This window comes from Mus musculus, chromosome 7 (assembly GCF_000001635.26).
Source record: "Mus musculus strain C57BL/6J chromosome 7, GRCm38.p6 C57BL/6J".
NCBI lineage: Eukaryota > Metazoa > Chordata > Mammalia > Rodentia > Muridae > Mus > Mus musculus.
In genome coordinates this window covers 65,853,497-66,141,854 of record NC_000073.6, presented here as the reverse complement: position 1 = coordinate 66,141,854, position 288,358 = coordinate 65,853,497, and the positions used below count along the sequence as shown (strand labels likewise).

Here is a 288,358-nt window from a genome sequence, read left to right as displayed (position 1 = left end):
ACATCTAAGTATAAAGCATGGAGTACTATCATCTAAGCTGTTTAGACTTGTCTTTAATTATTTTACACATCCATTAATGTTGTATTCTATTAAAATTCCACATGCCCTTAGGCACATGAACCACTATAAAAAGAATGGGGCCAGGGGGATTAAACAAAACTTCAAAACACATCAGTTGAATAATTTTCTGTATCCTCATTATACTCAGGCATAAACCTGTCCACAATTAGTATTATTAAGACACAAAAGTGGGAAGTGCCACGCGTCTAAATTACCAACAGCAAGAAACATGATATCAGATTAAAAAACAGTCCAGCCTGAATTAAACAGAAATAATATTTAAAAGAAAAAATTGCACAACTCTTAGCCTGGCCTCTATTCCCAGCACTGAGGAGATGGCTGCTGGCCATCGCAGCTCTGTAATGAGCAGACTTTACACTCAAGGCAAGTGGAGCTATGCGAGCACTGTGCTCCACGGGGTGCAGCTGTTTCTCATGGGGATTCAGGCAACAATTCCAAACCACTAATCAGAATACTAGTAGATGATGTCAGGTGGAAAAAGCAGGCTTCCGCTGGGGTGGGAAGGTGGCAATTAAGCTACAATCATCTATGGAGTAGAGATTAGAGCTTGGGACAACAGTATTGACTTATGCTTTCCTCAATGTAAACCCAGATGGTCACAGATAGAAATGTTTACAGCTATGCATGTACACATGGCTTAGCATTCACACACATCCTCACTCTAGCATCTGAGGGGGCCTAGGCTCCCTAATACAAGCTCTTACATTCTAACTGTGTCACCCAACAGAAGGAGCCTGGGCTCCCTGAGACACTGAAGATTCTAAACAGGATAAAAAGTGTTGGAAAGAGGCAAGAGCATCTTCTAGTGCCTGAAAGTGAGAAAGGCAAAACATGCTCAACTGGAAAAACTCTCAAAGGCAAAATGACAGCAATTTATTTCAGTGGAAAGTACAGTAGTACCATGATATACATGCACACTCCTGGATGGAGAGAACAGAGTGATGCTCTGCACTGAAGCAATGTGGCTAGGCCTAGTGGCTCATGACTGTAAACACAGTGCTTGGGAGGCCAAGGCACAAGAATTACCATGCAGCTCAGGACAGCCTGGGCTAGACAGTGAATTCCAGGTCAGCCCAAGCTACAAAACAAGAGTCCCTGTCAAAAACACAAGACAAAACACACCATTCCACAGAGTTCTAAAATATGTCAGTATCTCAGCCTCAAAGAGGCTGGATAATAAGCCCTGCTTTTCAGGATACAGTGACTCCCTTTTTCCAAGGGCTTGGGAGAAATCAGGAGTGAGGTGACTTTGTAATAAAGAGGCCTGCCACAGCACAAAGCCAAGTCAGAGTTAATGGTGACAATGGAGCTGGCAGGTGAGGAAAACAGCTTTCTGTCTCTCTGGTCTCCTCAAACACTGCTAATCCCAGTCTATGAGGAAACCATCAGAAAAGTCCCGGATGAGGAAATGTTACTCAATAGTTGACTGTCAAGGTCATCAAAAACAAGGAAGCCTAAGACACTTTGACAAGCAAGAGGAACCAAATGAGACGCATGAGAAAACAGACGGTACACACACTACAGGTGGATCCTGGGCTCTATGCCAAGGCCAGGAGAGGGAAGACCCCTCTCCACACCATGTCATAGTGGCACAACTTTGTGATGCCAGCCCTTGGAAGACTGAGGCAACCAGAGTCTTGTGGGGTTGAGGCCAGCTTGGGCTATTTAGGAAATCTGTCTCAAAACAAACAAACAAACAAACCCAAAAAAGCCCTAAATGACTCTGATACATGCTTACCTCTGAGGATACAGTGGCTCTGGTTTTCAATACAGGGCATGGGGAGACCCTGATACAAGATGATGCTGAACCTGCTGGTCTGGGGACTATACTGTAATATCCTCTGCATTAGACAAACCAGGCAGGAAGAAGGGCAGTGCTCACTGTGTCGGGCACTTCACACAACACACTTGTGAGGTCCTGTTATTAGAGATGGTGACCTTAGCAAGAGCAGCCCTTGGCCCATAGCTCCATGATGGGTGATGGAGCCTCTCTGTTCTTGCATTCCTGAAGGCTTCTCTTTTGGGTAATATACCACTTCTGCATCTTAAGACTGCCATAACAGCCAGCCTGTGATGGTGCGTGCCCTTAATCCTAGTACTTGGGAGGGTGAGACAGGTGGATCTCTCTGAGTTCGAGGCTAGCCTGGTCCACAAAGTGATTGCAAGCCAGACAAAGCTACATAGAGAGAGCCTGTCATTAAAAGACTGCTTTCACACATCACCACAGACTTGCTGGCTTAAAAACAAAACAGAAATACCGAGCTGGGGAGATGATTCAATGAGTAAAATAGTTGCTGAGCAAGCATGAGGACCTGAGCCTGGGTCCCCAGGCCCCACATAAAAAGCAAGTTGTTTGAGTGTGCTTCTGTAACCCCAGTGCTTAGGGGAAGGAGTGGGAGACAGGCAGCTAAATATCTGTGGCTTGCAGGTCAGTTTGTCTATATAAATTCAAGAGCTCAGAATTCAGTGAGGCCCTGTCAAAAACACAAAAACAAACAAACAAACAAAGGTAGAGAACAACTGAAGAAGCCCCAAAGTCAACCTCTGGCTTTCAGGCATCAACATGCGAGTATATCACACACAGGAACACTTGTACACAGACTCTCAGAGACACAGAGGCAGAGAGATATGGGTCGGGGGAAGATTCTCCCACCTTTCTGAGTGCAAGAAAGGTGGCACTCAGAGATATGTGGTGGGGCCATGCTCTCTCCAGGGGCCTACTGGCTTGTACCGGCTTCTGATGGCTGCACCATTCCCACAGGTGCTGTTCTCACACGGCCTTCCTGTTTGTGTAGCTCAGGTTTCTCTTGTGTAGTGCCCACCCGGACAATCCAGGGCTGTGTCCTCACCTCAAGTTCCTCAGTTTAATAAAGGAATCTGCAAAACCAACTTTTCAAATGAGGTGACATTTACTAAGACTGGCTATCTCTGGGTGGATGCTATTCAACTGACTACACATACTGTAAAGTCAAAATGATATTCAATGGATTTCTCCTAAAAATTACAGAAAAGGACGATATTATCAGCATGAAAAAGACAGACTAGGTTTTTATTGACAGACTTTTCTATGATTAACACTAAATGTCAAACAAACTCTGCTGTGACATTGGAACAGTGTCCCCTCTCTGAGTTACTGCAATAACTGGTGAGCTCCTGCAACAAGGATCAAGGAGGAGGCAGGGACCCTCACAGAGCCCTCATAGACGTGAGCATCACAACTCTTGAAGCAGCTGCTCCAGGATGCGGAGAACGAGCTGAGAAGCTGGGCTGGAGGCCAAACAGCCCGTGTGTTTTCATGCTGCCACCAACTCTGGAAGCCCATCACAAGAGACTGCTGACTGACAGAGGCCCACAAGGTCTCATCACTAAACATTAGCTTAAATCTGAGCATTCTAAAAGCCAAACAAAAGATGGAAGATTAAAATTACCCCTTCATCTAAAACTCTTGGCAACATAACTTTATTGATGACTGCCAAATGAATACTGGGCAGTTACAATGAGAAAGATTTGAAGTACATAGGAAAGAACATGATCATTATAAAGAGTAGAACAGTGCAATGTGACTTCTCTGCTAACATCAGTGAGATGGCCCAGTGGATAATGTCCTTGCTGCCAAGGCTAATGATACTAGTTTGATCCCTGGGACTAATATAGTGGAGAGAACCAACTCCTGGTAGTTGTCCTCATGTCTACATGTATATTGTAGCATGCACACATACATACAATAACTAACTAGATAAATGTAACTTAAAATTGAAAGAAATAAAAGCTTTACTACAAAGGCTTAACTGAACCAATTTCATTTTTGTTGCTTCTGCAATGTCACAGTGACTTCTGCTTTGCTGGTTGGGGAGGTTGGGGGGCACCCTCAGCGATTGGGGGTTTGTGGAGGGGAAACCGGGGCGTAGATAACATTTGAAATGTAAATAAATACAATTACCAACAAAAGAAAGAAAGGGGGAAAAAGTCCTATTGATCCCCTGCCACTGTCACCAAGTGACTTCAGCAATCTGTTGGTCAGCAAGCCGTAGCCTATCTGGGCACATCTGGTACATCCCAAAGGCAGAGTCTTGGGTTTACATTCGCTGGTTTGAGACTGGCAGTGCTGCACACTCAATGCCAGGGTACCTGCAGGGTACTTGCATCTTTTTTTAAGGGAATGGATCCCTGGATATGGTGGACACGTACGATGCTGACGCCTAGTGTGATGATTGCACTAGAGTGCAATCTTGCCAGGCCTGAGGGCAACTAGGGCACAGACAGCTGGAGATTAGCACAGAGCTGTGTGGTTTTACTTAGAATGCCCCTCCCAAAGACAGGACCTTAGTGTTTTACCTGGCTCATCTTGAACTTGTGATTGTCCTGCCTCTTAGTAGCTAGCATAGGTGTATGTCACCATGCCTAACTCATCTGAAATTTGATGTTCAAGTATAATATTTTACATGTTTGTTTATTTCATTTTATGTGTGTAGGTGTTTCCTTTTATATGTTTGTGCACCACACTCAAGCCTGGTGCCCGTGGAGGTCAGGAAAGGGCATTCTATTCCCTGATCTGCAGGTACAGGTAGATATGAGCCACTATAATCATGACTTAGTCATATAGTCTTGTTTATTTTTTTAAAAACAAGGGACTCCTCCCATGCACTGCATCTCCAAAAACTTCCTGCAGGTCTTGTAAGCCTCCCTCTTATGCCACCTCATGTCTGCTTCTTCTGAGTCTCTTGCTTTCTAGCTTTTACACAGAGAAGTTGACAGACAAGAACTGCAAGGCTGTACCGCCACAGTCTCCATGTTCAGGGCAGACAGGCACACTGTTTTTGCATCATTTAAAAAGCTAAGCATATTTGTATTACCTAGATATGCTCATTTCCATAGGCACTGTACTCTAATTGAGCAAGCAGAAACCTGAATTATTAAAATACCCATTATAAATATCTACCAACAAGCCTTCTACTGCTTTCAATTGCATCGGTATAAGTAAAACTAAGCCTTCATCTAGAGAGGGAACACGGGACCTTATGCTTGTCTGGTAAGTGCTCTATCACTGAGCTAAGTCCTCAACCTCCAATTCTTGTGTTTTGGGGGTTTTGTTTATTTTTTGTTTTTGGCTTAGGAAATAAATGTCCAGCATCAAAGAAATAAATCTGCACAGATTACTTTACCCCTAGGTAGTAGAGTCCAGCAGGGTTGCCTTCCCTGAATCCTGGTGTCAGCAGGGGATTAGCATTTAATTGCTCTGTGAATGCTGAAAGAATCTTGCTACCCAGGAAAAGGGTTGGCTGTAATGGTCCCATTACACATTTTTTTACAGTCATGACATGGCACATTATAATCTTGCTCAATGATAAGCTCTTTATGGAGCTAGAAGTCTGCAGCCTCTAGAACAAAGACCTCTTCTGTCTTCAAGTTCCTAGAAGTCAGTAAGCTACAATTCACATCCTGTATAATATCCACTCAGAGAATCCAGCTCTGTATTGCTTTGCCCAGTTTCCCAGAGCACAGAACAGTCTACAGGACACAACAACCACAACAAAAGCCCTTCATTTTCTGTTGGAAGGCTCTGTGTTCTAACTGCCCCCACCCCACTTTTGCAGTCAGATTCATGTAGCAGTCTAGGCTGTCCTCAAACTTACTATGTAGCTAAGGATGACCTTAAACTCCAACACTCCTGGCTCTACCTTTTTTAAAATTTGCAATAATTTTAGAGGGACTGGTGAGATGGTTCAGTAAATTAGCCACTTGCCACCAAGTCTGACTGCCTGGGTTCAGTATCTGGGACACATGGTAGAAGGAGAGAGCCAAGTTCACGGATTATCCTCTGACCTCTACAGACACCATAGCTGGCACACATAGGCAGGCAGACACCGAAACGTAATACAAAATGTTCTGAAACCATTTCCAATAACAGAACTGTAAATGCTGAGACTAGCACCTCCTGCCCTGTTTCCTCCTACTTAACTATGACACAGGAGCTAAAATGAGGAAATTAACATTTGTAAACAACTAGTCCTTGAGCAGTTGACTCTGCCACAACCCACCAAGCTTGCTCTTCCATGCCCCTTTCTCTTCCAACCCAGAGGCCCACATTGAGTGAAGTCTTCATGTCTCAAGACCTTGACACAGGAAGAAACACTGAGGAATTTCTGTACCTTAGACTCTAGTTTAGTCTTGCCTGGTGTGGAGTTAGAGATTTAACATAGGAAGGTGAGATGTCTTCCTCACGCTCCATCCCATTGGAGAGAATTTAACAAACATGTTACCCCCTGAGACCCTACTGGTGGATGCTGACTCACAGTAAGTTTCACTTTGTAACTGCTGAAACATGGAACCAGTCCATAAACAAGCTTTAAATTACTTAGCAGCTAGTCTGAAAAACGGAGAGATTCCTAGCTACACTGAGTAAACACTTAGTTTTTACTTTGTGGTGATCCGTGCCTGCAAGAGCAGCCCTCAGAAAGCAGAGGTGGAACTGGGAATTTAAGGCCAGCCTGGCTAGTGGAACCAAGAAAGAAAACCAATCCTGTCAAACCTTTGTGTTTGTCATCTCCCGAGACTGCTGTTCACACTGTCACTCACAGTGACAGTGCTGTCCTTCAATCCCACTCATTTGTATTTGGTCATATAATTCCTGAGTGTTAACATGACTCAGAGAAGAAAGGTATGTAAATAGTATTAACCTTATAAAGCACAGCCCAGAGGGAGCATTTGGCACCCAGTCTGGCTTCCCCCACCCCAAATACAGTCTCTACTCACTGGAAAAACCAAAGGCAATCTCTCTTTCTGCTACCCAGGACAAGTGGAAAGGTAGACTAACAGTGCTAAGTTCTACATGGTTCCGGAACACCACTACCTCCTAAGAAACGTTCTCTGAATCTAAATGAATGACAACTCCTGAAAGTTTAGTGGGTAAAGAATTGTCAGAGAAGGCTGTACTATACAGTAGACAGGGAATTTCCACCCACTGAGATACCATGTCTAGGTTTGGAGTGGCACCTGCTCCTTTCAAGTTATTCAAGCAAATCTCACGTAAAGTCCACTTTTGATAAAATCCTGCCTGGTATGAGATCTACATACAACCCCAGTACTTGAAATATATATACATATACAGCATTCTGATTATATATACATATATATACATATACAGCATTCTGATTATATATATACATATATACATATATACATAGACAACATTCTGATTATATATACATATATACACATACAGCATTCTGATTATATATATACATATATACATAGACAACATTCTGATTATATATATACACATATGTAGCATTCTGATTATATATATACATATATACATATACAACATTCTGATTAAACAAACATTCCTGTTGCACAAGGTTGAGACATACCAACTTACAACACTCTTCTAAACCTTAAGCAATTTTACCCGATTTCCCTAATCCCGTCAGCACTGCCTTTGCCACCGTTCACTGTCAAGTTCATTCTTGCCTTTGTTTCCTCATTTGCTGTGCTAAAGACACCAGATTAAGTACCAATAAAGATGATTAAATATCAGAACTACAAACTTTAATTTATTGTTGCCTCTTAAAATTGGGAAGATATCATAGTTACTTTGAAGCAACCTAAAAATATGCTTGCTTAGCTTGTACAACCACTCTGGAAATAGGTCTGGCGGTTCCTCAGAAAATTGGACATTGTACTACCAGAAGATCCAGCAATACCTCTCCTGGGCATATACCCAGAAGATGTTCCAACTAGTAATAAGGACACATGCTCCACTATGTTCATAGTAGCCTTATTTATAATAGCCAGAAGCTGGAAATAACCTTTATCAAAAAAATGGATACAGAAAATGTGGTACATTTACATTTATACAATGGAGTACTACTCAGCTATTAAAAACAATGAATTTATGAAATTCTTAGGCAAATGGATGGATCTGGAGGATATCATCCTGAGTGAGGTAACCCAATCACAAAAGAATTCACTTGATATGCACTCACTGATAAGTGGATATTAGCCCAGAAACTTAGAATACCCAAGATACAATTTGTAAAACACAAGAAAATCAAGAAGAAGGAAGGCCAAAGTGTGGATACTTCATTCCTCCTTAGAATAGGGAACAAAATACCCATGGAAGGAGTTATAGAGACAAAGTTTGGAGCTGAGACAAAAGGATGGACCATCCAGAGACTGCCCTACCCAGGGATCCATCCCATAATCAGCTACCAAACACAGACACTATTGCATATGTCAGCAAGATTTTGCTGAAAGGACCCTGATATAGCTGTCTCTTGTGAGGCTATGCCAGTGCCTGGTAAATACAGAAGTGGATGCTCACAGTCATCAATAGGATGGAACACAGGGCCCCCAATGGAGGAGCTAGAGAAAGTACCCAAGGAGCTGAAGGGGTCTGCAACCCTATAGGTGGAACAACAATATGAACTAACCAGTACCCCCAGAGCTCGTGTCTCTAACTGCATATGTAGCAGAAGATAGCCTAGTTGGCCATCACTGGGAAGAGAGGCTCCTTGGTCTTGCAAACTTTATATGTCCCAGTACAGGGGAACGCCAGGACCAAGAAGTGGGAGTGAGTGGGTAGGGGAACAGGGCGGCAGGGAAGGTACAGGGGACTTTCGGGATAGCATTTAAAATGTAAATGAAGAAAATAATAAAAAATTGAAAAAAGAAAAAAAAGTGCTTGCTTAACACTACATATACTACTATTAGAATGTTCTAGAACTCTAATTATCTTTAGAGAAAACAGAGACTCAGGCTGCCAAAGCCTTTTATACTGCATCTCTAATTCATATTGCTCCTCTAGCTGCTGCTGGGCTCTCCCTTGCTCTCCTGTGCACATCACAGTGTTCTGTCCTGGCTACTGCCAATCTGTCAAGTGGACATTGAAGATCTTTTCTGTATAAACAGCTCATTCTGATGTTGATAAGAAGTTCTTAGAATTCAGGACTCTCCTTATCCCTATTATTTCAAAATGACTTTACACTCCACTTTGAATACTTATATATTAAAATGTAGGTGATATATCCTGCTGGACAAATTAGGGTGATAACATCTGCTATCTCAATTTTTTAACTACACAGGAAATACTGTATTTCAAGATTAAAATAAAGAGAACATGTCTATCCTACCTCCTGTCAGTGTGCTAAAGAAACCTTCTGTGTCAACTATACATAACAAGCTTAATAGGTAAAATGACAACCTTCCGATAATAAAAAAGTGACTAAGAAATAAACTCTAGAATACCTTCAGCACAGGCCTATCAGACTCACAAACTGTAGACATGTGCCAGTCTGCCTTTCTCAACAACATAATCCACCTACACATATGTCAGAGATACTATTGAAGATTTACCTGCACAACAAACTGCAGATCCAAAGCAACTATCAGATCTAAGTGCAAGTCCAAAAAAGGGATTCTAATTCAATGTTGTTTCACCAATTACAGTTAAATACCTGTTTATAAAAGTCAACATCTACACACGGCGAGTTCCCAGGAATGAGTTCTGAATGGCTGTTTTGCAATACTCAAGGATACCCTCACCAGCCTCTCACCTCACAGGAGTAGCTCTTATCCTGCTCTAGTTATGGTAACACACATCATCACAACCCTTGAAACCACCCCACTCTGTCGGCAATTTCTCCCCTTGTTTCATTCTGAGAAAAAAAAAAAAAAAAGAGTAAATAAATTCAGGTTCCAGAAGTTAGGTAACTTGCTGCATGAGACCACACAGCTAAAATGAGAAGCACTGTGATTCAAGTCCAGGCCTATTTGTGACCAAAGTCCTCACCAGCCCAACCTTGCCATGTCTCAACCTCTGTGCCACCCCCGCCTCTCCATCCACCACTTCTCATGCTAATCATTTTGCTGTCTTAAGACCACACACCTTGCTCTCTGTTTGTTTATACTCCAGCCTATTTCTTCTAGAGTATGAGAGAGTAGGGTTGTCTTAGTTTACTTTTCTACTGCTGTGATGAAACCTCACAACCAAGGCAACTTCTAAAAGAAGCATTTTACAGTTTCAGAGGGCTAGAGCCCATGATGGCAGAGCAAAGACATGGCAGAAGGAATAGCAGGGAGATTACATCTTGATCTTCAAGTTCCTTCGAGGCAGAGAGTCTTGAAATCTCCAAGCCTGTCCCCAGTGACACACCTCCTTCAAAAGGCCACACCCCAATCCTTCCCAAACAGTTCTGTAACTGGAGAGGGAACAAGTAATTAAATGTGAGCCTATTAAGGCCATTCTCATGCCAACCACTACAAGGGGCTATGCTTTCTTTATTTCTATGATATAAATAATAACAGGGATGTTTTCAGTACCAGTGTCACCAGAAGTATGTGCTGCTAATGAAAGAGGTACAAATTTTATTTTTGTAATGAACATGTAATAAGTTTTTCCAATTTGTTTGACTTCTTAAAGTATAAAGAGATATTCAGAATAACGTATCTAAGTGAGAAGATACTTTAAGCTATAAACTGGGCATCCAATAAAAGGATGATCTTAGATGGTATCAATGAAACAGAAGAGTAAACAAATCAAAACCATGTCCTCCATAAAAGTTCAAAGAGCACTGGTGAGAATGCCTAGAAGCAGCATTTTCAGGACTCTGAATCTTAACTAAACGAAGTAATCCAGAGAACTCTGTACAAGAGAAACAGAAAAACTATACAAACAGTGGGCTATATGGTCTTGGAACTTACCCTATATCCAACTCATTTTCCAGATCTACTCTAGCCTTGTCTATGACCACAGTCAAAATGATCAGCCTAGAAGTCCTTTAAGAGGTGAGACAGAGGCATGGATTTTCTTCAGAACTGCACTCCAAGACTAAAAGTGGACTAAGCATTTACTGGTCTTGTAGAGGATTGGACTTCAGTTCCTTGTACCTACACTGAGTGGCTCACAACTGCCTATAACCCCAGTTCTTGGTGGATCCAATACCCTCTGCTGGCATCTATGGGAACCTGCATTTGCAGGTCTAGTCAGGGCAGTACTGGAGAGCTTGCCCTGGTAGTGTGGATGCAGGAAAGCTGGTGGGGCTGACTTACTCAGCTACCATCTAGGTAGGTCCCTGATCCAGGGCTTGGAGTTGGCTCACCCTAACATGTACCCATCTAGAAACTGCTGAAACACGTGAAGGGGAGGTCTTGCAGATCCAAAGTTACAGGATCTCCACAGCACAGAGCAACCACAGGATATCTGAGAGAAGTCCCAGTAAAGACCCAGTATTGATAGTGTAGCAGCATACCAGACCAATGACTCACTGCAATGGACATCTGCAAGGAAAGATGTTTAGGCAAAAGAGTATACTGTGTGACACACAGTAACACAATACAGCTTACATGGAGAGATGTTTTCAGGGGTTTTTTTTTGGGGGGGGGGAGCTTGCAAGGGTGGAGAGAAGATACAAAGGGACAGGGAGATGGGTCGGTGCAAACTGATTCACAAAGATTCAATGAAAAGTTTAAAGGGGGGCAGCTGACTGGCACTGGTGGCACATGCCTTTAGTCATAGCACTTGGGAGATAGACCTCAGAGTCTCTGAGTTCAAGGCCAGCCTGGTATATACAGCTCCAGAACAGCTAGGGTTACATGAAAAACAAAAAAAAATCAAACAAACAAAAAAACCAAACACACACAAAATCACTTTTCCAATGCTTCAACACCATGTCTCACAAACCCTTGAGTAATTTGAGGTAACAGTTTTTACTCTACATGAAAGGCACCAGTTCTAACCAGAATTTAAGCTTCTGTGAAACTAAAATCATTTAAAAACATGTGCTTAAAGGCATTTATTAATAAGTCCCAGCAATAATCAAAAAATAAGCTTAGAAATAAATCTGAGTTTTGGCTTTGACAACTATTCCTCATGAGTCATTTTAATTACACAGCTATTACCTGAGGAATTATTTCTACTTCAAGGCAAGTTTTTAAAAAATTACTCCTCTGGCTAGGCTTATAATAGAGCAAAATAAATATCTTCCAAGACTCAAAGCTTAACATAATTATCTTACAGGAAGTTTAAGGATTAATCCTGCCTGACTGTAGAACATGGAATTTCTTAGCGATGGGGGATGGGTGCAGGTATCAGGCAGGCTGATCCAATGGTAAATGGCCCTTGTATGTATTTCTTAAAATACGAATGAAGAAGGGAAATTTTTCAAACAAGCAGAAAAATGCAGGATAAAATCTGTGTGACCCAAAGAAGGAACAATTTCTTAAAATACTAAGAAGTCACTAAGAGCTTTGACTGCTTGCTCTTCCAGATGACACAGGTTCAGTTCCTGCACCCAGATGGCAGCTCCTTTTCTAGGGGACCCAGCCCTCCTCTCTGGCCTCCATGGGCAATGGACATACACACTATGTCCACACACATTATGAACACACAGCCATAAATGAAGGTAAACACCCACTCACATTAATAAAAATAAATAAATAAAAAGCACAATCCATCAAAGAAAGGTTATGCTAGAGTTAGACTCACAACTGGTCAATTTTTAAAAATTCTATAATTCAGTGAAGGCAAAAAGGCAAAGCACACAGTCCAGAAGATACTGTGTTGAGAACAAAGCACTTGAACAAAACTCTTAAGACCAACATCTGAAACATGGGCCAAAACTACAAACAGGCAACTCACAGAAGGGAGGAACCTCTGGCACAAGCAAGGAAGGGCCAGCCAGGAAAATCTAGGAAAACCAGTGTCATCATAAGGCATTTAAAGAACTGCAAAGCAGTAGGGACATTCCTGCCTGCCTGCCCTACATTCCTGGGGAGAGCCGCCTGTGGCTGCTGTTAGGCTCCCGAGGCAGAGGGGAAAACACCACAGAGAGGTGCTTGTTTATCAAGTCATCTGAACCAATAAGAGTATTTACAAACGTCTGAGTGCCCACAATATCAGTCACAGGTATTCTGACCACATCAGATTACTTCCTGATGGGTAAGAAATCACCCCTCAGTCTCTCACGTCCTAGAGCTGTAGACCCCACTCTACACCTACAATTTGGCACTCTCCCTAAATCAAAGTTCTTGCTCTATCTACCTCAAGATACTGACTCTATTCAGTAGCACCTATAAGATATTGATGACTACATCAAGACACAATTATTTTTTTAATTCTCAAGAAAAGCCCTGAGCTGTGTGGGAATGGTAGTCAATGCCTGCATTCTGAGAGTTCCAGGCCAGCATACACCACAGAGTGAGACCCTGACCTCTACCCACACATAAAAGTGTTGGGCATGGTGGTTTACACATGTAACGCCTGCACTGTGGGGGCAGAAGGAGCAGCACTTTTAGGCCAGTCTTAGACAAAGCATTCCAACACATACAAAGCGTTACGTATTTTCACACAGAGAAGAATGTTATGGTCATAACATTTAATTAAGGATGGGGAAATGCAGAGACACTGCTGGCTGTAGTCTACTTAACACAGCATGAAATCCTCAAATGGCTTTTGTGCTGGTTTAAAGAACCATGGCTCCCCTATAGGCCAAGTTTGATTGCTTGGCTGCTAGTTAATGGAACTATTTGGGAAAGACTGGAAAATGTGGCCTTGTTGGAGGAGAAATGGCATTGGGGGTCAGCTATGAGGCTTCAAAAGCTCACGACAGGCCCAGTTTTTCTCTGTCTGCACATTGCCTGTGCAGGATGCTCTCAGCTGCTGCTCCAGAACCATGACTGTGTGCTCCCAGCCTTTTGTCCATGGATTCACCCTCTGAAACTGTCATCAAGAGCCCCATTAAATGCTTTCTTTATAAACTGCTTGGTCATGTTATCTCTTCACAAAAATAGAACAATAACTTAGACAGCTTTCTTCACTGCAAAATTTAATGAGAAAAGAGATCTCCCCTGGCATAGTGAACAACCACCAGATAATGGAGGCAGGCAGAGACAGCAAGGCTCATGGAGATTAAAAGACTCCCTCAGATCATACTTAGAATTTAAAATGTACCTTTGTTAACTTAAAATTTAAAAATTACATGAAGGGAATGAAGCAGGCTCGTGGACCACTAACACCAGAAATTAAGAGGTTTTTGGAACCCGGGCGGTCACGGATAGCCGCTCAGCAGCTGTCATCATGCCACAAAATGAATATATTGAATTGCACCGCAAACGATATGGATACTGTTTGGACTACCATGAGAAAGAAAGAAGGTTGGGAGGCCCATGAGTGTTCAAAGAAGACTGGCCTGAAGGCTGAACTCTATCATAAACACCATACTGAGAAAATACAAATGAAAAAGACTATTAAGATGCATAAAAAGAGAAACACCAAGCAGAAGGATGGTGAGAAGACCCCACAGGGAGCGTCCCTGCCTATCTGCTGGACAGAGAGGGGTAGTAGAGAGCAAAAGTCCTTTCCAACATGATTAAGCAGAAACGAAAAGAAAAGGTGGGAAAATGGGAGGTCCCTCTACCCAAAGTTCATGCCCAAGGAGAAACAGAAGTACTGGAAATTATTTGAACAGGAAAAAGAAAACAGAAGGCACGGAAAAGAATGCTTTGTTGGTGATGGTTTGACAAGAAAACCACCTAAATATGAAACGTTCATTAGGCCAATGGGTCTATGTTTCAAAAGAGCCCATGTCACACACCCTGAGCTGAAAGCTACCTTTTGCCTGCCTATTCTCAGTGTGAAAAAGAATCCATCATCCCCATTATATACAACACTGGGTGTGATCACCAAAGGCCCAGTTACTGAAGTGAACGTGAGCGAGTTGGGCCTTGTCACACAAGGAGGCAAGGTGATTTGGGGAAAGTATGTCCAAGTTACCAACCATCCTAAGAAGGATGGGGTTCATAACTGCAGCCTTGCTGGTTTAACAGTGACGTCATACAGGTCATTCCACTCACTACCTCACTACCGAAGACTGTCAAGAAAACATGACCGCTGGGAGCTCTCTGAACTACCGAGCAGACTTACCCCATGTGCAGTCATCAAGTAGTTATTAGATTGTAAAAGGAAAATAAAACACTGACCAATTTAAAAACAAATTGCATGAAGACCCACTCCTGTACACTTAAAACTGCTGTTTCCCTAAAAATTTAAGCAGAAAAAACAAAGTAATTGTAAGATATTTAAAAGCAAGCTGTAGTTCAGGGCAGGCAAGCAAGGGCAAGAGCATGTTTCTTCCTTTAAGACAGAGCCAAGGGCTCACGCAGGAGGGCAAGCTCTTGCTTTGGGCAAAGGGCCTAGCAGTTCCTCTGCTCTTCACAACCACAAATAGCTGACTAAACTAAACACAACAATCCATTTCATGCTACCATTATTTGATCCTGAAATTACAGGCAAGAGGCATACATGTGCCAATAGAACAGAAAAGCCCAAAATGAACTCATGCTCTCTTATTAAAGAGCAAATACCTGCAAGCAGACTTCCTTAAAGCTTTCATGTGTTCACTCAGACCTGCCTGCTACCTAGTGTGAAAGGGACAACTATATCATAAACTTACAAGTCAAAAGTCAAGGTTTCTCACAATCGTTTCTCTTTGGTGCTAGAGATGCCCTGGGGATGCTAAGCACACGCCATAGCACACGCTGTACCTCTAGGTGCTGCAACCCTGGCTTTTTCTCATCGCTGACCATTTTATAAGTTCAAAACACGTAAGTTTCTGATCTGTGTAGGTCATCTTGACCAGACGAAAGTGGGAGCCTTTGGGAGCTGGAAAACAAGGGAGCAGCCTATGCTCCTGCAGAAGGTCCTGGAATCAACAGAAATCAGATGATTCTGGGTTTCATGGAAAAAGGTCGCAGTGACCATCAGTAAACCCTACGTTTCCTTCAAGCCCCAAGTGCCGTCATTTATTTTAAAAGACATCAGAAGTCCAGAGGCATACTCTAAAGGCCCAGGAGTCTAAAAGGCCAGGGGGAATCTGGGTAATGAGAATTCTAAAAATTAAAAACTAAGGCTAAAACATGTACCAATAACTTATACCAGTGCTAACCCTGAAGAGGCTGGTATTGCTAGTTTCCTATGATTAACTCAGAGCTCAAAAGGCAAAATTGACAGTTTTTCCCACATAAAGAATTCTGCTCTTACCTCATAAGACCAGACACACTGCACGCCTGCGAATCTCCGGACACATCTCCCCACCTCTACATCCTCATGGGTGGTGTACATTTCCCGGAGACACTTGCCAATGTGTGGTGCCATTCTCCGAAGCACTTCCCGGCTCAGAATCACACCAGGCCCGCCCATGCAGAAGTTCTCTCCAGGCTCAAGGGCCAGCTTCCCCATTTCTTCTGTGGTGCCCAGTCCTGTCTGCCCGAGGAAGAGGGGCTCGCTGCTATTCAAACTCCTCAGGAAACTCTCCAGACGATCTCCCTTGATGTAAACGTCATCGTCTGCCCTCATAAACCACTCGTACTTGTCCAGGTAGTGATCGTGCATGTACTTGAGCATCATGAAAGACTTCTTCTGGGGTGGGTAGGAGTCATCCACACCCCGCAGGGGCACCACTGGAATGGGTATAGATGTATCTGAACCCTCGCTAGAGAAGAACTCCACCTTCCCGGGAATTGTCTTGGACCATGTTCTGTAATTAAAATAAATACAGATTAGAGGACAATTATTTTCAGAAATGCATGTATCTGCTTATTTTGAATCATTATGTGACTGCTTAAATTTGGTCTGCTTGCCTCCTTCAATGGAGACTCCACTGACTCCAGATTCATTTTCATAAGAACCCCAAGTGAAGGGAGGGTAAGGTATTGTTAAGTTCTACTTACAGCTGGAAACCAAACTGACTCAGCAAGATCTAGGTAGCCAACTTTTGGATTTCATCAACTCCTACTGACAAGCCCTCAGCTCTGTAAGATGGCTACGCAGGTGAAGAAACAAACTGCCAAGCCTCATCACCAAACTGAGTTTGGTCCCCAGAGGCCACGTGGTTGAAAGCGAGAACTGACTCCAAGTACTTCTGCATCTGCACCACGGCATGCACACGCCCACACACTCCCACAAAGTAAATAAAATGTAAAAAAGAAATAAATGACGGAATCAAATTTTCCAGTCAACAAAGCTTGTTGCAAAGTTCCTCTTGCGCCAAGCAAGAGGGACGCAATGGTGAACCAAAACACAGCTGGGAGTCATGAGCTGTCAGACAGACATTGTCGGGATGGCCACGTGTGGATGCTCTCAGAAGGAGCACACAGGCAAAGGAGGCCCTGAACAAGGATGCTGCCCTAAGGCAGGGTGAGTGCCCAGGACGCTACAGTCAAAGCAGGGTGCAGAGCACGGCAGAGTGCTACTGGAGAGACAGAAAAATGCAGCAGAACTAGAGTCAGAGCCAAGCAGAGTCGTCTTCTATGCTATGCCATGGGAGGCACCAAGTGACCACAGCAGGAGAAAAGGCATGCACACTCCGAAATTCCCAGCCAGTGAAAGATCAGTGACCAACTAAATGGAAACAACGTATCCAGCTGAGAACAACTAATTTAAGGTCATCATAATGTCCTTTCCTTTGCTTCAGGCTACTGCTAAGAACTTAAGTAATTTAGCTACAATCATTCATTTATATGGATTACTTCCAATATAAAAATGACAACAAATAAAATACAGGCTGAATATCCTTTAAGTACTTTTACATTTTAAAAAATGTGGATATATATTTTTAAAAAAATGTGGATATGCCAGTCAAGTACCCCAATCCAAAATCCAAATGCTCTGAACCTGTCTGTCACTGGTAGAACTGAACACTGCACTCAAAAAGTCTCCTATTTCAGAGCACTTTAATTCCCACATTAGGGGGTTAGAGAGGTGGCTCAGCGGTTAAGAGCACAGATTGCTCTTCTGAAGGTCCTGAGTTCAAATCCCAGCAACGACATGGTGGCTCACAACCATCTGTAATGAGATCTGATGCCCTCTTCTGGTGTGTCTGAAGACAGCTACAGTGTGTACTTACATATAATAAACCTTTAATTCCCACATTAGTGATGCTCAATTTGTATTAAATTTAATATTAAGAAAATCAAGACCCAACATGGTGGTGCACACCTTTAATCCCAGTACTACGGAAGCAGAAGCAGATGGATCTTTGAGCACTAGGTCAGTCAAGGCTACATAGTGAGACCCTGCAGAATGTGGGCAGGGAGAAGAAAATAAAGTCATGAATTGTAGATACAGGCTAATGGTAGAGTGCAAGGCCAGAGGGTCAATTCCCAGTCTTACTGTCTCTGTCTGTCCCCTACCCATGCACCATACACTGCCCCATACACACAGGTTCCAAGTGACAGTCATTCACACATTTTAATTTACTTAACCAGGACAACTTTATTTCTACAGTGAAAAGATAACTTGGGCCAGCTAAATCTACAAAAATCTTTTATGGAGAGGTCTAGGAGAAAAATATCTTTAAATGTATTCTAAGCCAGGTATAGTGTACAGGTATGTAATCTCAGTGCTCAGGAGACTGAGGCTGGGTCAACTGGGCTACTTAGGGTAATCCTGAAGTACAAAAGTAGGGAGACTGGAATTGGAGGAGCTGGAGGCATGGCAGACATAACTTCATTCTCTCCTACAGTACAGGAGACATGGAAGTGTCACACACTGATCTTCCAACCAAACTTAACTGTAGCCAAACCTAACACAGGATCTACCCTCCAAACCGCCTCTAAAGCAAGTCACGGTGCTCAGCACTCAGTGCCACATGGCTGTTGCCACCATCAACGCTACAGTTTCCATCTTGTGAAACTGAAGTTCTAAAGTTATTGTTAATAACTTTAAATGAGATACTTCAAAAACAAAACTACTTTTCATTTATCTTCCTAACCAAAATATAAGGAATAAAAATAACCAAATTGCCTGTTCACAACTGCATAAAACATTCTATCAGATTCCTCTCAGAAAGTCCAAGGATTGAATATATCCTATTTTCTCATAGCTAAAGTATTAAATATGAAGTGTGTCAGTGTTTTATTTACCAACAGCAAATACTGCCAACTGTTAGCCAATCAACAACTAGAAACCACACCTATTTCAAAGCGTCAGAGTCTGGAGAAGTACATCTTAGAAAGGGTCGGACAGCGCTGCAATTAATGTTCTCCCAACGCCTGTGGACTAGTTTAAACAGATTTGTGGACTCTGTGCCAGGCGGCTCTTTAGGAAAGAGCCATGAAACAAATGACACAGAAAACTCTTATCACATTAGATTCTATACCAGGTACTGTACATCATTTCAACAAATGATGTGCTCTTTTAAATTAAAAAAAAAAAAAAAGCGAGCTGGAGAAATGGCTCTGTAGTTAAACACATTTGCTATCTTGCAGAGGATGAGGGTTGGGGACCCAACACCCACATAAGGCAGCTTACTACTGCTTATAACTCCAGTTTCAAGGAATCTTCTTCCAGTCTCTGAGAACACCAGCACATATGATGCATGCATGCATATATTCATGTACATATACACACATATATATATGGAGAGACTCACATATGCACATAAATCTGTGAGATATATGTGAGTGTGTGAGTGTGTGTGTGTGCATGGTAGCACAGAGCTATAGTCCCAGTTACACAGAAGGCAGAGGTACAACAGAACAACCTGAGACCATGAGTTTGAGATCAGCTTGGGTAGGCAACATGGTGAGACTCTCTTTCAAAAAGAAAAATAGAGCAAAAAGGTAAAGTAAATAAAAGAGAGGTGAACTGTTAATGTAAGGAGAAACCAACTCTACTGTAAAGGGACAAATCCTTTGGCAAACAGCTACAACATACAGAATTATGACAACTTCTAGGTAACTAACTTTCTGATGTGGTCATGACTGCAGGAGAAAACACTTCCCAACATTCCTCTAACCACAGGAAGCCAGTGTACCCCACCCTTTTAAGCCAAGGAGCCCTAATTCTGCTGTCCAGTAATGTTTGGGCTTTCTTGTTTTCTTTTAGTCACAATAATTCTTTGAAAATGTAAATAATCTCAATTCTTGGCACACAACAGAGGTCAATGAACACGTGGAATGAGAACTGTCCCCTCTTATACAGCAGGTGACTTTACAGATGCTGTGTGTTATGTTTGCCAAGGGACAGAAATCACTTCCAGATGAGCTTCACAGAACTGTCCACCAGTGCAGCCATACTTTCTACAATTTCTACATGAAGAAAACCAAGTTACTCAAAGCACTAAAAAAAATTGTTCAGAGGGAAAGTCAGAGGCTCCATGAGTTGAAATATACTACAACTTGTGGTGCTTCTGAAACGTAAGTTAAAGCTAAATAATGTCTACCACCTTAGGAGGGGATTTTAAAGGTAAGAATGAACAACTTATTGCCTATCGATATAAAGAAGTCATTATGTTTCTACGCTAACGTGTGATTACAAAAACAGAGCAAGTTCTATGTAACACTACAGCAACCAACCCCAAAATCACAAAAATACTGAATCAAGAGGATGCTGGTGGGAGAAGGAGCAGCTAAGGCAATTCCTGTCTTCAAAGAAACAACCTATTACAGATCGTTCTGCAGTGCACGGGCTCTGGAAGTGCACTGCTAGGGTGAGCGAGCCCTGACTCCAGTACACCGCTGCCTCAGTCCGACTTACTATTAGAGAAGGCAGAGGCTTGCAAATTAGGTAGGGAAAGAAGAAGTAAGAGACAGGAAGTGTGTGCACTGTAGCGATGGATGTGTGGAAGGAAAGTCTCACACATTTCTGCCTAAAAACCTAACCCTCAAGCCATGTACTGTATTTGAATTTTGTTTAACTCTCAATTTCAGACACTGTTTTTGGGTAGAATTCTAAAAAGAGTTTAAATTTTAAGTATTTTTACTCAAAACACTAGGCTCTTCCTATCTGCCTAAAGATCAGAATTCATTTCTGCCTGTGCTCTTTGCCAGTGCCCCAGGCAGAAGCAAGCAGGAAGAAAGCTCTGCTAACACAGCTGTCACAGATGCAATTAATGTCCCAACTGTGACTTGAAATGCTGTAATTTGTCTAAGAAGAGAAAGCAATTAATTTTAAAACAGACAATCTAACCTCAAACCTTCCTTAAAAGCTCCTCTGCGTTTTTTGGTAACCCCACCCAATTATTATCCAGTCCTTTTTAGGTAACCTAGGGCAAGCCTCTTGTTGTCTTTTCTATTCTAATTGAAGGGTGGTTTGAGGAAAATCTTCTCATTATGAATTCTTTGCAAACCCTCCAATCTTAAGAAATTGTGATCTTCTCAATTAGGGTTCCACAAAGTGAATTCATTTTGGAACATAACTCAATTCTGTGGTGGGAGGAAGAGGGGAACGATATCCATAATTTCAAACTGAAGGCAACATTGCTGAACAAGCAAGCTTGCCCTTCTTCTGTGATCAAAACAGGTCAAGTTCTGTGATTTTCATAACCAAATGTCTACTTGGCCATCAACACACTTGCTGCCTGGGGCTCTCAATGGAAATGACAGAACATTTGCAAAGGTCCTTGCCAGAAAGCTCAATTTTCAATGGTCTGATACACAACTCTCTCTACAGCCCAGATAAGACAGCTGAAATGTGAGAGTGCCAAGGAAATCTTCTATTTCCCCAAGTTTCTAAATGCTATCTGCTGTACAGATTAAACCACACTAAGAAATGCAGCTGAACAGCTGGCAGGTTCTAGTCAATATCACCGTAAGAAAAACTACATCTACAATACAGACACTGTCCTGGGTAAGCAGCCATAACATGTGGCTACGTTTACAGAGCAGGCAAAAAGGACTAAGAATGTAGCAAGTGATATACAGTGTATGCCTAGCAAGTTCAAGAGCCTGGACTCTATGCCCTACCCCTCACAACTTAATGCAGGGAAGACTATATATAGATATCTTGGCTTACTAAGTATTCAAAAGTAATGCACAGCTCTACCCCAAAGTATTCATTGTGGTTGTTTCTAGGTGGGGGATTTGAAAATACTCATTTAGGAGCTTGAGAGGTGGCTCAACCATAAAGAACATTTGCACTCTGCTTCTTTGGGCACTAGGCATGCATGTGGTACACAAACATACATGCAGGTAACACACACACACCTAAAATGAAGTCTTACCAACATGGCTACCTAAGCATGCCCTGAGCAAGGGGACAACAATAGGCATGCTAACATGGAGGGGGGGTGTGTGAGGGGACAAAGAATGGGAGGCAACTGAGGACTGCTGAGAGCAGGGGTAACTGCCTTCCCCAGGGAAGAGCACGCCAACTAGTTACCCAATAGCAAATGAGCAGTCTTAAAACCATATACATACAAGTAACATTGTAAAGACTGAGCAGGTATTTATGTATTTAGGAACACACACACACAAAACCAAGGAAAAAGAGGTTATGAATTTGAAAGAGATGGGAGGGGTATGTGGGAAGGTTTGGAGGGGTAAATGTAATTATAATCTCAAAAATTAAAAATTTTAGGATAAAAAAATTTTGAGTGCTTGCTTCAGCAGCACAAACTGGAATGATACAGAGAAGATTAGCATGGCCCCTGCACAAGGATGACACACGCACATTTGTGAAGTGTTCCATATTTTTTAAAAAAAATTTTTTTTAATTAAAACATTTAATTTTCTTTGTATTTTCTACATTTTCTATGATAGATAGATATATTTATGGGGGGGAATTCCCCAGGGGAAGCTTTATGTAACAAGAAAAAACAGACGACAGAACAGTTTATTTTGTAATAATCTTATCCAACAGGCAAATCAAAGAAAAGTGGCCTAAGATCAAGTTCCTCCTTTTACAGTTTCTACATTTTAATAGTTACGCTAATTTTCCTAATTAGAAAGGCGGGAAGACTTTCTATTCCTCAAACCAGTCTTACACACGTCGCCTGCTGGTTACAGCGTGCTAAGCTTGAAAGCTACAATCACCGAGGATACAGTTTCTCAGGCCTGTGGCTGAGTGACTGGAGTCTAAGCAGGAAGACAGAATGCTTGTAGAACTGATGGACACTAGGAATTGAGAGAACATAATCCTTTCTGTTAGGGAAAGGATTTAAGATCATGTAGCCAAAATGCATGCATAGGGAGAAAAGTGAGCAGGAGACTAATCCCAGAGAGAGGAAGGTGAGGGGTGGCCCAGACCAAAGCAGGAAGGGAAAATCTTGACGAATATAGGGTGCTCTGCCCTGTGCTCTGCCAGGGCAAACGGCCAGCTTCAGCACGCTCAGGAGGTACCTACCTTCTGCTTGAGCAAGCGCCTGTGTTCAGACCTGAGATCGAAGTGTTACCTGTGTGTGCTAACATCGGCCCACACTTTCAGCTAAGCTGTCCAGGAGGCAAAAGGAGATGTCACAAAACTGTCCTAGTTCAGGGTTCTGTGTAAGAGCTACCTCAGACACGAGGTCCTAGGAGAACAGCCTCCTCCGGGCCCACTCAGGGAAGGTGGGTAAAAGCACCCTGTGGGAAGCAGTCTGAGGACAGGCCGTCTCAACCCATCCTCTCACAAAGTGCTGTACAGAAGGAAGCTGCTGTGGTCCAGTCAGTCAGAGTAGACAGGGACCTGGGAGGACTCAGTCACTAACTGACAAGGGCTGTTTTTCTCTCAGTATAGGAACCCTACTTTAACAGTCCTTGGCATCCCTATGGGTTCGTGGTTTCTGGGTATATATGGTTTCCTCTCAAGTCAACTGACTCACTGCGCCTAAGACATGAGTAATCTCAAGCTGTTACAGGAATAGGTGAAAAGTAGAATAGAGAACAGTGGAGAAATTATTTTAAAAGGTTAAATTATACTCTTTACTGCTGATCTTTAAACAGACTTACTGGGAAAGCAAGTATAAAAGTGTATGTTTGCTTTACCATCCAAGCACTTGGGAGACTGAGGCAGGAAGATACCCAGTTGGGCTGTATTATTCTAAAAGGAGGGGAGGGAAGCCCTTTTCTTATACCCTCCCACTTCGACAAAGGTCTGGACAAGTAGTGCAGAAGACATTCCCAAGTATTAGAAGCCAGTCTGCTGAACCCAGCTTCACAACCAGCAACAAGAACACGCACCAGGAGACCATAACACATCTTTCTTTCTTTCTCTCTTTCTCTCTCTCTTCCTCTCTTTCTTTCTTTCTTTCTTTCTTTCTTTCTATTTTGAAACCTAAGAATTAAAACGCAGAGTATAAACGAGAGAAGATGTGTCGTGGCTTTCTTCCAGTCTCCAAGTGAGAAGAACCACAGAGCTCTCTGAACACCTTCTGTACTGCTGTTGTATACTTAAAGTTCTTGATTTTCCTGAGCTACAGTTCTTATTAGGCCCAAGTAAGTGTTTTTGTCTGGTTTGTTTGTTTGTTTGCTGGGGGTGGGATGAGTATATAGTATATATACACAAAATGTAAATTTTTCAGTTCTTAGAACAAACAAACAAACGAGCCAATAAAGAAGTGATGCAAACAGCAGAAGCATCCCAGGCTCTCTTGTGCCTCGGTGTCCTGTGCTGTGAGGTGCGACCTGGAATCAGCCTGTTCACCAGCTGCCACCCGCCCCCCTTCACTCAGCAATCACAGGCTGCTCTACAGCCTCTCACTCTTACCAGGTGGAGGACTCTGAAGTATCATTACCACAGGAAACTCAGGGCCAGCAAGGACAGGCAGCTCATGAGTACCAGCCAAGTGGACAAACAGGTGGCCCTCTGCAGCCTTCTGGGCCAGCCCACCTTCTCACTGGCACTTGTTCTTGGTTATCTCCTTTTATTTCACAGTGAGGACCGGAGCGACGATAAGACCCAGGAAACAGTCCTCTCAGATAAGGAGGGCAGCCTCCACTTCCACCTGTCCTTTGTCTGCCTGGCTTGGCAACAGAAAAACTCCTTTAGATTGTGATTGGGTTTTATTCTTAAGCCAAAAAAAAAAAAACTTGACTCAAACCCTCCTGTGAGATCTTGCTTACTAGCACAGATCCTGCACACTTACGTGTAGACATTGCCATAAGAAACAAACTCAACAAAGCTTAACACAACCAGCCTCCAAGTAGCAAGACCATCAGCTGAGCTTCCAATCACAGATCCCATCAATCACTCTCACGCTGAGATACCACGGACACAACTCGGGTTCCTGAGTCTGGTGCATGTGATGTCCCAGAGGAAACTCCAATTCCCCAAACTCCAAAAGACAATCCAAATATTCCAAAATGGGCTCAACCTATTAACTATACGAACTAATGGGCTGTAGGAGGATTTCTGGTGGTCAGATCTAAGCCAGCATCCACCAGGCCTTCCCCTCTACCAAAACAAGTGAATACCTGTGGTGCCTATTAACACACCTAGCCCTTTCACCTCCTCCGTAGCTAAACTCCCTCCAGCTCCTGGGTTTCCATGCAGAGTTACTCAGTTTTGGTATAACCCCCACTATTCTCCCTGTGTCCAGCCCTCCAGCTTCTCCGCTCCCACTTCTCTCTAGGTTCCCTGTTCTCTATCCCTGCTGTTATTCTCTGTTCTCTCAGACAGCCCTGGCCAGTCTGTGCTCAGTCTACTTTTCATCTCTGCTCTGGACTCTTCCAGATGCCTCTGGCTGTGTCCTCTCTCTCTCTCTGTCTCTGTCTGTCTGTCTCTCTTTCTCTCTCACACACACACACACTTAACCACACATTGGCTGGCCGTGCCATCAGTTTCTATAGCACACAGGTGTCTTCCCTCACAGGCCCTTGGTGTTCCTGCTGTCACTTTCCAATAGCTCACGGCTCTCCTTTCTCATCACCCACCACTACCATTTCCTGCTACGTCATGACTTAGAAAACCTGAAATTGTCACTGTCTTTAAAACTCCTACCCGTTCTTCAAGGCTCGAAGAGGAGGATGGGTGGGAGTGTGGTCAGCCTGCCCTTGCTCGATGCCCCTCCTTCTGCTCACTTCTGCTCACACTTTGTGAGCCCTTGTCACTCAACAGTCTTCAGCTCTTCATCTAAACTAGGCCCTGTGGGGCTACAGCCCAGTATTAGTAATCTTTCAATAACCAACAGCGAAAACACCTGAGTCCTGCTGGCGACCGCACCAATCTCACGAGGACGGACATCAGAGACCTTCTGACTTTCACAGACAGATAAAAATCACACTCATCTCCAGACCACATCTTTCACTAGTCTCTTTCTACATGTAATTCACAACTTGAAATTAAGTTGTGCTCCAAAGCACACTTAAAAGTTGGTTATTTGGATTTTTACATGTAAACACCTTCCAAATGTTTGCTAAAATGGACTGCATGGAAGAGAACAACTGGCCTGTTATGGAGACGCTCATTAAGGCTGACAAGAGGAACAGTCTGCCTACTTTCAAGGCATTAGGAAGGGTCATTAACTGATAAAAGCTATCCAAAGAGTCCTGTTCTCACTTTTCTTCCCACACACTAATGCTAATCACTCCTGGATTCCTGGACAGAAACCGGCAGCCAGTCACATCTTCAGGGGAAGTAAATAGCAAAATAAAGAAAAACAAACAAACAAAACAAAACAACAAAAACTGTCACCCATCTTTAGGCCAGGGGCAGTAAGATCCAAATAACTGTGAGGTGTTAGTAGGATAGCTCAATGTTTTTTCTGTGTGTGTGTGTGTGTGTGTGTGTGTGTGTGTGTTGTACAAGACTAAAAACAGTTTCAGGCATCATCTTCATGAAAGCTGTCCACTTCTTGAAACAGGCTAAGTTGGCTGTCCAGTAAGCCCCAGGAGTCTTGCCATCCCCCTCCATACCTGGGTCCCACACTAGAACTCAGGTCCTTGCACCTTGCAAGCACTTTACTAATTGGGCTATTATCTCCAACTGAAGTTCAGTGTTCTAAGCATTAAAAACAGATGAGGAAAAAAGAGCTGGGTATACCAGCAAACAGGTCTGTGACCTCAGGACGCAAGTCTGAGGCAGGAGAATACCAACCTGAAGGTCATGGTCAGCTACTTAACAAGATTTCTTTTCCTAAGACTGTAAACTGTCTGAGCACTGATGCCTTGGAGGCTGGAGCAGCTATGAGCCACCTGACGTGGCTGGGGCTGTCTTCTCCTTCTCAAAGCAGAAAAAGAAATACTTCCTTTGAAAAAATCCCCTCCTCAACTCTACTCCCCACCTGGCCTGGTGGTAACAAAAGCTGTAATCCTAGCTACCTGGAAACTAAGGCAAGTTCAAGGCCAGCTTAGGCAACTTAAGGAGACCCTGTCTCATCTGAAAACTCAAAAGGGTGGAGGGTGTTGTCCAGTGATAGTTATTTACCCAGCATGCTCAAAAGAACTTTCACAGGACAGTACCTTTTGAAGACAATACCTTTTTGACTTTAAGGAGGGAAATCTAAAATCAGGAACAGGAAGCAGTGGCTTCTACTTGCAGTACCAGCACTCAGGAGGGTGAGAGGCAGGAGGATCGCTAAGAATTCAAGGCCAGCTTGGACTAGAGTGAATCTCAGGAAACAAAACAACAACAAGAGGTGTGCACTCACTGGCTGCTCTTCCTGAAGACCTTGGCTTTGTTCCCAGCACCTGCATGGTAGTTCACAACCATCTCTAACTCTAGTCTCAAGGATCTGAGGCCATCTTCTGGTCCCCTTGGATACAGGCACACACATACACAGACATACATGCAGGCAAACAGTCATACACATAATAATAATAACAATAATAATAATAATAATAATAATAATGGAAAAAGCAGGTTAATTACTTGACTATTTAGAATCTATATAATTTTAAAAACTAAGAAAAAAATCAAGATAATATGAACTACAGTTAGTAACTTCAGACACCCAATCAACCTGTTGATAATTAACACACCAAATTACTACATGTGAATCATGATATTTTAAAGTAAAAATACATAATAGACAAATAACTTTGCAAATGAGCCTACACAAATTATTTTCCTTATTTATAGTCTCAGCTACCCATTTCCCTTTCTGCTCAAAGCTTCAAGTGGCTTTTCCACTCACTCAGAATGTAATTCCGTGAGTCTGAACAGTCAGACCCAGTTCCTTCTTTTATGGCCTTCTTGGGGTTCCTTCCAACTTGGCTTCTGCCTCTCTGCATCAAGCTTTCCCTTTGTCAATATGTTTATCAGTGATAGTCACACAACCAGCCTTTCACTATCTGACCCGGGGGGTACAAATGCCCCTTTCTCTAAAGCCTTCACAACCAGCTAATACAGATAGGACACCACCCTGCCCACCCCTGTTCTATTTTCTCCCATCACTGGCCCAACCCCTTTTTAGAGCCAGTCCCTTTTAATACAACTAGCAGAACAGACATCTGACTTGCTGTGCCTTCAAAATTGAGTTTTAGATCCACAATGGCCATGCGGGTCACCTGCTTTACAAAGGGCTGACCTGTACCTAAGTGCACTTAAAACGTTTGAATGAGCCAGGATCACTCCTGTGAGCCTAGCAGCTAGGCAGTTACACAGATCTACAAAAGTTGGCTCCAGATGGTCTCTATCCGTGCACTTCTGAGTTCCATCCCACCTACTTTTAGAACTGTTCTCCTACTAGCTACCACTGGTCAGCTGTCTCTCGGTGCACTTCAAGTGCACAAAGGCAGAGCATATAGAAGTGGAGTTGTTCCATCAGTAAAGCATTACAGTACAGTAACTTTAGTCCAGACAAGTGTACCTTCCTGGATTTTTCTAGGGCCTCTTGGCTCCCTTCTTGATCTCAGTCCCGGAAGGAAAAGGTTGCTAGTTTCTAGTCCCAAAGCACAAATTCTGACTTTATCAATCTTATACCACAGTGCCCTCTTACTAGAAGTGTTGGCATCTCCTTCACCTATAAGGCAAACAACTGTTTTATTAAATTAGAGGATGAGGAAGAGATGAGGACAACAAACTGAAGGAGGTTTTGTTTATTTGAAGACCAAGTCTCATGGAGCAGGGGGCCTTGAACTTCTTTTTTTTTTTAACTTATTTTATTTATTTATTTATTTATTTATTATATGTAAGTACACTGTAGCTGTCTTCAGATCTCATTACAGATGGTTGTGAGCCACCATGTGGTTGCTGGGATTTGAACTCAGGACCTCCGGAAGAGCAGTCGGTGCTCTTAACTGCTGAGCCATCTCACCAGGCCCTGGGCCTTGAACTTCTAACCTGCCTGCCTCTATCTCTTGTGCCTGCCTCTATCTCTTGAACGCTGGGAGTTTCTCATATGATGAAGAATGAGCCAGGTGTGGTGGGTGGCACACAAACTCAGGCTCCACTTTTTATGCTACAAGATTCAAGAATCAAACTACATTAACACAGTACTGTACATGGAGCTCAGTGTGGACTTCTACGCCAGGCTGTAACCACCTCACCACCTCCCTCTCCCAACTCAGGCCTCCCTTGAATTTTCCCTAAGGCTAGCCAATCTAACTACAGGGCTGAGAGGCAGGGACCCTGAGCAGCAGGGAGTAGGTCTCATGTGCTCTGCTTTCTTCAGATCACAGATAAAGAGTAAGTCCCCACTGCCTAAAAGAAAACAATGAGAAAATCTTAACAATAAAGAAGAGACAGAAAGGATGACACACACTTAACTTGGCAAGATGAGGTTTGGGAAACCATGGTCAGCTATAAAACTAGTGTACACTATACATGTATACTTCTTGGTATCACAGGCACGATCCCTAGTGACTTGTGTATACTGATTTTATAAGAATAAAAATGTACGTGGAGGGGTGGTCATATCATCTATCTGAACAAACTACTCTGGCAATTGTCCCCAGAGTTATGATTTCATGTCATCTGTCACTAAACTGTAATTTCATGGATTTATTTTCAAAACCACAACACAATCTAGTGGCCTTTTCCTCAATTTAGCCTTATTGCTGAAAGGGCATTTATTTTATCTACAAGTATCTGTTGTGTGGCCGTGCAAATGTACCTCATGGCAGAGGTGTGACAGTCAAAAGGACAATTCCGGAGAGTCAGCTCTCTCCTACCCTGTGAGATCTTTCTGAGGACCAAACTCAGGTTGTCAGATTTCTTAACAATCATCTTTACCTTCTCAACCAAAGGAGGGAAGGGTCCTTTTCTCATTTTTTGTTTGTTTATTTGTTTGCTTAACTTTTTTTTTTTTTTTTGAGAGGGGTCTCAGTGTTAGTCATATCTGGCCTGGAATTCTATGTAGACCAGGCTGGCTTGGAAGTCACAGAGATCCACCTGCTTTGCCTCCCAAGTGCTGGGATTAAAGACTGGTGCCACCACATCTGGTCCTCAATTTTTTTTAAAAGATTTATTTATTTATTATATGTAAGTACACTGTAGTTGTCTTCAGACACTCCAGAAGAGGGCATCAGATCTCGTTACGGATGTTTGTGAGCCACCATGTGGTTGCTGGGATTTGAACTCCGGACCTTCGGAAGAGCAGTCGGGTGCTCTTACCCACTGAGCCATCTCACCAGCCCTGGTCCTCAATTTTTGACAAAGATATTAAGTCAAAGAACATCTGGAGAACTATAGCCTACTTGCTCTCAAACTACTCCGCTAGTCCACATACAGCCTGCCACCTGTGGCCTCTGGCCATTCAGAACTGTTCTTAGCACGACGCAGCCTCTGGACATTAGCAGCAGGAATGGTGGTCAAGCCTTTAAACGCTTTAACTGCTCTTTCCTCAATCCCTCACTTGAGTTAAAGAAAGAAGAGATCCAGCCATGCTTGTTTTCTTATACCGTCTGCTGCCTGAAAACTTAGACCAGAAACTGGATTCAAAAGCCAAGTTATAAAAGCACTGGTTAAAAAATGTAAAAACAAACATCAACTAGTATAGCCCTGCTCACAAAGCTCAGCCCCAGAACATCCGTGCTCTGAAACCATTCCTGCCACTGAGTCTCTGCCTGGAAGAACGCCAGACTTCACCCGTACAGTAAAGGTTTTTGTACTTCACACACACAAAAGTTTCCACGAGTCCCTTCCTTCACCTGGGTCTACCCCTCTTGTATTTCAGATTCACTTCAATGCAAATACAGTTCTAACCATGCCCTCCACTCTAAAACCATCTCCTTTTCTAAAGGCAGCTTTGGCTAATCCCTTTGTTAATCCTGAACATGATCGCTGCCACTTCTACTGACTCCTTTAGCCTACTAGGGCCCAGTTACTTCCTACCACGCATACGCCTTGGTGGCTGCGCTGGGGAACACCAGGCTGCAGTCTTACAATGACTAAATCGATCACACAAACTGTTTTTCCTCAAGGTTCTTTTTCTCTACTTAACAAACCAGAGTGTTGCTCAAAGGCAGAGTGGAAACGCTCACCAAAAGTGAGAATCTTAAAGTACAGTACGGAGGAGCCCTAGCCAGGTTAATTTAAGCGGGCTCTCCCTTCGAAATGACAAAGTGCCTATTTTAGAGACTCAAATTATAACTCTGCCTCCACTATCGCAGGTACAACATTGAATTTCGCCACCACCTTATGGGGGAGACTCGTTCCTTTTAACAAAGAAGTCTTGAACACAGAAAGCTTACGTGTCTCCCTGGAGATGAGGTTGAGAGGCACACACACTGAGGCCAGCGTACTCAATCCCAAAGCCTTGCCCTTGAGAGATGCTCACCATCCTAAGCCCTGCTGCCTTTGCGCTGAGCCGCTGGCAGCTACCAGAGAAGCCTCCGGGGAACCCGTAACGCCGCCCGCCCGCCAGCCAGGATGCCGGATGCAGGCGATGGCATCCACGAAAGGGGGGCTCACCTGTAGGCGGCCACGGCGCGGGTCTGCAGGTATTTCTGGGCTGTCATGACTCCCACGAAGAGAAAGTTCCTGTCGCGCGGGACGCCCTCCGCGGCCGAGCCCTGCGGCCAGAGCTGCGCCCCGCGCGCATCGCCGCGCGCCCCGCCGGGCTGCGACGCCTCCTGCCCTGGCCGGCATCCCTCGGGACTGGGGCGCCGCCGCGGGCCCACTCGCTTCAGCTCCGAGGCGCGGGGCAGGACGAGCCGCGAGGCCAGCACGAAGCCCAGCACGAGCCCGAGCAGCATGCTGAGCCAGGCGCGCCGGCCGCGCGCGGCCATGCCCGCGCCCCTCCGCCCGCCGGGCCGCTGTCCCGCTGTCCCCGCCGCAGGCTCCGCGCGCCCTCAGCCCACCGCCCCCGCCCGCGGAGGCCAGCCCGCCCTAGCGCCGCCAGGCCCGGCCCGGGCAGCGCCGCGGCCGCCGCGGGCCCGCCGCGCCCATCGCGGCTCCCGAGCCGCCCGCAGGCCCCGCGCCGGCGCTTTGTTCCGCGCGCCCGCCCGCACCGCCGCGGCCTGCGCCTTTAAGAGGGGACCATGCCCCGCGCGCGCGGCCGGCGACTCCGGCGCGAGGCGACAGCGGCTCCCGCGGCTCGCGTCCCCCGGCTGGCTCGGCTCGGCTCGCGCTGCGCCCGCCCTCTCGGTGCCCTGCGCCGCCTCTGCAGCTGCACATCCTCCGGCTTAGCGCGCCATTGCAAAGGAGCCCCTCACGTCACGCACCGCGCGTTAAGAAGCGGCCCGCCGGCGGCGTGCCGTGGCCCCTCTCGGGATCCGTCCGCGCCTCGTGATTGGCGCAAAAGTGAATGGGGGGCAGTTCACGTGGCCAAAGTTTAACCAAAAAAAAAAAAAAAAAAGCACCCGCCCCGCAGTCTGCGGCCAGGCAGGAGGGGCGTGGGATAGCATCGACGACAGCGGGGCGGGCGTCCCTCCAACCCCCACTGCCCGGTACCCGCGGCCACGCCCCCGTCGCCAGCATTGGGAGCCGGCGGTCCGGCACCGCACGTGGACTGAGTTGACCGGCTCCCCAGATGCCCCGAGAGCCGCCACGCCCTTCCCTCCCCGGGCCGACCTCCCGACTCGGTGGCCAGGACAGCGGGGTCCACACTGCAGCTTTGTACGCTGCAGGCGGGGCTGGAGCCACACACGGCCACAGTTCACCTAGGAACGCTAGGGGATTTGCGGGCTGGGGAGCGAAACGTGAATTCGCTAAGTAGCTAGGGCTGCCCTCGAACTCAGAGAATCTGAGATCTGTCTCTGCCTCTCGAGCGCTGGGCTTAAAGGCGAGCGGCACCAAGCCCGGCATATTAGTTTTTTAAATGGATATTGAAGAGATGGGTGGGTGAGTTACCACTAGATGATAAATACCTGTATTTAGTCCCAGTGAGCAGAGAGCTGGTTAGTACCCCCCTCACCTAAGTCTGTCAGTATTTTTAAGAGTAGATTTATAAAACGGATATGGATTGTGTACGTGGTGTGGGGGATGGGTTCTCGGGAGCCATACACCTAGTTTTTTGAAACAGGATCTCTTACTATTCTGGAGGTCTCCAAGTAAGTTAGGCTCGCTGAATGGATTTTTAAGTTGGATACCAGTTTCCCTATATTTGCTCTGTCTTAACTTTTATACGTTTTGTTAAAAACGAAAGCCCTTCAACTTGGGTGCCCACATGACAAATGTTTGTAAATACCAATTTTATTTCTTAGTCACCAATGTGTTAGGATTATAATCGCAAAGTAGCCACTTGGACCTGCTCTAATAGAGCCCAGGTGCTAGCTGAAGCTGCAGATCGTTTTGAACTCCAGATCCTCTTGCTTATGGAACTGGAGTCACCTGAATTCCAGGCCTGTGTGCTACCAGCCCTGGTGCCAGGGATCAGCCACTGGACCTCTGATACACTGGGCCAGTACTCTATCCTCTGAACTACGGTCCCAGAGCCTAAGAAGTTCTCATTTAATCAATCAAAGAAACAAACAAAAAGATAGAAAATGGGGCTGGAGAGATGGCTCAGCGGTTAAGAGCACTGACTTCCAGAGGTTCAATTCCCAGCAACCACATGGGGGCTAACGACCATTTGCAATGGGATCCGATGCCCTCTTCTGGTGTATCTGAAGACAGCGACAGTGTACTCGTGCATAAAATAAATAAATATTAAAACAACAACAAAACAAGAGTGCTTCGAGTGGGGTGGGGTGGGGTGGGGTGGGTGGATGGGCAGCCTATTCTTGTAGCTCCTTTTCATGATTAATAAATCAAACAACAGAAATATTCCAGTTTAAGCCACAAAGCTGTGTGAAGCACAGTCCTCCCCACCACTGAATGGTGGCTACTCCTGTTTATTCTTTGGATAGTACCACTTTCTTTGACACGTGTGATTTATTTCAAAAATAGTTCATCGCCTCCCCTCCCCTGACTCTCCCTGTAAGAGATGGTCCACATCTAAGGATAAAATATTCATTGTGTAGTGAAGACCAGATTCCAGCAGTGGTCTCTGGGAAATACAGGACACCTAGCCATGAATTACAGGCTGGGAAACCATAGAGAAAGGTTCCAGTAAGACCATAACCACAAACACCAAGACGTCACCAGAGCCCCCAAGTTCAGCAGCTGCCCCATAATTCATAATTCACACTGATTTACATAAAGCGCAAATCTGGCAAGACACAGATGTTGGACGCTGTGACATAGTCAATGCCCTCACTATCTTCAAGCCTGCTTTCGACGGGTCTATATTTTCTAAACTTAAGTCCAATGAAAAGACAGGAATGTGTGTGTGTCAGGAATTTGCTGAGAATGTTGAACATCTTGTTCCCAGCTCCCCGCTTCCTAGAAGTCCGTCAGTTACCAAGTCAACAACTGATGAATAGAGAAGCTATGACCCTGCGTCGCTCCTCAGAGAGTTAAAATTACTACATTTATTCAGTGTGTGTCTGTCGTGTTCATGCTCATGCTATGATACCCGTGTGGCGGTCAGAGGGAAACTTTGAGGAGTTGGTTTGCTCTCGCCACTCTGTGGAGCATGACAATCGCACTTAAGTCATCAGGCTTGGCAAGCACCTTTACCTGCTAAGCCATCTTGCTAGCCCCTTGTAGATGTTTGATAGCACACATACCACCTGACCTGGATGCATGTCTAGCCCGGAATGGGATGTGAGTTCCACACTGAGTCCTACCTGGCCAAGTCCAGAGTCTTGGGATCTGTCAGTTCCTTGTTTCTATGTGGGTGTTCCCACTGCAGCACCCGAAGGGCTCCGTGGTAGCAGCTCTAGGCTGGTGTTTCAAAATGTATGCCCAAGTGGCAGCTCACCTACTTTTCTGCTTGCATGAGTGCAATTCGTTATGATGTAACTAAGACTGATCTCTGCCTACGTCCCCTGCTCTCACAGATGGCAGCTTTGTTCGCTCACGTGGCACTTTTTTTCTGCTGCTAATACATGTGACTGCTTCTTTATAACAGGTATAACATTTTGTAGGATTTGCTGCAATTTCTTGGAAACCTTCGGCAAATACCTCAATTGTTTGTTGGCAGCATGCCTCAAATAGCTGACAGGGTTCCCTGTACAAGCTTCCTTAAAGACACAGCAACTGGACTCAAGCCTCAAACAGAGGTCCCTGGAAAAGCAGTCATCTTTAAAAAAAAAAAAAGTTAAACGTTCAGAAATGCTTCTTTTGTTTTTTCAGCGGTTCTGTCTGCTGCCTGTAATGAACAACTGCAATGGCCACTCTAATAACACCACTTAACCCTGATTAGTCCAGTGGAACTTTGCTTCAGTACTAACACTACTTTAAACTCACAGTCAAGAGCCTCATTACCTTAGTCATTCTTCAGAGCACATGCCTGCACTCCTAGCTGAGGCAAGAGGACTGTCAGTGCAAGGCCTGGGAAAGTTGCTGGGATCCTGTTTCAAACTTAAATAAGGAAAGGAAAGGAAAGGGGAAGGGGAAGGGGAAGGGGAAGGGGAAGGGGAAGGGGGAGGGGGAGGGGGAGGGGGAGGGGAAGGGGAAGGGGAAGAGGAGGGAAGGAAGGGTTTCAGGTATAGCTGAGTGTTTGCCTATTATACACATGGCCTGGGTTCAATTCCCAATACCACCCCCCCCCAATTTTTCCTCAATATTTCCCTGTATTTGGAGCATTTCCAGTCTGAGGCAGGAAATGACAATCCATTGTTGATTATGTTACAGCTGCCTGACAGAAGCGGATGTGACATTTGTCAGCTAGGACGTCCTTAGTGCTTGCATTAGCCAGGGTTCTCTAGGGGAACAGAATGAGTAGACCCTATATACGTTAGAATGACGTTTATTGGATTTGCTTACTGGCTGTAGTCCAACTGATCCAACAATGGCTGTCTCCCATTGGAAGGTCCAGCCATCTGGTAGTTGTTCCATCAATGAAGCTGGGTGTCTCTGCTGGATTCTCAAAGAAGTAGGCACTAGTATCAGGAAAGGAATGCCTTAGCAGCGGGGTAGGTGACCTTGACATAAAAAGTGAGGGCCAGCAGCAAAACTTCTCTTCATTTATGTGGGCTGCTACCAGAAGGTGCAGACCAGATTTAGCTTGGGTCTTCCCACCTCAAAGTATCCGATCAAGACAGGTGTTCCCCGATTCTTGGTTTCCCCGAATCTTGGTTTCCGTTGATTCCAGACTTAGTCAAGTTGACAACCAGGATTAGCCATCACAGGCACCTCATGCATCCTTGGTCTACTTGTGAGTTCTATATGCAGTTTCTGTGAGGCATGTTTCTTATACAGGCAAGCATGCAGGTGCACACATGTATCTCAGAGACAGATAGCTAGAAGACACAGCACAGCACTGGCAGCCAGCCAGATGAAGTAGAATAGCCAGATGAGAAGATTAACCAGTAGGTGGTGATGCACAGACACTCAGGAGATAGTCTAAATGTCTTTAGGGGACGCCTTCATGACAAGGTTTGCTCTAGTCAAAGGCTTGATCCTCCTTTAGCAAAGAAAGATCTATAACTAAACATCAGTTAAATGCCATTACTCTAAAGCGAGGCCAGAGTTTCCACAACTGCACAATTTGAGCAATGGTCCCATCCTCAGGAGGACACCTCTCCCTTCTGCATCCCACTCCCCCAGTGCTTGTCAGCTGGTGACTCATGCCAGGGCTCGGTGAGCTGACCCAGAGCACAGTCACCTGAAGGTTCAGGTCCTGGTGGTTTGTGGAGCCACTGCAGAAGTGGAGAGCAAACGCTCTTTGCTTTTAGTGGTCTAACGAGCTGTAGAGGAAACCTTCTGCTACTGATTGACCCAGAAGACATTTGGATCTACAAACATCTAAAGTATAATTTTGGAGGTAAGAAAAAACATTTACCGGGTATCTTTGGCTGCTAAGTGATCCACCCATGTTACACATCCTGTTAACAGTGCTAGGTCATCTTGTCTTACCACTTACCCAGTAGGTGCTAACTGTTGTCAGCCAAGAAATGAAGGCCTTTCTGAGAAGTGTCAGGAATAAGGGCGAGATGTGCTTTGTGACTCACTTTGAGGCCAAGTTTTTCGTCGTCAGTAGTGGCAGTGGTACTTACTTATCCCTTCCTTAGCCTGTGGTGTGAGTGCATGCATACCCGGGAGAGGTACACATGTGGACTTGAGTATAGAGGCCTAAAAGTTGATGTTGGGTGTTTTCTTTGGTTACTCTGCACTTTATTTATTGAGGCACAGTTTCTCAACAGAAGCAACGTTCTCAAAATCAACTAGTCGAACCAGCTTGCCACAGGGATCCCCTTTCTTTGTCTTTTCTGGGCTTACAGGCAGCTGCCACTGCTGCTCTGTTTTGATGTGGTTTCAAGGGATCCTAATTGGGCCTTGAATTAGCCTAGCAAGAACTTTACCTACTGACCCACCTCCTTGGCCTCTACGTTAGCTTTTGACCTAGCAATCTCACTTCTAAGAATTCTCCCTCATCCACACCAGTACAAAGTGCCACTTGGATGGGTTATTCTGGGCTCCATTGTGTGTGAGGGTGAACTGGGCAAACCAAATGTCCATTTGTAAGACTGTGAATGGGGAGACAGTTGCTGCTCTATTTGTGATGGGGTTATGTTCTGCTATCCCATTGTAAGTTGGAACTGTTTTAAGTGGGAAGGCTGTGGAATGTACCTAGTGTACTAAAACACCCCAGTGTAGCTAGCTACAGGACCCACCAGAAGCTGATTGTCTCCCCTAGGAATTATGTGGCTGATGGGGTGAGCGTACAGTCCAGCATCAGGAGAGAGGACTGATCACAGATCACCAGTCTAGGAAAAGAACGAAAGTCGAAGTGCGGTTTCTACTGAATGCATTTTACTCTTGCCCTATGCTAGAGAAAAGAGAAGGGAAAAAAAAAAAACAGCCCAGAAGCTACACTCTCTTTCTTCCAATAATGTATTTATTTATTTACTTTACATCTTCATCACAGCCCCTCTCCCTCCTCTCCTCCCAGTCCCACCACTACAAGTCTCTCCCCCTATTATCCCCTCTTCTGCAGAGAAGGGGAAGCCCCCCTTGGGTACCACTTCACCCTAGGACACCCAGTCCCAGCAGGACTAGAAACCTTCTCTCCCACTGAGGCCCAACCAGGCAGTCTAGGTAGGAAAGGGGACCCAAATGGCAGGCAATGGAGTCAGACACAGTCCACACTCCGATTGTTAGGGGACCGGGTGAAGACCAGGTTGTGCATTTGCTACAAGTGGGTAGTGGGTCTAGGTTTAGCCTCTCCTGCTCTTTGGTTGGTGGTTGAGTCTCTGTGAGCTCCCATGGACCCAGGTCAGTTGGCTCTGTAGGTCTTCTGTGGTGTTCTTGACCCCTCTGGCTTGCTCCCTTTCTCAAATTGGAACCATCTGTGTCCTGCAGCTGTAAGGCAGAGTGAAGAGCTCTCTCCACACGAGTCAGAAAGAATCGGACATGATGAGACACACACAGCAGTTACAAAAAGCATTTCCTTAGTGTCTTTACACAGAATGCAAGAAATAAAAGCGAGGACCCGGGGAGCCGGGGAAGCGAGTGGTCTGAGAAGAAGGATGCGCCTGAGTGAGATTTCCAGGAGCTGCTCTCTTCAGCTTGGTCTGGCTTTTAATTATGTGAGGATTTCACAACCACAAAACGATACTCAAAGTACATCAACAGATTTAATTCTCTCAAGTATTGACAGTGTAGCTCATTAAGACGATGGGTTCTACATCACAATTTATTCAAGTCTTTGTCTTGCATGAGTGGAAACTGAGGCCCAGAGAAATGAAGTCAACTGAGGGATGGACATCACCAGCCAGAGCCAGAGAGCCTAGGCCATCGCCAGCCACAGCCAAAGAACCTGGGCCGGCACCAGCCACAGCCGGAGAGCCCTGATCATCGCCAGCCACAGCCGGAGAACCCGGGATGGCACCAGCCACAGCTGGAGAGCCCGGGCTGGAAGCAGGAATTGCCAAAACGCTCCTTTGCATGTCTGGTTTCTTGCCTCTTGACAGTCCACTAAAGTCAAAACTGCGAAGAGTAAATCGCATCTTGCTTTGTAGTTTCCTTTATAGACCACTGTGTTCTCCCAATAGAGAAATACTACTGAGAATCTTCCTAAGTCATTAAAGGGCCGACACAGGGCGGGCATGCCTAATCGGGAAAATCTCAATTCCATGTGTTCCAAAATCTGCAGCTCTTTAACTGCTGACAAATGCCACAAGGGAAAAACTCCGTAACACCACATTTTGACTTGTTCACAAGTGATTTAAAATAGTGCCTAAAATTGCTTTCGGACTAAGTAAATGAAGCATATATGAGATATAAGTGAATTTAGTCTCACGTCAAATATTCCTCATTGTACACATGTAAAAGTTCAACAACAACAACAACAACAAAAAACCACTCTGAAGTCAGAATCCATTGCCTGTGAGCATTAGGGTGAGGGCTGCTCAACGTCCGTTCAGAACCTCTTCATTCAGTTCACACTCAGTACTTCCCTTCACTTTGTTCTTGGGCTGTACCTAGTACTAGAGATTTATCTTTTTATCCTTAGACAGGTAGAAGAAAAAGCCTTCCAAAATGTTCTTAGCTAGCATATTGTTCATTCATTCAAAAAAAAAAAAAAAAAAAAAAAAAAAAAGTTAGGGCCCCAACAGCTTGGGAACTTGGAGCAACAGCGCCCCCTTCTGTTATATTTATTCCATGACAGGATATTTATTCCATGACAGGATTTCTTTTTTTAAAATACGTATCTATGGAGGTCAGAGGATAACTAACAGGAATGGTCCTTGCTCCCACCACGTGGGTTTTGGAGATTGAACTCAGGATGCCCAACTTTAACGGCAAGAGCCTTAACTCACTGAGCCATCTGGTCCACCCAGGATTTCTTGAATCTTCAGTCTCAAAGAGAACAATGAGCTGGGCATGGTGGTTGTTTAATCCTAGCACTTGGGAGACAAACGAGGGGAATCTCTGTGAGTTCAAGGCCAATCTGATCAACATATTGAAGTCCAGGACAGCACTGACTACACAGAGAGACCCCATCTCAAAAGAGAGACAGACAGAACGGAGAGCAATGGTCACGTGTTTCATGGTCCATTTTAGTCTGTAATTATTACTTAATCCAGTATTTAAAGGTGGTGTTTGATTCTGGATTTGTGATGAAACTGTAAACTGAGAGAGGTTTAACCTGAAAAAGCTGTAAGCCAGAATCTATCCTCAGCCTCCTGAATTAAGGAATTTTAGAGGTGGCTTCTTTCTGCAAGTGTAGCCATCATTCCAACCGATGCTGATGTCCAGGTTGGTGTGGGGCCACGGCTGGCCTCTTTGAGGAGCCTCACATCCCCCATCCCCCCCAAATGAATGCAAAATATGAGGCAATGTAATTATCACATATGGACATAGATGCCTGTGTTCCTGGGAAGCACACGGTGCACATGGGAGAGGGTATCCGGAGTCTCCTGCAGCAGGCTCTCAAAACTCTGGCATTATGCGGCTGCAGACACTGGGGAGGTTTTTAGTGGCTCTGCTACATGCCCTATCTCCATGCACAGCTGTTGATTCAAACGATCATGAGAGTGTTTCCCCCAAGCCTGGGGGAAAGTCTATGTCTTCTAAAGGTTGGGTAGCACTGGAGTCAGTTAGTGTGCACATGGAGGAAAGGATGGAGCTAAAGGTTGGAGAGGTGGCTTATGTCATCAGTAACAGCAGCAGCAACGTGAAGACATCTTTGTCGCTGCTGGGTGTCACAGCTCGGATCTGGAATGTCCTGCAAAGGTCCATGTGCTCAAAGCTTGCTCTCACGAGTTCCTAGTGCTGTAGAGAGGTGGCAGAACCCTTATGGAGGTGGGGCCTTCTGTGTGAGTCCAGTCTTAGAAGCGTGCCCTGGAGGGATGCTGGGGCCAGGACTCTTCCTATTTCTCACTCTTGTCTGCCGTGGGGTGAGCAGTTTCCTCTACTATGGGCTCCTGACGTGCTATGCTATGCTTCCATTGGCACAAAGGCAATGAAGCCATGGCCTGGAAGGAAAAATCTCAAAAAATAACATGTCTTTATCACTATAAGCTGGATGTGGCCATGGTATACTATAAACCCTGAATCCCAGCTGCACCTGCTGGTTCATCAACCCACTTCATTTACGTTGAAAATGTTCAAAAGAGCCCAGCGCAGTGGTATATACCTGTAGTCTCAAGAATTTTCATGAGCTAGTGTAATTTGTTTTCTTTTAGTTCTTCTGGATCTTGTGTGTGTGTGTGTGTGTGTGTGTGTGTGTGTGTGTGTATCCATGTGTGGGTATGCTTGCCCTTACATATGCATGTGGTGGTCAGAAGTCAATGTACCCTTCTCAACCACTCCTCACCTCCTATTTTCCGACAGGGTCCCTCACTGAACCTAGAGCTCTTGTTTCAGCTAGACTGGCTGCCTAGCAGGCCCACGGAATCCTCCTGTTCCTGCCCAGCACTGGAGCTACAGGTACCTGCCGCCATGCCTGCTTTCACATGAGCACTAGTGACCAACACTCAGGGCCAAAGCTTCTGCAGTAAGCATGCCACACACTGAACCATCCCTCCATTCCCTTGTGATATTTTTCAGTCAGTGGGAAATAGTGAGTGAGGAGAGAGAGAGAGGAAGAGAGAGAGAGAGAGAGAGAGAGAGAGAGAGAGAGAGAGAGAGAGAGAGAGAGAGAGAGAAAGAGAGAATTTTTGTGACTTTTCCCCCGTGTGACACTTCGATTTTCTGGAAGTTTTACATCATGCACCCTGATTGTTGGGATCCAGGAGTTGCCTTGGAAACCACACAAACAGCCATCTCAGTCAGACAAGGGTAGTTTGATGAGCATTTGTTCCAGGACTGATAGATCACGGCCACAGGACAGATTCGGGAGCTGGCTACAACCAGGATCCTACCATGCTTTTAAGCCTTGAAGTCCACAAACACCTGTGCCCAGTTATTTCACCTATCAGGATGTAGGGACAGGGGACTTCCTTGGGAACGTGTCTTTGCTGTACGTGTATCCTGTTCCCATTGGTTGGGATATTCAACTGTAGTGGGGGAATTGCCTTGTCTAACATTCATGTCTTAGCTGGCCAACAGGACGTCAGTTTCCCAGGTACACGTCTCTCTCTGCCAAGCAGAATATTAGTTCCCAGGGAGGTCTGGGAAACTTAAGCTTTATTCAACTCCTACTCAAAATGAAAGTTTCTTACATTGGCGTAGGTGTCTCTCTTATTTTCGGGTCCATCCCAGGAGCAGCTTATAAAGGCAAGACACCATAAAAGCTCACATATGGGTACGGGAAGTGTTGCTGGATGGCTGGTTCGGGTCCTTTGTCTAGTTACTGTGGGTAACTAGACAAAGCAGGTCTAGCTGACTTCTATGGTGAGTCCCTGTCCTCCCACACCTCTGTGGGACAGGGGTAGGGGCATCACCGAAGCCTCCACGTCCCTCCTTCTCAACTGTGCATCTGCAATCATTGATATAACAGCAAAAGTAGCCTCTTTGCTCTTCACATCCGTAGGAGTACATATGGTAGGACCATGGACCCAGACAAGGTCCTCCGAGGTTGCTCCAACCACGGTCTTCACCATAACCTTGGGTGCAGTGCAGGCTGCTCAGATCAGTCTCTGCCCCACCCCCACCCTCACCTTTATGACAGCATAGCCTGTAGACATCAATGTGACTTCAGGCAGCAGCACATACCATGGTCATCTGCACAGCCTTCGGTGGTAACACGGGTCATGAACATCAACACAGACCTCAGCAGGGCACAGCTAGGCCAGTGTCTGGAGCCATGGGCCTGTCTAGCTCACTCACTGCAGGCTCAGCTGCCTCTCGAGCAGCCTCATCTACCCCAGGCGGGGCGGGGGTGGGGGTGTTGGGAGCAGCATTGGCTGCTGGCTCTTCTGCCTCACACCTTTGTCACTTTTTAATTTTAGAAACAAACATTTATACCATTGTGATATGTATGTAATCCTTTCTGGTTTTGTTTTTCTGAGACAGGGTTTCCCGGTGTGGCTCTGGCTTTCCCGGAACTCTATATAGACAAAGCTGACCCTAAACTCAGAGATTCTGCCTCCTGAGTGCTGGAATTAAAGGCATGTGTCACCACAGCTGGGCAAAAATGTATAATTTAAAAGGTGTGGGCCTCAGGGGCAGAGAGCTTGCCTACTATGTCTGAGGCCCTAGGTTTAATTTCCAGTGCCACATTTTAAAAAAAAATACATTTTAGTTTTTGACATATGTATGCGACTGTTTTAGTTACTTTTCTATTGCTGTGATGAACCATAATGACCAGATACAACTTACAGAAGTCTTTATTTGGGATTATTGTTCCAGAGGGATAAGGGTATGTCATGGCTGGGGTCAGGGGGTCAGGGTAGCAGGTGGCATGAGAGCTGAAGCAGCAAGCTGAGAGAGAGGTCACAATGCAATGGCAAGAACAGAGCTGAGAGTGTGCTGGAAATGTCATGAGATTGGGACATCAGTGTCCACCAGCAGTGGCTCCTCCTCCAACATAGCCACACTCCCTAAACCTCCACAAGTGCCACCAACTAAGGGAGCAAGTGTTCGGACATCTGAGCCTATGTGGCAGGGTCTCATTTAAACCACCACAGTGGCCTATGACACCATGGCCACAATCAGTTGAAACAGTAAACTTAATCATCAAATGTTTTCTTCCTCGACCTCCTCTCCAGGATGGGGTTAGAGTCTCACACTGTGGCCCAGCTGGGCCTTGCACTTCTGACAAACTTCTGTCTCAGGCTCAGTGTTCAGAGCTGGTGGAGTCATGGGTGTGAACAACCACATCGAGTGTTGGCGTTTTAACATTTTGCCATGTTGCTCAGGCTAGCCTTGGAGATCACTCTCTTCCTACACAACTCTTGTTCCCTTTATAATTAATTGCCCCTCTTTCTGCCCACCTCTCTCAGGCAACCTGATGTGTGCTCTATCTCTGTAGCTCAGTGGGCCTGCACTGGGGTTTTATGAATGGAATCAGGAGTGTATTTCTTTTGCCTGTCTTCTTTCATAAAGGTCTTGGAATCTGTCATGCTGCGGCATGTGTTTCACTCATTGCATTTTATTGCCAAGTGATATTTTACTCTATGAATGAGTGTGTCTGTCCATTCCCCTGCTCTTGAATGTCAGTGTTGATTTCAAGTTAGGCTGTGACATGTCCAGCTGCTGTGCACATTGGTATCATGTGCATGTTTTCCCAGGACCTTGTGCTTCCTTCCATGTCCTTTGGTTAATATTGTGAGTTACTGGCTAGGTGGTGTGTTGGATGGTATAGTAGAAAATTAATTCTTTTTTTCTTTCTTTCTTTCTTTCTTTCTTTCTTTTTTTTTTTTTTTTTTTTTTTTTCGTTCTCCCACCCTTTTCTCCCTTTTGCTCTGGCCCCGCTTGCTCCGGCCCATAGGTTTTTAATTTATTTCTCATTACGGATGGTTTTGAGCCACCATGTGGTTGCTGGGATTTGAACTTGTGACCTCCGGAAGAACAGTCAGTGCTCTTAACCACTGAGCCATCTCACTAGCTCCATAAATTATTTTTTTTAAAGATTCTTTTTTAGCCAGGTGTAGTGGCATACACCTTTAGTCCCAGCACTCAAGAGACAGAGGCAGAAGATCTATGCGTTCAAGCACGGGCTACAGATTAAGCTCCAGGACAGCCAGGATTAAAAAAAAAAAAGTTTTTTAATTCTTGTGTCTGTGTGCCTTCCACATGTGTGTGGGTGCCTGAGGTCAGAACTGGATCCCACAGAGCTGGAGTTACAGATGGTAGTGGAGTGCAGATGAGCCACTGCACACAGGACTAAGAAATGATCTCAGGTCTTTAGGATGCGCAGCAAGCACTCGAAGTGCTGGGTGATGACAAACTGTTCTTTTTTTTTTCTCATTTTACCCTCCAGTGTGGTGTTGGAGACGAACCCCAGGGCCTTGCACATGCTCAGTGCTCTGTCATGGAACCACACCCACCGCCATCCTCTATTTTCTTTTTCCAGCAGAGATGCGTGGGTGTTCCAGTTCATGTGTCCTCACTGATACTTGAAAATGTAGTCTTCGTAATTTCAATGCTATCTCAGTACAGTTTTGTTTATCTGTTTATTTATTGAGTGTTTGTGTACCTGAGACCAGAAGAGGACCTCGGATCCCTTGCAGCTAAAGTTACAGATATGAACCAGGTGGTGTAGGCACTGGGAACCTGTGGTCCTGTGCTCTGCCTCTCCACTGGCAATGTCTGGATGCCGCTGTCCACAGGGTTCCCTTCTGGGCATGAGATGTCACTGTACACCAGACTGAGGAGGATGAAGACTCTGAGATGGAGGTTCCATAGGCCTCTGGTCTGGCTAGGAATGCTGGGAGTGTTACAGCTCTTAAAGGGGAAATAGAGAGATTTGGGCAGCCTTTGAGGCTCAGGGTCCCACAGTGGCTGTGGTGGCAGTGCCAGCAGCCAGTGCTCTGAAAAGAACCTAGCCAGGCAAGTGGGTCCAAGATCCAACTGAGAGCTTTGGGTAGAGAGCCTTCCCTAAGTGTTAGAACTCAGTAAAGACAGCTACTCCCAGACCATCCTTGGTGAAATAATTTAGACGCTTTATTCCATGTGGACAGGGGCTATATGAACCTTGGGGGTGGGGTGGGATTTGGGGAGTAAATGCTTTCTATCAGCTGAAGTTAAAATGCTGGTGATGCTCTCTTTGCCTGGGGAAGAACTCTAGGTGTCATGCGAGTCAGTAGTCACCTCAGTCAGGGGTCCTGGTTACATGTTGCAGAGCAGGCACAGAGGCAGGGAGGGGGCAGCACCACTCCTGCCCTCTCAGATCTCTGACATGCCCAGGGGTTTGAGCATGTCCCACCTCATCAGTTCTTATGCCCGTCTGGTGGCCAGTCCCAAACACCCTACAGCAACCAAACTCCAGGTCTTTGGGCAAACATTACAAGCGTTTAACAAGGGAGCCATTTCTATTTCCAACCCACTCTTGCTGTGGTTTTTAATTTGCAGCCTCCTGGCTACTGATGCTGTGGATCTGAAAAGTGTGTTCTTAAAACAGGATTAGAGAAATGGCAGCATCCTCAGAAGTAGTCAGAGGGTCCCTGGAAACCGTCTGTGAATGTAGATATGGGTAAGATGGGCTACAGGGATCACAGGGCTGCAGGGACGCGGCAACCGAAAGGATTGCAGAGGCTGTGGGGTCCACTTGCTGCTTCTGATAGCTGTTCCGGGTACACAGAGGAAGAAAGAAGCTGCAGATAACTATCCAATGTAGAACACAAGGGAAACCAGAAAGCCCTGCTGGTACCCCAGCCTAAGCCTGACTATATAAAGAGCTGCAAAGCACTCTGACCCTGGGTCTCAGCACCCCTCCAACACCTTCCATCAGCACTTGTCAGTACACACACCAGGGGCAACACAGCTAACCGTGATGCCTACCCTCATGCCTTACTCCACAGCTCCTCACGGAGTTCCCCAACACTCTCTCTTGAGACGTTCATCTCTGCTATGAGTAGCCATGGACATTCCTTGAGTGTGGGGCAAGATCCCATCTGTACACACAGGCAAGCAGTGGGCACAGATTATGAGAGTGGGGTCTCTAAGGCAGGGGGGAGACAGGACAACTTTGAAGGCTTATGGAAATAGGGCTCAGGTTCACTGTTTTGGGAAGAGGGCCCAGGAGTGGTGTGCGTGTCTGTTGGGTTACACTAGCTCATAGTCTATACCTTCAGGTGCTGGCCCAAGTGGACCATGGATGGACTTCACAGCTCATATAGGGCAGCCTCCTGGAGCAGCAGGTAAAGAATGGATATAGAGAGGTCTGTCTCTTGACCTTGCTACTAGGGCTATTCAGGAATGGAAATGTTCTCAGGTTATCTCCTGGCATGGTCCACATGGGAGTCCCATGTAACTTTTATGCCTCCTAAACCTTCAGGCTTTATCCTTTGCAACACGGGAGGGAAATGCTCACAGTGAAACGTTTCTCAGTGGCTATTGTATCAAATCACCAGAAACAAATTGACTCATAGTCACAGAGAAGTAAGTATTCTCTTAGTTCTAGAGGTGGTTAAGTCCCAAATGAAGGTACTGGGAGTACCATGCTCCCTTAATGCCTCTAGGGAAGGATCCTATCTTGCCCTTTCTGTTTCTGGTCAGCCCAGATGTTTGGGCTTGTAGCTATATCACCCCCATAGCCACATGGCCACCTTGAATTTGATTACATCTACTAATACCCTATTTCTAAATAAGGCCATACCCACGGGTACTAGGAGTTAGAACTTCATGTTCTGAAAAGCCTAAAAGGCAATGGTTAACCAATTTAGCAGATTAACACATCCACGGGGGATCCAGCTCGCAATTAGGATCAGCCCACGGAAGGCACTGGCAGTGGCAGATGGGAGGAGTGAGGTCAGAACACACTGGACCTTTTTCCCTGGGTCCCTGCCAGTTGGCTGTGTGGCCCTCTCCACAGATTCCCTTCTGCAGACGCTAGTAACTGTCTGGTTACTTGCAGCTATTGACAGCTTTCTAACCTAGCAAAGTAGGCTACTGTCTGGCATTGTCTGTGCCTAAACCTTCCCTTCTTGCTTGCAGAGTGCTTTTGCTAAATCCCAACCAGCACAGGCATCAATTAAGGTTGTTTTTAGATTCTCTGTGGGTTGGAAATATAACGGATTGGTCATGAGTCGGGCTCTACACAACTGCCGCTCAACCATCTATTGTAAATCTTGGGGATGAGCCCTAAATGTAAGGTGGGTTAGCCTCGGTACAAACTGGGGCAGATTTCACACTGCAAACTGTGTGAAGGCTGTGTGAGGTGTGGTGGTAATTATTTAATCTCAAATTGGGGGTTCTGCCCCACATTTAACCATTCTGTTCCCAGACAAAAGACACGCGGCTTTTATTTTTATAAGCCTTAATCGGCACTAGAGCTGGGCAGACATCTACGCCTCTAAGCCATTAGAATCTATTTCCCAGTCAGTAACCACAAATTACAACTTGCTATGTTCCATCTGGATGCACGTAACTGCAGTTGGCCAGCCCTCACGGCCATGTATTCATACCTTACCCGCGGCAGTCTCCTCCTCTCTCCTTTCTCTCCCCCTCCAACCCCAAGCCTTGGAACCCTGGGAACTCGGGAACCTGAGAACCCTGCCTATCTCTCTTCTGCCCTAGCTATTGACCGTAGACAACTTTATTCACCAGTCAGGGGTAACGTGGGGGTCAAGGTTACATAGAATCACCTGGGTAGCATCCCTGGGGGCAGCCAGGCCTTGGGGGCTAGTATTTAACATTACAACATAAGCAAAAGACCTCAACTGTGGGGTCACCTAGTAATACCCGGGCCAGAGTTAAGCTAATTCTAAATGGCAAGTTGCTTTTTTTCTTTTTTCCTCCCTGAATTTTTAACCCTTGTACTGTGACTTCATAGGTCTTCCCACTAAGTATCGGTCCCCTAGCTTTTGTATTCTGAACTGCTAAGTCCATGGGATAGGATCAAAACGTGAAGATTTGAAAAGGTGGGCCGATGAGATTGATGGGTGACCCACAAAAAACCGGATGCAGTGTCTTGCATCCACAATCACCAATGAAATCAGAGGTGGAGACAGGAGAATCTAACGGAAACTCACGGGCCAGCTAGTACACACAGTGCATGAAGCAAGAGAACCTGCTTCAACAAGATCGGAGAAGATGAATCTTCACAGTGGTATTCTAGCCTCTATACGTGCACCGTGTGACTGTGTGCTCCTGAAGTAGCTAATGCACCCGAAAAACAAACAAAACAAAACAAATCAACCCCATTAATCTCTGGCACCCTGATCTTGGCCTTGAGTTGGTTCATGAGCAAGCCCAGGCTTCCTAGCTTCAGTCACCTGTTGCCCGGCTGACAGCCATGAGATGCCACCTGGCCCAGGCAGCTTCCAGATGAGCCACAGAGCCCTGAGTGCCAGCAATCGAGACTGGAGGAGCCAAGCTCCACAGCCCCTCAGGAATAAGAGCTTGTTTCACCTGGCTTATGATGCAGGAAACGTGAATGCTAATGAGCACATCTTCCAAATCAGGCCATTTGGGCGAGCCCACTGCCCTTGCGCATCACTTCATCCCTTTTGTCCCTCCATCCCAGGGTCTGCGGGAAGACGATGCCAAGGAAAATATGAAATAACCTTTTGAGGTTTCAAATAATCAAACCTCATCAAATAAGGAGGCCTGTATTCACTCCCGCAGAACTTTGATTATGGTCTCAGGCTTCCAAAAAAGGCAGCTAGGGCCAGTGAGCTCCCCAAGTGTCACAAGGGCCACACCCATGCACACTCCAAGGAGGATGTGGCTACTGAGGAACATGCCTGCAGCTGCTAGACTGGAGCCTTCTCTTCATTTGTGAATGTCAGGGCTCCGTCTAAATTATTATTTACTTTTTTTTTTTTTTTTACACATTTATGTGTTGGTGGCAGGAGGAAGCACATATTCAGAGTCTGAGTACAACTTGCAGGAGTCAGTATGTGGACATGCAAGAAAGAAAAAAGATAAAAAAGAAAAAGCTATTGTCCAGAGGCCTGTTCTCTCCCCGCCCACCCGCCCCGTGGCCTGGGCGCCTCGGGAGCCAGTACAGTGTGTAAGTATACAGTGGAGCCAGTACAGTGTGTAAGTATACAGTGGAGCCAGTACAGTGTGTAAGTATACAGTGGAGAGATGGGGAAGAGAAGCTGAATGGCTTGAGCACTATGAAGAGAGGCAGAACTGAAGACTCAGGGTGGAGAGGAACAGCCTGATGTGAACTGCCTCCCCAGACACCTGAGGCCATGGTGAAGTCCTAGCCAGTGCTGTGGCTGAGGGCCATGTCTTGGTTCGTGATCATGTGGTAGTGGGCTGTGTCACTGTCTGTGGATCGAATTATCAAAGTCTCTGATCTGAGACCATGGTGACGTCCAATTGGACCATGTTTGTCCAAGGACTGTGCAGAATCAGCCCTGCCCCTCACCTGCTGCGGCACTCAGAACAGCCCTGCAGAGCCTGGCCAGCATAGTAAAGCTGGCCCTGAGGATGTAAGTGAGGGAGCCTGGCCCAGCCTCCCGCCGGCTGTGACACTGGGTGAGGAAGCCAGGGCAGTGCTGGAGAGCTCACCCTGGTGGTGTGGGTGAGAGCGAGCTGGTGGGCTGACAAACTGAGCTCTTATCTACCCCCTCTATGAACTGCTAGGGGCTGGTCCTGCAGACCCAAAGCTGCAGGACCTCCATGACACAGGGGAGCAACAGGCTATCCAAGAGGAGTCCCGGTAAGGATCCAATATTGATAGTGTAGCAGAAGCCGGAGGCCTCGAACCAGACCAAAGACTCATTGTAATGAACATTTGCAAGTGAGGATGTGTGCACAAAAGAGTATACTGTGGGACACACTGTGGCACACTCCAGCTTACAGATGAGATTTTTTTTTTTTTTTTTTTTTTTTGCTTGTTTGTATTTTCTTTTGCAGGGGAGGTTGCAAGGGCAGAGGGAGGATACGAAGGGATGGGGAGAAGAGTGGGCCTGGGTGGGTAATGTGAAATTTACAAAGAATCAATAAAAAGTTAAAAAGAAAATAAGTACTGTCCAGAGAGTAAGCTTTGAGCAGCACCTTGGAGATGAGAAGTTAGGACGGCGAGAAATGGCAGCATCTTAGCGGCTGCTTTCTCTTAATTTCTGCATGTGGGCAAGGCAGCCCACAGCCTGGGTTTCAAAAAGGCTTCATGACTGGCTCAGTCCATCCTTCCACGTGAGCCTTGGGTTTTGACCTTTGTACTCCTGCCCTCAGTTGTCTTTCTAGAGCAGGTAGGAATTAAGTGATCCCGGGCCACCCACCCGCAGTGCTCCACCTGCAGTGCTTTTGGGCTCAATCTGTCCCACACAATTTCCATGATAGTTGTTTCTTTAGATGAACTGCGCTGCCCACAGGTGGATTAGCTAAGGCCTTGGGGGAAAGGAACACAAGAACACAATAGACGACACCGATTGACACTGAGCAGGTTCCGTAACTCCTCCAGCTTTGGTTCCTAAAACCAAACCACCTGCTTCCCAGGTGGGTTTGCAGACACCACACGCAAGTGCTTTCCTAAACTGTTATACAGGTGGTGTCACAATGCATAACCTATTCATTATAAACAGGTAATCCCGTTACCCTCTTCATCAGTTCTGCATGACATCACCACCGTAACCTGCCAGGGACTCCTAACAGTACAGGAAAACCACACTTGGTACTGTTTCTCCTGCTTAGCTTCTGCTACAGATCAACACTGCAGCTTAGTTGAGAGCACTTAACACCCGCAGTCCCTCTCTAGTCTCTAAGCCTTAATGAGCTATTTGTTTCTAATTCCAGCGCCACTTTGTCCATTCCAACTGTTTCTCAAGTCCTCCCACAAGATCTTTAGCCTCCACACTGCCCAGCCTCCTGAGTGTGTGACTACAGGGAAGCCCTGCCAGGTGGAGCTCCCCACTTAAGCCCCTATACCCCTAATACACACAGCTTTCTCTTTCAGGTCAAGACAGAAATGTACACACTATATTTTACCTCTGTAGACCAGGACCTTCTGAGCCAAGAGTACTTACTAGTCTTGTTTAATTCTTTTTACCTTCCATGACTAATGCTACAGCAGAAGTGTCCAAGACCTACCATGTAAGCCAAAGCTAGCACAAGGTAAGAACGGTTTTGCTGTCTAAAACAATCCTTAAATGATATAAAAGTCAAAGACGGCAGAGGTGGTCATGGTGGTGTTAGGGCTCAATACTTAGGAAGCAGAGGCTGGTGGATTTCTTATTTAAAGGCCAGCCTGGTCTGCAAAGTAAATTCCAGGACAGCACACAGAGAACAAACAAACAAATCAAACAGTGACACATACACACATACATAATCAACTGTCTTATAGCAAATCCCCAGTTGGGTCTCTCACGGATGCAACACATGAGCCATGTGCATAACAGGAATCCTAGCAGCTCAAGCAAGACTTTGTTGTTGTCTTTGTGTGGCAAGATGGGGTTTTGCTACATAGGGCAGACTGGCTATTGCTCGGTGTCTGAAGTATTTACAGGCAAGCTCCTACAGGCCTACCTGTTTTCTTTTAAACATGTTTCAGCAGTTTATTACAATGCACTCGTGTTTCCTTCAGCAGGGTCTCACTAGATAGCTCTGGTGAGCCTGGAACTCACCACATAGTTCAGGCTAGCCTCAGGTGTGCAGGGATCCGCACCCAGAGTGTGGGGTTCTAGACACCACCACAGCCTGCTGTGAGGATGCTTTATCCTGAACCCCAAGGAGCTTGTCAACTGTAAAGTCACCCACCATCTGCTACCAGCCATGAGAAATAAGAAAAACCAGAGACTGTGAATGATACAAAGCTGTTTACTGTCTGACAAAGTCAAGCTCACAAAGAAATTTCCTTGAGTTTAATAAAGATGCTAAAAATGTTACTTTTTAAGTATTTAACTTTTTTTTTTTTTTACAAAGTTCTGTACATAAAATAAATATACAGAAGCAAACCCCGTCAACTGTGAACATCAGTAATCCTCACTGGTGGGTTCACCATTTATAAGGAAGACATCATTCAACGCATCCCGTCACAGAGACCATCCTGCCAGCAAGGACTTCTACCCCAAAGTATCATCACTGGGCCTTCTTTATGAAGTCTGCTAAACAGCAAGAAGCCTTCAACCTACCAACTAGCCAGCAGCCATAAAAGCCATGGCTGTCTTGTCTAGAGTGTGGCCTAATGGCAATGTCTATATCTCATGCTGACCAAAGCCCTTAAAGTACAAGTAGTTTAGAACAGAGAAAAGCCCCACCTCTCCTTGGCCAGTCACTGTGAAAGTGTGCGTAAGGCAATTGAGTTGAGGGTTAAAGGTTCACCTTGCTAATGTCAGAGCGACACTAACAAGAGTCTTAGTTTCAGCCGCCAGATGATGGGCCCCTGCGTCCAGGTCTCCAGGAGCAGGTTCCACCCCCTTCACCCGTCAGAGGGTTATAACCTGGAAGTGAAAAGGAAACAGAACCATTTTGATGGCTGGAAATCCGAGAACATCCTATATTAAAACTATAACCACAAATCTAGCATGTAAATTGCAAGGTATAGATTCCATCTTATGGCCATTTCCAAGGGACTTCAGCTATTACATAAAAATAAGGTGGGTGAAGATAGTTGTGCAGCCTTAAATCCCAGTAGGCAATTACTTAAGCTGTCCTAAGTTAAGATGACCTAACTGTCTCAAAAACAAAACAAAATGAAAGCATTTTAAAAGGGTGTGAAGGTCCAGGTAGAGGCAAGAGGAACAACAGATCAAGGTCACCTTGGCTACATATGGAGCTGGTGGCCAACCTAAGCCTAAGTAAGACCTTGTCTCAAAAACAAATCCACAACAGAAACCATACCCAACAACCAGAATGGAACTTTCCACTGCTAGTCGTCAGAACTGGGTCACCTACATCCTTTTTCCATCTCTCCCTCCCACATCAGCTCCTCATAGCCAACATGGATAACTGGGTCTTTGCCGAATGGCCCAGTCTCCAGATCCAGCCAGACCTTCTGTGGGCTGGTTCTTTTCATTGCTCACTGTGAAATCTTGCCTTGAGCCTTAGTTTCCTCATCTGCAAAGCCAGGCTATTTAGGTTGGCCCAGCTCAGGGCTGATGGACAGCACAACAGGCCATGTACAAACTTAAGCATGCTAGGTGCTTTGTTTTCCACAACTTCCACTGTGCTGTCAATATATGAGAAGTTTCAAGTTTCCACCCTTCCTTCTGCCATGTCCCTGAACTCTGGGGGGCAGGAGGGGAGCTACCTAACACACCAGGCTCCATTGCCTCAAACTCGGCTTGAATCACCAAAGACTGCACACTCTCTATTTCTGTGGGCGTCTCCTGCATCATCCTAGTTGCTTAGGGAGGTGCCACATGGCAGCCTGCAGCTGCTTCCCTTATATTTATAGTCCTAAACTGGGGACCCAGACACAAAGGGAATCTTCTTTCTTTTAGAGACAGAACCTCACAGTGTAGCCTAGGCTGGCCTCCACTTGGGCAATCCCTCTGCTTCAGCTTCCCAAGTGCTAGGACTACACGTAAACGTCACATGCTCTCAGCTGGATAATCTTACTTTGAAAAGGAAAATACGGAGCTGGGAAGACGGCTGCTCGGTGGGAAAAAGGACATGAGCAAGCACGAAGACCCGAGTGGAAATCCTAGCACCCGTCCGTGTATAGAGCCAGGCACAGTGGCACACGCGTGCACTCCATGTGCTTTAGGGTTACAACCAGGGCTGCTGTGGCTTTCCAGATGCCCAACTAGCTCTAGGACGAGGGAGACCCTGCCTCAGTAATGTGGAAAGTGATAGAACGAGACACGTAATGTCCTTCTCTGGCCTCTGTGTACAAGCATGGGCATGTGTACCCACACACACACCACACACATAGAGCACAGATAAAAAGTGTTGAAAATCCTAAATGTTTCTTTCACATCGCTAGGTTCTTACCACCTCCTCGCAAAGGCTTTTTGTCAGATTTTCCTTTGGGGATGACAGATGAAGTAGAAGGTCCAGGACCATCTTCTTCCTGTTTGAACAAACATAAGCTTAAGAATCAATACATTCTACTTGGGGCTGGAGGTACAGCTGCAATATGCTATGCTCTGGGTTCAGTTTGCAAAGCCACAAAGCCACTCCAAATGCCAAGCATTCTACATGACTAAGTCCTGCCACCTCCAGTTACCTGAGGCCTTCCTGAATTTCTTTTGTAACTTCTGCCTTCTTGCATGCTGTCCCACATTTCAATCTTCTGTCTTCTTTTCTCTTCTTCAAGCTAAGAAAGAACCACATACAATGAGTCAGGCGGTGATGGCGTGCACCTTTAACCCCAGCACTTGGGAAGCAGGAGCAGGTGGATCTCTGAGGCCAGCCTGGACTACAAAGTGAGTTCCAGGACAGCCAGGGCTGTTACACAAAGAAATCCTGTCTCAAAACACACACACACACACACACACACACACACACACACACAGAGAACCACATACAAGAAAGCACACACAGCAAGCACCCATAAGCTCCTACTATTCTCAAAGAAAGTGCTTATTCTTAATTCGGGCTGGAGAGATGGCTCAGTGGTTAATAGCACTGACTGCTTTTTCAGAGGTCCTGAGTTCAGTTCCCAGCAACCACATGGTGGCTCACAACCATCTGTGATGAATTCCTATGCACTCTTCTGGTGTGTCTGAAGACAGCGACAGTATACTCACATATATAAAATAAATCTTAAAAAAAAAAAAGAATTCTTAATTTGAACATCTCCCAAAACAAGTGTTCACTTCCATCTCTTAAACAACAACAACAACAAAGCTGCCATAGAAAGCTGGGCACAGTGCTATGCACCTGTAAGCCTGGCACTCAGGAAGACGAGAAGACGAGAGAAGACTAAGTTCAAAGCCAGCCTGGCCTACACAGTGAGGCCCACTCTCAGAAATGACCTGGAATGACTGTGTGTGGCTGGCAGCCCTGTTTTATTGTCACCTGGCTGGGTATCACCACAGCCTTTCTGCCTCAGGCACTGGATCATAGGGCAACAGATTTTCAAGTGCACCGGAAAGGAAAGCAGTCCGGGAACCTAAGGGAAGATGAATCCAACAGAAACCCTGCACTCAGTAATGAGCACCAAGGAAAGCGGTGGGAGAACCCACCACGTGGCCTTTGCTCCGCTTCCTGCTCCGTGGACAGGAGCCACTTTTCCGCAACCAAGAATCCCAGCGTCATGAATGTCAGCGGTGTGTACTCTCCCATTCCTAATACAGTCCATTCTGGTTCAATTAGATTGTGATATAAGGTCATGTGACAAAGACTCCTTAAAAGCATGATTGAGCAAGTCTCTCCACGGCATGTACATACATCTCTTGCTAATCCGTCCCTTCAAGCTTCCATTGCTTGTAAACACAGAAAGTTGAGAAAAGTAGAAAATACCTTAACATAAAGGTTGCTTTATACCATTAGCTATATCCAGAAGCCAGGTGGTGGTGGTGGCAGCCGCAGCAGCCCCCACACCTTTAATCCCAGCACTGGGGAGACAGAGGCTGGTGAATCTCTGTGGGTTTGAGGTAGCCTGGTCTACAGAGTGAATTCTAAGACAGCCAGGGCTACACAGAGAAACCGTCATGAAAGAAAACAATCAACCAAACAAACAATGACAAAAATACCCCCAAAACAAGCAAATGAACAAGAAAAAGACTTTATAGTATAGCTGACCTGGGCATGGAGTACATGCCTGTGGTCCCAGAATCCCCAGCTCTAGGGAAGCAGAGGCAAACTTCTAGGCTAGCCAGGACCATGCCTCAAAACACAAAAAAACAAAACACAAAACAAACCCAAACTCAAAACAAACAAAGAACACCTGATCTATCTTAATAAAACCAAAAGCAAAGGGGAGAGGGGTATGACGCAAGCTGGCTCAGCAGGCAGAAGCGCTTGCTGAATAAGTTGGATGACCTATGTGAGCCTCAGAACTCATGGTGGAAGGAAAGAATGGCTCCTGTAAGCTGTCCCCTGACCTCCATAGAATACCATGACACACACATGCCTGTACTCACACACAGATTATAATAAAATAAACATCCCAAACAGATGTATAGCAGATAAATGCTAGCATGATCTATGAGAGATCTAAGCTAACTATGAGGCAGGCAGATAGGTAAACATTAAAAAAAATGTACACACTCTTTCCATTTTTATGGAGAGAGACCCACATTATGTGCTCATAAAATATTAGATAAAATACATCTGTGACAATACCTAAAAGAATTTACCATGACATGGGCTATTAGGCAGTAGATAAGCAGCAGGGAGAGTGGAGACCTATTTCACAGAACAGACTTCTATATCACAGGTTTCCAATGTAGGCCAGTGACTGAGAGGACAGACCGCTAACTTCCACTGAAGGCTGCTACTAGAAGAAGCGTTAGCGGGGAGGGTGTATGCTTGGGTCTTGTTACACGTCCTTTCTTTCTGAGTCCTAGCCAAGCTGGGCAGACCAGACCCAAGTGGATGACCAGGCCAAAATAAGAGAAGCTGCCAACTGACAGCAGAAAGGCACGAGTCCCTTTCCTGTGCTCGACGTTTCAGTAACACAACTCAGACTATAGTAATCTGACCAAATTCCCTGGTGCCTCAAAGCTGGCAGAGGATCTTTCTGTGAAGATGAGGCAGGCTCTGGAAACTTTCTGGATTAAAACTAGAAAGCAGTCACTTTAATGAGAGACCAGCTCAATGCTGGTGTGCAAGTGTGATCTCAATGAAAGGTCACACACAGGCTCCTGCATCTGCACACTTGGCCTCCAGCTGGTGGCAATGTTTGGGAATGCCATGGAAACTTTGGGAGGGGCAGCTTGCTGGAGAAAGCATGTGGGTTTTGAGGATTTATAGCCCAGCTCTATTTCCTATCCTCTCCGCTGCTTGTATGAAGATGAAATGGTGTCACTCTGCTTCCTGCTGCCATGACAGACTGTAACCTCCCCTGGGGACTGTACACCAAAATAACCCCCTCCCCCAGCTGCTTCTGTCACTCCACCATAGCAACGGGAAAAGCACCGATATCCCATGAGTAACCTGGCTGATCAAACAATCCTTGTTCCTTCTGGTCTACACCGCCACCTTTTCTTGGCTCTTCTGAAACCCACTGTAGTGTGCTCGACCACCCCTAAACCAGGTCATAGGCCGTACACAACTTCAATCAAAGCCTGTAATCCCAGCGCTCGGGATTACAAGGCATCAAGCACAGGGTGACAGGCTGGCATCTACCCTGGCTCCAGAGGCATGTGACCTGGGCACACAGTTCTGTTGAGTAAATACTGTTATAAGAAAACACTTGAAGGCAAAACAAACAAAAGATACACTTTTCTTCAACAGTGTTTCTCCCTTGACAATTCAAAACTGCACAAAGCAAACATGCTGACCAACTGTAAACTAAGGGAAATTAATCTTCATATTCACCCAAGACACGCACTCACATACACCGTGTTCATGTCTGTCTGTCACTGCAATAATGTATTCACACAACTATTCCGACTAGCATACTTTTCTCTGACTCTGAAATGCATCTTGAATCTAGTGAGACACGACCCTGCTCTCTAAGCTTACAAATAACAGTAAAAATACTTTACTGTTATCACTAAGCCTGATTAGTGAGAGAGACCTTGCTTAGCAGGCTCAAGGGAAAAACAAAAAGACCCAACAAATGGATTAAGTCAACCCAGTTCATACCTGTCTTAGTTTTTCCTTATGTTTTTCAACTTGGGCATTTAGATCTTCCTGCATTCTCAAACGAGCAGCTGCTAAAGCCTCTTGCCGCTTAACAACAACATCAGGTTCTAAAATAGAAAAGCAAGTAGGTATGAGTCCATATGAAATCGTCTCTAGAGAAAGGTTCAAATGTCAGGAAACCACAACAAAGGATCCCCTTGTATACTCATGGCAGAGCACTAAGTGCTCTGATGGCCACCAAGATGAGTGAGAGAACACTGTACAAGGTGGCCATCTCACTTGCACTGACCAGCATTCCACAAAGCAAAACAGAAGGAATTTGCATCTCTATCCATCACTTGACCGGCCCAGGTCAATGAGAAGAGGTGTAAGATTCTTATTCTTGGTCCTACAAAGCAAAGTCCTTTCAACTAGCATTAAGAATCTGAATGTTGGACTGGTGAAATTCTCAGTGGTTACGAGCGCTGGCTGTTCCTCCAGGGGTCCTGAGTTCAATTCCCAGTAACCACATGGTGGCTCACAACCATAAGGGGATCTGATGCCCTCATCTGGCCTGCAGATGTATATGCAAATAACAAATTAATTATATATTAGATAAAAAATAAATTAATCATGTATTAGATAACCTCGACTGGCCTCAAACTCACTATATAGCAGAATGACCTTGAACTCCTGTTCCTCCTGCATCCACGTCCATGTGCAGGACTACAGAAGTCTGCCACCACACCCACTTCTACTTGGTACAGGAGATCAAATGCTCTGTCTTGTGTATGTTAGTCAAGCACTCTACAAACTGGGCCTCAGCTCTAGCCCCAGCCCCAGCCCCAGCCCCAGCCCCAGCCCCAGCCCCAGCCCCAGCCCCAGCCCCAGCTTATTTAATTTTTTTTTTTTTTTTTTTTTAGAACAGGGTCTTACTATGTAGCTCTGGCTGACCTAAAACTATGCAGGCTGGGCTGACCCCAGATTCACACAGATCTGCCTTGCTCTGCCTCCTGAATGTAGGGATTAAAGGTGTGTGCCCCACACCCAGCCCTAGTTTAGTTTTCTACCTAGTTGTAAATCCACCCATCTCAGTACTGCAGTAATCAGTTGAATGGTAATCTATATTTAAGTTATACTGCAATATAAAACAGTGTTTCTTTAGGATACACACACAGGAGTGAAGCTTCTACACAGAATGGCTGCCCTTTGAGCTTTCTCTAAACAACCAAATGGTAAGTGGAAATCAGGTCTGATGAGGTCAGGGAAAAATCAAAATGGAGTGCGTGTAAAACCTAACACTGGAGATGGGGGGAGGTGTGGCACAGTAACTGGAAGAAGGAAGGAAGGAAGGAAGGAAGGAAGGAAGGAAGGAAGGAAGGGAGGGAGGAAGGAAGGGAGGGAGGGAGGGATGGAGGGACAGACAGACCCTAACACTGAGTTTCTGGTCACTCACAATAATTCTAGAGAGGTTCACTGGGGGGTGTCGCTGGAGCACAAAGAAAAGGGTGACATTTTCATTTTAATCCTCTGTAAATTAAGACCCACTAACTGGCCCAGCCACAGCTAATGGGAACAGTGAAAGTCACAAAGCCAGCACAGCTGCTTGACCGCTATCTATCAAAGCTGAGCAGAGCGATACAATCGCTGTCACATGGTCTTCCACTTCTGGTCTTGATCTCCATGTGTTGCATGCTTGGGGACTTTTAATATTTGTACAACTTGGGGATTGATGGGAAGCGTATGACTCTCTTATGCCTTCTCCCAAGAGGACAGCTTCTAAGCGTTCCTAGGGGAGTCCTAAGCATACCACTCACCCCACTTTTAGGGAGACATCCTTATCTGGCTCTACTTGAGGGTCTTCCTTAGGCCCGGAGGTTGTGTCTCAAATAAAGACACCAGAGATCTCCTTGTGAGGCTCAGGCTCCAAGATATCCTTGGATCACGCACTCGCCTCTCCATTTACTCAGGCACAAGATAATTAGAACAAGGTAAACTTAAAAGAGAAATAAGACTCAGCAGGCTGGAGAGGTTGGCAGCCGATCAATCAGGTTAAAGCCTCTTCCTCCTGTCACTCAGGGGAATACGTGGCATATATAACATTGGGGGGGGCACATATGGAATGCCCCTCCAGGAAAAAGATACAACAACAAAGTTAAACCGGCTTGAGTTATCTCTGCCCTACACGGGGGCTTATCCTGATGGACAAAGGATGGTGTGGATAAATGATAGAAGAATGAGGGATTAAGACCTCCCTTGGAAAAATTAGTCTATGCAGGACCACTGTGATGTCCTATGGCCAAGGAACAAAAGAATACCAAGTTCAGACCTAAAAATAAATTCCACAAAGATAAAAACATTGTATTACATCCAAAATTGAATAATAACTGTAGCAGTTCTGGCCTGAAGATTTTCCTTGGGCCTAATGACAATTAGCACTCTAACCATCAAAAGTTGATTAAATAAACTGCTAATCTACTGCCATAGGACATGACAACCTACCCAGGCTGGCTTGGAGATTTTCTGTCTAGTGCCTTTGAAACCATAAGAGCTACCAGCCTGAGAATGGACTGTCATGCTTTGGCAAAATATGCCTCTAGATTCTTTAAAAAAATGGGCTACGGGGTTGATGAGGGAAAATGATTGTAAAAGATAACTCTGCTCTGTCACGGTTTATCAATGATGGCTAAACTTATGACTACGAGGAAGCTAAAATACATCTGGGGACAAAAATATGATCTATGAATCCATCCCTGTCTACGGAGTGCTGTATAAAGCAGCACCCCACTTCCAGTCAGTCAGGTGGCAAGATTCCCAGGACCCCAATGCCTGATCCCCCCACCCCCACCCCCGCCCCTTGACACTTCTTGTTTCCTCCACAAGACCTGGCCATCTCCAGGGACTGGTCCCCATGCACCGAACAAGATGTGCATTGAGTATGCTATACACCATCACGGAGTCTTTGCATCTCAATAAAAATCTTTCAAACCTCAAAGGCATGTCTTGCCACCACCCACTAAGTAAATGACAGGCGCCTTCATTTCTACCACATGGCACTAACCCAGAACAGTCTCGGCTTGGTCCAGCTGTCTCTGCCTCAAAGCCCTCAGTCGAAGGGAGAGCCTCTGGATGACAATGTAGAGTAGGATGCAGCTGAAGAGGATGTACCAGCCATAGCTGGCCAGCAGGGAGCCCACTGGGGGGAAAAAAAAAAAAAAGAGAAAGAAACCAGTTTCAGAAATGGTAATAGCATTTTTTTCAATAATACTCTACAAAAATAGTCATAGCTTCTTCTTTCAGAACCTTCACAGTCTAGCTGGAAATGGACTCCTAAGAAGCGAATCGCTGGGTACAGAAACTTCTCAACTACAAGGGGACTCGGGAGTAGCCCGGAGGGTGCAGAGCCCAGCAGCTAGGTTCTGAAGGACTAAAGGGGACGTGTCTATCTGATTCAGGAAAGCAAAGGCCATCCAGACTCCGTGAGTTACACTTTGTTAAGGAGTGAGACAACAGTGTGTTAGTGTCGGGTAGAGTGAAACGCCGGGCGGAGGACTCCACTGCAAAAGGAAAATGTTAAAGGGACTCCCGTGAGCCAAGTCCGCGAGCGCCCGCCCAGCTAGGGCGACTTCGAGAAAGGTGAGCTCCGGCCCAACAAGCAGGCTCGGCCAGTCCGCGGCGTTAACGCCAAGCCTCCTGGAGGCCGACCCACCGAGCATGGCGGCGCCCGCCGCCCCTGACCTGTCACGTGCAGGAATCGCAGGCTCTCGGTCTCCAGCGCCGGCCTCGCGGACAGAGGTTCCTCATCGCGATCCATGGCGGCCACCGCCACCGCCACCAACGACAAGCCCGCTGCTCCTCTCTGCTCTGCGCTTCCGGTTCGGCCCTATGTACACGTGGCGCTCACTGCCGTGGCGGTACTGACCTATCGTGGCTCGACCTACCTCGACGCTCGACCAATCACAGGGGGGGTGTGACCAGAGGGCGGGGCTGAAAGATGCCCAGGCGGAAGCGCGTTTGACTTTCAGGGAGGAGCTCGCAGCTCAACTCGGCATAGCTCGGATAACCGATCTTGTATTTGATACTGATTGGACATTGAGGCTCAAGAGATTTGAAACCTCCTGGAGATGAGATTTGAGTCCCGCCCTTGTCACCGGGCCCTAAAGGTTTGCAGCATAGATTCCCCTCCCCTAACGTGCGGAAAGCGATCTACTTAGAATTCCTTTCTTCTGATCCACTGTCTCAAGGGAAGGAATTAATGTAGTAATGACTTCAACTTAGGCTCTTATGTGTTACATTACCACAGTTTTTGTAATGGTTCTCTGCAACATACTAGGAAGGCAATAAAGGAGATAGCTGCGATTTGAAAAGGAACTGATGGAATCAAGTTTCCATAGATTAATGGGATTAAGAAGGTGAGAACTCTGTGGTGTTTAAAGGTGGGATCCTTTGGGAAACTACTATATGAGGTCAATGTGGGTGTCCCCAGAGAAAAAGAGACTAGATTTCTGTGCACCCCACCGTGAGATGACTCAGCCTGAGGAGCCTGATGGAATCTATACGGTGCTGTACCAAGCTTGAGGACTTTGAATCTCCAAAATGGAAATAAAACTCACTGTGTCATAAAAACTAGTCTGTTAAGGATCTTCTAATTCAGCGACTCCATCTGGGGACATGGGAGAGAAAAGCCTGGAGTCACTTCACATTATCAACCACCTTGAAAATAGACTTTGATGACTGGATATGAAGCTAAGAATATGAAGATAGCCATGAATTTGCTGATTTTTTTTTTCAGACACAACATGGCTTTTTTAAAAAATTGCTAAATTTTTAAAGTTTTATGATTTTAATAGTTTTCTCAGTGGTAAAAAAGGATCAGTTTAATTTTTTTTTCTTTTTTGGTACCGATGACTGCCACCCCACCTCTGAGGCCAGTTTGAACCCTCTCTCTTTGCTTAAGGTGATTTCTCACATCATACAGAGCAAGTGAAACATCTGGTTACGAGAGAGGAGGTTGCTCATTTGCCTGTTGATCCAGTCCCTTAACATCTGCAATCATGATGATGAAATAAGTAATGTTTAGTTTCATTAAAAGACAAGGTGGAGGGGAAATGTTGGCACACACCTTCAACCCCAGCACTCAGCAGGCAGACACAGGTGAGTCTCTGAATTTGACGCTCAGGACAGTGAGGGCTACACAGAGAAACCTTGCCTTAAAAGCCTTTAATCCCCGCACACTGGTTAAGAGGGGTTAGTTTCATTAAAAGAGGAGGTGCTGGCTCACTCCTTTAATCTCAGCACTCAGGAGGCAGAGGATGGCTGATCCCTGAGTTAGAGGCCAGCTCTGTTTACAGGGTGAGTTCCAGCCAGGGCTACACAGAGAAACCCTGTCTTAAAAAACCAAAACCATGCCTTTAATCCCAGCACTTGGGAGGCAGAGGCAGGCAAATTTCTGAGTTCAAGGCCAACCTGATCTACAGAGTGAATTCCAGGACAACCAGGACTACAGAGAAACCCTATCTTGAAAAAAACCAAAAACCCAAAACCAATAAAAAGGGAGGTGAATGGATAGGATCAAAGTACATGATACACAGATAAAACAGTGTAATAATGAAATCATTATTTTACATAGTCTTAGCCAAGGAATCTCTTCCGCTTGGAACTTTGCAATCTAACATGGAAACTAGCAATTCAGAAAGATAACATGTTAAAACATACAAAGTAGGAGTAGGATTGTATCTCAATTGGCCAGGTGCTTCCTTGCCTAGCACGTACAGAATCCTAGGTGTAAGGTCCCCCACTGCAAACCCGAGTATGTGGCAAATGTCTCTCATCCCAGCATTTGTGAGATGGTGGTAAGAGGATCAGGAATTCAGAGTCATCTTTGGTGTCAACAGGAAGGCCACACTTGGCAGTGTAAGCCTGCCTCAAAAAACAAAACCAAAACCATGGGAGACAAAGGCAGGCATATCTCTGTAGTTAGCCCCCTCTCCAAACAGCAAAGCCAAATTTAAAAATAGACACACACACCCAACAATAACTTTGTTTACAAACCCAGTGTACATACTTAGATACACAGTATAATATTCAACTAAAATTTAAGGTATTTTGAATTGAGTGCATGGGTTTTAGGGTTTAATTTCAGTTCCTGCAATCCTGCTCCTACTTCTCAGGTGTGACGCCTTTGACATTTCATGTGGTAGCTGCCTCCCTGTACTTAACCTGAACAGCTCAGATGTTACCTGGAAAACTAGGGCAAAGGTGAATAGTAACCACAACGCCCACCACTGGCTATGTAGACTCAATGTCTGGCTCTAACCTGTCACTTACTGTCACATCCTTGTCTGGGCCCTTCTTATAGCCATGTCCTTCAGGTTAGAATTTCCCCATCCACTGTATTCAGCCAGGTAAATGCTTTGGTTAATGGAGAGTAAGCAGACCTGTTATCAGTTTTGAGTATAGCTTAGTTAGTTGTTCAAGGCATAGAAAGCCTAGTTTTGTTCATCACGAATGTCACAAGATTTGCACAAGACTGGGCTCCTCAACATCCTACCACTGAGATGAGGAGGTGCTAACTGGGGCCTGCCCCACCCCCAAGACTTACAGTTACTAGTTGATGGAGGATTAAGAAACGTTTTGTTCAGTGGTGTAGCCATTGGTAAGGCTGCCCAAGCTTCCATAATCAACCCTAAAGCCAGACACAGAAAGTGGGTAGTTAATTGGAAAGAGGGAGACCATCTGAAGGACAAAGGAGGCTAATAGGTGTGTGTGTGTACAATTAAAATACATTATGGGCATGTAATGAAGTCCATTACTATATATAATTAATATAGGGTAATAAAAGCATTAAAAATAAAGAGCAGAGTCAATATGGAAGGAAACAGATGGTGTTTCCTGCTGGCAAACTGCCAAAATTGCTGTTTTCCAATATAACAAGCAGCTACACAGGATGAAGGGTGTGGGGAGCTCATGGGCTCAGAGAAGGCAATAAAATGCCAGTCCTGCTCAAGCAGTAAGGACCTGCCACTTTCCAGGAATGCTCTCGTGTGCCGGAATGTAGGCACACCTCCCTGGAACTGTTACAGAAGGTTGTGATCTGCCATGTTAGTGCTAGAACCAAACCCAGGTCCCCTGGGAGAAGTCCTGTGAACACTGAGCCATCTCTCCAACTCCAGCTCCTGTGTGGTGCACATACATGTATGCAGGCACATGTATGGAGAGATCTGTTCTGTCCTGCCCATTCCAGGGATCAGCCTTCAGCTAGGCAGTCTTGTTAATCATATCCATTAATTTAATTAGGGCAAGCTTCAAAAGTAGGGCATTTACCAGTTATACAAATGCTAGAGAGGAAACATTCAAGGTCAGGTGAGGAGACACCTGTAATCTCAGCTGGTGGGATGTGGAGGTAGGATTAGGACTTCAGGCCAGTTTCCTATGTGCCTGGGCTACATGAGTCCACCTCAAATCAGCATCGTAACATAGTTCCATCTGTCCATTCTTGCAAGTGTTGCACAACTATCAGGTGATACAAACTTCTGCTGTAACAGACAATACTCGCCTGAATGAAATTCATACTCTACAAAACTATTCCCTGAAAATGTTAGGCTCCAGGAAAAACACAGATTGAAAGTTCAAATGAATTGAACCTCATCAGTTATCTGGGTCCTGAGACACGTAAGAAAGGAAACCTCATTTGCCTCTAGCTAGCTTTGCCAAGTCCTTGACTGGGACAATGGCATGCATGAGGCAATGGTGTCCTGTTTTTCTCACTTACCCCAAATACTAAACCATCTAAGTGCCAATAGTTTCAGTCCAGACTAATTCAGTGCATGTCCAGGCCAGGGTTTCATGAAGCTACTTTTAGTAAAAACTGTGCAATTACAGAGCAACCACTGGCTTGTCATAACTGGGATTGTTGACCAAGACTCCTCATCCAGTAAGAGGACTCATAAATGAAGCAATGGAAGACAGGAAATCTGTTTTTGCTTTGGTATTGGGGATCTTGTAGTCTGAGGAAGACTGCCAGCAAGCCACACCCCTAGCCAAAAGAAACAAGTACTCTTGTCAGCAACGGGGCTATGCATTCACAGAAGGGCTGTGGAAGCAGTACAGGTAGCCTCACTGGAGATGCTGAGCCAGCATGGGAGAGAACTGAATTTAAGGCTGGGGCTCAGCAGAAGCCACAGTTCCGCTGTATCTTAGGCATCTGGCATTTGCCTCTATGAGAACTGTATGTTACCAGCAATCACCAAAAAGCATCCAGAGACAACCTAACATGCTTGTCACATTCAGAATCATCGAAGGAGTTTGAACACTGTAACCAGGGGCTGGAAGGATGGCTTAGCAGGTAAGAATGCATGCTATGCAAACTTGAGTACCTGAGTTCAAATTCCTACAACCCAGGTAAAAGGCTGGGTCTGTCTACACTCGTGCCTGCAACCCAGTACTGTGGGGCAGAGGTAGGACTGCTGGGACTTGCAGGCTGCAAGTGAGAGGCTCAGTGGGAGGCACTGTTCTCAAGGCAACAAGGCAGAGTAGGGAAACTGAGGCACTGGTATTTAACAACAAAATCTTCCCTAGATAAAGAATACAGTAAGAAGCCTAGATGCTGAGAAAAACGTGCCTTAACCTGCCCCACAGAAAAACCATGGCCTCTGTGCCTCTGTCCCAGAGGCTGGAAGATTATTTTTGCTCAAGCAAAAGCCCCATTTTCTATTTAAAACTTTTCAAATCATTTTAAATTGATTTGTGAGATATTCATGTATGTTGATTTAAAAGGTCAAAGAATGCCTATTTGTCTAGTCTTCAAGCCTTCCTGCCTTACCTTTATGAAGAACCTGTAACATTTCATGAGTGGGAATAATGTCTATTCCGGAACACCACTCTCTCCAACTTCTAACTTAAACATCCCCTTACATCTCACTGCAGATACACAGCACACAGTCCGGCAGCACAGTAAGTCGCCTTTATTTTACCATTTGTAGAAAACTGGCATTGTTATTTCAAGGTTCCTATTAAAAAATTATCACCAGTCGTTCTGAACATTCAGCAAAGCTGAGAGTCCACGTTGCTGATACAAGCAAGGTTGTTACTCCATGCTCAAAATGCAAGACTTGTCCCAAGAGAGCTTATCAGAGCATCTGGCAGAGCTCAGGACCCATTTGTGACTGTGTCGTCTTCTATCTCTTCTTCACCCTCATCACTCGGCCCTGAAAGAACACAGGTCAAGTTATGTAAGTTTTGTATTATTTGTTCACTCACATACACATTGATTAAAAAATGAATATACATCAACATGCATGCATGTGCACACATAGTTGTTAATTGTGTTCCAAGATTTGTGGCAGATCTGAGTTTGAATCGAGCCTGGTGATAGTGAGTTCCAGAACAGCCAGGGCTATGTAGAGAGATCCTGTCTCAAACTGCTCGCACGCGCACACACACACTCACAAACACAAACACACACACACACACACCATACCGCACCATACCCCAAAAAGTTTTGCCTTACTCCAATGTTTAGAGAAACTACTGACAAGTCTGTCTATTACTTGGAAGCAAACTGCAGTTTTCCAGATACAAGTTACCCGGCTTGTTTGGCTATACTGGTAGCTTCTTACAGACAGCTCACAAAGTGAAGTTGAACATTTTTCTAGGAGTCCTTCCCCTTTTCCCCTGCAGCCCTGTACCTGTACTCTGAATGTATCTTAGACAAGCTCCTTCACTGTGTTTTGTACACCTTTCAAATGCTGAGTTGTTTCATGATTCATTAGCATTCCCACTGATCTCCCCACATATGTTGTAACATTATACTGGCCAACCTATATTTTCTTTAACTGTCTTTCCATTAACAGTGAAGCCTGAACCCAGGGCCTCATGTGTGTTAGGTAGTGCTCTACCATATTTACATCCCCAGTCCAAGTTTTCCAAATTTGAATTTCTGATTAAAATCCTCAGTTTTATCATTGGTAATAAAATAGTCGGGTGCTGAGGATTGAACCCAAGGACTTAAATATGCCATTTATTACGGAGCTCTATCTTCAGCACTACAGAAATCACTTCTATCCTTCACCCGGGACACTGACGGAAATTCACTCATAGTGGAAGCAGGGAAGAACACATAGTGTCCCAGGCCTCGGCCTTGCTGAGCATAGCAGGTTTAACCCATCACTGTAGATGCTACTCAAAGCAAAGAGCAAACTTCTTGGAGTTACTACATAAATAATTCTACCTTTCATGTCCCCAGGGGCCCAGAGACCACACAGTACCACAGTTCTTAAAAAAATATCTCATCCACTCCCCCTGAGGAGTGACTGACAACCGATAGCTGCTGACGTAGGAAGAGCCGTTTTCTTCAGCAGGATACTCACTGTAGGTTGCCCTTGCTCCAGCCAATACCCCTACCCCATACTCATGCAAGCAACTGACTAAACTCAGTGGGTCACAAATACTAAAAAAACAAAACAGCTCAAAGATAACGACCCTTGGCAAGCTGTCAAGGTGGTTGTATTGGCTAGTTTTGTGTCAACTTGACATAGCTAAAGTTATCACAGAAAAAGGAGCTTCAGTTGAGGAAATGCCTCCATGAGATCCAACTGTAAGGCCTTTTCTCAATTAGTGATCAAGGGGGAAAGGCCCCTTGTGGGTGGGACCATCTCTGGGCTAGTAGTCTTAGATCTATAATAGAGCAGGCTGAGCAAGCCAGGGAAGCAAGCCAGTAAAGAACATCCCTCCATGGCCTCTGCATCGGCTCCTGCTTCCTGACCTGCTTGAGTTCAATCCTGGCTTCCTGTGGTGATGAACAGCAATGTGGACCTGTAAGCTGAATAAACCCTTTCCTCCCCAACTTGCTTCTTGGTCATGATGTTTGTGCAGGAATAGAAACCCTGACTAAGGCATTGGTCACCCCAGGGATGCCATACCCAAATTTGTACGTGTTTACTTTATTTGAATAGCGTATCTCTAGTGCTCAACATGCTGACACAAATTTGGTATTCAAACGAAAGACTAGCTAACACCCAGCAAACACAGTGGTCCTCCTGCAAACCTTTAATGACAGTACTTATCTGAAACTTAAAGATGTAGATATTTACCTTAAATGATGAAACCTGCCCAAGAACAGTACTGGTCAGGCTCTTTATTTTTTTAGATATTTTCTTTAAATACATTTCAAATGTTATCCCCTTTCCTGGTTTCCCTTCCGAAAACCTTCCATCCCCCTGTTCACCAACCCACTCACTCCCGCTTCCTGGCCCTGGTGGTCCCCTACACTGAGGCATAGAGCCCTCACAGGACCAAGGCCTCTCCTCCCATTGATGCCCTGTCAGGCTCTTTATCCAGCCTGTGCTGAACCACTGAATTACCATATACAGCAATACCTTGCTTTGCAGGGATTATGTTCTAAAATTTTCATCACTGGAGATTTTGATATTTTGTGAAGGTGAACATGACAGGGTGCACACTTGCACAAACCTAAATGGCAGAAGCTATTAACCTACCTGCTGAAGGCAAGTGTTTTTCTAATCTATGAACCTAGACAACATGTTCTCAATAATGCATAGAGCTGAAAAAAGGGTTAAGTAGCCTTGCATCTATACATAGCGAAACACAGAAAACATACAGTAAAAACACCAGGCAGAGGGGGTTTGAAGCTGTTACCCTATAGGATCGCCACTGTAGATGCAGGGTACCAGTCCATTATATAGTATGTGACTTAGAAGTTCACATAGTCACCTCTAGAACTTAGTTCTGTCCATATGTTTTGCTACAACTTGTAAAGACGGAATAAATATCCCAGTGGCTTAACTCTCTTTATGGACCCTCCCTGCCTCCTTCCTTTGTTCTTTTTCTTTTTTTTTTTTTTTTTTTGGTTTTTCGAGACAGGGTTTCTCTGTGTAGCCTTGGCTGTCCTGGCACTCACTTTGTAGACCAGGCTGGCCTCGAACTCAGAAATCTGCCTGCCTCTGCCTCCTGAGTGCTGCGCCACCACGCCCAGCTGTCTTTTTCTTTTTTTTTGAAAAAGCGTCTTGTGTAGCCCAAGCTGGTCTCAAACTTATTTGTAGCCAAGAATGCCCTTCAACTTCTGACCCTCTCGGCTTAACCTCCTGAATTCGGGGATTATGGGTCTGTATCATTATGCCAGTCAGGTAGTACTGTGTAATCACTGAGTGTGATGTTTCACAAGTTCAGACAACAGCTTTCTGACCTGATCTGCGCTCTCTGCCAGGTATCTGGCCCGACTGCAGCAAGCCCTTCAGCCTCTCAACCTCAGCCAGCGTCGACGCGTTTGCGATGGCATTCTAGAAGACACAGGGAAGCGGAGATGGATGAGGACAAGCACTGCAGAAACCCCAAGCAACTTTCCCACACAGTGTCCAGCAGCACACAGCTCCGTGTCATGGGAGGACTTCACGGGCATACTGCAAATCAACCTAGAGAACAGGCTGTGCATTCCCATAGTTAGAAGGAAAGGAGAAGACGCAATCATTTCCCATGCCCTTTAAAAAGCTAAGGATCTGTCTGCAACCCTGTTACTGGGCACTTTAGCCTCCCTACCTATATTCCAACCAGAACTGTCAGCCAGCAAATCTTGGAAAGCAAAGACACTAAAACAAACTCCCAGACTGCACACCAAGGTACTTAACTGCTCGAAGAAGTGAATGGGTCCTGGGGAAAGGAGAGGCACACAGATGCCTTAAACTACTTTATCAATTATTTCAAATCAAAGTCTGTGCAAAGAGTAGTTTTAAGGAAGTTTTTCCTGAACTAGAAACACCAGCATCCTAAGGACTACAGGAAGAGGGCTCTACAAGGCTTAGTACCAGGACACACCACCGTCGGCCCCACAACCCCAACACATCCTCACCTTGATTGCTTCCACATCCCCTGCAGACGGCCCGCCTTTCTTTTTGTCAGTTGGCAAACCAGCACCTGGATTAAAACTGGGGAGGGAGAATATAATTGTTACATTCTGAAAGGGGCAAGCTGCTTCTCTTACTTTCAAAAGCTTTTGAAAGTAATTCAACCAGTGTAGTATCTTATCTTTGTTAACAAACTGATACAAGAACTCTCTCCTTCAGAAACACCACCCAATTTATCTTCCTATAGAGAAAGCAGGATGTTTAACATCACAATTAAGACTGTAAACCGAAAGATATGCTCTGTTAACCAGGTAGAAATTTCCCATGATATGCAGACCATAAATGGTCAGGCACCATCATTCAAATGTAATACCAGACTAACCACAGTTTTGGGTTTAATTTTGTAGGAGGCAATCTGTCAGACAGTGTTTCTGAAGGTGAAGTAGAGTTAAGTTGGATATCCGTATCTTACGTTTTGCTTCTCCTGGCAATATCCTTTGCAAGCTGTGCACCCCGTTTGCCCTTGAACATTTTCTCTGCTTCCTGACGCTCCTACAGCAACACCACACACAGAGTTAATTGAAATAGGAATACCATATGCATTTAGATGCATTCCTCAGAAAACATGGAAGAGAATTCTCCTGAAGTATTCTGGGTTGGTAAAAACACCAAAAGCCAACTTTAAATTAGAAGACACAGTGGTCCAACATTCTTGGGCAAAGTTGTTAAAAAGCTCGCCCTCCTGGTTTCAAAGAGGGATTCATTCCCAAGAGACTGCAGAGAAGAAGAAGCACGTCCAACATGGAAAGGCCATTCCAACAGGCAGAGCTGCTCACAGCAGGGTTATAGTTCGCTCCCAGTTGGAAATACATCTAAGCTGACAATTCACTGTGGGGGTCAACTACAAAGTTTGGCCAACTTTGGAATGGCCAACAAAGCCCTACCATAAACTGCTAAGAGAACAAAACAAAACACTGAAAAAGAACCACTCCACAAAAACATTAACAAACAACCCAAATTAAATGTTTTCTTTCCCACAGGTTAAGTTTCAAAGTAACAACAAAATTGACTTACTAAGCAAGTTTTCTGGCAATGAATGTAAAGGACAATTCTGGAATGCCTCACAGCAGTGCGCAATACTCACTTTGAGTTTCACTTTCTGAAAGTCCAGTACTCTGACTTGTGGAACTTTATAAATCACATAAAGTCGATAATGCTTCTTATTGGTTACAGGGTTTCTTAGGATGCTGTAAGAAAAGGGACAGTTCTAACCTTACTGCAGTCCATGTAAGGTGGGGGTCACCTGAAGGTGCAATGACTTTAAATCAGGAGCCAGCATTCACTCTTCCCACTTTACTGTCAGGGTAGCACATACCACCCAGGGAAGAGCTGTTTATTAGCAGCCTGAAGGTGTTATTTCAGAACTACAGTCACATCATCGCAAGTAATTTCCATACCTTAGATATGTCAGTGATTTGAGAGATGCCAACGGGTCCAGATCACCCTATAAAATGAAAGTCACAGTAAGAACGGGGCTGACGGACACACTACTACCTGATAGTTTGAAATGACAAGTATCTTTGAAGCAAGTATCTACCTTTTATTTATTTATTTATTTATTGCTCTGGCACCTATTCCATTATTAATACAACACAACTGCTTAAATATCTTCTACCTAATGAACTGATTAAATATATTCTAGCTTCCTTAAGGTTTGGTAGTAACAACATCTGCTTCAACATAAGACAAAAAGGTTTGATTATCAACAGCAATCTCAACATGGCTACTAAGCTCAAACATGAAGCCAATGCCAACACCAGTGACTTACTCGGAGCAAGCTATTTACACAGCAACCTCAAGCCAAGATCTTGGTCTAATGTGGGTTTTTTGTTGTTTGAGACAGAATCTCCTATAGCCTGGGCTGGCCTTGAACTTGTGCAGCCTAGGATGGTCTACAATTCTGATCCTCCCAAATGCAGGAATTATGGGTATATGCTGCCACACCTGGTGCAGAATGTCTTTTCTTATTAGTATATCCCAAGTGGCCTCAGAGAGTATATTTATTGTCTTTGAAAAGGTCCTGTCATCCTAGCCCACCTCTGCCCCCATCTCTTCAAATATCTTCAAAGACAAGGTGAATAGTATGGTTCAAAAAATTATGGATGCCAATCATGGTGGCACATGTCTTTATCCCAGAACTAGGGAGGCAGAGACAGACAAGACTCAGTGAGTTTGAGGCCAGCCTATTTATTCTATGTAGTGAGTTCAGGCCAGCCAGGGATATTCTCAGCTTTTCCCAAATTGTCCTGGAAACCATGATGAAACAAAAATAGCATTTCTAAAAACTCACCATCAAAAGCTATAATTGAGCCAGACAAGGTATTTCCTAGACATCTCAGAGTAGGAATAGTTAGGGATACCAGCTACAGGACTTGCACAGTGAAGGCAGGAAGGCTATGAGAAACCAGAGAACTCCATAATAACCAACAGGTGTTCAGTTTGAGCAGTTACCCAAGGATCTGCATGTTCCAATAATAAGTACAGGGAGATCCAGTTAGGGTATGTGATGGGGCTATAGCAAATGTGGGTCCTCATGCTTGTCACCTCTCCTCCCATTTGGAACAAAGTCTTGCTATATATATTGCGATGGTTTGTATATGCTCAGCCTGGGGGGGTTGGGTGGCACTATTAGGAGGTGTGGCCCTGCTGGAATAGGTGTGTTATTGTGGGAGTGGGCTTTAAGACCCTCATCCTAGCTGCCTGGAAGTCAGTATCCTGCTAGAAGCCTTCAAATGGAGATGTAGAACTCTCAACTCCTCCTGGACCATGACTGCCTGGACGCTGCCATGATCCCACCTTGATGATACTGAACTGAACCTCTGAACCTGTAAGCCAGCCCCAATTAAATGTTATATTCATAAGAGTTGCATTTGTCATGATGTCTGTTCACAGCAGTAAAACCCTAACTAAGACACACACACACACACACAGAGATACATATCCTGGGTGCTCAAACTGTGTCCCTTCTAGGACAAATTCTTACACTAAGTAAAAATTTGGAATAAAACTAAATTAAGTAACTCAGGAGGGAAACAGCACAGGTGAAAGCAGGAGTACTCACTTCTACAGCACACACACCAAACTGGAAGGATACAGAGGTCAGTGTGGCCTTGTAAATGGATGTGTACCTTTGTGAAGTGGTTCACAACTTCAAAAGGCAATGACAGAGAACGGAGTTCTCAGAAAGCAAACAACTATCTTTACATGATCAGAGGGAGTGCTAGAGCTTGATAGAGCTTGAAAACTGGCCTACTACCACAGAAAGAATCCAAGTGTCTGTTTTACACACACACACACACACACACACACACACACACACACATACACACACACTCTCTCTCTCTCACTCTCTCTCTCTCTCTCACTCACTCACTCACTCACGAGAACACAATGACAGCATGACCATCTGGTTAAGAATGTCGCTTAGTAGTAGGGGAGGGGAGCTTTCCTGGTGTCTGAAAGGTCCTAGATAATTTTTGATTCTACAATCACCAGAGGCGCCCTGCTGGGACTGGCTACACCCCAGCTATGTGATGGTAGAGCACTGGCTTTAAAGCGAGGTGTCCTGGCTCACACCTGCAATCCCAGCATTTGGGAGGCTAAGTCAGGAAGACTAGAATGAGTTAAAGCCAGCATAGGCTACATATGGAGTTGAAAGTCAGTGTGGGTGACACAGTTAAGGGACTACCTCAAAACACAATACAGGCTAATGGTTGATCGTAGACTGCTTACCAGAAAATGTGCTGGTAAGAACGTACTGGTGAAGGCAGCAAACACTTTTGTCACTGGCTAGGAGAAATCAAGTGGGTACTGAGCAGGAAGCTCCCTCTCAGCGGGCTAGCTTTCATAGTACTGAAGGTTGCTGGGGGACGCCACCAGCAGTCTTATCCAGTTGTGGGCACTGTCAGCTCAGTAATGACCATGTGACAAGACACACCCATGAGTGCAGTGGTGGCACAAATGTTACACTTTTCTGATTTAAGACCCAGCTCCACAGAAAGAAATGCATGCCCCGTACAATAAATCTGGCTAGGAACCCATGGTGGAGGAGCTCATAGGCCCTAGGGATGAACTACCATTACTCTTTTGGTAAGTGGACATAGCATCACACTACTCTCTATATATGCATCTATCCCCACAGATTACAGCTCCTGGACCTCATCAGAGAAGTTTCTTTGCAGAATGGATGGTAGTTAGGGTGTGGCTCCTGGTAGGTTGGCCATTCTCCTGTAAGAGGCTCCAGGCCCAAATATAAGACCAGCACAAAGGACTTGGTGGGTTTAAAAAAACTGATCAGGAGGTAGAGGCAGGAGAATATGAGTTCCAGAATTACAGAAAAGATCCCATCTCACCAAAAGAGGGAGGAAATGAAGTTGTGAGAAGATGTGGGCAGATATGGGCGGAACTGGAGGTAAATATGACTGAAACTTACTGTATACAGGTATTAAAATTTCAAAGAATAAAAATATTATATTAAAAAAGAATAATTGTTGAGAAGAGTAAAGGTTGACTTTAAACTGATGAAGTTGCTAAGAATAGAGATCGATAGAGCAAATAAATTCTATGCCATTTGAAGGAAGAATGGAATGGCAGAAAGAGACAGTGCATATATATACAAACACAATTTTAAAAAACAAATGGATGACAGAGAAGGCTCCCCTCAAAAGACAACTGTGATGCGCCAGCAGCACTAAATGTAAACAGGATATAGGCAATGCAGTTCAGAGACAAACTTAACAGTGGATTTAAAAATCGAAACACTGGTGCTGGAGAGATGGCTTAGAGGTTCTTTTAAAGAGCTGAGGTTGGCAGCACAGGCATCCATAGCTCCAGTTTTAGGGGACTTGATGTCCTTTTGAGCTGCATGGGTGCCAGGCATACACGTGGTACACATACATATGTGCAGGCCATACACTCATACACATAAAATAAATCTAAAACTTGGGGCTAGAGAGATGGCTCAGTGCTTAAGAGCACTGGCTGCTTTTCCAGAGGGCTGGGGTTCAATTCCCAGCATTCACATGACGGCTTACAGGTGTCTAGGATCTGACACTCTCACACAGACAGGAATGCAGACAAAATACCCTACACATAAAATGAAATTAAGTAAGTTATTTTTAAAAAAATCTAAAAATTAAAAACAGAATCCTACCTGCAGGTTTTAGGAGACAACAAAGATGAAAGTTAGTTCTGGATAGAAAACAATTTGTCATGGAAGCAGTTAACCAAAAATAGCTTGTTTGGGGTTTATTATATTACATGATATAAACCTCAAGGTCAAACAGTGTTAACACAGAGAGGTCACAAAAAAAGTTACTCAAAAGGTTTAGTTTCTGGAAATACTAACAAATTTAAAACTTGTATGTATTAAGAGATCTAAAACTGACAAAACTCCAGACAGGCAATTGAATCTATTATCATACATAAAATCTTACTATATCTCTTTCAGCAGATATATGTATGCATGTGTGTGTGTGTGTATAAGTTAGGCTGGCTGACCAGTGAGCCGCAAGGATCTAGCTCTCCCTCCCCATTATGCCCAGCGTGCTTGCTTGCTTGTTTGTACAGATCCTGGGGTTAGAACCCAGGTCTTCGTGCTTAGGTAGTAAGCACTTTAAACTATGCCATGAGACTTGGGCAATTGTAGAACTTGCAAGTAGCTATGTTAATACAGAGAAACAGATAAAATGAAATTTAACCTCTTATCCAAAATATCAATGCACTATGACATAAAAAGCCACTAAGAAAGTTAACACCTTCATTTGTTAGGGATTGGTTCTAATGTTTTGATTTAATCAGGAATCTGCCTGTCCAAACGCTGAAGGTTCTTGTCCCCATTTGTTTTTTGATCGATCAATAAAGATGCCAGCTGCCAATGGCTGGGCAAAGGGAGATGGGGTAGACCCCTTAGGTTTGGACACCAAAGAGAGAAGAGAGGAGAATCAGCAGGTTTCAGAGGGAGTCAGATCAGATTTAGAGCTGCAGAAGGAAAATCATCCAAAATGTAGGTGAGAAGGAATTGGGCCCCGGGAAGGGCTGCCCAGAAGTGTCCTGGGCAGCAAAGACCAGGGGGATGCCCTGAAGGAACACGACAGCAAAGATAGATCATAGATTTAGAGGACGTTGAGTCAGGAGTACTGGAGGGAAATCTATGATAGTCAGGCAGAGGATTAGCACTGCTCAGCCTTTGAGCTAACCAAGGCATTTCAAAAGTAAGCTAACGTTGAGTGTGTGTGTCTTTCATTCTCGAATCCAAAGTTCCTGGTGGGAGCCTGGAAGCGCAACCGCCGGGAGCACAGAGCAGAAGAGCAAACTCACTGCTGCGTTCATTTTTATTACTACCATACTGAACACTTCAATTCTGCAAACATGGGAATTTGTTAATCCATGAAAGGGGAAGGGGAGTTTCAACAGAACATCAGAAGTGCTAATAGTGACTGACAAACTAGATTGCCTAATGTAAACTCTCCTACCAAGATACCCAGCAGAATCAAAACTCAAAAGGCAGACCTGAGTGGGCAAAGAGATCTGGAACATTTACTCCAAATATCCAGACGCCTTGCCAATTCCCAGAAAACCAATGAAACCAACACAACCATAAATAAATAAATAAATAAATAAATGAATAAATAAATAAATAAATAAATAAAGGCTTAAGTAGTAAGATAATTAGGACAAAACTTAAAGAGGAAGTAGGAGGTAATTTTCCATAGTAGGAAGAATCCTTAACCTTGCCCCTTAAAGAGCTTTCTCCATTCTACTTACCAGTTCCACTAGACTGTTGTTGGTGAGGATGAGCTCTGTCAGACAGGGAAGAGCCTGGTCAAGTCCCTCACCTATACGGCTAAAATAAAAATAGAGAGGCTCTCAGTGAAAACAAAAGTTAAATAAGCTAATATTTCTCCATCTTTTCGAGTATTAACGCTTCAGTGATAGAATACCCATCTCCCACATTCCATCTCAGGGAAAGTACCCAAGAGGGAGTCTTGTCTGAGGCACAGGGTCAGTGACAGGGATGGGATGACCTCAGAAACCCATGCCTTCTGAGCTTTTCACTGCCGAGTAGTCTAGTGCAACCCAAGGGAAGGTGAGACTCCGGGGTAGGAAAAAACTACTTAGCCAATTTACAATTTCTTGTTCAGAAAACTCAAAACCCAATAATTTTGGATTTAGAGAACTGGGGTAAGACATTCATCAGAGAAAATGTTTAATCATGAAAGTGGCTTCTCCCTAAAAACACTACTCAGTGCTTTTATGTGTATGGGTGTATGCACTTATGCCGCATAGCAACTACGTGCTTGGCTCCTGTGGAAGTCAGAAAAGGGCCTTGAATTCCCTGGAACTAGAGTTTCAAGCTGCCACGCTGGTCTTGGAAAAGCAGCAGCCAGTGCTGTTAACTAGAGTCCTATCTCCAGCCAATGGTCCTTTTCTTAATGAAAGCTTTGCCATCAGGGTGGTGGTAGTGCACGCCTTTGATCCTAGCACTCAGAAGGCAAAGGGAGGCAGATCTCTGAGTTTGAGGCCAGCCTGGTCTACAGAGTGAGTTCCAGGACAGCCAGGGCTCACAGAGAAACCCCACTCATACAAACAAATATGATCTTAATTTCACAGAATTATATTGTAGAAACCAACTACAAAAACCAAAACCAGCATAGTGGATGAGGTATAGGTACTCAGTGAAAAGTAACTTTATTTCATAAAAAGATTTTTACTGTGACAGGGTCTCACTATGTAGCCCTGGCTGGAATTTGCTGTCAACAAGGCTGTCCTTGAACTCAGAGATCAGCCTGCCTCAGACTCCAGAGTGTTAGGATTAAAGGCAGATACCACTACACATGGCCTTTATAAATCTTTTTAATTATGATGCTATTGATGACTACTCTAAAATCTGATTTGTTGACATAGCACAATGCTTCAAATTCAAAGTTTAATGTCAGTTACGAATATTAAAGATTTCTGAAGAGTAGCAAGTAAGGTCAGGCCAATGCCCAAGTTAATCTCCAACCTCTTAGGAAAAGGGCTCTATTCATTTCTCCCTTTAAGACACATGGGCAGGCTGGAGTGGTGGCTCAGCAACTTAGAGCCCTGGCTGATCTTCCAGAGGACCCAGATTCTATTCCTACAGCTGGAGCAGCTCAGGACTATCTGTAAACCTAGCTCCAGAGAAGCCAAGGCCCTCCTCTGGCCTCCAGAGGCACTAGGAGGGTGTGTGGTACCTGCAAGCAAAAAACTAATATACATTAAAACAAAACAAAACAACAACCAAAACCCCATTATCTTCAGGGTACATTAGAACACTTACTTAAGGGAAGAAAGTATTCTCACTAGCAGTCACTCACCAAATTCTGTTGTTGTTCACTAATAATGTTTTCAGTCTTCTCAACAAAGGGAAACCGTCCAGTTTCCGGATCTCATTGTCAGAAAAATCAATAGCATCAAACTGGTCTAAGGTGGCACCCAGATTCTCAATAACCGGAATTTTATATCCTGTAGAGGGAAAACATACATACAACAAATATTAATATAAATGAAAAGTCCTGAAAATCGCAGGAGTATGTGATGGAATTTGACTCAGCGCTCCCATTCGGGAAGTATTAACCAGGCACTAGCACCATGCCGTGCACTGAACAAAAATAAGGTAAATGACGAAAGGGTTAAGTGGAGGCCTTAGTGCTACAAAGCTTGAAGTAAAACTGAAGAGGCTGAAGGCAAGAGGAAGAACAGATGGGCATATTTACTAGTATTGGTGCCCATGGTTTATTAAGAACGTCTATGAGGTATTCACATTCGTCACTGAGCTAGGTACTATAAGGAAGGACACAACCCAGCTGTGAAGGAGTGCAATAAAAGATATGGTAGCAGAATAAGCATTCTCCAGACTGCACGGTTTTCAGAGAGACAGCAGACATCAAAACTGTGCCAAGACAGTGAAAGGACCCAGATGCTCCTGAACCGGACTTTTCTCCAAGAAAGTTAATTTCATTCAACAAACACAAAGAACACTAGGATTTCCCATAGGCAGGAAGAAACTTTCAAAAATGGCAGTGCACAGCGCCCCCGAGACTTTGATTGCCTCTGGTCACAGTCTTATAATCTTAACCCCTTCCAAAGCCATCTCCTGAATAGTTAACGATTACCTCTCAGTTCTATGTTTTAAAAATCAAGTGCTACTTCTGTCAGAACTGAACAGGTGAGTTCCGCCACCCCACACACAGAAGTGACCATTATGCCACGGTCAAACAGCTCAATCTTGAAAACACCAAATTATCCGGGGCTGCGGGTCTGGCTCAGTAGCGCGAGTGCTTTCCTGACAGACATGAAACCCTGGGCTCATCCAAAGCACCATATAAACGTGGTGCAGGCATTTAAACCCAGCTCCCAGGAAGTGGAGGCAAGAGGGTCCGAAGTTCGAGATAAACCTTAACTATATAACGGTTTGAAGTCAGCTCGGAATACACGAGACGTTGTCTCAAAAACAAATGAACAAAACCAAACCGGAATTATTGGGGCAATTAAGGTAACTCTGGTACATATCCACCCTACCCTCAGGTGCCACATTAACGCTTTTGCTAAAAAACAAACAAACAAACAAACAAACAAACAAACAAAAAACACCAGCCAGCAGCCGGCCTGTCCGTAGCGTTTTCTATTTTCCTAGTCCTCCAACAGTTAAAGCTGCTCGATGAGCGGGGCAATGCCTAGTGAGTACGGTCCGGGGAAGGAATCGAGGCGCCGTGTTTGCTAGCCGGAACGCCGGTAACAAACAGCCCCAAAGGGCCCTGCGGGACGGTGGATCGGAGGCGCCCAGCCCGGGTGGAGGCCCACGGGCCAGGCTCCAGCCTCTGCGCACGCGGCGGGGCTGGTTTCCCGCAGCCACGCGCCGGGGCCGGAACACAGCCCGCGCTCCGTCTAACTCACCCCGGAGGTCCAGTTCACGGTCCCGTACGGCATTTGTGTACTGCGCCGCCTGCTCGATCAGCTCCGCCGTCAGCTTCACCATCCTGTCGCAGCCCGCGGACCCTCACCTCCGACACCAGCCTGCGCCTCCCGCCAGTGCCGTGTCCCACAGTGCACCGCGCCTCGCCGCCAGACAGCACCAATCGTATCCCCGCGCAGCTCGACCGCCAGGCTAAAGCAATCGAAGACGTAGCCCCCGTGTCTTTGCTTCTGGGTTCTGGGCTTGAGCGTGCCTGGGAGTGTGGGGAGCCCAGATTCCAGTTTTTTTAATCCAAAAGATAAGAACACGCGAGGGATGCTCTGTCTCACGTCAGTGAACCTCAAGGGAGGGGTAGTTGGGACTACTCTCCCTTCTCCACCCAACAAGGGGCGGAGACTGTGAAGTCTCCTGAAAGTCAAGTTCCTAAATGTCTAACTTGGGCTTCCGCAGGTAAGGGGCAGGACCCGTAGGCTGGATTGCCTTAAAACAGAACCCTTCTGACCTGGTACAGTCACCTTAAAGCTTGAGGGTGAACTTGTAGCCTGTAGACATTTAGGTGTTCATACCAAAGCGCTGGTCAGGTGGCTTAGAGGTTAAGAGCACTTGCAACTTTTGTAACGGACTTGAGTTGGCATTCCAATATCCGTCTGGACACCTGACAACTGCTTGTAACTTCAGCCTCAGGGGATTTGCCGTCCATTTCTAGCCTCCTCAGACACCGGCAACCGCAAACACACACACACACACACAAATAAAATAAACCATAAGTGATATTCATATTGACTAGCTGTGATGGAGAATGCCTTTAATCCTAGCAGTTTGGAGACAGAAGGAGGTGGATCTCGGAGATAGAGGCCATCCTCGCCTACAGAGCCAGTTCCAGAACAACCAGGGATACACAGAGAAACTCTATCTCAAGCAAACAAACAACACCAAAAAAATTCATACGAAGTGCAGGGGAATACACATATCAGAAATTGCCATGTGATGAGTGCCCCACAGTGAATACAATATACCTGCAGAGCCTTGGCCTCTGTCTCCAAAGGCTTAAATGCACAAAATCATGTGCATATTTTTTTAAATCATAGCTTACTAATTAATGTACATGCCCACCTGTGTATACGTGATGACCCCTTCAGCCCTAGGCCATCAACTCCAACTGAGGCTGCACCTTCACTAGTGACCATCCCTGGCCTCTCACAGTGCCAAGCCTTAAATGCACGAAATCATATGCGTATTTTTTTTAAATCATAGCTTACTAATTAATGTACATGCCCACCTGTGTATAGGTGCAGGGGAGGCTTCAGCCTAAAATTCCCTGGAGCTGGCCGTTGTGATCCTTTGGACATGTGTGCTAGAAGTCAACCCCTGGTCCTCAGCATGAGCAGAAAACACTCTTAAAAATACTTTTAGAAATTATTTGTTATATCTCTGTGGTTTTGGGCACATGAGTGCAGATACCCACAAAGGCCAGAGGTGCCAGATACTCTGAAGTCGGGGTTACACGTGGTTGCTGGGATCTGAACTCTGGTCCTCTGAAAGAGCTGTACACACTCTCTTACCTGCTGAGTCATGGAATGACTGACCTGAGAAGGAACTTGAACAGCTCACTCTCCTGCCTCCATCTTCATGTGCTAGGATTATTGGAGTGAGTTTATGTAGTGGTGACCCCTTCAGCCCTGGGCCATCAACTCCAACTGAGGCTACACCTTCACCAGTGACCATCCCTGGCCTCTCACAGTGCCAAGCCTCAGCTGCTGTTCGTAATCCCTTTGTGCCTTCAAAACTAGCATCACCTGGGTGATTCTTATACATTACCAAGTCCAGCTGCAGCATGAGGTACAACCTTGACTATCTCTGGAACACATTTTCTTTGGGCTCTCAGAACACACTTCCCAGAAGATTTCACTCCAGTAATGCTGGTCTCTTCTTAGTCACTGCTAATTTCTTTGCTCCAGCTAATCAGTATCATGGGCCAACCAGAAGTCCCTTCTATTCTGGACTCTAAAGGCAGAGCCACATGGGTAAAGCTGCGGAGTTCTGCTGGGGCAGGAGCACGGCCCCCTTCCTCTATTACATCATCACCAACTTTCTGTTTTCAACTCCACTGCCTAATACTTGGCTGTCCTGAAACTTGCTCTGTAGACTGACCTTGAACTCTGAGATCTGCATGGCTCTGTCTCCTGAATGCCAGGATTAAAGGTGTGCACCACCATGCCTGGACCTAAGCTCTTCATGGTGACTATGTCTCAAGATCCAGACCAAAAGCTTGTGTCACCCCATGCCAATTTGACACACAGTCACATCTCCTTATATCCAAATGAAAGCAATAACCTGGTCATAATAGCATAACTATCTGTTGTTCAACTGCAAACACATAAACAATAAATTTAGCTGGGATGGGATCTTGCCCTGAAATTACTACTCCCTTAAACTGTTGATCTTGAGCACAGGATTTAGCTCCATTGCCCTACATGGTGCCAGTTTTCAATATACTTGAACCATATATTTTGTATTTTTCCTTTCTAAGCTTGCTACACATGATCAAAACTCTCTTTGTGAGAGTAAACCAGAGGACAAAGTCTATGCTGGGCTTTTCTGAGACTTCCTTTACCTTACTTAGCCTCTTTACTCTTTCCCCTGGCCTCAGGTAGACTCTTCAGACAAGGGCAAAAAGCAGCAACATTCTTCACCAAAACAGCATAAGAACAATCTCCACAGTTGAAAACACCCTCAGTATCAGTGTCTTCCATATTCCTCCTGGAATGGCTCACTGAGCACTTAATGCAACTCACTGCTTCCAAAGTCCCCAAATCCACATTCCTCCAAACAAAAATGTGTCAGGCCTATCACAGCAATTCCCAAGTCCCTGATATCAGCTTCTGACTTAGTTATGGTTTCCATTGGTATGAAGAGATGATGCCATGAGCATGGTGACTTACAAAGAACAGCCTTTAATTGGGGTTGGTTTACAGGTTCAGGAGTTCAGTCCATTATCATCAGGGCAGGGAAGCACAGCAGCATCCAGGCAGACGCGGGGCTGGAGGAACTGAGAGTTCTACATCTTGTTCCAAAGGCAAAAAGGAGATGACTGTCTTCAGGCAGCTAGAAAGAGGGTCTCAAAACCCACCCTCACAGTGACACACTTCCTCCAATAAGGCTGCACCTCCTAATAGTGCCATTCCCTGGGCCAAGCATCTTCAAACCACCACACCACTCACCCAACACTGATATCGAGAGACCAGATCCTGGGTTTAGACTCCATCTTAGAGAGCCTGACCTAAGGTTGAACTCGAGTTAACTAACAAGTCAGCATCTAGCATTACTCCTAGGTTACTCCCAAACAAGACCAGTTTCCAGGTTATTCTCTCTAACAAGCCTGCCCCTGGCACTTCCTTGTAGCCTTGTTGGAGGACATGTGTCACTGTAGGGCCAGGCTTTATGATCTCCTGTGCTCAAGCTATGCCCACTATGGCACACTCTCCTGTTGCCTGTAAATCAAGATGTAGAACTCTCAGCTCCTTCTCCAGCACCATGTTGCCTGCATGCTGCCATGTTTCTGCCATGGTGATAATGAACTAATCCCGTGGAACTATAAGCCAGCCCCAATTAAATGTTGTCCTTTATAAGAATTGCTGTGGTCGCAGCAATAAAACCCTAACTGAGGCACCATCTGAAAATTAAGTTACCACCATATTCGAAGACCATTCTTTCTATTTAGCTCTTCAAAGCCACTCTTGTCAAAATCAAGTGTCCAAACTCATGAAGCTCAGCTTTTGGACTAGACATTCTGTTCTATGGGTTTACTGGCATAATATCATACTGTCTTAATAATAATACATGCTTTATAAAAGAACACTCAAGCTTCACTTTTTCTCATATCTTTGGTTATTCTTGTTCTTTATAGTTTTTAAATATAAATCTTAGCTACATCTTATATCTAAAAACATTCTTTGGAGATAAGGAGGGGGATGGGGGTGGGTAGGTGGGTATGGGAATCAGGTGTAGGGAGAGCCAGGGAGAGGGCTGGGAGAGTGAAGGAAAATCAGGGTTGAGTGGGGTGGGGTAGGGCATTTCTAGGATGTGCCAGAGATGTGGGACAGGGGAGGCTCTAGGGAGTCTATGAGAGTGACTCTAGCTGAGAATCCTAGTTAGTGGTGAGGGATATGGAACCTGAAGTGGCTGCCTCCTGTGTCCTTCCAGTGGAGGGATAAGGACACCAAGCCACCCACAAAATCTTCCACCCAAAATTTGTCCTGCCTACAAGAAATTCAGGGACCAAGATGGAGTAGAGACTGAGGGAATAGCCAACCAATAACTGACCCAACTTGAGACTCATCCCCTGGGCCAGAACCAATCCAGGACACTATCAACAATACTTGCAGTCAGGAGCCTAGCATAACTGTCCTCTGAGAGGCTCCACTCAGAAGCTGACTAAACATTAGACAGAGCTCAAGGAGTCTTCTGGAAGGACTGAGGGATCTAGAGATAGAGATTCCATAGAAGTCCAATAGAGTCAACTAACCTGGACCCTTGGGTCTCCCAAAGACTGAACAAAGAGCAGACATGGCCTGGACCTAGGCCTTCCGTACATTATGTAGCAGGTGTGCAGCTTGGTCTTCGTGTGGCTCTTCCAACAACTGAGCAGGGGTTGTCCTTGACTCTGTTGCTGCTGGTGGTTCCTGTTCCCCTAACTGGTCTGGCCTTAGTGGGAGAGGACGTGCCTAGTCCTGTGGTGACTTGATGTGCTAGGCGGGGCTGTTGATACCTGGGGGGGGGGGGTGAGGATGGGGGCTCCCCTTCTCAGAGAGGAAGGGGGAATGGGAGGAGGGGCTTTATGAAGGGGGGACTGTGATCAGGATATAAAGTGAATAAATAATTAATAGAAAAAAAAAGAAATGCCTTCTAAAGTGTTTGAGACACTATTATAGTGGACATTATTTCAGAAAATTACTCTCACATTGTTCAGGAAAATATTTTTATGTCATATAACTTTTCTATAATTTTGTCTTGTGATTGTTTAAAAATTACACAAAACAAAACTAACGAATCCCCTCCTCCCCCACACAAATATCCCAAACTATCAACATGATTCCAACTTTCCTTACTTCCAGAATGAACCACTAGGTGGAGTCCTTGGACTAGAGAGCTGTTTTTGTTTTTTGTTTTCTTTTTCCAATTTTTTATTAGGTATTTTCTTCATTTACATTTCAAATGCTATCCCGAAAGTCCCCTATACCCTTCCCCCACCCTGCTCCTCTACCCACCCACTCCCACTTCCTGGCCCTGGTGTTCCCCTGTACTGGGGCATATAAAGTTTGCTAGACCAAGGGGCCTCTTTTCCCAATGATGGCCAACTAGGCTATCTTCTACTACATATGCAGCTAGAGACACGAGCTCTGCAGGTACTGTTTAGTTCATAATGTTGTTCCACCTATAGGGTTGCAGACCCCTTCAGCTCCTTGGGTACTTTCTCTAGCTCCTCCATTGGGGGTCCTGTGTTCTGTCCAATAGCTGACTGTGAGCATCCACTTCTGTGCTTGCCAGGCACTGGCCTAGCCTCACACGAGACTGCTATATCAGGGTCCTTTCAGCAAAATCTTGCTGGTTTTTTTAAGCGCTAGAAATACCTTTAAGTTGGGTAGGTAGATATGAGGAGGTGGGGGGAGGCAGAGGGATCTGAGAGGAGGTGAGGAACAGGAAAGAATATAAAAATATACCATATAAAATTCTCAAAAAGTAAATTTAAAAGAAAGATGTAGGAATATTTTTCTACTATAAAAAGGGGAGCCAGGCATGGTGGCACACGCCTTTAATCCCAGCACTTGGGAGGCAGAGGCAGGTGAATTTCTGAGTTCGAGGCCAGCCTGGTCTACAAAGTGAGTTCCAGGACAGCTGGAGCTACAGAGAGAAACCCTGTCTCAAAAAAAACAAAAAAAACAAAAACAAAAAAAAAAAAAAGGGGGGGGGGGAACTGTGGCAAGCCCTTTGGGTATCTCAGAAGAGTAGGACACTGGACACAGAGTTATTTACAGGGTTAGAACTTGGCCTGGCTTTGCCTTGCTTGTGACTGTGCTCTGGTTCTTTCTTTTCAAATAAGAAAGTATTTATTTTTTATTTTATAGGAGCTCACAGTTGAGAGTATTGATCTTTTACAAGAGACTTGAATTTTTAAAGAGACTAGACATTTTTTAAAGGATTATTTATTTATTTATTTAATGTATATTAGTACACTGTACCTGTCTTCAGACACAGCAAAAGAAGGCATCAGATCCCATTACAGATGGTTGTGAGCCACCATGTGGTTGCTGGGAATTGAACACAGGACCTTTGGAAAGGCAGTCAGTGCTCTTAACCACTGAGCCAGCTCTCCAGCCCCGCGACTGAATTTTTAAAGTGTTTGAATTTATAAAGACTTTGGGACTTTTAGAGTTTTCGATATGTTTTATATTGTAATATCTTGGAGATAACAAGAAAGGAAGTGTTATGCTTACTAAGCTATTGATATGTTTATGTGTCAAGTTGATAAGGAATCAGTTGTGCCTGCTAACTTTGACACAGCTAGAGTCATCTGAGAGGAGGGAACCTCAATTGAGGAAATTCTTCCATAAGATCTGGCTGTAGCTAAGCCTGTTGGTCATTTTCTCAATTAATGATTGATGCAGGAGGACACAATCTATTGTGGGCGGGGGCACCTCTGGACTGGTGGTCCTGTATTCTCTAAAAATTCCAGTTGAACAAGCAAAGAGAAAGCCAGTAAATAGCAATTCTCCAGGGCCTCTGAGTCAGATCCTGCTGCAGAGTCGTACCCTGATTGAGTTCTTGCCCTGGCTTCCTTGGGTGATCAAGAGTGATGAGGAAGTGTAGACAAAATAAACCTGTTGCTCCTCAAGTTGCTTGGCCATGGTGTTTCATGACCATTAGTCACCCTAACTAAAACAGAAATTGTTACCAGGAGTAGGGTGGGTTGCTCTAGCAAACAAATGAGTGACATCAAACCATAAGTAGGTTCTAATAGCCTTATGATGTTTCAAACATTTTTCTTTTTAATTTCATTTACGGTTGCTAAGTTTTCTCAGTCTGAGCACACTGACATTTTAGACTGCATACTTCTTGGCTGTCAAGCCTTTGTGCACACTGTAGGGAGTGTAGTAGCATCCCTGTCTTCTACTCCATAGATGGGAATGACACCCTCCAGCTGTCAAAAACATTTGCAGACATTGTTGAGGATCCCCTGAAAAAGCAAATGAACCTAGTTGAGAACTTTTCTTTTAGGTAATAAGACATTCTTGGCTGTTGCCACTTTGGTTCTTATAGGAACAGGAATCCTATAATAATAGGCTCCATAGGAATGGTAAGAAATGTCTAGTTACTCTTAGTGTGGATATTCTATGTGGTGGTTTAAATGAGAATGGCCTCTATAGGCTCAGATGTTTGAATGCTTGGTCCCCAGTTAATAGAACTTTTTGGGGAGGATTAGGAGACATGGCTTGGCTGGAGGAGGCATGTCACGGGTGTGGGCTTTGAGGTTTCAAAAGCCCATGCTTTCTGTCTCTGTCTCTTTCTCTCTCTGTCTGTCTCTGTCTCTCTGTCTCCCCCTCCCCCGACTCTCTCTCTCTCTCTCTCTCTCTCTCTCTCTCTCTCTCTCGCTCTTGCTCTCGCTGTCTATATAAATCAAGACATAAGCTCTTAACTGCTGCTCAAGTACCATGATTGCATGCTTCCCACTGTGATGATAATAGACTAACCCTCTGAAACCGAAACCGTAAGCAAGATCCCAGTTAACCAACCACTCTATACTATAAGCTGCCTTGGTCGTGATGTCTCTTCAAATCAATGGAACAGTAACTAAGGCAGAAGTTGGTACCAGGAGTGGGGTATTACTATGACAGGCCTGACTATGCTTTTATTTGAAGGAATGTGGAAGACTTTGGACTTTGGACTAGAAAAATGGTTGAACGCTAAGTGGGACTTAATGAGCCATCACAGTAGTATTGAAGATGATCATGCTGAGAGCAATGTAGACTATGGAGGCTTAGCTCAAGAGGTTTCAGAAGGAAATAATATTAGAGACTATTCTTGTGATATTTGGGCAACGAATGTGACTGCTTGTTGGAAAAAAAAAATCTACCAGAGGATAAAATTGAAGTGTTTTTGAATAATGTTAGAAAAGGACATTTTAAGACAATGTAATTCTGACTTTGTCACATCGTTACCAGTGAATACTCTGATGCAGATCTATAGTGAAAAAGAGCAAGTGGAACAACAAGAAATACAAAATGTACAGTTTGAGGAAGGAGAAAAATAGTAGCAAGGAAATGTAATGTTGGAGCCAAGTCTTTTGCTCAAGGAGATGAGAAGTTTAAGAAAGAAATAGCCACTTACCCCTTTACAATCTCACTCCAATAACCCTGCCTTGTCTATGTTGGTGGTGGACTGCTATGGGCGGTTGGTCTGTCCCCTTTTTAAGAGCTATACTCACTCCTTTCCGCTGTCACAGAGCTTCCATGGCTATGCTATTGTACAAGCAGTTCTTGTGGCCATCACTGTGCAAGACAGGCTCAGCAGAGTCCCAGGGAAGCAGAGCCAAGAAACAGCCAGGAAGTTAGTTTGGGGTCTGGACTAACACCAGCCACACTTGGGAGATAGATGACAGTGGTCTTTTCATTTGTCCTATGACAAGTAGGTTATAGGGGAGAAGGGGTCCAGGTGACAGTGCTCCCATAGGGTTCCCCAGACTCTGGTGCACTCATCCCCAACGTTCTGAATCACCTTGGGTCTCTGAAGCATTGCCCATCCCCTGCTTCTCCAGTTTTAGCTGGCGCCCTTTCTTTATCTGCAACTAAAGGATTCTACATACACACTATGGGCTTCACAGGCTGTGGTGAAAATCCCAAGAGGCAGGTAACTCTGTGAGTGCAGGGATTTCAGTAGCCGTGGAGGGGGGAGGTTGTCACCCAGTTAAATGGTACTTGTCAGAGGTAGGTGAATGCCGTCAAGGTCCCCTTTACCTTACTTGGCTTTGGTGGCGCAAAGGGGGTCTTTTTTTTTTTTTTTTTTTTGGTTTTCGAGACAGGGTTTCTCTGTATAGCCCTGGCTGTCCTGGAGCTCACTTTGTAGTCCAGGCTGGCCTCGAACTCAGAAATCCGCCTGCCTCTGCCTCCCGAGTGCTGGGATTAAAGGTGTGCGCCTCCACGCCCAGCACAAAGAGGGTCTCTTATTTTTAAATTTTAAAACTGTGTAGTGTGTGTGTGTGTGTGTATGAGTATTTGTGCAGCACAGCAAACATGTGGAGGTCAGTGGACAATCTATGGGAATTGATTCTTTCCTTTCACCATGAGGGTTCCAGGAATCAAACTCAGGTTCAGGCTAGGAGGCAAGTGCTGGCCCCCATAAAGAAGGTCTCTGACAAATGACATCCCTGAGTTGTAACCCTGGGTTTCCCTCCTTATCCCATTATGGCAACATTTGCTAAAGCAAATGGGATATTGTAGTGGTTAACACTGTACACTTTGTGGGATCTAGGACCACCTAAGAGACAGGCCTCTGGGTGTGTTTATGAGGGATCATGGAGATTGAGGTGGAAAGACCCCTCCTGATTGCTCCCAGTGTCACTCCAGGGTTGGAGTCTCAGACTGTGTATGAAGATAAAGTGAGCTAGTGTGAGTAAGCATTCGTCTTCCTGACTGGATACAGCATAACCAGTTGCTTCAGGACTCTGTCACCATGACTTCCCTATCATGGTGGCCAATTCTTTGGAACTGGGAGCCGGGATAAGCCTCCATCCCTTAAACTGCTGTTTAAACATTTATTTTATTCTATGTGAGTATTTTGCCTGAACTTGTGTGTGTGCATCACACGTGTGCCTGGTGCCCACAGAGGTAAGAAGAAATTGGATTTCTTGGAACTGTAGCTACATTCAGTTGTGAGCTGCCAAGTGGATACTAGAAACTGAACCTGGGTCTTCTGCAAGATTAACAAATGTTCTATTTTATTTTATTTTTGTTTTTCGAGACAGGGTTTCTCTGTGTAGCCTGGCTGTCCTGGAACTCACTTTGTAGATCAGGCTGTCCTCGAACACAAAGATCCATCTGGCTCTGCCTTCCAAGTGCTGGGATTAAAGGGGTGTACCAAGTGTTCTTGACCAACTGCTGAGCCATCTCACTAGCCCCTTACATTGCTTCTTGTCAGCTATTTTGTTATAGCAATGAGAAAAATAACGAATACAGACATCTGACAGATCAAGAACCCATAAAGTGATTTCCATTTCACCCACTGGCCAGCACTGAGGCTCAAAGTTTTATTTATCTTGAAAAGAAATACAAGCCCCTTTGCAATGGGATGTTAACTCTTTTATTAACTCAGGGTTAACATTAGATTTGCTTCACTGATTTCTTATTTGAAGTGTGGATTCAACAGACAACAGCTGAGTCCTTGCCACCTACAGGTGACAAGACAAACACATTACAGTCAGAGAGGAGAGCAGGACCATGTGGAGAGAGACGAGGTTGGGGAAATTTAAGGCAAGTGTTATTCCCTTAGCTCAGGGAACTGAGCAAGCGGATTTGCGCATTTCAATGAAAATATATGAAATATTTGTCAAAATAATTAACATCGGTAAAAATTAGAACACGTAGCTTATAAAATGCCCACACAGGCTTGGCAGAAAAATCAATCCAGCTCTATCATGTAGGCTTGTACCATACTGGACCAGCGCAGCATCCACCCAAGAACAGAGAGTCCCGAGTGCAGAGGCCAAATACACTTGAAAAGCAGTTGTGTGCCATGGAGGGCTGGCGACTAGTGATTCAGGGGCTGGCTTTGCATGTTTATGGAACTGCCTGGCCATCAGATGTCTTTTGGCTAATCCTAAGTAGCTCCTTTGGATCCTCCTTCACAGGCTCTGTAGCTGTAGATGGCTGGTGGCTCGGGCCCAGGAGGCCCCAGGGACACAGGTAGAACAGCCATGTGGACAGCTCGGCTCACTCAGAAGAGAACGCTGAAGAGAGGATGAGTGGACCTATTTCGGTTTGGTGCTAGGCCGTCCAGGCCGGGGCTGCCGTTTCGGAAGGAGCTGACTGCGTAGACATAGATTCTCTCTCTAGTGGTCATACATCTTATGCCCTGAAACCCATTTTATTTACAGTCCGATCAAACTGTCCCTCCGGCTGTTTGGTGGCCAGTGATGCACAGGGAGGAAGCGAGGCCCTTCATCATAGGTGAGGGCAGCATAGGGTCCTGCCAGCCGACTCGCTGAGATTTGTCACGGCCACACAGATATGTGGGAGGAGGACGTGATGTGACGCCAGGCATCTCGCTTTTTCTGCTTTGGTCTTGAAGTCTCAGTAAACTAGGGTCCCAGAAGCCACTCCGAAGCTGCAGGTATGAGTCTCACAATTCATTTTTGTTCCTGTTTTGAGTCCAACTTTAGACTGCAGCCAGCAAGCAGAGTTCAAGGGGATTTTTGTCAATTTAGCCACATATCCTTAAGGGCCACCTCCACCTGTTCAGGTGCTCAGAGATGCTGCAGTAGAACCCAGCTCTGGGGGAGATACAGCTGTCAGATGCAGGGCTACCCCAAGGAACAGGCTATGGCTGACCATCTGTAGGAAGGTAGATGGGCAAACGGGCAGACAGGAGGACCCTGCCCTCTGCGGGCAGCTGGTGCCCCTACCCAGCCAGGAGGCAGGTGCGGCAGCAAAACTGGATGAAGAGCTTCCGTTCGCAGAGCCGATTGGACTTCACCATCTCGCAGAAGGTCTCATCGGCTGGCAACAGAAAAGGAAAAGGAGGGGGTCAGATTTTTGGTCTTGTTAAGATTCAGCTGTTCTCCATTTGCCAGCACTGATGGTACACCAGGCAGGATGCAGGGTCTCCCTCATGAGCCATTTCAATGCAAAGTTCAGGGAGGCCTGGGTGGCACTGGGGTATGGGAGTTCTGCTGAGCTTAAGTGAAGAGGGGGCGGGGAGTTCCTGAAAGGGCTTTGGGAGGTGAGATGGAGGGTCTGCCACACACGGGGTCATTGTTACCCATGTGAGCCTCTTTCTGGGGGCACTGTGGTAGTGACTGGTCATGAAGAAAGGGGTGCAGCCAAAGGTGCAGGGCTGGAGCAGGAAAGAAAACAGGCTTCAAGAATGCAGTCTAGGGGACATTCCCATGGGGGAGGTGGAGGGCAAAGACGGGCAGGCAGGACTCAGCAATGGGGAGAGCAGCGGAGACTGGTATCCCTGCCTCTACATTGTTACTTGGGAGCAGGCTGTCCAATGGCAGCCTCATTTTCTAGGGCTGGTACCTGAGCAAGGACTTCCTAAACAGGTACCTAAACAGGGACTTGCCTCCTGGGCTTTGAAAGGACAGGATTTTCCAAATCCAAATGGCAAACAAGGCAAACAGGCTACCTGTGGAGTGCTGTGTGTAGGCACTCTGCCAGGGCAGGGCCAAGCCAGCTTTATGTCCAGGGATTAGCTATCCACCCATGGACACGTGGGGTCATGGCTCCCCTTTCCTGCATAACAGGACATGGTGTCCAGCACTGGCTCCACGCAGCTCCTCCCCGCTTCTTGTTCAGTATGAGTCTCCCTTCCAGGACACAGTAACCCGCTGACCCTCCTCCTGCCTGGCATCCCCACTGTCTGGATTTCTTCTGAGTTTCTGTTTTTTATAATTTATCCTCCCCACCCCCCACCATCTATCTGCAGAGCCAGGGCCCTCCGTTAGCATAGGTAAAGAAGCTCCCTGGAGACAGCTGGGGCTCAACTCTGTCCACCTAGTCCTGAGGATGAGGTCTTTCCCTTTTGTACGGGGAAGTTAGACTGCTGTCTGTAGCCCATGTGGGGAGAGTGGGAGCAGGGCACAAACAGAACTACTGTTAGGCCATGTAGCCAAGGAAATGGTCAATCAGGTCAGAGGTGAGCACTCCCGCTCTGGGTAGCCACGCCTCCCTCCACTCTCTCCTCCTTGCACTGCCTCCTGGGCAGCTCTGAGGTCACTCCGTAGTGCTCACCATTGCTGCACGTGTGGTTGGTGATGCAGGAGGTTCCCAGCTGTGTGAAGCCGGCTTTACATCTGCTGCAGTTCCTACTGGAGCCCTCGCAGCTCAGGCAGTTCTCCTCACATCTGTGGGAAGACAGCACCTCTTCCTGAGCTTTGGGGACAATGGGGGTTCCGATCCCAAAACCTCCCAGCATGCACTCACAAAGTCTCAGGAGTAACCGGGACCCTCAGGATACCCTGACATGCACCAATGTTGGTTCGCCATTCTTGCCTGACTGACCTCTCTGTTGCCACAGGAAGGCAATGGCTGCCAGAGTCAGTTGCCAGGAGCATTCTCAGGAGGGGAGGCCAGGCCTTGCTCTCTGAGACTCTCTGTGGCCCACCTGGACACTCTGGTAGACACTAATCCACTCCCCACGTGCGCCCCCCAGAGCTTCCAGCTGTCTGGCTGTGACGGCTGTCAGGACTTCGGGTAGGGGATGCAGACTGCCTAGGACCACTGCGAACCTGTCTCTGGAGCTGACCCGAAAACTGCTGCTACCACCCAGACTAGCATGCTTGACATCTGCTGGACATCTGGAGAGGGGGCAGGCCCATCTCTACTCCTGCTTCCACAGATAGACAGCTTGACCCCATGACTCCTGCTAATGCAGAGTGCTATGATCTCAGGTCACAAAAGTGGACCACACTTGAAGTCCACACTCAGCATGCTCACGGGAACATGGGTTCATTTCCCCCTGGTCTATGGGTATTCTGTGCGCCAGTGGTAAAGCTAAGTAGCTCTAATAGGCAGGCTGCTGCAAGCCTGAATTATGTGTTGTATGGCTCTTGACAGAAACAACTCAGCGTGACTCTGCACGGTTCTCTGTGTGTACTCGAGCTGCCTCTGATGCTATATCCAGCTCCAGGTGACCAGGACTCCACAGTGGCTCCTGTTTGCTTCCAACTTCCCCTGCTGCTGCTGCTAATTAAGTGTGGAACAGGCCTGGGAGAGGGGAAGAAGTCTAGCTCAGCTTTGCTTTGGCCTGCCCTAGGGGTGACATGTTTAAGAAAGATGCCTGTGGCCACCTATGTGAAACTTTCAGTGATGAAATGTCCCCGAGGGTTTTAATCCAAGTCAGAAGAAGCCCTAAGGCAGCTTCTCCTCAGCTTGGCGAGGTGGATTTTTATTCCAGATGCAGTGGAGAATGCTGAACTAGCTAGAGCTCAGAGCCCTGGTTTCAGATCAGCGTGTAAGCTGACTTCTGGGAAGTCCCTGGTGTCTGGATCTAGCCACACTGTCTGGGTCCTCATGACACAGGACCCCTGGAGATCCTACTGGCTTCTTTCATGGAAACGCATGTAAGGCCAGCCATTTCAAAGAATGTCAGTTGTCGGGAAGGCTCGGAGCCCCAGAGATTTGCAGGCACTTGGCTGAGCGTTAATTCAATCACGAAGAGCTACGGAATGGAGTAGACTGCAGTGAGAGCCCAGCCAGGTACAGCTCAGTTCTTCACACACCGCTCACTGAGCTCAGCAGGATGGAGGGAGGGTGCTTCTGTTTGCTATTTCTGCAGCACAAACTGCCAATAAAATGTCACAGCTGAGCAAGTCTGGGTTCAGCCACCAGAAGCCCAGGAAAGCTCAGCTGGGGGGATTCACACAGGTCTCAGGAGGCCCAGAGTGTGGTGCTGGCCACCCTGGGTGCTCATCTGGAGTTCTGTGGGGAAGAACTGAGCATAACACCTTCCTGAGGGAGAGGTGATAACTCCCATACCCACTCCTCAGACGCCCCATCCGTCTCCTGCTTCGGACTCGACTGGCATAGTACTGTATTGGCAGTGGTCTCAAGAAAAGGGGCTTTCAGGGTACCTACGGCTCCTCTGTAGTAACCATGCCACCTCTAAAACACCATGGCAACTTTACCCTGCCAGATTCCAGAGGGAGAGCTGTGCCCACCACAGACCCCTCTCTGTACCACAGCGGGAAACCTACCTATGACCTCTTGCTTCAAGGAGCCCTCATCAAGCTCCCGTCTGGGTACACACCAGGCTAGAAGCACACCCCGAGAACTTCTGTACCTACTGAGGAGTTGGGAGAATGGAGGGGGAAGAAGTGGAAAGACTATCCTTGCAGCAAGAACCCCAGAGTTGTTCTCATTTTCTGCCAAGAGGTCCTCACTTGGGAGTAAAAGTTCCTTTACTGAGTCTTGAGTGTGGCCAGCAGTTCTGAGACACCATCACGGACTGTCTCCAGGTTCAGACTTCAGCTCCTACACGTCGTCTTTGTACTCAGGGTAGCAACCAACAGACCTGCGCCATTATGGCTAGCCCTCAAACAGTGATGTGTTCCCTGCGGCTTCCCTGGCTCTTCTGCAGGGGAAGCATGGTAAGAGGTAGCATTCTGGGACTTGCTGCCTGAGCTGGGAGAGGCACGCAGAGCCATGACTCAGGCTTAGGGAAAGGTTCATCCCTTGGGCCAGAGGCTCTGTGCTGTGGAACTGTGTGAAGTTCTGTCACTTCCTCACTTGGGGGCTCTGCAAGGCTCCTGGGGGTGTTTTCCCAGGATCTGTATGTCAGCTCCGAGCTGAGGCTGAACTCCCCTCTGGGGCTGTTAGCATTTCCTCAGATAGAAACTAGTACCTAGGAACTTCTGTCCAAGGGTCATTTGTGGCTGGCTTCTCTCCTGTCTCCTCGGGACTGAGACACCATGGCCTCTGGATGCCACAGTCAGCATCCCTGGGAGTCTGGGGCACTTGACAAATGAAAGTGATTATCATCATTAAATTCCATGCTGTCCCTGTGCTGTTGTCCTTGGTTTAATTATCAGTAAAGCAGCTGGCTTGCGAAATGAAAGGTTTACTGCAGACAGCTGTGCCCACAGTCCTGCGCGCAGGACTCAGCACGGCAGGAGGAGGTTGGGGGTGAGTGCCCTGTTTCAGAATCAACACGGCAGGGTGCTGACTCTTCTACAGACATAAGTTGCTCCTTCCCCGCACTGGCCCTTCTTATTCCAGTGCAAGGACTTGCTCTCATCAGCTCGCCGTGTATAGGTGACAATGCACTATAATTCTCAAAATAGCCCAGGAGGCAGAGCCCACTGTGGACTTTGTTACTGGGAGTGGGATCTGGGCATGGCTTCCCACCTCTGTTCAGACACAAGTTTCTCAGGGTGGCTTTGCTTTGAGTCTTTTGCAGATAGCAATCCCCTTCTTCCACTTCCCTCAAGGACCACACCTCCACAGCATCAGCACTATGCTTCCACAGCATCAGCACCATACCTCCACAGCATCAGCACTGTCACCTTCAAATGCCTTCCTCTTGCTCATACCACAGGCTGCCTTTCCTGTTCCTGGCCTGTTTGTGATGTCCTGAGTTAGTACAAGGCACAGCCAGCCAGGCATAGAAGAAAGCATGCCTGCTCCTGGAACAGTCCATGTCCCACAGTACAAGGGAGCACCCTTGGGTCCAGGGACACTTGCCAAGTGTATGTGCTCATGGGAGGAATAGACAGAGAACAGAGGGTTAAAACACATGCACACTGTCTATGCCAGGACTGGGTTTGCAATGAGGACATGACCATTTTATCTAAAATATGTAACTTAGAAAAAGCGTTAACTCCCATAAATGTGGTTTCGTTGGCCACCTATAATGTGAAAGCATACAGCACCATGGCTTGAGGCCCAGTGCCCTGTACCATCTGCTGCTGGGGTGGGAGGGCTGTGTGGCAGCACCTTGTGAATTCTGTTTCCTGTCCTAGCCCACTGCTACCCAGGGCCTGCATATGGAAAGTGCTTCACAAATAATTAGACATTAAGAGAGGCTTGAAGGCTGCCAGCTGGCTTGTGACTTTGGCGATCACTAACTATAGACATCCCTTCCTCAGTAAATGGTTTCCTGTCTGCCCTCTGCCCCTACAGCAGCAGTCGACAAGGCCTGTCAATCCCCTAGGCTCCGGGGGCACCGCCACCACACCTGGCCCTCCAGCTGCTCTTTCTACAGTGCCCAGATAACCACCATTCTGCATCAGCCTGGGCTACAGCCCAGAAGACCATACCTTCGACACACTTTGTGGGGTAAGCCAGGCATCTCCTCCGGGTAGAAGCCCTCACCGCAGGCCGGCACACATTTCCAGTCTTGGAAGTGGAAGCTTTTTGCACAGTGAATACACTCTTCTCTGCTGGGCCCTGACAGGTGCAGGAGAAGAAGCAGATGTCATGAACATGTCTGGTGTTCTAGAATATCTGTGGGAACACTTTGATGTCCCTAGGCTGCCCACACAGCTTCCTAGGAGCTCAGTGAGGGCTGGGTATGTGACTTCTGGGGGTAGTTCACCCTCCCCACTTCACAGATGGGAACATCAGAGGCCTAAGCTTAGCCCAGTGGGAAGCACTGCTAGGGCCTTGGTGACTGACTTCAATTGCATGCATTTCCTTTACCATCAGTTTTAGGATAAAATCATTCAGTAGCCACTCAGTGGCCAGGCTGAGTTGTGCTGTGAGGGTAGAACACAAACATATGAATGCTGATGTGATGGGGTCTGAGATTCACTGGGCTAAACTGGGCGTGGTCCCTGTGCTGTCTGAATGAAAACAGCCCCTATAGACTCATAGAGGGTGGTATTACTGAGGAATCGCTTTGTTGTAGTAGATGTGGCTGTGGTGGAGGAAGTATGTCACCAAGGAACAGGCCTAGTGGCATACTGTCTTTCCCTGCTACCTACAGGTACAGGTGTAGAGCTCTCAGCTACCTCTCCAGCACCATGTCTCCCTACATGCTACCATGTTTCCCACCATGATGACTCTGGACTGTAAGCCAGCTCCAATTCAATGTTGTCCTTTATAAGAATTGCTGTGGTGTCTCTTCACAGCAATAGAAACCCTAAGTACCCAAATTATCTCCACATGGTTCTCACTTTTTTCTTGTGCATGAAGGCATATGTACCTGTGTGTGTGTATGTGTGTGTGTGTGTGTGTGTGTGTGTGTGTGTAGCTTGGAAGGCAACACCAGATAAACTGTCAGGAAAACTGCCTATCACTTTTGAGATAAGAACTCCTTTTGGCTTGGAGCTCACTATTAGGATAGACTGACTGGCTAGTGAGCCCCAGGGCTCTGTTTTGAGGCTTCTGTAATTGACAAGAATATCTTATGGTGTAGTTGTGTGGCCAACCTACCCCTCAAACTGGGATTCTCTAATTAGTTTGTTTGTTTGAGACAAGTTGTGTGTGTGTCTACCCCTGGCTGTCCTGGAACTCACTCTTCAGACCAACTTCTGGCTTTGAACTCAGAGATGCACCTGCCTCTGCCTCCCAAGTGCTGGGATCAAAGTTGTGCTCCACACCGCCCGGCTTTGAGGCACTGGGTTTAGTCCCTAGCACCAGAAAATAAGAAATTAGAAAACGGTGTTGGCTGCAGGATCAGTTGGAAAAATGCTAGAACTCTGGAGGTGAATGATGGCCATGGTCATGGCCATGACAAGCCCATGTGAATATGCTTAAAGCCACTGATCTGTGCATCTGAAAATGGCCATGCTGGGATGGCAGGCACAGCAAGGGTGTGAACAATCGCATCTGAACAGTCCCAGAGGGCAAGTTCTCCTGATGTGCCTGTGATGTCCTGACTGTCAGCTTGAGTGTATTTAGAACCACCTGGAGACACACCTCTGGCTTGTCTATGAGGACATTTCCAGTGAAGTCTAACTGCCCTCGATGTGGGTGGCACCACCCCATGCATTGAGGCACTGGACTGAATAAAAAGGGGGGAAGCAGGAGGCCAGCTAAGCCCCAGCATGCATCTCTCTTTCCTAGCTGGGCATGCAGCGTGGCCAGCTGGTGCATACTCTTTCTACTACTGCTAGAGCCTTTCATGCTATCGTGCCTTCCCTATCACAACGGAGGGCATCCACAAACCACGAGCCAACACAAATCCATCAAAAAGTTGCTTTTGCCAAGTATGTTGCTAATGAAAGACACCAATGCCAACTATAGCAAGAATAGGACAACCACAGTATCCAATATGCAGTCATGTTTCCGAATAGTTAGAAGGGAAGACCTTGAGGGTTCCCAACACATAGAAATAAATATTTGGGGAGATGGAAACACTCATGACCTTGACTTAGCCATCACACATTGAATGCAGGCACTGAAAGAGATCATGGAACCTCAAAAATCAGTACCGATGTGTCAACTAGATTTTTTTGAGTGGTTGAGATTGTAAACTTTACGTTACATATATCTTAACAACAAAACATGCTGGTGAGCACATTTGCTATGAAACTACTCTCATAACTACTAATGAATGTCATACTCAAAACCTCTCAAGGATTCCATTCGGTCTCTAGAGGCCTGTGGGCACCAGCAGTAAGAGCCCCCACAGTGCTAATGAAAACGGCACAATGGGCTATGCTTATGCTAAGCCACCATGCTATGTCTAGTACAAATAGAGATACAGACCTTTGTGTAGAGGCAAGAAAACCATGCTGTGAGAAGCGCTAAGGTTTCTTTGGAAACCTCTCTGGAACTGTTGTGGTATTTCTTTCTCTTGCTGTTTCTTGTTGGGTTTTCCCAGGCACAGGCCAGGGTCAACCCTCCCAAGGGCCTAGGGAACTGCCCCATGATCTAGCGAGCATGTACACATGTCCACTGGCTGCCACTTGCCCTGGGTGGATAGGTGCAAAGCAGCACTTCCCTCTCCCATGGGTCAGCCCATCAACACCGAGCCAAAATTCACAACCTCAATGCCAGGATGCTCTGGGCACCAGCCCTGGAGGTAGTCAGGAGAGCCTCAGTCCCAGGGTACTTGGACCACAGCAGGCTAGCCACCATGCTGAACTAAAGATGGCATCAGGCACAGGTGCTTCAAGGGAGATAACACGTGACATGGAGCAAGGAGCTCCCGATGACTGTGAGTGGGGAGGAGAAGGCTCTGGGACCCATCACTGCCTCGAGTTAAGTGTGTTTTAGACAAGTTAAAAAGAGCCCCCATGGGGAGACATGGAGAATTCCTCTCCTCTAAGAGCTCTGCAGCTGCCTGATATTGAAAGAAATGCTTCAAGGGAGGGAGGAGACGCGGGACTGAGATAAGAAAACTTATGAGTGATCCAATGCCACTGCCTGCTAGGCAGTCTGGGGACCTCGAGAAAGACAGGCGAATTGAATTATTGAAGTCAAAAGAGTTAAAGGACCATAGCCCTCAGTGCTATGGATTCAAGTGACTCTGACATTTAAACAGGTAGCACTGGAGACACTTCTTAAACCAGGACTAAAATCCAGACATAAAAACCAGCAAGGGCAACTCTCTGAGGAAAGCTGGCGTCTACCCATGGAAAAGCCTCTTGCTAAGGTTAAGCCTAGATCCTTCTGGGGTTGTCTGAGGATGGGGTGGAGGGAGGCATGCACAGTGGGCTAGGGTCAGCACCACCCGTGGCTTGTGGATGCTGGGATCTCTGGCACGTCCACTTGGATAGTACAGCTGATAGCAGTATGAGGCCCCCACGGGACCACACGGAAGACGACGGTACCCGCCTTCTGGCCTTTTTAATAAATGGTTTTGTGGCAAACGAGATTTAGCTGAGACCTAATTCTTATATTGTCACTGCAGCAAAAACTCCATCTAACGTGAGTTTCTTAGAAGGCACCAAAGTGCTGGGGGCGGGAAGAAAACGGAGGAGAATGCTTCACCTGGAACGGATCTGAGCACATAACTCACCACGCATGCGGAGGACTGCAAAATGAAACCCAATAAAATGAATGAAATCCCCGCTACACTCTGCATAAAACCTGTGCCCGGAGACATCGGTGCTATAATCTCGATGGGAAACGATAATGCATGTAAAATTGTTTATGGCAGTCTTTCCCTCTCTGACTAAAACGTTCAGAATAAGTGGAGAGGGTTACAGAGAACTGAAGTTCTGCTTTATCACTCGGCGCTGGCGCCCGGCTCAGGCCCCACACCTCTCAGAGGCCTCTCAGTCTTTATGGTGCTGCGTTTTAGTTAATTCTGCAGCAAGACTAGAGTTTTAAAGCCAGCCAGCTTACGAGCTGCTGAACCTCCTCTCTCTTGTGTAGAAGCGCTCGTGGCTTTTGCTCTGCATTCGGAACCAAAGGACGGCTATGGGTTTAAAGCTGGGAAATCCAGGGCCACTTGCTCAGAGTGGGTCTCTCTCTGCGGTTTGGATTGTGGTTTTGTTTTTAATTTAAAAAACTGTTGGTATCTGATACATAGCAAACTGTACCGGATCAAACATCTTCAAGTGTGTAGTCGGGTGGCATTACTGAGTTCACACCAGTGGGCAGTCATTACTACCCTCTGTCTCATTTCCCCTAACTTGCACTTCTGTGCTCATTAAACAGCAGCTCCGCATTCTCCCACTCCAGCCTTGGGAGTCTAGGAGGACCTTTGTGGTTTTACAGTCTTATTTCCCCCAGAGGTCCTACACAGGAGGCAAATGCTCTACCCGTGAATTACACTTTAAGCCCCTTGCCTTTAAATTTTACTCTGTAATAAATCCAGGAACCCACAAAGTTACAGAACTTCCTGAATTTCAAGGTAGCTGGCCTGTTCACCTCCGGGAGCAAGCATACAAATGTCCAATGAGACCAAAGCCTTGGCAGCTTACCCACACAGGTCCGGCAGGTGTGATGGCATTCCCCACATTTGACGAGCTCTGAATCGAAGTAGGTACCCGGTTCACAGTCCGGAATGCAGCTGCCCCGTGCCAGGCTGGTAAGAAGAAAAGTAGGCCAGTTTCCATGTCTGTCCCGAAATTCTAATTAAATTAGAATCTGTCCTCAAACGCTTTTCACAGGAGGAAATGAAAGTCATCAGAGCGCAGCGCCTTGTGTCACCGATAGTTCCCAGCTAATGAAAGCTGGCAAAGCCATCCTGAAGCCAGCTGGAGGTTCTGAGGCCTCCAGCCTGCTGCAAGAGGTCAGAGCTTCCAGCTTTCTCCTGTGCTAGGATGGCTTATCTCTGTAGCTTTTCCTGAGACCTGAGTCAGAAATTATCTCTGTAGCTTTTTCTGAGACCTGAATCAGAAATCTCCCATTTCCCTGGAAATCTGGAGCACTGAGCAGTTGCCACTGCGGCAAGCTAGTTCCAGCTTACTGGTTTGAGTCCCCAGAGGATGTGTGTGTGTGTGTGTGTGTGTGTGTGTGTTGACCTTTAGTTCTGGATCTGCTCTGGTTTCTTCCTTACTCTCCTGTTTTACATGAACTTGAAACAAGAGCCTCTGGCATCTGGCAGCCTGCCACATCTGGCTTCTGCCTTCCTTTCTTACCCTATCAGTGCCTGTATACCTGTTCATTAGCTAGGCAGCCCGGCAAAGCATCATGGACACAGACCACTGATACAGGACCTGGCTCCACCACCAGCTACCCCAGGCGAGCCAGCAAGGCCCATTTCCTCCTAGGAGTTGGTTCCTATGGCATAAAGCTGCTTGGCAGATTCACTGAACAAATACATATAACTGTCAGTGTCTGGCACACGGCAGTGTAAAGAAGTGTCACCTACTATGCTGTCTTTGGTTCCTGGGATTGCACTGTGTACGATACACAGTTGTAAATGGGGTTGCCGATAAACAGATTGAGCCGAGGCTCTAGAGTGCACCTGTCAGCTCCAGCATGTCCTGCTGTGATGTGATTTATAATTAGAAATATATATTTAGTCTCATCCTGGCACACAACTCCAAAACTCTTTAGAATCAATAAGTGTCATTTTGCATGCTAGTGAGATAACTGGTGCTGGGGGCTCTTCTGTGGCTTCATGGTGGGGGAAACTGGTTGCCAGGTAGACAAACCATTGATCAGAGTAGGAACTTCCAGTCTCACCACCCCAACCTCAGAGGAGGTGAAAGAAACTGAAGGTGCAATTAGTCACCAATGGCCAATAACATTAACATTAACTCCATAATGGAGTCTCCATGGCAACTCCAAGAAACATGATTTGGAGTTTCCAAGTTGATAAACAAGAACATATACTTAACTCAGGAGGCTGAGTCAGGGGTACTGCCATGAGTTCAAGGACCATTTTGAACACAAAGAACACATCCATTCACCTGCTGGGAGGGTGTTGCACCCAACTCCACAGGAATGGGAGGTCCTTGACCCTGCCAGTGTTGCTCTATGTGTAATACCACTTCATCTGCCTCCTTTTTAACACCTGTGGAATACATGGCTAAAGTAAGGAAACGCCACCCGGTTCTGGGAGCAGGTGTAGTAGCAAAGCAATCAGACCCAAGGAGAGGCCGAGGGAACTCCGACAGCCAGCTGGAAGCCAGGATGGTTCACCCTGGGGTCTGGGTCTAGCCTCAGAAGCAGGATCGGCATCGAGCACTGAGTTCTCAACTTGTGGGCTCTGGTGCCAGGTGTGGGTGGATAGGTGTGAGAATTAAGTAAGGTTTGTGGGGTAGCCAGTGGCTATCATCCACCCATTCATGTTTTGATGTCCAGAACATAAGTGTTCTGTACTACATAAATAGAGTAGGAAACCCCCACCCCCACTCCCACGTGTTGCACCTCCATCTAGTGGGGTGGTGCCCACAGGGTTGCGAGCTCCTCACCACAGATGGCAGATGCTCGCCTGGGCCTTTTCCTCACAGTGATGCCAGGGCCATCATGCAGGACAGTTAAATCATGTTTGTAATAACTTCCCTGTGAACCCCTCCAGTGTTTATCCCCCTAAAGAGATGGATGGCCGGGAGGCGGCGGCTAGGCTGTTCTCTCACAGCTGTGACGTGACAGCAATGATTTGAAGTCACAGCTGAGGAGGATATTGGGCAATAAAAGGAAGCTTTCTGTGGATTATGGCTGGCCATGTTTCCCTGCTTTGTTTGTGCTCCTCCGTGAAAGCATATTACTGCAGCCATCATTCCTGCAGAGTGACTGCTGCCTGAGAGGCTCTTCCTCCCCTGCATCCGCACCCGACTTTGCTCTTCCCCACAGGACACAGAGATAGGTCCTCTGGGAAATAGGTTTCAGGGAGTTGGATCCACAGTCTTCTATCCTTTGTACCTTATGCTAGCAGCCCAGGGTTTGAGGGCCCACACCAGTGCTAGAGGAGCCCAGGATATTAAAGCCGGCTCCTCTCAGCCCCCAGCCATGGCCTCTAGTAAAATGTCTCCTTTCTCTCAGCTATATTCCCTTCTGGGGGGATATCTTCCTGGAGCCGTGGATCCTGGACCCTTTGCTCCTAATCTTGCTCTGTCTAGCTAACAGGTTTAAAGGAGCAGCAAGTACGATGTGACAAGTTGGAAGGTCTTGCTTTCCCTTCCTGTCCCCCAGACTCTGATGTGAAAGGGCAGGATGCAGGCAATGTCACCAAGGCAGTCACATGGAGCCTTCTGGGACATTCATTGATCTCCCCTGCATGAAAACCGTGTGTAACACCAATGACTTCATAAGTTGCGATAAAGGTTAAATGGGGCACCATTGGTGGAACATTTGCAGAAAGAGCAGATGGTCTCTACGGCCTTGGCCGTTTCTAAGGTCTCTATGTACTCACTCATCCGTCGTTCCTCATTACAGAGCTTCCCCTCTGAGGTGAGCTCTAGCCTCAGCAGCAGTGGGAGGAGAGGGTGAGCTGGGTGAGTGGGATGCAGCCTTGAAGGGTCTCCTGGTGCACCTGCTGCCCCCGGTCTGGACCACAGCATCCCCTCACCTGGGCATCTGCTGGAAATACAGGCGCTCGGGCTTCACCTAGCCTCACTGTCGTTTGGACAGAAACCCCTGAGGTTCCTAAGCCCTGATGACTCCTTCTACTTCTTTCTTTCCAAGGAGCCCATGGGGCTAGACTCTCTGCATGGGTGTGTCTACAGCTTTCTTAATATATGCTTTCCAAACTTTGGGATGGTAACTGGTAATATGCATTTTGATGTCACTAAATGCAAGTGTCACTACAGGAGACACTTGGCTGCAGTAAATGATTCAAACAAAAGAATTTAAAATAGCGCTGTGGAACAGGGAGGATCAAGAAATGACGGAACATCCTCAGGGAGCCAAGTTGACTTTCTGGATGAAGGAGAAAGCTGAGGTGGTGAGGGGGGAAAATCTCACCACTAGGAGGATGGCCAGGAAGGAGGGTAGGCCAGCCACTGCAGCTGTGACCTGGGCCAGGAGGGGAACTGGAGTAGAGGGGTTTACTACTGCAGAGGAAAGTGCCATGTGCTTCCTAGGAATTCTCCCAACAACCCCCCCCCCCACCACCATCCCAACAGCAACTATTGTTATCTCATGTGTTCAACTGTTACTTTAATCAACTTTCCAAGCCCAGCCTTCAATCTCTCTTCTTCAGTGGTCCCCTGAGTTGACAGCCAGGACTCTTTGGGCTCTGTGCCTTTGACATTTTAGCTTCCAGGAAAAGAAGCAAACTCTCCGGAAAGCAAACACAGTGTGGATCCTGCCTTCTTTTTTTTTCCCCCGGTTCAGGGCGGGCTCACCTGAATCCCTCCTTACACACAGTGCACTTCTCAGGTTCATCCACGCACTTCTGACAGCTCGGGTGGCACCTGAGGCAGAGTCTCTGACCTGCAGAAAGGCAGGGTGACATGGAGGGGCTCAGAATGGAAAATAAGCCCCAGCATGCCTGGTGGCCTTGGTATTGACAGCTGTTCCCAATGCCGTCACCAGAGGGGAGCAGGAAATGACCATGAACCCGGGTGTTAGTCTGGTGTTAGCCCCTGAGCTTCCCACATCCTTCTCTGCAGTAACTCAATCAAGTCAAAGGACCGGCTGGCTTCAGAGGTGGCTCTTTTCTACAGGAGACACATTGGTTCTGCTTAGGCCACAGTAACTGGAGCCAATCACTGAGTATATTTGTATCAGGTGCAGATCTTTATAAACCTTTGAGGTACCCTGGAGGCCACTGGCTCCTCTCCCAGGCAGGCAGGACTCTACCCCTCCTCCTCAGCAGCCACTGGGGTACTCCCAGTCCCACCTGTGTTCCCAAGCTTTAGTACCAAGCTCATCTGTGCAGGTGCCTCATCAAACCCCAGCTGGCATCATTGCTACATGCCAGGCCTGAGAGTCAAGGCCTGTGGGTGGCATCTCACATACTCAGCTGGTGCTCAGCAGGTGAAGGATGGCTGACCTGGCCAAGCAAGGTGAGGAACCAGTGTGTCCAGCTGAAAGTGAGCCTGGCTGGCAGCCTTGACAGGTGTCCCCAAAGCCTGGGAAATGTTCCTATGTGACTTGCCATTTCCCCTCTAAATGGAGTCGTTTCTTGATGACTTGATATGTCTTTAAAAACTTCCTGGCTCCTTCTCTCCAGGGCTAACAGCCATGGTATGACAGGCGACAGGCTGGACCAGTGCAGGGGTTAAAATGGGAGGACTAAAGTCGGGGTGATACCTGCAGAGTTCCCAAAGTCCTCAGCTCATTTGAGAGCTGTTAGCACAAACCTTCTCTTTCATCTCTTGCAGAGTGAGTTTCACTCGCCCAGCTATGGAAGCCTGCATTGAAGCCCGCAGCGCTATAGCGAGGATGAGCTGTGGACAAGCTCTTTTCTCTGCATCCCGTCCTCAGTAGAGAATGAATTCAGTGTGCGGGACTAATTTCAACAGTGCTTTCACCACTGTGCTGCAGGCTACCGCTGCTGAGTGCTGTGACTTCACATCCTCGCCCCCTGGCCTGGTGCAAGGTTCCACAAAAGACCAGAGAGGACAAGAAGCCAACGGCCCAGGAAACCCTCCCTAAATAGGGGAGCATGGTCCAGAAGGGGAGCCAACTCATCTACGCTTGTGTCTGTAGACAGCCCACTTACTTTCATCAGCATAAAGTCCGGCAGGACAGAGGGTCACACACGTGTTCGTCTCCTGGTGGTGATAGAACCCACGGCGACAAGACAGGCACTGTGCTGGGCTCCTGCCCGTGCACGTCTCACATCCCTTATGGCAGCGACGGCAGCGTCTTGCAGCTGCATCCCCAAAGTAGCCCAAGGGGCACTCGCTCACACACTTCCTGTGGGAGCAAGGGCAGGTAAGGATCTTGTTTCCTTCCAACCCGGTGCCCACCCTGGGTGGTTCTTCCATGGGCTGAGGCTTCATAGCTAGGTGGGTAAAACAGAATCCCAGGGGGCAGGTTAAACCATAAATAAGTTCCCCTATATTTGCTGACTGCACCTTGGGAGGGAGGAGGGGGGCGCCGGTGTCCTAGGTACAAACAGACAGGTCTGAAGAACAGGAATCCAATCCCAGGAGCTGGGTCTGGAAGACTACAACTATAATACCAACATTTGGCGTAGGCAGGAAGAGTCTGAGGTCAAAGTCAGTTTGGGCTACACAGGGAGACCTTGTCTAATCACAGCAACCTCTCTCTCTCTCTCTCTCTCTCTCTCTCTCTCTCTCTCTCTCTCTCTCTCTCTCTCTCCCTCCCTCCCTCCCTCGTGCCCTTTTGAGACAGGGTTTCTCTGTGCAGCCCTGGGTGTCCTGGAACTCATTCTGCTGGCCTCGAACTCAGAGCTCCACTTGTCTCTGCCTCCTGAGTGCTGGAATTAAAGGTGTGCACCATTATCTCCCAGGCTTGGAATTTCTGACTGGGTCAAATCCTACTTTGGTGCTTGCATAGAATAAGTTTGATGGTCAGTGAATGAAGCTATAAATGACTGCCCTTGTTCAGAGCCAGGGTGTGTCCCAGGTCTGGGAATGGGGACTCGGGATACAGCAAGATCTGCATCTTACATCCACTGTGTATAGCACACCCCTGCCTGGCCTGCCTGGCCTGCCTGGCCTGCCTGGCCCTCACAGACATGCTTCAGCAGTGCTGAGGTCATCTGTCATCCAGACCTTTAGTGTGCACAGCACTGTCTTGCTGTCACCTCGGCCTTCCATTCTCGGCACACTCGGGCCATGGTGGATGCTCAGGAAGGTTTGTGCATTGTATTAAATAAATAAAAAGAAGGGGGGTGGTGATTGGGGGTTTAGCTCAGTGGTAGAGCGCTTGCCTAGCAAGTGCAAGGCCCTGGGTTCAGTTCTCAGCTCTGGAAAAAAAAAAAAAAAAAAGAAGGGAAACTTCAAGCCTATTAGGGAGTCGTATTAGGGTCTGAGGCTAGCATACTCCTCACAGAAGGGACAGTCTGAGCTGGGACAGTTGGCCATAGGCTAGGTGTCTGTGGTGGTCTGAAGAACAGGAATCCAATCCCACTGTGGGAGTGGGCTTTGATACCTTCTTCCTGTCTGCTTGCAGAAGAGACAGTCTCCTCTGGTTGCTTTCAGATCAAGATGTACAACTCTTAGGTCCTTCTCCAGCACCATGCCTGCCTGGATGCTGCCATGTTTCCTGCTATGATGATGATGGACTAAACCTCTGGATCCGTAAGCCAGCCCCAATTAAATGCTGTCTCTTTTAAGAGTTGCCTTGGTCCTAATGTTTCTTCACAGCAAGGGAAATCCTAACTAAGATGGTGCCCCAGGTCGGGTCTGTCAGAGCCCTCCTTCAGGGAACAGGAAATTTCACAGACTTTTTAGGGAGCTGCCAGGGAATCCCACAGCCAGCTGTGGCCTGTCTAAGAGCCTAGTCGCCCTGCTGGTCCTCTGAGGCCTACAGTATAGGGTTCTTGAATCACACATGCCCACAATCCTCTGTGAGCAGGCATGTGTACCAGTATGACCTAGTATGGATGCAGAATGATTTCTAAGCATGGCCAGCAAAGCGTTCAACTTCTCACCCTTTCATAATAGACTTGTATTACTCGTGTGGTTAAAACCAGAATACTAAACTTTTTTTTTTCCCTTTTTAAATGCAAAGCTGTTAACTGTGATGCATTCTCCTTTTGAGGGTTATATAGTTCAACATGGCCACTTTAGCACTACAACACAGGGCTCTAGGCTCTGCAGACAGCAGTTCCAGCCACTTGTTACCTGTTTGTCTTGGAGTTCCCCAGGCTGAAGTGGACACAGTTCAAGCACTGGTCTGCATTGGGACCATCACAGCCTTTGTCACCACACTCGGGATGGCACACACCTTAAAGACACAAGCACTTCTTGTCACCCAGAGAGATGCTTTCTCCATCCAGTCCAGCCCCATGGGTCTCCTTTGCCAGGTTACCACAACCCCCAGGTCTGGGGAACTTCCTTCAAGAGTGGTGTCTTTTATAGACTACCATATCAGAGACCTACTCATGGGATGTGGTCCCCAGCTGGGGCCTGAGTCTATCTGTTCTGATCCTTTAGGGAGGAAAGGCATGAGAGCAAGTGATATTTAGTCTTGGTAGTAGTGAGAGATGAAGGCCAGCAAGGAGATGGGAACTGAGGTCCTAGTATGAGGCAGTAGTGCCATCATGATGGGACCAGTCACCTTGATTATGCACTGCAAAAAACAAAACAAACCAATGTAGATGGTTTTCAAGTTGTGACAGTGCAGCATAGATAATGCCAGAAGACAGTGGAGGAGCAGTCTATTTCCACACCTGGTGTGCCCAGGTTACACAGAATGTAAGGGGACAGGGACAGATGGGGACATGGCACCAGTTGATTCTCATGGAGACTGCGGGCTGAGCTCTTTCCTGTCGCCTTTCCCCCCTGGCTTCCTTCACTCTGGCTGCCAGCAGTAAGCTACCATGTCTTCTCTCAGGTCTCCTCAGGTGACTTCAATTCTAATGGTGGTTTCATGTGGTCAGAAAAGCCATTTGGAAGTGCAGGGAACTCTACAAAATCCAGAAAACTGTCACCTTCTTGGTCCTTCCCCAGGGCCCTGCAGGGATGAGCCACCTCAGCTGCGGTGGGCATGGCTGCAGGTTCTGCTTCTCAGTGCTGAAGCCAGCCTGAGGTGACTCTGTCTGTGCCACCGTTTGCTATGCACACAGAGGCAAAGCATCCCTGGAGGTTGGAGGGGATGCAGGGAGGGGCTGAAGGGGGCACTGGAAAGGCTTCTGAGAGGTTAGAACGGAAACAGCCTTCTGCTAAGTTTGTGTTGGCAGAAGATGGAGATTGAATCCAGAGGAGAAGTGGAGTTGACAAGCTGGCCACCACATTTCATGCAGAACATGAATACAAAAGCCCCCATTCTCCCAGCCCACAGTGGGCTTTCCTGAGAGCACAAAGGCCTCTTCATCCCCGCTCCCTGTCCAGGGCTCTCCTGGCGTTAGAGTTTGCTTCCCTGCCTAAGGTTCATCCTTGTTGATATCTCCCAGTTTGCACTGTTGATCTCCACTTGCCTCCTTTCTCACTGTGAACCCCCGCAGAGCTGCGGTCTCCCCTAGGAGGTTCTAGATGGCCTTTCCAAGTGGCTGCCGGCCTATTCTGTGTTCTAGGTAGACAAGACTGTCACTTCAAAAATTCAGCACCTGAGCCAAATCCTCACCCTGTCTTCCAAGGCTTTCTTATTTTGGAGCTTCTTGTCGGCCTCACCCCAGAGTGAGCCATGGGGAAACGTCAACTCCTCATTCCGTGGCACTACTCTTGGCCACCCCACTTCCCCCGCACCCAAGGCATGGCGGCATTCTGCTGTGGCCCTGTGACTAGTCACTTAAGGGCTTGCCTTCTGTCTTCTGCAGAACATTCTCTGTACAACCCAGGAGGGAGCAGGTAACAGTGTAACCAGCCTGGTGAAAAGGAAGCCACGTTGAAGAGACGTGTCTCTCAGTCTGACTGTGAGACCACTGAGATGATAGACTCCAGAGAAACGAGCCATTCCCTGGACTCTCATGCTGGGAAAACATCAGCTAAAGGGAGAGCTTGTCACCACAGAGAGGTTTAGAACTTGTCAGACCACTTTACGGTATAGGACTGCAACCCAGACAATGGTGTGTGGAACCACAACTGCTTAGATGTGCCCTCGATCTACACTTTAATCTCACTTCAAGACTGTGAACATGAACTTGGGGTGAACTTGGGCTTTGGGGTCAGAGGATGTCCATGCCCCGTTTTCTAATGCAGCCACAGTGGATAAATCTTCTTTTCCTGATTTTTAATACTCATTTGATTGTTTTAATTGGCTTCTTAAGGATGGGTGGTCAAACTCAGCTTTTTAGAGTACAGATGATGCCCCCTAAGTTCAGTAACACTTACCTCTACCTTAGAAAGATTAAGCACATTGGGGGGGACAGGAACATGAGCCCCATTTCCTCAGACAGACAGAATGGGGTCAAACAGAATGGAGTCTAGCTTGTTCAATGCAAGTACCTAGGATGTATCTGTGTGGAGCGAATGTGAGGTGAGTGTCTGCCGGTGGCTGAAATGTGGCAGTTCAGACAGAGGGAGGGTGGAGCAGGGGCAGATGTCTTCACCACCTGTCAGCAAATGTCCTAGCAAGTCCCTAAACAGAGATGGCCTTCAGCAGGGCCTGGACTGGGCCTTCCCTAGCACTGGTCAACAGGCTGCTGATGTCACTTGTCACCTCTGCCTGCCCCTGCCTCTCAGGCCTTCCCACTTTCATCAGGCATCTCTGGAAGAGATGGTTGAGTCCACATGACAGCCAGGGCAGCAGAATTCAGATAGAGAGCATCAAGGCCATGGGCAGCAGCCAGCCCTCAGCTGGAGAGGCTGGGATATGACGTTGTCCAGCCAAGAGTAGCTATCAGATTCATAAACCAACCAATCAGCCAGCATGTGGCTTTCTGGGTGGTTTTAAAAGCCAAATATCAAACTTCATCTCACCCATGAAACACGCTGAATCAGATCCACCTGGCTAGCCAGCCAGCTATCTTACCCCAGCCACCCCTCTCCTCCCCAGAATGCTGGTGTCCAGCTGTAACTCATTCTCTCTGTGAGCATCTGTTTTTGTCACAATCTGTAATTATGTCTGCTTTGCATCTCTCCTCAATTAGCTGAAAGTGACTCCGAGCCCTGGCTTCCGGAGTCAGTGTGCTGTGCGGCTCACGGAGCAAAGGACCCAGCAAAAGGAGTGTTCTGAACAGCTTGACTAACAGCAGATCACAACCCCATGGGGTTAACCAACACAGGCTAATTTGAAAAGCCAATTTCCTGTCCTTTGTGGGGCAAGACCAGGGTTGAAAAAAAGAAACCATCCTCTCTGCTCCCCCATCCCCATCCCCATCTCCATCTCCTCTCCTCTCCTCTCCTCTCCTCTCCTCTCCTCTCCTCTCCTCTCCTCTCCTCTCCTCTCCTCTCTTCTCCTCTCCTCTTCTCCTCCTCTTCCTCCTCCTCCTTCTTTCTTCTTCTTCTTCTTCTTCTTCTTCTTCTTCTTCTTCTTCTTCTTCTTCTTCTTCTTCTTCTTCTTCTTCTTCTTCTTCTCTCTCTCTCTCTCTCTCTCTCTCTCTCTCTCTCTCTCTCTCTCTGTTTCTCCTTTCTTTCCAAGGCTAGGATTGACTCTAGCTAGGGCTGCACAAACGCTTTACCGCTGAGCAATATTGCCCACACATATGTTTTTTTGAGACAGAAATTCTACAAGTTGATCAGGCTGGTTTTGAATTCACTCTGCAGCCCTGGTAAGCCTTAAGCTTACCTCAGACGACTCCCCACCCCAGGTTCCGAGGTTATATGCATGTACCATGAGGCTCATTCATTTTCCTTGCTCAATGACGGTTTCTTTCCCCAACCCAGGCTCCCCTTCATTCCCCCTCACATGCTTGTAAGAACTCCACCCTATATCCTGCCTTCATCCTTTCTGGGCTCAGGTCTACTAGGTGCCTAGGTACACCCTACCTGGAGTGTCTTATTTACCTGCTATGAGTGTAGACTTCAGAGCACCCCAGATCTGCTGGACCTGGTCTCTCAGGTGGAGCCAGCCAAAGGTCTGCTCTTCAATCAAGTATCCTGATGTGTCTGGTGGTGGCTGTGGGGTCTGCCTCCACTGTCACCACCAGATGGCTCTGTCACTGTAAGCTGGCCTCACTGCAAGCTGTTCATTCCTAGTATCCTCCTCATATCTTCCCTGTGCTTCACCTTGCCTGCTGAGGCTGCTATCCTCACTTCTGGCAGGCCTTCCGGTTCCCAGTCCTCTTGTTCTCTGGCCCTCCACGCTACTTGCTGATGTCATTGCTCATATTTCCCTTTATCTCAGACTCCAGTGTAATCTTAGTCTATCACTTACCTTACCTAGAGACTAGAGTCCCGCTGCCTGGCTCTGGCCAGGGTCCTGGTCTAGTTTGGAGTTGGCCTTGACTGTTAATGAGTCGGAACCTGGTCCTCAGCGGGACGGTGCTGAGGTTATGGAATCCCCTACTGTGATGACTAGCTTTGACTGTCCAATGACAGGCTTGCGGGATGCTTAGGAGATAACTTCCTATACTTCTGTGTGTATCTGTAAGGATGCTTCCAGATAGGACTGGACCAGTGATGCCTCTGACCTAGTCAAGGTTCAGCCACTGACTGATTCAAAATGTTGGCAGATTTGGGGAGGTAAAATATCTCCATCATGATGTTTAACCCCATTACTCAGAGCTATGGGGCTAAGCAAACATGGATTGGAGCCTCTGAGTCCATGAGCCAAAATAAATTGTTCCTCTTTTTAACTATTTCTCTTAGGTGTTTGTCCCAGTGATGAAAACCCTGGGGGCACATAGTGGAAGGTAGTTAAAACACTTTGGATGTCACCCTTGGAAGGGGTTAATGCTAACTCATGGCACTTACAGTTCCAGCAAGGGCAGGTTGTTCTAACAAATGGCCTTGCCACCCACTTGGCCCTTATACATCATCCATAGTTTTCCTCTTGTGAAGCAGCCAAAAGTATTTCCTCAGAGATGGACAGGTAGGCTGCGTTTCTAGTCCCCCAAATTGTGAGTTAAATAAACCTTTTCTTCTGTATAAGCACTCAGCTTTGGGGATTTTGTTATAGCTATAGAAAATAGACCCTCTGTGCTGAGCACCCTCTATGGAAGCCCCATTCTCCTGTGATGGGCAATCTTGTTAGCTGTTTTTTGGGGGCCTTGTCATTTACAAACATTCCCTCCCCTGTCCTCTTTCACCTCCTCTATTTCTTGTCCTAGGGAGTGTTGATCCTCCTCCTCTCCTATCTGTCTCTTGTCTCCTCCTGCTGGTTCCTGGGACCACTGCTCCATTGGACTGTCTCTATCTTTCTTAATATGGCCGCTACTCTATGGTCCATAAGGTCCAGGTGAAGCCAATGAGGGCCGTGGCATCACCACAAATGTAGTTTATCAATGACTAGCTTTCCATGTTTTGAAAGCCACAGCCTGTGCCCCTTGGCCTTTCTTGGGACTCTAAAGAGGCTTGCTGTTCCTCATTCCTCCTGCTTGGCCACTCATACCATGGCACCCTCTGTCACTCTGGCCTGCCTCTGTAACTGGGTCTCCCTTTCAATTTCCCCCTAGACTTCAGAGAGCTTTCCCAAGAGCCAGAAACACATCTTATTCCCATGGAAACCTCTTCCTTTATCCAGGCCATGCTGGGTAGGGACCAGGTACTCTGAGAATAGAACAGCATAGGTTGAGATCCCAGTGTGCATGGCTGGAGTCAGTAGCAGGTTTGAGGGGGAAAAAATCAGCTCTTTATTAATAATTACTGAATCTTGCCATGGCTTATAAATCACAAGAGAAAACAGCAGATTAGCCCATACATAATTCAATGTTTCGTTTTAAAGGAATGGCAGAAAAAATTTAAAATGGAATCGACCAGGGTTTACGCTTGATTTGTATTGGTGGAAGTTTCCATCTAGTTATCCATATTTTGAGATATCACCCATCATTTGTCAAGTAGCTAGGACATTCAGCTATGGAAAATATGCCCAACCAGAAACAACCAGAGCCATATAATTGCTGTGAGATGACCCAGAGGAAAATGAGCTTCAAGCTCAAGTAACATCTGGGCTCTGCCCAGAGACTGGAGCTGTCTAGAGACATGTTTGGGTTCCCATGGCTCCTCGCTACCTTGCAAATGAGCCATTGGTCTAGAGAATGAAGCCACCATGCCAGTGGGATAGCTGTAGAAGCCTGTGCAACCAGCTCCTTTTTGAAAACAAGCTCACGGAACCCAAGCTTCCTTCTCATTTCCGGTTGCTCAAAATGGATGGACTTGAGAGAGTCCAGATATTGAGTCTTGTGATGAGGGACTTTGAAGAAAAGAGGGCCACCCAGGAGCTAAGCTAATTAACCCAGGGCAAGCCCCAGCTCTGGTTGGGCATATTCAAGGAGCCCAGTGGCCCAGCCTGAAAGGTCAGAGAGTACTTACTGGTTTGAAGTATACTTACTGGTCTGTAAAGTATTAGGAGAGCCTTGGATGGAAGGAGCTGTGTGAGTGCAAATTACTGTTATTATTACAACTTCCAGGCAAGGTAAGACTTACAAACAAAACCCCACCTTTTGCCTAGAAGGGCCCCATCTTTAAGAACTACAGTGGAAAGTGAAGTTGGCAGGCTACCCATCTCCTCCCATTCAGGCTTATTACCTGTGTACTCTTCCTCGTCTTCTGGAGTCTCTGCCTGGGGTGGTTGTCCAGCAGCCTTGGGAGGCTCCTGCTCCGGGACGGAGAGCTCCAGCATCCGTGAGCGAGACTGATGGGAGCTGAAGGTGCGATATGGGTGCTCTGCGGTGCCATATAAAATGAGGCTCCATTCTTTCAGCTTTCCTGGAAGGCACCGAAACCATCATTACCCCCAAAGCTCGGGACATATTTACAGACTGCTAAGCCTGTGCAGCAGCCCCTGTTACTCATAAGAGAATCAGATGCTGCCTAGCTTCAATCCCGACATTAGGCTCTTTGTCATTACATCATTTCCCACCCTCCTGATGACCTGATGTGATGGCTACTCTTGGTTGTCAACTTGATTACACCTGGAATGAACTAAAACCCACGTGGCTGGGTACACCTGTGAGGGATCTTTTCTAGATTAAATCATTTTAAATGTTCCTAACACTTCCAACCTGTGTTTTATCTTGGTCTTTTGAGGCAATAAAATAGACCTTTAATCCAAATCTTTTGAGCTGGGAAGATCCACCTTTAATCTGGGTCACATTTCCTGCTGGTAGCCTGTATACAGGACATGAAGGAAGAAAGCTTGCTCTCTTTGCCATATATACACATTCATTCTGTAAGTTTGATTCTTTGTGGCAAGTCTATTCCATCACTAATATTAGAGCCTACTTCTTCAGGAGTCTGGTGTATACAGAAGACCAGCTGAGACATCCAGCCTCGTGGCCTGAACTGGATTCTTGGACCCTCCATTGTTGGACTAGGTGAACCACAGCCTATGAACCATTTTTAATAAATCACATATATACATATATATATGAGATATGAATAAATATATGAGATATGTTTATTCCATATATACACACACTCATTCTGTAAGTTTGATTCTTCTAGAGAACCTTGACTAATACAGATTTTAGTATCAGAAGTGGTCCTAGAGCAAGAGAAGTATAAGGATTAAGTACTGGATTTAATTTAAGTTTCTGAAATAGGTTTTCAATTTGCCAATATCTATAGCTACTGAAGCTTCTCCAGTTACCAAAACTTCCCCTAGAAGTTCAGAGAGTACTGGAAGCCCATGGTGTGAGCTAGTTTGCAAACTTAAGGAGGCAAATACATCTGATTAATTTGACTTTGAAAGATCTAGACTAAAATGGGTCTTCCCACTCCAAATGATATCATAACAACAACAATAACCACCACCACCACCACCTCTCATAAGTTTGCCCAGCCACATGGGTTTGAGTTCATTCCAGGTATTCCAGATGTAGTTAAGGTGACAACGAAGAATTGCTACCACAAGTCCACTCCTTGTCAACTTTACACAATCATATCTTCTTATGTCATGATTAATTTCCAAATGAAAACAAAAAACCATGTCAAGATTGCACCTAACATAATAGAATGATCTCTTGTATAACCACAAACACAGTATAAATTTTAGAATAGGTGGTGATGCCCCTGATCCTTATAGTATCTCAAACTTAAATATGATAGCCACTGATATTCTCTAAATTGATAATATATTCTATGATAAATTGAGGAAAGAAAACACAAATATCTGTGCAAATACATTCTTTACAAAATATGGCAAACACTCATATCAGTTCTATTCCTTGTTTCTGCAACTGGTCATATAGCCTTAGCTGGTGTGGATTGGTACCTGCCTCTATTACCTGTTCTGTATTCCCACCACCCTGGCAAGCACCTCAGCAGGGCTTGGCACTTGTTCTAGGGGAGTGACCCATACCTTCATTCCCCAAGGTTCTTTGCCCTTTGGCACCCTGTCTTAGGTTGTTGCAGTTTCCCATTGACTTTAGTCACAGGACATGGTAGCACCAAGAGATGCCCTAAAGTAGTGGTCCTCAACCTGTGGGTTCAGGTCCCAACCCTTTCACAGGGATTGTCTAAGACCACTGGAAAACACAGACTTTCACATTATGATTCATAGCAGTATTAAAATTACAGTAATGAAATAGCAAAAATATATAATGGTTGGGGGGGTCTCCATAACACAAGAATTGTATTAAAGGGTTTCAGCGTTAGGAATGTTGAGAACCACCACAAAGGATCTCAGGCACTCCAGACATAATCTTTCTTTTGTCTATTGTGGAGAAGCAATTCAGTTTCCTCTTAGTAACCTGATCCATCACCCCATCCTAACACTGTTACTCCTTTATTAGTCTGCTGGCTTAAGGAAACTTAGGAGCACTCCCTACTCTGGAACCAAAACTTCTAGACCAGCAGAACTGAAGGCAGAAGCAACAGGAAGGAAAATTTTCCTACTGGGTCAGTAAGGGTGATAGTGAGTGAGTGGAACCATTTCCTTTCTACACCTTGATTCCTGGACCTGTGGGTCTTGGCTGTGAGAGAAACTGTATATTGGACACTGATTCAAACATATTCATAATTGATGCTGTAACTGTGTCTCCAATAGGCCATTCTATATTTCTATCAGGCAAGCTGCTTCAGGGTGGTGGGGAGCAGAGTAAGACACGTGGATTCTATGATCATGGATGCTACTGCTGCACTTCTCTGGCTGTAAAGTTCATTCCTTGGTCAGCTGTGATTCTGTGTGGTGGAATGCCATGAGGGCAAATAAGACATCCTGTAAGTCCATGATGGTGGTTTTGGCAGAAGTATTACATGCAGAAAAGGCAAAGCCATAACTAGAATTAGTATCTGTTCCAGGAAGGACAAAGTGTTATCCTTTCCACAGAGAAAGTGGTCCGATGTAGTTAACTTGCTACTAGATCACCGTCTAGTCACCCTGGGGAATGGTGCCATGTCTGGGGCTCAGTGTTGCTGTCTGCTGTTGGCAGATCTGACACTCAGCAGCAGCTGTAGGCAGGTCAACCTTGGTGAGTGGCAGTCCATGTTACTGAGGTCATGCATACCCTCCACCTCAGCCACCACTTTGTCCATGGGTCCACTGAACAATGACAGGGATGGCTGGAGAAAGACTGTGACTGTGCACAGAATGGGTCATCCATCTACTTGATTCCTAAACTCCTCCTTTGCTTTAGTCACCTTTTGATGGGCATTTATATGGGGGCCCAAGTATCTCTTCACATCCTTTGCCCATTTGGAGAGATCTAGCCACACACTTCTTCCCCAGATATCTTGCTCAACGATCTTCTAATCATGCTCATTCCAAGTCCCTGACTGTCCAGCTGATTGATTTGCTATAGCCCATGAAATCAGTGAACAATCTCATATCTGGTCATGCCCCTTCCAAACAAAATGTACAGCTATGTGTGCTGCCCACTGTTCTGCCCACTGTGAAGATTTCCCATTGTTTATGTCTTTCAGAGTTGTTCCAGAAAGGCATTGTAATGATGCAGCTATCTTCTTCTGATTGGTGCCTGCATCATGTGCAGAGCCATTAGCAAACCTGGCCCTAGCCTTCCCTTCCTCAGTCAACTGATCATAGGGAACACCCCATGAGGCTATAGGCGCATGCTTGGCAGCTGATGGCATTGTAATGGGAGTAGAAACCACTGATATTCAGGCATCTTTTTAATGTAACTTGCTTGTGCCCTCCAGACATACTCAGGGTCAATCACATATATGCCATTTCCATTTGATAACAAGTTCCTGCTGTGACCACCCTACTTAAACTTAGTGGGTCCAATAACACCCAGCTCATGATGGGCAGCTCAGATCGCATGGTAGCTTGGTGGTCCATTATCAAGCATTCAGTTAGGCCCAATAGCAAGGCAAGACCTGTCATTCAAATGGAGAACAGTAATCTGCAGATGATGGTAGAGCCTTGTTCCAAAATCCCAAAGGTCTTTCTCTTCTGTGATCTACCTATAAGGGCCTGACAAAGGCTTCAAACAGTATCTCTACCTGCCACTAATACCTCAAGTACCATGGAGTCTGCTGGATCATATGGTCTAAGTGGTAGAGCAGCCTACACAGTAGCCAGGACTTGTTGAAGAGCCTTATCCTGTAACAGGCCCCACAAAAAGCTAGCAGCTTTCCGAGTCACTTGGTATATGGGCTGGAGTAACATACCATAGTGAGGAATGTGCTGTTTCCAGAATCCAAGTAGGTCAACTAAATGTTGTGTTTCTTTCTTGGTGGGAGGGGCCAGGTGCAATAACTTATCCTTCACCTTAGAAGGAACATCTCTGTATGCCCAATACCACTTGACTCCTAAGAATTTCACTAAGGTAGAAAGCCCTTGAATTTAGGTTGGATTTATTTTCTATCTACTGAAGTGCATATGTATTATCAAGGAGTACAAAGTGGTTGCTACTTCCTGCTCACTTGGTCCAACTAGTATAAAGTCATCAGTATAGTGAACCAATGTGGAAGAGACAGACGATCAGGATCCCTTTGGACGAAGTCATGACACAGGGCTGAGGAGTTAATGTATCCTTGACTTACTCTAAAGATACTCTACTGGCCTTGACAACAGAAAGCAGATTGCTTCTGGTAGTCTTTCTGGACAAGTACCAAGAAAAAGGCATTTGCTAGATCAATAGCTGCATGGCATGTACCAGGAGATGTGCTCATCTGCTCAAGTAAGGACATCACATCTGGTACAGCAGCTGCAATTGGAGCCACTACTGGATGGAGGTTTTGATAGTCAATTGTCATTCTCCATGATCCACCTGTCCTCTGCACTGGCCAGATAGGAGAATTAAAGGGAGATGTGGGGACCACCACCCCTGTAACTTTCAAGACCTCGATGGTGGCAGTAATTTCTGCAGTTCCTCCAGGGATGTCATTCTTGTTTTAATTCACTATTTTCCCAGGCAGAGGCAACTCTAAAGGCTTCCATTTAGCCTTTCCAACCATAATAGCCCTCACTCCACAGGTCAGGGAACCCATTTGAGAGTTCTGACAACTCCTAATTATATTTATCCCAATTATACATTCTGGGACTGGGGAGTTTAGGGGATCCACTGGACCTACTATGAATCAGACTTCAGCCAAAACTCCATGAATTACCTACCTGGCCTCCATAAGCCCTTTCTTTAGCTGGAGGGCCTCAGTGTTTCTTGGGATCTCCCTGACTTAGTGCTAATTCAGAACCAGTATCCAATAGGCCCTGGAAAGTCTGATTGTTTCCTTTCTCCTAGTGTATCCTTGTAAAAGGCCTTAGGTCCCTTTGGGGAAGGACTGGAGAAAAGCTAACAGTAAAACTCTTGGGTATCTTATCAAGGTCCACAGGGGAAACTGGCGGTTCCTTTATTCAAGGTGTTCTAGGTCTGCAAAAGTCTGGAAGTCTAGGTCTAGCTCAAGTCTGGAAGTTGGTTCATAGGCCAAGATCCCCCTTTGCCATGATCTAATGAAGCCTTTCTTTCATTTGTTTGAGAATTTTTCCACTGGTACAGATCAAACAAAAATTTAGTAGACTTATCTGTTTCATTCCCGGAAGTTCAGTGATTGATTAGCCAATACCATAGGCCCATACACGTCATGCCATCATAAAAATCACTTTGCCTGTGCTGACCATTATGGGTCAGGCCATCGTGGACATTGCTTTGACTGTGCTGCTCATTATGATAAGTACAATCACTTTGTCTTTGGCTATTCACTGCTATCCATCCGGACCCCGGCATCTCAGGATCCAATTAAACCCACTGCATTTAATTCATTCAACTGAGCAGCAGTATCTCAAACCCTAAGGTTTGACACAAGGAAAAGGTCGAGAACCAAGTTCTTCAAATGTGCCGATGCCCCTTTTGCGGCTTAGAGGATTAGTGAAAGGCATGTCTTCCGGGCTTTTCCATTGTGGAGGATTAGGTTTTATACAGTGTACCCACTCTAACATTGCAATTTCCCTGGGCTTTGACATCCCTTCATCAACACTAAGCCAAGGGATCTCCAACTCTCTTTTCAGTAGGCCACCTTTTCAAACAAACTTTTGGTACCTTTATAATTGCCCTTCCATATTCAACTCAGAACCTCCACTCAGTAGGTCCATATCCTCCACTCAGTAGGTCCATATTAATAAACTCAGCCTGATCCAGGTTTTTGTTCCTTGCACCATTATCCCACACCCTTAAAACCCATTCCCATGCATAGTCCCCAGACTTCTGCTTGAAGGAATTAGCAAACTCATTAAGCTCTTTAGCAGTGGAGCACACCTCCTCAAGGACTACACTTTCCACCTCCCCCTCTAGGAACCTGGAGTCTGGTTGTAGGTCTAGTGGCAGATATTGGTGGGGACAGGGGGACATCAGTAATGTCTTATCTGGCATCCGTTTCAGGGAAAGTCATTGTTGGTTTAGCAGACGATGAGGGATTGATTGCCTTAGTCAAAGGTGGCACAGGCAATATTTCAGGGCCTGGAGGTGGAAGTATATCTTCTACTGAGGATGGAGAGACCATTTCTTCAGGTGAGATAAGCCTTTTGGAGTCTCATGGTTCAAAGTTCTCAGCTTTTCCTGGGTCCTCCCATCCATCTCCATCCCAAGTTACACGGTTTCATTTTTTATCAATCAATGTGCCCTTACTTTAACCAAGAAACCCTCCAAGGCTGGGACTTGATTTTTTGCTATAATTTAGCTAACCTTATAAATGAGGGCCTTGGTTTAATTTTCCACAACTTGAGCTTTGTGGCTGCTGGAGAGAAGATTCTCTTCCAGAGCACACTTAGACACCTTAAGACTGTGACCATCTGGAGCCAGTGCATTTTATCATTGAATCCTTTATTGCCCTTCATCGTATTCTGAGGCGCTAGAAGCTGATTTTATCAGGGAGCTCATTCTTTTCCTTTTCCAGTTGATCCAGAGATGATAGGGGCAACCAATCAGCAGCATCATTTTCCTTATTTTTCTACATTGTCAAGTTTTATATACCTAGTCACCAAATCTGTATGTAGACTCTCACAATTGGTGAGCCTACTTCTTTGGGATTCTAACATATACTGAAGACCAGCTGAGACATCCAGTCTCGTGGACTGAACAACTACTGGATTCTTAGACCTTCTGTTAGTAAAAAGCCATTGTTGCGCTAGCTGGACCACCAACCATTCTACTAAACCCCCTTTCTCTATATCTGTAGATTCACCCTATCAGTTCTGTTCCTCTGGAGACCCCTGACTAACACACTGGGTGAGCCTATAGCCTGGGCCACATCGTCTTCCTAAAAGTGAGGGTTCCTCTCTCCCTGAGCTGCCTGCATTCCCTGAGCCTGCTAGAGGGAGGTTGGCTTATTTGGACTCTGATTTGGACCTAGAAGTTCCTTCGGCACCCTAGACCCACTTCACTACAGCTGCCTTTGAAGATGCTCTGCTCTTACAAACTGGCAATAGCTATCTGAGCCTCTGGGGCAGACTAGGTATGAGACCTAGCAAGGAGCCTTGCCTGTTGGCTTCCCATGGGACACTAGGTTGCACTCAAGGACCATTCTATTTGAATCCTCTACTCTAAAGCATAAAGGAATCTGGTCTCAGGCTTGTCTGTAGCCAGCTCAGTTAATGGTTTGGGAGTGGGAGGTGAGAGAGGTCCTGGGGACAAATGCCTGCTGAAGCTGGGGCAGGAAACTATGCTTGACAAACAGGGAGGCCTCCATCAGAGGGGCATGGAACATGTGTGGGGAAGCCAGAGCAGGACGGTAGGGCACCCAGCCTACGATTGGGGTGGTGGAGACCCTGCTCTACCATCATCCTCCAAGCGGAAACAGCAGCCATGTAGCTAGGTATGTTAAGTGTGAAGTAGGATGCTTACCTGAGATTCTCGGGCATCTCCTGTGGATGTGTGCTGCTGTGCGTGGAAGCCAGGGCCCTGCCTGCACAAAGCAAGCACTCTAGCACTGAGTCATCACCACGCCATCAGGTGGGCATCTGCTATCATGAAAACACACCGCAAGCCAGGTAACAGACATCTGTGCTGGGTCACCCCTGTAGGGCTTCTTTCCCAAACAGCATCCCTAAGAACCACGTTTAGGAGAACCATGCCCTGTTCAGGAGGGGTAGGGCTGTGCTCATCCTTTGGGGTGTATACAGTTTGACTGTCACTCCCCACCCCTACCCATTCTGATATCTCTTTGCTACAAAGGCAAGCAAGCATCTGTCCCTAGAAACCTATGCGGAGATTGCTTTGTAATGGGGGCAGCTCAGCCAGGACAACTTTAGCTTTTCCTCCAATGGGCATCTCTCAGGATCACTAAATCTCCACACAGAGGACTCATGTTCACCAATATGCCTCACACCCCCGTGACCCCCTGGCTTCTAGAAGAGCAGTAGGCAGAGTGGAGTGATAGCCAGGGCTGGTCTACAACTCACCATGCCATGGTGTGGTAATCTGTTCCGTGGGTGACTCATTTGTAACTATGTTTTTGTTTTGGCTAGTCCTAAGGTTACAACACCCCCCCCCCCATCTCTTAAATGTGTCTCTTCCAAAGTTCAAATGTTGTAAACATAATCCCCGAATTCATAATGATAACATTTGGAGGTGCATTTGGGGAAATGACTAGGAGTAGATTATGTAATGAGGGTCAGGTCCCATTAGGAGATGCACAAGAGAAGCAAGTGAGAGCGGAGCCAGCACACTAGCTCTGACTCACCGTGGGATACCCTCCTCTACATTTTGATGCAGCAAAATGGTTTCACCAGATGCTGGTAACATGCTCTTGGATTTCCTAGATTCTAGAACCATGAACCAAGTAAACCGCTAATCACTGTAAATGACTAAGCCTCAAGTATTTTGTTATAGCCACAGAAGACAGAATTAGGCCTTGCCCCATGCCAGACCCTGTATTACCTGTGGTTGGCTTGGCCAGGGAAGCATTAGAGGAAGCACAGACAGGGTCCCTGCGCTTGAAGAAGCAGACCTTTTCCTAGTACACGGACTTCCGAAGGGTCTGGCTCCTTTAGACACACGGTGGCTCAGACCGTTCACACGTTTCACAGGTGCACACTCGACTGTGACACTGAGTGTCTCACACAGCTGCCAAAAGCTCAGCCGTGGCAATGACTCTATCCATCCCAAACTCCTTAGGGTCAAATTAAAGCTATATTTCAAACCACAAAGGAGTCTGGGCTCTTTAACTACTGCGTGATGAACGGTGATTACAGAGGGACCATGGTTACTGAAGGACAGAGCCCAAGGGCTCCGTGAACTATAATTTAGCCAAGAGTTATTTCAGTCCTATAGGATGTCTCCAGAAACACCCACAAAAAGCCAACTCACCAAAATTAGAGTCTTATTTTGGGAGACAGAAGAAGCTGCTCTGTCCTCAGGATCAATAGCAGAGGAGGAGACAGAGGAAAGCCCTCCCCGGCACCACCCTGCTGGAGGGGGAAGAAGCGAGGCTGCCACTCAGGAATGGAAGGAAGACTTCACTTTTATTATAGGCCCTGGGATTGATTTCCTTAAAACCATAAACACCCACCATATTTCCTGCATAAGGCTCTTGCCACGCCCCTACCACGACACAACATACCATACCATACCATACCATACCATCCATACCACACCACACCACATCACACCACACCACACCACACCACACCACACCACACCACACCACACCACAAACGCTCCCACCCCCAGCTTTGGGCAAGGCCTCTCACTGAACTCAGAGCCCACTGACTTGGCTAGACCAACTGGCTAACAAGCTCCAGAAACCTGCCCGCCACTGCTGAGTCAGTGCACCTGCAGCACCTGGCTGTTAGGTGGGTACTGCAGATCCAAACACAGGTCCTTGTGCTTACGCAGTAAGAATTTTTTCTGACTCTTCAGCACCTCCCACATAATTTACCACAATTGAAGCACATGAACACAGATACTGCCACACTCCCGTTATTAACACCCCTTGTGGTGTCCGCTGTACCTTGCTATTTTCACTGCTGTACACCATGGGGTTATTCCCTTGCCACCTTGCGGAGAGGGACTGTTATTCACTTACATGGTCCCCTGATGGGTGGGCACTTAGGTTGCTTCCCACTGGTAAAACTGCACATAGTGCTGTGCCCTTGCCAACCTATGATGCAACTTGCATCTTATAAGGAGGGAAGCGGAGAGGCAGACCCAGTGTGCATCCTGGCTCGGCTTTCTACAAACTAGGTAACATTTAGGAGAGTTGCTTCACCTCTGTTCTTTAGCTTCTGCACCTACAGAGGACTGAAAACAATACCACACTACCAGTCGGCAGAGGGGAACTGCCACCGCCGTACTTGTCAAGTGCTGGGATTAAAGGTGTGTACCACCACACCTGACTGAACGTGTCATTTTGTATTTTGTTTTAAGGTAGGGTCTCAGTGGATCCATCTATCTATTTGTGATTTCTGCATGCTGGGATTCCAGATGCCCCCCACCATGCTCAGCTCCCTTCATGTCTTCCTAAGTGTACTTGCAGGCTAGATTCTTGGAAGCGAGATCCAGTATTAAAAGGAGTGCATCCCCTCATAGTCTGAGATTGTTGGTGTAAAAACCCTAAGAGGTTAGCCTGGCATTACGCTACTGTGAGAAGCTGCGTACGCAACTTTGCAAGTGATTTAGAGCCAAACACTTTTCCGATTTGGTAAAAATCGCAAGCACTTTACAAGCTTGGATATTTACCTGAACCGTTTGCTCAAAACAAATGGTGGGTCTTCAAAGATGTGTCAAAGCACACTATGGAACCTGCATCGGCAGGGAACCAAGGGGAACTAGGAGTGTTTTGCTCACATCTGCTTTGTAGTTTTGTTCCTTAAATCTGCAAGATATTTATGAGCACCTCTGAGGGCCCAGGCACTATGCTAAGAGATCATGGAGTTGAGAAGTAGGAACAGAGAAAATGAGTGTTCAGGAAGTAGGGCCACAGGAACCCAGCATGTGCTCCCAGCAGCATGGAATGAGCTCCACATGTCTTCATAAGACATGAAGACAACTAACTGTTCTAGGGACTGGGTAGGTGGATGGCCCACTGGCTAAGAGTGCTTCCAGAGGAGCCAAGTTGGCTTCCGGCCACCGTGTCATGAGGCTCGTACCTGCCTGTATCCAGAGAAGCTGATGGCCTCTTCTGGCCTTCACAGCACCTGTACGCATGTGCACAAGCCTACACACATATACACATAAATATATCTTATATATACACAAGAATAAATCTTAAATAAGGACACTATTCCAGACAGATGGCAAAAAGTATAGGGCTTAAAACATGAAAGGAATTTGAAGATGACTCTTTTTTAAAAAGGTATTTTCTGCTACTTATGGAAGACAGGTTATTAAATATTGAAGTACATAAAAGGGAAAATAAAAGTCATTTGTAACCGCTCTGGCACGGGCTTCTCCTCAGTTACGCTCTATGCATGTGTATCTCTACGCATGGTCATTTCTATTCTGTGTGTCGTGTTTAACTGCATTCAAGGGTTATTTAGTTACTAGTTCACTGTTTGCAGGAACGTGCTGCTCTTACATGGGTATCAGCATCAATATGTGGTAAGTTTGTGTCAAATAATTGATGTTCAACATGTTTTCAGAATGAATAAATTAATAGCTAAAGAACATCAGGGTTTTTCTTTTTTAAGGAAAAAATTTCACTACATGAATAACCATTTCTCTCTCTCTCTCTGTGTGTGTGTGTGTGTGTGTGTGTGTGTGTGTGTGTGTGTGTGTTACATGTGAGAGGTAGGCAGCAAGAGTTCCACACTGGGTGCTGTTTCTCAAGAGCCATCAACCTTGATTTTTTTTTGAGACAAGCTCTCACTGGCCTGGAGTTTGCCAAATAGGCTAAGGACTAGTGAGCCCCAGGGGTTCCCCCTCTTCCCTTTCTCCCCGTTCTAGGATTACAGGCCTGCATTACTCTGCTTGGCTTTTTATGTGGTCACTAAGGATCAAATACAGGGCCTCATGCTTGCACAGCAAGCACTTTATCCACTAAATTATCTCCCCAGCCCTGTAACCACTTCTTAACCAAGCTCTTAGCATGGGTTATATGAGAACCTTTGTCCCATTCCCCGCCCGTCTCTTAAAGTAATCACACTTGCTGAAACTATCACTTGCTACAGGATAGGCAACTTTCCCTCAGTGGATTTCCTCGAGCGGAACCACTGGGTCCGATCCTAAGATGTTAATGAAAGCGCTCACCACACAATGCCAGAAGCCACACATGCCACATGGGATTCCAAAGCAGCCAGGGGAATGAACAGAGTCACCTGAGAAATCCGGTTCCTGCAGGAATCAAACCCTGCATATGTCCCTTCTCCTGTCCCCACTGTCACTGAGTCAGTCAGGTCAGACCCTGGGGAATCAGCAAGCACATCAGGCAGGAAGACCTGCTCCAAGGCCCTCATTTAGGGGGTAAGGGGATGTTTTCTTCATTTCAAGTTTAGCAAAACAGTCACCGACTGCACCCTTCCTCATGTGTGAGAATGCAGCTCCCTGGGGGCCTCTACATTTGGTGTTCCCTAGAGGCCGTGCTCTGACTGGGAAGGTGAGACATGAAGATGGAAAAGAGTCAAGAGAAGGCTGACACACCCAGGGCCACTCCATGTCAGCCAGAGTCCACACTCAACAGAACGGCTGTTACAGGCAGTTGTAGGGTTTGGTCCTGCTTTGAGCAAAGCATTTAGCCAGAAGATCTGAGTCCTCAGGGTCTCCAGCAAGCCTGTTCAAGTCTGTGACAAAGACTGGACTAGGACCACACAGCTGTTCCCAGAAGGGACCTCAAGAGATTCCCCACTCTGTATGCTTTGGCTGTTTTGATGTCAGATTCGTGACATCGCAGAAGACAGTCCAATCTGCCTGCTTACATGCTGGGGCTGGCACTGGCAGTAGACTGCCTCCAGGTGCCAACAGTAGATCCTAGGTGACTATAATTGCCAGAGGCCAAGGATAATCCCTGGATAATGCCATTGGAGGCTGTCAGTCAACAGCTTTAGCGCTGTCCATTATCTTCCCAATGCATTTCCCCTGGATGAATTAAATTCCCAACAAGCAAACAGGATTATTCCTACTTTCAGAGAAAGAACCACTATTAAGAGAGGTCTGAGGTTGAGCTCACCAGCAGTAAAGATTCTTTTCTTTGCCCAGATTTGTGAAGTAACCCTTAAAGATCCCCGAGAGAGAAATTTATAACAACATAACATGGGGCACAGAGGGGGAAGAGGGTCTGCTGGATTATGACTACGAGCTAAGAGTTTGAATTCCTAGCTTTTCTTGCCTATACAAGAAGTTATTAACAATTAAGGCTCTATTAAATCTCCCACACCCCCAGACTTAACACATGCAGGAAGAGGTAATGTAGCTGAAATACAGTAAAAGAAGAAAGGGCTAGAGAACCAAGTATGTAAGTCCCAGTTTAATGCTTCAGTGAACAGTTTTTCAATTCTGGGGTCCAGGGAACCAATCACAAAGTTTAAGCGCAAAGATTAGGGTAAAAAGAACGAAAAAGGCTACCCACATCTATTTATAAAAATACACACACCTGAAGTGTGTGTGTGTGTGTGTGTGTGTGTGTGTGTGTGTGTGGTGGGGTGAGGGTGGGGAGGGGGGTAGTGGAGAGGCAGGAGGATCATGACTTTGAGGCTAGCCTCGGCTATACCTTAGTCAGTCTGTGGTAGCCGTGCCTTTAATCCCAGCACTTGGCAGGCAGAGGCAGGTATATCTCTGAGTATGAGGCTAATCTGGTCTATAGAAGAGAAGTTCCAGGACAGCCAGCCAGGACTACACAGTACCCTGTCTCAAAACAGAAACAGAAACAAAACCCAAACCAACCGAACGAAAAAAGCCAAAACCCCACAAGAACACCTGAGAAAGGTCACTTTTATGATGTGTGAATTATAACTCAAAAAGTCTGTTATCCAAAAATAGTGTGTGTATGTTATATACACACAGATGCTATCTATAGCAACGTTTACTCAATAAACCCAACACATAGTTTAAAATGCACTTTAAATCCTCATTATGCCAAATAAGAGGAAGGAAGGGAAGGGGCACTGAGGAGCTGCTGGGAGAAGGGCACATATGGCAACATGTGCCCACACACACATGGAGAGGGAGCGAGACAGAGAGGGAGGGAGAGAGGGAGAGAGGGAGGGAGGGAGGGAGGGAGGGAGAGAGAGAGAGAGAGAGAGAGAGAGAGAGAGAGAGAGAGAGAGAGAGAGAGAGAGAGAGAGAGACCTCCTGGGTTTTGTAGTCATTAAATCCCTGAACAATGCTGTTTCAAATGCTAAAAGGATCCAAAAAATTCTAGACTCCAATTATTTGGGTGAGGCATCTGTACGAATATGTCCTGAGAGCCCCCAGTGGATGCTGGGAAGGGCAGAGAGCCCTGTTCCATAGAGGCGCAGCTCTCCCTGTGCCTTCACATTCATGTTGGAAGCCGTCGCCATCTGAACTCAGCTTGTGCTGTGGCTGTAACTTCCACGAGTAAGAGTTTTCCCTTTTCACAGTTTTATGGCTGGAAAAGCCATTCTTATGTGGAAGACAGCCACCTCCGCATACCGTTTCTTGAAGAACCTTCACCTTCACACCTAGAGGACGCACTTGATGGCTTCCTTTTTGGCGCATATGAATCGCCAGCCTCACTCTGCTTGTGCTTTGGGGCCTCTATTAACTAGATAACAGTTCACTGAACATGGACACAGTATTCAATTAGTGAGACAGTTAACTTGATAGCCTAAACCAGTTGCTATGTGACTAACAAGAGGGTAGTGTAGCCAGCGTGAATACAGGGGCGGCAGAGGGAAGCCTCCCAGCTTCCCCTGGGTGGAGCAGGACAGGAGTCATCACCCTGCTCAGAACAGCCTACACTGGAAAGCATAGGAACTGCAAACTTCCTGGAATTGTTCATTAAATATTTCCAGGGTGTGATTGATTATGTGTAACTGAAAGCAATGTGGTTTGAATGAAGAGTGTGTGTCGCGCCCCCCCACCCCCAGCCCCCGCAAGCGTGCATTTGAACACTTGGACTCCAGCTGGTGGTGGTGTTTGCACTAGTTACAGAACCTTGCTGGAAGTTCGTATGGCATTGGGGGCAGGCTTTGGGAACCTACAGCCTAGCCCCACTTGCTGACCTTGCATTGCTTTGTGTATGCAGATGTGTCGGACTCAGCCTGCATATGACTCCATGCTTGCCTTGCCCGTTGCCACATTTCTCAGCAGGATGGAACTGAGAGCCGAGATAAAGCCTTTCTCCCTTAAGTTGCTGTTGTCACGGTATTTTATGACAGCCATAGAAATGAACACATGGAGGGAAAGAAAACTGTTGCTTCGGACACCACTGTCTGCGCTGGGTAACAAGCATTACCTGAGCACACAGTATGCTGGGTGTTTTTCTTAGTAGCCCTGTCAAGTTTGACACTGGGTGCCATCTGTTAGTTAGTTAATTCAGTCATTAATTTTGTGATGGTGTCAAGGAAGGCAGAGCCTCACCCATGCAGGTAAGCGCTCTGCCTCTGAGTGTTGACCCAATGATCCTTTTATTTCCTGGGGTGTGGGGTTGAGATGGTGTCCCATGTAAGCTCAGGGTACTGGCACCTTTCTGTCCTCACCTCCCAGTTCTGGGATGGCAGGCATGTGCTATCACATCCCGTGGGAAAGCTATCTGGAATAGAGTAAATTAATAGTTTGAAAAGCCAGATGATGCTCTAAGGTTTATAACACAGAGCAGCCCTTTCTTTGTCCCCATCTCTTGGGGTTCCATTGGTCACAACATATAGCTTCCTTTAATGCTCTGGACAGCCTTTCCTGGCATTTACCCCAGATTCCAAAAGTTCTCCTGCATGGCTCCCCTTCCTTGACTTTAAATAGTGCCCGGTGCCTTCCCTCCTTGGATGTGAGAGCCCAGTTCTCTCACAGGATCCTGCACGTGCTTAGCTCCTCACCTTCCTTCCTGTCCTAACATAAGTCCTGCAGCATTTCTTCTACACCCTCATCTCATTTTCTGAGAGTAATACCTCTAATCTGTCTGACTTACTTACTGATTTTTTTTCTTTAAAAAAAAAAAAAACAACTCACTATGTTGCGTTGTTTTGGACTTGGGACGAAATGGTTCTCCTGCCTCAGCCCACTGAGCAGCTGGGACCACAGGGGTATGCTGCCACACTCAGTTGGACTCTAGATTGGATTTTTTTTTAAATTTCTGTCTCATATTTAGGTTTTAAAGGCATTTATCTTCCAGTGTTCATGTAAAAACTATAGCAGCTGGCTCCTTTTCTACTGTTGCCGCTGCCGCCGTTTTTTTTTTTTGTTTTGTTTTTTGCAGCTCTCTAAAGTTTCCACTTGCTGCCTGAGTTGCCCGCTTCCCTTGCCAAGTTTAGTCTCTGCTAGAGCTGGTGTCTGCTTTAATATTGGATAAGTCCCTCAAACGCCTGGCGAGTTCCTGGGCGTCCTCTCATATTTCCTAGGGAGGCAATACAAAGCGGATCGGAGTTCTCCTATGTCCCTGGAATATGGAAATGTGCCTTTCGTCTGTTTACTCATTTTGCATACAGCAGACTTTCGAGCTTGTATAATGTGGGCAGGGGAGTGTGTGAGTGTACGTACGTACTAGTTGGCTCAGGCGTAAGTAACGTCCACATGACAAATGCAAGCTTTTTCCACCGAAAACAACGGAGGTCAGATGAAGACGTAGTATCTTCAAAGTGCCGAGATTAAACAAAACATTTTGCCAAACCAGATTCTATACCTAATCCAAAACAGGTTATAAAAAGGCACTTACAAGGATAGCAAGCAAAGCTGAACAAATTTACTGCCAACAAACCAGCATGCCAAGCGATGTGGAAGGAACACACCTGTGATTCTGGCACTCGGGAGGTGGAGGCGGGAGGAGTGCTAGTTACTTGCTGACAAGCTAGTTAACTAGCTACATAGGAGTCCTGTCTTTGAAACAGAAAAGAGAATTCTTCAAGCGGAGGGGAAAATGGCACCAGGTGAGACTGTGCATCTAGAAAGAGACGAAGGAAAAGCAGCAGGAAATGGCAGGTGTGTGGCAGACATGGAAGCACGGGGGCTTTCCCTCTCTTGTTTTTTTCCCCTCCCTCTTTCTCTTTCTGTGGGTGACTGTCTCTGTCTGGTGTCCTCTTCTGTGGCTCTCCATCTCACTTTTTAAAACAAGGTCTCTCACTGAATTTGGAGCTCACCCATTTGGCAAGACTAGCCTGCCAGTGAGCCCCATCCTCCTATCTCTGCCTCCGTGACACAAGGGTTACTGGCATGTGTCACTGTGTTCCCCCCCTCCCCCCCCACACACACCCTTTTTTGAAGCATGAGTGTTGGAGGATCTGCACTGAGGTCCCATGCTTGCTTGGCAGGTACTTCGCTGACTGAGCAATCTCCCTAGTGCCTCTTCTTTATTTCTTTAAGGCATCTTAAAGAAAAACAAAACAAAACAAAACAAAAACCCAAACATTTACACCGAAAGAAGGAGTTATAATTCCCAGAGATGTACAGGGCGCCCCCCCCCCCCCCCAGCACTGCTGAGGTAAACTAGGATAGAAACTAGGCCTTTGCATTAGCGGTGAGTGTGGCGTTTTATGTCCGTTCTAACGGAACTGGAAAGCAGTTGGTGATTTAGCGATCCTACAGCAACGGCTCAGAATGGTTAAGAAGCCGATGCTGGAAATAACACAATATAAAAAGTATTCAATTAATCCAAAATATGACAAGAAAAGCAGATCAGAATTGCGTCTCTTTACAAATGCAATTGGATTTTGTTTATTGATAGCGACTTGCATTTTTTTTTTTTTGAAACTGGCTTAGAAGTCTGCGTTCTCAGGGTGGGTTGTGGAGTCAGCTGCCACAGTTATACTGGCTTTGTCACACTAGTTGGATACTGCTCCTCTTTGCTGCTGTCTGGAAGAGCTTATGGAACACTGGCACTATTTTTCACTTACAAGTTTAGTAGAATTTGCCAGAGACTCCTCCTGGCCTGGAGTTTTCTTCCTAATTACAGAACTGATTTCATTAATAGAACAAATTTGAAACTGAACCTAAGAACTTAAGAGCACACTGGCTCCTCACACACACACACACACACGGAGCAGGTGTTCAAACCTCCTATCAGCCTCATGGATGGTTCTATCTCTAGTCGTAGTTAGTCACTCCATAGCCTTTGCCATCGTATGTAAGCTTGCTCTTCCTTCTTATAGTTTTAATACTCTTGCTGTGTGCATCTTTAAAGCTATATGATGCATGAGAGATGAGAAGTGTAATTTCCTTGCTGGCAGTGACATGATGCTGATGCAGAACCACGCAGTTTGTTGGTCTGATGTTAATACGGCTGCATCAGCATCGTCTTTAGTTCATTATTTGTCTTGTATATTTTCCCATCCACTTTATTTTTCATATTCTGGCTTTCTAATGTTTCCAATAATTTCCTTGTGCATCTTTATAGTGGTTCTAGCAGGAAGCAGACAGGACAGTTATCCTAGTGGAATCCCAGGAGGCTTTCTTTAAGGAAGAGACTATTCTGTGAGCAGAATCCATGGAAGCTAGAGAGAAGATGGCCCCTGGGGCTGATGGCCTTCCACCTTGAGGGATGCTGCTTCCTAGAAGACTAGAGGAATGAATAACTTATAAAGAAATGGCTCCTCCTTTCCTCTACTTACCTCCTAAGGTCCTTTCTCTCCACTTTCCCCTTTACACTAAGTCACCCAGGCCGTCTCTGAATAGGTCTACCTCCCAAAGCAGAGTAGAGGATATGTACGCTGTGCATTAATAAAGCATCCCCAGCACAAAAGCAAACACATTTTAAGTCTTTTAAGTAATTAGTTCATTTGGCTTTGTTGGGATTATTATCATTACTGGACAGACACCCCTCCCCACCTTAAGGTTCTGCAGATGGAATGTTGTTGCAAGGCTGTACCTGTGAGCACACCCATAGCCAGCTACGCTTTGGATTTTGGCACCTTGCTTGCCGGGCTCTGGCCTGAATTTTGGGTTTCTCTTCTTTTCCTTTGGTTCTTCCAAGGTCCCAGTGTTTGCAAGTCACCTAGGATCTCCTCCCACAGGGCATCAGAGATCAGCAAAAGCCCCGAAGGAAAAAGACCTGCTCTTCAATGGATACCTTAAAAAATTATTTTCTATGGTGGGGAGCTCTCCAGACTTTTGGTCTTCTATGGCATAGAAATGGAAGAACATCTACACTACATATCAATGCTTTAACCATTCGTTTTCAGGACATTTGTGAGCGATATAGGGGAAGAACACTTTGCTAACTTAGAATAAAAACAGAAACAAATTACAAAAAAAAATCATAAAGATGGGAATTCAAAAATAAAAATAATTGCCAAAAACTCTGTAGGAGACATTTGGGGTCCTCTTTAAAGGTTTATTTATTTTTACATATTTTTATGCCTGAATGCATGTAGTATGTAGGTTCACCATATGTGCACACCTGGTGCCTGTGGAGGTCAGAGCTTCATATCCTCTGGAACTCAAGTTAGAGATTGTGAGCTGCCTGCCATGTGGGTGCTGCGAACCGAAACCAAGTCCTCTGCAAGAGCAGTCAGCTCTCTTAACTGAGCACCTCTCCAGCCAAGATTATTTTTGAAAAAGGATACGCAAAGGCATAAAAATCACTGGATATGCAAGTAACAGAAACGAATGCCAAGAGCTACGTGTAACGTGGCAGGAAGGCTGTACAACACTACAGGAGAACAGACTGGATGGAAATAGAGATATATTTTTGAACATGCCATGTTTCTCAAAATAAACTTTATTACTTCTGTGTAAACACTAAAAGCACCCATCAATTCTGGGGAGGGTTTGGTTGGTGCCACACTGCCCAGCTAGAGATCTAAGTGAGCCTTCACTCCTAACGGTGGCAGGACAGAGCCAAGGAAGCTTTGCCTTTTTTCTGAACACCTACTTTTCTTTCCTTTTTTAGAGATTTATTTCCTTTTTAATTATGTGTTTGTGTGTGTCTGTGTGGACATGTGCGTGTGAGTATGGGTGCCCTCCGAAGCCAGAAGGGGGCGGGAGATCTGGAGCAGGAATTAGAGGTGTTTGTGGGTACTGGGAGTTTAACTCCGGTCCTCCGGAGGAGCAGCAAGAGTTCCTAACCTCTCAGCCGCCACCTCTTTGGGTCCAGGAGGGCCTATTTTTCATTTGCATTTCATCATCATTGAGTTTGTCATTCGCACATGAAATGGGGAAGAGGTAAGCCTCCTCTTGCTACCTTTGCAGTCAGGAGAAAAAGAACCAATGAAATGAAGCCACGCCCCCTGGAGGAGGACAGCGTTGGTAGGATTGGTGGCTCACCTACTGAGATGAGACAATTCATTTGTTCTACAATCAGGAGAATAATATTACAGGTCTCTGGGAAAGTAGAAGCATGTTGAAGTGGTTGGTTTCAAGATTAACGCAAATAGTGGTTAAAAAAAAAAAAAAACGGATCGTGACAACTACGTGTTTGGAATTGTTTGGAATCGGTCTTAAGTTCTGTTTCCAAGGATGTGGGAGAGAGGCTTGGTAGTCACTCTCTGCAGAAATGAGTTTAGTGGTCCACTTAGACTTGAGCTTTGTACAAGGAGATAAGAATGCTCATAGTCATCTATAGGATGGAACACAGGGCCCCCAATGGAGAAGCTAGAGAAAGTACCCAAGGAGCTGAAGGGGTCTGCAACCCTATAGGTGGAACAACAATATGAACTAACCAGTACCCCCAGAGCTCCTGTCTCTAGCAGCATATGTAGCAGAAGATGGCCTAATCGGCCATCACTGGGAAGAGAGGCCCCTAGGTATTGCAAACTTTATATGCCTCAGTACAGGGGAAACACCAGGGCCAAGAAGTGGAAGTGGATGGGTAGGGGAGCAGGGGTGGGGGTGTGGGGGGAGGGTATAGAGAACTTTCGGGATAGCATTTGAAATGTAAATAAAGAAAATATCTAATAAAAAAAGAATAAAAAAAAATCTTGGAAAATCCAAAAAAAGAAATGAGTTTAGTGGAAAAGTTTAAAGCCAACACAGAGGATTTGCTCATTCGGTCTGTCTTCCTCCTAGCGAAGAGGATAAGATCGATGGAGCCACTGGCCACAGATTGCAAAATTCCAAGTTCCATTTTGGAAATGACGATCAGTCTCAAACAGATGTCAATAAAACAGAGGTCAATAAAACCAGCAATGAAACGGCAGCAGTTAGGGAGAAAAGACAAACTCGAATGAGCCATGAAGGGGAAACCAAGAACCATGGAACTTTTTAAGAAGATGAAGGAGAGATCAGCCTCGGGAGACTCATTCTTTCCCCCTTTAACTGATTACTGAACATCCTGCTGAGCAAGCAGGCTGAAAACAGGGTTGATTAAAACCACACGAGCTTTTGATTTAAATAAGGCTCACACACGCTCACACACCCACCATCCAATCACTCAATGACTACTTATTAACTGAAGGGGAGAAACCAGAGCAGATTCAGCCCGGGGCTTCCCAAGGCCATGGCACAATCACACCGGACCAGGTCTACACACAGTGACTTTGAGATCGATCCCTGTGGACTGTTTCATAGATGATCATGGAAGCTTTGACCTCATCTGCCATCTGAGCATGGTTTATCCCAGGATCTCTAGATGACACAGATGTAAAGTGAGGCTTGTGGGCTGCCGCTGTCTTGGATGGTACAACCTCAAAGCAGTCAATGGTGGGGAGAATGGGAGCTGGGAGCGAGCTTGAAGTGTTGTGGTCAAAGCTGAACAACAGAATAAAGTACACAAGGGGAAGGCTTGCAAAGTGGTCTCAGAGGACTAGCAAGCCTTCAACTGTCAGCTGGTATGGGCTGCTGCGTCCTTACCTAGCATTGCATAACCCTTCTGGGTGGCGTCATCTGCCTCACCAGAGAGCGGCACGCTAGGGAGGCCAAATGCCAAGTCTTCCCTGGGAGGGGAGAGAAAAGCCAGTCACAGGTAGCTCATCAAACTGATGGCCACCATGTCAGAGCCCAGGCTGCACCTCAGGGGAGGCTCAGAGAAAGGAAACAAGCTGTAGGTGACCTGGCAGTTCTGGGAAAGTGAATCAGGAGGTCAGTGTGACCTTAGTGGAGTAAATGCCAATGTGGCATTAATGGAGTAAATGCCATTAGTACGAGGTACGAGTCATGTCTGCAAGAGCCTCGCGCTCCCTTTAGCCTTCCATTCTGGTCAGTAGAACGCCTCTTTGCTTGAGACTAAGTGCTGAGACACGTAGAAAAGTGGGGTACCCTTACTATCAAGCATGTCTCATGGGCTGGGGAGACGACTCACTAAATGGAATGCTTGCTGCACAAGCAGGAGGACCCAAGTTCAAACCCTGAGCCCACAATAAAAAAACAAAAAACAAAACAAACAAACCATCAAACAAACAAAAATAAATAAAAATGGGTGTAGCAGTGTGCATCTACAATCCCAGCACTGGGGAGTCATGGGCAGGCCGATCCCGGGGACGAGGGCACGCTGGCCAGCCAGTCTAGCCAAATCAGTAAATCCCAGGTTTAGTGAGACCTTACCTCAAGAAATAAGGTGGGAGTTGACAGATGACACCTGGCAAGGACTGCTGCCCTTCACACGCGAACCATTACGTGCCCCCACGCAAGTGCACACACATGTGCACAGAGAATTACTTCACAGGGTCCTGGGTTCAAACTCCACTATTGTGGTAAAACTAAGTAAAACTTTGGAAAGTTTTTCTCCACCCGCCTGTATGCGCATGTGAGGACGATGTGCACTTGGGAGTCAGAGAACAGCTTCGTGAGTTGCTTCTCTCTATATATACTTCTGTGTTGGTTCTGAGAGGCAGTCTCAGGTTGCCAGGCTGGTGTGGTAACCACCTTCACTTGCTAAGCTGGATGTCTCTCCAATTTATAACTTTTATTTACTTATTATTAGCGGTTTCTTTGTTTTGTTTTGTTTTGTTTTTTGAGACAGGGTCTCTCTAGACAGCCCTGACTGTCTTGGAATTCACTCTGTGGACCAGGTTGGCCTTGAACTTACAGAGATCCACCTGTCTCTGACTCCCAAGTGCTGGGGATAAAGGCACTGTTATTACTACGTCCAGCAAAGATTTATTTTTATTGTTTTTAATTATCTGTATGTTGGGTGTGTTGGAGAGAGGATATTGGCACCTGCCTATAGAGGCCAGAAGCATCCATTGCCCCTGGAATGGTAGGCAGTTGCAGCCAACCACACAGGTCCTGAGTGAAGGACGAAGGGCTCTCTAACAGACCCAAACATGGCAAACATGGTGCCAGCAGGTTTTGCTCTCTCCCCCTTCCTTCTCCCTTGCTAAACCATTAGATTATATTCCTAAAGCTAAACCCAAGGTCTATTACCCTATTTGGCTGCTAACTCATTCCTGAGACTGAATACCATGGTCCAGCAATCAAAATTCACTATTTGGCAACACTAGCTAACAGGTCCAGTCAGGACTTGCCAACTTAGCCTAGCATAGACTTTTCCTTTTCTCCTTAAAAGCCACTCCTGTAGAGAGACACCTGCCATTGGCCTTTGTGCAATCCAAAAGTGCACACCCCCAACCCCCACTTCTCCCTTGTGGGTAATGAATCTCCTTTGTACTGAGAACTTGCTATCTGGGTGTATTTTGTACGACTTGCGGGGCAGGTTCTGACACTGGGAACAAGATAAGCTCTTAACACTGAGCCACTCTCCAGCTTTAATTTTAAAACGTAAAAAAAGAAAAAAAAAAAAAGGAAAGAAATCTTTACAGATAATCACAGGCACTATGCATAGAGACAGATTATTTTCCTGACGCTTTTCAATTTCCTCACAGAGAACTTTACCTAAGGCCCGCCTGCATTCGAAAGCCCCTGCAGGCCCCAGAAAAATCACATATAATTTATTCCTTCCATAAGTATGCAGAAGCTGGGACCGACAGAGGGTCCATGACTGGGCAGGCAAGTGGTGAGTTGGAATCCAGACTGAGCCTGCCAGACACTCTGCTGTGGGTGCGGGCCAGACTGCTCTGCCATGAGCAAGCCCAGTGCCTGCAGTGAGCATTGGGGCCTGCCAGCCTGACTCCCCCCTTGTGCTTCCTCAGGAGGCTGGGTGTGCAGGCGTCAGGACGCCTAGCTTAGCTGTGCTTCTAGAACTCACTGTGAACATTTTAACAAGAGCGTTGCTGGTCTCACTGGGCCTCTCTGATGCTGTCCTAGCCTGAACTTTTCACATGGGAAGGAGGGAACCAAAGACGGGAGTCCTCTCCTCGGAACCATGCAGGTAGAGTCAGGTGTGCCAGGCTGAGCTCCAAAGAAAGCCAAGATGTGTGGGAACCGCTCTAATGTTCCGACCCTGGGGAACGCAGCCAAGCGCACAGGAAGGCACCAGAAGCTGGGTCCCAGCTGATGGCTTGCTCACGGCGGCGGTTCTGAAGCTAAGCTGTTGATTAGCACATTTCTGCTTGCTTTGATTAGAAAACAAGGCAAAAACAGAAACAAAAACTGTTGCTTGTGAAGAAAAAAAGAAAGAAGGGAGAGTGTGTTGTACCTGTTGGGTTTTGAGAGAATTTTCTGTGTAGTCAGTTATCTGGAATACAGCTTGCCTTCAGTGTATTCTATCTCTAAACTCCCGACTTTTCCAGAAACACAGCCTGTTTAGTCTTTCTCCCAGGCATGAGGGCAGGTCTGTCTATAAAGTACCTCTGGGCTTTATAGTCCTAAAGCGTAAATGGGACGGTCCTAAAATGTATGCTACAACCTACTCCTGAAGTTGGTATGTAGGAAGATGGGAGAAAGAGGACCTTGGTTTCCACGGCACTTGAAAACTTCACTCCCTTCTGGTGCTCACACTATGGTAACAAGGAAGCGGTGGCTCTTTGCCCCATCTCCCCATCCAGTGCAGAGTCATATCCATCCTGCGATCCCTGGAACCGTTTGAGGACCTGCTATCATATCTACCTTTTGTGTTGTAATTTATATTTTTCAGTGATTGATAAAAAGCTAAATGTTTTTGTTCCTTAGCTATTTGTATTTTTCTTTGTAAATTTATTTCAGGCTTTATAAAAAAAATCATGTAAAGGTGTATGTATGTGTGTCTGCTTGTCTGTATGTGCAACATGTGCATGCAGAGCCTGTTGACACCAGAAGAGGGCAGGAAGTGCTCTTAACCACTGAGATCTCTCCAGCCCTCAGGCTTTTTCTAACCTTCTACCCTTCATGTATACTCAGTGATTTCTAAATACTCTTTATATGTAAAAATAAAAAAAATTTACAAATTTCTATTTGTAATCAACACTGTGCTCTGAGATATTAGAGGTAAAGAAAATGCCTACCTCTGTATTAGATGCTTGCTTGCTTGGTTTGGTTTTTTGACATAGGGTTTCTCTTTGTAGCCCTGGCTATCCTGGAACTCACTCTGTAGACCAGGCTGGTCTTGAACTCAGAGATCCACCTGCCTCTGCCTTCTGAGTGATGGAATTAAAGGCTGTGTATTGTAGAAGCTTTTATGCTGTTTTAATGTTTGTCTTTGACTTTTTGGCATATTGGGAATTCAGAGGATGGTTAATTAGCAAGGTTTAGCTGGGTAAATAATTTGATTTACATAGCAGACAATTAAACCAGTGGTAATAGACCTGTGAGTTGGCCTTGAAGAGAAGAAGTAACCCAATAAACTGAGACCTCACGGTGTTGGGATACAGTCCTGGGAAGAGGACTAGAGATTCAGGTGCTAAGTGAGGGTGCTCTGCATTCAGCAAGTGAGGACTCGACTGGCAGGTGGCAGAGCAGAGACAAGATCTGAGTCTAAGTCACATGCTTAACGGGCAGGGGCAGAGCACTGATGAGGTCTGAGGTGAGGTTGTATACTAAATACTTTTCCCTTATAGGATATTTACCCTAAAGATAGACAGTCTTCTACCTAATTCTTCATATGCATCACCTTGTTGGCGATCAAAACGTGGTCCTTATGTAAAATTAACACGAGGCTGGAGAGATGGTTAAGAGCACAAGTTGCTCTCTCAGAGGACCTGAGTTCAGTTCCTAGCACCCACATGGTGTGTTGTGGTAATCCATAAATCCAGTTCTAGGCAACCCGATGCCCTCTTCTGGCCTCCTTGATTACCAGGCATGCATGTGATGGTGCACAGACATACATACATGCCAAGCACTCATACTCATAAAATAAATAATAAATATATTTTTAAAAAATTAGCATAAGGTCTGTAGAATTCAGCCATGATCCCACCTGGGCTTGTGTTATTTTTGCTGTTGTTGTTAGGAATCTTTTTAATTATTGCTTCCATTTTTAGGTGGTGTGGGGATTCATTCCTTTAATCCCAGTACTTGGAAGGCAGAGAGGTAAGACAATCCTTGAGTTTGAAGCCAGTGTGGTTTACATAGTGAGTTCTTGCACAGATCCTTCTGAATAGCCAGTGGAACTTTCTCTATAATACACCATTCTTGAGGATACAAAGGACGCTTCCACAAATGAAAGAAAATGGAAATGATTTCTTACATTCTAGGGACCACCATGAACCAAACTAAAAATCCACAGTAAGATAAACTATAGAACATAAAGTCATGAAGAATAAACAACACACCATTGAATGATGAATGGGCCATCAAAGAACATGTAAGAGAATGAGAAGAATCCCTTATGGTCACAGGAGAAGGAAGACACAGCCACACCAGAACCCGTGTTTCACACAGTGAAAACAGCTGGAAAAGGGAAGTCTGCAGCTCAGAGGGCTTCCATTAAAAAATCCAGAGAGATCTCAAATAAATAACTTAACGATGCACTCCAGGATTCTAGAACAAGAATAAGCCAAACCCTAAGTCAGTAGATGGAAAGGGATGAAGATCAAAACAGAAATTAATGGAAATTTTAAAATACAAAAAAAAGAATGAAACAAAGAGCTTGTTCTTAGAAAAGATAACTAAGATTAACAGATTCTTAGCTAAATGATGCCAAAAAGAGAGAAGACTTAAATTAAATAATTAGTGATGAGAAGGCAGATACTGCAACAGAAATGCAGATAATCATTAGGGTACACGTTGCAAACATAAATTCCATTAAACCAAAAAGCCTATGTCTCAGTTGGTGTTTCCATTGCTGTGAAGAGACACCATGACCAAGGCAACTCTTATGAAGGACAGCATTTAATTGGGGCTGGCTTACAGGTTCTGAGGTTCAGTCCATTATCATCATGGTAGGAATCATGGCAGCAGTCAGACAGGCACGGCTCTGGAGGAGCTGAGAGTTCCACATCCTGTTCTGAAGGCAGCCAGGAGAAGACTGGCTCTACCAGCTTGGAGGAGGGTCTCAAAGCCCACGCCATGGTGACACACTTCCTCCAACAAGGCCACACCTCCTAGTCGTGCCATTCCCTGGGCCAAAGATATTCAAACCACCACAGCCACCACAGAAATAGACGAATTCTAGACACAAACAATATACAAAATTCAACCACGAGAAAACCTTTAGAGAGAACCATGACAAGTGAAGAAAGAATGAAAAGACCCCCCCCCCGCCCGCCGCCGTTGAAAAATCCCAAACCCAGACAGAGTCACAGCTGTATTCTACAGCTCCTTGAAGAAGAACCAAAACATGCTTCATACATTATTCCAAGCAGATGGGGAGGATCACTACTAAGTCTCTTTACAAAGCCAGCATCACACCAAGACTTGAACTCAGGTAAAAAGACAATGATGAAAAACAAAATTTATAATCCAACTTTCTGAAAAAGCACAGATGTAAAATATTCAATAAAATAGCTGCAAACACAATTCAACAAACATAAAAGATTATTCACTGTGATCAAATTGGCTCCAGTTCATGAATGCAAGGATAGTTCAACACACAGAAACCAATTAATGTCACCAACAACAGAAGTTACAGCATCAGAAGATATAGAAAAGGCATTGTACCAAGTTTTATATCCTTTCATGATAAAAAAAAAAACAAAACAAAAAACAAACCTCTGAACAAACTGGTAACGTGGCAAGCTATCTGAACATAATGAAGATGACATACAACAGCTGTAGCTACCATTATACTAAATGAGGAAAAATTCAAAGCATTTCCAGAAAAGTAAGGAATGAGACAAGTTGGTGTGTGTGTGTGTGTGTGTGTGTCCCCGCCCATTCTCCATTCTAACTCAATATAGTTCTTGAAGTCTGAGGCAGTATGAAGATTAAGAAAGGGATACAAATAGGAAAGGAAGAGGTCAAAGTACCATTCCCTGCAGATGATATGATCCGGTACATAAGAGACCTTACAGATTCCACCAAAACACTCTTAAAATTGATGGACAAGCTCGTCAGGGAAGCAGCATAAAGTCCATACATAAAAATGTAAGTCTTGGTGCTGCAGAGATGGCTCAGCAGTTAAGAGCACTGCTCTTCCAGAGGTCCTGAGTTCAACTCCCAGCAACCACATGGCGGCTCACAACCATCCTTAATGGGATCTGATGCTCTCTTCTGGTGTGTCTGGGGATAGCTATAGTGTACTCATATACATAAAATAAATAAATTTTAAAAATATAAGTCTTTCTATATGCCAGCAATGAACACGGAACCACGTGTTCATTGAAAAAGGAACCACAAAATACCATTCAGAGTAGCCTAGCAATCACTGGAATAGACTCAACCAAGGGAAGTGAAAGACTTCTACAATAGAACAAATTTTTTAAATGTTAAATTTTCTTCAGCTTTTATTTTTTTATTTTTTTAATTAGGTGTCTTCCTCATTTACATTTCCAATGCTATCCCAAAAGTCCCCCATGCCCCATCCCCACTCCCGTACCCACCCACTCCCACTTTTTGGCCCTGGCGTTCCCCTGTACTGGGGCATATAAAGTTTGCAAGTCCAATGGGCCTCTCTTTGCAGTGATGGCCGACTAGGCCATCTTTTGATACATATGCAGCTAGAGTCAAGAGCTCCCGGGTACTGGTTAGTTCATAATGTTGTTCCACCTACAGGGTTGCAGGTCCCTTTTGACAATTATATTTACACCATCTCCCCTCAAGCTCCTAACATGACTCCCCTCAAATTGTTGAACCTCTTCTTTAACTGTTAGACACCACACACACACACACACACACACACACACACACACACCATGCGTCATAAATAGTGAAGAAGACACAAGAAGATTCACACCCCCCCATACTTATAGATTGACAGAATACTGTGAAAACGACTATATTATCAAAAATGATTGACAGACTCAATACAATCCTCATCAAAATTTTAATGTTGTTCTGTTGTGGGAAATATTAAAAAAATGAACCCAACAACTCTCAGTGGGGCCAGGCCACTCTCCCGCACTCCCACTGCTGCTGCCAACAACTCTCCAGAGGAAGTACCTAGCAAGGTGATCTCACTCTCTCGGTCTCTCGGCCAGCCATCTTGCCAGCCCTGAGAGGCCACATGGCTTCCACCAGGCCATCTCTTGGACACCTCACCCCCACCCCAGGTTCCTCTTGCTTTCATGAAACACCTCACACACCCCTGGTTAGCCATATTAACACCTAATTCCCTAGTAGAATCAAGACTCTCAATGCTTAATTAGCCAATCAGATTTATGTTTCAATAATAACATAATTTACAAGATGACAATTCAATAATTTCAGAGCCAAATGATAATGATCAAGCTTTAACCCAATTATCCTAACCTTCTGATAATACCACGTCAACCTCCATTTTGGTTCTCGATCTTCTCCTGAGACCTCTCTGTCTCAACGCTTCCCTTCTCCTGTCCAATCACAAGCCTCCCACTGCCCTAATGTGATTGGACAGGGAAAAATCCTGCAACAGTGTTTTGTTTTGTTTTTTTTCATAAATAGAAACAATCCTAAAATTTTTATGAAGGAACAAAGAGCCCAAATAGCCAAAGCCATCCTGAGTAAAAAGTACAAAGGTGTCACACCATCACACCCAATTTCAAGCTATTCTACAGAGCTCTAATAAGAAAGCCAGCATGGAGGAATAGAAGCAGAGAGAGATGCTGACCAATGGACTGAAGCTGGGGGCCCATACACAAGCCTGTGCAGTTCCAGCTTCCTGACACGGGATTCTGTGACAACTGGATATTCACATGTACAGGAATAAAACACCCTGAATAAAAACCAGTCATGATGGAGTGGAGGCCTTAAACAGGAAACTGCACAGCCATCGGAAGGAAACAGGGAAACTAAGTCACAATAGAAGCAAAGGCTTTTCTAAAAAGGACTCAAGTGGTTCAGAAAACCAAGGACTGACAAATGGGGCTGTGAAAGGATTAAAAGTCTAAACAGCAATGGAGCAATTGATTGCATGATAGAAATTCTCAAATAAGTACAAAATGGGGAGAAAACGTATAACAGGCACCCATACCTCCAAACCACGGCCACAGCAGCTACCTGCATTGTGTGAAGTCTGCTTTGACCTTTCATTTCCTGCTTTCCCATGCTATGCCCCCTGGTATATATTCTTTAAAAATCCAAGACACAGAAATATTTCACTCATGAACATTTAGGATATTCACACCATCAACAAAAATAATTATTATTCACTTTTGTGGTTCTGGGGACTAAGCCTAGCGCCTGGGGCTTCATCCGCGCTAGGCCAATGGCCTGTTACAGAGATGTATATTGCCAGCTTTTTTCTTTTTTTAACTGACAGGATATAGGCTGTGAATTTACCCTGTAGTCCAAGCAGGCCTTCAACTTGGGATCTTCTTGCCTCAGGCATCTCAGGAGCTGGGATTATAGGCCTGTATATCTATGACTATTAAGGGCCCTTTGATTCCACACGGATTTTAATAATGAGGTCAAGTGTGCCAGTGCATGTGATAATTCACACATGTGAATTCTCATCCTAATAATGCTGTTGAGTACATGAAAAACAGCATATGGTGTGTGTGTGTGTGTGTGTGTGTGTGTGTGTATGATCAGGTCTATTGGAAACAAGGAAGAAGAAAGAAAAGAGAAATCTTAGAAAAAATGAATGTCAGCATTCAAGAGACTAATAGAACTTCTTAGAGCTTCTTCAGCTGTGTCTACTTGTTACCATGTGAGTGCCAAGCGTTCGGCTACGAGAGTCATGGAATGAGATGCATGGGTCTGGTTACAGGGAGGCACTGAAAGGTAAGCTTCATCTGCTCTTAAACACTGATGCCCACAGCTGCCAGGACAAGGGAAATACTAGGAGACACGCAAGCTCTGGTTGCAAGCGAGGGCTGGAGCTATCAATACAGTGGGAGTTTTGCACAGACAGAACCATGCCCCTGCCAGGCGCTAATTGGAGCATTTGTACTGGAGAGAACGTGGAAGCAAAGAATGAGGGTACATGCCCCTGCCCTGTACCTATCCCTGGAAGGAGGTAGGCTTGTATTCAAGGCGTGTGCTGAAGACATGAGAGATACACCAAGCCAAAACCACCCTAGGTCTTCTTGAAGCCACGCCTAGCATCTGGGTAAGAAGACTTACGTTTTACATGTACAGGGAGCCCAGGAGTCCCTGGTAATATGGAGGTGCAGGACCCTTCCTTAGCCATGGGGTGTTGAATGGGACATGCACCTGGGGAGACAGGGCTCTACCTTGTAACCTAGGTGTGTTGTCCACTTGGGACTGAGGTGAGAAGGCTGGGAAAGGACTATACTTGCTTCTACTGGCAGCCTGGGCCACCACCTCTTGCATAGCCCCAGCTTACAAGAGAGGCCCAGTGTCAAGGCTGGAGAGCTAGCCCCAGGTGTTTGTGTCCTGGAGGGTGAAACACATCTTTTCAGAGAACTGGAGCCTCCCTACTCTCGGTGCCTGGCCTTCCCTTGTGACCTTTCTGGATATAAACAGTTGAAAATGAAGCCAGATGCTTTGAGAGATGTCAGTGCACGAGGAGAAGCTCGCCCTGCCCTGGCTACACAGGACTGCAGCTCCAGGTCTCTGGGCTCACAGGCCCTGTATGGAAGCAAAGCCTCCACTTGCAGAAGCCCTGCCCTGAGGGGTGTGGTCTTAGAGTCTTCAGATTCAGCACTGAGTCCTGGAAAGGCAAGCTAACCAAACCTGAGCTGGACTGGAATGTGTCTGGCCCTACCTTCCATCCTGGGCCAGCTTCCTGCAGGACAGCCTTCCTGGGAGAGGCAATGCCCCTTCCTTGTTTTAGGAACTGAAGTGGAAGTGGACAGCTCATTTCCACTGGGGTTCAGAATATAGTTTTAAAACTAGTTACATAAGCCGAGCAAGTTCAATATGACAGGGTGAGTACTCCACCTAATCGACACAGACGACTTAATTACTTAATAAACCCCCGTTCTTTGCTGAGATTTCTCAAGTACTTTTACCTAGCATATCATTAAACCTGAGCTCTTCACCCCCCACCCACATTTCATTCTCTCCCTGACTCCTTCCCTCCCTTCTTCCTTCCCTCTTCATTAAGTCGCAGAGACTCAAATACTAGAAGAAGAGCGAATATAGACAAGAGGCACCTTACCCTCATAACAGGCTCTCAGGATCCCTGTAAAGAGCTGAGTTTCCTGGGTTTGTGGAATCATGCCCCAAGGCAGGCAGGCAGAGACCTCAACTCACAAGCCACACCACCCATCTTCCATTTGGTACCAATTCACACTCCACACAAATACCACCAGCAGGGCATCAGACCCCAGCAATGCCAATGGGCTTTGACTCTCCTAGGCTCTAAACCCTAGCGTCACAGTGTCTCCTTCTCAGACTGTGCTCAGGGCAGACACCATCAGGGTGACCTGAATTTTCCAATGTTGAAGATCCTGCGTTACACACCACACCAGATGGCGAGAAGGCACCTCTCTCTGTGTCCCTACTATGTGACAGCGATGCACCCTTAGTAGCATCATGTGCACAGTGCTGGAGCGCAGCAATGAGCCACATCACATGCACGGCAAGCCTTAGAGTGGGTCCTCCCTTGTTCCCTCAGCCAGAAGTCACTGCTTGTTCTGCTAAATTTCAGGGCTCCCTCTGACTCTGGGGTGGCCCTTGGGGCCTTACATGTGGTATTGCTCAAAACTAAACTTTTCCTGATTAGCCTGCTCCTCAGAGGCAGGGATGGCGTGTCAGGGTCCCTGAACATCTGTGAGGCAGCTGTCAAGTCAGAGAACTGCCTGAGTCAATCATGGGGTGATGTGTAAATAACAGCACACACAGAACGTCCTGATTTGGCAGCGGAAGGGGACTTATCCTATATGGACTTCAGATGTTTAGGGTACCGGTGCCAGCCAAGGAGAGGTTCACCTTGCGTCTATCAGAGTGTCGCTGTCCCAGTTTTTTTGCCTGCAGTCACCACTTGGCCCATTGTGCACCCTGGAAGGCTAGAGCACTCGGTTCAGAGGCCCATCCTTGGGTGCAGCAAGGCCAATGAGATTTCGGGGAGGCTCAGCTACCATTGCAATCAATGGACTTCTTCTGTGAAGAGATGAGGAGAGAGTAGAGGCAGACAGAGCTGGGTGGAGGGCTGCCTGGTGACAGGACCAACTGTGTGACTCGGAGAAGGCCCAGAAGGAAGCGCTTGCGGGCCTCACTTGCCAGCACTTGCCTTCTCTGGCGAAGACCAAGCTGAGTAGCTGGGAGAACGTGCACTGAGCAAAGCCCAGCCCAGAGGCTGCTCCAGGGACACTCAGGCTCTCTGTGTGACAACGGACGTGTTCCCACCTGACGTGCTCGAGTAAATCACAGAAGGTCAGTGCTAGGAGCACGCATGAGTTTTTACTCTGCTCCCATACAATCTGCATACAAAGGCCTAGAGGCTAAACATGCTTAAGCTTTGAGACCAACTCATTTCAAGACAGATCATCCACCATCCATAAACCCTAGAGAGCTGACAAAACCCGGAATCGTCGGTCCACTTTCCCCTTCCCCTTTCCAAATCAGATTGCTCTGCCGACCTCCAATGCTACCGCTGGGTCTGAGTTACTGTCATTTCTTACTGCAGTGATCTCCTAGCTGACCTTCATGTGCCTGAGTCTCTCCCAGTCCCATTTCAGTCTGTGTGAACTGAACTCACAGCCTATTAACATGGAAGTTCAGATCTGGGCTCTGGATTTAAAACAACTGTGGCTTCCCACCAAGGTCCGTAATGGTCTATACATTAGTTCAGTCTGGCTCCAAGTGCCCATGTCACATTCTGTAGCTTTATGCCCTCTCTGTTGTGTGTGGGGCTGGGGATGCCCTGGCAAACGCCCCAGGACCTTTGCATCTGACAACACCTTTGCCTGTCAGGTCCTTTCCCTAGATTGTTTATGCAGCTCACTCCTTCATCTCTGATTACTCAAACATCTCTTTCATGAGGCTCTCTATTGCTACCCTGCCCTGCCCTGGGCTTCTCTGCATTGCTGGTGGTGTGTGACGTGGTACAGTGAGTGGAGCGAATAATTTGGCTAGTACTTGACATATTAAATACAGTTACCTAAGATTTGTCAGTTCTACTCTCCAGTTTCTAATGAAGAGAAATAGGCACGTACATCCATATGAAAGCCTGTCCCTGAGTGCTTCTGGAAGCACTATTCACAGTGGCGAAAGCCATCTCCCCCCATCTGTCTCCTCTGCGCCTTCTGCTACCCAATGGACAGCAGCCTCCTGCTTGGTGAGCTTGCCCAGTGGCCTGGCGCTCCTGGGAAATGAGCTCGGGTTTGCTCCTACCACCATCCTCTCCCAGTCTGTGTGCACTAAGTGTGAGGGACGGAGGCTGTGCTCCTGAAGGGAGCATGATTCTGTGGAGACACTGATGAAGTTCACTCAGTAACGTCCGAGGTTTGGTTTTGTTTTGTTTTTTCATGCCTATTCAAATCGGCCTACAGTTTGTTTCCCATGCTGATCTGGTTCCCTTCACTCTGGCTTTCTTCTAGTAAACTGAAAGGTCAGTGTCGGCTTTTGAAATCTGATTATCTTTTTATTACAGGAAGACATTTCATTTTGTATGTGTCTGTCAGTGCTAAAGATCAGATGTGGTCTACTGGCTGGCGTGTGTAAGAATCTGGGCGGATTTTTATTCCTCCTTATGTTTGTCCTCAACCTGCTTTGATTGAAGGAATAGCATGATGAGACCTCTGCAGGAGGCCTTGTCTGAGCTACATCTGCAGGCAGCTCTGAGTGGAGTGAGCATCCCTGAGCCTGTGGTGAGCTGTACCAATCACGCCAGGGGATAGCTAAGAGGTCAGAGGAAGCAGAAAGTACAGAGAAGGGCCGCTAGCTAAGAGTTTGGGTATTGCTCTGAGAGCTGCCAAGGGCCAGGAGATAGTCAGCAGGAGTATGATCATCTGTGGGCTCAGTGGCTTCTGTGTGAGTGGCTGTGTCACTACTACAGGCAGGGCAGAAAGTCCAAGAGAGGCAAGTGCGCAGTAGCTGGGTGGGAGGGGTTACACTGATGCCCGGAGACCAGTGGTTTTCAACCTTCCTAATGCCGGGGCCCTTTAAAACAGTTCCTCATGCTGTATGGATTCCAACCATAAAATTATTTTCACTGCTACTTCATAACTATAACTTTGCTGAATTGTTGTAATTGTATGAATTGTAATTCATAACTATAACTGTTATGAATTGTTGTCTATGGTCTTAGGCAACCCCTGTGAAAGAGCAGTTCAGCCCCCACTAAAGGGGCTGTGACCGTCAGGTTGAGAACCACTGCTGTAAAAAAGAGATGAGAGAGGATAGAGAAAATGAAGGTGAACTCTGGGGTTCGGGCAGAATAAGCGTGCTGACAGAGAAGTTGCTGATGCTCTGGGGGATACAAGAGGCAGCTGCTTAGGAGTTCTGTTTGAGATGCTTGGAGCACAGGGCCTGATAGACTCCAAGTGCCAGGCCTGGGGTGGGGAGAGGCAGGCCTGGGTATCATCATCTGGTAAGGAGGTGAGTGGCACTGGATGAGGTCTCTGGGCAGAGCTGACCATCAGGGAACTCGGTAGCATGCTGAGGGGGTGTGAAGGAGAGGGAGCACCAAGAAAGACTCACAGGAGTTGCCTCAGAGCCTGTGAGGTGACGGTTCACTGCAGCCATGCAGGGTGAGCACTTCCAGAGGACATGAGCCCAGCCCTGCTCTCAGCATTCTGTTTATACTGACAGACATCATCCTATCACTTGACATCGTGGACATCATCATCATCTCATCCTCTTTTTCTTTTCTGTATGTGTGTGGTATGTGTATATGTGCATGTGTGCACACATGTGTGTTCAAAGGCCAGAGGTTAATGGTGGGTGTCTTCCATGATTACTCGATTTTTTTTTGAGCTAGGGCCTCTCACTGAACCCAGAGCTCACCAATTCAGCCAGGATGGCTGGCCAGCAAGCCTCCCAGATCTTCCTGTCACAGTGCCCCCATCAGTGCGATCACGGGTATGCGTCACAGTGCTTGGTTTTGAGGTGGGTGCTAGGGCTCCTCACGCTTACACAGCTGGCACTATATTTACTGAGCCACCTCCTCAGTCCCAGGGTGGTAGGCATCAGCAGGAGTCAGAATCTACTGTGCCATGTGACCGCTACAGAGGGTGACCTCATGGCTGAGGAGGGCTGTGCAGTTTTTATGTCAACCTGACACAGAGAAACCCTCAGTTAAGAAAATGCCTCCATCACATAGCCAGCAGGTAAGCATTTCCTTGACTGACTGATGATAGATGTGGGAGGATCAGCTCACTGTGGGTGGTACCATCTCTGGGCAGGTGGTTCTGGGTTACATAAGAAAGCAGTCTGGGCAAGCCATGGGGAGCAAGCCAGGAACCAGTGTTCCTCCACAGGCTCTGCATTAGCTCCTGCCTTCAGCTCCCTCTCGGACTGACTTCCCTCAGTGACGAAGTATGATCAGAAACTGTAAGATGAAATAAACCCTTTCCCTCTCATGCTTCCGATTGCGGTTTTTATCACAGCAACAGAAACCTAACAAAGACAGTGGGCACCCTGTTAAAGAGGCTCAGACTCATTTTGAAAAGTTAATAAGAACAGAGCCAGGGACACTAACTTAGGAGACAGTGACACAGGAGTCAGCAAAGGGCTTCTTATCTGCCCAAGCTCACTGTATTCTGCTCACGACACAGACAATGACTGTGGCCCCAGAGGTGAAGAGATAGGACATCAGCCTCCATGTGCTTCTGCCCACAGCACCAGGCTCACAGACAAGCGGGCTGGTACAGAGCCAAGAACTCTGAGGTACCCAGAGTGATGTATGCTCGACTGGGTGGCTGGCACGGAAAAGCAACCTCAAGCTTTAAAGCTACATCCATAAGCTTTGGGGGTTATAAAAGAAATAACTTAAGAGCCTCTGCTATGGAAATGGGAAAAGTCATTAAAATTTTATGCTTTCATATTTTTAGAGTTTATCAATATTTTCTTATAATGGTTCAAGTCTGGAGGTGAATTTGAGAGAATTCTGACTTGTTTGTTTAAAGTAAACCTTTTGGGCAAAACAAACCACTGCCCCTACCCTCATAAAATGACATTCCAGTGCCGTAGAAGATCTACTCTATAAAAACTGGAAGTGAATTGAGGAAAGAGGATATTAGACATTCATACGCTGGCCGAGCGAGGGAAGTTGTGGTGGTTTGAATACGCTTGGCCCACAGAAAGTGGCACTATTAGGAGATGCTGCCTTGTTGGAGGGAGTGTGTTGCAGTGTGGGTGGACTTTGAGGACTCTTAGTGCTCAAGCTCCGCCCAGTGTGGAAGACTGTCTCCTCCTGGCTGCCTTCAGATGGAGGTGCAGAAGCTCCTCCTGCTCCTCGTCTGCCTGCAGGCCGCCATGCTTCCAACCATGATGATAATGGACTGAAACTGTAAGCCAGCCCCAATGAAATGTTTGCCTTCCTAAGGATTACTTTGGTCATGATGTCTCTTCACAGCAATGAAATCCAAACTAAGACAGAAGGGATGTTTCTTCATAGGAAGGGGATGGCAGTGTTCCTTAACAATAACAGAGCTGAGAAAGCGAACCCCGGGAGTGCTCAGAAAGACCCCCAGCCTAGACTGTGTATTTAACTATGGATCCACAGAGAGCTATGGAAAGTTTACTGGCCTCTGGAGGTAACTATGAGATGTGATGGTTACCCCAGCTTTCTTTCTTGGGCTAACTCCATGGCCTGGATCAATGTCTGTTCTATAGTACGTACTCAATAAATATTTGTTAGATAAATTATTAACTAGAAGGAGTTATGGAGAGCTATAAAACTTATCAGAGACACAAATCATCCAAAACAAAAATTAAGGGAAATAATTCTAGGGGCTGGAAAAGAAGCTGAGTAATTAAAAGCACTTGCTGCTTTTGCAAAGAGTCAGAGCTCAGCTCTTAACAGCTCTGTCAGATGCTCAGAGCAGCCTGCAACTCCTGCTCCAGAGGATCTGACACCCTCTTCTGACCTCTCTGGGTACCTCAGTGCACATGGCAGTCACTCACATTAGATGTATACACACATGCATGTATGCATAAATAAAAGAGAGAGAGAGAGAGAGAGAGAGAGAGAGAGAGAGAGGGAGGGAGGGAGGGAGGGAGGGAGGGAGGAAGGAAGGAAGGAAGGAAGGAAGGAAGGAAGGAAGGAAGGAAGAAAGGAAGAAAGGAAGAAAGGAAGGCAGGCAGGCAGGCAGGCAAGGTCTGTAGAGAGAGTTTGGTGGTTCAGATCACTAGCTGCTCTTTCAGAGGACCTGGGCTTAATTCCTATCACCCACACAGTGGCTTACAACCATCTGTAACTCCAGTTCCAGAAGATCTGATGCCTTCCTCTGGCCTTCAAGCCACCAAACATGCAACGGTGGCACAGGCAAAACACCCATACACACAAAATAAAAATGTAAATTTAAATAAGAAAAAACAATTCACTTAGAATAGCTCTGGAAAGAACAAGATACTCTGTAAGTACTAAGCGTAGGCAAGGCAGCACAAAGCCAGAACACTGAAAACCAGAAGCTAAACCTTGCTGTCCAGTGAAATAAAGCCAATCAAAGGGAAAGCATCCATGCTGATGGGCAGGAAAGATCCATGCTGATGGTCTAGGAGAGTTACTATTAAGATGGCCACATGACCCAAAGTGATTTAACTACTATAAGAGTTTAAAAAAAGCTGGGCAGTGGTGGCGCACGCCTTTAATCCCAGCACTTGGGAGGCAGAGGCAGGAGGATTTCTGAGTTCGAGGCCAGCCTGGTCTACAGAGTTATCTCCAGACAAGGCTACACAGAGAAACGCTGTCTCGAAAAACAAAACAAAACAAAACAACAAAAAAGAAAAACAAAAACAAAAAAGAGTTAAAAAAAGAAAGAAAGAAAGAAAGAAATCCACAGGGTCATCCTGAAAGCCACATAAATTTAGAAGGAATTCAAAATAGCCACAACAATTTTGAAAAATAAAAGCTGGAAGACTGAATTTATGAGGCTGTGCAATACAACAGAATTGAGAGCCCAGAACTAAATCCTTGTACCCATCACCAGTGGGTTCTGACAGCAGTGCTTGGGTCATGTGATGGAGAGAGAATATTACCTCCAATAAATGGTACTTGGACAAAAAAAATAGCCTTGTGGAAAAGGACGAATTGGGCTCCTCGTCTCAAGACATACATTTTAGTCTCTTAGTTATATTTTATTGCAGTAAGAGGACACCGTGACCAAGGCAGCTTATAAAGGAAAGGGTTTTATTTAGGGGGGATTATAGTTACAGAAGATTAGGCCATCATGATAGGGAGCAGGCAGGCAGGCATGGCGCTGGAACAGAACTTACATCTTGATTCACAAGCATGTGGCAGAGTGAAAGTTAGCTGGGAATGGCATGGGTTTTGAAACCTCAAATCCCCCCTCCCCATGACACACCTCCCACCTCCTCCAACAAGGCCAAGCCTCCAAATCCTTCTCAAATAGTTTCACCAACCAGGGCCCAGGTATTCAAACACACGAGCTTACAGGTGGCATTCTTATTCAAACCACCACAATTAGCTAAAATGGTTCCAAATATCCAAATTAAAGAGCCAAAGCTACCAAATCCTTAAAGAGAACATAGGAGTAAATTTCTGTGACAGTGTGTCTTGGTTAGGGTTTTATGCCTGTGAAGAGACACCATGACCACAGCAATTCTTATGAAAGACAACATTGAATTGGGTTGGCTTATAGCTTCAGAGGTTTAGCTCATTACTGTCTTGGCAGGAAGCATGGCGGTATGCAGACAGGCATGGTGCTGGAGAGGTCGCTGAGATTTCTACATCTTGATCCACAGGCAACAGAAGGGCACTGTGTGCCACATTGGGTGTAGCTTGAGCATATGAGACCTCAAAGTCTACCATCATAGTGACACTTGCCCAGCAAGGCCACACCTATTCTAAACAAGACCGCACCTACTAATAATGTCATTCCCTATGGACCTATGGGGGCTAATTACATTCAAACCACCATATACTATTTTAGTGTGCTTGTTTCAACTTGACACAAGGAGAGTTATCCAGGAAGAGAGAGCCTCAATGGAGTAATAGCCTCCTATGAGACTGGCCTGTGGGCATCTTGTGTGTGTGTGTGTGGGGTGTTCTTGATTGTTAATTGAGATGGGTGGGCCCAGCCCAATATAGGCTGTCCAGTCCTTGGGCAAGCAGGCCTGGGCTGTATAGGAAAGGTAACTGAGGAAGCCATCAGGAACAAGCCAGTAAACAGCCCTCCTGCACACCTTCTCTTTCAGTTTCTGCCTCTTCCTGCCCAGGCTTCCCTGGATGATGGACTCTGTAAGCCAAATAAACCCTTTCTTTCTCCAAGCTGCGTTTGATTATGCGTGGTATTTATGGCAGCAACAGAAAGCAAGCTGGGATAGTTAGCCATGTTTAAAAAATGTCACTCCCCCCCCCCCAAAAAAAATCAAGAGAAACAAGATAACTGGACCTCATCACAAAGTTCTGTGTACCGAAGGATCTCATCGCTCAAGTGAGCACAACCCGCCGGATGAGAAAAACATTTTTAAATCAAATATGTAATAAAAATCTTTACAACTCAACAGTTCAAAAGCAAGGAAACCAATTAAAAAAATAAAGGCAAGATACTTGAACAAACATCTCCCCAAAGAATATACGCAAAAGAACGAGAAGAACATGAAAAGCTATTTCATCAGGGAATTGAAAGTCAAAACCGCAGATACCACTTCACACCCACAGGATGGTTTTTAGCACAAAGAAAAGGAAATAGCAAGTGTTATGGAGGCATGGAGAAGCCCCACACCTCAACATCCACACAGAGTCAGGTCCAGCATTTCCACTCCCAGGTATAAACCCAAGGGAAATGAGACCCACGTCCACGTCCACGGGTGTTCCTAAAAGCCCAACTTCGAGAGGAAAGGCTGAAAATCGTTTGTGTTTCTGTCAGCCAATGACGGAATAGTAAGTTTGTCCAGTGGAGCATTATTTGGTCAAGAAAGCAGTGTAGTCTGATGTACACTATGCCATACTGTGACCTTGAAAGTGACCACACTGAATGAAAGAACCCACACAGCACGCCTCTATTTACAAAAAAAATGTCTGGAATAGACAAATTCAGAAACAAGAAGTAAACTGGTGGTAGGCAGGGGGTGGAGCCAAGGAGGGGATGGGCGCATTTGCCTCTGAAGGGGTGAGGCCTTCTGGAGATAGATGGGATGGTTGCACACCACCATGAATCTTACTGACCTTGAAAATGATTATGGTGGTGAATGTTATCCCCATAAAACAAAGACTTACCAGCAGCACTCCCTTTAAATAAAGCCTTGACACACAAAAGAGGTTGTGGAATGCCGAGGGCCACTGACCTTGTTTCTCTGGGTTTCGGACCTGCGATGGTATATCCTGCACTTCCAGAGTCCACTCCCCTTCAGCCTTTTCTCCCCAGCAGTGGACGGTCATGAATTCCCAGTTTGTGAACCCCTCATTGGAAAAATCCAGCAATCTGCAATTGGAAATGCTGGGTTAGAAAGTGAAGGCCCAGCCTAAGGAGCCAGGCCCGGGATGGGGCAGCTCAAGGAGGACTCTGACCCACCCACCTGGGGGTACGGGTCAGCTCTCCTCCTTCTACCATGTAGGCCCTAGGGAATGGAGTTCAGGTAGGCTTGTAGGCAAGTGCCCTTAGCCATAGGACTGCCTTGCTGTTTGTTTTCCAAACTCTGACAGCAGAGTCCCACCTCCATTATTTCACAGAACCTCCCTAACATCTGGAAGGCAAGGCCGCCTCCAGTGCCCCATAACAGTCTGGACTGGTCCATGAGCTTCCCTGGGAAAGGCCTGCGGAAGGGAAGAAGACGTTTCCTGAACACATTCAGGTGGAGCTCACCCACTCTTTGAAGATATGATGAACCCCCCTTTTCCTTCCAGACTAGAATGTATTGGCTGGTTTCCTTTGTCAATTTGGCACAAACTAAAGTCATCTGAGAGAAAGGAGCCTCAGTTGAGGAAATGTCCCATGAGATTCACCTATTAGGCATTTTCTTAACTACTGATCAATAGGGAAGGGCCCAGCCCATTGTGGGTGGTGCCACCCCTAAGCTGGTGGTCCTGGGTTCTATAAGAAAGCAGGCTGAGCAAGCCATGAGGAGCAAGCCAGGAAGCGGCACCCCTCCATGGCTTCTGCATCAGCTCCTGCCTCCAGGATCCAGCCCTCTTCCAGTTCCTGTCCTGACTTCCTTTGATGAATAGCAATGTGGAAGTATAAGCCAAATAAATGCTTTTCTCCCCAATTTGCCTTTTGAACATGGTATTTCACAACAATAGAAACCCTAACCAAGACAAAGGTCTTCCCTCAGCTATCTCCACAAGCCCCTGGGCCCCTCCATTTTTTGTAGTTCAAAGAGAAACAGAAAAGAGCCACTACTGAATTCTTCTTCCTTTCCTGGCAGCGTTGAGGGAGTGAAGCCAAGCCCTTGTGCGTGCCAGGCCCGCACTCCACCACTGAGCTGCACCCCCAGCCCTCTTAAATTAGGCATTCTACTTGAAGTTAAAAACTTGCATTCAGGACTGGACTCTTATACTGTTCACCAGGAGTTCAAATATGGAAGTTCTATTCCATTTTGGTTTGGGGGCTCCCTGGACACTGGAAATGATGTGATGTTTTTCAAGGGAACTGTCTCTGCAGGGGAATAGTGCTAAGAAACTGCCAAGGTCAAGGTTGACTTACATACAAAGCCAAGTAGGACCTGACACACAGGAGCTAGAACAAGGGCAGCTTGTAGATGCTGAGGCTCTTAGGAATGCAGGCTTCCAGTGTGAACACTAGCAGGTTGAAATGCTTACAGAGTCCAGGAAGATGTGGAGTAAGATAGAAGGTAACAGATCCCAACCACAATCTTGATATCATGCACAGACTCTTGGCAAAACACCAAATTCCCAAGACTGGAGTGACGGCCTGGTGGCCCCAGGGCAGTGCTTTTTCAAGTACTCACAGGCCCTGCTAGCAACCATGGCATTCCTAAGAAACCCACGGGGCCCACTCTGGGTCGCAGGGCCCTCAAGCACCTGGAATGGGAAGAAGGATGAGTGACAGGTTGGTGGGGAAGGAAACTGGAGCTGGAAGTGGGCCTGTTAAGTGCTGGAAGGTTCTTAATAGTCCAGAGGGCTGGACTGATTTCAGCAGGACGTGAGCAGTAGCCAAACACATTAATCTATATTATTATATTTGATTCTTATTATATTCTTAATGCTTATGGATGCGTGGAACGGCATAGCCAGATGAGGAATAAAGAGAGGCCGAGTGCCTAGGTCCCAGAAGGAGCCTGGATGGGATGTGCAGAGGCTGGAATAAATCTTGCCTCGCCATGCTAAAGCACAAGCCTGTATTCCCTGCATCTCTCTGCCTACACTGCCCCCAGCCCCAGCCACTAAGCCTCTTTATGACCTTGAATCCCTACACCAGGACCCCTCAGGCAAGCTCTGCCTCTGAGGAGGACACAAAGGGGTCAGGAAGTCTAATGCTCAAGCCAGGACCTAGCAAAGAGCAAGCAGCACAAATACCCTGAGGCAAACTTGCCCTCCACTTGGGGCTAGCCAGGCTAGAAAAGTGGGCCCCAGGAGGGTGAGCTTCCAAGTTTTCAACATATGCTAGAAAAGTAGATTTTTTTTTAAGTGAAACATCATCGGGCTTCAGCTTGCTGGCTGGCTCCCTCACACAGCGGATGCCCCTGGTGGCCTCCTCCCAGTAGAGGTTGAACAAGACTGAGTGTGGCTGAGCATGGCTGAGGTCACCTTCAGGAGATTGATCTTCTGCTAGGAAGGCGGGAGCTGGTAGGGACTCCTGGAACCCACCCACTACATCTGCTCTAGGGCTGACTGCTCTAGGGCTGACCGAGGACAGCACCTGCTGCTTGCTGCCCATCTGGGGGCTGCTGTTCCCAGAGGCCACATAGAGGGCTGGAGGGCACAGCCCGGATCCCCTCTGCTTGGGACAGTGATGCTGGCAACACTTCATTGCTCTCTGACAGCTCTGTCTTACACAATAGGGGTCATCAGAGTGGATAAGAAAAATGATGGGTTCTGTCTGACCTTGTGAGAACATTTCCTATATACCTTGCCTCCCACGCTTCCGACATCCCAGGATAAGTGCTACAACAGGCAGGGTACCTAATCCCAGGTGCCTCCTCAAGGGCTGAGGGACACATGCAAATTCTAGAAATACTAGGTTGACTGTGAAACTTCACTCTGCTCCCTAGCTAGAAAGAGACAATAAATATCCTAACTCTCCCTGGGTTCCCCCTGGCTCCTACAAATTCCTCTGCTCTGTTTACTCAAAAGCTATTTAAGTCTATCCAAGCACTTGCTATCATGTCACAACTACACGTAAGACATTCAAGACATAACTGCACAGTGCAGCCTTCCAACAAACCCTGCAGGAAGCAGAGGAAGCGCCTGCAGTCCCAAATCCCAGCTCAAGCCTTTGTGGGATTTTGGGAACTTTCCCTGCACCTCACCAGCCACACCTGGCCCTTGGGAGCAGCTCAGAACTGAATGGGAGGGGGTGCTCCCAAAGAAAAGCAAACATTGGGGTACCTCAGCTTAATTAAGTGACAACCATGTAGGATGGTCACAACCTTCACTGTACTTCTAAGAGCAATGGGACATAACATGAACTCCACCCCAGCAGGCAACAACTCCCATTACTTCTTCCTGAAGATTAAAGTTTCACAGGTCTGTTTCAAAGGCCCTGGCCTGCTCTTTAGCATTGTGGGTCCTGCCTATATAGACCCAGAGAGAACCCCCCATTTCCCTGTGTAGGGGGTCTTGCCAGGATCTAGAGTAATTAGGACCTTCATGAGCAAATGCTGAAGAGAGTAGCCTCACCTCTTTGCCAAAAGTTGAGACTTGGTTCCAGAGGGAGAAATCAGGTGGATCTGGAGATCGCCCCGGCGTGGGTGTGAGATAGAGATTCGGACAACCACATGCTCCAGGTACACCACACGCTGGTCTGAGTGGTCCGCACAGGCGTTGGTCAGGGCTGTGGTCCGTAGCACCTGCACTATGGGGATGCTCCTGGGGAGGAAAAACAAGCAAAGTGCTGGATACCCAAGTCTTAATCTCATACGGGGAGGATAGGGACTTCAATGTTGAGTCTGTCCCTCCCCTGCTGTGGCCTCTGGGTTCTGGGAGCCCCCAGGGAGTCACAGAGGTCTCACTCTTAGGTGCTCCATTCTGACCACTGCTGGGAAACTTTATGGTTATAGTTTTCTTTCTTTTTTCTTTTTTATGTATCTTTATGCACACTTGGGGCCAATATATCTGGGGGCCTTCCCTTTGCAACCCAGGAGTTACCTGTCTTTAAACAGTATCATGGCCAGCTCACTTTCTCAAGAGCATGAGCCTCAGAGATAGCATTATGAATGCTGAACAACCAGCACGAGGTGCTGGTGGGAAAGCTTTCAAGGATTAAGTCATCCATCAGGGAGAAGGAAGGACTGCATCAGTGACACACCGCTCTGGTCTCCAGGCCATGTCTCCTCAGGGTTAACCCACACTCAAGGGACCTGGATTTGCTGCAGTTGCTCTGCCTCCAGTCAGTCTGCTGGAAGACTGCCAACCCATTGCCCCATGAAGGAAATAAATGATGGTATTTCCATGACTTCTCATAAGGGCCCAGGGGCCCTTCTGTCACCTAGGATGGAAGCTGATGACAAGCCCATCTCCAGTCACTCAAAAATCATTCCCACCCGTTTTTTGGAAGCACAAAACAGACCCAAACCCTGTGCCTACAGGCTGCTTTGAGAGTTCGTGTCTCTGAAAGCCTGGCCCTTTCCCACCAATTTGTAAACGGAATAAAGATGGCATTTTTTGGTGGAAACCTGATTGCCACCCAATGGCACATTAGTAATTCCCTGCTATATGGTTTGAGCTGAGGAATGCTTTCCCCTCTGTGCGGGGGCTTCCCTTGGAGAGGCCCGGAACAAACATGCACTTGGAGTCTCTTAGGAATGGATTCGCTGGGCTCTACTGGGCCTGAGTCATAAGAAAACATTCAAAACAGCTAGGAATAGTGATGTAATGCCCTCGAGACTCTGTAAATATTTGAAAAACATGCTTTGCATGTACCATAAATTGACTTAGAGTCTGGCTTCTTTCATTGCTTTCTCTGAGCTTTACTGTCTGGGTTTAGGCGCCCTACCGTTATGGCAGATCCAGAATATAGTAGAAAGTTCGAGACAGGCCCAGGCCCACAGGGCCCACACACCCTTTCAGGTAAAGTGTTTGCCTGTAGTATCCCAACTATACACTCAAGAGAAACTGAGCATGTTGGTGACAAATGGCTCCTTAGTGATTGGGGGCAGGGGGAACAGGGTCGCTGGTGCCCTGCCCAAGAGCTTTGAAATGTGATGCCCCAAGACCCAGGAGTGAGGCCACTTTTAACCTTCTAACACTGTCACAGGTAGAATAGTAGTGGCAAGCCAAACAAAGTTCTAACCAGGATTAAAACACTATTTCCTCCCTCAGCCTTTTACTAACTGTTGGAGAGAGCAATCACTGCTCTAGAAATGACCTAGAGTCCTGTTGGGGAAACCTGGATCCCATGGATAAGGACACAGGATGTAAGCAGACAGGTGAAGACAGGACAGCCAAACACTGGGGGCCTGGCCAGTGCCTCACAGCTGTCCAGCTCAGGGCTCACTGTACCCAGACTAGAAGAAGCACTCATTTCACTTAGCTTCACTTGTCTCAGGGGTTCCTGCTAAGGGACCCCAGCTGCTGGGAGAGGGCTCTGGGCTGGTTTCCCCCACAGGGAACCAAGTCTGTGCAGTGCCAGGCTGGTGGGCCGGTGGGCAGTTTGAACCCCCCCCCCGCCACCCCCCTCCCCCCCGAAGGAATTAATGGCGTCTCGGGTCTTGGTTTTCACAGCTAAGATATTAAGCTTCTCTGGGGCAGGGGACCAGCCTGCCTGGGGCACAAAGCTAACTGTAGCAATCAGTTTTTATGTGAAATCTCTTTAACTGGGAAGTCACTTAGCCACCAGGACTCCTCATTCCTGCAAGTTGCATGGGAGGGCTGGGAGGGCGGATGCTCCTCACTGCAAGGGCGAGCGAAATATTCCACTGCTGCCTGGACCTTTCTCTCCACTTCTGCTGCTGAAGCAAACAGCCCAAGACTCCGACTAAGGTACGTTTACGTCTCTTAATGAAAAGCAAAAGGAAGGAGCCTTTGAGATGGTCAAAATAGCCAAAATAGCCAAGCTGTAATTGTCCTTGCTTTCCACAGAAACTCCAAGAAGGCATGATGAGTCCAAGTCCCAAAAGTCACTTAACTCCAAGACAGAATGTAGAAGAGTTTATGGAAAGGAAACAATATTCTGCAGTCATTGCAAAGACAACACAGAAAATGTGAGTCAAGTGTAAATTCATGTTTGTTGTTTGTTTAAAAATCCACAGGCACTGTTTGTCACATGAACACTGTTCTTTAATCATGAAAATTGATTTAGATCTTAAAGTTCCTGACTGCAAGGGCTTCTCTGCAATTAAGTTCTAAAGTCGTTCCATTGTCTTGTGTGGAGTCATCTTCCAGGAGTCCTAGTGGAACTCAATGAATTAAAGGAGCGGCCTCTGCTTAAGTGAGGGGCACTGTGGATTCGGATGACATGGCTAAGGACACAGAGATGCCACTTCCCTTCCAGCCACGCTGCAGGAGTGATTAGTCATCTCCAGATGGTCTCCTTGCATCCTCGAGTCTCTGGGCCCAGCCCATTCTAGGAGGCTGAGGGCTACCAGATGGTAGCCATCAAAACAGTGGCCCAGTACATCCACCCATGCTACTAATATGGTGGCCTCCTAGTTTTCATTTTCCCCAATATATAAAGATATAGAAAAATCCTAGTTTTCTGACACTTGTGACAGAGTAATACTCAAAGTTAATGTTCTCAAGTAACTAAGTAGTAGGAAGAGGCAGAGGAAGGCAGACCCCAGTCAGAAACCGTCTATAATGGGGCTTCTGATTCACCACTCTAGCCAAGAAGCTACTACAAGCCATGACTTTTAGTTTCACCTCACTCTAGCTCCCACACACACCCTTGCCCTGGCATGTCAATGCGGCCTTTCCACTCTTGTCTAGCCCCTGTTTCTCATCAGCCAATTCTGAAATCATATTGGCATACCCGTGGGGATCAGGAGATGACAGATCCTTCTCTCTGGTATATTTGTCACCTGGCTGGGGAAGATGGGGTGGCTGACCCAACTGAGGCCCACAGAGCAGAAGCTGGTCCAGGGGATGTTTTTCACTGACCTTCTAAAGAGCAGTGAGTGTGTAGGTGGAAACATTCACTGGGGTACACATACTTAATTCAAGTAGGAGAAAATAACTCAACAAGTTACCGCCCAGATCTGCGTTCTAGAATGAATGCTATCATCTCAAATAAAGACCACTTTGTTAATGATATATGATATACCGCATGAGTGTGTTTCTATTTGGGGCTAGGGAAAGGTTGAGGCAGAGTCACATGTAACTGAGGCTGGCCTTGAACCAACTATGTACGGGAGGATGGCCCTGAACTTCTGATTTTCTTGCCTCTGGAGCACTGGGATTAGATGCCCAGCTAGATGAAATTACTTTTGATTATTTAAACCATAGCATGATGTTTAGGCTATGAATAAAACGTAGCAACAAAAACAAACCTCTTCTACACTAATTTATCCATAATTAATTGGTCTATAAACTACACAATGTTTATATTTGAAGCACACCCTTTTCTCCATTGTCCGGTGCTAACTACAGCCTGAGATTCAGTCTGAGAGGAAATTAAAGCAGACATTAAATTAAAATCCAGTCGGTTCTGAGTTTGCATTTTTGCTGGCTCACTAGAAGTTATTTATATACTCAAGTTCACCTTCGTGGTCACTGGTGAACATACACAGAGGAGGGAAGTCACCTAACAAACGTGCGCGTCCCAGCTGAGGTCAGGCCAGGCCATGATCTGCTCCTTTGCTCAGCTCTCAGACTGTAAACAGGCTCCCATTTCACACTCTCTGAAGTGGTCCCCTTTCCATTTTTATGCTTTTTGTTGGACTTTTGCTGCTTATAAGCTCCGCCCCCAAATATCCCAAGTCCTGGATGAGGAGCTGTCTAAGGCTCTTGCTTCCCACGACTACAATGTGTCCTGTAGGAAATTCGATGTGTGGTGTGCAGTTCAGGCAGGAGTGAGGGTGCTCGAGGCTCTGAGTTCAAAGCCAATGAGTCACCAACAGTTAGTACAGAAAGGTATCTAGATAGCAATCAATCCATACAGTGAAACTGTCACCATTCCCTGCTATTCACATATGAACATATCACATGTGACACAGAGACTATCATAAGCAGGGCGGAAATCCCAGAAATAAAGAAACTCAGAAAAGGCAGGATGCAATTAACCTAGAGCCAGTTCTAGACAGGCATCTATGAGTTATTGATCATCTTCAACATTCATAGAAGGAGGGAGGGAGAAGGGAAGGAGAGTGGAGAGAGAATAAGAAGCTTGACATAAAAGGGGTCAAAAGAAGCAAAATTCTGAATGGGAGTCTTGAGAAGCAGTAAGCTTTAAGACCCACAGGTATGTTACGTTCTCTTGCTTTCTGCTGGCTTAGCTGACTCTTGTTGTAGCCTCTCCACCATCAAGTTGGGAGCCATGGGTTGTCCTGGGTTGGCCTAATGCTGCTTATATTGTAATGCTAATTTGCATCCCCCCACCAAATTGTTTGCCCCAAAGATGAGCGAATCCACAAGTAAGACACTGAGGATCCATGCCCCCAGTTAATTCTGATTGGTAAATAAAGATGGCAGAAGCCAATAGCTGGGGAGAAGAGACATAGGTGGGGGTTTAGGTTTCCTGGGCTAGGGACCACCAGGAAGGAGGAAGAGAGAAAAGGAACCACCATGAGCTAGGGGCCAAGAGATCATGGCCCAGAGGGCTGCCTGGCTGGAGCTAAGAGCAGCCCAGATGGAACACAGTAAGTAAGAACTCGGGTTAAGAACAGAGAGGTAGATTTTAACAGTATGGAGGGTAGGCAGCTGCCCAGCTCTTGTGCTGCTTAAGGCTTATTAAAATATAAAGGCTGTGTGTGTGTGTGTGTGTGTCTTTTATTTGGGAACATAAATGGTCAACATAAATGGAAGGAACCCCATGTCGGGATATTTTTAAATGTCTTCTACTACAATAGGTGTCACAGATTGTTTCACAGAGTCTGGAGTTTTTAAAATGCAGGCCAGAAAACCCAATGGGTCAACTGTGATTTTAATAATTCAAAGGAATTATACTAGGTTTGGCTCTCCTTTTCACTTGAATAAAAGCTATGAAAGGATTCACTGTGCCCTTTTCTTCACAGAGATTCAAAAGCCATTCTGCACAGACAGGAGTCACAGCTTACGATCCCATTTACCATCCTTTCAGGGAAGAAAGGCACTGAATCAGAGGTTCTCAACCTGTGGCTTCCCTCTGGGGAAGAACGACCCTTTCCCAGAGGTCTCCTAAGACCACTGGAAAACACAGATATTTACATTTTACCACCAGAAAACTCAGATACATTGACATTAAGATTCATGACATTCTCAAAATGACAGTTACAAAGTAGCAACAAAAATGATTTTTATGGTTGGGGGGGGGTCACTACAACACTAGGAACGGTATTAAAGGGCTGGAGCAGGAAGGCTGAGAACCATGGCTCTAAATAGATTTAAATTATTCGTGCCCCAAAGCAGGTAAAGATATCTTTAACCTACATGTGTTTGGATATCACAGGACAGTGATCCAGGCCACACTTAGGTTTTCATCCAGAATTAACCCAGGATCCTAACAAGGCAGCCTCTGCTGTCCCTAGGGTCACGGGTCACGTGACTGCCCCTTGTTCACCTGTGGGAAAACTGTCCATGATAGCCTTGCACTATGGGTCCCGTGGAGGAAGCTTTGGTTCTAGTTCTCTCTATTGTGGGGCTTGGGGGTGGGGAGGGGACGACTGGTTGTGGAGGCTACTCAGCAAGGTCCAGTAAGAGCAGAGGCCCTGCTCCTTCAGCCATCACCTGAGACACTTTTTCAGTGGACCTCCATCCTGACTGGTTCCCTGACCTAACCCTAAGGAACTTTTTACGTAAACCCAAGTGTCCCTAGACATTCAGTGTCCAGATTAGAAATGTCCTGAGTCCCCTCTGGCTAGTCCTTTTCTGCACCAGGGAAGCCTTTTCTTCAGATTACAAAGCACCAAGACTAGCTTTCTCCTGGGCGTGCGTGCATGTGTGCGTACGTGCGTGCGGTCCTGCATCTGTTGTTGACAGTCATCATAGGTGGAGGCACATGCTACATGCCCCAGCCTTTCACACTCCCTGCTGTCAGCCTCTTTGCTCCTTTCATCCTGAGCTAACCATTCAGGGCTACACAGGAGAGAGTCACTCAACAGAGGGGGGCCAGGGGCTACTGAGTACCAATCCCGTGTGGTCTTTTGTGGCACAGTAGCTTGATGCTAGTTTCTAAGCAAGGCTGGGTAAGGAGGAAGGCTCTGTATCGAGGGCAGTCCCTGACAGTCACTGTCCTTGTTAATGAGGTTCTGTCTTTGTGAGTCACAGGACCTACCCTGTTTGGAAGGAGGAGGTATCCCACTCATGGCTGGGACAAGAGTTGTCTTCCACAACTCTAGACCCTATACAACATCACCCTAGAGATAGTAGGAGCAGCCATGCCTTCCAGACCCTGAACTTAAAGTCTGGTGCATATAATGCCTTGACCTTTGGTCACAGCAGGGTCGCACTTCCTTTCATCAAGAGGAAAACAGGGGCTGGAGGGATGGCTCAGCAGTTAAGGGCACTGACTGCTCTTCCAGAGGTCCTGAGTTCAATTCCCAGCAATCACATGTTGGCTCACAACCATCTGCAATGGGAGCTGATGTCCTCTTCTGGTGTGTCAGAAGAGAGCAATGGTGTAGTCATATACATAAAATAAATACATCTTTTAAAAAAGAGGGAGAGGGTCAACAAGCCCCACACAGCACCGTTATACACACAGATATTCCTGCTCTCTGGCCCCTTCATCTCTCCTTCTCCAGCTCTTTCTTTCTCCCTCTTGCTCTCTTGTGCTCACTCTGTCAGGCCATGGGAAGCAGCTGAGGCCAGACTTAAGGCATAAAAGCCTAGGTTCTATCAAGAGAAGAACTGAGAAGGTCAAGAGCAGCCAGTGGGGTCCGAGTGGCGGCGGCGGTGGTAAAAGCATGCGTCTGTATGGGAAACGTCCTATCCGTGTAAAGGCAGGTGATCTCAGCTGAGGAAAGCTGGGTATGGGAGACTTGCAGCTCAGAGATGAGTGGATGGGGTGGAGGTGGGGTGGGTGTCAGCATCCCAGGTACAGATGCCCGAACTCCTCTTCTGTAGCTATAGCTCTGCAGGAGGTGACACAGTGGTAGAGAGGGGCCATCTGCCCCCTACTCCAGGTGATACTGTCCCCTCTGAAGGCCCCTATGTCCTTAGGAACAATCAAGTTTTGGAGCCGGGCAGGCGGTCTGAGACAGGAGGTTGGGTGAAAATTCCAGACAGCGTCAGAAACAGCGGAGGGGAAAGAGGATTTTCCTTTAGAAACAGAAGTCCGATTCTTGTTCCCTTTTGGAGTTTGTGGGGTCATTACTTCCCTCAAAGGACAGGAACAATGTCATACTGTATGTTATGGTGGGTTCCCTCAACCTATGCTGTCTAGACTCTGTGTGCTTTCACTCAAAAAAACAAAATAAAATAAAAATAAAAACAGCCACTCGCCACCTAGGCACCACTTGATCATCTTAAACAGATTTCTGGCAGGAAAAGAATGCTTCATTCAGGAGCCGCCCCGGCTGGGGAGCTGGATGGGAGGGAGGTGGGCAGAGGGCAGGTCAGGCAGGCAGGACAGCAAGAGCCAGGCTCCCCTGAGTGGCTGCTCCCAGCAGACAGCCAGCATAGGCAAAATCCGCCTCTATCCCGCACAGCTCTATCCTTCTCAAGCTTAGCACAACCGCTTTGGGGAGGAAACAAAACCTGAAGAAGCCCACAGTGAGACCTGCTTGCTTGCTGGCTGGGAGACCTGTCTGGTCTTAGAGTGATGGCCCCAGTAGCGGTGGGTCCAATTAGCCACAAGCTGGAAACATCATGTTTTGAAAGGCCCTTCCTTCAGTGGCTATTCATCCAGCAATGAACTCCCAGAGTTTTCGAGGTGTGCTCACAAAACACAACTCTCAACATTTGGTGTCAAAAGAGCTTCACATAAGGGGTGTACATGTTCCTGGAAGAGATGAACTCGAAGAAGTGGTCTGCGTGTGCAGACAAAACTGTGTCTCGCTCCCCCACCCCCATGTGGGAGTCAGACGTTGACATCAGTGTCTTCCCCTTACCTTTTGAGGCAGTCTCTCATTAAATCCAGAGCTCACTGATTGCCTAGACTAGCTGGCCAGCCATTTCTGGGGATGCTCTTGCCTCTCCCTCCCAGTGCTAGGCTATAGATGTGTGCTGTCATGACCAGAAACAGGTGGCTTCTGGTTATCCAAAGTCAGGTGCTCCTGCTTGTGAAGTTTCAGCTCTTTTACTAACTGAGCTGTCCCTGCCCCCTCCCTGCTGGTTTTTGGTTTTTTCATTTTTTTTCGTGCTGGGGATGGAACCAACGGCTCTACGCGTGCTAGGCAGGTGTTCATCGAGAGCTGCGTCTCCAGCCCTGCTGATTACCCCATCAAGCCTCATTCAAGCACACATTGGCAAAGGTAACAAAACGCCCGGTTCACACTCTTAGGAAGCACAGCTGCAATGGCACAGTTCAGGAACAATCTGACTTCCAAGCTGCGTGGCTTCTTCCCATCAGATTCATGTCACAGTCCAGTTTTGGTTGTTTTGTCTCGGCCAACACATGTAACTGGTTTAAAAAGCTTCCTCCAAAGGGTAGCACAGAAAAGGAGATGAAGCCAGGGTCCTGCAGCCCCCTGCTCGGGGCCTGCTTAAACATTCCAGTTGCTTAAGCCATCAGAAGGTTTATGGGGCTGGATAAAAGCAATGTAGAGATGCTGTGTAGTCTGTGAGCTGCCCCCCCCCGCCCCCCACTAGCCTGCTACGGAGAAGGGGCAGGCCTCACTGCTCTCATTCACACACAAGCTCTGGGGCAATGGGACTGGTCTGTGGCTATGGTGACAACCTCTAGCAGGTGAAGAGGAAGGATCCTGTGGCTGTTACTCCTGTATCCCTGTGGGCAAAGCAGATGTCTGGTCTGGTTGGCTATGCTAACCCCATGGATGAGACGTTCCGATACGAGGCTGAGGAATTCACACTGAGAAACAGACCCTGTACACTGGCAAAATCTGCTACAAAAGGACAGGAGGGCTCTAAACAGTTCATTTGGAAGAGCATCTTTCCCTAGCTGCACAATGTGTTAAGACAAAACTCAGGCACATCTAGGTGGAAACTGCCCGTGTGATCCTTCCTGCCTGTGAAGAGAGATGGAGGGTTAAACACCTCCCCCCTCCCCCTGCCACACAGCCAGGTCTCATGAGAAGTCACTGGTGTCAGAGCAGAGCCTTACCTGGGCCTTTTGTCTGCGGTGGCCACGCATACGTGCTGGGAGGGCACTGCCGTCCACTTCCTCGCCTCCAGGACCAGAGCTTCTGCATCCACCAAGCCAAATCCATAGAGATGGCTAACTGAAAAAAACAGGGCCTTCAGATCCAGCCTCTCTGCCTCCCGCAAGAAGGGCGCTGTCCCCCTCAAAATGTGTGGATCTCAGGAGTACACAGTAACTGTCACCTCAAGGTCCCTCCAAGGTGAAGACAGGTTTCCCTGAGAGCTGGTCACAGGTCCAGCTTTGTTACCCTTTGAACTGAACTCTTTCACTTCAGGGGGACTGGCTGGGACATGTGTCCCACTCTGCGAGAGTTCCAGAACTTTCCTTTGGGAGAATAAGGCTGGGTTTCTTTATGTTAGGAGGACCTGCCACCATGAGTGGCCCTGAAACACAGACTAGACAAGGGAAACAAACCAGAAAGCCTAAGATAGCCGGGTGTTGGTATTGGGCTTGGCTTGCACGGGCCCTGGGTATGATCTCCAGCAACTCTTAAAAAGTCCAGGCACTTGACGATGATGTGCAACAAATGCAATAAGTCATGGAGATGTGTTGATTTTATAATTTTCTTTTGCTACTGATTCTCAGGGTTCTTGGGGCAATGGCACACAGGCAGGAGCGTTTTGTGGGACTGGGTGGATGTAGGATTTGACTGGGCTGAGAGAGGTTTCAAAGCTTAATTTCAGGGCAAGGTCAAGACCCAATGCAATCTATTTTCCTTTTTAATTAGACCAAGATAGAAATGGAGGGTGATGTTCCAGCACCCTCCATTTCTGCAATGGAAGACAGATGAGGCCCAGTCAATGACCTGTATTCGAAGGCCTGTCCCCTGCTACTCAGGAGGGCAGTGCTTGGCCTCTATGCACAGATAGCAGTGTCAGCCTTGGTGTCATAATAGTTGGACCTGAGCTTCAGAAAAGGGGACAAGTTCCCTCTGACACATCATGGCGGACAGAAATGTCGTGCAAGTACTTCCTGTCAACTTCCTTCTCAGAGACCCCCAAATCATGTCTTGATCATGGAGCCAGGTTACCACATAGAGTTGACAGAGGGCCTGTGTGCCTTTAGTTATTTCTGTCACAAAGGGGCTGGCTGGCAGCAGGTTTACAGATCAATAGGAAATTACGCAGCTATCTCAATGCCTTTTTTTGTACAGATGGGAAAAATGAAGGTGAACACCAAAGGGGCTTTGAACTCATGGTCCCCCCTCCCCGACCCCAACTACAATGTCCTGAATCTGAGGACTACAGGCACATACCTTCATGGCTGGCTTCAAAGTTCTCTTGTAAATCACATTTCTTTGTGAAAAACAGAAATCAGGGAGCAAATGGAAACAAACCACTGGCATGGTAAACCTGGCATTTAGGGACCTGGACTTTGGGACACTGCGGCTGTCCCTTCATGCCACTGTGTGCTCTGGGAAACAGTCCTTAAATCATTGCCTAGCATTTTAAATTCCTGCAATACACAGTCTATGATAACAGTCACTGTTATCTGGGCTTTCTCAAGGGTCACCAGAGCATCTTTCCCAGCCCACCAGGAGCACCCGCACCTTTATGCCCAGCTCCGTTGACTTTCCAGTCGCTCGCCTTCAGATGAGCTGGCCGTGATGTCTTCACCAGCAGGTGCTGCACATCCCTCCAGGTCAACTGGTTGCTGCAACAACATAGCAGAGTCCATTGAAGTCACTGGTGTTGACTGGGCAGGACACTCCAAGGAGGTATATAGGAGGCAGTCCAAGCTCAGCTTGCCTAGCTCCACAAGGGTTCGCTTTGTAACAGTGGTTTCCAGCAACTGAACCCTGAGCCGAAAGAGCTCAAAGGGTCTAAAATCTCGAGGCATGAGAAACTTGGTCTGACCATCAAACCTGCCTGAGTTTGTAACAGGCATTTTGGAAGTGGAGAAAAGAAAACTTGTAATGTCGCTGAAAGTGCTTATCAAGTGCATGGAGCGATTCTGTCATCACGCACAAGGGTACGCTAAGCTGGGCTCCATTCTAAGGGCAAGCCAGGCTGCAGACTGTAGGGTTTCTAAACGTACAATACTTCTTTTCAGTGTGCATAGAACGTGCCTTGCGAGAACACGTGGCCCCCAGTGTCAATCACATACTTATTTCTTGGATTTTAAATACCTCTGGAAATCAGGCTCCAACATTCTGCCCATCTAATTGCTTGGCCCCCAGCAATGAGCCCATATTAGACTGTCTGGGAGGGCTAAGCTTGGTCCTGTTTATTCTTATTGTCACTTCCAATTCGAAATAGCTTCTAGGGTAAAAGGCCACCACCACACTACCTGTGCAACATCTAAGAAATATAAAAATGTTAGTGTGGTAGCACTCGTCGTCTTTCAGGAACCATTTTATATTCCGCAGAGTCCCAGATTTGACGAGAACGGTGTTTTTCATACTATCACCGAGTAGAGAGAAGCAGAAAATAAAACCCCTACTCCTGTCTTCTCTTCTGCATGAGTTGTCATGGAATCTGGATATCTGAGTGCAGAAGCCTTCGGCGAGGGATGCTTTAACCAGAGTCCATGCAGCAGCTGCGTCAGACCCGCCATGAGTAGGAATATACTTTTTGCAATGTGAGATTAACAGCTGGGTGAAAAGCTTGACACACATGTTCGCAGGTCTACCCGCAGCTGAACCAAGACATACTTGTGAATGTCTTATTAAATGGGTATTACCTAAAGTCTCTTCCCATCAGAACATTAGCCAAGGACAAATGGGCATCCTTTTCATCCCTCTCCACTCTCTTTTTAGCACCACTGAAATGCGAAGGACCAGGATAGTCCATAGGACCGTCCCAGGAGCTTACTCTGTGTCAACATCGGTCTGTTATGGATGCTTGCCTGTGCCACGTGTGCTCCTACAGCAGAGGTGAACCCATGACTGGGGGACTCCTGGTGGAGCAGCTGCTAGTAAGAATGGCTTTGTGTGAGAAAAACCACCAGACCCTGGCCACCACCTTAGGACCATGCCTGCTTAGTCCCACTCTGCTTTCTAGTCCTATAAACATGACTTTTAAAAGGTATCTGTTAGAAAATCAACAACAACAACAACAATAGTAATAAATAAACTTGTTTGAGCTCACTTAGGATGAGCTCCTCAAGGTTCATCCATACTATAACTAGTTTCCTCTTTCTGATTTTCTTTCCTTTGCTTCTTTCTTTCTTTCTTTCTTTCTTTCTTTCTTTCTTTCTTTCTTTCTTTCTTTCTTTCTTTCTTTGTTTTATTCACACAGGGTTTCTCTGGGTTGTGTAGCCTTGGCTGACCTAGAACTTACTCTGTAGACTGGGCTGGCCTCGAACTCACAAAGATCCGCCTGCCTCTGCCTCCAAAGTGCTGGGACTAAAAGCACACACTACCACTGCCCAGTGAGTTTCCTCCCTTTTGGATGGTGAATAATTGTCTACTTCATGGATTGGTCACCTTTTGCTTATTGCATCACCTCCATGGACCTGAGTTGGTATGCATGATGCTGCTGTGACTGTAGGTGTCCCTGTGAATGTGCTGGGGTCCCTTCACTCTGTTCTTCTAAGCAGAGACTCAGAAGTGGGATTACTATGTCACACGGCAATTCTGTGTTTAATCTTGGGGTGATTGGCATTCTTTTCCCATGGTGGCTGCTCCAGCCATCTCTGCTCCATTAGCTCCCATGCTACCAGTCTTCCTACCAGGAGCTCAGCTGATATGTAAGTCTTAGGCATACTTTCCCTCCGGAACACACTTACAGGTTCCAGATCTAGTCTCATCGGGTTCTTCTCCTGTGTTCTTGTTGTTCTGCCTACTTGCACCATTCCCACCCCCCCAACCCCCTGTATAACCACACCCATTTACCCAGTCTCCAGGTTCCTGTCTGGCCATGGTTCCCTCCTGGTTCTCTGTCTACTCCCTCATGAGAGAGGCCAACTTTAGGCCTAGAGAAAAAGTCTGAGGCCCCAACTCACCCCAGGCCACATCCTGGGGTGTGGTCAAGGGTTCAGGCGTCTGAGTTTGGACAGAGACAATATGGCTGTGGTCCTTGTTGACTACATGATGCCATAGACTATTTGGGCATGTCAGCGAGGCCAATAGAAGGATGCTGAAGTCAGTCATCCTGGAAGTTTAGCAACAAGCTTGCAGAGAGCACTGGCCTCAGAACTGGGAACATGCTGTGTCCTGGAGAGAATAGGGAAAATGGTTTTCCCTTTATCCCTCTATTTACATTTATTTTATGCTGAATTTCTTTCCATGCCATGCGCCTTTACTTCTTCAGGGATATCTTCTCCTTCTACACATCCTCCTCTTCCGGCTTAGGCACTGTTTTCCTTACTGTGAGGACCATCTCCATATGCCAGGAAAGCCCCAGGAGTGGCTGGTGCTACCCTGAGCTCTGTGCATGCAGTGTGCAAAGCATTGTCTGCCTCTGAAGCTCTGAGTTCAGCACTGTCGAGAGCATTGTTATATATGTGTAAGAAAACCTCAGCATGCTTTCCGGGGCCACCAATCTCGTGACCAGCCTCACTGGCTAGCCCGGGCAAGTCTACTGCCAACATCATGGGGACAAATGCTGCTTCTGCAAAAAGGACATCTTTCAGGTATGGGGGGTGCTTTTAAAAGATGGATATTCTTGAAAACCTGGGTACTCAGTGTTTTCCTTAGGTGGACACCTCAATGTGGATGATTCTTTGGAGTCTTCTGGGTCACATGAGTTGAAGACCATTTCCATGGGTCACTCAGACTACTGCCAGGAAGAAGATACTAGAAACTCTCATTAGGATGAGATAAATTTCCCCCCCTCTCGGGGATGTCTGAGAAATACCGAATGTCTAAAGTAGATTCCTCCTTCCTCCTTTCTGTACAGGGATTGAACTTGGAGCTTGACTCATGGAAGAAAATGCTAGAAACTTTCTATCTCATTAGGATGAAATAGTCTTTTTTTTCTTTTCCTCTCGGGGATGTCTGAGATACATTGAGTGTTTAAAGTAGATTTCTCCTTCTTCCTTTCCATACAGGGATTGAACTCGGGGCTTGACTCATGGAAGAAGATGCTAGAAACTTTCTATCTCATTAGGATGAAACAGTCTTTTTTTCTTTTCCTCTCGGGGATGTCTGAGATACAGTGAGTGTTTAAAGTAGATTTCTCCTTCTTCCTTTCCATACAGGGATTGAACTCGGGGCTTGGCTCATTCCAGGGAAGCACTCCATAGCCCCAGTCCAAAAACAGTTTTCATCATCATCATCAACAACAACAACAACAACAACAACACAGGGAGATGGAATATCTGAAATCTATACTGGAACTAAGAGGAATTCTTAGATCCTCTGCCAGCCTCATTCTTATTTCTTGCAGTCCACAGATCATCCCATCTCCACTGGGCGTGTCTTCCTCTAGGATAGTGGTTTTGAATCTTCCTAATGCTGTGACTCTTTAATACAGCTCCTCATGTTGTGTTGACCCCCCCCCCATAACATACATGTGACCCCTGTAGGGACTGAAACCCACTGGTTGAGAACCACTGCCCTAGGACTGTCATCTATGATGCCTTGAGACGGGAGAAGGCCATGCAGAGACAACGCTGCCTGGACCTGCTGGACACTGCAGTCCAAGTGTCTTAAACTCACTAGACCCCACTGCTCCCCCCAGAACAATACTAACTCCGTAAACTCCCCCTTAAGTGAGGTTTGCTTGAATTATACCTGCACATCTCCAACCCTGTCAGTTTCCACCGCTTCGCAGGCAAGTTTCTTGGGGCAACTGGTCATGAAGCAGGGTGTGTTTTCTATTTAGGTCTGACTAACAGAATTCCTTGCATGTTTTCAATAAGGAATGGAGGAAAATAGAGAGTGATGAATTGCTAAGTATGAGAATACAACTTTCCACACAAGTAACTAATTACTGCAGGGCCTCAGGACACAGAAGCTAACATTTGGTGGGGGGGGCTGGAAATTGAAAATATTTAGCTGTTTTTGCTAAATTGGTAGCATTTGAGTATTTTGGTCTTTAGCTGAATGGAAATCAGCATACAAGCATGCATAATTACAAGAATTTACACATCTCAAATATTCTCTCTGAATCACTTAAAAACTCATCTAGAACAAAAGATTGGGTTGTTATGTGACAGTTGATGTCTAAACTGTTTCTGACTCCACAGTTGCACACAAGGTGTTTTTATTTGGATGGGGAATGTTCCCCCACAGGCTCACAAGTTTGAGTGCTTGGTCACTGGCTGATGGCATTGATTGAGGGGGGAGGCTGTGGAACCTCTCATAGAGTGAGCCTGTCAGCAAGAAAGAGGTCACTGGAGGTTGTAGGAATGGACCTTAAAGGTTATAACTTAGGCCTGGTCTAAAAGTATTCCTTAATCTGCCAAGTAAAAAGCTGTGCCATAGGCCATTGTCACCACAGACAGAGCCCAGGTCTCCATGACGTCTATACCATGATGAACCGTATCCCTTCAAACTGTGAGCCAAATGAATCGCTTGTCACACTAATGAAAAAATGACTCAGACATGCAGCTAACCCTTTTCTGCCAGACCCATTCACACATTTATAACTGTAGGTTTCATGAGACTTAGGCAAGTTGGTCCCTTGTCACTGTCAGTTTAGGAAGCAAGGTTCAGGGAAAAAGAAGACAGCCTAGGGCACAGTTTGGGTGCGTGGTTATGAGTGGAGAGCTCAGACCCATGAGCACAGCTTTGGTGCATGGTTATGAGTACAGAGTTCGAGCCCATGTAGCTCCTGCAGTCCTACAAAGAGGAGCAGACAATGGGCTTTATGAAGAGAAGAAACCACTACAAGAATAGCCTAAAATGGTAGGAACCACATGGAGCACAACGCGGTTAAACACCCATAACATCATGTTAAATGAAACACACCAACCGCAAAGGACAGAACAGCAGAGCATTCTCATCCACAATGCTAAAAGGCATTACAGATTTTGAACTTTGGAGTATCTGTAAAGACTTCATGAGTTGAATGTCTTTAATCTGAAAATCCAAACTCCAAAACTCCTTCAGACCTGAAGCTTTCTGAGCAAGAACATTCAGATTTTGGAATATTTCTGGATTCGGGGTTTTAGGATTAGAATGTGTGATGTGAACTGTATGGTTCTGTTACATGAGGTACGGAAGAGTCATCAAGTGCATAGACAGGAAGCAGCATGGTGGTTGTCAGGGGCTGAAGGAGAGGGAGTATTATGGGCTGCATTCTAGATTGCAGCATGTGAGTCCTAAGCTCTGCTCCTCAGAATGTGATTTGTATTTCAAAATAGAGCTCACTAAAAGATAAGTCAAGCCAATGAGGTCATCGGCATGTGCCAATTGGAGGCAGCCAATGGCAAGCCAAGGAAATGCCAAGCCTGCTGTTGAGTCAGTCCAGCAGGAACTTTGAGATAACACATACTTATTGTATAAACAACTTTCTATGGCAGCCGAGGCAGACCAATACAGAGAGCTAATGTTTAATGGTAACAAGGACTTCAGTTGGGGCAGGTGACAAAATTCTGGTGATTGTCAGTGATGGGTTCATGGCTTTGGAACTGAGCCTCACGTGACTGAGCTTGTCGCTTAAAATTCTCAGGATGCTAGGTCTCACGTTAGGTGTGTGCAAAGGAAAAGAAGGAAGGTTGAAACTTACTTTGCTTCTAGAGCCAAGGCAATGATACCAGCCACCATGGGGGCTGAGACTGATGTCCCAGTGTGGCCGTCGGTGCAGCGCTGACGCAGATCTGTGGTGACCTGCATGAAAGAGAGATGTGTGAAGCAGGATGCTGAAGAGGCCAGTTCCCTCTGAGAGGACTGAGGCCCCTGGCATGCTGCCAACTGGAGAGAATGACTTCGGGTGCCAGTGGCAGAAGGCATGAGACAAACGAGTCATCTGGCTCTTTCGGGCTTTGCACTTAGGTCCAAAACTGCAGCCATGCTGCAGAACAGGCATCCCAGGGTGAAAACAGAGAGGCCCAGCAGGGGAGACAAGCATCTAGAAGCACAGGGTATGCTTCAGAGATCTTCCTGAAGGCCATTGAAGCTTGTGCAGGCAAATGGACAGGCAAGGCAAGGTGCAATGGACTCTCTGCTGGCCCTTCTTCCTGCATGACACCATGATCCTGCCACTGATATACATGAAATCTGATCCCACCCAAAAAGCTAAGTTCAGTGACCCAGGACTTCCAGAGAGCTGAAAACCTGGTCCTGAAGTGCTCAGGAGCCTAGATGGTGTTTCTACTTTTAGCTAGAAGGTAAGGATCGGAACTGGGGATAGACATCCCTCCCAGAGGACTCTGAAGTGCTCTTGCCAGCAGCACAAGGCCTGCTGAGCTGTGCAAGAGGCTGCTGGCCTTTGGGGGAAGGCAAGGCTGACTCTGCCTATCTTCACCTGAGTGGTGGCTCCAGGAGGATGGGACACTGACTCAAGACCTCACCTGACCTGGACCTCCCCTGGGAGGTCGAAGGGTCAGAGGCCATGGGATCAACTCATGGTTCTGTTGTGTTGGATGGGATCATGGCCTCTGTGACTTTTGCTCCTGATTTTAATTCTATGTACTCTGCACATGGAATCAAGGTTGCTAACCTTAATCAGAGAGATTATTCCGGATTACCCAGCGGGGCCCGAGAGAATCAGAAGGCTTGAAAGGGGGAAGGGGAAAGCAGGAAAACCTGTTGGAGAGGTGAGGCATGTGAAGACTTCAGCTACCAGGGCTGGCTTTAAGGAGCTGGGGAGACCCAGACCAAGAATGTAAGGAAAGAGAAACTCTAAAAACAAGAATGCTCTTCGTCCAAGAGACCACGAGGGAATTGGGACCCGAGTCCTGAACTGTCTGGAGCAAAATCATGTTTAGTTTACATAAGCATGGACCTCCCCAGAGATGCCAGAATGCCAGAGGGCCCGCTTGACACCTTTCCCTCAGCCTGTGCATCCGATTCGGAGCTGTAAGCCAAGAGAGGCTGCTTGGTTCTGAGCCACAAGCTGGGGAGATGTCTGCCTGTACAGCCTTAGGATGCTAAGTTCGTGATGACTTGTTAGGGCAAGGACAGGAAACTAGCTCACCTACCCACCTCCTGCGAAGCTGGTGTAACCATTTTATGGGACCCTTGAGGATGAATTTCTCCAGTAGTAACAATGAGATCTTTCCACACAGAGTGTTTCTCTGTCATGCTGTAGCTAGGCAGGAGAGAGGTGTCTAGTCTGAGCCATACATTCATGGGAAGATCTGACTGGTGGTATTTTAGCAGAAACCAGCTTCCTCGCTGTACACAGTAAATAGGACTAAACCACCTCAAGGGAAAGAAGGGCCAGCCCAGGAGGGACTTCTATCCCCCAAGCTTTTGTATCACAAGAGCTGTTGTATCACAGCAGGGCACCGACTCCCGCTCCTGCCTGGTAAGTCTGGGAAGCCCAGTTAACTGTGTGCAAGCAAGGCCCAAGACAGACTCTCTGACTTCAGAGGACAGGGTTTAGGGAAGGAATGGAGACTACCCCTGTGAGGAAGCTGAACCAAGGTGGGCAAAGGCCTCCCAAGTCCCAGGGTTCTGCTTGGAACTCTGCTCATGGCTGCCCCTCTGCTTCTAGTCACCAAGGCTGGAAGTGAAGGTTCTATCTCCCATCACAGGCCATGCCCCTTACTGGTAAGTTATTCATCACCTCAGCTGGATGCTGCAGGGAAGAGACACTCAAGGGGCTGGGGCTTAGACTGACATTAGAGCTCACCTGAACTCAAAGCTGGGGTGCACCCACTTCCTTGAGCGCTTGCCCAGCCCCTTGCAGAATATCTCTGGGGCCTCAAGCAAATATTAGGCTCCAGTAATCAGACAAAATAGTCATTATTTTCAGTCAGAATCCCAGAACAGAAGCTCTGACACTCAAGTGTGACATCCCCCTTCTCCTAACTATGTCTTCCTTATCCATAAATATTGCACAGAGTAGGGAATTTTTTTTTAAAACAAGGGATTAAAGTCAGGAAGAACAGGAGGAGTTCAAGGAAAGCCTCTACTATACAGTTAGTAAGTTCAAATCCAGTCTGGGCTACGTAGGATCATCTTTTTAAAAAGTATGTGTGTGTGTGTGTGTGTGTGTGTCTGGGGGGGGCGCAGATTAAAGTATTTCTGATATGTGCACATTCAAGCAAGACAGTTGAGTAAATAAAGCCACGGGTCCCACGTCCAGAGCTGAGTGCATCATTGAGAATGCAGCTGAGGACACAGTTCTCAGTCCAACGTGTCCCATTATGCCTACTTCCGCTTGCATCCATTTAGCCAGTAGGCCTTTGCTGGGTTTCAGCCCAAGCGTTTGTTTAATAAAGCTTCAAAGAGCCCATGCTCAAATGATGAGGAAATGAATAGGACATGGTACAGAATCTCAGCTGTCCATCCCAGGGCTGGGTGACCCTGCAGGATGGGAGAGAAACATTTAAATTAACACCTTTGTGAACCAGCCTGGGCTACCGCCAGGCCTGCAACAGGATAGTGTGGCTGACCTTTCATGTGTGCATAGCAAGTGGGGTACCGGAAGCCAGTGTGCTCCCCAGGGGAAAAAAAAAAGGTAAAAATCAATTTGAAAATAGTTTCTAAAGATGTGTCTAAGCAGCAAGAGTAATGAACAGATGCTGGTGAGTGTTAAAACCAAACCACGCCTGGCCAGCTCCACCGGCTCATTTTAAAAATGTCTGCACACTAACTTAATGACGATGCATTTGAATTCTGCATTAATTTAAACTGGAAACCCCCTTTAAATATAGGAAACCTTGTATAGAAGGAAGAAGCATACATTCCAGCCATATACTAAAACAGTTGCCATCTGACAGATAAATCAGCGGCTCAGTGGTGGAGTTCCTGCCTACCATGGGTTTAACCACCACAAAGAAGAATAAAAGAAAAACTGCTCACTGCAGTGAGCCAAGCTGGCAAACCCTGTGGCTTTACTTCCAAGTGTCTAGGGCATGTCCCTTGGCAGAGAAGCCGAGAATGCTTGGGTTTCCAGAATGTTTCAGCATAAAACCAAAGCTTTCTATTTTGTGCATCAGAGTAGGACTGGTCAACTGGACTCTGGGATGTGACCACAGAATTCCAGAGAGCTAAAAGGAGATATGATGAAGATGAACCCCATTCTTAAATGACATTTTTAGGCCTCTAAAGTCAGAGAGGGTTTAATTGGCATTTCTGGGCACAGATGAGTCAAACATCTTATAAAATAGTAAAGTCTGAGGCAGGCTGCCAAGGCCCTGGGGTTGACCTCCTACATAGAGGGACAGGCTGGGACCTGAGATCCAACAAAATCTGGTCTTGGCCAAACTGGCTTTGGGGAAAGGAAGTCTTAGACCTTACGAGAGAACTTACGATCTTCCGTTCATAGAAGGCCCCGCTGCTGTAGGTGGTAGCCAACGTGGAAGCGCATTCTTCCAGGTACCAGGGTTTGTGGCCGTTCTCAGTGGTGCTGCTTACGGAGATGGTGTAGATGCTGTTGGTGTAGCCATCACAGGAGCAGTGGTCCCCTTCTCTCCCACCATTCCCAGAGGCCCAAACAAAAATGGAGCCCAGACCTTGGCGACCCTACATGGAAGCAAGAACAGATGTTAGCGACTGAAGTGGGGCACCATGGAAGCATCTCACACCAGTGTGCAACCCCACCTTCAGCCTGTTCCTCCACAGGGCTGTGAAGGTTGCCCTGAGAACACGTGGGTCCTGCCCAAGGGTTCTGTCGGGTTTCAGTGGAGCTGTTTTGCTTGTGGGAACAACGTTAAGACCACGGATGCTCATGATCCTGGCAAGGACGGGCCAAAAGATCCCTCTGACCTTCACAGGACAACCTGGATCCCAGTGCAAAGTCTATAACTCCCATTATCATAGCTGATGACCAAGGGAACTCAGTGTAAGACCAAGGTTAGAAACACACAATGGCAGAATTTGGAATTGTTTTAAGTTTTATGGGTCAGAGAAGTTAGCGTTGAGAGAGAAGTGCATTGATTTCCTGAAATAGTTTTGGAGATCAGCTTCTTGAAGGGCCAGCTCATTTTTCAAAGAGGGGTGAAGGGGGAGGGGAGAGCTTGTGCCTTCTGGGTGAGACTGAGTAGATAAACACGACCCTGTTCTAGATCACTGTTTTCCTATAGATGACCCACTAGAGTTCCCTGAGGTGCTGCCATTATGATGAATGTTAAAGCAGTCAAGTGAGATGTCAGCACCCACCCAGGCTGGTGACTTCAGGAACCAGAGAAAGCTCATGATAGTGGCAGGTCAGGCAGGTTCCCGAAGCTCTGTTCTAATCTACATCCATGGGATCAATGGTTTTTGACTGAACTTCGTGCCATCCCAGCCACGAACACTAGTTAATGATTAGCTCATGGAAGACGAGATTAAGTCAGTCCCAACTGCAGGACCCATGGATAGTGCACAGCATAAATTGGACCTCCTAGGTTCCTAAGGACTGAGAAGTAGCCCTGCCAAACATAGGGAGGGGACTGACACTGAATCTGAGCAACTGATCAGTTTAAGGACATCTTTCAAGCAGAGTCTATGACCCAATCCATCTATCCCTTCTCGGAGTCCAGGTCTTTCCTTGGGGAAATTGGACCACCTGCTCTGGAAGCCATGGGACACTCTTTTTTTTTTTTTTTTTACAGACTAAAGAGACTTCAGTTCTAGGCTAAGGCTCCCAACAAAACCCACAGGGAGGTTCCTCGTGCTCCTTTAGCCTGGATACATTAGGATGGCCCATTCGCTCTGCTTTCTGCATCTCCAAAATGCCGAGCAGCTTACCACAAAGGTTACCTATACTTCACAACAAACGTTAACTTCTGGGGCTGAAGAAATGGCTCTGCAGTTTAGAGCACTTGTTGTTCTTGCAGAGGACCTAGGTTCAATTCCCAGAACCCCCTGGGAGGCTCACATTCATCTCTAGCTCTTGTTCCAGCGGATCTAATGCCATCTTCTGACCTCTGCAGATACCAGGCAGGCATGTGATATATATATATACATTCATGGAGGAAAAACATTAATACACACACACACACACACAAACACACAAACACACAAACACACACACACATCTAAAAGAAGACAGTCTAAGAAATAGGTTAACTTTTAAAAGAAAGGCACAAAACAAGGAAGTGGGTGTGTCTGTGAATTGGGTAATGCCTGTGTCATGATACTTCAGTCAACAATGGATCCCACAGGTGCAGAGAAGCTAGGTGTGGGGAAGGCTTCTGTGCCATTAGAGTTTGTGCAAGTCCTCTATCATGAGGTTACATCATGATGCAATGGCCTAATGATGGCTTTCTCAGAGCATGCCCTCAGCATGAAGCAAAGCGAGACTATAATTACCTGCTGGAAAAGATTAATCAGAGCCAGTTGAAAGTGACTAAAATCCAAATAAAATGTCATTTAGCCCATCAGAGCCTATCTACTCCTTAGGCGAACCACCTACAAGATAATGTCACTCTCAACTCTGTACCCAAGGCAAACCAATTGATAAAACGTTCTTATTTCATGAAGTTCAACAATCATATTATCTGGGAAATACACAGAACAGCTGAAAATAGTGCTCCAGACTCAATGTGTGGGCACTGAACCACAAAAGAATCATGCTACAAATGTCTTCGGGCCTAGCAGGTGAGTAGTCTGTCAGTTAACTGTCTAGCACTGTAACAAACATTTGAGGGAAATCAAGCTGCAAAGAAAGAAACAAAGAAAAAAGAAACGAAGACAGTAAGTTTATTTGGCTCACAGTTTTGTAGGCTTCAACCCATGACTGGCAATACCCTTTGATTTGGCCTTTGGTGACATGTCACTACAGAGGTTCAAAGCACAGGAAGTCTGTTTACCACATGGGAATTCAGGGCTCAGTCCCACAACTCAAAGTGTGGTGGCAGTGGATCTCCCACTAGGCCCTACCTCCTCCAGTTTCCTCCTCCTATTCCTCCTCCTCCTCTTCTTCCTCCTCCTCCTCCTCTTCTTCCTCCCCCTCCATCTCCTCCCAGCAGCACTGTGCTGATAGGCCTGAAATCTGCATGTGTAGGAATCCTCAGCCCACACCTTGCTGCTCCATCCTAGCATTCCCATCTGGCATAGCGCAGTTACTGACTGACCATTTAGCTTGCCAAAGGCACCACAGTATCAATGGCCTCTTTCTCTTCTTATTGTGGTTTTTCTAGAAAGAATGTGGTGGGAGACAGGGAGCATGGCTAGGTTTGGGCTGTAAGAGAGACCTTTGGTGGCCCTAGGGGTCTTAGGGTCACTTTCCCCATCTTGTATCTGCAGACGCTGGAGGGGATGTTCCAACTCTAGCCATGGACTTGAAGTCACAAGTTGAACGTCATCACACTGCACTGGTATCTTCCCTGGGGGCAGAGACTATCGAGTACACCCTCCCGAGGGCTGGTGAGCCCAAGTCTCCTGGACAAGACCAGCTGTTCTTTAACACTGTTTAATCCCCCTTTCTGAGAGGAAATCAGGGGATGAGTGAGGCTTCATAAGGACTGGCATTAAATAGATCCCTGTGCCCAGCCATGGCTTCTAAAACCACCCGACACCCCATCTTATCATCTACTGAAGACGAGGCCGCATTTTACAGAAAACGCTAACGGGTCACAATGGGGTGGCATGGAAGAGTAACAGATGGGGCCATGTGCTTGGGTTGGAGGTCATCCCGTTCTTCCTGGAGCGCTCTCCCTGGCATCTTGAGACAGCTGTGATTTAAGAGGCCTATAACACACTTTACTTCAGAATGACTAAAATTTAAATGGCCTCTGTATTTTAAGGAAGCATGACAAGAACAAGGAGGGCTGCGTAGCTCCTTTTACACATCCCTGTTGCCCTGACAACCTGATGAAGCAGCTGCTGCTTGGGGTTCAGTATGCAAAGTTCCCTCCTTTGTAGCTCCAACTTGCGCAAGCTCCGTATACAAACCTAGACACACTGCAGTGACCCCTTGAAAATGGGCCGCTCCTCTCCTGGACGCAGAGCTCCTCGCCACATCTTTAGAAAGCATCTCATAGAAATGCCAGATGTTCAGCATTAACACCATTCCAGCCGATGCCTTTTGTGCAGAGAAACGTGACCTCCAACTTAAGTCAGCCTCTCCGGAGCTGCAGCTCGGCTTAATTTTTAGGATGTTTCCCTTGTCATCGGGTCTGAGATCTGAGTGATCTAACGATGGGAGGGGGGTTGAGTCATGGAAACAAGTGATTTATTTGTTCATCAATCTCTTGTGGGCGGTGGCTTACTTGGTCACGCCTGAGTCTGCCAACACTCCCCTAGCCCTGCACGTGGCCCCGCACACAGCCCTGAACACGGCCCAGCACATGGGTTGGCTCAGGTGTTCAGCAGGATGTTGGAAGCTGCCTCTGTGTCCTGCTGGAGAGGTGGGGTAGAACAAACAGTCTATGTTCTGTGAGAGGGCACAGAGCTTGTGCTGTCTGTGTCTATATGCTGAGCCTCTTTTATGTTCCTTCCTCTGACAGTTGGACACCCCTCTGCTTCTGATTGCTCTTTTCTCAGGCATTGGGGCCCTGGGTGGCCAGGTGAAAGAGGATGGCTTTCCTTGTAAAGTGGAAGTGCAGACTAGATGTTTCTAGCAGGGAGTAAAGATGTAGAACACCCCTTGACTGAGAAGTTTGGATAAATGAAGGCACTCCAGGGATGTAATGTGGTCAGATGTGGTGATGTTCTGAAGCAAGATGTTCTAGCAAAATTCTTGTTGCCATAGAAAAGATAACACCCAGCGACCAACTCAATCCATCCAAGAAAGAAATCAAATGGCAATCAGAAAAAGAGTCCAGAAGAAGACTGGGACGGGAAGATGACTCAGTCAGGAAGACATCTGTTACATCAGCAAGAGATCCCAAGTTTGACCCCCAGAAACCACGTGAAAAAAGAAAGACAAAAGAGGAAGCTGGTGCAGTGAGTGGCCCATATCTGTGATGCCAGTGGTGGGGAGACAGAGAAGGACTTGCTGGTCAGCCAGACTAGCCAGTTAGCCAGCTCCAAGGTCAGTGAGCCCACTGAGAGACTCTGCCTCAAAAATACGGTGGTGGCACATGCCTTCAATGCCAGCATTTGGGAGGCAGGGCTAAGTAGATCTCTGTGAGTTTGAGAGGAGCTTAGTCAACATAACGAGATCCCAGCCAACCAGAGGTGACATAGCAAGACCCTGTCTCAAAAACAAATACCTAGGGACTGGAGAGATGGCTTAGCAGCTCAGAGCACTTTCTGCTCTTGCAGAGGACCCAGGTTCAACTCCCAGCACCCACACTGAGGCTCACAAGTGTCTATAACTCCAGATCCATGGGATCCAATGCCTTCTTTTGATCTCTGTGGTGCTTGCTAGGCATGCACATAGCGTGGTAAATATAAACTTACATGCAAACCACTTATACACATATAAAATAAAAAATAAAATCTTTTAACTAAATAACAAAATAAGTGAGAAACAATTGAAAAATATTTGCATGTTCATATACACACATAGACACAAACACATGCACAGAGAGTGAGAAAGAGAGAGCAAGAGAGAGATTGATTCTCTGGAGCAGACCTGCAGGGCAGAGGGAAACAGATAACCTGTTTGCAGTGTAATCTTTTGGTACTTTTGGATATACTTATTAACTATTAACTGTATCTGAAATGCTGTGATTGGGTTACAGTATAATAAAAACTTGAAAAACTGCTTTAAATTATATAAACAATAAAATGGGCTCAATCACTGCACTCTTCCCTTTCCTGTTTCCCACAGGAATCAGAAACACCTGGGCTTCCTGATAGACACCCCCATACACACACCCCTGCCAGCATTCGTTAGACACCCCTACACTGTGGGCTGGGGCTCAGTGGGCAACCCACAGCCTCCTGGATGCTGACCACAACTGTGCCTGACTGCTCTAAGAAACTGTCCTCACCCAGCAATCTGTTTTCCCACCCGGCTTGTAAGAACTGGTGTTGGTTCACCTCCTGTGACCCCTTCCCAACCTCATCTTCCCTGAGTCCTCCACCACCCCTCCACACTGACAGTGGGTGATAACAGCGGGGCTTGGGGGCAGGTCTCCTGAGATGAGCCTTCCAGCTTCCTCGGATCAGAAGGTAGTCAACCTCTTGGATGTTCTCTATGGCTTGCCTCTGAAACTGTAACTGTTGGGCAGTGTGCTGGTGATGAGGGTGGGGTGTCTAGGGGATGCAGTGAGATTAGGCATAACCTATGATGGACAAAAAGCTTCATTCAGTGTTTCATCTGCATAGTCCAAGGAGCAGGCTAGGAGATCTGATTGAGTCACTTCCCACCACCTACACAGGCCTCTTCAGCCTCCAATGGAATAGGCAGGGACCGTGAATGCTAAGCTGATTCTCCCTGGACCAGCTAAGCCCTTCCAGCTGAGTGTACACCACTCCCCAGAGCCCCTGAGACACTTTTCCTTCATTCTGGCACTGCAGGGCTTTCCTGCCAGTCTTGTTTCAGGTAACTTGTTTCTGGTGTAACTTTGATATTTAAATGCTCAAAATGTGCAGTCACCCCCACCCCCCAACCCCGCCCCGGGTGCTCCCTGGTAACCCTGGGTTACTCACACCTTTTTAATGCCATACTCGAAAGCTTGTTTAGCCAGCCGGCCTGGTCCATCTACTGTCTTTCCGTCATCATCGGGTCCCCAACTGGCGCTGTAAATGTCAATGTAGTTGGGTCTGATGCCCAGAGACTTGGCCTCCACCACATCGGTCACATCGCCGTCCAGCATCCGGATGCCTGAAAGCATGGGGGAAGCTCATGGTCAGTACTGGGGATTCTGAGTATGCAGTGACCCTACCGCAGGACTGGCAGCCTACAAGGCCCAAGAGCCTCAGGAAGCTTACACCAGGACAGCAGGACAGCAGGGCAGCAGGACAGTAGGGCAACAGGACACTAGAAGGTTCTAGTATTGCTAGTTTTCTTTGTTGTTGTTGTTAGTTTTTGTTTGTTTTTAGAGACAGGGTTTCTGTAGCCCTAGCTGTCTTAGAACTCACTCTGTAGACTAGGCTGACCTCAAATCAAAGATCTGCCTGACTCTGCCTACTGAGTGCTGGGATTAAAGGTGTACACCACCACCACCCGGCTGTTCTGGCTAGTTTTATATCAATTTGACAGAAGCTATAGGTTTTTTGGGGGGTCGTTTTTCGTTCTTTGGCTTTTTTGTTTTTTGGTTTTTTTTTTTTTTTTTTTTTGGAAGAGGAAACCTCAGTTAAGAAAATGTCCCCATCAGAATGGCCTATGGACAAGCCTGTAGGCCATTTTCTTGACTGAAGATTGATAATGAAGGACTCAGTCCACTGTTGAAGATGCCATCCCTGGGTGGGTGGTCCTGGGGGGTATAAGAAAGTAGGCCACGTTGGGCAAGCCAATGAACAGCGCTCCTCATGGCCTCCGCTTGTTCCTGCCCTCAGGTTCTGGTGCTGCTTGAGTTCCTTCCGGGACTTCCCTCAGTGATGGCCTTTCCTGAGAAAGATACCCTTTCCTCCCAAAGTGCTTTTGGTTATAGTATTTTAATGACCATCAAACTGTTCAGCTTCTATTCAAACATATTCCCAATACATTCTGCTCTGAGGGTAGAATGACTCATCGGGTCTGAGCGTGTTTGGGGGTACATATGCAGTCAGACAAAAGCATTTCCTTAAGTGAACTTTTAGAGAGAATTTTCTATTTACCATCTTATACGTGTGCATACTCAAGAGTACATATGATCAATGTGCAGAGAGCAAGCTAAGTAAACCAAGCCTGTCGATCCAAATCAATAACCACTCATTGCACCCTCAGTAATGAACAATTCCTTCACTTGAACCCCATAAAAGGTGCCCCGCCCCATATCATAATAAGAGCCCTTGAGTATCCTGCAGTCCCTTGGCCAGTCTCAATACTGTATCTTTCCTAATCTGTACTATAGCTTTGATGTTAAATAACGCTTCCTTGATACTTTACAATCTATGTGGGCTCTTATCTCACTCTTGAAGAAGAGACCACCAAACACCTGACCCAGACCCTAACCACCAGGAACACTTCCTGAGAGTCTCCGGAGCCTGTTGGACCCAGGTCTGTGTGTACAATGGCTATGCTGTCATGGAAATACACGCTAGATCTTAGAATTACTTATGACTTTATGGAAAGGTAGACCTCACACTCTTTGCAGGAAGTTTAATAAGCACAGGAATTACCTCTGATGGCGCTTCAGTCACTTCTAATACTTTTCTTTGCCGAAAACATACACTTTCATTCAAATTTTTTCTCTTTTAAAGACTGAACTTTGGGGCTGGTGAGATGGCTCAGTGGGTAAGAGCACTGACTGCTTTTCCGAAGGTCCTGAGTTCAAATCCCAGCAACCACATGGTGGCTCACAACCACCCATAATGAGATCTGACACCCTCTTCTGGTGTGTCTGAAGATAGCTACAGTGAGCGAGGCCGACCAGAGCGAGCAGAGGTCCTAAAAATTCAATTCCCAACAACCACATGAAGGTTCACAACCATCTGTATAGCTACAGTGTACTCACATACATAAAACAAACAAATAAATAAATACATAAATAAATAATTTTTTTTTTAAAAACTGAACTTTGTGTGGAGTGATCGCCTTATATGATTAGGGGTATTTTCAAGGCAAGGTTGTTAACGGTCATGCACTCTGGCCCTACATACATCAGGCCCAGGTACCCTTTCCTCTGGGGCTCACCTCATCATACAGGGACTCTGTACCTCACCTGTACCACACCTACATAGGAGAGCTTCAAGAACTGAAACTGATGACAACCAACATTCATTCACAGATAGAGAGATAGACAAGGTAGCTCTCTGTGAGTTCTGCACCCCTAGACTGAAGCAAAAACAAAGCTGAAATACCTGGGACACCCCCACAACCCCCCACAAAGAAAAATACCCCAACTCTTTCTGTCTAGGAAAGACTTTTTTTCTTGTCACTTCTTCCTAAAAAATGAACAACTATACACAGTATTTCTATATTATGCATTATCCAGAGATGATTTCCTATGTACAGGAGGCTGTGTGCCATTTCTATGCAAATGCTATACCATTTTATGTAAGGGCTTCAGCCTAAACACTGGTATCTCTGTGGTTTCTGGACCCAGTCTCTGTGGACACTGAAGTCTACTGTAGTACTTCACCCTGGGGTCAGGAGGCGGTTCTCAACTCAAGCAGGAGCAGAGAGCTCCCCGTGTCCCAGGGACAAACACCTCATGTGAACTAAACCGCAGACCTACTTCACAGTACTCACGGGACACCCTGGCATCATGCTGCTTCTGATGACTAGCTTCTGAGGCCAGAACCCTACTGTGTGCCCTGTTCTTGTCTTATATCTTCTTGCCTAGTATTAGTAGCACATTGGTTACAAATAAATAAAAGCAGGGCTCATACGGGCAGCAACTACAGAGCGTGCATGGGTCTGCACCAGGCTCTCTATGTATCTGTTATGGTTGTGCAGCTTGGGAGTTTTGTGGGATTCCTAGCAGTGAGAGTTGGGGTGTCGCTAACTCGTTTGCTCCCTCATGGGACCTTTTCAATCCTACGGGGCTGCCGCATCCAGCTTGGGTGTGAGGGTGTGTGCCTAATCTTATTGTAACTTGTTATGCCACGCTCATAACCTGCTCTTTTCTAAAGAGAAACAAGGATCTGGGAGAAAGGAGAGAGGAGAGGTGGGCAGGGGTATTGGGAGGAGAGGAGGAAGGGGGAGGCGCTGGTGGGGATATGCTGCATGGGAGAAGAAGAAATTAAGTTTTAGAAAAGGTCAAGTTCCTCTAATGCCATGTTTCTCAACCTTTGCGTTGAGACCACTGGGGCTGATCAACCCTTTCACAGGGGTTGCCTAACCCCACCAGAAAATACAGATATTAACAGTATGATTCCTAACAGTAGAAATGAAATAATTTTACAGTCCCCACACAATAATTTGGGTGTCGCCACAAATGAGGAACTGTATTAAAGGGTCACAGCATTAGAAAGGTCGAGAGCTGTTGCTCTAAGGTTTTCGCTATACCCTTAGCTCCAGAGTTCCCATGTCATGAGCAAGGTGGGTATCAATGTAGGCATCACTGTGGGGGAGCCTTGGGAGGCTGCATAGCGTAGCTAGCACTGCAGTTGGGGCAGGAGGGCTGCTCTGAGGTACAGTAACCTGACCTCATGTTTATGTGGGACACCAGGCTTACCTGGAAACAATTGCTCTGAAGGTATGGAAATTCTGAAATCATTGTCAGAGAGATTAATAATAATAATAATAATAATAATAATAATAATAGTCAGGCTCAGGCTGCAGGACATCCTGCAGTTTCTTCCTGTTGCAAGTGTTCCTGCTCTGAGTCTATCTGCCACCATGTGTTCTAGCCAAGGGGAACCCTACCAGAGTCAGCACCGTGCTGGTTGAACTGCAAGCCTTCAAAACCGGGAGCTAAAGAAAGTCCCTGTTCGCAAGTTATCCAGACTCACACATTTTGTTACAGGAATGGAAAAATGGCCCAATATGCCCTGGTTCCCATAAATGGAGCCGTGTTTCTTATGCCTTTAAAGTTAGCAGCAGACGGGTAAGAGAATTGGCTGGTCACGTGGGTGGCCAAAGCCTATTCTGTGGTTCCGATGCTGAAACTGAACCTGCTATTCTAAGACTTTTCATACTAGTTATAGACGGTGAGGCGCTTATTTCTAAATGTGAAGAAAAGGATGCCAGGAGACACCCAAAAATATATGAAAGCACACAAGCAGAATGCCTCCCCCAATGGCTCTCACGACGCTCTCCATCTCGAAGAAGGCTGACTGGCGTGCGAGAAGTAAGCATTGAGCACTGGGGTTTCCCCAGCACTGACAGTTGCCAAGAGGAAAAAAAGGGGGAAAAAAGGGGGGTTATTTTCAGTAGGAACCCGCTATTCAACATTAGATCCTAATGTGAATGGCTCTCTGCAAATACCAAGGAGAGGGGGGAAAAGCCATCATTTCTCTAATGAAGAAAAAAAAAAAAAGAAAGGCTCATTTACTATAAATTGTTGGGGACAAAAATAATCTGGACAAGTCATTTGGATAGCAAATTAGCTCCTGTTGTTAACTTGCCGCTGGGTTGCTTTCCTGTGGATGGGATCAGAGCGAGTGACCGCATGGTAAATAAACATGGTTGACCTAGCCACTCTGGTGGCTAGTCTGTGGGTCCCAGGTGGAGGAGTAGACAGACAGGTAAGGTGTTGAACCTGGTGTGTTTGTGTCTCAGTGGGAAAGGAGATGCACTCTCCACAGGATAATTCTAGGAGTTCCTACAAGTCCATCCTGTGGGCCATTGGACAGGCCTTCCTCCTTTCAGTAATGTATACAATCCTAGTAGGTTGACAAAACCTAATAGTTGAAACGTCCTGGGAAAACCTGGCTGAAACCATGATTTTACAAGTCTCTTAGTAAAAGTTAAAAGAAAACACCAGTTTCCTTTAGTGATCCACCTTTCTTGCCTGTTTCTGATTTCTATCATGACTGTCTGAAGAGCGGGCTTGTGTAAGGCAAGGCAAACACAGAAACACACTGCTGGTTCTTTCTGTGAAGAGCACAAGATGCAGCATTTGCCCTTCAAACTATTTACTGAGGGAGCTCAATGTGAGAAGGAAGAGAAAGAACACACACACAGACAAATACACACATGTGTGTGCACATTTATACACACAGAGACAGAGACACACATACAGACATACACAGAGACAAACACACGCACATAGACAAACACATATATATGCGAACACACAAAACCACACATGTGTGCACATGAACACACATGTGCATACACACATGCACACACACTCACGTGTGCACGCGTAAGGTGCACACACACTTGTCTTATAGGAGAAGTTGGCCATCTTGCCTGCCTGTTACCGTCTGGAGGAAGGCAGGGGAGCTGCCCTGCCGGGCCACTTATGTTTATTGAGCAGTAATGTATTTTGCCTTTAGCAGGTAAGTGGCAACGCAAGAGCAATGAACAGCGGCAAGGAAAATGAGATTGTAGCTTCCTGTGTGTGACAAATAGTTCTCCTCAACAAATCCAACTCATTAATCCTCAGTCCATTTCAGTAAATCCACAGAGAAATGCTTGTTTGTTTGTCTGTTTTCCAGCGAAACCACAGTTTATTCTATTCCATCAGCAGCCATGCATGCAAGGTTTCAGCAGTTGTTTACATGGTCACAATGGGGCTGGAGAGATGGCGCAACAGTTAAGAGCACTGGCTGCCCTCACAGACAACCTAGGTTTGGTTCCCAGGACCCTCACGTTGGCCCACAACTGTCTGTGGTTCCTCTCATAAAGGACCCGCTGCCCTCTTCTTTCCCCCATGGGCACTAGGCACTCACATGATATGCATACACACACGCATGCAAAACACTCATACACATAAAATAAGACAGTTTTTTTAATGTCCACAAATCTGCAAAACTGTCAAGTCTCATAATCCCCTTAGATTCCAGTTCATTAATCTCTAAATATGCCTTTTTCCAGGACCTTGGGAGCTGAGGTTAAGACAAACCTATATTCTGCCATTATCCCAATAGAGACTATGGTGGATCAACATAAAGCCAGTCTCTTTCAGCCTCCTATGTTATTCTAGATCTCATAACACAGCATTCCAGGTCTTCCCAGAGAGGCAGCCATAGCCATGTGCATGTACCCATGGGCTTCGTAACTGAACTGCCAAGATAAGGCTTCGACAGAGCAGGTTCTCATGTTAGCTCCGTCTCGTAATGCACTGACACTTGGAGGTCTTAACCCCGAAGAGACTTTCCTCTTCAGCCTTGACTAACTTCTAGGCATAGTTAATGACTTGCATGGAAAAGTCTATATTCCACATGGAAACCAGTCTCTACCTGGGTGACTCCCTTACTGCGTCCTCAGAATCTGACCAGGGGAGGGCAGTTAGCAAATGACTAGGAACATTTGCTTTTCTGCTGAAGTCATCTAAAGTAGCCAGTTCTGCTGCTGGCCATAGCAAGCCCGCTCTCCATACCTCACCTTGCCTTCCTATGGAAACAGCAGTGAACCCTCTGCTTCCCTTGCTTGCCTGACTCCTGACGGACCTTGGCGCTTCCCCAGGAGGCCCAGCATGGTGTGATGCAGCCTGTCCTCTTGGGAGATCTGAGTCACATGCTACCTTTTCAATTAGTGGCAGTCATCTGCTCATCAGATGGCCTTGCCAAACCTAAGTAATAACGAAAACCATACTCCCTTTTGATAATCGGGTCTTGTTGATGTCTCGAAGGAAAACAGAAGGGTAGAAAAGTCATATAGCTATTGTTTAGAGCTGAGGTTCTCAACCTTCCCAATGCTGCAACCCTTTAATACAGTTCCTCGTGTTGTGGTGACCCACAACCATTGTTACTTCCTAATGTAAATATCTAACATACAACTCTCAAAGGGGTCGTGACCCACAGACTGGGAAACACTGGTGCAGGAAGGCAATGCCTGCCCTGACTCTTACATTGTCCCCAGACATGGGGAACAGGACAAGGATCAGAAGTGAATTTTCCAGTGACTTGGGAATTCAGCAAAGAGCTGAACGCTTTTGGGATATATTCGGAGACACACGGGACACTCACATATCTACACCACAGGCAAGAACAGCAACCCAAGAGGGTGTGCAGCTGAGAAGGAGAAAGCCAACTCATGCCCGGAGCTGGCCTCTGAAGAAGGCAAGCGGGTAGTGAATGTAAGACATTGAACAGCCATGAAGGGAGGGAGATTGCCCTGGAGCTGTTCATAAGCCTGAGGAACTGCTCGACTGTTTTAGTCCATCCTTCTCAGGGCCATCAGGAAGGAAGGGCCTCCTCAGTGTTTGGGGGATTATCTCTAGAACTCTGACCTGGGCGGCCCAAGATATCAGGAGCCAGGCTCACCTTATCCTCCTGGAGAGGGTGTGGTCACCAGGGTGTCGAACTCCCCCTTCCCAGGAGCTCAGGACTTTCCTAGGAACTTCCAGACCCAGCAGGCAAGCACTTTAGACATGATGTGGGGGGTGAGGGATAGGGAAGTGGGGACCCCTCTTCCTTGACAGCACTGCCTCTCACAGTCACCAAATCTCCCAGGCCTCCTGTGCATTGTAAATCCTTCTGCTTTGACGATTAACTTGGAGCTTAAACAGCTGCCTTAAAATGCTCACAAGCGTCAACTGCTTAACGGAGGCGCTAATGAGGCAGAATTCTGTGACTCAAAATTAACATAATTAACCAATTTATGGGCACAGATTAATTTAGTTGTTATGTACTTAACATTTTTTGTGTTTATGAAAGGAAAAAACAAACCATGATTTAGTTACCCAATCAAAGCCTGGAGTAAAAAAACGCCAACAGAAATGTCTGCTGCTGTTGGCTTCTGCTTCCCAGAGGACAAGTAAAGACAGGAGAGGCTGCCCACAGTCAGGGAGGCCGAGCAGGGGACACTGCTCCAAATGCCCATCAAACTCGGGGTCCTGGGGTCCTCTCCTGCTCTGCATCCTAGAGCCACCATCTCCTGAGCGGCCTGCGGGAGCCAGGAGTTCCTCCAGATAATGGTGTGTCTTAGAAGCAGGGGACCCTGATCTCTGTACCTCAGCGTAACCCTCTTTCCTGCATCATGTTAAATAAGAGCACAGGCTAGGTACTGGCCAAAGGCTATCCCACACTACTGAGCATTCCTGACAGCAAGGTCAGCTTAGGCCTCTACATCTGTGTCCCCAGAGAGCTTCTGTCAGACCCACAGTTCTGAACCTGTGGGTTGTGACCCCTTTTGCGGACAGGGATCACCTAAGACCATCCGAAAACACAGATATTTATATCACAATTCATAACAGTAGCAAAATTACAGTTATGAAGTAGCAGCAAAATAATTTTATCATTAGGGAGTCACCGCAACGCGCAGGACTGTGTGTTATGTATTAAAGGGTTGGGGCATCAGGAAGGCTGAGAAGTACCGACTCACAGCATGCTGAATGCAGAGTGCAGCCAGGAGCAGCTGGCATGCTGAACAGGCTCACCTCCTTGACCCACAGGCTGAGTGAGGCCTCTGCATTCCGCAGACACCTGCAGGATGGGCCTGCCCGGGGGATCTCCACTGGCAGGTAAACTGTGCTGGAAGGGTGCAGCCAAGTCCCCTACTACGTATGCCAGCTGACAGCAGGTGCAACGAGAGACGAGCAGCATCGCCAAACAAAACAAACAGCAAGCCGAGGAGGAGGCCTCTGAGTGTGTCAGATTATTTTAAAATAAAATGAACAATTTGTAAAATGGGACTTAAAAGGAAGGCTCACAAGCAAGAGAGAAGAGAAATGTTAAGTGGCTCAGTGGCAGCTGACCTCAGGGTGTCATTGCTATGCCCTGGCACCAGAGAGCTAGGCTAGAAAAGGCACAAGCCAGCCTTCAGGTCAGCAGGCCTGTGCTTACCTATGCTCTGCCTCTTAGCAGTTACCTGACCCTGGAGGTGACAAGTCACCTCCCCGCTCAGTTCTGTTTCTGACGGTGTGACATGACCACGATGACACCAGTTCACACAATCCTGCTGAGGATCAGATGTAGAGACACAACTTGGTGCTGCAGTCACAACTCAAAGTAGTCAGCAGTGGCTGCTGCTGTTGTACTAATAAAAAGATATCCTAAGGGGGCTGGAGCAAGGAAGTGAAGTGAACACACAGCCTACCTCCCTCCTCTCAGGGTCCAAATTTCCAGGACTTCAAACAAAAGAAGGAAAAGAACAACTCTGGAACAGTCACGCAAGATGTCCCTCAGAATAGAGCACAGAGATGAGATTCGGGTGGCAGGAGAAAGTGCCCTGGAGCAAGTCTGCTTGGAGCGAGCAGTTCCACAGGCTGGGTGCCAGGTCAGCAGGGATCCTACCCAAGCATCCCCCGGGATCGCTGCCTACCTGCAGGAGAGCGAGGAGCAGCACAGGAGTCATTCCGAGATGAACCACGTGAGAGATGGTGGTAGGTCAGAGAGAAGGGATGGTGTCCTGAGATTAGACAGCCCACCCAGTAAGTACCCTTCCAAAGGGACAGGGCCAGTACCTGCCAGGTGACTGATGCTCACTCAGAGACAAGAAATTTATAGGCATAATTGTGAGTGTGCAACCAAACCCAGCGAATATCTGAAGAAATCCAAATTCGAATTGAAAAGTAACACGGTCAGATGTCATGGCTCATGCCTGCAATCCAAGCATTGCTGAACCCAGGGACGAAGGATGGAGAATCTGGAGCCAGCACGGGCCGCACAGCAGGGTTCTGTCTCCAAAGATGGGATAAGAGGGTGAATGCAGGCGGGGGGGTGAGTGGGGCCCTCCAACATAAGTGTCAGTATGCGCAAAACCATGCAAGATGCCACACATAGTATCTGTTAAGAATCACTAGAGCTCTCCTGATTCCAGGAGATGGGAAAGCTACAATTAACTCCATTCTTCCTACTTCAAAAAGCCAAACCCTGAAGAGCGTACAAGAAACAGGAGAGAACTCTGAAAGGCAGAGAGGCAGGCAGGCTGATTCTGACCTTCTTCTGTTAAGATCACTACATAGTAGTGAAATCTTGGGTCTTCCCCACCCCACCTTCCACCTTTTTGTCTCTTCTTCCTTTTAACTCATGTGTGTGGGTGTTTTGCTTGCATGTCTGTCTGTCTGTCTGTGTACTTTATGCATGCAGTGCCTCCAGAATTGAGAAGACGGCATTGTGCCCCAACAGGACTGGAATTAGAGATGGTTGTGAGCCACCATGTAGGTGCTGGGAATCAAACCTGGGTCCTCTGGAAGAGCAGCCAGTGCTCTTAACCCCGGAGCCATTGCTCAAGCCCCATCATATCTTTTGTGGGTGTGGTCTGTGGTTTATTTTGTTTTGTTGTTTTGTGAGAGTCTTTCTGGGGCAGGATAGAAAGATAGACACACACAGGCACATGATGGCAAGAGCAAGGAAGGGTGGGGCTTTCAGTGTCCTTACAGTAGCTGTGGTCTGGAGTCTAACACTCCTCCTCACCCTTGACATCTGCATGAAGCTTTCACCAGCTGAGACTCGAGAATCCCGACACAGCTCACAGAATTTGTTTAAAGCTTTCTTTCTACTTTCCCAACTATAAATCCCACAATTTTGTAGGAATCTCATTAGAAACCCCCTTCGAGTAAAATGTCATATCCTCACCTAGTGGCTTCTGGTTAATCTAAAAAGAACAACAACAAAAAAAAATCTTAGCATCCCTTCAAGATGTAACATGGGAACCACCAAAATAGTGCTCAGCTGCTTAAAGGCGGCTCTCCCTTGAGAATCGACAACCAAGCTCACACAGGACAACCCTTCCCTAAGAGCCCATCCCTGCTTTTGGGTTTGCTGATTCTTTCCCCGGAACCTTTCTATTTTTAATAAACTTTTCCCACATTAGCTTGTCCTGAAAATCCTTTCTTCAGCCTGGCCATCTATGAAGAAGCTGAAGTTGTGTGTGACAGCTTTGGAGACACTGGTGGCCATATGTCCCCTGGGTTCAGGACAGTACAATCTCACATTTGCTTCCTATACAATGAAAAAGGACTCCCTTGCCTTCTTGGGTGACAGTGTGGAACAGTGTCTCTATCACTGCTGCCACTGACATTGCTATGAGTCTCAGGCTGGCCTTGAACTCTCCATCCTCCAGCCCTAGCTTCTTAAGTGCTAGGATTAGAGGCACACATTACTACATTCAGTTTGCTGTCTTCTTTTTTAATCTCATTTATTCCAGAGCTAGAGATGAAGATGATGGCAACCCAGAAATATCACTGGAAATACACAGAAGGAAAAAAAAAGAGGGGGGGGGGCAAAAACTTTGTTTATCCAGTGTAAGCAGCAGGAAAAAGGGCAGCCTAGGAATCCAACAGGAAATGTTCATAAACAACCACCTGACCTCAGCCAACAACAGCACAGGGAAGTTTCAGTACCAGCCCACAAAGTTGGGTGGTCAGCCTGGACCTCCACCCCTGTGAAAAACTAACAAGACCCCACCACCACCACCACCCTAAGCCCAGTGGTGTCAGAAAGCAGTAAGAGGAAAGCAGGACCTCTATCATTCCAGTCACAAGAAGGGCTCTTCTCATGAAGTCATGCAGGCATGAGAAGTCCATTGTTGACCCCCTGCCAGGCAGCATCCAGGTGCTCCCCCCTCCCCCGGTTCTTCCCTGGAGTTGTAATAGGAGATGTGGTGAGGAGTGGTCACAGTAATGAGATACGCCCCCCCCACTCCCCAGTGATATAACTGAATACACACAGAGATAGCGTTTCCATCATGCCCAGGATGGATGGGGAAGAACATGGATGCTCACACACATGTGCCCTAATGAGGCAGTAGCCCTCCCTGCTGGAACTATGGCACAGAGAAAGCTAAGATGGGAGGCTTAAGCAAGACTAAGAGTGTCTACACAAAATGCACAGCTTTCTAGTGAAAATCGCACATCACTCCAAGTACGGCAATGATGCAGCTGTAAAGGAATGCTACAGTGGAGGAACAGACTGACGAGAGGCCATGGTGAGAGTGTCTGTCAGCAATCTCGACACAAGCATGCTTGACACAAATGACAACACATGAACGAACAAGTGGAGATTATCAGCAGAGAGATAGAAGATGGAAGGCACTATCATCAAAATGACAAGCTCAGTAAATGCAAGGCAGGAAGGGAGAAACGCATGGACTGTGAGGCCCACAGGCGAAGGAAAAGAACTACAGCAAAGATCTCATAACGGTCTCACCAGAGCCCATAAAAGGGAGGGCCGGAAAGGTGCTCAAAGTAAAAGCTAAGGTCTATGCAAATATTAAAAGAGATACAAAATTACAGACTTGCTGAGCAGGGCTCCTCGTGACTTTTCTGTATCACAGTTGAGAGCTGAGGCACAACGCTGTCTGGTGGTTCTAATATGTGTATGTTAAGGCCGTTATAAATATTACACAGGGGGAGAAGAGTGAGGTGTAAAGGAAGGTGAGGGGGCCTTAGATAGTTAATTAATTATTCATAGTCTGATCAGTTATATGCATTTTTATACAGTAAAGCAGACCATAGATAAATCAAATTGGAATATAAGCAGCACCTAATCACCCTTCAGGGAGAAGGAGAAAGACAAATAAAATTACAGGAAGCAAGATATTAGATGTCAAGCATGGAGTGAGCAAATTCCGCTGCTGTAGACAAGCTGAGTTCAGTTGCCAGCAGCCACATCAGGAGGCTTACAACATTCTGGAACGCCAGCTCCAAGAAATTTGACAATCTTTTTCAAACTACAGGGGTATTGTACTGCATGTACAAATCCACACAAAGACATATAGATATAGTTTTAAAAATTAAAGATAAAGTGTTAGGCTTAAGCCCTAACAGATCAATAACATATCAGTAACATATCAATAATGACATTAAATATAAAGTGCTCAAAATAAGGTAATTCATGGTCATAGATTGGTAGTGTGGGTTTAAAAATCCATGTTTGGATGTATATTCTTTCTCTACATATATAAATATAACTAATCCAGGCAGGTTCGAAATGAAATGATGGGAAAATAGACCATCCAATTAACCATGAAAGGAGAGCTGAGTAACTATACTAACGTCATAGAAAGTAACATCCAAAGTGGAGGAAGGGACAGAAGATAGAGAGATCGTTTATCGGGCTGGAGAGATGGCCCAGACATTAAAGGCTAGGCTCAAAGAGAGATCTTTTATCAGCAACACTGAATGGTAAAGACTAAGGGATACAATTTTGAGACTTGGATTTGAATTTAAAATCCCTGCATCAGGCAGCTATATAATCACAAGCTCAGAGTGGATAGTGTTACCACCGCTGAGTTGGTACAACACTGCCCTGGTCAATTGTCATGGATATGGGAGGAGCTCATGGGATCCTACCCCTCCCTGCTGAGCTACTGGCTACTGAAACATTCTGGAGAGGGGAGTCACTGTTGCCAGTGGGTGGTTACAAACACAGGATCACAGAGATGTCCCTGGTTAAATTCAATAAACTACAGAACAAAACCAAAAGACATGAATGTGGGAAATGGATTTGTAGGGAAGAGTGTGAGAGAGATGGAGGGTGAGGTGAACAAGAAGGCACTGGGTATATAACTTATTACCAGCCTGCTTGGTCCATCTAATGAAACATTTCAGAGACTTATGATTTTAGTAAATTAAATTTGTTGACAAATATATATATATGTATATATATATATGCATATATACATGTGTGTATATTATATATAATTGTCAGCAAATTTAATATATTAGTATATTATATTAGTATATATTAAATGTATTATTTATATATAATAATATATATTAATAATATACATATATGAGATTAATCAGGATGTATTATATGTATATATGCATATGAAACTCTTAAACAAATTAATTTTAATCTCTAGAAATGTTTCATTAGATGGATCAAACACACTAGTTACAAATGTAGATGTCTACAGGCACCTGGAAGGCAAGATAAGGGGACAAAGTATCCAGTTATTAACAAGACCATGACACAGGTTAGAGAACACTCCCTTGGGCTAGGAAGGGCCACCATGCAGCTGCCAGTGTCTGTGACCATGACGGGTGAGACCGTAAGTGGCCAAAGCTTCAAGTTTTTCAAGAGTAAGCCCAATCACATATTCTTCCTTACATAAAATCCTTTACTTTGTGAATTAAGTTAAAAACAAAATACTGTGAGGCTCAGATCAAACACAAGTGTCTTCACACCAAAGGAAGCTGGCAGGCAGCCACACAGGCCATGCTGAGTTTTGTGAGCCCTACCTAATGCAAGAACTAAACACCAGAAACAGAACCAGAAAGATTTATCCAGTTAGATAGTTTTCTAAGTCTCTTCTAAATAACTCTAGGATTAAAGAGAAAAATCAAGCTGAAATTTAAAAGTATTCAGAAATGGGGTGGTAGGATGGCTCAGTGGAAGCCCGGTGGAAGCGCCTGCTGCCAAGCCTGAAAACTCGAGTTCAATCTCAGGGACTCACAACAGAGAAATAGCTGACTCGTCAGTGTCAAGGGTCCATGCTCTGGACCCGACAAGTGTGCTATAGCACTCCCACAGCCCCACAATATCACACACACACACAAAATAAAAATAATAAGTAAAAAGTATTCAGAAATAAATAGCAATAACAGCACAGTACAATTAAGCTAGTGACAGGTTAGGGAGAACACATGAATGGCATTCATTCATTCATTCATTCATTCATTCATTAGGACATAGACGAGCCTATAGTTAAACTTTTATCAGGTGTTCCTCCAGGAGCTAGGAACAAACAATAGTAAAGGTAAGATAAAGGAATTAAACAAGAAAAGATAGAAATGGAAGAAATAATAAAAAATTATTTATAAACAATTAAAAATTTTTAATAAAAAACATAATTCTCTAAAGAAAGCCTCTTTAAAGGAGAAAAAAAAAACAATTTTTCACTGATCCAGGGGAAAAACAGGTATCATGAATAAAACCGGGAACAACAACTATAAATATAGAAAAGTACCTTTAAATTCTGAGAACATGGTATCATGTCAGACTTGAACCTCCAGAGAAATGAGTGGTTTTGTAGAAAAATCTAATTACCAAATTCTCAAGGAGACTAAAAAGCCCATATAGACAGTGACCATGAAGAATGACTAGTCAGACCCACAGCTATTCCCAGACCAGGCCAGGGCCCTGGTAAGGCAACGGCTTCAGAGCAGTTCCCAGACACATGCCACTAGGCCACCCTTGGTGACACCCAAGCAGGAACCATGGTCTAATCTATCCCACAAACCGACACAAACACACACACAGATTATCAACAGCTCAATGGAGCAGTAACCTGGAATGATATGAAGGAACGATACTTGGGAGCAAACAGAATTTAATTCTAAGAAGGAAAGAAATAAATACATGAATATGATTTATTATGTTACACAGACCAAATGGCACATGTGTGTGAAAAAGAGTATAATCATCTCTGCAGATGCCCTTTAAAGGGACATCTGACAAAACCCAATATCCACTCCTCATCAAAACGCTCAGAAATCCAGGAATACAATACAGTTGTTTCAATTTGATAAAGGCCAACAACCGGAAATGAACAAAAAGACAGCCACAAATGGTTTAATACTATTTCTGCATGCACGAAACACAACAACAGAACCCATAAACCACGCCCATTTAGTAATTATCAGGAGTCCATAGTTACCTACTTAAGGTGTAAGAAAGAAATGAGTCGCCAATGTTAGAGGCCGCCCAGCACTGTCTCACAGATGGCTGCTATTTACGTACAGAAAAGCCATAAAAGCTCATAGCACCAACAGCATCCAAACAAGACAGCCGGGAACAAACACACTGCCTTTCCTATGTCCACTTCAGCAATGACCGATTATAAATATATACTAAATACCAACCTAGACATAACTCTAATTAAGTAGGAAAGTGTTGTATGGAGGAAGTGATAAAGCTTAAGAGAAGCTTTGAAAAAAAAAAAACCTAAAACTATAGATACATACCATGATGCTCCAGGGTGGAAAGACTCATTATTGTAAGGATGTCAATTCTCCCCCAAATTAATCTATACTTTTACATGCAATGCCAATCGAAACCCCAAAAGGAATTTTCATTGACAGGAAAACTTTCCAGCCCAGCTGAGAGAAGACTACTCAGGACATTTTTGAAAAAAGAACTATAAGAGAAAATTCAATCTGTTAGTTATCAGGAAAAAAAAAACGAACTATCTAAACAATAATGATGGCATTGATAGAACTCAGACTAATGAAGCATCAGGGAGGAGCCCGTGTACACAGAGGATGCAGGGTGGGAAAAGACAGTGTGTACATTCAAGCTGAAAAAGAATCTGAGAAAGGCTGGGGGCAGGTTCTCCATCCTACTCAATATTCACAGAAAAAAAAAAAACATTCCATAGGAATCAGGAGGCCCACATAAAAGATAACTCCATTAAAGCTCTTGGATAAATTATTGTCCTAAAACTACTTTTCCAGAGGAAACACAAGAGAAACAATTTTATTTTTCATGGGCTTTTCTTAAGCTAGATCCCAAACTCCAGCATCATAAAAGGAGGATAAACAAATTTGGCATTATAAAAATTTCATCAGGTTTTTATTGAAATGTTACACTCAGAAAAAGAACACAAGTAATCTATGTGTACCTCAAGACCTTAATAAAAAATTAAAATCTTCGGAAATGAAATACATCAGAGACTGCTGATTAAATGTACCATGGACTCCCCACTCTGAAAATAACGTCTCTGTTGGTCCTTGGCATATTAATCTATCCTGAACATAGGTGGGAGACCTAATGCCAGTATGGCCAGGGTGCTGCTGGTGACAGGGAGAATTTGTTTCCTAAGATAATTTGGATAAATCCACTATTTCCTTTAGTTATTTTTATGTGCTAAAACTTGCAAAAATCTTACAGTTTTAACAAAGAAAGTTGTTAAAATTTACTACCTTTGATTAAACAGGTAGGCTTTTCTTGTTTTTGTTTTTAGAAGCCCATCTGTGGTGATTTTAAACTATGTCATTTTTCTCTTCAAAAGGTGCAACCAAATTCCTATCTTTTGGGGGATGTAGTGATGCACTTCTAATAGCAGAATATGGCTGCAGAGATGGTATGTAGCCTCTGGGACTAGATCATAAAAGATATTGAAACCTCATGATGTAAAACTCACAAAGAATCAATAAAAGTTTAAAAAAAAAAGACACTGTGGCAAGATGGTTATTTCTCTCTTGAATCATGGCACTTGGGGGAATTAGTTCCCATGCTATAGGGACACTCAAGCCATCATGAAGAAAGATAGGTATTTTGAGAAACCAGTGCCCCAACCCACAGCTGCCAAGGAGTTAAGGACTCTCACCAGCAGTCATATGCAGCCCTTCTTGAGAGAGGATCCCAAGGAAAGTGGTCAGATCTCAAACAGCCAACTACCTAACTTCACCTTGAAGAGTGACTGAGCCTGAACCACTTGGTGTAGCCATGTTCTGCTAAATGAGACATGGTTGTTGCTTGAGAAATCTTAGTTTGGGATGGTTGTCATGTGGCAAAGGCTAACAAATGTGAACTCTACTAGTTTAAAAAATATAATATACACACACACACATATATATATACACATATCATATATGTATATATGCATATATGTGTGTATATATGTATGTGTGTATGAATGAATTCTAAGTTGTAGTTTCAGTAAGGGTAGAGGAGCTCACAGCAGGCCACCTCTTCACAGATAATAATTACAGACCCTGGGAAACATACATTTTTAAGGGCATCAGAAAGCAACCAGAAGAGGGCAGAGATAGATAGGAATTTACTGGTTTAAAGGAAAGCATTATCTTGGGTTTCCACGTTTAGATGGATTTCTGAGACAGGCTCTCTGTTGAAGTCAATTGTGACAGGACACAGATTTCAAGAAGCTGAGAGAAGAATCTGAGAGAGGGTCCAGGAAAGGCATAGTGTTCACTCACTCCTCTGACAGAGCCCTGAACATGTGTCTAGGCAATGTTCTTTTTAAAAAAATCTAGGAGGAAGACATCAGGCACAAGCCTGAACATGCCAAGCAGATGTCTCGAGCACTCTGCACCCCAGGACTGCAGGTTTCCACTGAAATACCAAAAGTTTTGCTACAAGAGCAAAAGCTATGTTCCTGGCAAAGAAGTCTGTGAAATGATGAATGAGTCTTTCAAAATTCAAATGTATATTATTGCTATAACAACATTTTACAGCATCCAGAAAAAAAAATCAACAGGCTCCAAATTCTATAGTATAGATTATTTTTATTATATAATAAATTTTACTATATAATGATACAATAAAAATAACTAGACATGCAAAGTAGAAGAATATGTGAGCCACTGTAAAGAGCAGAATTAATCATTAGGGACATAAAAATGACTGGGCTACTGGACTTTGTACAAAAGACTCTGCAGTAACTGACTACCACGCAGGGGTGTTTATGATAAAAGATACTTACACAATGAAGTTATGGGAGCCTCAGGGAAGATTTAGAGATGGTTACAAATAAGATAAAGCAAACTGAAAACTTAAGGCAGAAAAATACAATAGCCAACACTTTTAATACCATGGGATTAAGAATAGACCAGATGCAGTAAAAAGGAGGCATAACAAGAACCGTCTAACTCAAAGCAAACAGAGAAGCAGATTTTAATACAGGAAGGCACCTCAGTGAGCTATGAGGTGTGTAATGGTTTGTATATCCTTGGACCAGGGAGTAGCACCATCTGGAGGTGTGGCCTTGTTGGAATAGGTGCGACCTGGTTGGAATGGGTGTGTCACTGTGGGTGTGGACATAAGATCCTCACCTTAGTTGCCTGGAAGTCAGTCTTCCACTAGCAGCCTTTGGATGAAGACATAAAACTCTCAGCTCCTCCTGTGCCATGCCTGCCTGGATGCTGCCATGCTCCCACCTTGATGATAATGGACTGAACCTCTGAACCTGTAAGCCAGCCCCAATTAAATGTTGTTTTTTATAAGACTTGCCTTGGTCATGGTGTCTGTTCACAGCAGTAACTAACTAAGACAAGGTGTGTGTGTGTGTGTGTGTGTGTGCAGTTCCCAACCTGTGGGTCACAACCCCTTTGGGATCAAATGACCCTTTCACAGGTCCTGCATAGCAGATATTTACATTGCAACTCTTAACAGTAGCAAAATTACAGTTATGAAGTAGCAATGGAATAATTTTATGGTTTGGGGATGAGGAACTATATGTAGTAAAGGGCTGCCGCATTAGGAAGCTTGAAAGGCACTGGTCTAAAGAGAGAGCCAATATGAACTCTCTGAGAATCTGCAAACTCCAATCAGGAATAATAGAGAGAAAATGGCACAAAAGGCCAGGATAATTGCAAAAATGTAATAGTTTAAAAAGCATCATCAAGCTTCCACAGAAGAGAGCACACAGCACAAGATGGCAGCCAGGATGGCACCTGGCTCACCCTCAGAGGGAGCCATGAGCAGGAGACAGGAGAACGACATCTTTAAAGCATTCAAAGTGGCAGGCTAGAATCCTGCTCAGCACAACCTCTTTCCACCATGACAACAAAGATCAGTTCAGAGCCAGGAATTCAATCTCAATTCCTGGGACTCATAGGGCGGGAAGCAAGCGGCGCTCCCCCAGGTTTTCCTCTGACCTCTGTACGCATGGGCATACAACCCCATACTAAATTAATTAATTAGTTTTTTTTTTAAAGGCACTTTCAAATAAATTCTAGGAGAATTTCTCACCACAATACCTGGACTTTAAAAAAAAAAATTAAATGAGAAATTCTCTGGGTACATTGAGTTTAGTTTTGGAAAGCTGAGCCAGGATAATAGGATAATGGCCCAGAGTTCGAAGCCAGCCTGGATTACATACAGAGCTCCAGGCCAGTTTAGGCTATCTCAAAAATAAATTATTCAGGTTCCAAGGTCAAGAAATATTCCATATATAGGCAGGTATATCTTTCTATGAGCTGACTTGAGTATTCAAAACAAGAGTAAGAGAAATAATGGAGTCAGGTTATACACAGCTGCCATCTCAGTATGGCGGGGGGAGGGGGGGAGGGGTGGATGGGTTGCTGTGAGTTCAAGGTCAGCCTGGGCTACATAGCCAGATGTGTGTCAAAATAAAAACTCAGAAGGAATGGAAGAATAGCAGTGCACACATATCAAATACATGAAATCTCCAGCACAAAGCACAGGGTGTGAACTGAAATAACCTGTTTCGATTCATACTTTACACATGATTTATTATGACTTATTCCAGACAGACTGAGGCAGGTTAAGATACACATTTTACTCTTCTAAGCAATGACTGGGGGGAAGAAAAATAGACATAAAAAGGTCTAGCCCTATGATCAGCCCAGAGGCACTACAGAGAAATTCCCTGCCTCATGCATGAAAACTCAGAGAGAGGGTGGCTGCCCTCTGTCTGGGGCGCTCCAAAATTACCCTGTCTGATGGCAGGTGTCAGGAGAGGGGGAGGAGGAAGAGGTGGCCATATTTGTAGAACTGGAGGTATGTATGGCAGCTTTGGAGGCTTTGGCGGACATGTGCTCCTTGGCTTAAGGATAACACAAGCTCACACGTATCTCCCTGTGTCCAGGCCCCTCCTTGTCCTGTCCCTAAGTAGTATAGGTCCTCCCAGCTCCACATTGCCTCCTTGGAATGCCCTGTTTGCAGCCAAGCCTCCAGGTCAGGCTCCAGCCAAGCCTCTTGCCTGTACCCTTCCAAGTTCCGTCTGCCTGTCTCATTTCAGTACCTGGTCCTGTACTGACCTCTTTGCAGTACTATTCACCCCAAAGGCATGCTGAGCTCCTGGAGGCTCCTAATTATGTCTGGCATCTTCTTCTCCCCCTCAGTGGCTGCCCAGAGTTATGCATGCAGTATGTGCTTGAAGATGTTCGAAGCATTAATTTTTAAAACATTCTTGCTCCTGGCCCTACTCTGGAGGTACTTGCTCTCCAGACGCTGGGAAGCTCAGAGCCACAATTTGGCAGTGAGGACAGAGGAGAACCATCCGAGGACAGCAAGCTGGACTTGTGCAGCTCCTCTGGGTGGTTCTTTGTAAGCATTGCTTCCACTGCTCTCATCTACCTGCCTGATCCCAGAGAGTCTCAGATGCTCTCAAATGACCCTTTCCAGAAAAACTCCCCGGGAATCGGCAAATCTGGTTGGTGGGTCTGGGGTGAAGCAAGGAATCTACATCTCTAGTGGATATCAGAAGCTGCCAGATCAGGGATCTGGAGGAGTGAAGCTTGAACAACCAAAAACAGTGGGGTCTATCTGCTCACTCAAGCAAGTCCTACCTCAAGCCCCTGCCCCCCCAATTTGGCTGACTCCCTAGGCTGTGGCACAGCTGGCCTTGCTGCTTCAGATTAGGTCTAGGACATGAGGCTCCCAGCTCTGTGTCTCACCTTACCTCCTATCTTTGCATTATATGCGATGCCCACGATGCAGTAGGAGTTGTTGGCCGAGGCAGCGACTTCACCCGCACAGCGAGTGCCATGTCTGAAGCAGAGGAAAACAGAAACAAAGAAAGTGAGGTCACCGTCCAGCAATTATTAATGAATCCTGTGTACCACTCATTTCTACAGCCAAGGTCAGCTATCCCTTCCTATAGCTGAGATGCCAGCAAAGCCCCCTTCCCCTTTTTCCAACATATGTATTCAATGAGGCTTTGCCCCATCCTCTCTGCCGGCTGGAGATGGCAAACATTGGTTCCCCGAATGTCCCTTCTAGGATGCCTCCAATAGATACCCAGTTAGAGTAGCAGCACCTGCTGCCAGTGTCCATGGCTCTGGGCATCTTGGCACTTGTTACTGCTGTTCATAGACCTGCCTCAGTTCTGTGCCTCCTGTGACTAAAGGCATGTCACTTGGCACATACAGGTGCCGTGGTGTCAATGCCTGCCTCACCAATACAATACAAAGAAAACCTTGCTCTTTTGCCTTGGTTCCCTGTGTCCTGACAAGCTTGCTAGCCTGAACAAACCTCTGTCATTTCCACAGCTGTTTATCAGGAGCTGAGAAAGGATACCTTTTTGAATGCTCAGCAGAGGCTGGGGGCAATGAGGAAATGAACAGAGAAACAAATGGCTTTCCCCAGGAACAAGTCTATTTTCTGATGTGCCACCCTGGGTCGTTCCCTCTAGTGGATATGGAAACATGGGCTCTACACCGTACATCTGTGATTAGATGCCACAGGGGGACTTGGAATCATCTATTCAAATTTGTAGCAAACTTTAAAAATCTTTAAACATAGTCAAGAGCCTGTATGCTAGACCCTTTGGGAAGGAGTCATCTGTCATTCGCTGGAGGTCTAGCAGCCCCAAGGCTGAGCCTGCTATCAGGTCACACAATGGGATTTGTTTCTGCCCTTCAAGGGTCACTGCATGGACTATAGATCACGCTTCTCCAGCCCTTGATGTGTGACCGGGAAGCGGGCCCTGTGCCCCAGGCCTCCCTACTGCCTGACAGAAGGGCACCTTGGGACGTGAGGCAGGAAGCAGTCCGGGGAGCCTGGGAGTCCAGCATCTGGCATGTGGCACACAGCGTCATGCAGCCCTGCACCGCCCTGAGAGAGAGGAACCCACCCACGGCATACTAGCATACTGCTGGAGTCTGGACGTTCGACACCCTGCCTGCCCCAATCTCATGGGTTAAAGGCTTGGTCCCATGGTGGCACTACTTTGAGGAGCAGTATCTTTAGCAGATGAAGCCTTAGGTCACTGAACACGTGATCCAAGTGGGGCTGTGGCACTCAGACACTTCCTCCTCTTCTTTTGATTTTGTGGCTTACTTTACGCAGTGTTATGATCTGCTGTATGCTCCCACCATGACTCGGGCGATGGACCAACTGATCATGGACTGGGGCAAAGTTGTGAGCCAAGGTAAATCCCTCTCCATCTGATTTTTTGTTTTGTTTGTTTTTGTCTTTCTTATACTCTCCCCCTTCCCTCTCCCCTCCTTCCTCTCCCGCCATCTCCCTTCCTTTTCCCCTGCTTCAGAGATGCATCTGGCTATATTGTCCAGGCTGGAGCTGCATTGTCCAGGCTGGCCTCTAACTCCTAGGGTCAGAGGCACCTCCTGCTTTCCCCTTGAGCAGCTAGGACCAGGGGCGCATGCCACTGCGTGTCCCTTCACCTTTTCTAAGCCAGGCATTTCCTTATGGTGACAGAAGGTTGACAAACAAACAGAAGCAGCTTGGGAGGACATACACAGACAGGCTGGTGCTGTGTCAACACAGGGAAGGAAGAAAGAGCTCTTGTTACTCTCCTCTAAATACTTCTGGAAGAATGATAAGAGCTAAGGGAATCGGGCGTGCTGACAGAGAAAGGACAAGCAGGCACCGTGAAGGAAATACAGGAACAAACCCAGGACTGCCATTTAGCTTGCATAGGTCACTTGACCTCTTCAGGCTATCTGAGGTGGCGACTTACAGTGTAGCTGATCCCCACCTGTCACCTAACTTACCTACCCCATCAGCCCTTGAGCTAGGGACATCGTCTGTGTGGTGCAGCCTCCACGACAGAAGGACTGTGTCAGCAAGGTTTCTCAAATGTACACAAACAGCCACAGCCAGTGGGTAGAAAGGGGGGGGGGGTTTGAACTCTTTATCTGTCCAGCATCGTTCATGCCTTTTCACCTCGGTCAAAAGGTCAAAAGCTCAGGCATGTGTGTTCAGACAGACCCAGACTGGTGTTTGAACACAGTCACAGAGAGTCCAAGACAAAGGCAATTCTTTTGACTATCCCACAAGTCTAGAAACAACAATGTTTTGCCCCATTTCTGGCTGAGCAGCAGAGGTGACAATCCTAAAAGAAAAGACTAACTCCATGGAAGCCATCTGTGCCCAAGAGCTGTGTTCGAGTGGCTTCTGAGACCTAGGTATGCCCCAGGCAGCACCCAGACAGGTGAAGCACCCAGAGCCTAGAACTTCTGCAGGGCCCCTCTTTGCAAAGAAAGGAAGCTTAGTCAGGACAGCAGCCACCAAAGGACATACTTGTTCTCGTTGCTGGCGTCATATCTCGGGGATGGGTCATAATCATTTCCATTGACATCGTAGCTTGCATAGGAATCCTGGGAATTAAATCTTGGTTAATGAGAACTGGAGACACAATGTTCGATAACGCGACTTTAAACCATCTGTCTGCCAAGCCTTGGCAAATGAAGAAAATCACACCCAGGATCACTCTGACTGTAACTACCATCCTATATACTTTTCATTGTGGTGAAATATACCGGACGTAAAACCTTACCATCTCAACTATTTTTAGATGTACGGTTCAGTGTCGTTAAATCCACACACATTTTTTTGTGCAATTACCACCCCTATTTATCAGTAGGACTTTTTCATTGTGCAAAACTAAAGGTCTGTACTGATGAAACGGTAACTCCCCACCCACCCCTCCCCACGCCAATCGCCATGTTTTTCTTTGTCTCTCGGTGTGGCTCCAGATGTGTCTCAGGAGAGGAACCACCCAGTATTTGTGCTCCGTGACAGCTAATTCCAACCAGCATTAGGCCTTCAGGTTCGAGTTGTCACATGTATCAGAATGTCCTTAACTTCATATTTTAATGTGCATGGTTCTCTTGACATATTTGTAGGAATGTTATTCATATAAATTTCCATTCCCCTTAGAAAAATGTATCACCAAGTTTTCCAGTGTTAATGCAGTCTTCACAACTCGTCCCTACAGGCCACATAGCGACCTCAGAAGTGGATTCCGTGGGGTTAACCTAGCTACTTTTGGCACCCACGTGTCTTAGAGGACTTAGTCCATTTCCCATATTTACTGCGCACCGGGTTCTCATCTTTATATGTATTAACTAATCGAGTCCTTACAACAACCTCTAAGAAGCAGTCCTCTTAGTAACCCTATTTTACAGGCGGTAACACTGAGGAACAGAGAAATTAGGCAGCTTGCCTGGAGTCTCAGGCAAGTCAAGAGAGGACCCAGGGTTCTCTGGGTACAGAACCTGTGTTTTTGCCCCACTAACCTGTGTTTTAACCCACAGGCTAATATGCACGTGCTGACCACCCATGTTTCTACTCTCTAGGCTACATTCCTGGAAGCACGTGACTCAAACACACGGACATGTTCCTCTGCCAAGCCCTCTCTGGTGTGAGGGAGAGGTAGCAGAAGTTTTGCATCCCTAAGTCTGTATGTATTTAATAACTGGTGTAGTTAAATACCATGTGTGTCAATCCTGAGGCTGGACTTACGTAGTTGGGGGCCAGGTCTGGGTGATTCCTTTCTATGCCGTCATCGAGGATGGTGACGACCACATTCTTTCCTGTGTAGCCACGCTTCCACGCCGCCTGGACGTTCATCTCTGACCGACAGCGACTGTTCTTATCAGTACAATGCTGCAAGCAAGCACAGAGGACATGAAGCCCAGGACAGACACCAACCCAGACACTCCTGATGCCAACAGGGCACAGCATGGCCACCCAGACAGGGACGGCTGTGTTAGGAAGCAATGAAGAATGGTGGGCTCCACCTTAGGAAAGCCTTTCTTATACATGGAAGATCCCTGGTCTTCTCTGCATCCGACAAGGTGAGTCCTTATGTCACTCTCTCCTGCTGGGGACACCATCCAAGGATGTTCACCAGTCAGTCCATTCTACAGCCAGCGTCAAAGCTCCACCCTCCATACAGAGCCCTCTCTGAATCCTCACACAGTCTCACACAGGCCTTCAAGTAGAGCAGAGGTTCTCAACCTGGGGGTCACGGCCCCCACAGGGGTCACATATCAGATATTTACATTATGATTCATAACAGTAGTAAAATTACAGTTATGAAGCAGCAATGAAAATCAACCCACTTCAGAGGCACAGGATGCTAATGTCCCAGAGAAGACAGAGGCCCCAACACCTTACTTACCATGTACCACATGTTAGACCAAATGGGATCATTGAAATAAAGAGAGTCACTTCGCGCCTGTCTCTTGACTCTGCGCTTCACTTCCTGTTGTTGCAGCCATTTTACCTATCAGAAAGAAAGGTAGATATTATTTATTTAAAGGTGCAATGTTTCCATGAGCAAACCTGACAACCTGAGTTTAAGCCCAGGAACCCACAATAAAAACCAAAACCAAAACCAAGCATCAGCTCCTATCGGTAATCTAGCAGCAACAGCGAGCTGGGGAAACCAAGACGAGCTGGGGAAACCAAGACGGGAGACTTGCCCAGAAGCTCGAGGGCGGGATAGCCTGGAGTACACAGTGTGGCAGCAACAAGGAGAGCAGAAGCAATGTGGAAAAGGAGAACCATTCCTTGACTTCCACATGCATACTCGTGTATATGCGTGCCTGTGTCTGCTTAGTGGGTAAAGGCACTTAACACACAAATCTGAGGAACTCACAAAAAAGTTTGGAGTTATCTTCCATAGTTATCCTTTAGTCCACACATGCACTGTGTGTGACATTTGTGTATGGGTGCGCACAAACTAAACATAGATGTCTGTGATTGATAACAGAGAGATAGATGATAGATAGATAGATAGATAGATAGATAGATAGATAGATAGATAGATATTGGAGATGAGAGCTCAATGATAGACAGAGCATTTAGTGACCTCCCAACGTCAGCCTCTTGTAGACACTACAGGTTTCCTTTTGCAAGATTCTGGGTCATGGTAGGTGATTTGAATAGCATGCACCAAGAGATGATTTGACAGCATTTGAAAGCCGCTGGCTTATTATGAGTGGTGGTGAGGGTGGTGATCACACCACACTAACAGATTTTGAAGTTATTCTACTAAAAACAATAGACTGTGATGGTGCCAAAAAAACAAAAACAAAATGGACAAACAGTCGCTGTTCCAAAGAAGAGAAGCCAGGCATGGAGAGAATGAACGAGAGAGTGAAGAAACTGTTCGATCAAACTGGAGCCAGAGATGCTAAATGAGTAAGCAAGGGACCATAATTCATATACTAGAGATTGGGTCAGCAACTAGAAAACATGTACAGAGAAAGATCTAGAAAGGGAAACAGCAGAGCACTAACCACCGCGATTCTTGTTTCCCTCACACGGTATCACTTGCTTCCTTGATCAAGCAACAGTTTGAAAGGTGGAACAAACTGCACAGAAGGTCGGTGATCCAGGACCCAGGATGCCTGGGATAAAACTCAGCCCCACAACTCGTGGGGCCTCCTGCACCTCCGTGTGTCTGTCTATAGAGAGCCTATCACTAGAAATTCTAGGGCCCACTGTGGGCAGTGTTACAAAACACCCACACCAGTGTGCAGCAGACAGCACACAGCCATTGCTTATGCAGTTTTCCAACTGCGGAAACCTGATCAAGAGCCCAAGGCAGGGGAAGTGTTCCCTCTGGCCTGGCTGGGCTGGTTGGCCCCTCGACAATGCTTGCAGCTACGGGTCAAGTCAGTGCGGAAGGCCAAGATGGAAAGATGAGAATGTGTTTCTTGAGAGCGTGGAGCCCCTGCTCTCAGGAAGGCTGGATCCCATTCCGGGGCTCCCACCAGTGAGGTCACTCACACAAGGCAGGCTGCCTACATGAGTTGGCATAGACTTGGGAGGAAAGAATGAAGGACCAGGGAGCTTGCAGTTACTTAAAAGTTGCTGGAGACTGTCGGCTGGTCCTAGAAGTTAGAGTGGCTAACCCAGAGAAAGCAGGGAGTGAGGTCCCCTAGGATCAAAGGTAAGATTCCCCCTCCCCCTTCTCTAAGTATCAACTCCGTTTCCTGAAGGAGGGAGCACAGTACCCTGACTGGTAGTCTCATCGGTAGACACAGATGCCAAAGCCTCCCTGGTATACAGGACAAAACATGCAGGAAGAAGACCGGAGCCTGTCTCACCACAGGTATGATCTGTCTATAAATCATCTAGGCACTGGGTTTATTAGTGCAAGAAATCTGGATGTGGGGACACACACCCAATCCTAGTACCTGGGAGGCCGGAGGTTCATTTGATGCAAATCCCAGGCTAGCCAGAGCTACATAGCAAGGCACTATCTCAAAACAACAATAAAGAAACCCTGAAAAGAGCTCGAAATCCCTTTTGGATTAGACATTTGAAAAAGCTTCGGTCCCAAGTCCTAGGTGATTTATACGCCCCATAGAAAGAGACTCCTGCAGAAGATAAAATGAGAAAGTGAGCTGTTTTGCTCATTTACACCCACTGATAGCATTTTACAGCTTTCCCACACGTGTTACCGGAACAAGAAAGCTCTGCCTGGTAAGAAAACTGTAAGGTAGCCTTTCAGAATCTGCTAAACACGGGCTGTAAAACACAGAGCACTCCCCAGGGTGATCCCACCTCTCCTGCCATGCTGACAGCCCAGGGCCACAGTGCCACCAGGCTTCTTACTCTGAGAAGGTCGCTATGCTGTCCCAAGCCTGGGTGTATGCTGTGAGGGAAGCAAGTTTCCAGTATGGAGTTGCCAGCTGGATGAGTTGAGCATCCCAGCTCCTTGTTGTTTCAGGTTTCAGGGGAAGAGCCCTGAGGGTAGCTGTGTCAATACTGGATCCTCAGTACAACTAGGAGTTCCCAAGGGCATGGTAGCTTTCCCTACCCTCCTGTCATAGGCCTGCTCATTAGAAGCTCTGCCTATGACCAAGACAATGAAACCAAACAGCATGGGTTATGTGCCCACTGTGGGAGTGTCTAGGGTCCAACTCTGTTGACAGGGACTCAGAAGGTCAACCTCGGTACAGTGGCTAATATGGCTAGCTGTCACCCAGTGCTTTACTCAGGTTTTGGTTACTGCCTAACTCCTCATCCATCTTTGGGAAAGTGCAACAGGACTTCTTGACCATCATAAAGAATAAGCTATTTCCTATCCCAGTTTCTCTGCATAGTGGATATCCTGGAGTCAGTCACCTGCTCACTCAGCAGAGATGTGTAAGAGCATTTCAGGGGTCCAGTTCTAGGTTCTGGGGAGATGAGGGTAAATACTTGGTTTCTGTCCAAGGCCAACACACCAGTGCTCTACCTCAGCCAGGCTCTGTTTGGACACCCTCAGGTTGGAGCCTAAGAGACACCTGGATACTCTAAGAAGGCCAGAAATATGCTCATGTCCTGAAGCCAAGTAAGAGCTTCATCTCTCCCATCAGACAGAATCTCCACCCATGCGCAGAAGGGTCCTTTCACTGAGGCGTGTTCATGGACTGTCATTATGTATGTACATGGCCATGTGACTTACAGCAAAGGACCAGATCACTGAGGTCTCTAACATATCACTCATGGAACTGATGCTTCTGTAGAACTTGAATGCAACTGGTAAGAGTCAAGGGTGGGCAACTTGTCTCTGGGACTATTTGGAATATGCAATTATCTGTATTAAAAAAAGCAGCATGAGAATCTCTGTAGGACTACCTATGGTCCCTTGTGGTTTGAATGTAAATGTCCCCATGGGTTCATATGTTTGTTTGTTTGTTTGTTTGTTTTGAGGAGAATGGGCTCTACCACTTCCAGTTAGCTCTCTTTGCTTCCTACTTGTAGCTTCCTATTCCAGCCCTCATGCCTGTTTCTTGCTGCCATGCCTGCCCCATTTAGGACTCTCAAACAGTAAAGCCCCAAAAAGCCTTTCTTCTATAAGCTGTGTTAGCTGTGGTATTTTATCTCAGCAACAGAAAGGTAACTAATAGAGACATGGGTACCAGACAGTTGCTTTAAGGAACCTGATTATGCTATTGTCATTTTGAAGGAACATCGAAGACTTTGGGATTTTGGGGGGAGGGGAAGGGGTAGAAAAGTGGTTAAATGCTGTAAGCAGAACTTAATAGCCATTCCACTGGGAGCCTGAAAGGCAGTAGGGCTGAGAGCAATGAGGACTATGATGATGTTTCATGATGGGGAAACAATACCAGGAACTGGGCTAGAGTCCATTCCTATGATGGCAAAGAATCAGGCTGCTTTCTGCCCATGTCCTAAGAACTTGCCTGAGACTAAGTTTTTTTTAACATTAAAAAAAAAAGAAATGGACCAATTTCTTTGGCAGAGAGAATTCCAAAGCATAGTGGCTATTCATGACTCTCATGCATATCTACTGTGCTGGAAGAAGGGCTGTAAGTGTTAGGGAGAGCCACACCATTAAGATGAAGGCTGATCTGTACTGGAACAAAGGGAAGGATGTCCTCAGTGGGGAGACCCCACCCTGCCAAACTTCCAACTGGTGACACAGAGCCCATGCTGTCTTCTTTTCCAACCAAAGCAAAAATCGAATGTGACTCAAGGGGCCCCGGAGTCATCCCAAGCTGGCAGCCAAACTTGGCAGCGTTCTTCATTTGCGTTGGCTTTAGAGTCATGAAGGACTCAGGAAGAGTGTCATGGATTCCTCCCCTGTGGCTGCAGAGAGCCACTGAGGCACGGTGTGGCAGAGGAATCTCCCTGTGAGCACTAGAGGAGAAGGAGCTATGGAAGCCATTTTATAAACCTGTGAAAAAGAAGCTGGGGTTGCAGTGAAGATCCCAAGATACTGGAGATGGTGTAGACATGTACCAAAGGTAGCAGCGGACGGGATGGAACCAGCCAAGAGAGACGTGTATGTACGTGGCAGAAAAGCTTGAAGGGAAGGGAAGCCTTTTGGTATCAGGAGAACTACAAGGTTGAGCTTGCTCTGCCGGGATTCCGTTTTGACATAGTCCAGTATTCTTCACTATGCGTCCATTCCTCCCTTATAGGGTAGCAATATATATTCTGCCACTGTGTGTTGGAAGTATGTGATTTGCCTTTTGACTGTACAGGGGGTTGTAGTTAAAAGATTGCCTTGAGTCTCAGAAGAAACGTTTAAACTATGTGAAGACTGAGAAAGACTACAGGGACCTTAAAAGTTGAACACAGAAATGAATTTTGCATTATGATAAGGCTGTGAGTCTAATACACACCCTCCTAAGAGGGCCAGTGTACACAGGAAGTCTTCACAGCAGCGGCCTTGGCTATCACTTCTCACTAAAGCTTCGTTTGTGGTCTTTGTACCAGATGGCTTATAGTGTCTATGTGAGGTAGCCAACCTTTCTCGATGTGAGAAATGTATGGCACGAGATAACAGTACACATTGATTCATCTTTCAAATTCACGGGTAAGAAACTTGGAGAATAAGTCCTAAAGTCAAGTAAGCCTATGTCTGAGTGACCATGGCCTCCATGTCTGATTGAATGGAATTGGGAATTGGGGCCGCTATGGTTTGCAAGTATGGTAAAAGCTTGCTGGCCAGCCTGTGGTGCTACTGAGATGGTGTAACCTTTAAGAGGTGGAGTCTTGGCTGGATTGTGCTTAGTGGTAGATTGCTTGCCCAGCATGTACAGGATTTCATCCGCAGCACTGGGTTGGGGGGAGCTGGCTGAAGTTATGCTTTTCCTAACTTTTGTGGGGATCTGTTTTGAGGGACTATTCGCCTGGACCTTCCTCCTCCCTCTCTTTGTGCTTCAGCTGCCATGTGCAGAATCTGCCTTCTCTGCCCTGTTTCCTTTATGATGTGTGCTGCCATAGCCCAAACCAATAGGACAGTGGTTCTCAACCTGTGGGTTGTGATCCCTTTGTGGGGTGGGGGAGTGTCAAACAACCCTTTGACAGGGCTCACCTAAGACTATCCAAAACCGTAGGTATTTTGCATCCCAATTCATACCAGTAGCAAAATCTCAGTTAAGAAATAGAAATGAAACTCGTTTTCTGACTGGGAGTGACTACAACATGAGGAACTTTATTAAAGGGTCACAGCAGTAGGAATGTTAAGAGCCACCGCAATAGGACCAGGCAACTATGAGCTACAACCTTCAAAGCGAACTTTCCTAAAGTAATGGATTGCAGCATTCTCATAAATGTAGCATTATGCCTGTTCCCATTCATCGCTCTATCCATCTTTTCTCTCTGCAAGTTGCTTTATCTCAGGTAGTTGCCATAGTGATGTAAAGATGAATGAACTTCAAACAGTGGTCCAGCTATCCTATGCTGCCCTACAGCTACCTGGACAGGATCTACTGTCCTGTCTCCATTGTATTTCACTGTGCTAAGCAATACCTGGAAATCACATGGAGTTCATTAATATTTCCTGGGTGAATAAATGAAGCCATAATTCAGATTTTAAATATGAGTATGCTACAGGCTGTATATAAGGAACAATCACAGACTTTAAAAAACATACTTCTGAATTGGAAATATGATTTAGATAGACTTCTTTTCCTTTTGAGACAAGGTCTTACTATATTGCATCTGCTAGTCTGGAGCTCACTCAAGCTCAGGCTGGTCTTGAACTCACAATCCTCTACCCAGTCTACTAATGCTAGAACCCAGGCATGCTCTAGCATGCCCACACTCAGCTTGGGTATTGACTACTGCATGACATTTTGGTTTTGTTGTTGGTTTTTTTTTTTTTTTTGTTTTTTGTTTTTGTTTTTTTTTTTGTGGAACATCAATAATAAGTGATTTGAGACGGGAGCAAGTCTACTAAATGTCACATCTGCCATACACCAATCCTGCAACCACAAACAGGTACAAAGTGTCTGGATGTCTTTGAACTTTATCTGGACCTTTTTCCTTTTCTCCGTTTCTGTTTGCTTCCTGCTAAGCCTATACCAGAATTACCCTACAGAGTTCTTTGCTCTGGGAAAGAGTTCTGGGTGTAGAGAAGGTGTCATACTCTTCCCAGAGTTACATGAAACCGTGGCTCTTGCACAGAGCCTCTCCCCAGCTCTGCGCCGTGTTTTGCAGCACATGTCCAACTTTGTTCTAGAAGTCAAGTTGAAATCCAGCCACTCTGGACTGTCCTCCTGAGTAAGATGAGATAAAATTTAGAGACAGTCACAGGAGCCCCCCCCCCACACACACACACACACAAGCAGAGACCTGGAGGCAGAAGGCAGGCATGGGGAGCGTGGGAGACCCTGAAGGGAGTACAGTAAATGGCCTGCAGGTGTCAAGAGCCATTGGTGCTGCCTCCTTGTTCACAGAGTCCCAGAGGCAGCTTTAGCTGTTTCCTCTTGTGTGAGTCAGAGGGCTCTGCCAGACTAGAAGCCTAGTTGACACACTGGTCCTGGGTGTCATAAGCAACAAAGGGCTGTTTTGAAAAATCCTCCCATGTGATGGTGTTGACAAAGATAGCATAAAACTTTGCTTGCTTTGCTGTGGAGCCCTTTCCTGCCCTGAAGGGTTTGGTTTTGTCCTCAGAAACCCCAACAAGCTTCCTCAGGAAGCCCCCTTCATATAAGGGTCCATCTGTGGTATTAAAGAGCTAAGGAGACAAAGGACATTCCCAGAGTCCTCTGTACTGAAGGCTCCTACACAGCACATCAGGGAGGGGGTGTATTAGAACCAAGCTGGTAAACTTTTTAAAGCACTCAGGAGGGTCTCTATTGAATCCTGAATGGATTGTGTGCTCCATGCAAAGCTGTACCCAGTACAAAGGAGAGCTCCTGGCATCTCTCCTTTCCCTGTGCCTTTTGCTTCAAAGAGAAGTATGCTCTAGTCTATAAATACAAAAGGTCAAGAGGGACTTCTGCATGGTAAGGCAGCCTGATTACACCCCATGCAGATCAGTAGAGGAGTCAGAGGCTATGTTCCCAGGATCTAGGAACCATCAGATCCCAAAGCAGAGGGGAGCAGCTGTAGGAAAGAAAGAAGCCTGAGTAGACAGGCTGACACCCTGCCTGCCGGGGCTTTAGATTCCAAAGCGTAAATGTGTGTGAGCCGGGCCAGCCCATCTCTGAGCCTTTGCGCTCAACAGTGTGGTCACATGTAGTCTCCATCAATGATAACTGCTCCAAACACCAACATTCAGCCTGCTGAAGGCTCCACAAGAGGCTACATGGAGTTAGGTGAGGACAGTGCTCACCAATGGTTGCACAACCCGAGGAAAAGCGAAGCTGGGCCTTTGTCCCTGAAGGAGTGGCAGGAGTCTTGGGACTGCTGGGACCCTTATGGAAATGCTTCAGGAATGGGCCTGGGCCTTTGTTCTCTACAACCTTGACTGATGTGCCAAAGGGACCTTATTCCCACTGTGATTAGGATCATGGAGCAAACTCTGAAGAGGTTTGCTCTGGCCACCCCTTTCCATCCTCTTCTGTCAAACACATCACTGGGACACAAAAGGAAAAGCAGGCATATTTACTGAAGAAGAAACTTTAAACTTTAGGCAGCTGTGCTTCGTTTGCTCCCCCATTCTGCTTCTCATTCTCAGATGCTACCCACAATCCCTTAGTAGATAGACTAAGGGCCTCCTTGTTGCTTGGAGTTTGATGGCTCTCTCTAGGTAAGGCTTTGATGTCCCCTGTAGCATTGTTCCCATCTACCTGGTCCCCTCAGTGTTGGAACATTCTGAGTGAGAAGACAGAGATGTGCCACCATCTCTGTGGGACTGTGAAAGGCAGCCTGTTTTGGTTGAGCGAGGCTTGCTCCGGAGACCCAGTAGGAAACTCTACAAGGGATGGAACAGTGAGCCATGTTCCTAGAGACAGGTGCCTGACACCATAGAGCCCCCAACTCCATAATTCTGTAACTATCAGTCATGAAGACAAAGCCCCAAGCTCCTGGCATTCTGGCTAGACTCCACCCTCACAGTTACCTCACAATAGCCAAGTATGCTCCGCCCCACAGTTACCAGACAACAACAAGGTAGCCCAGCCCACTATAAAAGGGGCTGCTTGGCCCCTCCTCAATCTCTTAGGCTCTCACCTTTCTTATTCTCATCTCTAGTTCTCCTTTTCCCCTCCCTCCTCCCCTTTCTCCAAGTGGCCATGGCCGGGCCCCTCTCTCTTAAACCCATAGACTATCTCTGTTCACCAAGGCCTGCCGTGATGAAATGATGGAATAGGCTTTCCCCTAAAGAGCAGTGTCCAACCTCCTGCTGGAAGGCCTTCCTACTCTCCAGCCATGGACTGGACCAAGGATTCTCGCCTGCCCAGTGCCCCCTCTCTCCCTGCCCTCTCCTCTCTTTGGCCCTGGGGATGACCAAGTCACCCCTGGGTTACCTATTTTGTTCTCAGCTCTTCCGAGGTGTCCAGTGGTGTCTGGGATGCCCGAGACTGAGAACCTGTTATCTCTGGCCTCTGTGAGGCCCAGAGACCTCAGACTGCCCCTTGTCCACCCCCTGCGGGTTGGGGTTCCGTGTCTTCCCACAGCCAGGCACCCACCCGGGGCCGCATGGAAAGCATGCAGCAGTCCTCCTGAGTCCGCCCGCCCAGAGCACCAGAAGTCTGGCGGGATGAGGGTTTTCTCCCACTCCATTTATTCCCCCACACATCTCTAACTTTTCCATATTTCTTGACTCTTTCTCCTCTGCCATTCTCCTTTTGACTCAAGAAAAAAATGTTGTCTGGTCACTGTGACAGTTTAAACTAAGAACAATATACTATGTCAGACCAAGAAAATACAACCCATGGATTCAATGAAACAGTGGCAGGTGACAAGGCTCATGGGGGACGAAAGGGTTTTCTCTGCATGTGCATGGCATGGGAGTGACAGCTGTCACCTCCTTAGAGGACAGGAGAATTGTTGCCATAGGTTACTGGCTTCATTTGAGCTGATCTTAGTAGGATGCCTGCGCCCACCTGCAGTGGTACACTTCTTCTTCTTGGGGTTTGTTAGGAGGGACACCAGGTTGCTATGCCAATTGTACACCCACAACAGAAAAGCCATGCAGTAGACACTGGGGGAAAGTTAGGAAACCCAGGACACAGAATGTTTCTAACTCAGCCTAGAATACTATCATCATTAACCTCTCTCACCCCCAAGGAAACAGGGAAGCAACCCTCCTCGATAAACACACACACACACACACACACACACACACACACACACACACACACACCCGCTTAACCTGCAGCCACAGAAAACCACCATAGAAGCCATTTCTTGAATTCAGTTTGGAAGACCCTGGCTTCACCAGATGGTCATATGAGCAGTATGTCCCTGGGAACTTTGGAAATTGAAGCTGCCACCCATTCCTAAGTTACTTCTCACTTTGCTGAAGGACACAGACAGTACAGTTTCCCCATTGCAGATCACTGGCTTACAGTCACTGAAAACAGCCTGCAGCCACAACCCAGTTGGGTCAATTGTTCTGGTTGAACTGTGTCTCCCTCTAGATCAGAGGTTTTCAACCTTCCTCATGCTGCAACCCTTTAGGACAGTCCCCCATGTTGTGGTAACCCCCAATCATAAAATTATTTTTGTTTTTAATTCATAACTGTAATTTTGCTACTGCTATGAATCATGATACAAATATCTGTCTTAGATGACCCCTGTGAGAGGTTGAGAACCACAGCTCCACTTTATGTTAAAGCCTAACCCCCCGGTCTCTCAGAATGAGACTGTGGGGCTCAAACCCACAGCCTCACACAAGTTAGGCAAGCATTTTGTCACTGAGCCACACCCCAACCTCTGGAGACAGTCTTTAAAGAGACAAATTGCGTTAAAGTGAGGTCATTAGGGTAGGCCTTCATCCATTATTACTGATGTCCTCATATGAGATTAGCACGCAGATGTGCACAGAGGGAGTCCATGCGAGGACACAGCAAGAACACAGCCATGTGCAAAAGACCTCACAGAAACACCCAGCCAAAACCTTCCCCTTCACCTCCCGGCCTCCGAGTTTGTGAGACATAAGTACGTATCTGTTATTCAAGCCACCCAGTCTGTGACCCTTTGTCACAACGACTCTAGCAGACACTGGTTCACACTCCTTTATCATTTTGGTTTCAGCAACATGCGACGAGGCTTTCCTCACTCAGCTTCCCCGTGTGGGTTTTACGATCACCGAATCTCACAATTTATATCTAAAACATTTAGATAGAAAGCAGTTGATATGCAAATAAAGACGGGTAGCCATTGTATGCTCGAGCCTGGTCTGTGAAAATTGAGAGACTTTTCAATAAACATTTATTTGGCATCTGTTAGCTTTTACCGGGTGACTGCTGGGCTTGTGAGGGGATAAAAAACAAACAAGATGTGGCCTTGGTTCTCCACAGCTTCATATCGTGTTGGCAAGCTCCTCTTCCCAATCTGGTTGGTTTGCCTTCCCATTACTCCCCACTGGTTCTATCAGCTGTAGCACCCTGGATGTGCTCCCCAGCCTGTTCTAGAACTCAGAGATACCCTACGCAGCTCCCGGCCACTTCTGTTTCTATCACCGACCAGATCCTAAGCAAACTACTAGTCGTGGTTGCTGTTGCTATCAAATCTTGTGGTGTGTACCCACTCCAGGCTAAATCTATAACACAAATACACAACTTGTAGGAAGAGTAGACCGTACCCTGAGGATGTTGATCGAACCACTGGCTCCCTGGTAGCAGGGATATTTGAGATCAGAGAGAGGTGATGAAGAGAAAGACCAGGAGAGATAGGGAGCAATCTGTGCAAAGGCAGAACATGAGTGGGGCGTGAGGTCATCAGAGGGGAATACAAAAGCTGGTGTGGCTGGGCTCAGGCGGACACAGGAAGCCAAGAGGTGGGAGTACCGCCCACTCAGGACAGTGGCAAAGGGTGTTTCATAGGATCCCCTTGGGAGAGGTTAGCTATAGATCAGAGGCAACAAGGAGGCTCACTGGAGAACAGCTATTGCTGTAACCCACATGAGAGAAGTCAGGATGTGGACTGGGCAATACACGAAGAGGGCTGGCCTTGACCGATGAAGGAGTTGGGGAGGGGGTACCTGCCAACTCAAGCCAGAGAACACAAATGAGGCTGTGAGGCCTTTGATGTCACTGAGGACTGCCAGAAATGCAGGTAAAATTATAAAACACTGTCTTTTGAGGTGCATTTTAAGATTCAGACCCTTTGCCAATTGCCGACAGCCATGCACCTGAAATCAACTGGGCTGGAAGTGCATTGAGGCGACTGTTCTTCAATCCTGCTTGGGAAGAAGTGGTGGTCTGTGAGGCCTCCAGTCAGGGTGCTAGAACGCTGTTCCTACCCATTATAGGCAGATCCATCCTGGGCAGGAGCAGCCTGGCCATTACATAGTCCATTGGCCCCCAGAGACCACTGTGGTCACTCGCTGTCCGTGTGCTGCTATCTGCCAGGAACTCTCTGTTTGTTTGCTATTTGAACGGCTCTCGCACACAAACTGTCAGATAAAATTCCATCTGTGGTTAATGGAAAGATCTGTTTAAATGTTGCATCACCACTGGAAAGAAACCTGAGCTCTGACTAAACTCTGGGGCAAAGTCCCATCGCGCTAAGCAGAATGCACGTTGCAGCCCCCGAAGTCACACTGCAACTGGGAAGCGTTAAAGCCCCAGCAGGAGGCATCAACTAGAAGGTCCCCACAGCCCAGAAGCAGGCACTGAAGCTCTCTCCATCCAATAACATCTCCATCTTTCCATTGCCATCATCCAACTGGCTGAAAACCAAAGGAAAGGGCTGAACTGGAGTCATCTAGCTAAAATGTAAGGGTTGGAAGTCACAGGCAGCGGCATCTAAACTATAAGCCAGTTTGGAACAGACTTAGAACGAGTAATTTTTAAAAAATTTGTGAGCCCTTTCAGCTATTGGCTGAGGCTTCTGCAACATCTGCCCTTCTGCAGACATTTAGCAAAAGAACAAGTTAAAAACAAATGGTTTCACTTTGCTTAGATGACAGCCTTCAGAGAAACCCAGTGGCCAATACTGCACGCTGGGAACACGTAAGTTGTTCTCCCTGTGATCGGCTGATCAGTAAAGCAAAGCAAAATGGCCCCCTCAAGAGGAAATCACGCAAAGGTTAATTAAGAACGTACAGAAGCCAGTAGCTCAGCAGTTAAGAGTAGCACTGCTCTTCCAGAGGACCTGAGTTTTATTCCTAGCACCTGTATGTTGGCTAGCAACTCCAGTTTCAGGGGATCCCATGCTCTCTCTTAGCTTCCACAGGAACTGCGTGCGTGTGGCAAACAGCCATACACATAAAATATTTATATTTTAAAAGAATGCAAAGACAGTGCTGGCCTACAGAGAAGCCGGTAAAGGATGGGTGGAGGGAGCTGCCTGGTAGGGGTGACCTGTGTATGTGTGTGTATGTGTGTATATGTGTCTGTGTGTGTCTATGTGTATGTATGTGTCTATGTGTGTGTATCTGTCTATGTGTGTGTATGTGTATATATGTGTCTATGTGTGTGTATGTGTCTATGTGTGTGCCTGTATGTGTTTATGTGTGTGTATGTGTCTATGTGTGTGTGTGTCTATGTGTGTCTATGTGTCTATGTATAAATAAAGACAAGCTTCCCTTCTTCGCTGCCTCCCGCTTGTGTTTGGTTTAAACAAATGTACACTCCATCCATTTCCTATGATGTTGGGGTGGACTGTAAATTCCATCACTCATCAAACCGCTTTGATACAACAGAAATCAAAGGTAATTAAAATAAAATACCATCTGTATTTGGCTGGACTTTATCCAAAGCCCTATAGCATTCATTTCCAGTTTGGTCATTCCAGCACATGGACAACTACATTCCAATGTCTCTGAATAATATTAAATCATCGTTTCCTTTTGTTAATAATATTAATTATAGACCTTTCCAAGTGAAAGGGTATCATGAAGGGCTAACGGAAGAAAACGGTTCTGATAAGGGTCAGTACTAAGTAATTCTATGAAACAGCAAATTTCATCAAACTGGAAATGACTGGGTAAAGTAAATATTCATCAAACGAACAGTGGATTCATTTGGATTGCCTTAAAACTAGACTATGTAAACAGAGGTATTTCATTTGCAGTTCAGAATTCCTAATTGGTCTATATGCTTTCTCTGGGGTTGAAACTTTAATTAGAACTGAGGGAGACAATTGGCCAATCACTGGCAGGTCTCCGCAGGGCTGGGACTGGCAGGCTTTTCACCTTTTTCCTCTTTATTTTTTTATTGGCAGGATGCTTTGATGGCAGCCCTGCCAGGAACCAAGAAACTAGGTAAAAGGGGTTTTTATTTGGAAAAAGCTAGCTGCCAGAGTCTTGCCCTAGGAAGTCTGTTCTTCCTTCTGCTTACTTCAGGCATACAGCTGCAGGGTATGGTGGCTCACGACTGTAACACCAGCATTGGGGAAGCTGAGGCAGGAGGCTTGCCATAAATTCTAAGTCACCCTGGGCTATCTAGTGGGTTTTGGACCAGCCTGTGATACAGAATGAGTCTCTGTCTCAAACAAAATGATAAAACTAATCCCTGGGGAACACTTTGCAGGGAGACCCAAACTGAACACACTCCTTTCAACAAACCCAGCATGAATCAATGGACCAGCTTAGCTGTTGCATACAGGTGGGTCTAGGGCATCCAGCCACGGGCACCTCTGGGAATAGGTCCCTGTCACCCGGCCTGCATGGCCCGTGCATGAGCCTTCTGCCCCAGCATCACCGAAGCCTCACTAGGACCAGAACTACTGAGCAGCTTTGCATCCCACAATCATTCAGCTCATGTTTTTGAAAAAGAAAACATGCCCAGCTAAGTACCATAGGGAGGTTTAAAACCTCCAGAGCTGGTGGCTCTCGTCTGTAATCTCAGCTACTCAAAAAGGCTGAGTCAGGAGGATCAAAGTTCTGCCAAGGAAAATTATCTAGACTTTGTTTCCTAATACAAAAATACAAAAGGAGGCTGAGAGCATAGCTCTGTGGTCGGTCACTTGCTTGTTATATAGGAGGCCCTAGGTTCAAGCCCCAATACCTAAAATCCAAACAAAACCCTACAAAGGTTTAAAACAGAAGACAAAGCATTCTCCGTGTCTCCTATTTTGACTCTATATTTGTCTGAATATCAAGAAGGAGTTTTAATTCTTGGAAGCCCCCTCGAAAGGGATTGGGGGCCAAGTCTCTTAGCAAAGAGCCCCCATGTCAGAGCATTCTCCATACAAATACTTGCCCTGATTTTTTACTCCCTGAGAGGTGGGAATTTGAAGATGCTGGAGATTTCAGATGAAGAGAAAGCATGATGTCTTTACAGGACATAGCCACTGCTTGCTTGGAGTGAAACTGTAGCAGGGCGATGTGGTGCTAACTTCCTTCTGAGCTTAGCCTTTCCCCTAAGAAGGGCAATGGCTCACTTTCAACTCACAGAGCCCATCAGAGCTCTCCCAAGTTCCGGCTGTGCACCAGCTCCCCGCCGCCCTTCTCTATGGGCCCTGAGGACCAGCTCTGCTCACCCTTCACTAATTACTCCCATTCTAGAATCGAGAGCAGCTATGCTTATGGCTTGGCTTCCTAAGGGAAGGGAATGCCCTCGTTCCTCTGAAAAACACTTCTTCATGTTCTGTATTGTGACCACAAGTAGATATAATTATAACCCCGTGTAATTAGGTGAAATGGCATGCTTTAAAATGCCCAGACACATAAAAATCTGCTAATAAACATTACATTCCTTTCCTTGTAGAGGGAATAAGAGAATTAGCAGAATGTCCTTTGTCTGTATCTTTGTATTTATTCATCCATTCTTGTGGTTATCCATCTGTTCATCTAGCCACCCACTAATACACCTATTCATCTACCCAAGCATCCATCAATCATGTATCCATCCAGTCATCTATCCCTCCATCAGTAATATATTTACCCACCCACTCACTCACCCACCTATTCGCCTTTCCATAAACACATTCACCCATGTTTTCACCCACTCATCCACCCCTTCATAAGTCCATCCATCCATCCATCCATCCATCCATTCATCCATCCATCAGTCCATCCATCCATCCATCCACCCATCCATCCACCCTCTCACCCACCAACCTATAAAATGAATTCACAAATACATTCAGGATCTCTGCTTCCCATGCCCCACTTACATGAGTGGGGTCTACTTCAAACCAGAATGCCCATAGAGCAATGGCCCAGAGCAGAGCAATTCATCACTGTGTCCAGGGAGGGACTGTTTCTCTCCCCTCCCCAGCTCTGCCAACACAGTAAAGCCAGTGATGGTCAACAGAGTGGTTTGTGGCAACATCAAAAACCTATTCTTCCACGAAAACTATTGTAAAACGTTCTCTGGAAATGGCTGAAATAATTTTGTGTGCCAGTCAGTGAGTTCAGACTGGCATTTAGAGCATGGCTTTTAAAATGAAATGACTACTATGTTTAAAAACATCGTGGCCTACCTATCAACGGCCACACCTCCTTGTGGTTAGTAGTGTTTCTCCCATGCACGTCCTTTTCCCTTTCGGCTCGCATTGTGACCAAATGTGTTGCTTCATTTTTGGCCAGCTTCACTGCCAGCATCGCTGCCCTTGCTAGAGGCAGAATAAACCACACAGCAGGTATTTAAAAAGCACCTGCTGAATAAATGAACGTGTGAAAGGCCCACAGCCTCTTGTGCAGTTGCAATCTTTACCATGTATCTGCTGACTGAAATTTGCCAACATTAATTTCAAATATAGGTAGAAAGGAAGCATAATTTACTGACCCAGTCAGCATGGGTTACACAAAACTTCAAACTAATTTACTTAAATCTGAAAGAGAGATCACACAAAATTTTAAGGAGAGTCATGCTTACTGCTCCAACCATTAAGATACCAGAAAAATTATATAATGACCAGAAAAATTTCTCCCTGCCTCATCACTAACTTCATTATTAAATATTTGCTTTAAGGGTTTAGTTTATTGGTAAGAATCATACACACACACACACACACACACACACACACACACACACACACACACTGGGGTAAACCCAAGGTCTTGTACATGCTAAGCAAGGGTCCACCACTGAGATATCTCCCAAGCACGACTCATTTTTAAAATATTGATAGATTTCAACATTTTAACTAAAGTCAAGTATTTTTCTCAAGTCTGATAAAAATACAAAAATCGAGAGCATTTAGTGGATGTGACATGTTGCTCTATCTCTGCTACCTTGTATCCAATGTAAATACAGAAATTAATTTTTGAGACTAGAAACCCATTATGGTCTCCTTTGAGGAGGGCAAAACAGGATGCTCTCAGCCTCGGGAAGGAACATTGTCTGGAGGCGTGTACCTGTGGGTCCATTCTGAGGAAGGTGTGGGGGCCCCTGCTGCTCAAGGTCGATCTCTTGAAGGTCTTGCTGTGGTAAAAATGATAGTAATCGTCCAGGTTTCCAATCTGCAAAACAAGAAGCAGGCTATGATTCTCTAATACACCTCAGAGATGTTTCAAAGCCCACCTCCCCACAATTCAGCTGCCAGAGGAGCCTCCCTCCGCGCCCTGTGGCCCACCTGTGCTTTTGGCACACAGTCAGTGTTTAGGAACCGGAAGGACAGTTTGGATAGTTCTTTTCAGATAAACAACTCAATGTAGTGTTTCTGAGGAAGCATACACATCTCACTGGTTAATATTGCCTAAGTTTATACTATCGTGGCCAAGTTTTTTGGACACGAGTTAGTGTTTATTTTGGGTCAAGTATCACTGAGATAGTGAAGTTACTGTCAAGTCAGGTCTACACCAAAACATTCATTATAAACACTCCCCTTCCTCTCCACACCATGAGTAAACCAAAATCTCTAAGAACAGGTACTCACTCTCAAGTGCATGGCGGAAGCCAAAGAAAACACACGGGTCCATCTGCCCCAGGACTGTAAGAGGTCAGATGAGAACACGCAGCCCCCTGGGGCGTCCCAATTTTCCATTACGTTGAGAGAGGCCCTGTGGCCTGATTCCCCCATCTTCAAGAACAGTAGATGCTCACACCCTCCCTGTCATGTGGACTTGCCCAGCGTCAAATGACTCTTGAATACAAGGACATAGCTTTCAGAGGTCAGTATCCTAGCTGTCACTGGCTGCATTACATCACTGGTTAGCCACTGGCCTTGAAAATGCAGGTGGACTGAAGTTACAGACACCTCTGTTGCCCTTCTCAGCCACCTGAGCATCTGACTCAAGAGGGACTGAGGAGCAAACGGGCCACCTCTGTATCCCCTCATGCTTGCAGCATTATATGTAGTCAACTGAGGTAGAAAGCATTTAATGGAAAATGCTGTGCCTTATCATTGCTCTATTCACTATTGTTGTTGATCTCCTACTGTGCCTAACTTACAAACTAAACTTTATCACAGATATGTATGTACAGGGGAAAGTACAGTAGGCATATCTATGTCTATACATACACATGGTTCATAAGTACATACAATATATACTATAGTACTATCCATTTGTACGTAGCATGTGTACACATACTACTGCAGTTCTCAGAGCAATTTAGATGTGATGGTTTTACATAGAGAGTTGCAGTCAGATTAAGTCTCAAACCCTTGCCACATTGGCCATGTGGCTGAGTAAGGATGCCCCATCCCTGTTCATCTCCATCCCTTGGGAGTAAACTGGGGATAAAACAACTTTACCCTTGGAGTTTTTTGCCTTATTGATACTTCTTGAATTTAACTAGGACTAAAGTTTACCCAGTAAAACACTGCTGACCACCCCAACCTTACAACCACTCTGTCAGCTACATCCTGTAGATGCCCAATAGAGATGACGGTCCTGAGGAAAGACCTGAGGGGATTTAGATGTTATAAGTGGTCACTTCCACATCTTTGCGTAAGATGGTAGAGTATACAGACGAGGTTCTGCTGGGTTCTCTGTGGTCCTCAGCGTTTTTTTGCTAGCCAGCCTGACAGTGCCACTGTTCCCTGTTCTTTTGGAGACAGCCTCCTGTTTTTTAAAATAAAGCCCCTCATAGGGACTTCCCAAGAAGACCAACAGAATCAACTAATCTGGACTCCTGGGGACTCCCAAAGACTGAACCACCAACCAAAGAGCATACATGGGCTGGACCTAATCTCTCTCTCTCTCTCTCTCTCTCTCTCTCTCTCTCACACACACACACACACACACACACACACACACACACACACACACGTAGCAAATGAGCAGCTTGGTCTTAATGTGGGTCCTGAACAACTGGAGCAGGGGCTGTCCCTGACTTTGTTGCCTACCTGTGGATCCTTTTTTCCCTGCGTGGGGCCCCCTGTCTGACCTCAGTAGGAGAGGTTGTGCCTAGCCCTGCAGTGACTTAATGTGCCAGGATGGGGTGATAAGGGAGAGCCCCCCTTCTCAGAGGAGAAGGGGGGAAGGGGATATGAGAGGGGCTGTGTGAGAAGGGGTCAGGGGGAGAGGGGAGCTGTGATTGGGATGCAAAGTGAATAAATAAGTTAGTTAATGGGGGAAAATAAGCAAGGCTCCTCCACTTAAATTTGTCCTGGCATGTTCTGTTCTTGCACACAAAGAACTTCAAGCACTGTGACAGTCAAGTGTCACCTTCTTGGTGCCAGGACCCTCAGGTGGTGCTAACAAACGACATCTCTTACTGGGTACTGGGATTGGCCCTCTGTCTCCTCTTCAAGACCCCTCCATTCTCCCTTCAGGTTGGGCGGGATGCTGTGGATTGGACAAATCTGGCTGTGCACACATCTTAACCCCTGCCCAATGGAAAACCTGGACTTATCATCTCTGGGTTTTCATCTCCTCCTGAGACTCTAAGTACCACTCTGCAGGATTGATGGCTTCCAGATCTGAAGGGGATACCTATGTATGTGAGGGCGCTCGCAGGGCTCCTGGAAGATAGTAAGTGCTCAGTCACAGTTATCCACAATTCTAACTCTCTGCCAACCTTCTGCTTCAAGGCGTCTTTTATGGCCATGACAAACTTCACTGTTTCTATCTTGTACACAGGCAGGCACTTTTCTCTTCTTGCAGGTAAACCTTATTGCTCACTTCTTCAAACAAGTGACCCAAAGACTGCTAGAGCATGGTCGATCTGCTTCTACCCGAGACAGTCGTGGAGGCTTACTAGACAGCAGCTGTTAGTAAGTACATTTGCTTATGAGCAGTCGCTATCCCTGGTGAGTGACACATAACTATTGGTCCTTTAAGTCTATGCATTTAAGCCAGTTCCTTCTTAGGGAAATAGGTAAACAGGTAAATGAAAGGAATAGACACAATGCCAAGCCACCAGTCACTGAATGGAGATCCTGGAGGCCACTCAGGAAAGTGCTGAACTCCAGATAGCTGAGCTAAGCCAAAGGAGCCACCCCTTCCCTTGATGCAAGTCCCAAGGCCACCCAGTTCCCTTGTCTCTGGGACAGTGGGATCATCCTTAGAAATGGCCTTAGAAATGATTTCCAATGATGAGCTGTTCTCTTGGAAGAAGGAAAGGAACAACTGGTCCCCATAATACTAACTAGGCAAATGGCCTCGGGGGTCAGCAATGTCCAACACTGCACCTGTTTGGACCCATGTATAACTCAGCAGGAGGCTTGAGTTCCACTGCAGATGAGAAGGGAGCACCAGCCAAGGCCTCCTGCCCTGGCAAAGCTGGCTGCCAACAGAGAGGCGCTGACTACGTCAGTGGAGCCTTGTAGCATCTGCCTTATTGTGCCTGACTCATGGTTAGCATCATGACTTCAAGGTTATCCATGTTGTATTATGTGTCGAGATGTCCTTCCTTTTGATGGCCGAAGAACATTGCATTGTATGAACACATCCATCTACATATGGATGGACACAGGTTATTTCTTCATTTGGCTATTGTGAATGTCACCATGATGAATGGGGTGTGCCAATATTTACCTGAGTCCCTGCTTTCACTTCCTTTGGGTACATTCCCAGACCCGACTTCTAGCATAACTGGACAGGCCACACCCACTTGTTTGCTTATGTGGCCACTTCCTGTTGCTTCTCCTTCGTAGCCATCTCGGCTCTTCTTGGATTCTCACCTGATCTGCCCCTGCAAGCACTGGCTCTAGGGTGCGCTTCTTAGGCTTGGAAACTGCTCTTTCTGACCTCCTCTCAGGCTGTCATCATGAGAGAAGACAGGAAACCAGGGTGGCAGCTCCAGGCTTGGACATTCTCTCTCAGGGATGGGTGCACTCTCTTAGTTCAATCAGATGATATCGGATTGTGCTCTGACCCTGACTCAGATTAGTCAGAGGGACTCATTGCTTCTGACTCTGACTCTCAGTCTTCCCATTTATAAGATGAGGCCATTGTATGAGGAGACTGAGGCCCCAGTATTATATGGGGAGGGGGAGGGATTCCAAATTTCTGAATTAGCAACACTGCCACTCTATCTAAAGACAAGCAAAGACAGTAGACAATAAAGGACATATGTACACACAAATAAGACCTAAAATGAACTGTCATTCTTTTGGTATATCTTCAGGGTCATACTGGCAGACACTAGACGTGTAAGAACATAGGTGGATACTTGAAGCTACTAATAGCACCAAACCCCAAAGATAATTATGATTTTCCCTATATATACATAGATACTCACAATACATTAATTAATATAATTAGGCATAGTTTAATAACAAAATAGAACAACCACAATAACTATAACTATATCTACTATGTAATATACTATATATAAAACTTTATCTATTAGAGTGTATATATGAAATGTATAAAGTGCTCTGCAATTTTTTATTTAATGTCTCTAGGCTGTGGTTGACTGTGGGTAACTACAACTATGAAATGTGAGCCCTCAGATAATGAAGGGCTCCTATAGACAAAAGAGGCAAGAAGCACAAAGCCTTTTCAGGGAGAAAATGGGTGCTGGGGACTAAATGCAGAGCCTCACATAAGCTAAGCATGTCCCACTGAGCTGCACACCCAGCCCAGAAACATCTCACCCTTCTCTGACACTCACATTCACAGTAACACAGTTCATCGGCTCTGTGTGTGTGTGTGTGTGTGTGTGTGTGTGTGTGTCCTGGGCTGCCTCTGGGCCATGGGCTGGGACACTGACTCTGCTCCTATGGTCAGTTGGCACAACTGTGCACAGCACCTCTCAAGCCAGTCTCTGAACAGCCTGTCGTTACAGAGATGCACCGGATGCCACACACATGTCCATGACAAGCAGAGGGCAGCTCCTCTCGCCTCCCCTTTGTGGGACCAGGAGCGGGAGTCACTGTTCCTTAAATCTTAACATAAAAAAAAATTCAATATGTTCTTTTCTCCTTTCTTGCCCATGGAATTTTCACAACGTGTTCATCAGAATCAGTCTCTCAGAGCACTATCCGATGAAACAATTTGCTGAATATCAAATGCTCATGTTTCGCTACTCAACATCAATATGTAACTATATACATTAGGTTGATAAAATTGGTAATATCATTAAAACATCATTAAAGGCCTTGCTAAATGTTCTCAACCAGAACACTGGAAGAAATGAGATAAAAAAAAAACTCAGAGAGAAGAGTCAAAAGTAGTTCAGTTCTCCCTACCACGAGGCTCTATTAGACATTCCAAAACACTAGGTAATGTAGGTATACGGGGCAGACAAGGGAGGTACAAAGAGAGAGTGGAATTGGGAGCTGGCCCATCCTGTCCCTTGCTGGACCTCGAATGCACCTAGCTTAGCAGGCAAGCAGCAGAGGACCACGTCCATCCCGTGCAGCAAACTCAAAAGTTCAGACCCAAGCAGCTAGCTGTTAAGTCTAACCCCATCTTGCAGACAGGGGAACTGAAGCTTAGACCAGTGAAGGTAGAGCTTCAAGACCATGTAGCACGTTAATAACACAGCTAGGATTCCTAGGCATCAAGCCTCTATCTTTTGGTGCAATTAAAAGCCAATAGCTTCCACGGAGACTCCAAAAACCTGACATCTGTCCTCAGTAGGAGGGTCTCCACACGGGGCCCATATCTCAGCATGTGATACTCTTCTGTTTCCAGGGGAAAGTATGGGGTCACGCATTAAGCTCAATGGTACATTTTCCATTATACATTATGTGTGTATGTGTGGGTGGATGGATGGATGTTCAAGTTGTATGAAGACCTGTTTGTTCTGCTGTGAGTGAGATATACTGGTATTATAATGCATATATGTATATATGTATGCATGTCTATTATATATTCAGATGTGTGTATTTATTTAAAAATGTGTTTGTGGCTATGTATATCTGTATTTATATATATATATGAATGTATTTTACATATGAATATGAATGTGTAGGAATTTGTATATATAGATACATAAACATTCGTGTGTGTGTGTGTGTGTGTGTGTGTGTGTGTGTGTATTTATGCAGGACTCGTGACCAAAGCCCAGCAAACCTTTGATCTTTTTTTTCCCATAACCATCATATGAATAGGCTGCTGGGGCCTGTGCTGACTGCCCTAATCCAGAAGCCCCGGGTCTATGGCTCCCCACTGTAGTATACTTCAAACACAGGCAAATAGCTGCAGTAAATCAGCTGCAAGTTGGGTCTGACCTCAGATGGAGGTTCTGGTTACAGAGGCCTGGGTGGTGATGGGGCTTCTTGGTTCTGGAGAAGAGAGCAGCTCAGCCTTTCCCAGGAGGCTGCTAGCTGGTTGCCCTCTTCCTCCCCTCTCCCCAGGGCTCAACTCAGGGCCACCGGCTCCTCTAGAGCCTCCTTTCCCTCCACCTGGATGGGTCCTGAGTACCCTGCATTCTCGTGGCTGAGGTGTTGGAAGGCTGAGCCCTACTCTCAGCATCTCTGTCCTCAGGCTTGGCACAGAACAGATGTCAGCAGACGACTCTCACACAACCAGAGCCACCATCATCGCTTTGCCCCCACTTCCCACTCCCTGAGAGCCTACCTATCCTCTGAGGAGCTCCGAGGCATGGTGGGAGGTACCACCCAACCTTCTCAAAGCAGCTCCTTAAATGGTCCACATCTTCATCCCCTGGGGCAGGCCTTTGACGGGGACTAGCCCCCACGGTGCTATGCTGGCCCCTTCATCTCTTCAACATCACCACACTGCCATTCTGCCCAGCTCCTCACTGACACAGAGCCACCTCTCTTGTCACACATATCGGCTTCTGTCCTTAAGAGACTTTGTCATGTGTAAGGACCCTTATCTCTTGTTGCTCCATAGTCCTATGTGAGCTCACGCCGGTCCTCTGCAGTGACTCCACTGACTCCTGCTATTGTTTACCTTATCCTAAAGTCACTAACTGCCTCCGGGAAGCCTTCCCAGATCTCCCAGACTCAGTTCTCATTGCACCTATATACATATAGACCAGGGAAAGTGTGAGTCCAGAGGGAGGACTGACAGCTCCTTCCCTTCTGGGCACAACTGTCTTCCTTTTACTCTCTCCCAGCCAGTCCCCATCCCAGGACAGCCGAGAAGCTGGAAACCACTATGCTGTGGAGCTGAGGGACCAACTGGCAGCTGGTGGCCTGGGCAGACGTAGCCTCTGTGCTATCTAAAAGGCACAGCTTCTCCTCCACCCAGGTGGCTGGAGGTTATTCATGGGGAGCACACAGCACAGATGGGAGCACCACAGGGGGAGGATCCGAAGGAGAGCATGCGAACAGTATCTGAGCAGACTCCAAGCAGTGTCTGAGCAGAGTCTTGAGTTTTTATTTTAAGCACAAGCATTTACTCTCATGTTTACTGAGCCCCGTGGGCTGCCAGCTGGAGCTCACCCTGTATTCTTCAAGACAGCGCTACGTGAAGGAATGAAGGAGGAGCGACAGTCTCATCCATCCGTGTCTGATGTGCAGCAGAGCCACTGCAGAGCACCAGCAGCCACCCCAGATGACACTGAGTCTTACAAAGGTCCACCAGCTCTGGGGCCAGAGAGCTGGCTCTGCTCTCGCTCTCAGGGAGTTGCCTAAGTGCATATTTTGGACAGTCTAGGAAAACATCACCCCACCTCCCCAGGCTCGAGCAGCTAAATCTCGCCTGCCTCAAGGGAACAGCTGATAAGCAGCCCTGGGAACGTCCCCCTTCAAGGTCTCCACATGAATGGGGAGTAGATTTGCAGCTTCTGACTGCAGAAACCTCCCTTTATCACTCCCGGAGCCTGCCCTTGGCTGGACACAGATGTCTCCAGCCCTCTTCCTACAGCTGCAGCTTGCTGGCTTCTGGGGCTGCTGGGCTTTCTTGGGGCTGACATCTTCCAAAGGCCTTGGCTTTCTGGAAGAGTCCATGTCTCAGTCATGGTCTCCTGGGTCCAGTTATATAACGCTATTGATCCCAGTTGGCCTGCTTAAGAAAAACACAACTAATTAGAGCCCATAAAAGCCTACACACCAAATTAATTCTGAATTGCTCCGGTGACTTCCTCCTAAAAATGTTATAAATAGAGATGGCCACCGGGCCTATATTTAGCCTGTGCTGGGCTACCTGGTATTTATAATTAAGGAAGTCCAGAGGGACAGAATGGACATTTTGTTGTTTTTTTTTTAAAGCACTTTTTTTACAAACTGCTTCCCATTTCAGTCACATATACACACAGCCACATTCTGTTATTGCAATAATTACAGTCCCACCCGAGTTAAGATGCTGCACGATTTCTCAGTTCTTTCAAATTATGTTCTTCAACACATACACACCCCAAACAGTACAATTAAGCTGGTCAACTTCCTGCAAATCCCTTTAAAAAAAATAACATTAATTTTGATTTTGTAGACTTCATTTTCTTTCCCTTGAGCTGCTGAAGCAAACAGCCTGGTTTCTGATGAGGAAGCCTGACGTACCCACTTGGCCTGGGCTCATACTGCTCATGGCTGCAAACATTCTTTATTTTTGAAGATCTCCTCTCTAAAGATCTTACTAGTTAAAGGGTTCTTAGTGGTTGTGTGAAGTTCATTATTGTTCTTCATTCCTGATCCTAATGCCCCCTGTGTATTCACTTGTTTTGCTTTTATTTGATTTTTTTTTAAAGAAAAACATGCAGCCCTTCCTCTCCTGAGGTCCTCTAACCTAAGTGTCATAAGGACAGGAGCACAGCTTGTGTGGAGAGGGGACAAGAGGAAGGCCTGGGGTAGACCAGGGCAAGGCATGGCAGCTGGAGCTCAGCAATGAGGAAGGCATCCCCGCTGGTAATGGAAAGCCTAGGAAATCCGTAGGCAGAGGCCCCACTCTGGACGTCTACATGTGAGCAGGTCCCCAGGGTGGGGTGGAAACCAGTGAATTCGTCAGATGGGTAAACGGCAGGGGCGCTGACGAGTGTATCAGGACATCAGGAGCAACGGAAGCCAGATCTCCCAGCACTACAGAAGGTCAATCATGCAAGGCAGAACTCTTGAGAACTCTTTCGTTTAGGACTGGAATTAGCCGTCCTTGTAAACTGTTTTCAATGCAGATAGAGAAGTAAGCGCACGTGGGTGGCGTGGTTTGGAAAAGTGTCATCCATAGAAAGGCCCATGTGCTAAAAGCTCGGTCACCAGCTTTGGGGAGATGAAAGAACCATTAAAAGAGGTGGAGCCTAGTGGGGAGAAGTCACTGAAGACAGCCACTGACGGAAGAGTAGGTAGGTCCCAGTGCCTTTCCTCTCGTGCTTCTTGGCTGCCATGAGGCAGGTAGTTTTGCCCCATTATACACTCTCATCAGGACCTACTGCTTGGCCACAGCAGCGGGGCTCCGGGCTGAAACCCCACACATGGTGAGACAAATTAAGGCTTGCCTACTTTTGTCACAGGGTCAGAGCACCATACATGAGGTGTATGTAGACACAGATGCACAGTCCCAACCTGTCCCCCTAGCCTGAGAGCAACAATACTCCAAAGCTACAAAGCCACGAAGAATACAGTGATCTCGCATACAATTTCCCTACTGAAAAGAACAGGGCTCCCGTGGGCCATGGCTGGTTCTGGGACAGGAACAGCAGGAGAACGTGTGGTATCATAGATAGGCAGGAAGCAAGCAAAGGCCCACAGAACTCCAGAGACATTTGAGAAGAATACAGAGGCCAGCTTGAAGGGCACCCACTGACCAAGCTGGGCACAAGATGTTCTAATGAGCTCTGACTAAAACAAGAAACCATGACATGAAAACAAGAAAACAGACACGAGTAAATTGATAATAAACCTGAGCTTCCTGTGGAATATCTGCTATGTGTCCTACAGTTTCAAACTATTACACAAAATACAATTATGAAGGCAAAACCCAGACATTTTGACAGTGTAAATTCTGATGAAAATCGCCTGAGTCAAGTGACCTATATAAGCATCACGAGAGACACAATGGATGAAATGTGAGCCAGGGGCTGTGGGTGCCTCGGGATGGCTTGCCTCCTCCACATTGCACTTTATTCCTAATGTAAGACTTTAAGATGGTGTAAACCCAACCCGATGCTTAGAGATGACATCTTCCGGGGGTGACTGCAGTTAGGTAAGCTCATGTGGGGACACCCCATGACTTGTATCTTGATAGCTTTATAAGAAGAGAGAGAGAGACACCTAATATAGGAACAGATTCTTCCTGTGTCCTGCCATGCCATGGCAGCCTGAGCCAGCTTGGGACCCTGCTGGCAGGGAAACAATCACTGGTACGGGCCCTTGACTTTGGACCCCGAGAACCATGAGCCAAAGTAAACATCTTTTTCTTTATCCATACTCACTCTGTACTATTGCTATTAGCAACAGGAACAAGGCTAAGATGTGGTCAGATACCATGGCAACAACTAATGTCCCTTCTGTAATACTTCCATCAAGACCTGACCAACCCAACTGGAAGGATGTTTCCCAAAACACCTGGCCTAATATGTAAAAAGGATTTAGGTCAGGTCATGAAAGAAAAAAAAAAAAAAACCACTAACAATGCTCTAGAGTGGAAGAGATTGAACAGCGATGTCACGGTCTCTCTGAAGGTCACCCTGCTGGAACCTAAGGCAAAGGAGAAATAAGCAATACTGAGCTGAACTGCAAATTTTAATATTTTGTCCATGGGTTTTTACGCATCAATTGTTATTTGTCTTCACAATAGTCTTTTGGTACCCTCTCATACCATGCCCTTCAGCCACATGCCAATCTCATCCTGCCCTACGGCCTGCCCTGCTAAGGAGACCTGCTCACCAAATGTCACCTTGACTTTGAACAGAATCCTTCTCTATACTTTGTCACTATAACAAAATACCCCAGGCAGTTAATTTGTGACGAGAAAACGTTTGGTCTACCTGACAGTTCTGGGGGTCGTCATCTACAATGACGTGGTCCTGGTTGCCTGTGAGGAGGTGGAGCAGCATGGGGGACACCATGACAGAGCAAAACCACTCATCTACGGCCAGAAAGAAAAAACACAGAGGAAGGGATTGGCTTTCCGTGGGCCCCTTTGAGGGTATGCACCCACGTCCAGACCCACCTCTCAAAGGACCTGCCTCTTCCCAGTCACATCAAACTGTGGAGAACTTTCGAACCCAAGCTTGGTCCTCAGTGAGAACCACTGTTGGGCGCCCGAGGACAGTGAGGCTCACACGTGGGGACAGCCCTGCAGGCATCTGCTGCAGTTCTACAGAAACTGCCCTGTGCACCAGAGTGTTGGGGTTGAAGAGACCAAGCCAGGAACAGTCTCCCCAAGAGCACGCATTACAGGATTCTAACTCTCCTGAGAGCTTGTGATTGGTTTCAATTTTGTTTTTACATTTTTTTTTCATTGCAGTAAAACAAAGCATCTAACCTCCCAGTTCCCTTTCCCAGTGAACACTGAGGCAGTTTGAATGAAAATGGCGCCCACAGACTCACAGGAAGTAGCACTATTAGGAGGTGTGGCCTTGTTGGAGGAAGTGTGTCACTAGGGATGGGCTTTGAGGTTTCAGAAGCTCAAGCCAGGTTCATTGTCTCTCTCTTCCTGCTGCCTGCTGATCAGGATGTCGAACTCTCAGCTCCTGCTCCAGGATCATGTCTGCCAGTGTGCTGCCATGCTTCCTACCATGACAATAATGGAAAACCTCGGAACTGTAAGCTAGTCCGTTTCCTTTTTGGGTTGCCATGGTCATGGTGTCTCTTCACATAAAACCCTGACTAAGACAAACAATGAAAATATGGTCTAGCCAGGCATATTAGTATTGAATAGCCTTTGCTCTTAGCTCTCTGTTGTAAATGGCAGATGGGTTATTTGAATTTCATTACTATTCCCTCCTCTAACCAAAGCAGAGCCTGAGAGGCCCTGGAGTGTTGTTGAAGAAAGAGAAGGAAAAGGAGACTTACTCCAAGGTGATCTTGAGGTAGGGAGGCTGCAGGAGGCATGGAGACTCTTCCCAGAATGTCCCCAGGTCTGAGCACCTCACTCTCAGTTAGAACTCATGACCTTTTCATAGATTATCTACCCTGCAGCTGACTCATTACTCAGGATGCGGCCACAGCATGTATCCTGTTGCCTGCTAACTACCAGGGTCTAACCTCATCTCGTCTCTGTAGTTAGGAGAGGTGGCCCCAAACCCAAAGGGCCCATGCAGGGACCCTATGATTGGAGGCAGGGTTCTCGAACTCTCCCCGAAGAGGCCAATATTCAGATTGTACATGAGTTTTATACCAAGTTGTTACCATTAATGCCCCATTTAAATGTTGTTGCTACTACTGTAGAGTCTGCCCTAACATGGCTGCAGGTTGTCAGTGGGCTGTGATCCTGGCAGGTAGCAGCTGGACACTGGTTCAGACTCTCCTGGCTCTAAAAGGCCCGTTTGCTTTTGTTTCCCTGAGTGTAGAAGAAGCAGGCTGATGAGGGCCTTGTCCTCAGAATGTCCTAGCTGAAAAATTCACAAACTCAGATTTGCTCATAGAGATGAGAACCTCTGACTGCTCAGGCAGTGAAGCTCACCTGTGACCCTGGGCTCAAATGACTAGGCACAGCACACAGCAAAGACAGGCTTAGGGCTGAGATGCTGTTTGGTGTACTTCACGGAGAAAGGCCATGTTGGAGGAGATTGTCAGGTTACAAAAAGGGGGTGGGGAGAAGAAAGATTTGGCTTTATGAGAGAAATGACTTAAACTTTAATATCTAAAACCCTCACTGGAGAGTAGTTATGCAAAGGGAAACTAAAAGATACCCAGAGGAATGAATCTTCAAACTTTTCAGTTTAAAATTAGGACTCTCCTGTACGGAAGCAAAAGTCGGAGCTGCCAGCAACAGGTGCATACCCAAGCTCACAGAAACACCGCTCACAAAAGCCGAGCAGGGAGCAGCCCGAGTGTCCGTCAGCGGCTGAGGAGGTGATTATGGGATGTACCAGTGTGCAGTAGAGGCTGGTTCAGCCTCAGAAAGGAAGAGGACGCAGATGCAGGATGCAACAGGGATGAATCTAGAGGACACCAGGCTAAGTGAAACGAGGTAGGATTAATAGGAGCGTTCACTGCTAAGCACATGGTAGTAGCAAAGCACACAGACAGGGAATGCGATGTTGGTGTCGGGCTGAGAGGAGGGAGGATGGGGAATGAGTTCTTAACATGTAGAGTTTCAGCTTGGAACTGGTTAGTAGTGACCGCCACACATGGGCATAAACGGATGCAATGGCACTCAACTGTGCACAAAACAATGGTTCCAATAGCACACCCTGTGTTACTCATCTTGATCACCATTAATATACATCTTCTATAGCCTGTCCACACAGTTCCTGAAGTTGACTTGTTTCCTGTGTCACTCGGCACATTGGAGGCTGTGGCTCCAGGGACTAGAGAGGAAGCAGGCACAGTGGATGCAGAGAGGCTGCCAGCTCTCATGGCCAGCTACCATGGCGCCAGGCCGCACTTTCCCCTCCTCAGCCCATCCCTATCATGTGGTGTCCTTGAAAGGTAAAAAGGACACAGGAAGGGAAGGAGGTGACAGTCCCATCAGAGATGGCCACGGGGCACTGGCCCACCTTAAGTCTAAAGCTCTGGACTAACACATAAGAGGGCCTCAAACACACAGCAAGCTCAACTTCCTTTGTCTGACCCTCATCTTGAGAGGCAGCCCATTGGCCATGTGTCTGTGCTGACCCATAGTAGCTTGTTTTATCAAAATGGGCACCTTGGGGTTCAGGAAGACAGGGAGAACTTCAATTTAAAAAAAATATGTTTACGGATGTTTTGCCTGCATGTGTGTCTATATACTGGGTGCACACACCAGGTGTCTGTGGAGACTAGAGAGGCTGTTGGATTCCCTGGGACTGAAGTTACAGACCATTATGAGCTAGGATGTGGGTGCTGGGAATTGAACCCAGGTCCTCTGGAAAAGTGCTCATCTCTTAACTGGTGAGTCGTCTCTTCTAGACCCATAGAGGGAATTTTTTTTTTTAATGTAGATCTATTTATTTTTATATTTCACACATGGGTGTTTTGCCTATGAACCTCATTTACACTGATATCCTTGGAGGTCAGAAGAGGGCATTGAATCCCCTGTAACCGGGGTTCTGTGATCTTTTACCAGCCTCAGTTTCTCCTCTCTCAGAGAGACATTGGCTTACTTTCCAGTCACTTCATGCCCCTGTGCTCTCTGGAATATTTGCTGATAAATAACTTTGGCAGCACTTTCATATTCAAAGTAAAGCCTCCAGATCACTGATCAAGTAAACTAATTGCTTCAAAGGAAGACAGGAGAATGAACTCTGCCCACTGTGCCCTCCCCACCCAGGACTCGCTGACACGAGGCACACAGTAGTGTCTTGCACACCAGGGCCCAAGGAAGAGCCACCCAGCCTTCTGTGTATCTCCTTTGTGCTTACTGACAGCACTGCTGGGTAGCTCCGTCCCTGTTTCCCTCCATTCTTCTGACTGATGCTTTCATCTTATACAGCTACCACAGGTCTCCATGGACACCCATCCATCCCTCATGGACTGCTTCAACATGGACGTGAGCAGCCATTAGAGCAGAACACAGTCCTAAATATGGGAGACCTAGCAGGACTTGAGGCAGCCAGAGTCTGCTTTAGAAGGGGTACCAATAAGAATGAATAGAACAAGATTGAGAGAGACACAAGAAGTCATCCTAGCCACCAAGAGTTCAGAGGGCATCACCAAGCTCCATCGTCTACCAAAATGTGTCCTAAGATACAAACAGGGACCTGCATTCTCAGAGGCTTTCTAGAGAGAGCACGTCTACTGTTCTTCTAATGAAAGACAGGGTGGGGTGGGGACACAAAGGGAACAAGGAATTCACCTCCCGGTTATCACCTGGCACACCCTTTAGAGGAAGTCCATTAGGACCTAACTCAGCAGCTGAGTGAGGTCTTGGCTCTGAAGGCAGGCGGCTGTTCATGCTAGCTCTGTTTAATTGAAAAGGGACTTTGGGCACAGCTCCTTCATTTCTCTTTACCTTCATTTCCCTTTCCACGTAAAGAGAACAGTAATATTCCTCTGCCCAAGGCTGCAGGAAGGAAAACCAACCGTGGCAGGCATGCAGCACAGGAAATGCTTTAGAGGGGCCTGGTAGCTTCTTGTATATTGTTTCTTGGAGAAAGGAACAAGCGTGCACCCCACTTTAGGAGGACAAATAGACCAAGCGAAATTGGATATAAGGTCAGATAACAAATCCCATTTGCCCTTCGGTTTCTTTTCTTTTTCAATTATACTCTCAGCCCTTTGTATCCACGAGTTCTGCATCTCTGAATTCAACTAGCTTCTCTGAAAACATTCACACACACACACACACACACACACCACACACAGGGCAGGGGAGTATTATTACTGACTCATAAGCCAATTACACCTTAGGCCTACGAGGCTGGCTAGTACATCTGTACTGACACATACAAACGGAATACAGACTTTTCCCTGCGACTTTATTCCCTAAACAATACACTATAATGACAATTTCTATCATGCTTGCACTGCGTTAAGAATGATCAGTCATCTACAGGTGATTTAGAGCGGGTAGGAGGATGCATGTAGGTGCTCCATAAATATTACACCATTCTATATTCCATATATTCCATAAATTCCATTCTATATTCCATAAATATTACACCATTCTATATCCCATATATTCCATAAATTCCATTCTATATTCCATATATTCCATAAATTCCATTCTATATTCCATAAATATTACACCATTCTATATCCCATATATTCCATAAATTCCATTCTATATTCCATAAATACTACACCATTCTACATTCCATATATTCCATAAATTCCATTCTATATTCCATAAATACTACACCATTCTATATTCCATATATTCCATAAATTCCATTCTATATTCCATAAATACTACACCATTCTATATTCCATATATTCCATAAATTCCATTCTATATTCCATAAATACTACACCATTCTATATTCCATAAATTCCATTCTATATTCCATAAATACTACACCATTCTATATGAGGAACTGAGCACCCACAGACCTGGGACCCATGGGGATCTTTGCACCAATCTTTCACAGATACCAAGGAAAGAAAGACTTTATTGGTGGCTCCATAGGGAAAATAAACCTACTTTGAAAGAATCCCAAAAGGTCAGTGTGAACATAATAGCACCTTGCTGGCTAAGCCTCCACCCAAAGGGGCAGCAGGAGTGAAGGAGGGTGCTAGGGTGGGGAGCCACACATAAGCACCCTGCACTCCTACCTGCCAGGCATGTGACAGCACCTGTGTCTAGCATCCACTATCTTTTCCAGTTCCCCGAAGCTGACATTTCTTATCCATATACTCTTACACACTCATCTGAATGTGCAATATATGGCTGAGTCCAAGCTGAGATATTTTTTTTAAGTCCCAGAATTCTGATTCTGCAAAACAGATTCCTGCCGTATGTCATCTCTTATGTTCACAAGTCTGCGAAGACAAATTCGCTTTGAGCTTGGGAGCTGCTCATCCGGGTCTGTGAAATCCTGTCTGATGTATGTACACTGCCTGCTGGAGCTGACAGCTGGTGTCTCCGATACCCTCATCACCTTACGCTGGTGACAAGTCTTCTCCAGAGATGTGGACTGGCTCTAGCGTGGCTTTCAGCGACTCGTAGTGTGGTAGTCTTACATGTCTTGCTTTCCCAGGGCTCCACAGCTACCCCTCATGTGACCAGACATCAATCACACAGTGAGGATCTGATGCAGCTGCCAGGCGCCTTCTCTCTCAGAGAGTGACAGCAAACCCATCCTATTACCCTAGGATGGGAACAGGTGGTGAGAACTAGAATGGCCTCTGTGGACCCCAACTCCGTCCGGTGGTGTGCGGTCAATCTATCCCTCGTGTGGATGTGAGATGCTTTGGCGAGCAGTAGGAGTGTCAAGTGGTTTTCTACATAGCTTTGGCCTTAGGCATGAGCCCAGATGCTCTAATGAAGCCCAGTGGGCAGTGTAGCCCAGGTTTTACAGTTTCTGATCCCCATGTGGCCTGGTTTCCCAGGCAAGCCCTCAAGCAAGGTCCTAGGCCTGCCCATGCCCTGCCTTCTGTGGCTTCCTCTGCTGGCTCTCCGTGGTTCGTTCTAATGCGGCCGCCCTTTAATACAGTTCCTCATGCTGTGGAGACTCCCCCAACCATAAAATTATTTTGTTCCGACTACAGAACTGTGATTTTGCTGTTATGCATATAATATAAATATCTGATAAGCAGGATATATAATATGTGACCCCCAATGGGGTCACCACCTACAGGTGAGAGCCGCTGTCTGAGATGGGCTGCAGTATCACAGAATGCAGCTTAGCAATGCTGAAGCCTCCAGAGCGCTCTGCAGAATCCGGGCTAACTGACTCTTTTCAAAGATGCGTTCGTTCTGTTATGTTTTTCTCTAATGCCAGTGAAAGACACAGACTTTGAGAAACATCATTGGGTTCTCAGGAGCAGGTCTAATTACTTGTTCCACCAACTCTGTGACTGCGCTCCTGAATGTGGGCTAAATTTAGCAGCTTTTGGTCTCTCTCTGTCAGCTTCTACATAAGTCTTCCATATCCGCCTCACTAGAAAGAAAGCCCCCCCCCCTCCTGCCCATTGTGTTTGACCACCGGGCGCAGCTTGCTTGTCTCCTCTCCCACAGCTGAATGTTCCTGGAGGTTGGTGCAGCGCAGCACCCCACCACTGTGCAGATCTGAGGACAGAGACCAGGACCAGATGAGGCAATGGAAACACAGCTTGTGTGACAGGCAATCGCAGCCCTAAAACCTCTGGAAGTCACAGGCCGGAGTGGCCAGGGAGTCATGAGAGAGGGAGTGGGGCCCCCACACAGGTCAGCTTCTTACATTTCCTGGCACAACCAGCCAACTGTTTTGGCTGTCCTTCAATGTCACAGCCAGCCTCCTCTCCAGCACCTGCAGTGCGTCCCTGACACCACAGCCAACTGTCTCTGCCTCCTCAGTCTGGGCATCAGACCTTTCAGACGACTTCTTCCTGAGTCCCATGGCTACCACTTCTCCTCCTCCTGAGCCCTTGGGAACCATATTAAAGAAAAGAAAAAGTCCTGGAACAAATAACCGACTCATCTCGCCCTTCCCTACTCCCCCGCACCCTCTTTGCTGCTTGAGAGCCCTCTCTAATAAGTAGTGTGTGCCCTGTTTTCTCAGCCCTGGTAACCTAGCTTGAGCTACTCTCTCTCACTCTCCCTTGCTCTCTCAGAAATGTTCTGGGCTACGCAATCACTTCTGCAGCCAAGGTCATGTCTCCAGGGAAGGGGTATACAGGCGCCAACACACAGTCATCATGGCTCACCCTGAGGCCCTACTACCAAGTCCCACATCATTGCTCCTCCCTCCTGGTGTTGGCTACCACCACTCAAGGGCTCAGTTTCCTCCTCGGCCACCCCTCATGCCAGTAGCCACGAACACAGCCCCAGACATACCCCACACCAATGTCCCTCCATCACCACAACTCATCATGACCATGATTACCCCTGGTTCCATTGTGACCTGGTTCTCCAATCCTTTAAGCAGCTATGTCAACCATGCTGCCTTAGAACCCAAATGGCCTGACATCTCTCTGTGAGGGTTCTGCTCTCACAGTCCTCATATAACTGAGGACACCTTTACTACATGACCAGTCACATGACCATCTTTGCTCTGCCCTGTAGCCCAGGTCCACCCAAGTCCAAGCACTTGGCCTTCTCCCTGCAGGTGCCTCCCCTGAATCCCAGGAGACAACTCTCCCCTGACTATGAGATAGGGTCCTTCCCCTGGGCCTCCAGGCCTCGCCCACTCCTCCTCCTCTTCTCTCTGGTCCTCTCTGCAGAGGTTAAACCATGCCCTCGCTTTCCCTCAACACTATTCATGTTACTCTCGAAGCGCAGGCCCTCTCAGCCTCGTGGACCTAAACCCTACTCACCTACCAGGTCTCCTGACATCAGAGGCCACACACGCAAGGCTGGGTCTCTGCCAGGTCACAGAGACACATGTCACTGAAGTGGACACGTTTGAGCCCCATTGCCATGAGGCTTGCTTTAGCGAATGTAACTCTACCCGACAAGGGGACAACATTTTTCTCCAGAGACTGATGAAGTCCCAGAACCCAAAACACATCTCTTCCGCATCAAAGAAGACAATATCTCACTTGACAATTGTTAGATATTGGTAACAGGAAGAGATGAAAAGTCCCACACATGTAGAAATTAGCATACATTAGCATACATGCTTGACCCGTGGTGGACTTCAGATATGCATGACGTAATGACATGAAAATCCTGACGTAAGAGTTTATGGGCATCACTGACTATGACATCAGAAGGGATGCTGCATCCCCTCCCACACTGGCTGAAGCTGAAGTGATGCACATTCATGGTATCCAGCATCCAGCTACAAAGACATTTTTAAGCTCAAGGAAACAGAGAGGGAGAGAGTTAAAGTTAGAAGAACTCTGCAAAGTAGAAAATAAACTAGCAATAGAGAAAAGTTAAGCAGCTGGAAAGACTTCCTTCAAAACCCAGCAGGAGAGATAAATCTACCTCAGCACAGACATGAAAATAAAATAAATAAATAAATAAATAAATAAATTCACTCAGAAGTGGAATACCAATGAAAAGAAAGATGCGGCCACAGATAGAGCCAAGGATTAACAGATAATAAGGAAACACTCACCGGGACGTTAAGCTGATATATTTGAAAACTTAAGGCAACAAGAGGGAATGACTAGAAAATTATGATTTATGAAACTATCTAAAAAGGAGTAGTCGGACCTTCTGGTAAAGCCTCGGAAGCAGTGGGGAGCCAGCCATTTCTCACACAGAACACAGGCAGACAGACCTAAGAGTAAGCTACGGAATGCGCTAGGGAACGTTATGGAACAGACCATCTCAGTCTCGCACAAACTGGCCCAGAAAGCAGAAAAAGTAAAATTTTATGAGCCGGGATAATATTAGAGTCAGACAAGAGCTGTGTCGGAAGGCTTTGGCCATGAATGACTCTGAACTCCCAACTTGCTTAGAAACCAGCTTCAGTGGTGAGAGTGGCGAGTAGGAACCACGGTGGATTTAGTCCATAACGCAAGAGCATTTAAAAGTCAACGCATTTAACTCTCCCTAACAGCAAATTGAAAGTCTTTTTTTAAGTTCGAAATCCCTATGATTAAAAATTCTTAAATGTAAAGGGCCGGGAAGCTAGTTTTACAGTAGTGATGACTGCAGACTCACAGGTGAGAAAGAGGGATCCAGGCTTCTGTGACAATCCCCACTCGACCCCTGAACACACACCCTGTCCCCAAAATTAACAGCCTAGACAGGAAGCCAGCAAAGAGAACTCTTAAAATCTGAGGTAAGAGTGCTGAAATGTGGGGCTAGAGAGATGGCTCAGATGGCTCAACAGTTAAGAGCTCTGGCTGCTATTCCAGAGGACTCAAGTTCAATTCTCAGGACCTACATGATAGCTCACAAACATTTGTAATACAGCTCCAAGTAAGTTGACTCTCTCTCTTTCTCTCTGGCACACACAAAGGCATGCATGCATGCAGGCAAAACGCCAATGCTCGTAAAAATAAATAAATAAATAAATAAACAAGTAAATTACTTAACAACAACAAAGCATGCTGACTCTCCAGAACTAATGGCTTCTGGAGGTGAAGAACTCAGTTTTCTTTCTGGGGCTGGCCACTGGGAGTTTGACCAAGCTTCAGTGAGTATATAGGCAACATACAACACAAATTGGATTTGTAAGGGTTTTTTTTTCTTCTTCTTTTTTAGAGGCAGGGTAGAAGGAAAGGGTAGCAGGACTAGGAAATGGGTATGATCAGGGCATATGATGTGAAACTCCCAAATAAGCAATTTAAAAATGGTTGCATGTATCTACTGCTCCTCCATAGGAAGTGGGTTCAATTCCCAGCACCCACATGGCGCTCACAACTGTCTATAACTCCTGTTTTGTGGATCTGATACCCTCATATAGACATACATTCAGGCAAAACTCCATTCCATATAAACTAAAAAAATAAACAAGTGTTATAAACTCAAAAAGATACTATTAAAAAAACATTATGTTAGCCGGGCATGGTGGCGCACACCTTTAATCCCAGCACTCTGGAGGCAGAGGCAGGTGGATTTCTGAGTTCGAGGCCAGCCTGGTCTACAGAGTGAGTTCCAGGACAGCCAGGACTACACAGAGAAACCCTGTCTCAAAAAAACAAACAAACAAAAAAAACCAAACAAACAAAAAAACAATAAAAAACCATTATGTTGGGGGAAAATTTCTTAAATTTGGTAAAAGAAAGGAACTCTCTTAGCCTGCTATAAGGCAATCTACTAAAACAAAATAGCAGACAGATTTAGGAGCCCTCACCCGTGACCCTAACACATGGGAGATAGAGGGAGGAAGATGAGGAGTTCCAGCCTCCTGAGCTACAGGTGTTCCAGGACAGCCTGGGCTACTTCTGACTCAGAAGAAGATAAAACAAACCCCACACCAACAACAAACAGAAAACATGGCTCTTTATGGGGGACATAATTGAAAATTACAAAGTTAAGAACTCTCACTGGCAAACTGCACAGCACGCACATAAATGCCTGCTAACCCCACACTCTGAGCCTGAGATAGATAGCAGGCCAACCTGGGGCACATATGGAGACCCTTCCTCCCAAAACAGAACATCCTTGGTGAAAGGAGAAACTGCTCAAGCGGTGACTCTAAGAGAGGTGGATGTTTCTACAAGGGGGTAAAAAAGTCAAATCAAACCCTTTTCTACAGTGAATGCAGAAACAAATTTGAGTAAACTGAGTCCTAGGTGTAGCACATAAATGGGAACTCTGTAACCGCCGAATGAGAGCAGGCTGGAGGCCTCTCGTGCACATCTCCATACACTCTTCCACTCTCACCAGTGTTCCATGCATGCTAGTGTTTGGAGGTTTGGGTTTGGTGTTTTGTTTTGTTTGTTTATTTGTTTGGCTGCTTGTTTGGTTGGGTTTGGTTTTTGTCAAATTGACACAATGAAGAGTCATCAGTGAAGGAATTGCCTCCATCTGACCGGCCTGTGGACATGTCTGGGGAACATTTCCTTGATTAATGATTGAAGTGGGAGGGCCCAGGCCATTGTAGAAATTCCACCCCCGGGTAGTCCTGGAGTGTACAAGAAGGCACGAGGTGTGAGCCAGTCAGCACACACTCAGTGTCGCCTCTGGGTTCCTGCCTTGAGCTCCTACCCTGACCTTCCTTCTTGGTGGACTGTAAGCTGTAGGGTGAAATAAACCTTTCTCCCCCACGCTGCTTTTGGCCATGGTGTTTCTCATAGCAATGGAGAACCAAACTGGGACAGAAAGTGGTATTAGAGAGTGGGGCATTGCTGTGACAGACCTAACCATGTTCTTTTGGGGGAGACTGTGAAAGGAATTTAGAACTTTAGACTGGAAAAGCTGCCAAGTGCTTAAAGCTACTGTAATGGCTGCAGTGGGAACCCCTGTGTATTCTAACTGCCAGGACTGCGAGTTGACTACCAAAGACAGGGGTGGGTGTAATGGGAGCTGGCCTTTGCCTAGGAGGCAAGCTATGTGTTCTGAAGTCAGCAGAGCTGAAGGCTCAGAACTGCCCAAGGCCTTCAGAAGCAGAAGACTGTAAGCCCCAGATGTCGGATAATGAACTTTTTGTGTTGCTAAATTTTGGGGTTCGCTTTGATTCAACTATAACTGTGCCCTGGTTCTTCCCTCTTGGAAAAAGATATAACTTGCTTTTTATTTTATAGAGGGAAACCCACAGTTGAGAGACTTTAGATTTTAAAGAGATATTAGATATTTTAAAGAGGCTTTCAACTTAAAAAAAAAAAAGTTTGAATCTTTTGAAGACTCTGGAGCCTTTAAAGCTGTACTACATTTCATAGTGTGGTATTAACGTGAGATCTTAGGGGTACACAGGAAAGGAAAGGTCATGAACTAACAGTGATAGATCTGTGAATCAAGTTGACAAGGGGTGGTCTGTGCTGGTTCATTTTTTTTTTAAATCAATTTGACACAGGTTCCAGTCACCTGGGTAGCAGGACTATCTGTCAACTGAGGAAAGCTGCCTTCAAGAAACTGGAATATGTTTGTGGGGCACACTTCCTTGATTAATGGTTGATGTGAGAGGGCCCGGACTGTTGTGGGTGTGCCACTCCTGGGCAGGGCCCTTACATTATATTGAAGAAGCAAGCTGAGATAGCACGAACAGTGTTCCTCCAGTGTTTGTTCCTCCGTGGCACTTACTTCAGTTCCTGCCTTGAGCACCTGCCCTCGCTTCCCTTCACGATGAACTGTAAGCTGAAAAAGACCCTTTCTTCCCCAAGTTGCTTTTGGTCGTGGTGTTTCTCACAGCAATAGAGAACCAAACTAGGAAACTCCTGCCCAGCCATGAGACCCACATCCCTGGCTCCTCTGCCCTCCAGCTATAGGATCAGCTCAATGAACCCAGAGGCAAATGAGAAAGAAGGCAATGCTGGCTTTTCCACTCCCCTGGCCTCTGTCTCCAGACCTGATTTAATGTGGTTTCTCTCCCAGACCCCTGCTTGCTCAAGTGCAGCTCTACCTAATCCTTCCTTCTGGCTCCCATCAACAGCCCCTCTTCCCTTCCTTCAGGGCCAAGGAATAGAAAGAACCCCAGTGCTCACAGCCCCTGGGTTCTTCTGAGCTCTGTTTTCACCTTTGGAAAAAGGTCTGCTAACCTTCCTCAAAAGTGCTCCAGTAGAACGGACCCCACCTTTCCGATCGAGAGACATGGTGATGAACTGTTGCTGAAAGTAAACTGAAGATAAATAGGTCCTCACTGTGGGCTTCACATACTCCAGGGGCCCTGAGGTAATTACCTGGCTGGGTAGGATAGGGCAACCCATAGCCATTTTAGATTACATGAAAACATCTAGGATGCTGGATTATACATGGTGATGTAAGTGCTCACATGGAATGAGGTTCCCGATTCCAGGACACAGTATAGCAACAATAGTGATAGTTATGGCTGAAAGCTCAGGTAGACTCTTCCTGGTGACACCAGAAAACATCTATACAGGGAAGAAATTCAAAGCTAAGAATAAGCAGGGAGATTCAGAGAGCCCCGGCGTGTGATGTGCACTTCCAAAGTTACGGAATCGCTGAAATGGCAAGGTGTCTCAGAGTCAGGAAGATGAGGAAGAGTGGGCTGAGGACATACTGCAGACACTGGCTGTGGTAATGACCTCTGACCTGTTCTTCAGATGACCTCCCCACTAACCATGGGTAACAAAATAGTCTTCCCCACAAAGTGTCTTCTCCACAGCTACCACTAGGGTGGCTGCCTCACAAGGCTGGGACGAATCTCTCAGGAATCACCCATCTCTTAACTACCTAAGCCCATATTACAAATCAGGTCCTTGAGTTCAGAGGCATAGCAACTGCCTTGATTAGTGTATAGGGGTCTGGGAAGTGTGGGAGACTGTTGTTTTTTTCAACATGAGAATCAGCGATACTACTTAAACAGACCTGATGCCAGTCAGCAGGCAGATGTGGCTGTCTTCCTCACATGTGGCTACTGAAACACACAGAGGTGGACAGAGTCTACAAGGCTACCCTAAGGCCAGAATGAAAACAAAACAAAACAAAACAAAACAAAACAAAACAAAACAAAACGGTAGCTGAGGCCAATATGTGGGAAGCCCAAACGCCCCAGGATGCTCAGAGCACGCAGCCTCTGCACAGCCTACACTCTAAAGCCAGTGAGCGGGAGCAGTGCCCAGAGTCTCCGATGGAGCAGCGGAGCCTGACAAGTTTTATTTCTAGCAATGTCCTAAAAGCTGTTGCTGCTGGTCTGGTGGGAACATGGAGAAAAGGGAGTAGTGGAGGGACTCACCATAGGCCATCTGTCACCCTGCCCTACACTCCCATGAGAGGATGGGAGGCTGCTCCCCTCCCCCACACCTAGGAAAGTGCACCAGAGAGAAGCAGTAGATATCCAAGGGGTGTTCCAACATCATTAGATCTCCCACATTCCATGGGTACCATGGAACTCTGTCTGAATGGCAGAGGCCAGTGGCAAACAGACCTGAATGACTGCCCACACACACACAGAACTGTAGTGTTACTCATGGGCCCTGACTTACAGGACCTAGATAAGGCTCAGGGATGAAAAAGACAGGCAGGCAGCTCAGTGAGATGCTACTTGGCACAGACTCTGTACCTCGGCGTCCTTATCTGTTATATGGAAGTGGGAAGAAGTGTTGGTGGCCTTGGGGCCATTCCTCTACCCAGTAAGAGTTTGTCACCCTTGCTACCACGTTCATCTTGATGACGTCTTTATCTCCTTTCCTTGGAAGTGACTGTCCTCACCTTCTGGAATCACTCCTACTTTTCCCAGGTACTTTCCTGTTCTACTGGTGTTGGACTCCTGATACTGCTGTCTAGGCATCTGCACGAGTCTACCCTCAGGGATGGCAAGTTAGCCCAACACCAAGAGGCAGCTGCCTCTGAGGAATAAGCAGGACCTGAGCCCCCTTCTTGTGCCCTTTCTGTCTTTCCAACCACTCAGGACACAGTGCAGAGATACCACCATCACTATGGTGTGGAGGAAACACCATAGGCACAAATTGCACCTGTATTTCCAACCGTTCTTTACCTTCTTCTCTTATAAAGGCTGCAGAATCCAAAACTCTTCATTTCCCAGACTCCCCTGAAGCCACCAGCAAGGCTACATGACATAACTGTAGCCCCTGAGATAGATTCAGGTACAAGTCCCTGATCTAGTCTCTCATCCCTAAACCCTGCAGCCTGCCTTAGATATTAGACTTCCAAATGTTTGTGTATTACTAACCCCCCCCCCCCACACACACACCCATTGCCAGGAGGAGTTGCTCATGTGAAGAGAAGGGGTCGGGTAGAAACGGAGGTGCCATTTGGCACAGACAAAACAAAACAAGATAACCCTCCCACAATGTTTAAGTTCTTAGCTCTGGTTTTTGCCTCTGAACACATGCCTAGCTACCGCTTATCAATTCTCTAAAACTGGGGACACAGGGCTTATACACACGGTTATTATTTCCCCATGGAATGCAGACTACCAGTGGTGGCTGCTGGGCGACTGGGTAAATCGAACTACAGCAAATTACTCATTGTGCACTCTAGGCTTTTAGTGTCAAAAGACAGGTGGTGACCCCAGCACTGCAACACCCCGGATTCTACGCTCTTTCAAAATCAAATACAGAATCAACCCAGGAAATATGTGAAGGGGTAGCCAAAGGAGGGACTCATAAATAAAGGGCACCTCCTGGCTCTCAGCCTATAGCCACTATGGGGACTCATTAGGTGTCCACTGGGGACAATGCAGAGTGATTGTCAGTCAGGAGGACTGTGGTTCTGTCCACGCTAATCACAAGGCAAAGGCTCCTTTCCCAGAGGAGAGTGGTCACCCTCCAGTCTATCCCAGCCAGCTGCAGGGTTCTGTTCTGCAGTGATGACTGCAATCATACATCACGGCTGAATGATTTGACACCCAAGGACGGTAAGTGGCTCACCGATGTTTGATCAATGTGTAGGCAAAAGTGTTCAGATCAGATTGGTTTTTTTGTTTTGTTTTGTTTTTTGCTTTTTCGAGACAGGGTTTCTCTGTGTAGCCCTGGCTGTCCTGGAACTCACTTTGTAGACCAGGCTGGCCTCGAACTCAGAAATCTGCCTGCCTCTGCCTCCCAAGTGCTGGGATGAAAGGCGTGCGCCACCACGCCCAGCTTCAGATCAGATTTAAATCCTCTGTTTGCTTAATGGCTCTGTTTGCAAGAGCTGGCCCATCGAGGTGGTCCGGGGAAAGGAAAAGCTGGCTTTATGCATCATGGGGATATCGGGCTAGGCAGGCAGAGGGCTGGAGAGAAAGGGAAGCCCCACCTGTTGCTAACTGGAGGGCAACAGCCAGGCAAGTCACTGGGAGCCTGTGGGGAACAGGAATGGAAAATGACCTAGCTCGGTAAGTCACGGTCCATGAGTTCTTTCTCAGTCTGGCATAGCTTCTGCCTGCTCTGCCCCAAGCATTAACAGCTACAATTTTCCTAAAAGAGAGAGAGAGAGAGAGAGAGAGAGAGAGAGAGGTACAACATCCAGACTTTCCCCCTCCTACTGTATTCCCATATTCCCAGTGCTGGAGATGGAAGCCATGCTGTTGGACACATTAGGCAGGTGTGCTGCCTCTCTGGTGTCCCCAGCTCTCGGCCTCCCCAGGTTTGATATCCTGATTTAAATGCACTTCTTTCCTAGGGCAGTTCCAGTACGGCTAACACTGGGAATACTGGTATGTTAAACTAGGTGGACTGGTATGTCTGGCTCCACTGACACAGATAACCATCACGATGATGGTGATGATGGTGATGATGGTGATGATGGTGATGATGATGATGGTGGTGGTGGTGATGATGATGATGCTATTAGCAGCAGAATGGTCACCTGAGGTCAGGGACTATTCCAAGCATGTACTTACTGGAGGTGTTGCTAACTTCCGGTTTTCAGAAGAAAGAATTGAGGTACAGGAAGAGACAGTCACTGTCAGAAGAGAGATTCTTATCACTCATGCTTTCATATATTAGATTTTAAAAGAAAATTATTACATGATGGCACACGCCTTTAATCCCAGCACTCGGGAGGAAGGCAGAGGCAAGTGGGCCAGCTTGGATAACATAGAGAGCTCCAGGCTAGCCAAAACTACACACCGAGCCTCTGTCTCAAAAAAACTAAACTAATAAAATAACATCACGTGTATTTGTGCACTACTTGCACATGCACAAGCACCTATGTGTAAAAGTCAGAAAAACAAGTGACTCAAAGAAGTTAGTTGTCTCCTGGAAATTGAACTCAGGTCCCCAGGCTCAGTGGCCAGTGGCTGGGCCTACTCATTAAACTTGATGCTGAGAGGTTTTCCCTGCTAAGTGCATGTTCTCCGAACCCCCCAGCATCCACTGAGAAGTGCTGTCTGACTTCAGCCTAACACAAGTGGCTGTTGACTTTCTATTAGAAACCCACCAGCGCTGCTGCTGTGGTCAGGCGCCCTCATTGTGGATGCTGAACAGGACCCATTTTATTGGCTATTGGGGGAAAAAAACAGCAAATGATAGCTATTTGCATATTTTATATTTAATACATTTTATTTTGCAAATGACTCCTAGAGCACATTAAGTAGTTAATTGGCTTTATTTCCGTTTCCACGTTTTATTTGTCTCTATAATGTAATTAGTGTAAACTCTGTGTTTGCTTTCCCCTTGAGTCAGCTTACCTCTCTCTCCTTTTCATTATGAAATATTTTATACTTCCTTCCAAGTTTTCTCCTCACCGAGTCCTTATTGTAATTCGCTTTCCTGGTACAAAGTGCTCTAAGATGATTTTATTTCAGAAAAAAAAAAAGTGGCATCTTCCCCTTGGTACGGCGTCTCTTCTCACTTTACCACGTTCCTCCGTTTAGTTTAACGTCCTTTCATTCCTATTATGTGTTATGTGTTCCAACTTTTATATCCCTCCGGCGTTCGTTCTAATAGAATTAGGAGAATCTATAAATAAAAGCAGCTTCGCAGAATAATGCTTTCATTCTTCTCCTATGTCCACCCCCACTTCGGAATTTACCAGCAGACCCTCTCTGGCAGAGGCTCTACCCAAGAGGACTAAAGTTGTCTTTGCTGCATCTGGTCGAGGCGCCCCTAGGGAACCGGGCAGGGGTCCAAATTACGACTCCCATTCGGGGCTCTGCACCAGGGCGGCTGCCAGTCCTGCCCTTTGATTTCAAAAGAATCAAGAGAGGCTGAGAAGTCTTCAGGAAGTCACTAAGTCAGATCCTGAAATTAGCGAAAACACGGCAGAGTGGGTGGAGAAGATAATTAGCAGAGAACAAGCCAAACTGATGCGGGCTGCCAGGGGTGTCTGCGGCAGGCTTATCGCTCTCGCACAGGAAGTTCCTATAACTGTGCCATTGGGCTCATTTACATTTTCTGAGACTCTGCCAGCACAGAACTAGCAAGTGAGGGCCCCCAGGAGCCACGCTTGTCCCTTTGGGTGCCAAGGTGGCCTATACCCTATAGAATTAAATGTCCCAAAGTCAGATTCCATTGCTACTGCCTCAAATGACATCATTGGCTCTATTAAATCCCTAGAAGGCTTCTAATCTTCATCTGCAAACATAACTTCATGATTAGGACAGCACAGGCTTCCTCCTCAGGGGGCCCCATCCCAACACGCCCTAATTATCTTTTTCTCCTAACATCTTATTATGAAAATTGGCAAACAAAGAGCAAAGTTTTGAGAGATAACTGTGCATCGAACACCCCCACCCCCAACATCACATACACACACACACACACACACACACACACACACACACACTATTCCACCACTGAAGTGCCCTCAGGGTTCTCTCCCTGAATCCACCCCACCATTAGCACGTTAACCTAGGGTGCTCACTCTAGAGTAAACTGCCATTATCAGCACACTTCCCCCTTAAACACTTCCACATACACATCGTTATCAAGAGTTCAATATTTACTTAGGGCTTTTTCTTCTCATAGGCAAAATTCCCCTGTGAGGAATTGAGCAAATGTTCATTCATACTGTACTGGCCGAGATTTCATATATTCTGTACCTATGTTCTGCAAACTACCAAGAGTTTACTCCCACCAAGACATCACCTGGAGTATCTGTGAGCCTTCCCATCCACTCTGGCCCTAAGGCTGAGTCCCTCCACTCCACTCCATTAGTTTTGTCTATTCTAGAGCTTTCAACAAATGGGATCATCTAGTTGTGGTACAAGGCCTCTTTTGCTCGGTGTGATGTTTGTGAGGTCTTTCCGATTATGCATACCCATTGTCTGTTCCTTTTGTTTGTTTGTTTTTGTTTGTTTGGTTTTTGGTTTTTCAAGACAGGGTTTCTCTGTGTAGTCCTGGCTGTCCTGGAACTCACTTTGTAGACCAGGCTGGCCTCGAACTCAGAAATCCGCCTGCCTCTGCCTCCCAAGTGCTGGGATGAAAGGCGTGCGCCACCACTGCCCGGCTTTGTCTGTTCCTTTATACGGCTTGTTCTGTGTCCAATTTCTCTGTCTACTTGCCTATGGGTAGTGCCAGCACATTTACACCTGTGGTAAAAGTTAAATGGTCCAGGAAACCCCATAATCCTCTAGGGGAAGAGTAAAAAACAGTGCTCCAACATTCTGAGACCCTAGCATTGACACAGGCAGGTTGGCGAGCCTCTCTGACCAGCCCTACTTACTGGCCTGCTTTCTCTCAAGTGGGCAAAGCACAGCACTAGCTCCCCTGGTTGCTAGAAAGGCCTGGCCATGTCGTTCATATTGCTGACACAGCCTCTGTTGCTTCGAGAGGCTGACGAGGGAATTACACTGGGATCAAGGCTAACACACCTCCACAAAAGAGCTTAGGACCAAGATAGGGCATTTAAGATGGAAGAGGTAGGGTTTGGAGGGAGTATATTCTTGTTGGCTCTGTCCATTGTCCCTAACAACCCATGTAACATTAGTTTCATGCCCATGATGCACGCAGCAACATGGCCCAGCCTCAAGACTTGCAACCTAATTCATGCAGCCTGACAGCGTGATTCAAAAAAAAAAAAAAAAAAAAAAAAAAACAAGACAGCTGTGGGGGATGACGGCAGCAGCGGGCAGACAGGCAAGGATCCTCAGCCTTGGGGGAAAGGGGCGGGGGTTGAGGGGGGACCTCCCGAAGACAGCTCTAGCCACTGGAAATCTGCACGAAGTGGTCTGTGTTCATGATGGCCCTGAAGGATGCCGTGAGACTGTCTGGCATGGAAACGGGCCAGGGGCTGGCACAGTCATCGGCACAGCTCAAGTACAAAGGCACATGAATGGCTAACTTCAGGAAACCATTGCTGGAAAGTAAAACCGACTTTGAGTCATTGGCTTTAGGATGGGAAAGAGTATAGCTCTTCCCAGCTGAACTTCTGACACAAGGAGAAAGCAGAAAACACACCCAGGGCTTCTTGAGAAGGGTCCATGTTCAGGACTTAAGAACAACAGGACAGACAACAATGGTGTGGTTTTGTGACCCCTAGTTCCCAGCAGGAGCAACATCGTGACATCGGTTCAATCTACCCCAAGGACTCATCTGGATTTGAAGTTGACTTATCAGGAGACAGAGTCAGTTTGGTTTTCTGATGCTCTTGTCATTGACTAGCTATCAAAAAGTAGAGAGCTACATCCCTAAGAAAAGGCGGTGGGAGTAGGTGCTTAGAAAGTTATTGTGGCAATATTGTGTACAAGGACACAAGCCTTTGGAAAGAGTAAGCAGCCATCCCCCAAGCAGCTGGTGGTGTGGCTGAATGGCAGGGCACTGGCCTAGCTTGTATGAGGTCCTGGATTCCATTCACAGCACTGCCGAAGTAAAACAATTGTTTAAATGAGGGGATGAGGGGGTTTTGAACTGGCTGAGTCCTAGGACAGAATCTAGTTTAAGCCACTGAAATGAACCCAGCTTTCTTGTCTGGGCTAATAGTATCACATTCCTGCAGATGACACATTAGAGGCTGTACAGAAAGTGTGTTAACGAGCTCTTGACAGCAAAACAGAAATAGTTTCTTTTCTATTCCACAAAAACCGGGCTTTATCATGAGGAATATAAATTGAGGGTTTTGTTTAACTTTTAAAACTCAGCAGCATAAGACAGAGATGTGTGTGAGACCAAGCCCAGTGTCAGCTAAGAATGGATTTATTTTTCTGTCAAAAGCTGTTCTCAGACAGACACACCTAAATAAACTCCAACTGAGACTCAGGCAGGGATCCAAGGACGTGGGGTCTGACAGACAGAGAACCACAGGCTTCTTCTGTGACCCTCAGAGAGGACATGCATAGAGCTAAAACTGTCGCAGGAGAGAGACCGCTGGGATGCACAGCCTGCCTGCCTATCCCAGTCCATCTCTGTAGCTCAGAACCAGTCAGGGGCAGGCATCAGGCCAGGCTCGGATACACTGCACAACTTTACTGAATGAAAGAAAGCAGTAGCTGATAAAATACCCCTGCTGTCTAATGCCATCAGATGTGTGGCAGTCTCCACAGATCCATCCATCCATCATACATCTATCCTCCTCCTCCTCCTCTTCCTCCTCTTCCTCCTCCTCCTTCTTCTTCTTCTGCTTCTGCTTCTGCTTCTGCTTCTGCTTCTGCTTCTGCTTCTGCTTCTGCTTCTGCTTCTGCTTCTGCTTCTGCTTCTGCTTCTGCTTCCTGCTTCTGCTTCTGCTTCTTCTTCTTCTTCTTCTTCTTGTTCTCTCTCCCTCTCCCTTTCCCTCTCTCTCCCTCCCCCTCACCTCCCCCCCCTCTCTCTGAGACAGAGTCCTGACTAGCTGGCCTGGATTTCACTGGGTGGACCAAGCTGGCCTCAGACTCATAAGAGATCCATCTGCCTCTGCCTCTGAGTACTAGGATCAAAGTTTCACACTCCATACCCGCTGTCAGAACTTTTAAAAAATGTAATGTGTGTATGTGTGTGTATGTGTGTGTGTCTGTGTATCTGTGTGTGTATCTGTGTGCATGTGTGTGTATCTGTGTGTGTATCTGTGTGCATGTGTGTGTATCTGTGTGTGTGTCTGTGTGTGTATCTGTGTGCATGTGTGTGTGTGTGTGTACATACGTGTTCGAGCAAGCATTGGGGCTGAGCTCATAAAGGCCAAAAGAGGGTGTCAGATCCCTTAGAGCTGAAGTTACAGGTGTCTGGCTGGTGTACCCAGGTGCTGTGATCTGAACTCTAGTCTTCATAATTGCACAGCAAGTGCAAATTATTTTATTTTATTTTATTTTATATGCATGAGTGCTTTGCTTGCATATATGACTATGCATACCACTGGGTCCTTGGTGCCTGTCTGTAGAGACCAAAAGAGGGCACTGGATTCCAGGGCACTAGAGTTATAGATAATTGTGAGCTGCCATGTAGGTGCTAGGAATTAAACCCAATTTCTCTGGAAAAGCAGCCAGTGCTCTGAACTTCTGAGCCATCTCTCCAACCCCCACTAAACCCCTAATTCCCCTCCAGAACTTTCCTCTCTCCAACCTTGCTCTAACCTAGCTGATTTTTTTCCTCCTATGCGCCCCCGCCCCCCCCCCAGCCCATTCTCCACCTACTCTGCTCTGTGCTTGGGATGAGTGAGCCTTCTAGACAGCATCACCTGGACACTGGGAGGTATCACCGAGGAAGGCTCTGCTAATGGCATGCCCACCCCAGCCCTGCTTCACCCCTCTCTACCCTCACCCCTCCACTACTCCCTCTGGTTGCTCCCTATGGGCCTTTGCCTGGGGTTCCCTACTTTAAGGTGAGTTGCTTCCAAATGAGATGCTGAGTAAGATACTACAACCACTACAAACACTACAACCTCCTGCCCGTTCCTCTGTCCAAGAAAATATCAGAGGTTACTAGTCACAAAGCCTTCCCTGAACCCCCAGGGAACAAGTTCCTGCTCCCTGCTGTTGCCCAAAGCAGCAGCTGGCTGTTCCTCTTCAGTGGTTAAATTCCTGTTGGCTGTAGACAGGGATCTAGACCTGTTCATCACTAAAATACACAAAGGGCAGGCCCAAGGCCTTGCAAGCAAATAGCACTCCAGGTTCTACTTCAACACCGGACAGGGAAACAAACCCACTGAACTAGGTTCAAAGAAATTGCTGCAATGTTAAGAAAAGAAAACAAAACAAACAAATAGGGACGGGTTCTCAAAATACATAGAGTATACCTACAAATTATTCAGACATAACTGGGCAAAGGGTATAAATAAGCAATTCTGAGAAGAGTGAAATGACGATTAGGTATGTGAAGGGTTTTGGGCTTTAGCTGTAATGACAAAGGAAGCCAATAACCTTAACCTTGCACAGTAGAGTTGGGACAGACAGCAAAAAACCACCCTCACCCCAAAATGGTAACAAAGACCTCTTCACACTTCTGGAGAATGTCAACCATTATCCACCTACCTGGGGAACTACCCACTGCCCAACCCACTGTAACATGGATACAAACCATGACACATGCCCTCACTCTCTGGAGCCAGGCCACCTTTGTCCAAACCTCGGCTCTGGCATTTATTTACAAGCGGTGAAGCCATGAACCGAATGTAAGATGGGGGTAATGGCACCTGCCTCATAGGCTGTCTAAGAAGATAAGTGAATCGGTACAAGGAAAACCAGGTAGAAAATCATCTGTGGCATAGCCAGAACCAGACAGGTGTCTTGACTCTCATTGATTGTCACATTTGTCATCGCCGGGATGTATCCCATGAGAAAGTCTCATGCATGTACCCAGAGAGGAATGAATAAGAAGGATCAGGGTAGGATGGAGGTAAGGCAAACAAACACCCATAGGCAAACAGTGCAGCAAGATATATGTCACAGCTATACAGATAACATAAAGCTACTTATACTACCAAGAAAGCGGGCCGCTTTCTATGGACCAGCAAGGACAGACTTCCAGGGTGGTTAAGAAAGCTAGGTGTTAAAAAATGTTGAGCTGGGGGGCTGGAGAGATGGCTCAGCAGGTAAGAGCACTGACTGCTCTTCTGAAGGTCTTGAGTTCAAATCTCAGCAACCACATGGTAGCTTACAACCATCCATAATGAGATCTGATGCCCTCTTCTGGTGTGTCTAAAGATAGCTACAGTGTACTTACATGTAATAAATAAATCTTTTTTTAAAATAATGTTGCGCTGGATCCAAACCCGATGTTGTGTATGTGCACATGTCCATATTTGTCTTTTAAGGATATGAACAAAAACATGCAGACTGAGGTATGGGCAGTGGTGATATCAAGAGGTAGGGACAACTGGGATGAGTTCTGCAAGGACATTTGCGATTTTCTTTCTCTTTATACAAATGCACTGTTTGAACTCTATGGTGGGAACATCACTATAGAAGACATAACTAAGTTTTTTTCTGTGTTGGGGATTGAACCCAGGGCCTAATACATGGTAGGCACTGAGCTATTTCCAATTCCAGTTCCATGATTTTTCAAAATAAGTCTTCATATTCATTTCTTTTTATTTCATACATAATGGGTGTTTGGTCTGCATGTATGACAGGGTACAGCATGCATGCCTAGAACCTGCGAAGATCAGAATAGAGCATCAGACCTCCTGGCACTAGAGTTACAGATGGTTGTCACCTCCCATGTGGGAGCTGGGAATCAAACCTGAGTCCTCTGGAAGAGCCTCCAAGCACTTTTAACCACTGAGCCACATCTCTGGCTCCCAGTAATCTTTAAAAATAATAATGAAAAAAAATTCTCACAATATCCTCAGGGATTAAATTAAACAAGTATTTCTAAGCTCTACAAGGACAGAAAAGTAGGACAGGTCACTGTCACTAGAGATGTGAGCAGGTCAGTGGGGATGGGGAAGCCATGGAGTCACCTCCCCTCACGGCCCTGCCATTCCAAACCAAGCACATCCCGACACAAAGAATCCCTTGACCTAAATGTCATGGAAATACTACGCCAATTATCTGCCAGCCACACAATGGCATACCGCCATTAAAAATTACAACAGAGAATAGTTATTAACTTAGAGGGATAAGTTTTGAAACTACACAGTCTATTTGTGTAAGTCATTTGTGCATATATGAGTATGTATACACATATATTAGCACAAGTATGTGTGCACATGCACACACAGTTATAAAGATAATAAAAAGGGGGCCCAGGAAGATGGCTCAACAGTAAAGCAGTTGCTGTATAAATGTGGGGATGAGTTTGGTTGCTCAGAACCCGCCTAAGGCTGGACACGGTAGCACACATCTTAGTATCAGCACTGCTACAGAGAGATGGGGGTTGGAGATAGGACAATTCTGAATGTTCACTAGCCAGCTATTCTGGCATTCATAATGGAGAACAGGAGATCCAGCCTCAAACACGGTGGAAGTGGAAAACCCGGCAGCTGAGGTTGACCTCTGACCTCACATGCCCCACGGCACGCACATCCGTATCCACACACATACCACACGCAAAAATTAAAGAAGGCAAAAGAATTTGGTCCAACTATGAACTGTCATCATCTCTGGAGAGTAGAAATCTGGATGCTTACTGTAGTTTTCTAGGTTCAATCGTTTCCTGTATTTAAATGTTTATTTTATGGACTGCATTGGATTTCTGCAACAGATCAGGACTACAAACAAGGCTTTGTAAGGTGTGTCACCCTCAGAGTAGCCCTGGAAGGCTTATCTTCACCTCTCACTAGGTTCTACTTTCTGACTCTGATACATAGTGCCATCTTGGTGGGAATACAGTGGGATAAGCTAGGCTGCAGAGGGTATACACTGTTAGAAAAGGTATACACTAGGCTGGGGAGGGTATACACTAGGCTAGAAAGGGTATACACTAGGTTAGAAAGGATATACGTTACTAGGCTGAGGAGGATATACAATAGGCTGGAGAGGGTGTATACTAGTCTGGGGAGGGTATACAATAGGCTGAGAAGGATATACATTAGGCTGGAGAGAGCCTACAAGAAACCTTCTCTGCCCTTGAAATCCTTGAATCCAAGGTAAAAACTGCGGTTCAGGGGCTGGGGTGTGGCTCAGTGGTAGAGTGCTTGCTTAGCATGTGTAAGGCCCAGGGGTTTGATCCTAGGCAGTGCTGGTCTGCCTTCATTCCTGCATAGATAAGCCTTTGATGCAAGCTCTAGGCCAGAGGCCTGATAAGAAGGGAGGATCCCAAGTACAAGGCACCCTCACTTAGCAGGGCCACAAAGGCACCTTCCCAGGGCACCGCCCTTCCTCCCGAACTCTCCTGCCTGGACTGCAACCCTCTGCTCTCAGCTGGTTGGAAAACTTGACTCAAGCCCCCACTGGCTCATATATTCTCTTTGTACCTTTCCTAACAAGGCTGGCACTGCCAGGGTAGGGCCTACACATCAGGCTGCCAAGCTGTTGAGCTGGCAGGCACCAAGATGTAGTTACTTACTCAACCTCTCCGGAGGTCAATTGGCTCATCTGTCTAGTGAAGCCAACGCCAGGAATCTAGGACCAGCTAAACGCTGGATGTCATGGACAGTCATGGTGGGAGTGGCATCCACTGACTAAGTTGCCATACAATTAAAAACAGTCACACCTGAGACACAGAGAGATCAGGATCCAAACTGTCTCTTCAAAGTCTAAGACTTTCACTAAAGTCTTAAAGACTCTCACTGAGGCTTAGAGCAGGCCAAACTCTTTCTCTGCCATCCTTCCTGCCTTCCGTTACTCCTTCTACCTCCACTCGCTGCATTCTTTCGGTTCTTTGTCCACTTAGGAGCAAAGGGTTCACGCTTACTTTTTTTTTTTTTGGGGGGGGGGTTCGAGACAGGGTTTCTCTGTGTAGCCCTGGCTGTCCTGGAACTCACTTTGTAGACCAGGCTGGCCTTGAACTCAGAAATCCACCTGCCTCTGCCTCCCGAGTGCTGGGATTAAAGGCGTGCACCACCACGCCCGGCTGGGTTCACACTTACTTTAAGACGTGGGCTCTGGATACTACCAGATATATCAGCTCTGTCCTTTGGCTTTGATTTTTAAGTTCGTGCAGGTAACCCTGAACTTGTGGCGCAAGACCCAGTCCTGGAGAACAAGAAGCCACCCAACCAAGGTACCAAGAGATGTCACTGGGTAGCAACCTGTACACATCCTTGACACTTACAAACCTGGAAGTCACTAGAAGCTGTGACAATAAAGTTGGCATTTTCCCTCACTCACACCCTTGGGATCATTAACCCGGTGAGTAGAATCAAGAAACCACCGATCCTGGAATTGTTTCATGTTTACTGAGCCTTCCTTCTATGTGCCAGGAAGCAGGCTAAGTCCTGAGGAGGCATAGGCATGATTAAGATACTACTACACCATGCTGTCATCCAGGGAGAAGATGGACTTCATGGAGTTCTGGGTGGACAGTGCTCAACCCTGATGGCAGTAGACCGGTTGATGAAGCTCTCTGGGTAGATCACATAGAGAGAGATTGTGAACAATAACAAACAGCAGAGGTACAGAAAGAACTAGGGTAACACTTCCAGAACATCAGAGTTATGGCACCGCTGGAGCGAGGAGCTAGGCTCGGGGATACGCAGGAGGCAGATGGGGCCCCACACTGGGCTGTGTGCCACACTACATGCGAGCCTCTGATGCTTTGAAAATGGGGAAGGGAGAATGTGAGGCTTGTGGCTCTAAAGAACCTTCTGGTTGTTGGTGGAGGGGAAGGCTGAGAAGGGAGTCAGGGAGGGCAACCAGGCAGATATGGATGTCAGCAGAGCTTAAGCATGGGGCTGGCCTGAGCTGTGGCTCCTGGCTTGGGGGAAGGGTTTAAGGGAGAGGCAACTGGAGGCAGGCTGGCAGGGATTGTCCCTAGTGGCTGCCAACACTGGGGAAGAGAAAAACCCAAGGAGATACCCTGGTTTCTGCCCCGATGGATGGGGAAAGAAACAAGGTGGACAAAGAAGCTTGGGATGTAGGGAACCCCAGGGAGCTCTGGAAAGGGCCCTGAATTACACAGTAGTGCCCTAAACACACACACACACACACACACACACACACACACACACACTGCTGGTAACCTCACCACGACGATGACTGGAAACCAACCGGGGAAAGTTTGGAAATGCAGGTTCCTTCAGAAACACAGGGGATTTGTTTATCCTGTGGCAGGGGTGGCCTGGCTAGCTATTGAGAAGTTGGCCCTAGTGGACAAGGGTTCTGTGACTGCTGCTGATGGCCAGTGGCAGAAATTTAAGAGTCCCCATGAGGGTCCAAGACTGACAGTGATGGTCCCTTCCTGGCCCAGTTCAGGAGGGGACATGTGTAGCACACCACGGCAGGGCAGCAAATCTGGCTGGACCTCAGCGCACTGCAGGGCCCTGCGGGGTGCGGCTTGTTTGTGCCCAAGCGGCCAAAGGGGAGACAATGAGACTATTTCTTCCCCTCTGCGGTGCCACCATCTCGACACTGGGGGCATTGATGGACTGGTTACTATGGGAACCCAAGGCTGCTGATCCCATCCCACGGAGTGTGAGGCTCCCAACAGCTGATGGCTATTCATCCTGGTTCCCTGCAGGACCAGACAGAGGCCTTGCACCCGTCACTGTCTTCAGAATCCTCAAAGCAGAGGCACTAGTACACCAGGAAGATGCAGGATTCCATGGAATGACGAGATGGGAGGGAGGCATGGCAGGACCCCAGGCACTGCCAGGGCACACAGGGCTCTCAGCTCAGTGTGGAGCTGACCTGACCCAGAAGCAAAGGGCACTGCCACAGGAGGATGTCCTCATGCATATGCACACAGGGCTTAGTGAATTTGAAAAACAAGGGATTAAAATTTAAAAAGCAGTGGGGAGAGATGTTCAATAACATAAGGGCTAGGGCCTGACCTCCTCCAGCCTGGAAGGCTCACAACCTGTACAAGAACTCGCTTAAATGAGCACACATCCATTCTCTGCCCGGGTGAGGCTTCTCAGCCATAGATTCCAAACTGACCTCGGAGGAAAAACAGCCAGGGGACCCACTCCAGACTGACCAGAGAACCCGGAGTCTAAGTGGCAGACAAGCCAGCAGGCCATAAATATCAGAGACGATGACAGTGACAAGGAGTCCAGGAGACAGATATGTTCTCTGGGCTGGGGCACTCAAGGGAGGGCTGCTGACAGCGGAGCCAAGCTGAGAAAGATGAGGGATGGCCAGGATAAGATGAGGTCCACTCTAGGCTGACCAGGGTAATATAAGGAAGCCCGGGGGAAGCATGAGAATGAAGAAAGAGGTTTGGAGGTGTACAGCTGCAACTGGGGTGCAAGGTGATGGGGGGCAGAGACACTGCAGTAGCCTGGTGGCAGGCAAGGGACCTGGGGGGACCTGGCCTGTGCTGCACAGTGGCAGGAGGAACAGGGGAACCTCAGAGCCAGTCAGTTGGCGATGATATGGGGCTGGTTAGAGAACTGCTATAAACAACTGGAGCCAGAGGCAGCTCCCAGGCTTCTAGTTCAGGCACCGGAGTGGGTGGTTCCTGTATGAAACGGGCACACAAGAGGGTGAGTTTTACAGCTAAGTGTGTCCAGGTGATAACGTACAGTTAGTGTCTAGGTGTAGCACCTTAGGGCTGGAGGGGCTAAGTTTAGCTTTTTAAAAAATACATAGAGAGAGATGTTCGTCTCAATGCTATGGAGGAGCCCACTGTCCTAGAGAGGACAACATGCCACAAAGCACAGTGTGTATGTGGTAAGGGAGAGCCAGGTGTGGCTTCATTAGCCAATCAATTGTTTATTTCATCAGGAACAGGAAGGCTTTCAGTGAGAGGGTGACTTGCCCTTGACAGAGAAGCAGGGACAGGGTCACCTGCCAAAGGTGACGAAAGTGGAAAGTCAGCCACTGAGCATGGGTTTGGTCCTGGGTCTGTCAATCAAGGGTTTGTCAGACTCTAATTGAACCAAATACCTCAAGGCCAGCAAGTGACATCTCCTTACCGAGAGCTGGCGTGAGGTCCCCTAAAGTTATGTCCCACAGGCACCCACACAAGAAACATCAGCCAGCGTGAGGACATGCCAGGGCTTCTCCTTACCCAAGGGCACAGCACTGACAGCCAGAAGGAAGACAGGCAGTGGGAACAGACGCACGGAAGTTCTTCTGTGTGCGGGTTCTGGGAGGACTTGGGCTAGGCTGAGGGCTCAAAAATTAGTTTAAACAAAAAAGTCTGTGCAGAGGCTCCAAGGCCCAAACAAGCTTCCCAGGACAGCAGGGGATTGCTAGACATTGAAAAAGAGTCTCTGACCAGCCGCTGTGTGGCCCGCTATGGCCACCCAACATGCAAGGCACACTGAGGTCTCAGTGTCTGCAGGCTCCCTTGTCCCGGGTCTACTGCTGTGTTTCTGATGTGCTCCCGACGCCTGTCCGGGAAACACTTGAACAGTTCCAGAGGGCTGGTCAGCTGGCTAACCGTTCAGGCCTCGTTCCATGTCTGCCTTTGGACACGGCCTGCCTTTGGACACGGCCATTCGAGGTCTTCCCGTTCCACACGCTCTAGCCAGATCAGCTCTGGCCACTGCTCTCCACCTCAGTCCCAGTGAGTCAGAAGGGCAAGCTAGTCATTCAACACCCTGTCCACTTTGACTGTCTGAGTACAGGTGCCCACCGAGACGGTTCGACACAAGACTCAAAATGCCAATCTTGTCTGTGTCCCCAGTGCACATCCAGGACCTCTCCCCGGCCAGCTGTGCATAACAGCAAGACAGCCTCTGACCAAAAAAAGGAGTCCTTAAGAACTATGTCACAAATGATTGGCACTTTGGATTTCCCTTGTCCCCATCGGGCCCTGGTGCCTCAGCTGGAACGAGTTCTAGCTCACTATTCTAACACCTGGTTAAGACCTCAGCTGGTGCTGGGAAGTGGTGGGGCACACCTTTAATTACAGCACTTGAGAGGCAGAGGCAAACGGAGTTTTGAGTTTGAGGTCAGCCTGGTCTACAGAGTGAGTTCCAGGACAGCCAAGGCTATACAGAGAAACCCTGTCTCGAAAACAAAACAAAACAAAACAAACAACAACAAAAAAAAAAACCAGAAGAAAAGAAAAGAAAAAGAAAGAAAGAAAGAAAGAAAGACAGACAGACAGACAGACAGACCTCAGCTGGCTCTTCTTGTGAGAACAAGCTGTCCACAGCGCAACCGTTTCCCTCTGTTAACAAATGGATTCCACAGGCTCACCTGAAATTCTAGGCCAGGGATGGCCTGCTCGACAGCTATTTTAAGGACGACTATTTAGGGCAAGTTCAAAATCATTTAAGGCTCTTAGATCTTTTAGGGCCCTGGCAGCCAGCCTGCTCTTTTATGTGCAAACTTAGAACTAACAAATTAGCTCAATACCCCAGGCAAAGCAAAAACACGAGGGAAGTACAGTGTCAGAGTGCCACCTTCCAGATAAACATCACTTCCAAGAGCTGCAGGTGCCTAGCTGCAGATCAGAGTGCGCGCAGGATTGTGTTTCGTGCAGCCCATAAACAACTTGCCTTGTCTGGGAATCATCAGTATCAAAGGTAACCGAGTACATGTGCTGGAATGAGGGACCTTCTGCCAAGAGAGAGAACGAGGAAGAGAGGAGTGTGTTAAAGGGGACTGGCAATGGCAGGTGGGGTCAGAGTGCTCGGTGCTTGGTGCCCCTCTGTCCAAACAGCCTGTGATCTATGGCCAGGCCTTCTGTTCACTATTTCCTTAACTAGTGGATGATCCCTTCTGGGTAGTTTTAAAGTGGGGGTTGCTTCTTCTTCTTCTTCTTCTTCTTCTTCTTCTTCTTCTTCTAAGATTTTACTTATTTATTTATTTATTTTATGTACGTGAGTACACTGTAGCTGTTCAGATGGTTGTGAGCCTTCATATGGTTGTGGGGAATTGAATTTTTAGGACCTCTGCTCGCTCCTGTCAGATTTGTTATTATACACAAGTACACTGTAGCTTCAGATGCACCAGAAGAGGGCATCGGATCTCATTACGGGTGGTTGTGAGCTACCATGTGGTTGCTGGGATTGGAACTCAGGACCTTTGGAAGAGCAGTCAGTACTCTTACCAAGCCGGGGCTTCTTAACCCAGGCCCAACAGCACTTTGGGTGCCCATAGATGTGTTCCAGGAAATCCAAGAACACTGTGGCAATTAGGTTTTTTCACCCTTTGATATTTTAAATGTAGATGTATATGTGAGCATGGATACATGTATGTGTGCATGCTACAGGCACACATGCAGAATCATATGTAATGTATTCTAACTTGAAGGAAAATGTGAAAAGGCTGAATATAATTCATACAGAAGCCAGATACACTTCTTTTAGTGCAGTTGTTCTTCATTACCCACAGGAGAAGGTTCTAGAATCACCACAGATATCACAAACGGGCCTTTGATAGGGTATTTGTAAAGAACATCTTCCCTCATACTTTAGGTCATCACGAGATTACTTGTGACACCTAATCCCATGTGGGCCTGCACGTGGAGTTGCTGCATATTGCTTAGGAAAGAACAAACACAGTTTAACCCAGGAGAGTCACGGAGGCCATATCTAAGGTGGCTGGAGAGATCCCTCGGTAATGAAGAGTTCTGCTTGCTTTATCAAAGGACCAGGGTTCAGGCCCCAGCACCCACAAGGTGGCTCAAAACACCTGTAACTCCAGTTCCGGGGAGCCCGACACCCTCCTTATGACCTCCACGGGCATCATGCACACATGTGTTGCACATACATGCATGCAGGAGAAACACAAGCATAAAGCAAAACAATAAATCTTGAAAAATTAGGAAAAAAAATTAAGGAAGCTGTAAGTCTACCCCTTCCTAGGAGCTACTATAAACTAAAATTTGAAGGAGATCCTCGCAGCCTAGGCTTCTAAATTTTTGCTGTACATATGCTCATCCATCAATAATATGCTATGCTTTGTTTTTCAAAGCTCACATGAATATTGTGCCTCTGAAGCTGCTTACTGAACTTTGCACGTATGTCTCTTCTTCATGTCTGTAACCACTGTCTAGTATGTCGTGGTGTGTGCCTCCTGGTTCACCTTTTCAGTCTTCCTCTGGTGGCTGCTTAGGCTGCTTCTCCTTTCATTTATGCAGGAAGTCTCAGTGGGCAATCTCCTCTGAGCCTCCTTGTTCATACAACAAGTTGCTCGGGTTACAAGCCTTGCGATACAGTAGCTGGTGCAGCATGTCTCGCCATAGCACCAAAATGTTCTGTAAAGTAGGTGCCAAGTTCAACCAGTAGCAACAAGAGGTCTCCGGGCTCCACATCCCTGCCAACACTTGATACTGACACTGTCTGGGGTTTGCCAATCAGATAGGTGTGAAATGGTACCTCGATGTTGCCTTAGGGCAGCTCCCAGCCAGGCTAAGCATCTTCTCTTTATTGGCCATTCCATGTCCTCTGTTCACACACGTTTCTCCTTTCCTGTGGAGCATTTATCTGTTTTCTCATTAATTTGTTTACTTTTTCTGCTATCTTCTCTAACTACTTTTCCTAATCTACTGCTTTCCTAATACTCTCGAAGGACTGCCCTTCGTACAGAATCTTTCTTTTGCACCAGTGTGTTATTTATGAGCCCTAGTATTTACTCAAATTTTTAACTAAATATAAAAAACAGTAACACTAAGAGAAACCTCAGACCACCAGAATGAGAAGCAAAGCCTACAGGCAGGCATATCTTAAGAGCCGGATGGCTGGAGCGGAGGCTAGCGGCTGCTTCTTTGGATTTCTAGACTAAGAACTTTAAAATAGTTACTACTGTCCCATTTTTAAATCCCAAATTCAAATCTATTTTGTTTTAAGACATCCCCTCCTTTCCTGGCACCATAAGAGTAGGCCATTATACTTTTCTAAGAGTCTTATATGCGCTCAGATCTTTAATCCTGTCTAGAATTTAACATATGTATAGTGTGGGCTAAGAGTCTAATTGTTTCTCCATGTGGACAGTCAGTTCTTCCAGAACCACTTATTAACTAAATGGCCCATCTTTCCTCATCCATCTGCAGCTCCTCGATTGGCACGCACAGGCTCCCACGCACCCTTGGCTTGGAGTCCACTCCACGGATGGGTGGAACCATCCCTGAACCAGTGCCAGCCTGCTGTGATCCCAACACCCCTCTGGCTCTTCTTTCCCAGACTTCTCTGCGGGATTCTTGGACCTCACTATACCCTACGAACTCTATAGCTCATTTGTGGAGTCCACATATAGTTCAATCCCATGGGGATTTATGAGATTACAGTGGATTAATGGATTCACTGGCGGGGAGGGGGGGCAAATAGTTTTACAGGGGCTCTGGTCCAGTGGTACAGCATCAGCACCATCCGTTCCTTGGCTCCCCCAAATGAAAACATTTTTCCACTTTTCCATCCATTCTCCCCTTTAAATGACTCATCCCTAAGTACCTTACAGCTTTGATGCTGACATGGACTACAGTCACCCTTGTCTTCTATCTGCTGAGCACACACAGGTGGTAAGTTCTCCAGCAGCCCGCTCAACTCTCTTCTCATGAATTCTCACGACTAATCTCTGGGTTCCCTTCCTCTATCCCTATAGTTGTGGTTACTGCCAACGGCAGTATTTTACCCTTCCAAATTTTTACTTTTTAAAACCATTGGTTCATTTATTTACTTTGTGTGTGTTCAGATGTGCGCACACAAGTGTATGCCACAGCATACACGTGGAAATCAGAGGACAACTTTGGGAACTGGTCCTCTCCTTCCATCACGTGGGTCCCACGGATCAAGTTCAGGTCCTGAGACTTGAGAGTAACTTCCTTTACTCGCTGAGCCATCTCACTGGCCCATGACTTTTATTTCTCGCTAAAAAGCAAACTTGTTGCTTTATCTGGAATGATGCCTGGGAGAGGGAAATGGCGCCTAGCCTGTCTTTATTAGATGCATATTGTCTAATGGAAAAGGACAGAGCCTGCATCAAACTGAAAGAGACCCAGAATTTGAAAAAGGTCAATAATGGCTGCCCTGAGTTACCTGTGGATCATGTTAAATAAATAAATCAAGTCAGGTTATCAGTTGTATAAAAATAAAACAGTCAAGCAAGAATGTCACAGCACAGCCAGAAAGACGGACAAGAAAACCAAGCCTGTGACTCAGGCAGGTACAGAACAGAGCTCTAATTGCCCATTAAGGGTTTAGAAGAAACAGTCACACAAAGGCGGTCTCGGAGCAAGAGACAAAGCAGTTATCATAATGGCAGGGGTGACACACAGTTACCGTGTGAACACAAACAGCTCCCTCCCTTAACTCCCCCCACCCACCCCATTTACTCATCTATAAAGCAAAACTAAAAACGTCTACATCTTATTTATGAGTCACAAATTCTCCTGCTTGAAAATGGCAATAAGGTTTTTAAAGAGTTCTTGCCGAGTAGGTAGAGGCTGGAGAGCTCCAGGCCTTTTCCACATTAGCCGCACTTAAAGGCAGGGAAGGAAAAGCTGATTTGGGAATAAAGTGTGCTTGGAGACAGCTCTACCCCCAAACCAGTCATCTTGCAGCTCGGAAACGTCCCCCTCGCATACCTCCCAGCACAAGGCCTACCAAGCTGAGTGACAGGCTGTGTGGAGTCTGGCTGCACTGTTCAGAGAGACCTTTGGGGCCACCCAAGAACGTCACAACAAGCCTAAAAAACCTTGCCCACAGGCAAAATCGGGAGCACAGACCTTGCTGGTGAACAGCTCAGTGAACTAGAGTAGATTCAAAGGCTAGCACATCCAGGAGGTGAGCAAGGTTATTCCAAGAATGTCAAAGGGAGAGCTAACTACGCCTCTCTGCCCCTTGCACGGTGGAGCAGAGTTCTTCACCTCCTCTCTCCTCGCTTAATTACAGGGACCCAAATCCCAGGCACTTTGTAATTTACCACCCAGTTTAAGAATCACTTTTAGTTGAGACAAATTGCTGGGCCGCCTGGACAGAGCCAGGAAGAGTAGCAGGAGCTGGGAGTGCTAATCAAACAGGAGAGCTTTCTTCTGCCCAGACAATCAGCCCTGCAGCTTTGACAGCTACAGAGAGCAACGAAGCCAGGGCCACCAAAAGGCAAAATCTTAGCTCTTTGGATGTTTGAAGACACAAAAGCGGATTCTTTCCTTTTGGAGAAACTCTGACCTGGAACTTCACAGAGCAGAATTTCCCCTTCCAGGAGGCCTTCCGATTCACGTCAAGTGCAGAAGCACACGTTTACTGGCTTCTGTCACAGATAATGATGAAACTAAATCTGTCTGCTATTTAACACTGTCTGCTACTGCAGTTTGAGTTACAAGGCCACCCTCCCTTCATTTCACTTGATTCTCCAGAGTGTGTAGTTTATGGATCTGTTAAGGTGCTGAGAGCTCTCCTGGTGGGACTGCACATTTTGAACCTGCTGAGGTCCCTCCACGGACCATAAACCGGAATCAACCTGCCCCCATTGCCCCTCTGCGGGGCTGCAATATGGAAAGGCACCCTGCATTGGCAGTCCTTGGGAGCTGCGCGGACCTAGTGCCCTATCTCGGCTTCTCTTGGTATAAATGACAGCCAGCTTATACCACCAGGGGTGAGAGAATGGGCATCCCATGAGTAGTGCCTTGCTTCTGAACACTCCCGGCTCATCTCAACAACCTCAGGCAGTACAAAGTCGCCACCCTTACGGATGAGCAAGTCAAGAAATGACATGTCCAAGGTCATGCAGCTAGTGGGCAGACAGCTGCCTTTCCAGCTGCATCCAGAGCCCAAAGCAAAGCAATCCATGTCTTTGCCTAGAGAGGTTTCAAGTGCAGAGTTCAGCCTACAACCAACCTGCAGCTTCTGGGTCCTGCTTGCACCCTGACCCAAACCTGACTTCTGGACACAGGCACCAGCGCACCACACAGAGGGAAAGCCAGTCCCTGAGTTGCCCGGGTCATGCTCACATCGCCCAACCAGCGCCTGACTGCCTTGGCGCACGAACGGGAGCCCAGAGCTCCGGGCGACCCGTCGAGGGCAGAGTGGCCCGAGACGGAGCTAAGGCTCGAAGGCCACAGGGAAATAGGTACACGATGATGATGGCGCGGGTGGGCAGAGCGCAGCGACCCCTTAGGCGCCCACTCGAACGCGGCTGGGCAGGTGTAGGCGCCCGACCTGGGCTTCCGAGGCCACACACTTCCGAGTGCGAATGCTCGGCGACATCGCCTGGGGACCCACGGCCTCGGGCCCTCCCGCGTGACCGTCCACGCAGCCTACCACGTCCTTCCCGCCGAGTGTCCCACGGCTCTCCCAGAGAGTCCCCGCAAGAAGCCCCCGCCGTCCCCAGCGATACGGGTCGCCTTCCCACGCGGCGCCGCTGGCCGCGGGCTTGGCAAGGCGCCCCCTCGCGCGTGGCCGCCGGCGGCCGGGAAAGTTTGGGGCGCGCGGGGCCGGCCGTACTCACCTGGCCCAAGTTGAGGTAGCCGTGCGCCGCAGCCACGCGGTCCGCCGCGCCGGGGCCGCCCAGCACTTGCACTGCCCAGTGGTTGGTGTAGACGGGGCGCGGCGGCGGCAGCGCGGAGCAGGCGGCGGGCAGCGCGAGCAGAAGCAGCCAACGCCAGGGGCGCAGCGCGAGCGGCGGGAGTCCGTGCCGGCCGGCGGCCCCTGCGCCCCGCGCGACATCGGCGGCCCGGGGCGGCGGCCGGGGCCCGGGCGCTGGCGGCGCGCGCGGAGGCATGGCAGCGGCAGGCTCGCGCGGCGCCCGAGCGGCGAGTGCGCCGGGGGGTGGGGAGCCGCCTTTTAAAGCCGCTCCGCGCCGGGGAAGCGCCGCCGCCGCGGGCGGGAGCCGGGGAGGAGGAGGCCGCCGCGGCGCGTTCCCGCCCGCGCGGCCCGGTGGCGCCCCTGGGCCCGCGCTCGTGCGGCAGTCTCCCGGCCCGCCAGCAGCCGGGGGCCGGCGCAGGGGAGGCTCGAGACTTCGGGTCTCTCGGAACACGGCGCTGCCCGGAGTGGCAGCCTGGGCTCCGCGCGTTCTGCTAGAAGCCGGGAGGGCTCTGGGCATCCCACGTGAGTTCCCCATATCCCGGAGGAGTTGACTTAGAGCGGCACCTTCCTACCGGTTGCGCCCCTGGAGGCTGAACTCACCTGCTGGGGTCCCCAAGGCTAGGCAGCCTTGCTCAACTTAGCTGTGGCAGTGAACATGCAAATGTGCAGGATCTTCAGGGGAAAACGATGCCAGGAAAACACTGGGGTGTCCCAGGATCTGGCCCAACCTCAAGACCACATTGCATGGGCAAAGGGCATGTGGCAAACTTAGCTGGAGTCTATGAGAGTATTGAGGACACAGCGTCCATACAGGGCTGAGGCTTTGCTAGGAAGGTTGTACAGGTGAACTCCTTAGCTGACCACTTAGCATCTGTATGATGTTGGGCCCCTTTCTGTTCTTGCTGGGCTTGTAAGATGCGGATAACAATAGCATCTATCCATCCATCGGGCTGTTTTGAGGATGTCAGCTCTTCCTTTGCAATCAGCTGACAGTAATGTTTGTTTTGATGAGCCCAGGGCCTGCCACGTGCTTGGTATTCAGTAGATGGTGTACACTCTTAAAAGTACCCACTGAGCTAGGACCAGTCAGTGTGAATGTAAGTTGACTCATCCTCACCCCTCCCTCCAGGAACAGCCTGGAGAAACCGGGGACTCGTTCATACTGTGAAGATGCAATGAGAGGCTGGGATGGCTGCAAGCCTCGGACGGCCCATTGGTCCCAACTGGCCTCATACAGAAAGCAAACCTTCAGCCTGATTAATACAAGAGGGGGACCAGGAAACCGAAGACAGCAAAACAAGGCAGAGAAGGCCTTGAGTCACAAAAGAAGCTACCTCACCAACGCTCAGGTTCCAAGAGCACCTGGCTCCCAGACTGGTACTGTATGGAATTCACTTGCCTGAGTCTATAGCCAGGCAGATCAGACAGACAGACATGCTAGGGGATACAGGAGAGAGAGAGAGAGACAGAGAGACAGAGAGACAGAGAGAGAGAGACAGAGAGAGAGACAGAGGGCCAACTGAAGTCTTTTCCAACATCCCTCTCAGGAGTCCTTGGGTTTTTTTTTTTTTTTACCTCAGATGATCCATCCTTTCTATAAGCATGAGTCACCTTAATGAAGGTAGAAGGAGAGGACAGTTGGTGGGGGGCCCAACCAGGACATGCCAAATTCATGCCAACAGAGCTCCTACCACAAATACCTTTTGTGTGCCTCTGTTGTCCCTGGCCAAGGGGAGTCAGCTCTCTGGGCAGTAACTCAAGATCCCCTCTTTGTTGCAGAAGTTGACGCCCTGGGACAAGGCCTGGTTCCCCCTGCCTGACAGAAAGATCTAAGGTCATCATACAAAGTGGCCAGCCCTAGAGAACACTACACTTATGTTGGGCAAAGACAGCATCCAGACCCTTCAGCCTGCCTCTGTTCAGTCAAGCAGAGAAGCTGATGGACAGAGGAGAGTGGAGGCAGGGGATTCAGTCTGTTCTGTTCCTTTCCAGCAGTCCACATGGACAATCTGAGTCCCCTTTCTGGCCTTCGTGGGCCAACCTGTCTTTGACTCATCCCAGATCCTGTGCTATGCTTCAAGAGCATGACCTGCGTGAAGACCCTGCGGTGCACATACTCTAGATGATGTGGAGCACTTCGTATTCCCAAGAGGGTACCCCTGTTACAGCAGTTATCCAGACAGGCCGATATGTGGGTTTTCTGTAATAATTTGGTAGATGAAGGGAATCAGTCTACTGAACTATTTAGAGGAGGCTAAAACACATCTGAATTTTGTATTTGGAGGGGGTCAGGGTATATTTTGTTAACAAGGCTGATCCACTGGGACTAAACCTCCTGCTTGTTGTAGACGTACCTGGGCCACAGAACGGCTGTAGGAAGACCAGCTTGCCAAAATGAACATCCTAAATCAAATTGCTGCCTGTGAGTTTCCAATTGATTTACACGGTGACAGGATTAACTCAATCACAAAAGTCCCAGCCCTCTGAGTTGAGATAGGATCTGTAATAAAACTTGCCTCGTCTTCCTGCAGAGAGGGGATTTCATTACTCACTCATCCCCACTCTCCAGATGTCCAGATGGCCCTGAGGTGCACACAGCTCCCAGGCTGGGAGTGAGTGTGTGTATGGGGGGTGGGGGGTGGGGCGGGGCGTGTGGGGGGGTGCTTCTTCTCTAGATTGACGTCGGCCAGGCTGGGCAGGGACAGGACAGGGACTGGAAAGGTGATTGGAGGTGGCCTTGTCTCAGAAGTTAGAAAATATCATCCAGAGATGATTTTAATGACATCTTCCCAAACAGAAGAAAAGATGTTAAGGAGTGTTAAGATGTGTTAATGGAATTGTATTCTTATGCCTACCCCTGGTCCCTGTACAGCAAGAGCAGGGCTGCCTAGTTGGGCTACAGTGTGCCCCTAATTCAAGGCTTCTGTTGCAGTTATTCATGTGCTTGTCTCATGTGGTCCTCAAAAACAGGACATGTGCCTGTCCATTGTCATATCTCCTATCATGACAATAGCATACCCTTAATGTTATGTACTCTAAATATGTATTTCTTGAAAAATTTTTCACCTCTGTAAAAGAAATTATAAAAACTTGAACTCGGTGATGATTTATATATCATATATATTGAATTATGTTCTACATGCATGTGGGTGTCTACTGCACAGGCTCTTGGGACTCACAATTATCTTCATTTAAGTGATAGAAACTTGACTGCAGAGTTGTACCTTTGTGAGTATGTAGGCTCTACAGGACAGAATGCTAGCTCTGTGTCGCACGGGCAGAGCCTTCAGGGGACTAGAGAAGACTGAGCACTTGGCCCACAGGTTGGAGCATCCATTTGTGTGTGATCTCAGACAAGTTGCTTCGGTTTCCTCTGCTGTAAGTGGCAGTGACACTGTTGTCCCTGTGGAGGGCGCAGGGCATGGAGGTTGGCATTGCTGTGCTTCCCTGTGTGAGGAGGCTCAGGGCAAGGAAGTGAACCATCTGTATCAAAGCTCAGTTTGCATTCTCATCCTTTGGAACCAGGAAGACAGCTCATGATTGAGGCTCTGCTGTCACCACTAATTGGGATTGAAACTGAATTTCTGCAGAGAGGGTTTGTATTGACCTGGGGCCACTAGCTCCAGAGGAGGCCCCTTGAGGACCTGCTCTGCAGTGTGACCTCAGATTGAAAACCTTAGGGTTGACCCAGGACATTTCTCCCTTTATTTCTCTCTATCAGGACCAATGAAGAAGATTCAGGGTTCTTATGCATAGTGGTTTTTCCCTCTGTTTTCTTCCACACTAACAATGTAGCTTTTGCATTGTTTTCTGTAATACTCCACCTGGGACATTTTAAAAAGAATATTTATTTTATTTAAATTATGTGATATATGCATGTGGGCATGTGCACCCACTTTTGTGGGTACCTGTGGAGGCCATGGAATCCCTGGCACTGGACTTACAGGTGGTTGTGAGCCTCCTAACATGAATGCTGGGAATCAAACTCCCATTTTATTTTATTTTATTTTATTTTATTTTGTTTTATTTTATTTTTACAAGAGCAGGAACCTCTCTGACTGTTGAGCTACCTCACCAGCTCCTGACATCTTTCCTAACACCTCAAAGCCAGGGGAGGTGGTGGTAGTGGTGGTGGGGTGTGGTTTAATCAATGAAGTGCTTGCTGTGCAAGTATGAAGACCTGACTTGTATCCTTGGCAGCACTCTACTGTTATTCCTGCAGGGGATCCTCTGGTTCCTGCTATCTGGTCAGCCTAGTGGAATTGGTGTGCTCCTAGTTCAGTAGAGACCGTGTGGAGAGCAATTGTGGAAAACCTTGTGAGCCTCTGGTCTCTACACGTGTGTCCACATATGGATGAACATTTGCACACACACACACATACAAAACGACAACTATAATACATTAAATCATGCTATAACAATAATGTAACAATAATACATTACATCTCTCTCTTCTGATGGAGAACATGTAAGATTGAAGGTGTTTGGTGTTTGTGCCTTTAAGACACAGCTCAGTAAAGAAACCTGTTGGACTGCCCCAAATGTACTGGCCTTTCCCTCCTCCTTATGGTACCTGTCGACATCCACAGAGCTTTGATCTCCCTTCTTGCTTGTTTTGTTTTCCATCAAAATTGATTGTGAGTATTATGCAGAGTGAAGGCTCCCTTTGAACTGGTTTTAATTGTCAAATGCTGCCTGTTAATGTCTCTATTAGGAGAGCACCGGGTTGCTTCAGGCTGCTCTGTGTTCCAAGGTGAAATAGATACCTAGTGGGGCTTAAAAACCTCCCAACAAACTGTACTTTTTTGAGACGAGATAAATGTCAAAGGTCTCCACTATGGAGCACTGATGTGACTTCAGGAAGGGACCTGAGACATGAGAGTAAATCTCTGCTCTCCCTGCCCCCCAAGGCCCAAAGCTTTGCCTAGCCACATGTGTTTCTTCTCGCTCCCTTCCATTCCCTGAGAATCCTACCACGAGCTCCCCCTTGTTGGATGAGATTAAAGTTCTTTCCCTCACAGTTCCTCCTCTTCTGCCCCTTCCTAAAAGAGGCTCTGCAGTGTGTTCCATTTTTTGCCTTGAAGGAGTTCCTAAGCTCAGAGCTACACAGGACTGAATGTTACAATGTTGATATCCCTGCTTCTGTAGCAATCAGGATGCCTTTGGTTACAAAATCCTTGAATGACCAAGGAAAGAAGATATCTCACTCTTGAACCGACAGACAGGCAACTCCGAGCCTTGGTGATACAGAAACTGGCGACTACTTTGATATACTTAACCTGGCTTTGTCCTTTGGTACCTAAGTGACTGCCACAGACTGGCTATCCTTCCCTCTCACAGCCTCTAAGGGAGGAAGGCAGGCATGGCTTCCTGCCTCTTGAAGGCTTCTCATCTCCTTGTGGAACTGAATTCCCAGCCCATTTCCCCTTGGGTGCCACTGGGCAAGCCTGGGTTTCCGACTTTCCTCCTGCAGCCTGGTTTCCTAGGTTGCTGTGACTGATTGATCGTCCTGGGTTTTCTCTTGGAGGGTCATCCTTCACCCTGCAGCATGTTGCTGCCCTAGATTGAGCAAAAGAAAATTTAAGTCAGCAAGAGGTAACAGCAGCCTGAAGGTGGCTGTGAACCCAGCCTGTCTTCCATCTCCCTGCTGTTTCTTTTGAGTCCCCTTCTAGATTCTGCTCAGCAAACAACAGACCCCAGCAAATGTTTATTGAAAGGAAGAGAGGGGAAGAAGGAGTCTGTAGAAAGAGAACAAGGGGGTGAGGGTGAGGATTAAAAGAGAAGGAGCCAGGCTTAAATGTTATTAAAATAAAACACTGCCGAAACAGCACCACAGATCCAAAGTAAACAGCTTTGACCTTCTCCGAGTGCCCCCAACCCTACCTTTAGCCAAGTGAGGATCTAGCTGTATGTACACAAGACCAGCTATGGGATGTACCCCTGTTCCTCTGTAGAGTAGTCCTTGATTCCAGAATGGGCTCCCAGTTGTTGGCTATGTATTTTCCCAGGTAAATGTAACTTCAGAACTCACTCTCCCTTTCAAGGCAGGACCAACTGAACCAAAGCAGAAGACTGGATGGGAGTCGTGAGTCTGCAGTCACTAGAAGAACTGGAAGCTTAGTTCTTCTGTCTACAAAGACCAGTACTGAAGCTTAGTGTATCAGTAGCTGTCAGAGAGGTGCTGGGTGCAGACTTGGAGGGATGTAATGGCAGTCAGATGTTCTGTGAGGTTCTTCCAGACTAGCTCTTACAGACTATAGCTTCTCTCTTCCCCCAAGGAAATCACAAGCCAGGGAACGTCTTTGTTTCCTGCCCTGACCTTCCTCAAAGCTGTCCTGATCCCCAGAGAACCATCCTTGGTGTAGGCTGGTGCAGCCCGTACTCACTCTCCTGTTCCTTGATTTATTTATTTTCTTCCCTTTAGTGGAAGGGCCTTCGCCCTACAAAGGATGCCCTACCCCTTCAGCATCCGCTCTCTGCTTCTTCTGAACTGTATAGCTTCCAGGCTTCTGGAAAAGGAATCACCTGTCTGCGCTCCACTTGCCTGTAACCCTGACAGCCTTGCATCTATCCGAGAGCTGAAGGGCAGGTGGGGAGGAACCAAAACCACCCTGACAGGTCTCACCTGCCATTCATCCTTACACACCTACAGTGACACCCAGAGCTGGCTCTCCTGCTGCTGCTGCTGATTCAGTTCCTCCAGCACCACACCTCCACTCCCAACTGAACATCCTTATTTCCATCTTTCTCAGAAGACAAGCCCCTGCCTCAGGCTCTGGCTTCCTAACAGTGTTGTAGGAGTTCGTGGGTCCTTGAGCCTCCCCTCACACCCCACCCCGTGCTGCTCTGGATTCAAGTCCTATCCCTGTCAAGGACATACCTTCATTATTGTCAAAACTTCTGCTAGATTATTTTATGCACCCACTGGCATCTATTGACAATAGTTCTTTCTGGCTACCTCCTGTTCTTTCTCTTCTTTTTATGTAAACAATCCGGAAGACAGTACCTTACTCACTGGTCATCATGTCCCCTGCTCTGACTTAAACCTGCTTGTATTAAGCCCCACCCTCAGAGCTGAGCTGTGAACACCCATCACCAGCACCCTCTGTTGTAATAAATCGTGTGTGTGTGTATGTGTGTGTGTGTGTGTGTGTGTGTGTGTGTGTGTGTATGTAGTGTGCATAAGTGCATAAGGTCAAAGAAAAATTACTGGAGGCTTTCTCTTTCTTCCTTTCTTTCTTTTTTTCCTTCTCTCTTTCTTTCTTCTCCTTTTACCACGTGGTTTCTGGGGATTGAACTCAGGCCATCAGACTTAGTGCCCAGCACCTTCACAGGCTGAGCCACCTCACTGGCCCCATCCCTCATCTTAGAAGCCTAATCCTCGTAGGACTTCCTGGCATCCTCATCTGCTCAGTCACATCTCCTGACTCTCCTCCTATGTTACGACTCCAAGGTCAGGTCCTCACCAGCACAGGCTGGCCCCGAGCCCTGGTTCTGGGTTGTCTTTCTGTACTGTCACTCCTCCAGGGATCTCTCTTTCTGGTGACTTTGGACATCAATTTCATGCAAGTGACTCCAGGTGGCAAACACCTTCTCCTCCATTTGGATGCTGAAAGCTTGTCAGGAAACTTCCCCCTCAACATTCCACTTCAGCTTGGGTATGGCAGACTGTGTCTCCAGAGGTTCCTGTGTTGAAGTTTAATCCCCACCATGAGGCATTGGGAGTGTGGAAGCTCCTGGTGCTCAGAGGAGGGGGCCTCTGGGAGCTGATGAGGATTAGATAAAGTCATCAGGGCAGAGACTTTCATTGAATCTGATGGCTTTATTAGAGGGGGGAAAAACAGAAAAGGCATGGACCCATACATACACGTGCCTTCCCTTGTCATATGATACCTTGCACCACTTTGGGATTTTTTTCAGATGCACCTGGAGAACCATAAGCCAAAGCAAATCTCTTTTCTTTTTAAGGAATCTCAGCCTCAGGTAGTTCATTACAGTAATGCAGCATACACTCATATACACCTCTGCTGCAGTTACAGCAGATGCCAGCTCTGTCCTTTTGCTCATCAGACCTAAGACTGGGATTACCTTTCACCCTTCCACTTATTCCCATGTCTACAATATCAGTAAGCCTGGTTGTTGCCACATTGGATAGCCTCCCGGAATGACTGGTCCTCACCACACTTTGTTATCCCTTTGATCAGGTCTCCTCACTTCCCAGTGGCTCCTAAATGGCTCCCCTAGTGTACCTTCTTCAGTGTGGAGAACCATGTGTAACGGAACTCACCTACAGCTTTCAGTCTCATAGAGAGAAATCTAGTCCCCAGAGGGTCCATATGCCCCGCCCCCAATTCAGAGCGGAGCCTATCGATTCACAGAGAGCACTGAACTGGATGGGTCAAGGTTCTCAGAGGAAGTAGTTTTTAAGCTGAGCTTGAAGAAATAAACAGTAGCTATGCACATCAGTGATCCACCAGTCAGGTCTCAGCGAGGAAACAAACAACATCACATTAAATATTTCTGTGGGGGATATGACTTGGGTAATGGAGAGCAATCAAAGAACAACAGTTTCTCCAGTCCCTGTCAGTGGCCAGGAAGAGCATTTCAAAGTGGACTAGCATGTGCAAAGGCCCTGGGCTAGAGGAAGCTTAGTGTGTGTACTAGCTAGAGGAGAGGGAGGAAGGGGCAGGGACATTGATAGTTCAAGGAGGATCATGGGAGAGGAAATAAAGACAGCTTCATCAGCTTTGGGAAGAACTTGGACTTGATCAAGAGAAGAATAGAAAGCCAAGGAGGGACACACCTGTGCTCCAACCAGTCTGGCCTCCGTGGCTCCCACACCCACACTAATACATTCTCTCTGACATCAG

At 46.6% G+C, this 288,358-nt stretch overlaps 4 protein-coding genes, 2 long non-coding RNA genes and 2 pseudogenes across 10 annotated transcripts in view; 4 read left to right on the top strand and 4 right to left on the bottom strand.

The window, feature by feature from the left end:
- The window catches only part of Chsy1 (chondroitin sulfate synthase 1), a 64,307-nt gene extending 31,944 nt beyond the window's left edge, over positions 1 to 32,363 (bottom strand). Inside the window, exons 1-2 of one of the 2 annotated variants that reach the window (NM_001081163.2) lie at positions 31,628 to 32,363; positions 16,118 to 16,613 (exon numbers count right to left, since the gene is read on the bottom strand). In NM_001081163.2, coding sequence (NP_001074632.1) covers positions 16,118 to 16,613; positions 31,628 to 31,944 — 813 coding nt within the window. In that variant the 5' untranslated portion in view covers positions 31,945 to 32,363. Of the gene's footprint in view, positions 1 to 16,117; positions 16,614 to 27,908; positions 28,162 to 31,627 lie in introns of those variants that run through there. The other variant, XM_006540910.4, reaches the window with a different exon arrangement.
- Gm18988 (predicted gene, 18988) lies at positions 14,156 to 14,882 on the top strand (annotated as a pseudogene).
- Gm23042 lies at positions 22,452 to 22,552 on the top strand (annotated as a pseudogene).
- A 20,086-nt stretch (positions 32,364 to 52,449) lies between the features above and the next one.
- On the bottom strand, positions 52,450 to 62,206 carry Selenos (selenoprotein S). Of its 2 annotated transcripts, none has more exons than NM_001348246.1 (6): positions 62,037 to 62,206; positions 61,389 to 61,523; positions 58,349 to 58,455; positions 54,819 to 54,908; positions 54,584 to 54,662; positions 52,450 to 53,088 (listed from the first exon to the last, which is right to left on the bottom strand). In NM_001348246.1, exons 1-6 carry the CDS (start codon positions 62,041 to 62,043, stop codon positions 53,003 to 53,005), a joined length of 504 nt encoding a protein of 167 aa, NP_001335175.1. In that variant the 5' UTR covers positions 62,044 to 62,206; the 3' UTR covers positions 52,450 to 53,002. The 2 variants fall into 2 exon arrangements, with proteins under 2 accessions (NP_001335175.1, NP_077759.3); NM_024439.3 differs by having other exon boundaries at positions 62,066 to 62,206.
- Positions 62,207 to 67,267: 5,061 nt separating this feature from the next.
- Positions 67,268 to 81,519, bottom strand: Snrpa1 (small nuclear ribonucleoprotein polypeptide A'). 2 transcript variants are annotated; one of them, NM_021336.4, is made up of 9 exons: positions 81,163 to 81,519; positions 79,584 to 79,731; positions 78,010 to 78,088; positions 72,642 to 72,688; positions 72,329 to 72,431; positions 71,657 to 71,736; positions 71,190 to 71,265; positions 70,530 to 70,623; positions 67,268 to 67,533 (listed from the first exon to the last, which is right to left on the bottom strand). In NM_021336.4, the coding sequence occupies exons 1-9, from the start codon at positions 81,242 to 81,244 to the stop codon at positions 67,475 to 67,477; spliced, it is 768 nt and encodes a 255-aa protein (NP_067311.4). In that variant the 5' UTR covers positions 81,245 to 81,519; the 3' UTR covers positions 67,268 to 67,474. The 2 variants fall into 2 exon arrangements, 1 of the variants encoding a protein (NP_067311.4); NR_152094.1 differs by lacking the exon at positions 71,657 to 71,736.
- A 9,949-nt stretch (positions 81,520 to 91,468) lies between these two features.
- On the bottom strand, positions 91,469 to 279,719 carry Pcsk6 (proprotein convertase subtilisin/kexin type 6). 2 transcript variants are annotated; one of them, NM_011048.1, is made up of 22 exons: positions 279,412 to 279,719; positions 231,549 to 231,653; positions 214,557 to 214,661; positions 213,896 to 214,039; positions 212,672 to 212,748; positions 210,090 to 210,178; positions 188,764 to 188,936; positions 182,546 to 182,758; positions 178,851 to 178,951; positions 172,784 to 172,887; positions 171,196 to 171,313; positions 161,520 to 161,708; positions 158,006 to 158,142; positions 116,448 to 116,627; positions 116,251 to 116,289; positions 110,004 to 110,106; positions 107,909 to 108,105; positions 106,587 to 106,674; positions 102,771 to 102,874; positions 98,211 to 98,340; positions 94,186 to 94,298; positions 91,469 to 92,949 (listed from the first exon to the last, which is right to left on the bottom strand). In NM_011048.1, exons 1-22 carry the CDS (start codon positions 279,682 to 279,684, stop codon positions 92,852 to 92,854), a joined length of 2,880 nt encoding a protein of 959 aa, NP_035178.1. In that variant the 5' UTR covers positions 279,685 to 279,719; the 3' UTR covers positions 91,469 to 92,851. The 2 variants fall into 2 exon arrangements, with proteins under 2 accessions (NP_035178.1, NP_001278113.1); NM_001291184.1 differs by lacking the exon at positions 116,251 to 116,289.
- On the top strand, positions 211,151 to 217,942 carry Gm51486. The gene is made up of 3 exons (XR_003946790.1): positions 211,151 to 211,559; positions 213,730 to 214,230; positions 217,659 to 217,942. It is a non-coding gene; the product is annotated as a predicted gene, 51486 (long non-coding RNA).
- A 93-nt stretch (positions 279,720 to 279,812) lies between the features above and the next one.
- Positions 279,813 to 282,588, top strand: Gm20684 (predicted gene 20684). The gene is made up of 3 exons (NR_169041.1): positions 279,813 to 280,010; positions 280,618 to 280,865; positions 281,481 to 282,588. It is a non-coding gene; the product is annotated as a predicted gene 20684 (long non-coding RNA).
- Positions 282,589 to 288,358: the final 5,770 nt, after the last annotated feature.

Coding starts and splice junctions, on each gene's coding strand:
- Snrpa1 (NM_021336.4), bottom strand. CDS start 81,244: ATGGTGAAGCTGACGGCGGAGCTGATCGAGCAGGCGGCGCAGTACACA. Junction 72,432..72,641: donor AAATCACTGACATATCTAAG/GTATGGAAATTA, acceptor CTTTTCTTACAG/CATCCTAAGAAACCCTGTAA. Junction 67,534..70,529: donor TGGCAGAGAGCGCAGATCAG/GTCAGAAAGCTG, acceptor GTGTTCTTTCAG/GGCCGAGTGATGAGGGTGAA.
- Pcsk6 (NM_011048.1), bottom strand. CDS start 279,684: ATGCCTCCGCGCGCGCCGCCAGCGCCCGGGCCCCGGCCGCCGCCCCGG. Junction 214,040..214,556: donor GGTCTAACATGTGGTACATG/GTAAGTAAGGTG, acceptor GCTTGCTTGCAG/CATTGTACTGATAAGAACAG. Junction 102,875..106,586: donor GTGTGTAAGGAGGGATTCAG/GTGAGCCCGCCC, acceptor TCTTCTTACCAG/CCTGGCACGGGGCAGCTGCA.